Below are 288358 nucleotides of genomic sequence, written 5' to 3'. Positions count from 1 at the left end.
GATATATTTTCTTAAAGAAGACTTAGTAACAGTAGCTAGGCAGGTTTATTTTTTAATTTTTTTTTCTAGAGTTGTCTATCCTTTGGGGGAAAAACGTGCATAGACAAAGACTTATTACAGTAGAGGCTATCATTTCCAAATCTAACAGAAACAGTTTGCTCAGACACAGGATTCAGACTAAAAATGTTTCATTCTCAAAAGCACTGACATTCTTTTGATAGGGATTTCAATAAACAAACAAGAGTAGCTTTTTGATAACCCTCTTTCTATACAGTAGTATTTCACTGCAGAGGCAGAGCTCTTTACAGGCTCACTGCTGTGAATGAAAAAAGATGACAATCAGATTAAAGACTTCTGAGGAACATTTTTATTTTATGTCAAGATATAAGCTGGTGAGTTTTATTTACAGTTCTGCGTCCTTATTCAGGGCATGCACGCTAATCTAGACATATGATTAGAAATGTTGAAATAGTTGCTGCTTTTCAGACCTCAACATATATGCATCCTTGAAGATATTTTTCATGTAACAGAACACCATAGGTATAGCCTACTGAAATCACTTCCTCTTCCTTGAAATAATATTTACAGAATGTTCTATATCTAACACATAAATACATACGAGGTTTCATCTGTTAAACAAAAGCCTTGAAATATTCACTCTGTATATTATCTCCCACTGTGCTTTAATCTATAAATGCTTTCACAAATACAGTTTGTCCACAAACAAACAGACCATGTTTTAAATAGACCATGCTTAGACAAACACATTGAATTTTCACCAGAGCATTCCTGGAAGTTTGATGTACCTCCTTCTTCCACAATTTTTTTCATATACTCCTACCTTTTTTGTTTTATTTGCACACAGGTAGGCTAAGATTCATAGCACCCTTTATGGCATGACAAACAATGGACCTGTACTTTGCTGATAATTCTCTGAGCAAAACAGATATACACAGTCACTTTTTCTCCCAAGGAAACAGTTAATAGGTTGCAGAAGGGGGTCTCCTGAAAACACTACTCATTTTTCACTTCAAACACTGCTTAGGAACACTTTTGTAACGTGTGGTACCATAGATGTCAGCAGGATCAAGACTCCATGATTATAGTTAAACAGGGATAAGCTACTACTGCAGTATAAGACTGTAAAAACTCCACAGGTAAACAAACATAAAAACAGTTGGATGAGAAACAAGAAAAGTAAATACATAGCATGTTAGCTTGCAGTCACTTGCATTTTGTTTCTGTTGGTACTACAGAACAATTCAGAAACATGCAAATATGCTGTATATGTATGTGAGAGATTTGGAAATGAGAAAATGCTGACTCTCAAATATGTAGAAATTAAAAGGTATTTGCAAAAAGTCTAATTGAAATATCTGTTTCAACAAATACTCCTCCTATATTTTTCTTTTCAATTTTTACATGTCTCAGAAGTCAAAAAATACATCTTGTGAATGCTTAGGGAAATGCTAACTACTGTATAACACTTAAGTGGCATGAGAAGTACTGTGAGCTACTAATGTGTATTAATCAAATTTTGTCAACCATTTGTAACATATGGTATTATAATTATGTCAAATATGTTTACAAAAGACATGAACAGGTGCTAACACTTGTGTTCCAAATGCTGACAGTCCTTAACAAGATGTTCTCTGGTTACCAGACTGTGTCCTGCAGACAAGGCAAGAAAAGGACGATAAGCTAGGGCCAAAAAATTTCCAAGTAACTTAAATTTCTTACCACACTTTTATGAAGTTTTCTGTTTTCATACTAATTTGATATAGACAGTAGTCAAGATTCTACATTATGCATGAAAGATAAAATCAATTTTTACAAAGTATTATCATTTCCAATCCATAAGGTGAATGTAATATGCATCTACTGCAAACACAGTTGTCACTAATTATTATTACTAACATTGTGCTGGATTCTAGAGGCCCTGCCAGACTGACAACCATGAAGTAGCTATCATATGTTCCTACACATAAAAGACAGAGTCTTTTACATGTAGGAGACACATGTCTACTGAATTCAAAATCTCAGAAAGATGCACAACAATGAAACACAATGAAAAGGGAACATAATGAAATGATGAAACATAATTTGAAGAGAAAGTGCAATTTGGAACAGTTTTATCCAAGAACAGTGAGGGCTTATTTTCATAATATAGCTCCTTTATCTCTAGTAGTGTAGTTGCCTAAAATTTTGCTCTTATTTGTGTTTGATCTAGAACAGTAAGCATCACATATGGTTCGGTTACCAGCACCTTTTAGTAGTAAGTAACAGAATGTGTAACTATTCTTCTTAAGAGGACAGAGTGTGCAGCGCTATTTCAGGCTGTTGAATATTTTAATTGTCAACCATTTAGATACTGTGCTTATAGGTACAATTACAAAGGCAAAGGAATGGACTGGCTTCTCTCTCTTTAAAGAATTGCTTTAAATAAACTGTCATTGATGTTAAATCATTTCCATTATTTCATTCTCCTCTCATTGCTTTGCTTATATCGTTACCCCTTAGAAATAATATGTAATTCACCTGTATAAATAGGTTCCAGGTCAAGTTAGAAAAATAAACAAATGTTTACTGTAATTAACAGTAAGTTTAAATTCTTAACTTACGCCCACATATGTCAAGCTAAGGATTTTCTCCAATGTTGATTACTTCAAGTAGCACTTTTTCATTGCTTTAAAAAAGACTTTAAACCATATCTAAAAGAAATTGCTTGCCTCAATAAAAACCTCTCCACTGTCTCATTCAAACGTGTCTTCTCATTATTCACATGAAGCTGCTGTAAGCCTTTGTGAAACAGGACTGACAGCACATTGTGGATTTCTGGTTTGCATTATTTAGGTGATGAAATTCATTATTTCTTCCAGTTACCAGTCATGTTTAGGATATGGGAAAAATGTGGAGCTCAATTCAAACATGGCAAACAGAGAATACCCGTAGAACATACAAACATTGCCAAGATATCTGGCTGAGGAAGTTCATTTGTTGTAACTTCATAGTATATATAATTTACAGCTGGTTTTAAGTCATTGCTGAGAAAAGTGATAGAGCATTTGTTATATCACTCAATCACATTGTGACATTTCTATTTAAAATTGAATAGTAGCATATTCCTCTTCAAATTTTTAATCTCAGATTTAAGCTATTACAAAATACTCAGAACATCTTAAAATAGCTTAATAATTGAAGCATGTATAATGTCCTTAGCTACCTTTGAAATCACAGCCCCAGGATCAGATGAAACTATATTCTAAAACAACAAATGCAGGCAGTGCTCACCCATCCGAATGGCTGGACTGATTCACCTCATGGTCTCCTTCTCTTTGTGCTATACTGGCATGATTGAGTGACAACATGGTTTTGTGCAATGTCTTTCATTGTAATGAAGATTTTTACCTAATCCACCAGTATCTACAAACATGTCTTCACTGCAGTATTAATCTAAATTTTCCCCTAGGTGTTGCCCACATGTTCATATCCGTGAGATCTGATCCAAATGTCATGGTAATTTAAAGCACAATCACAAAATAGAACCTTCAACCTTCATAATAATTTAGGTAAACTGGCTGTAAGATGTATGATATTTGACAATCTTTAAACTGCTTCTCTTTATTCAAAACACATTTCTAAACATAGACGCAATGGACTTTCTGTCAAAAAGGCACTGTAAAAGGCACAACATTTAATTCAATTTCGCTTCCTTCTCCTGTAACTACTTTACATAAAACCAGCTGCAGCAAAGGTGCATCTCTTTTACCAACCTGCTCCATGGCTCTGGGTCACTGCTGCTCGTCAAGCAGCCACGCCTTCCATCTCCACTGGCTGTGCTTGTGGGGGCCAAGAGGAGTCCATCATCAGTGGTTTGAGCTGAGTTCTGTCTTTGCTTTGTTGTCTGTGACGCCTTTGCCACACTGCCTGAAGCAACAGACAAAAAAGTATGATGTATAGAGCAATACATTCACCATGCCAATAAGAACTCAAAAGAAGATGCTTAAGCTTCCAGACAGTGTAAAATTTTAAATTGGAAACTGCTTTTACCCAGACCTGAGTAACTAAAAAAAGGCAGGTTGTAATATTCTGTAACATGAAATACTTTGAATATCTTACAAATACAAAATGCTTTATCATGATGACATCCATTTTAAGATGACAGGAAATTTTAGTTGCATGCATTCGTAGATCATTCAGACATCATCAAAATGCATTTATTTTCCTCTGAATTTGAAGAATGTTCTTGTTTCTGAATAGAAAACAAGAATAAGGAAGAGGCAATCTACTTTTTACTAGGAAGAACAAAGAAAATAAAAAAAATAGAATGGAGAAAAATTAACTTATCCGTATATGAATCTTTCTATATTTTTTTCATGGAAACTCTTTCTTCTTTCAAGAAGTATTTAATTTTAGATCAAACAAAAGAAAAACCACAGTTTTTTGCAGTAAATTTTAAAGTTTATTGTTTAAAATACTGTTCATTAAAACTAATTCATATGATTTAAAATATCATTCCACTCTTCCTACTAAGATTATTTCTTTGAGAACTGAATAGATTACAAATATATATATTAATTGGTTCATAACAATCACCTAAATATTTCTAAAATACTTTAAGGAATATTTTTTTTAAATTCCCAAAAGCATTGAAGGAAATATGTATAAAAAAATGCTATCAAAAATCATCCAATACTATAAAGCCAAAGTTTATTACCTGTCTTCCTCTCAATAGCATTATAAATTTTTAACAGATCAAAGTATTGTTAAGGTGAAACTAAGAGTATAAAAAATAAAATCAGGAAGAATGAAGTCATGAAATTGCACGATAGGTGGAGGAGCAGATTATAACTGTTTGGAATACTAGAGTGGAGGTGAGTATATAAACAGCTAGGCACTAATATTTTGGGGGAAGACCCAAAACAAAAGAGACCGGAAATTGAAGTATTTTTTACAAATAATATATTTAGCATAGGTAACCTTTTTGGTCAATCCTGGGTATTTCAATAAACAGCAACATGCACACATTGCATGCTGCATTAGCACATGCTATAGATATTCTCTCCACAGCAAATAACAAATGAGGTAAATGCATACCCTAGATGTATTCTCAACTAGCTCTGGTTCAAGCCTGAATTTTATCCAAGAAGGAGCATGAGAGTTTCTCTCTGATATTTCTTTTTTTCCACAGAAATTGCCTTTAGCTTTTTACACCTCAGCCTTCACACAGAAAAGTGCTCTCCCTTGCTTTCCCTCTCTCTGTCTCTCCCATGCTCTTTCCTGCTACGTGCATTGCAAAATAACTTTTTCAAGCTGATGTTCTTAGTATATTTTACCTCTGAGACTGGCACATTAGTAGATGTCAAATGGCCCAAGTCACAAAGCATTTTTCATAGACCTAATTGGCTGAGTCTAACCTATATCAGCCCACCTTCACAGAAGCTATTTCAGTGATGATTCCTCAGACAGGCAGCCTGCATTTAAACTGATTCCTCTGGTCAACAAGGAAAAAAAAAAACCAAGGGAAAAATAAACACTGTAGTTGCTCTGGCAGGCTGGCTGCCTACCACACTTATTACTTTCTGAAATCCCTTTGAGAACTCTCTTATTTTATTTTCCGTTTAGCTCAAGATGAGAATTTCCCATTTTTAAAGGGTTATTTTTCCCACTGATATCAAAGCTTCCCTGTACCAACAGGCTATTTTTACACCATAATATTCCTGTAAAGAAACTTACATATACTCTTCCATACTACTCCAATAACAAATTACCATTGCAATTTCATATCTGACATTATATAAGTGCATCCTCCATTGCCAAGAGAAAAATGGGTGTTGTTTCACTGCTGTCTGAAGCCTGTGGTAATCTCAGGCCATAACATGACAAGCTGACCTTAACAGTCATATACATAAAACATTAGCAGTCTACTATTCTTTCCTCCCTACCAGATGTCTGGAAGTTTCTGTAATATTAGGAATTCACACCTTATAGCAAATAATTGTCTCCTGTTTTCACAGGAGAAATTTCTTTTATTAGATCAATTAAATTCCACCATCAGTCTAAAAGATATGAAATTGAGTAAAAAAGAAGGGCAGAAGACAACCAGGGCATGGCAGTGAAGACAAGCAGCTTTGCCATTGACTTTTTTTTATATGTCCCTTCCAGTGTTTCAGGAATGGCCAAATATCCCATGTTTCTCTGCTTTTGTATGGTGATATAATAAGCATTTTCATCTTCTTTCTCTCACACATAAATAATTTTCAGGTAAAATTGGTGAAAGTCAAAAGGTGACAGTAAATAATGAAACTGGACTTGTGCAAACACAAAACTTTTCATCTGGATGAACATAAAAATTTATAAATGTACACCTCACAAAGTATTGTGAGCACCAGGCAGATGGGAAACTTTTCAAAACTGAGGGTGAGAAAAATTAAGGACAATAGCACATCTGGAGAATACAGATTGCAAAAAACCTCTGATTTTTCTTACCTCAGGCACTCCCAGTTTTGATAAAAAGAAGTTCAATAACAGTGGTTCATAACCAGTAAGATATCTTGTGGGCATACATTGGATTGAAAAAAAAAAGGGGGTTTTTTCCAATTAATCAAAAAAAATTAAGTGATAAGTTAATTCTATTTAGAACAACTCACATAATTATATGCTCAAATTAAAATAGGCTAAATAAAACCTAAAATATTCAAGTTTTTTGCTAGATGGTTTCAAAAATTTTAATTATGAAGCCAAAGCAAAAAAAAGGTTCTATTCAGAAAAATTCAAAGTGAAATATTTTGACTTCAACTCTTTTCCTTTTCTTTTCACTATTTTCACAGTTCTAGTCTGTAATCTCACTTTGGATAAGAACCATTCTTTCTAACTTTTCTAAGCCTACTAAATCAATTTTGGATGGATTGACTAATGCATCACTCAATATTTTACATTTGAGCGCCTCGTTGTCTTATAAACCAATTTTCAGAACTGTTCTTTCCGCTTAATTATTTTCCCAATGATTCCTGACACTGTATTAGATTTTTGAGGCACACCTGAATTTTGACCTCATGTTTTCAAAGAAGAATCTGCAATAATTCTGGTAATGCTGATTTAGACAGCAGTTTGTACATAAAATTAGTAGTTCAGCATTTTCATAATTGGTTCTCTTTAGATTGCATGTTATTCACTCTTAGTGCTTTCCTACCAATCATTGTATTGATTTTTTTTCTAAAATCTCTTATGTAAGATTAATTTAATATTATTCTTGATATCCATTTTCTATACAGAATGGTGAGTGAAGCATTCTAGTGAAGCAGCATCTTAATTTATAGATATCATTTCCCTATAATTTAAAATAATTTAAAATTATTTTTACACTCTTTTAAGAAAAATTAGATGCAGCTCAAAATATGTCTTGATTTTATAAAAAGAATTCTTTTAACCTGTCAAAATTTGTACCCTTTTAAATGAGTCAATATTTGCACTTTTCAATAGAAGCAAAATATTTTGGCTCTGCTGTTAACCCAGTAAATACTTTTGTTCCTCAGAGAGTCTATTGATCACTTTACATTTTTACCATGTCTATAAAGTAGAATTTTTGAAAAAACGTCATACTATCTATGAATGTTTTGCCTTCTCAGCTCTCTATTTAACTTGCTCTCTTATGTTTTTAAGTAATTCATATAAACATTTTCCTGTAGTTTTCCATTTCCATATTAAATTTGCTGCTTTAGGTTTATGTACTTTTGCATTCCTACTCAGGTGTTACGAATCTGATATCCCAAGAGCTGCATGAAGCCATTCTAGACATAGGTCCTGTGCACAACAGAAAAGTAAATCAAGATTCATGTCACCTCTTGCTCACTAACTGAGCAGTTTTTTTCCAATAAATAAGCATTCAAGGGATCTAAAATGTAGAGCTTACATCATGCATTTTTTGTTACAGAGTCAGCAGAGGAATAAGTGAAGTTTCCTGGTACAAATATATTTCTGCCTTAACCACGCTCTAAATTTCCCTTCGCATCTCATGGTTACTGTTACTGTCAGCCCAATACAGCCTAAGACTGTAATCTTATTCCTTTGGTGTGGCATTTGAACCTACTGAGATTCTGTTAAATTTTGAAAAACCCATCTTGCTTATTTTTCATATTCTATATGATATAATTACTCTAGGTGCTCCAAATTCTTCATTGGAACATGCTTCATATTGCTTGTGGGCTCCATAAATATATACAGCAACCTGGCCAAATAAAAAAAACGTCAGCTATTTGGCCAAATAAAAAAAGTGTCAGCTTCTGCAGCAGAATATTTTCCCCTCTTTTTGCTTCAAACCAAACAATTCCTGTTTCTCTTCCCAACCACTCTGAAAATCATCTCATCTTGGCCTTAGAGTTCTGAATCATATCTCCTCAGAAAAACATTGCCAACCTTGACTACCTCGTTTCTGTGATCTTCAATAAATCAATTGCTACAAACCATTAAATGTAAAATTGAACAGGGTTTATGGAGCAATAGCAGACAAAATAATATGCCCAGATTTAAATTAATTAACAAGTAAAAAAAAATCTAAAAGTAAAGTAGTTAGAAAAATTTTGCTTCTTCATGTGACAAGACAGTCTTAATTATACCATCCATAGTCACAGGTATCTCTTGGGCAGGACATCTATGCAGGTGATTCCTGCTTTGTTGATTTTCTGGGTACCTCCAGACATCAGATATTGACTGGACATTTGGTTAGCCAAGCCATTCTGTGTTGTAGAAGTGTAACAGACAACTAAATCAGAATTTTTTAATCACAGTTCTAGACTTGCTGCTTGAAGTATCTTAGATCCATTTCTTTCCCACCTAGCCATACAGCTCTGCTCAGGTAAGGTTCTACCTTTTCCCGAAACATTAGCACAAATCTCTTCACACTTGTAACTGGGACAATAGTGTTCTAGACTAAATGCTTCAGTCAATATGAAGAAAAATATTTATATTAGTGAAGGATTCAAAAAAGGATTATCTAGAAAGGCCTAATACAAACACACGAAATACATTTTCTGTCACATAGAAGCACTGCAATGAAGAGTCTGATATTTAGTCTTCTCTTGAATAGTAGTTTCTTTCTCATGTTACTTCAAAGCTAAAGCCCAATTAAAGGATATTGATTTCCCATGCTTCAGAGTAGGTCCTACAGTTCAGGAAAAAAGTACCAGACATTGCAATTCCAAACTAATAAAATAGATATTTCAGTAGTTATAATTTAGTGATATACTTCATTCCTGAGACAAACTAATAATTCCCCATGGAAATAACATTTCTTTTTATTTGGTTTTTTTTTACTGTTAACAAAAAATGCTGTAAGTTTCAGAGGCATAATATAATACAGGGTTTACAAAAAAGGTCAGATTCCAGCAGGTGTCCTTCATATGCATGCAACGTTCAAAATAATTAGTATACAAACACCATCCTTTCTCTAAGTAGCAAATTTAAATTCGGCTTTGATATTATGTAAATTTTTACTCAGTTCTCAGCATTTATGACTGTTTAAAAAACCACTTGTTAAAAACAATACCAGATATATTTTATGAGTCCAGAAAAAAAAATCCCAAAAATTAATGTAAGAAATTATGTTTTGAGCAGCCCTTCTCCTATTGGAGTTTCTGGTTGAACTTTAAAATGTTACAAAAAAATATGTATTTCAAGCTTTGTCTTTCTATTTGACATTAAAAAAGATTATTACCTTTTCAAATCGATTTGCTATTAATCAGAAAAAGACCTTTCCACACAAAGGTTCTGATAAGACTCATATTAGTCAAGCATGCACACATTTCATGCCCATTTCTTACTCTGCCAAGGATATAAAATGTGCAAAAAAGACCATTGCAAACAACTTTTGACACTCACTCCTTTTATGATTTTTTCCAGACAGCAAATAATAATAAAATAGTTTGAACTAGTTATTGAAATGATGGCATGTAAATATAAATAACTGTGTATTTTTAATAAAGATCATCTGCAGGGAGGGGTGGATGGCCACAAACCAAGTTCTGTCCAAAATGCTGCTCATTTATAAACTACTGACAAATTATGGCTACATGTGCTCTCTGCTTTACTGTTATATCTCTGTTAATCCAAACAGGTGCATCACAAGCCCCTCTTCAATAAGGAATGCAGACTAACAATTGCCAGAAATATGTCGGTGAATATGTCGGTGTTAAAGGGTTTTTGGTTTTGAGAATCCTAATTTGGAATGAAAATTTGGAATGCTTTTGTTTGCCAGAGACTTGATCACCTAAAGCTAAATTACTAACAGCTCTCAGAGCAGAGCTCATGTTTGGGGCTACCTGCATTCATTCAAAAGACATTTACAGGTCAAAAAGAAAGAAATATATTTTCCATTTTAAGTGTGGTTTAAGTTCAATACAAGCATACCAGATTTGAATAGAATATGCTGTATCCTAACCTGACCATGGTCAGAAATTCCCATAGCAACTTTATGAACTACAATAAATAAGCTAATTTCTTTATTTCTGCAACTCATTTTATCTGGCTATAAAATTTTCCATTTTGAAATATTGAGTATATTTTACGTTATACTAGGCCTAATGTCATAATTTGATTTACTTCGCACTCATTTCTGTTGCTAGTAAGAAAATTTCATTGTTCAAACCCAGTGAGAATCTAAGCACCACCACTCATTCCCCTTCCGGTTGAACAAGGGAGAGAATCAGAAGGGTAAGACTGAGAAACCTCATGGGTTGAGATAAAGACAATTTAACAGGTAAAACAAAAGCTACCAAGAAAACCAAGGACTTCTTTCACCACTTTTCATGAGCAGGCAGGTGACTCTATCAAATGCAATGACACCATCACTCTGACTCTCACACCCTTCTTTCTTCTTCCTGCAGCTTTTATTGTTGAGCATGACCCCACATGGGCTAGGATATCCCTGTGGTGAGGTGAGTCCAGCTGTCATGGCTGTGCATCCTCCCAGTCCCCTGTGCATCCTCAGTCTCCTTGCTGGTGAGGTGAATGAGGGAAAAGGAAAGACTTTGTCTCCATGGAAGCACTGCTCAGCAGTAAGAAACATCTCTGTGTTATCAACACTGTTTTCAGCACAAACCCAAAACACAGCCTCATAATAACAACTGTGAAGAAATTAACTTTATCCCACCTCAAATCAGAACAGAAATTAATTTCTCTGGTGGATAAATTATTCTTTGCAATCAGTAGGCCTAGAAGTAATTTTGGTTTTATTTGTTAATAGCATAAAAAATGTTTGTGAATCCATGGAAGATTTATGTGTATGTAATGGCATGATCTGCCCAGTATTTTATAAAGTGTTTGAGGAGTTATTGGGATAAAATTAAGTACATAAGATTTATTTGTTTAGATGCTTAAGAATATGAAGTGGTTTAACATTTTTCCCAGATTCATGAGCTCACTTGATTGGAGAGTGAAAAATTAAATATCTTGAAAAATTCCAGTAGTGTCTCTAATTAGCAAATGCTCCTTACAGGGATGGGAGATGACTGCTGTGCTTTAAGTATTGCTATTAATTATAACGTTAGCTGAATATTTGTAATCACTTTAAAATTAACCTTTGTATCCTCAAGAGATTCTTCTTTCTAAGAGTCACTCAGAACCTGAGAAACTAATTAGTCAATGACTGATAAGTGCAGAAGGAACACAAATTAATTCTTTGTTTACTGCTTTATGGTTGGTACTGCATAACTTTTATTGAAATTAAAATTGGTTTTATATTGTAAAAAGAAAAGTGTATAATCCTTTTTCAGGGATTTTCAGTTCAGAGGAAGCCTTCTGGTAGATCTTTGACAATAAACTATCTGCATCTCCTGACAGAGTCCAGTTTTGAAACACACACATCAGGAAGCATGGAGAAACACATTTAATATGGAATAGCTGAGTTTCAGCACAGCTTCAGACAATTCCATTTGCCAAAATCTTGTGTCCTTAACATTCACTGGCTGCATCTTGATGAACAAAGTATTGACTAATGATGTCATCCTCTTAAAAAGATACCCAAGGCCATTCCATTAATCTCATAGCATGTAACAGATTCAACTAAAATCTATGAGACGGTTATCATGTGGCATAAAATAAATTTATATAATAGATTTATACTACTTGGATTTAAATCTCTAGGAAAACCCCACAAGTTTCTACTAGCTGCTATGACTCACATGCGTGTCACATGCATTAACCCTGCAACAAGTGTTGCATGGATGGAAATCTAAGTGCAGGAACATCTTTGCAGATCTTAAAAGACCTCAGCTGAAAGATTGTTTCCCACTTTCATTCCTTTACCATGCATGCTATCATTCTCATGTGATGCTCTTTTATCATAGCTATTTTGAAATTTCTTAATCTATGATAATTTATTCCAAATTATCATTTTGGTGTGATTCCTGGGGTTTCCTGCACAGAAACTTGATGATCCTGGTGGTCCCTTCCAACTCAAGATATTCTATAATTCTAAAAAATAACATTATACTAAGTCTGTTAGATCAACTTACAAAAAGATCAGTGTATCCTAGTAACTGTCCTAAATATTTTTATACTGCCTTTATTCTTCCTTCCTACACTAGCTAACGCAAATATTTGTAATCTGATTCTAATTTTCTGATAGAAAAATTACATAAGCAATTAGGTTTATGGTAGGAGGTGTAAGACTGTACATCTGCTGCCTGGACAGATAATGTTTTCACTGTGATCTTTTCCGAACAGAGATTAACATATTGAGAAGTCTTTACTGCAATGAAGTTGGTGGCATAGATTTCTGCTAACTGTTCATGGGAAACTCCAGTATTTTTTGTTGGGTGGTTTCTGATAGTTACACTGCTTTTTGCTCTCTGCTGAGGAGCTCACAAGCCTACAGGTGTCCCTCAAGAAATGCATATATAGGCCTCAATTAGCCCCCTTGGGACCAGCAGCTGATAGTTTATCACAATGCAAAGCATAACTCAGCTGCTAACTAACAGTATTTAACTTAGCTAATAGAATTTCACCTACCAGAAAGAACTTTCTGCAGCTCTGAAGAAGTTAACCAATTAATGAGCATACTGCTGATCTTTTTTCCTAGTGCTGAACCTGCTCAGCTCCTTTCAGCCTCTCAGCTCAGTCTTTGGCTGCTGCACAAGCCTTCACATTTCACGACTCAAATTCCAACATTTTTGCCTTTGCTTTTGCATGTCTGCTTTCACACATCATGCTTTTTTAAAATTCCACTTTCTGTCCTGGACACCAGGATTTTTCCACAGACCAGTTACAAGCAGAAACACTGTGACAGCCAGCTGGGAGCAATGCTGATGCCCTTGCCGGTTGTTTCCATCCCGTGGGCACTGAGCATGGTAGAGAGAACCAGGGATTACTAACATCCAACAATATCCCAGGCAGGGTGAGGGGTGAACTGGGGTCCAGCCACAAGAACACAAAGCAGAACAGGCTGGAGAGAGCATCCCTCTGAGGGTCCTTTCCAGGCAGGAGACCCCAGCCCACCTTCCATCAGGCAGGGCTGGTGGTCAGGGGGGCCAGCCTGGCCTATGGCCTTTGTCTTTCCACACTGTTGATGCAAAAATCTCTTTATTACTCCTGTCTTAATTCCCGGATTATATTCTCTTCAAACTAATACCTTTTAATAGCACTAGGATGTTTCAGTGTGTGGGGATCATTTGCTCTTAAAAGAAACTGCCAATTTTTTTTGTAGTTGTCCAGGACTGAGTTTCTCAAAAGTAAATGCAGAATCTTTCATTTCTCATAGAGAAAAAATAATTAAAAATAATTAAAAAAAAACAGAAAACTATTTCATTTTGTTACAAATATTTTTAAATCTTCCTGACCTTATAAAATATTTAATTTCCAAGAAAATTTTATTTCTCAGTTCTTTTGAGAAAGAATTCATCAAATCCAACATTAACAAAACTTCCAGAACATAAAAATATAACTTCAAATCATTAATCTCAGAATAGGTCCACTTCCTACTTCTGTAGCCCTTCTTTCCTTAGTCTGTAGTTCCTGACACTTTTTTATTCATTGACCCTTTACTAGCATGAAATCCAGTCTATAAGTTATTTGTAAAAACTAGAACTTTAAGTAAACCTCCTGGATCCAAAATAGGAACATAATAGCAATAAAATTTTCAATAGTTTTGAGTACCCTTATAGAAGGTATAAGAAGACTTATAAACACCTTGAATCCAGTTCCAAACATTTTTTTTCTTTTATCTTATTTCTGTTACTAGCATCTATTACTATTTTAGTATAAGGATCCTAGACTTGCCATATAAATTCTCAGGTAGGTTTTGCATATGTAGGCTGCTGGGACCATGAGTCCAGTTGTCCAGAGATGCGGAAGATTTTGCTGAACCTCCATTCACTGAGTCTCAACTGACTGCATACCTAAAGACATTTTTACAATCATATGAAATAGATTCATAACAAATTTAATTAGCAAAACCTACAATCATTACATTCAAAAGAAGTGGGAGAGATCAAAAATTTTAAAGAAGTAATCATATCAGGCTACCTGACACTCAGGGTTAGAAATACTCACCTTCCCAAGAGTACATCCAAAATAAATCTGCTGGAGTTATTTTAGTCTGCAGCAGCAAACTGAAGAGAGTTTGACCACAAGACCAGAGTTCAGAAACATTGTTGGAACTGTCTTATGCTTTGAGAAATCAAAGTTTAAAAATCTCTGGTAGCTACAAAACATTGACATCATCTACTCAGCATGGGAATAGGTAGCATGCTGATTCATTTCCAAATTTAGTGGACTTTACTGTTAGTCTCTTGTAAGTATCTTCCTAAAATAATTTCTTTCTACCAGTCTTTAATGTGCCTCTATCCAGCTGAGAAACTTGTGATATTTTTTTTTTATTCAAAGCTGCTTTCAGAATATTTTGATTATTCTTTCTTCCCCCACATATTTGATGTTTCTAATTCAGATTGTTGTACCAGGAATAAAACTAATTACTTGGCGGAATCAACTGATATTAAACTTAAAGTAATTAATTGTTTTATTTTAAGGAGGTCTTCTGATATTTCCTGAACCATAATTGGGCCACTGGAGAGGTTATTTAAAACTTTCTATACTAATTAAGCAAATTCCATCTATTTTTCTCTAATTTAGTAATTCTCAGTTAGCTTTATTCTATTAGTTGCACTAATGTGTCTATAGTGTTCCAAGTACTCAAAACCTTATGTACGTTGTTATTAGAAAACTGTCCTTTTACTCTCAAAACTAAAAAGACAAAAAATATAAAAACTTTGCCTTAGTTTGAATTTTATGATGGTGATATTGAACTTCATTTTTCCTCTGTGTTTTTTGCAGTTTTTCAGTGTTAGAACCAAGGAGTCAGTTAGAATCACAGAATCCCTTATGCTGGAAACAGCCTTTATGACCATCAAGTGCACCTCTAATACAGTATCTTTCTTTCACTTGACAAAGTGTCACTGCTCCCACACTTGACTACATAGTCACCTAGTTCTAGAACATCTCCTGTGGTCCAGGGAAGTTTTGGTTCTAGGAGGATATGTTTATGCCCCTTTCCCAGAAGAGCTTTACTTCCCAAATAATTGTCAAGCTTACAATGAGCATCGAAATTACTTTAATAAGAATGAGGGCATCGTTGCCTCACCCAAGCGAGTGAGGCAGATAAATGATTCTCACCACATATTTGAAACATGTTTTGGGGAATTGTAGAAAATAGCTTCTCTGTTAAGCCCCTGGGATGAAAGATAAGCATGCACAGAGAGGTTTTCACTTAATGGTGAAGCTCCATCTTAAAAGCTTTTGAAAAATGATAATTGCACCAGCCTTGAATGTAATAATATTAGTGCAAAGCATAAATGCATTATTGTTCCTATACTACTTTTTCTACCAGAAATACCATGTAATAATAGTACTTAAAACTGCATTTATTTTTTATATCATATTAGTGGTTCAACACCACATTTACCAATCAATAATATCCAGATCATCTTGCCTGCCATTTTCCAAACCCCTCCATATCACAGTTAATTTTCTACAAAGACTAGATTCAAGAAAAGACTGAGGCATCTGAAAACACCCTGCAGTGAGCCACAACTCCTGGTCAAGTGGTTAGATTCCTTAGTTAACACCAAGGAGTTGATAAAATTATTAAAATAAGATTCAAAGTCCAAGACATGAGAAAGAACTGCTGAGCAAAGGGATGTTTTTTTAAAATCTGATGGTGCTTATGCAGAAGTGCTGGGGAGGTGTTGTCATCCAGCTGTAAACCACTGACTTGGAATCTCTTCCCAGGAATGATGCTAGTAATAATTTTTCTAAAGAGCTACATGACATTCAGTCAGCTGAAGCACAGGTTTGTGAGGAGTGTATGATGGTGCTCATTATTCTGAGAGCCAAGAAAGGAGGGGCCTGGCTGCATTGTCCTGCTCCTGCTGAACAAACTCTGATACCCACTGCTCCCCTCCCAGGAGAATGCCCTTAATAGCAAGACCATAATGAGGCTTAACCCAGTATCCAGCAGTTCTGTAGAGCTGTGCAGCAAGGTGCTCCCAGCTCTCCCAGTCACAGGGGAAAAGCAGGTACAGAAGGAAAGTAAGAACATGACATGATACAAAGTGGCATTCCTCAGGAAATTAATATAGACCCTGCTGCCTGTATGGTTTCTACGCTTTATATTTAAATAAATACATAAGCCAGTTTACTATCTATGTAAATTGCTTCTATCAGTGGGTCATAACACATATGAGGTAGAAGTGTTTCAGTAAAGGAATTACTGCATGGTTAATTAATGGTGTTCCTTTCACAAAGTGGGCACAAAGATGCTCAGCACAAGCCAAAAAAAAAGGGACCCTAGGGAATGGTAAGATCCTGCTACAAAATAATGAGGCAGTTAAAGCACTTCTGCAGCTAGAATTGCACCCACTGTGAGGTTAGAGTTTTACATTTGGGCATTACCTTTCACTTGACTTCCTTAATACTGGTTTAAACTCATATCAGGCCCTTGGTAGTTTATCTTTTTCCTTTTGCTAGCATAACTCTTTTTATTTCTAGTTAAAAAATTGATTTCTATGTTGACAATTAATCAAATTTTTCTAAATCAGAAAACTTATTAATACTTTAAATATTAATACAATTTTCAAAATATTGATTAAAATTGATTCTGAGACCAATCCTTAAAGTTCTGGGAACTTCTCTTAAGCCTCAGATTTCATGTTTTGTCACAGCATGTTCTGCATTTGCTTCCCTACTATATGTTTTACTGAGTTCCTATTCCGATTTGACTAACATTTTCCAGTGAAGACACAGATCAAACATTTTGTGGAAAACAGATTTACTGCCTCCCTTTATTTAAGGAATTATTTATTTTAATCAAAGAAGGATAATCTATTATTCAGACATGAGTTGTCTTTGATGAGCTATGCTCTATTTGTACTAAACTTTCTTTTCATGTCCATGTCATCAGTCTACTTTCCTGAGAAAGAGTTCTTAAACATGCACACTCTCTTTTGAAAATGAACTGCTGAGTCACTCCAGCTTCCTTTTCCAGCAGATGCAGTGATATTAGAGATTCACTGTTAACAAAAGTTATTCATAAGCTCATAGACTTGTTAAAAATTCTGACTGACCTACAATTTGATTCACTGTGTGAGCCAGAGCCTCAATTCTTCTTGTGTCAAGCTCTCAGAGCTTTTCTTTTCATGTGTTACGCACTTTTGTCTGTCCTGCAGTCTCATTAGTTCTGTTTTCACTCCCATGCTCAAAGTCAGCAGCTGTACTGAAAACAGAAGTAGTCATTTTATCCTATGGCTCTAACTTCCCTCCATCTTTAACCTCTGGCCTGTCATCTTTGTACTTACCTTACCCTCACGTTTTACATGTTCAGTAGTATTAGCCTGACTAGAAGAATTTACTTACTAACTTTATTTCTTTATGGAAATAGAAGTCAACATTTCCTGATATTTTTTAATTACTATATTATCTCCAGACTCCTAAACAAGAAAAAGAGAGCTTGTCAGTCAGTTTCATTGTCATCCATATAGATTTCTTCCCCATTTTTTTAAGATAATGCTTTTGAAGAAAAACTTTTCTTTATGGTGGATAGCTTTCAAACATTACGCTTTTAAATTGTACATGGAAGAATGTAATTTCTTCATGTGTCTGAGTCAGTGAGTACTAAGCATTTCCCTTAAACTGTTAGACTTTAAATTTCAAGGATTTAATTCATTTTTAGAAATGTTTCTTGAGCCTCAAAACTTTGAGGTTTTTCAAGAAGTCCTGACCTATCACAAGTCTGTATCACAATTATGTTAGTGCTCCTCCAACAGGTTTAGAAGACAGGAATACCTTGACAAATGCAAAATCTTCTATTCATTAGGTGCACTTCTTTAGGTTTCAATAGTTGATGACATGAAACTTTGCTAGCCAGCAATTTTTTTACACAGGCATTCAGGATTAATCCAGTGTGATTATTTTTTCTCTTAAGGAGAGCTTTTATTTTGGTACTAGCTCAGTAACTAAAGCATTCAGTCTTTCATAGGTCAAGACCTCTGGAGCTGTGCAAAAGTGTATTGGTCTGCATAATGTCAGTCAAGGGCAATATGCTGACGACCACGTGCTTTTGTTTTCCATTTTGCAGTTTCAGCATGGTATCATTTGACCCTGCATTAAGTCACAAGTCTACAAACTAAAGATTCCTCTGGACCAATCATAACCAATGGCCCAGGTCTATCTACCAGAACTAAGATAAAGTTCCATTAAGGACAAATTATAGCTCAAAGTCATTATTACGCATAAGCACATTTCAGTGCAGTCTCTAAGAAACCATTTTATTTCATTTCTGAATTCCTAAGTACTACTACTTCAAACAGACACAAACAATATACCAGCAAAAAGAAGGAAATTAAGTTTCAGACTTATCATATTTCTGTGTTCAGCAGTATAAGGGCATCAAGGAAAAGGTTTCAAGGTCCCTGAGAAAAGAATTACATTTTCTTTCTGTTCTGCAGCACTTTCCACTTAAGTATATGCCTCTTTATAGCATCATCTTGGATACCCAAAAAAGTACCATGCATACCACCATATATTGCAAAGGTCCTTCTTGTTCATGCACCATTGCTCTCTTAGACATCTGTTATGTTACGTATGTGCACTCACAAGTGTGGTCAAAGTCTTGCTGTTGAAAGCCCTACTGCCTGACAGGCATCACAGCACCACCCAGAGCAGAGCATAACTGGGCAGAGGATGAGAGATTCAGAACTCCTGAGGCTCTGTGGTTTGGGATTCTGTGCATTCTGTGCAAAGGATCTGATATCGGAGGACACTCTTTACGCAGGAAAAACATGCACAAAGAAAGAGTGAAACCCCAAACCCACATGCTGGGGCTTGCCCACAGCTCATTATACCTCTTTCAAACCTAATTATTAAGACAAACTCATACTGTCTCAGTGCTACACTTGATGCATGCTTCTACTGCAATCAGTGCATCTCCTTGGGAAGCTTCTGTCTGCCCTGTAGCTTCCTCATCTAAAGCAAAAACCTTATTCACCCTTGGTTTGGTGTGCTGGGAATTTTGCAGGGAGTGTCACATGGAAGAGACTGGGGTCTATGCTCTGGACACAGGAAAAAAAATTTCTAGAGTGGTCCCTTTCATGCTTAATCCACCCACTGATTTTTTTCTAAGGACCTACTATTCACACTGAAAGTAGTGAATGTCTGCTTATTTAAATTTCCTACTATCCCCTTCTCAAACAGCCATTTTTAACGTCTCCGACTTCAAGTAGAATAATAACAAGTAAGTCAGGTAAATTAAAACAAATTTGCATAAAATATAGCACAGTTCTTGTTTTTATCTTGAACTATAAAGTGATTTAATTGATAAAAAAGTCTTGAAAACTTTAATTTCAGCTTTATTGGTATGCTACATACAGCAATCACATAATCAACTGCAACTTTAAGCATAAAAAGAAATAAGAGCTGTAGTGGTAATTGTGCTCCAAACATGATTTTGAAGCCACCATAAAAAGTGAATGAGCATGTATACCAATAAACTTTTAGAAGACATTCTTCATGATTGCAGGATCCTATTTTAGCTGATTTGTTGGTATTGGTTACTTGAAAGATCTTTGCAGTTCTTTTAAGAGATGCACAGGCAGAGGTATATGAAACCTCAGTATAACCTCTGACACTAAAATTCAGTGTGCTGGAGAGAAAGAGAGGACTGGTTAATTGCCATAAACTCAACACAGACCCTCAGAATAAGATTTTTTTCAATAGGTGTGATTCTGACAGGACTTTTCCTGGTTTTAAAATGCTTCAGTATATTATTTGACTTTTGATATGTGGAGCACCTCTCTTACAAAGATGGGATGAAGAGCTGGACCTGTTCAGCCTCAAAAAGAAATGACTGAGAATGGACCTCATCAATGTCTATGAGAATCTGAAGGGAGGGTGCCAAGAGGATGGAGCCAGGCTCTTCTAGGTGGTGCCAAGCAAGGTAGTGGGCAGAAACTGATGCACAGGAAGTTCCACCTGAACATGAGAAAGAACTTTACTGTGCTGGGTGACTGAGCACTGGAACAGATTGCCCAGAGAGGTTGTACAGGAGATATTCAACAACTGTCTGAACACAATCCTGTGCTCAGGGATGGCCTTCCTAGTCGTTTTGCCTGAAAGTATGTGACAGGATAGAAGGAATGGGAAAGTTTAAAAGCCATTGTTTGCTGATGTTTCTTAAGCAAAATAAAAATTTTAGGAACCTTTGAATTTGACTGGCAATTTTCTGGTCTTTCTGGCACAAAACTAAAAAATACTTCTTCAAACTGAGAAGCTACAATTGCTTTAGGTGAAAGGAGGGACAGTTGATTATATGTTAAAACAACCCTAACAGGATAATGGTTAGATAAAACTTTCAGATAAAAAGCAACAAAGGAAATAACAGTAACTACTATACATGAGATGTTTTATTTCATTGGAGTTTAATTTTGTTTGGTTGACTCTAAACTGATTTCCCTGTTCATATCTTTTTGGTTTTCTGCAAAAACGATTATAAAAATATGTTCCTAATCCAGACCTGGAGATGATAATTTATGATGGACTGTTTAACCATCATAAATTAAATGGAGCCCTCAGTATTGTAGATAGTTGTGTTTATGCCTAGCTATATTAACACAAGTTATCCCATTATAAAAGGTAACAGAATGCATGCAGCACCTCACAATCCTATTAGAGTTCTGAGGGATAGCAAAGATCACCTTGCCTTTGTGGGACTGAGTTACAAATTCAGCATTATATTCCTCTGTTTACAAGTAAATACATCACATCTGTATGTGCCATCAGGAATTTCTTTAGTGAACTACATACATAATTTGAGAACTGTCAAATAAAAAATATCTCATACTGTATTATAGAGCTCCAAAACTAAGGCTTTGTGATTTCAATGTTTCCATGTCTTTTTTTCATCTCCATACATATTTAATCTGATGTTTCTGATGAAAAAAAATATTTTTCCCTTAGTGTGAAAAAATACTGAAAGCAATAGTTCACCAGAAATAGTGCAAACAATTTCTCACACCCTGTTTATACTAATGAAGTCAAACCTGTTCACGCTATGTATGACAAACAGGTACAAGAAGAAAATGAAATATTTTTCATGTATAGATTTTTTACTAAAGCAAAACATATTTCTAATTTAAGTATGCTTAATACTGTCCCCAAATGAAATGACAACACCCAGAACTTTGGACCTGAAGGAAGAAAGGTGTCAAAATAATGCAGTTTAAAAAGGAATTTCTTTTAAAAATTGTAAAATATGTAAAAAGCTTAATTAAAAAAGATTCTTTGGTCAAGAAAAAAATCAAAACCAAACAGTCTGCATATGCACAAGTCATGATTTTAAGCTGCTCAAGTCTAACTCTAATGTTTGAAAGTACTGAATACTTGAAAAACCATAAGAGAAGTATACTTTGGGGCACGGATGATTATAAGTTCCATGATGTAGTTCACAAATATATTATAAATTCCATAATTTCTGTGAACTAGCTCAGCATGTTCAAAGATTTCAAAATTTCTGTCTCTGAACCTGGTATCAATACTAACATCTATAAAATAAATATTTAGGTCAGTGATGACCTCGCAGTGTAATTATATAATCTATAATAAAACAACAATTCTAGCTCAAGGAAATAACTCCTTAAATTGCATCCATCTCAGCTTTGGATCTTTGTCAATTTTTCTAATCTTTTACAAGAAGAGGACTCCAGATGTCCATCTATATTAAATGTCCTACACTTGATGCACATCAGTCAGCTTATGTTAAGCAAAGACAGTAAAGAAACTCTTTATAACACTCATTTCAGTAACTGCATGAAACACTAACCACTGTTTTTACCAGTGGGTTAATTCTTACTCAGAGCACCATGCATTTTCTACAGTAGTAAATCAAATTCAGTACTGTTAACTATTATGAAGCATTGTGCAGCTCAAAGTCTCTTGTGGAACTTACATACAGGGCATAAAATCTAATTGCCTCAAAAGCTCAGATAGCTTTTACTTAATTACTGTTTGAAATAGTAATTATTGACTCAGTTAACAACACTGGCTTCAGAGATGCTTTGACCAGCTGTGTAGACATGCAGTAAAAGGGTTTTAAGATCCCATAATGGGACTAAAGGAATCATTTTGGTCAATTGTGTAAATGTTTAGCCTACATAATATTGACTTGAGATATGTCACCTCCCTGGAGACTTAAGTCCCACATGGTATTGAATTTATCAAGCCATTTCAGTGTAGAAAACAACAAAAAGTCAATGAAGATTATTAACTTTTAAAGATTAATAACTTGTAAAACATATAATATGCAGAGGAAACTGGAAACAATAAATTTTAACTACACATAAAAACTTCTAAGCATTTAGCATTAATTGTATACTAGAAAAATGACATTAAATATTTTTTATAATTGACGGTTGAAAATTGCAAAGGTTATTGCTATGAAATATTTTTTTTCAGTTTAGAAAAACAGGAAAAAAACCATCCTATTTTCTTTTATATCATGAAATTAGTTCAGCGCAAATGCTCTTCCTCCTCCTGATCCTTCCTCTTTTTATTCTTCTCTTTAATTTTGTCCTCATGTATAATGACCTTAGGATCAGAGCTGTACATGAATAGGTCCTTCAGTGCCACAAGCTTTCCAGTCTAAAGAAACTGGCAAGCAGAGCACAGCAGATATCTCACGTGAGAACCAAAGTGTTTTTACATTTACAAATCTTCACAAAATAGCACTGCTTTTTAAGAAGGAAATGTACTTTGTGTTTTTTCCACTTAGTGATCCCCTAACCATATTTTATAAAACATGCACATTCCTCTAAGATCATAAATTAAATTTAGCACATTAAATAAAACCTTGCGTTATCCAAAGGAGGAAAAGAGTACTTTGTCTTGGTAAAGTGTTGATTTCAGGGGACCACACGAAAAGCTCTGTCTCCTTGCATAGCTAAGCATGCTCAACATGGAATTCAGGTAGTTGAACTTTATAAACTAAGTTTCCCAATTTCTTGAAGTGATCCAGGACTCCACTGCCCAGCAGTATTGCAAATCCCAGTTACCATCATATAGATGTTGAGAATACACTTACTGTAAGAATGTCACTGCAAATATTCAGAATGCCAAGTATTTTGAGGGAAACAGATGTAATAATACAAGACCACTAGGATCTACAAAAGCCTGGATTAAGTTCCTGATTATTTCTTCATGGAGGCATGATCCCCTATACAACCAGGCTCTTGTCAGACTTAGATAATGGAGACTGATTTCCTCACTCAAAGATAGTGGATTATGTATAGTTCACTTTTGAGCCTGCTCATTTTGCAAAACCTCAGTAGTCTCAGTATCCAAGTGTTCACTCATCATTTGCTATGACAGCTGCCCATTGCAAGAAAGAAAAAATCAGCTTGAAAATCCAAGATACAATGAAATTCACTGAGTAAGGGATTCAGCTCTCCTCTAGGTGTCTTTGTATATAACCCTGAATAGAACAAGCTTAATATTAGATCTTATAACTAGCGCCCTGATGAGGAATCTGCAATTAAAATTAAATAATGGGTGAGTATTACAGTCTTTTTAATATTTAGATTTCAATGCACTTTTTAAACTGAGATTCATTAGTACCAGCATAAATGCAAACATGAAGTGAAATCATGAGAGAAGCTTCAATCATCCCAGGTTGCACATTACACAGATCTTGCTTACCTAAGAAGTATTTTGATTTTCCAGTACAAAGAGCTACAGGTGAGAGACAGGTAAACAAACTGAGAAAAAAAAAATAGGTGAAATATTAAGGATGAAGGCAAAGCATGAGATTGAACTTGATATAAAAGGAAATTGGAAGCCAAGAAAGAAATTTAAACAAAGAGAGATGTTCAGTTAAACAGGAGAAGAGGTAATCCTGGCAGCACAATACTTGGTAAACTAGTATAGGAAAGTAATCTGGGCTTTATAGTACATTAAAGACAGCTGTGAGACAAAACGGCTATTCTAAAATGACTTGTGATAATTTAGCTGTGGGCACAGATACAAATCTGGGATCTCCATGCTAAAAGGGACAGATGAGAGCAACCAATGTCAACCTGTATTTTTAATGATGAAAAATGTGTACGTACTTGAGATGATTGTTGAGAAATTTGGATCAAATACATTACCTGAGCCTCAGCACAAACTTTTGTTAAGATGTAACATGAGAAATGTAAGATCAGAAGTTAAGTTTGAATATACTAGGACATTTTAGTACTCATGCTCCTAAAATTTGAAAGATAAAGAAAAGCTCTATATTTCACCATAATCAGAAGGATTTTGTTGATAACATACAGTATTTTAAGATGTTTCTAATAAAGATCAAACCAAGCTATCATTATAAATGATGCAATATACCATTTAGAAATATTATCCCTGAAAACAAAACCTGCAGAAAATTAAAACTCAGAACTCTTGAATCAGAATTCCAGAACATGACACAGAATAGGTAAGATTGTTTTTCTACCTAAATGTAACTAATAATATGAGCAATTAACACAGCCCATAAGAAATTCCTCATGTTTATTTTGAATATTATTTTCTTTATATAAAAATCAGTCAAACAAAACAACTGTAATGTATTTAACTGACTCTTATGTAGATCTATAGCAACAAAGCCAGATACAGGAAAATTTCTTCTTCTCTTTCACCAGGACCTCTACTGGCTTTACAATTGCTGTACCAGGATATAAGAAGATTGCAAGACAAAAGCAGCAACATACAATGTTGTACATTAAGAGTTCATTACAATAACTTGGACAATAACTTAGGGATGTAGCTCTATGTGGTAGAGAAGTGCAGGGTATCTAGGCTTCAAGGAGAATTATGGATGTAAGTCAAGGTATAGACAAAACGTTCCCTGAAGCTAGAATAAAAAACACCATGAAGGGTGAAATTTGTCAATACAGTCCTCTGAAATGGTGCCCAGCAGCGTTTTTATGGGAAGATAAAACCCTTTCATGAGAAGCTGGGTGCTCCATGGCTTGTGGCTTACTCTGTGCTGTGGAAGCTTTTATGCAGGTATACAGCACAAAGGCTGCAGTGGAGGAGGCAACCCTTTTGCTGCTGACAAACTATAGTAATAGTTATTTCAAGACAATGATCTAGTACCAATGGCAAAATCTGAACAGGCTATTGAAACAGGGAGGACTGCATTTTGATTCTTTTCAGTGGATATGAGAGATCATATCCAAAAAATTAATAAAATTTAGAGAAAAAAATTAATTTTATATTCACACATGACCAATTTTTAAAATTTTTACAAACAATTCAGAGAGATTGCTTTGTTTCACACAGAGTTTTTCTGTATGAATAATTATAGTAGCTAGTTTTCTCTCAAAACTACCTCATGCAATTAACACAGGTTAAAAATTTATCACACCTACCTATATAAATAGGTAGGTATGATAATTTTTTAAATTTATCATACCTACCTATTTATATACAGTACATAAATCATATAAGGCAAAGTGTTCATGGTATCAGAAATTATATGGTGACCAGTGGCTGGTAAATTTGGTTAAATATCAATCTCAGATAGATTTTTTAATGAATTACTGAAAGTGTTACTACCACATATATTTAATGTCATTACAAAATTGACTTCAACAGGTGAGCTAAAATAACCTATTTGGTTTAGTTCTTAATTGCTTGGTTTTTTTTAATAAACTAACTAAACTTGATGTATAGAGACTTTTATCAACTTAGTTGATTGTCATTTTATCTCATGAGAAAGCTTTCACCTCTCTGGAGATCTCTCATTGATACTCATACAGACTTGAAGTAAAACACTAAACAAATGGGATTCTGTTAATTTTTGAGACAACTGCCTATATAGGAAAAAAATTGAGGAATGGTCACTTTGACAAGGAAGGAGCTGTGAAGTAGTAGTACAGCTTCCAACCATGGGACAGCTTTCATATCAAATTAAAGAAACAGTATTTTCAGGTTCAATAGGAAAAAAAAAGAAAATACAGAGTTTTCTAATAGAGATTTCATTTGTAACGTTTACATTATTTATTGAAAGAAAAATAAACTTCTTATTCTTTCCATAACAGAAGAAAACCACCATAAACTTGAAGAGATGGTTTCTTCATTGGATTTAATTTATATTTTGCAGATTAAATTATTAAAAAAGAATCTGGCAGACTATTTAGTTAGCCCTCTAGGTCTAAAGAACACCAGTTTTAACCTGTTTTTTAAACTGTTCTCTCTGCAGAACAGGGGACAATGTCTGCATTTCATCAGGGACAATAAATGTGAAGATCTCCAAGGGCATTATCTGTGCTTCCACTGTGGTCTCCACAAGAGTTGGAAGGAACTCTAGTTGCCACTACTCACGTAACTCCTCTCCCCATGGTGCCCATTCCACAGACAAGGCAAAGGATTAAACTAGTTGATGGTCTTTAATTGTGCTATTCAATAATGAGATTGAGCTGTAAGAGACCAAAGAGCTCCAAAACTGCTTGTGGGTGCTGAAGGATAGGAATTGTACAGGTATTTCTGACATTGTCCAAGTTCTCTCTGCATATGAGGCCTCAGGCAACCAAAAGCCGTGGAAACACTCCCAAAACCACATCTTTCATGCAAAAATTTTTCAGGGCTCCTTGTTTCATGCTTACTTCTTCATTAGAGAAACCATGATGAACATTAAAAAATGCAGGAGCAGGAGGTTCAATGGCCAGCAGCCTTGCACCTACTGGATGCATTAGCTGAAAGCACACACCACTTCATGGGAACAGTTGTGCTTACCAAAAATTACTTCTTGAAGACCATGCTAACCAGTTTAACAGCATGTCATCAAAGTAATTTTTTTATTGTAAGGAGAAACATCTGAAAGGCCCAGACTCATTAGGCACTAAACGTTATTCTCATATACTAATAATGTGCATTTTGTCAGTGTCACAGGCTGAATGGAGGCTTCAGGAAAGGTTTATTAGAGGAGTCCTCCTGTTGAACCACAAGATTTATTAAGGACCCCCTTGCTTTCTAAACTCTTTCTCAGGGAGGAGTGTAGGTGCAACTGCATTAAATCCAAGTCCAAGACTTGGTAAACAGTCTCTATCTAAAGCATTGCATAGATGCAATTGAATCTTTGTGCAACTTTGTCCTGCAGGACGAAGGATTGCAAACCAATATAGAAAATTTTTTATATGAATTTATCATAATAATGATTAAACTAAAGTACCTTAATCAGAAGCATTTCTGCTCAATATAGGCAGCTATAACTACTAGTACACTGCACTATTTTTTAAGCAAAATTGAATCAACTATACTAGAGGTAGCAAAACAATTATTAAGCAGAGATTGATGTTGCTCACTCACAGAAATTACTATGGGCAGAACTCTTTTGCTCAGTTTGAGGAGTAACCTTGAGGGGTATCCCACTCAAGAGTGGAATTTCCACACATTTGTAGAATGGGTGTGTTAGAAGTTCCTGCTGTTAAAAAGTGAGACTGTGCTTTTATAATGACTGACCATCACTCACAGGTTTCCAGGCTGGCCATCCCAGTTTGGCAGCTCTAGACAAGCTGTCAGTTCTACCATTTGTTGGTTCCTTTATGAGGAACTTTGTCTGACACATCCTCACCCATGCAACTTTCTGTTCTTCGCATCCTCAGAATTTTTAACTTTGGGATTGATGAATCAGGGTGGTCTCAGAATTCTTGAACTCCAAAAGAAGCATTACCCCCCCTTTTATACCCACCGCTGATAACTTTTGAGAATTGGGCAAAGTTTTACTTCCCACTTTGTCAGAACATCCTACTACACTCACCCACAGTAAAGACTGACATAAACTTTCAGATCATATCCCCCTCAGGTATGCATTCAGAAATCTATTCTGTATTCTGAGATCTCCAGCCTATAAGTATTAATTTACAATTATAAACAGCTATTATCCATAGCTAATGGAAAGGCAAAGGCTGTTCTGAAAATAATTGTTGACATACTGGTTAACCTGTGATTCTGGGTTCTGTCTGTCTGCTTTGTGTGCACAAGCAAATCCTATTTATGAGCTAAAGCAGACAGAATAACATCTTTGAACTTCTATTTATCCCTTGATAAGAGTTTAGTGCGCATAATTTTCCAACATTCCCTTAAGAGTAAATCTCATGCTTATTCATTTATTCTTTTGTTGGTGTTTAGTTTTGGTTTTTTTGCTTCATTTTGGTTTAGTTTGCTTTTTTTTTTTTGCATAAATATCTGCATCAATTTCAATAATCTAAATCATTTATGTAAATCTATATTGTTTTGAACTGAAAGGTGAAAATTTACCAAAACAAGGATGAGATAAAAACCTCAAAACTTTCTGTAGGTGTCTGTCTATAAAGTGGGATTGCTGATTCAGATTACACAGCCAGATTACCTGATTGATGTTTATAGTGCTGACATTACAAGGGAAAAATTATAATCTCAAATCCTCCTACCACAATAAACAGTTCCCTGTAGTCTGTGTATTCAGGACATGTATCTGCTACATTTACTCCTGCAATAGTCCCTAAAATGGCTATCAAAACATTCTACTTCTGACACTCTGCAAAAAGTACTTTGGAGTGGTGGTGTTTGGCAGTTTACCTAGGAATTCCTTATACCAAAGGAATGTAAATATAATTTGTAACCCAGGTGGGTCATGTCTCAATCGTATCATAGCCTAAATCAGCATCATGGATACTAAAGGACTGAGGTCCATAATGAGGTATTTCAGGATATTTTATTTGAGACTTTTTTTTTAGCGTGGTCCTATGCACTGAACTGCTCTTAGTGGCTTGGGTGCTGAAAAATGAGCTTCAACCTGATTAACCAGAAAGGCATTCAAAATTCTAATCACTTACTGTCTGCAATCTCAGTAAGAGGATTGCCTCAGAACTCCAGAATTCTGTGACATTAAGGTTTTCTTTCACAAATAGGAGCTCTGCAACTTGGACATCTTGAGCTTGGAGCTAGCAGTGCACACAGTAGTGCTGATGCAGCAGGAGGGGCATGACGCATGGCAGCCCTTAGCTTTGTGTGCTCTTGGTTGCTCCACATATACAAGATGCAAGATTTGCCACTACAAAAATAAACACAATATTAGGTAGAAAGACTTTAAATACTTCTTTAGCAGAGAACTCTTACAGACCAAACCAGAGCGTGCTGAGGCTTGGGCTTTGTGTGCACCCTTCTAAAGACTCAGGATCCTGGACTGGGGGCTTTAAACTGTGCTCTTCAAGGTATATAAATTCCCAGATTCATGCATGCCTATGGTCATCCCTTGCTTTGGGGCATTTGCTATGAATTTGAGCCAGCCTAGTAAGTCTTTGGGGATTTGGTGGCTGATTAGACATTATAAAAGCTCCGTCTCTTTCTTTCCCATTTTTTAAATTTTCTTTTTTTTCACTCTTTTTTTTTTTGGTTAAAAAGTAAACCCAGGTGATTCTCTTTTTCTAATATGCTTTTAATGTCTCAAATTTTTTCATGGCTGAAAAGAATAATTTTCCTTAAGAATCAGAATAAAAAATTTTTCAAGGTCTAATTTTCCTGCAATGCAGAAATTAAATTTCACCCTTTCCACAGCATTTAATTGGTAATTGCAAGCCAAAGGCACAGGTGTCTGTCTCATCCTTCACAGTAGCATTGCTATATGCATTTATCTACACCTCACAGACAAACCTACCAAAGACTAATGAATACTCAGGAAATTATCTGTGATCTTTAACACATTTTCCACAGACAGTGCAAGGACAGAGCAAGCCTAGCTTGAAAGGAATATGAAGAAACTGGGAAGCTTCACTTCTTTTTGTAACAAAATTAAAAGCTACAGAGCATGAGTAAAAGGAAGAAACAACTCACAGGGAAATTAAGTTCATAGAAGAAATAATATAAAAAGCAATTATTTTAAGACCAGAAAAGCATGTATGAGAATGTATTAAGTAGGAATGATGTTTTTCAAACTTATTTCCTGTTGACAAAAAAAAAGTTTGTCAGCAGATCAAGGGTTTCCTAGATGAATTTTTTTATTAAAATAATATTTCATATAACTATGTTCTGCCCTGTGGATTGATTACCAACATCACATTTTGAATATCTCATATCTCCACAGAGAAGGTTTAATTGGATATATCAGTCATTTGATATATTCTTCTTTCCTGTCTAGATTATTTTTGCTTTTCAGCAGACAAGTTATAGTGAACGTGAATAAATTCAGAGAAGAGTTGAAATCAAAATCAATGTTGAAAATGAATGAGAACAGAAAGTAATATATCTATACTGAGAAAGAGAGACACATACATTGATAATAATAACATTCATGCTCACAGTCCCAGATCCCTAATATTTCCTTCCTATTGGCACAGTCTGCTTCTTTATAATACCTTGAAACTGTCCTAAAGTATGCATGGATTTTCTACAATCAGCTGCACGGAGTCAGCCTCTCCCCCTTGTACTCAGTAGCCACAAGCCATTAGTTTGATTCAAGGTAAATCAGTCTCTCAAATGCACTTATATAAGCAGGATGGCTGGTAAGAAATTTAACAGTGTGTACCACTGGTCAGACTGCACAGAGGACCATGAGGACTGGGCTAGGAATGCAATCGGAGAGAAAACAGCAATCAGTTACTTCCAACTATGTAGTGACTGAAGTAAACGGTGTGTTGAAAAGGATTCTCCACCAAATGTAACAAACTTCCATTTGAGAAGAAATCTACATTCCAGGCTTAATTGTGTATTTAAGTTACACTAAAGCAAAAGCAGTGTGCTCCACAGTCTTACATGCTTTCTTAATGACAGAGATCTCATGGTTTCACTGTAAGAGCAGTAATCCTTCTGCTCCCCTAGCAGGCATCTGCCTTCTAATGAAGCTCCTCTCATGGTGTAAGAAGAAATAACACTTATCTCTATCCTTCTTTGTAAGCCCTTTTTTAATCACCAGGGTTAGTCTTACAACCCTTTCGTGGTAATGGAAATCACCGGAGATTTGATTCTGGAGACTCAAACCATCTACATCTCCTAAACATTCTTTTACTTGGAAGTATGTAAAATGTCAGCATCCCAATTAATATTTAATTTGTAGCTGGAATTTTAAGGTACAGTTACAAGAATGATGTAAGAGAACCATGCCAAATAATCAAGTTGCACAGACCTTAAAAATATGCTTAATGGAACTTGCTACCCTCAGCCTGCTACATCTGACCTTTGACATTCAAGTGTTATGTGCAAGCTTCCTGAGGGACTTACACCACAGTTTGGAAGAACTTGGGCAACATTTTGTATGAAGCATAAATGAATCACCACTAATGACAACCATAATGAAATAAACCATAATTATATTAGACACTACTAAGGAGGTCAACAGTAATTATGAATGCCCATGGTGAACCCAAAGAGCAAATGGAATCAAATCGTAACAGGTGAGTGTCATCATCAAGGCTGTCACACAGGTCAGCTCTTAGCTTTGCTGGTGGCAGTGAAAGATAGTTTCACCCACAGTCATTAGATTTTATTAAGATTGGAACTGCACTTATTTTCTTAGAACACCCTCAGGGAAAGTGAGTAACTTTTTTTTAAGTCTTCCAGCCATAAAATCCTTGTTGATTCATTGATGTTTTCCTGATTTACAAAGCACCACGGAGGTTTGATCACCTCAGAATCAATACTTCATTCACACCTCAGACAGCAAAGGTCTACTGGTCTTCCAGGAAGATAGAAGGGCTGCCATGAAAAGCCTTTAAATACCTCAGCCTGATCCTGTCTGAGGTATTTACATGGACTGAGAAAAGCATACATGACCACAGAGAAATACCTAACCCTGTGATTAAAATCTTGTTCTAAACAAAAACAACCAGCTTCTGAGCAATTTTTACAGTGTGATCTGCTACAGAATAAATATTAAGGTGCAGATAAACTTTGCATTAGGGTGTTTATTTTTTAATCAGTTAGGAGAAGTGGGAAATATTTATGCTCCCTTTTAGTATCTGACAGTTAAACAGACCCAACCTCCGCAAAATGAAAATGAGGACACATTGATCAAGTTCTTTGCTTGAAAACCTGATTTTCAAGCCCTAAGGTCTAAGTAGAGCCTTAGAAGATTCATTCCAGCATTGTTGCTATTGACAGTGAAGTGGATTAAGTTTTTCTGGCAATAGTCAAGGATATTTTGCTTTCCTCACTAATCAGCTACTCCTACTTTCACTGCGGAGCTCTCCCAAATCTGCAGGGTGATTTGGCACTCAGCTCACTTCTGCTAAGGGAGTTAAGAACACAGGTCCAATCCCCCACTTAAAAGCTGCTGGAGGGCTTACAGAGCCTCTGGAGTGATCCAAAGCCCAGGACTGAATTTCATTAAAGGCTGTTGACAACCAGCAGGTTCCAATTTGTAGCAGATTGGAAAGAAAATGCTATTCATTCTGAAACTATGTACTAAACCTTCAACCAAGTAAAATCAAACACACATACACACAATGTAGTTACATTTTATTGGATTTTTTCAGATATATTAAGATATTATGCTAAATTTATATATTTATATCATAATGTAAAAAACACATGGGTTGGTTAGCCTATGTAAAATTATGATTATAGGCTCTTCATTTCAAATCTGCAAAATATTTTTAGACTTTTTGGAAATCTTAGCTAAAGACTAAGGATTTGAACTGCTTAGATGCATACTAAAGAACAAGTCCCTGCAGCTGGAGTTTGGGATTTATTGTTAAGGGTAATGTTGGAAAATTATGTGCACTAAACTCCTATCAAGGGATAAATAGAAGTTCAAAAATGCTAATCTGTCTGCTTTAGCTCATAAATAGTATTTGCCTGTGCACGCAAAGCAGACAGACAGAACCCAGAATCACAGGTTAACCAATATGTCAACAATTCAACCTCTTGGTTGCTCCACATATACAAGATGCAAGATATGCCACTACAAAAATAAACACAATATTAGATAGAATACAGACAAAGACATAGGCTTAAAAAACTTCTTTAGCAGAAAACCCTTAGGACCAACCATAGGGTTGCTATGAATGCTATTTGAATATATCTCAGACAAATATAAATAAATTTAAATCCTCACAAAACTGAATTAGGATCAGTGTGTAATATTTATCACACTGAGCACATAGAGTCAATGAAAAAGAATTTTGCATCAAAACACCTAATTTTAAAAAAGAAACCATAATCACTCTTTTTTAGCATTCTGAACCATATTGTGTGCAATCACATACTCTGATGCAGAGTAATTAAAAACTTACAGACTGGGGGCCTGAGGACACCATGCTGTTAGGGTCATCCTCCAAGTATCAATGATCTGTATTAGATAAGGGAGATAGAAGCCTGAAGCTCAGCAGTGATGCAACATATGAGAGCCAGACCAATACCCTAGCAGAAGTGTAGAATTGTTTTGGAATCACATTTTCAGTTTTTGCTCCCTCAATAGGTGAATATTGTGTCTACAACTGAGTACACCTGGAATTTCATACTCAAGCGTCTCAAACATTCAGTATGGTTTCGCTGGGTTCACTAGTTCTTTCTCTACCCCACTCCTCTTCTTCCTTCCCCCTCTTTCTTCCCTGTCACTTCTTTCTCACACTGCAGTCAAAAAGAACAAAAAAAGAAGTTCAGTTTTCAGTTTGGCTTATTACATCTTCTTCAACCTTTAAGCGAGCTCATTGAGGCTCACATGATTATGAACTCAATTTCTGCCACAGTGCTTGATACACACACCCACATTACCTTTCCAACATCTTGTTTAAAATTGCATCCTGCTAAAGGGTACCTTTTAAACTACAGATATTCTCTTCATTATGCCCTTTCCCATATTTCACTGATACCTGCTCTCATAAGTGACTGTTTAAAGCAATTTTGATTAACAATTCCTGATTCACCACTGTGCACATCTAATCACATTTGAAGAATGTTATATTTATGGAAAAACTAAGCATGTAATAAAGGTAAAATGTCAAATATGACAATATACAGCTTTTGTCTAGAGTTATTATTCCATAGTTAGGGGACTCTAGGGGAAAACGGTGTTTATTTGCATTCTAATAGAAGCAGAATCCTTTTCTGAAACCTGTCAGTATTTCATTGTAAAGTAAGACATGCCTGAATAGACTCACCTCAGACACCTTTAAATTACCATATCCATTTAATTTTCTCAACTGAAACTCCAGTAGGATAGCAACATGTAGCATGGGGTTAACACACTGGGATGTTCAGCAAAGATAAGAGCAGTGTGGCATTATGGTTCCATTGTACCACTCAGAGAGGTTTTAGCAGGCAAGATAGACTCTTATTCTTCTAGATGGTCAGACCCCAGTGAGCTGTGATAGGGCCGACTACAGCACATTGCCCCTCTTTGGAAAAAGAGGGTGGGAAGAATGAGACAAGGATTGCTGATTACATCTGCATTCTTCTGACTGGCATATCTGAACTAAAATGAATTGACTCTGCTAAATATTTCATTTTCTGAAAAGGCTGAGTAAAGAATATTCAAATGCAAAAGTATGCAAACTGTGTAGGCAAGGTACTATCTATATAGCAATAGTACCAGAGAGTTTAAAATTATATTCATTCCTGTGAGAAAGAAACCAGAATATTGAAATATAGTATTGCTCCTGGGAATATTGGAGCAGTAAGAGTCCAAAAATGCTTACTCCAGATATTTTTTAGCGCTATTTTGTCTTCTGTGGAAAAAAACCCAAACAAACAAAAAACAAACACACCCACCCAAAACCCACTCACAATCCCACCCCCCACACATACAAGAGAGAGATTTTCTGTTCTTGCAATTCTTCAGGTGTAATTGCAATGTGCTATTACCAGTTATTGATCTACTTCCATGTCATATGCTGCTTTTCCTCTTGCCAATAGGTAAAGCAATATTACAATAAGAAGCTACATCTCAATAGGTTAGGTCCTAGGAATTATGTCATATCTAATATGTTTTTCCCAGTGCAAATCTTGCAGCATAGCAGAGTGAAATTCCAAGGAATGATTCAGAGAAAAAGATTTGTTGTCTGTCCCTTGCCCACAGAGCAGCATTATGAGTTCTCACCAGGTTTTCACTCCTAGGATGTTACTAACCTGAAGGGACAGCCCAGGAACAAAATATTCTGAGGACATCTCACAATTTAATAACCCTCTGGATTATGACTATCAGAAGTAATTTGTGACCTGCACCATGATGTTACCAATATATAGTTAAGTTCAGCTGTTGGCTGAAACTAACACAATTTTCTCCTTAATTTTTTTAATTTAATCCCCCACCTTTCACAGATTTCCTAAAGGTTGTATTACAAAACAGACAGGGACTATTTCACCCCTGAAAATTCTTAATTCTTATTAATTACAATTTATTCTGGGTACTTTTCTGGAACTTTTTCTTGAACCAGAATCATACTCTGTTACACATTGCAAAAAAGAAACTAAAAGACAGTCACTGTCCTTGCATCAACTAAATGTAAGAGAAAAATATTAACATAAACCAGCAGGGATATCACAGGAAACAATGAGATACTATTGGTCAGGATATTAGGGGATGGTCTCAGTATAACATCTTAAATGCCATACTTTTAAAAGTATCTTTAGGCCTTATAGGCAAAGCATTTTTAGGGTTAGGGGTCAACCTGAAAAAGCTCAAGTGTGGAAACTTCAGAAACCGATAAATACACAGGTTTACAGAACTTAGCAGACAGATAATGACTGAACATAGTGCTCAGTAGAAATCAGCAGGGCAATTTAGTACTCAAACTCTATGAATGGTCACCAAAATCTCATTATATGGCTTCTTTTTTAATTAAGGCTTTCTAATCAGAAGATATGATGAACTCTCCAGGACTTTTGACTTTTTAAATAAGTGTAAGTAGGTGGAATAGCAGATCTAGTGAAGGCAATTAGACCCTCAAAGATTCCTTTTATTTTTTTAAATCAGGAAGGTATTTTGGTGAGATATATAGACACTAGTTTTTTCAAGCATCAACAAAAAAAAGTTTACACTCCCTAGAAACTAGTTCTATTGACTCTGTGTAGCACACAGTATTCTACTTTCTCCTGCCACATTCCTGAAAAGTAATTGCACTTTCATGTACATGCGAAATTCTTTTCACCACGTTTGAGTTCCATTTATTCTGCCTACACATCATACCTTTCTGAGAAATAGTACACTCACAGAGCACTTTATCAAGTAAGAGTATAGGCCCTTCTGTAACTGAACAAGCCTGACCACACAGCATTATACAATTCAGCCAATGTTATCTCATCTTCACTGATTCAGCTCTTTCATCCATTTTATCCTTTACCTAAAATTACCATCACAGAAGAAAAACAGAATTTACACATAGTACTATGTCAAAGAAAAGACTGTAGATTTGGGGAGAACTGTTCATCATGATCTTCTTGGAACTTTAACTGATGTAAGCACTAATGGAATCAGGAGTCTAAATAACAGCTTTTGAATTGACCTAGGAAGACTTAATGAACAATCTCTTTCCTACAATAAATAACACAGAGACAAAAAGTCTTCACAAACATCAGAAGAAGCACACATACAGCAAGGAGAGGAAACATTCACTTACATCAAGAAAGAGAAAGATTGATTCTTTTCATGTGACTTTATATGCCTAATATGCATTCAGAAACATTAAAAAATAGGCATTAATATGTAAAGAGCACATTGAAATAAATAAAGATTCACAAACACTGAACATTTCAAATCTTTCAAAAGATTTGAAATCTTTTCTTGCCTAGAATCAGAGAATGGTTTGGGTTGGAAGGGACTTTAATCATCATCTAGTTCCTACCCTCCCTGCCATGGGAAGGGACGCCTTCCAATAGGCCAGGTTTGTCAAACCCCCATTCAACCTACTTGATTCAAAAAATTAACAAACAGGTCTTGGTATGATAGGAACCTGACTCATCACTAAACTCATCAAGCTACAGTCCATCTTTTCCTCACCTTCCTTACAGGTCTCTGTATCTGGGCACTTCTTCCCCACCCAAAGCCACACAGTGCTCCCAGCAGGGAGACAAGGAGTGCAGTGAGCACTGTGCAGAGGTAATGGGGATACAGACACCATTGCAATTCAATTCATGCCTAACTAAGTGTGAAGGACTGTGTGGAGAACTAGGCTGTGTCACTTCATAGAAGCTGATGGATACTTTTATTGACTTCTAAGGCTCTGACTCAGCACACAATCAGGTCCTGGATTTTTAACTTGAGAATGTACTCAAGAATATGTACTACTGCAGCAAGCCCTTTTCCATTAAGCCTGCACATCAGCATAACACTGAAGCTCTCCAAAAATCTGTGTTTTTTTGATGTGCATGAAAAAGCTGATATTATGAATGAGCAATTTTGATTAATGGAAATATTAGCTTAATGATAGATCTCCATTACATGGTTTCATTATGTAGCAGGACTTCATTTTTAAAGGGTATATGTTCCCACTGATTTCAGTGTAGAAACACAGGCTTTAGTGCATCTGAGATTCTACAAGATTTGAGCAAATTAATTACAATCTCCTTTTATATTCTCTTATTTCAAGAAGAATTACAAGTACAGCAAGATACTTTCCATGTCTCCTTGTATCTGTAATACCAAGTGTATTTTGAAAGTAGACAATTTGCATTAATATTAGGTTTTGAGAGACCAAGTATATTTATGAGTGTAATATAGCAAATATCAAGGAGGGACATACACAAGAAGTGCAGAGTGCTTGAAAATTTGTTCCTTTCATATGAATGCACAGTATCAGGGCTCAGGTCTTGTAGCTGAATACATTATCATGTATTACACTGCTCACTTGCACACTCCTAGTTTATGGCAAATGCAACATAATTCAGCTTAGCCTTCTTTCAGTGAAGACTCCTGTATTTATTGTGTATTAAGACATGTGTACTCAGTCCTACTAGGGTCACTGAGCTAGTTATTTTGCCTCTAATGGTGAGTAAGAAACCCTGGCACAGGAATCTTTGCAGTAGCCCCTGCCTATGAAGGATGTCTATTTTCCTCTCCTCCCTCCCTTACTATGACCACATTACAGCAAATGTCATCCCTATTCTCCTTTAGGGACTCAGTAATCCACATTTTATAGGAGTGTATTTAGAATTAGTCCATATTTGAAATTGCTTACAGAATGCTATACAAATCAATGAAAGGTGGTAACATAATTCATGAACAAGAATATAGATGAGTTCTCTGCAATACTAGAGGTTAGATTTAAACTTCAGTTTGAATACATCAGATTATTACTAAAATCACTGAGTAGAATTCTTCAAGAAGTATTTGTATCACTCTCAATATTAACCATTACAAAAATGATCATAGACTACGGGAATAGAAAAGACAAAGTGAAAGAAGAAAAGAGGAAAAAGAAAAGACAGGTGGAAGGGGATAATTGGAATCACTTCATACAGAAAATTAGTCACTTATCTGAAAAACAAGAAAAAATAATCAATGGAAATCTCCAGTCATCTTATTTGCTACTTAAACAGAAAACCCAAAAATTTTCAGATTCTATTGCTATGCAGATTTTAAGAGCCTAGATAGCAACTTCAGATAGATTTACAAAGGATTTTGAAATGTCATTAAAAACTTTCCCAGACTGAAAAAACAAGACTACAAAACTCCCTAATCAGCACTTGTAAATTCAAATATTTATTTTGTTTTTAAAACACCAAAGACACTAAGAGAGACAGAATAACCTGGCAGCATTTTTCATGCAGCTGCTTTACATTTAAGCATATTAAGGATGCCACAAAAAAGAAAGCATTATCAGCACTTTAGGGATTAAGTGTTAAGTGTCATTCACTAGGGAAACTGGCTTGAATTTTTCCCTCCCCATCCGCCTCCAATTCAAGATTTATTTAACATGATCATACTGAGACTGATCAAGGCAGAAGACAGAACTGCTTGCATGCACATCTGGTCCCAAATTTCAGTGACTCACAAGAGTCTTGCTCACAGTAAAATGAAATTCATTAAATGCATTTAACAAATCTTTTGCCTTTCTGACCAATCTTTACCCCACAGTATTCATGCCTTTTAATATTAAGCAAAAATTATGCAAGGAGGACACCAAAAAAATCCATTTCTGCAGCTGTCCAGTCACTTTCTATAGCCAGTCACTGAAGAGCTGTCATGGAAACTGATTATGAACAGTAATTTATTATTTATGAGCAGTAGTTCCTTTCCCATGAGCCTTTCACAGGAGGGCATAGTTCTTGGTGGAACATAATAGTGCAGCTCATATAGATCTCTTCCATTAGCTTTGGGTACAATCCCCAGGTGAGGGCAATTGTCTCATTATCTCTTCCACCAAAACTCCATTCAAACATAAGTTAAGGTCTTGTTTGTGTTCTCTGCTCTCTTCAGGCTTTTCAGTATAACATATTTATTAATCCAAGAGTGAGTATGCTTTGATGACTGCATTGGCTCAATCACACTGTAAATTCACAAGCTGCCACTTCCCTAGTTATAGTCTGAATTCAAACTCGAATTTTTAATTTAAGGCAAAAATTAAGCATTGTATCATCACTGTCTTGCCGAGCTGAGACAAAACCCATTTGCAACAGCTAAATCAGCAGGGTCATTACAAAATCCAAAACTATGTCAAAGTTAAAGTGGAGTAATTAACTTAATTTCTACCCCCTGAACTAACATTGCCATCTTCATTGTCTCATACCTGCATCCATGCATGTATTCACAGCCAGCTCAATCTGTCACCAATACAAAGAGAAGTGCTAATGTTACTAGAAAGAATGTCCACACCTTAGTCACAATCTATTGCACATTTTATATACAAGAAAATCCCCAGCACCATCTATTTTTACCCTCTTCTTTAAGTCAGAAATGCTTTTTCCTTCAATTACTTTTTGACAACTCATAAGCTATTTTATGATAGGACAGATTATACATAGTCACCTCAAGTATTAATTCAGATGAATACTCTAGTGAAAATTCACTGCTAAATAATTTTTATTGTGGTTACAAACTTAAATTATGGAGGAGTGGGGGAGGGAAAGGGCATGGAGGAGGGAGAAGGAATTGTTTCTATAGTTTAGTTACTTTTGAGATAAGAACTCATGGGCAACTTCCACTTTGTAATCTCTGTATACTAGAACAGACTTGTCACTGGTTGAAAAGTTTTCTCCCTTGAAACAGGAATCCAGGCATACAAAGTAAATAATTTTTGTAGAACTAAAGAAAATTATGTTCTGGTTTTATATTCACCATAAATTTTCCCCATGAGATTTTCTCCTAGATTACTAAAACAGTACAAAAATATACCTAAGTTCTTAGAGAGATTAATCACAATTCACTTAGGTTTTATTATTGAAAAAAAATATTAGAATTTTTACAATTTTTAATAAGAATAACAAAAATGAATGTTGGATATGACTATGTTTTAATATTTAGATGTGTCTAAATCTAAAGTTAGTTAAAGACACTAATGGGTCTTCAAAAGTATCTTAGCAGACATGTTGTTTAACTCAACATATTTTTCTAAACCCATGTCTAGGCATAATAAATTGGAAGTTAATTTTAATATCATTCCAGATTCTCAAGCTTTTAGCCAAATATTAAGTTTGAGGTAATATTCTACATGCCCCAATTGCAATTGCATATAAAGAGACCTTAGCAGGGTTTTTTTACAAAAGAAAATTAGTTACAGATGGTTGGAGAGTTAAAAATGGCTATAAAATATTAAAATGCTAATGTGGAAAAAAAAAGCCAAACAAACGTAGCATCAAATACCAAGATCTTCAAAACCGACCAAAGACATTACCATCATCCTACCATCAAGTAATCCTAGCTCAAAAATGAGGGGAAAATGCTTTTAACCTTTCTGTTGAAAAAGACAAATTTGTAATAATTTTCTGGAAGACTCTTTACTATATGTTAAAAAATTAGATGAACACACCATTCAGACAGTATTCTTTCTTATTAGGGTCAAATAAATCTTTGTACCAAGGAAGTGATACATACTCCCTCTATTCAATGAAGTTACCTACCCCAACAAAAATGAATGGTACTGCTGACAGTGACAGCTTAGTATTATTGCTACTAAGAAACATCCCACTATCATGAGACTGGTTCAACAATTCTTTTCAAGTTTCTTTGTTGGAAAATCTTGCCCAAAGAAGAAAAGCTCAAAATGTTTTTTTTCTAAAAAAAAGTTTTCACCCAGAGGGTGGTTGGGCACTAGAACAGGCTCCCCAGGGAAGCAGTCACAGCCTGAGAGTTCAGGAAGCATTTTGACAATGCTCTCAGACACATAATGTGATTCTTGGTGTGCTCTGCACAGGGCCAGGAGTTGGTCTCCACGATCCTTGCGAATCCCTTCCAGCTCAGCATATCCTGATTCTCGGATTCACTTCCTCGCCAAGTCTTGTATCTCTGTTTCTACTGGTGGCTTTAACTCATTTGAGTTTAAGGACATCAATTTCACAGCTGACAAACCATTTCTATGTAAAAGGTACTTATCTGGAAAAGAAGAAACCTAGATTATGCTTCTACTCAAATTTTTCCTTTTTCTTTTTTTTTTCCCTCAGATAGTTTAGCTCTGTGACACAAGTCTCACCTTTCCAGAGAGGTGTTACAAACACTTTTTCAAATTGCCACCACCATAATACTCTTGGTGCTTGAACTCCAGTGAAAGTTCCATCTTCTAAACAATATTACTGACTCTTAAAATTAAATAAACAAAAAGATTGTGCTTCAAAAGACCATGGTCCATCAAGCAAATTTACCTGTGTTTTGAAAGTTCTGGTTAATGTGCTCTGGGAAGAGCTTGTACCATAGCTGCAGTAGAATGGGGTCCTCCATGGGCTGCAGGGGAAGCTCTGCTCTGACACCTGCAGCACACCCTCCTTTTTCTCTGACCTTGCTGCCTACAGGGCTGTTTCTCTCACATTTCCTCTATAACAGCTGCTGCACAGTAATTTTTACCCTTTCCTTGCCTAAATATTATCACAGATATGCAACCAGCATCACTGGTGGACTCAGCCTGTGCCAACAATGAGTCCATTTTGGAAACAACCATAAGTGGCTTTGTCCTACTTGGGGGCAGCTCCTAGCATCTTCCAACAGAAGGCAAAACCCCATAAAACTATCCTACTACCAAAGTTCACCACATAAACAAAACACGCTCATTTTAATAGTGATTAAATTTGACTTTTTTTTCAAGCAAATGGTGACCTGTTCCATATAATTCCAAGGGGGATAGACGTACCTTTTTACAAGGACATATAGTGATAGAACAAGAGGGAATGTCTTTAAACTGAAAAAGGGTAGGTTTACATTAGCTATTTGGAAGAAATTCTTCACTGTGAGGATGGTGAGACACTGAAACCGGCTACCCAGAGTACCTGGGGATGCTCCACCCCTGGAAGTGTTCAAGGCCAAGTTGGATGAGACTCTTAACAACTCTAGTGGAAGATGTCCCTGACCACTGCAGCAGGATTGAAATCAGGTAATCCTTAAGGTGCCTTCCAACCCAAAGTATTCTGTGATTCTGTGCTTAAAACAGTGCTTGAAAGTAGAAGCACGTCACACACGGACTTCTGTTTAACACCTGGACTGAAAGACAGAAATAAGCATAATGCATTGTCTTTCTACATTCAAGATTATATATGCTTCAGTGACTGGCAAAAAGTTACTTTAATTTCCCATCTCTATACAGTGAGACAGCCTTAATAGTGTTTTCTCTACAAAATTACAGAAACTTTAAATTTGCATTAACTTTCCCAAATAGTACTGTACTCTATAGGCTGGGTCATCCTCTTCCTCTCAGAGGAACCTACTGAAGTTGTGTTTCAAGTACTGCACATTTAGGTGATGAAAGTACCACAAGGTACTAACCATTATTTGCTCAATACCAAGCAGATCTCTAACTAGTGTTTTCTTGTGCATAAGGATAGCACAATTATCTCTTTAGTCTTTATGTAAATAGATATCATTCTCGAATTGCCAATGCTGTGTCTTCATTTAAAACTCATAAAAGACATATTTTTCTGCAATCTTCCTGAAATTACTCTTTCCATATTTTAGATTCTGAAAACTAGAAATAAAAATAAAATCCATTCATACAGAACTAGATTTTTTTGCATTTGATTATTTCATTATAGTTGTCACCCATAGAATCATATTTTAGGAAACTTTCCATACTTGCAAGTCCTTGCAGCCCTGAAAACCACCTTTACAGCATACTGGCAAAAAAAGGTGCAGAAACTACACTCTCTGCCCCCAAACAGCTTATAACCTAAAATACTGTCAACAACAACAAAAAGAACTCAAGAGCACTGCAGAAGAAGAGAGGGGATAGCAAGCTTCTAACAAGAGAAATAAATGATGTAGGGTGGATTTTAACAAGAATAGGCTCTTAATTAGGGAGGGATTTGGAGAGAGGGAGGAAGAAAATTTGTGTAATAAGACAATTAGTGGTGGTAGTTTACATCAGCACAAATTAGGACAGGCAGTTGGCAATTAGAAAATACTGCTTCCTTGGTGGTGTCAGTCAAGTGGCACACAGTAGCAAACATTTCTAAACCCAAAAAAGTGCCAGATATCAGCTGGAAACACAATCATCTTTTTGTTTTGTTCACCACAGTTTTGAAACCCTGTAATAGTCCTTTATTTAAGTACTTTGAAATTTAAATGTTATATTTTGAAAACAAAATACTAGATACTGCCTAAAATAGAGACAAGTATGAAGAGGCAGAGAGGATGGTAAAAAAGGAACCTCTCATATTTTCATTTTGGACATCAAATGTAAACACATCATATGCGTTCAGACAAAAACAACTTTATACCCAAGAAGGGGTCAAGTCAGAAACAACACAGTTGAACCCCACAAATGTTGTTACCAGCATTGTGTTTAGTTGCAAAAGAAGCATTTACAATTTCTTGCTCCTGATGAAAACCATACATTAGTTCTACACTGGTGGAGGAAATCTCCAAGTATTAAACCAACAACTTCAATTGCTTCAGCCCTTCATTATCTGATTTCATTTTTCTGATATGTCTCTCACCACCGTATCCTTTTTCCCTTTCCTCACTCTGCTGGGATCTCCCTATAGAAATTCCAGAGTGACCTTTCTCACTACCACTCATTCATCCCTCCCACCTGCAGCCATGTACTCCCACAGACTATGAGTCTTGTCCGAGCAGGAAGAACTCAAGCAGGGGCCACTGTTGGGCAGTGAGAACCTTCATCTGCATGGTACCAGTTACAACTCTTGGGTCTAAGAAAAAACTGGCATAAATACTCTCAATTATCAATGTCGTACTCCTAGTCAGGCATCTGCACAGAGTGTGAGTTGCTGATTGGCACTACATATTTTGGGGCTTTTCAAATGCTGGGACAGTGCAGCTGTTGGGGATGAATGAGGGCAAAAATGGCATAGAAATCACTCCTACATTTACAGTAATGGGCTAATATGGGAAAGAAACAATCAACAGTGTAGTTTATGTTTCTAAGTGGTTAAATGGGATGACTCAAGGGCAAAGGGACAACAAGGATTATAAACATCAGGGAACTTCTTGAACATTGTGTTGATTGAGTCCATTAGTAATTTTGTGTGCTCCGTTGTCTGGTTTTGTTGTATAATGATCCTGAGGTAGAAAACATACTCAAAAAAAGGGCAACTAAAACTCCTGCTCCCAGAAGAGTTCTGTTTAAAAGGAATTCCATGCTAGTGAAAGACAATATCACACACTGAAGGGAAGGAAGGTACTCTTACAGAAATACACCCTGTTCTGGAGAGCAGTAGTTGGTCCTCCTGAAAGTAAATCATCAATTTCCTAATCACTTCTGAAATTTAGGCCACTGCCTTTAAATTACTCTTCAAAGGTAGTCAAAGATTCCAGGAGCAGCAGAAAGAATAACAAAAGAAATTTGTTTTAATCTGAAAATGGCACAAGGGTTTTATCTTAAAACCATTTCTGTTTGCAGTTTCTATTCACAAGGGGATCTGCTGTGGTGTTTAGCATATTTGATACAAGTGGCACTGATTCCAGGAGCTGAGTCAAAGGATGTGGTGAACTGCCACCACAGCACTTTTCTGGAATGAAGAAAGCTTCTGAGACTCAAATATCTGATGGGCCTTACTTATGACAACAGTAAGACTTTACTGTGCATTAATGTTTCAAATACTCAGTCGACTAAGCTTTTGAAAGCTAAGAGCACACAGAAAATCATTTATTCAGGCCTAGCAAGAAAATCTTTGAGACACATAAATCCTCACACTCTCTTCCATTCTTGTCTCCTTTCTCTTGAACTATGCAAGCTTACACAAGAGGAGGAAAAGGCAAAAGTTTATTTAGAACTATTTTTTCTAGCAGGTAGGAAATAGCAGCACTCACCTGCAAAGCCTGTATAGGCACATAAAAATAGTGTAAAACAAATGTGATGTTACATACCTGTTAAAATTTCCTTTCACTGTAATGACTGTTTTCAACTGTAATAACCAAAAGTTAGATTTTTTTCATAAAAATTACAGTCAATTGAGTATTAGAATAGAGAAAATTTGTCTTGTTGTGGAAATAGAGGTGTCTGGGAACTTCAAAGGGAATAATTTTATATAAATATTGTGTCCATCAAGCTCAAAATTTCTTTTCATAAATGCCTCAGTGACAAGAAATTTTCAATGCACTGAAAGCAAGGTTTCAAGGCAACATTGTCTCTATTCACCATCCATGTGCTACAAGGCCAAGAAATGTGGAAGTGGTGGCTTTCTGACCCTGTAATAAAAAAAAAAGTAGTAGTATAGAAAGAGCCTCAAAACTTTACCTTAGTGAATACATGCTCTGTCCAAGCCAGAAGGCTCTAATACCTCCTATATTACTTTGTCAAAAAATCAAAAAAATGCAAAATATGCAGAATACACCAGGGGCTCCTCAGACCACCAAATCTTCCTGGGAAAACAGCATGGCACTGGCCTTGATACTGAATAATCACTCCAGTTTCCCAGAAGATAAGAGAACTTCAAAGATTTGGAGGAGTTTGAAAATTTTTATTTGCTCTAATTCAGAGTGAATACAAAACAAACAGAACAAAAGAGAATCCCGTTGAAAACTAAATATTGCTCACTGCCTAACTGTGTAGGGAAAGAGACTTACAGTGTAGTGTAGCAGGCAGTGGACATGGGGACAATGACATGACAGAGCTGTGTAGATGCCCTGGTTACCTTGGGCCATCTCTAATGACATTAAGACTCTATATGTAGGCAACATATCTGTATGCTGAAATAACTCCAAAGGTACACATGTTAACCTCTACAAATTTAATGTCTAAACTCCCACTTTAACAGATACAACAAGTGGAACACTTCAGCTCATCATAAAGTTCTTTCTTAGCATACAGTGACCTAATTATCTTTCCAGACTCCACTGGTTCGCTTGACTGGGTAATTGTTTGCCCTGGCAGAAGTTTGGACCTCACTGACCTGTATACCCATAATTTTAAGTGACTTAATCTCTAATTTTAATCTCACACCAGCGATTAACCCCTTGTCCCTTCAGAGAAGCAGTTCTAATTCTTCCAGTTGAAAGCACCAGTTCACATAGATGCAGGTCTCTCCTACTACTTTAAAAGTTAGGGACCCACAGGATCCATACCAAAGGTTGACCAGAACCTGATTTATTTCTCAGTCCTGTTAAGAACATGTGGATTGGACATCCTCAGTTTATTATGATGGAAAAATTTACAGGAAATGAAAATAATCAGGGTCAGTTAGAAACAGTTTGCATAAAGCAGAAAAAAGCAGATTATGGTTCAGGTGACATCTCAGAAACCACAGGGCAGTTTGCAGAATTAACTCAGGAGCAAAGGCAGTGTGCACATTTCAAGGTGAGCTTGTACATAACAATTTGGTGTTCAGAGAAAGATATGTCTACATGGTGGTGACAAAGATTCATGTTGAAGGGCACACTAGTCCTCTGTTACAGCTAGAGTATGTTTCATAGTAAAGGTCAGCACTTCCAAATGTTTCACTTACTTTGTTACACAAACCTCATTCTGAGAAAGCAGAGAAATACTATTTTTAGCGCTTTTCATATATAGAGTATACCTGTTAGTCTATTAAAAAAAAGGGGAGGTGGGGCACACAATCTAGTAAATCTAGTTAATCTAATAAATAAAATCTCTCTTGCAACATGGAGGGAACTACCATGAAAGCTCGGCTCACAATAAAGTCCTGTACCTTGAGCAGGCCAACAAACATCAAGTAGAGTGCCGAGCACTGTTCAAGGTGAGCAAAAAAATTAGAATTTGAGCTACAGGAGTGGGAAAGAGCAGAAAGAGACAGAGGGAAAGAAAGAAATAGAAATCACACGTTTGAAAGCACTTTACCAGCACCTGTATCCAATTCTAATGCATCCAAAAACACTGAAATAAATCCTCTCGAAAGAAGCACCTAAGAATAATAAATCCACATTTTAATGGGGCATATGAGTGACTCTGCTAATGAAAACTACTGCTAAATTTAAAAATTAAAATTTGCTTTCTGGTATGCACCACTCACAATGAAAAAATCCATCTTTGGAAGTCTAAATGCAAATCCTTAAAAGTGCAAAGTAAACAAGCAAAGCCCTCATGTAACAGGTCTATAAATAACTCTTCAGACCAATATTTGGACAGGGTAACATCACAGTTGGGCATGTGCTTTATAATTTGATTTTTAAAAAAGTTTCCCACATGAATAATGTATATCTGGTTTACCTTTTCCTCCTCCACATTCCCTTTAACACCAGGTAGCTCTTGCGGTAGTTTGACCCTGGCTGGATGCCAGGTACCCACCAAAGATACTCTATCATTCCTCTCCTCAGCTGAGCTGGGGAGGGAAAATATCACAAAATCTTCATGAATTAGGGGCACGGAGAGAACACTCACCAATTACCATCAGGGGCAAAACAGTCTCCACTTAGGGAAACTGGTTGAATTTATTACCAATTAAGATCAGAGCAGGAGAGTGAGACGCAAAACAAATCCTAAAAACACCTTTGTCATACCCCTCCCTCCTTCCCAGGCTTAACTCCCTACCTTTTTTCACCCCGCTGGTGAGGGGAGATATGGAAGGGACATTGCAGTTAGCTCATCACACATTGTTTCTACTCCTGCTTTCTCTTCAGAGAGAGGAGTCCTTCCTCTGTTCCAGGGGCCTCTCCCACAGGAGCCAGTCCTCCACAAACTTCTCCAATATGTCACTCCCACAGGCTCTTTCAGAGTGGGTCCCTTTCCCATTCCTTCAGCAACAGGCTACTTCAGTGTGGATCCCCCAGAGGGTCACAAATTCTATCAACCAATTTGCTGCAGTGTGGGCTCCTCTCTCCACAGGTCCCTCACAGGAGCCTGCTTCACTGTGGCCTTCCCACAGTGTCACAGATGCCTGTGAGGCAACCATCTGCTCCAGAATGGGTCTCCTCCACAGCCAACAGGTGAATATCTGCTCCCCCATGGCCCTCAAGGGGCTGCACAGGCACAGCTGCCCCACCATGGTCTGCACCTTGGGCTAAGCGGAATCTCAGCTCCAGTATATGGAGCACCTCCTCCCCCTCCTTCTTCACTTGGTGTTTGCAGAGCTGTTGCACTCACAAATTCTCACTCCTTTCTTATCTGACCACAAATGTGCATGCAAAATAGTTTGGATTATTTGGGGTTTTCTTCCCTTTTCTTAAATATTTTATCACAGATGCATTTGGGTGATCTGGCTATCCAGTTTCTGCTCAGTTTTCATCAACAGCCACCTGTGGGACTCATTATAGTGATCTGCCCCAGTCTGACCTTGCTGACTTCAGGGTTTACTGTTTATTTTTTGTGTCTTAGAGATGTTGGTCTGTTAAGTTTGCAAAGACATCAGAGAGCTATCTAAGGTTAACATATAATTATTTTGCTGCTATCTCTATATTTGAAGTGCTACTGTAGTTTTATACAGTCACAGAAACAGTATTTCCTATTTGAGGACAATGAAAACTGCCCAGAAACAAGTTTAAAATTATTTAAGCAGTGAAATTGGAAAATACACTGGACACATACAGTGCAATTATCCAATTGCCAAGAGGAGATGGTAATAATTGACTTATCCAATGGCCAACATATAATCTCAAAGCCTAAACTCTCTTTCCAAAAACATAACTGATCCTGGAGGGACAGTGTTTGCCCATGACACTGGCTTTATCTGAGGAGCTCCCAGCATAGATACATCAAATCAGTCAGCTAAGGTCTGTGCCAGACAAATTTTGAACCACAAAGAAACCTGAAACACAGCTACAACTATATAAGTCCTTAGTGCTCATGATCTCATGCTGCTGCCTAGATTGATCCAGCCCTAGCACAAGCAGGTATCACTCAGCTTAGATCCTGCAGCCTGAGTGTCCCACTACATCTCGTGGCAGATGCAGTCAGATGTGCCAGTGTTGTCTTCTGCAGCCTGCGCAGCAGCTGCTGCAGCTCTTCTCATGGCTGATGTGACCGCAGCCTGCTGGACGCACCTAGGATTCCATTCCAGAAGACAAACAGGAGCAGCCCATCACAGATCTCCAGACTGATGCTGTCTTGAGAGCAGCATATGATTAGCTTTTTCCTCAAGGTCAAATTGTGGATGTTCTAAACAGGACTGTAAATGTCAACAATCAATCCAAAAAGACCTGACCAAATGTCAAAGTATTTTGCTGGTTTTGGAGATTGAATAAATACATTCTCACACTACACAGCTTCCCCCCAAGGGGTTACTGTAGCAGAGAAGAGTAGCATGGGCTGGAATAAAAGGGGCTTTTTAAGAAGCCACAGAAGACTCTTGGTGTTATACAACAGCAGATACTGGTTACCTATTGTTTTGGTAGAGATCAAGTTATTTGTGAAACACAGAAAGTTCTATTATAAAAGAAAGCTGAATTTTTTTTTCTTTTGTGCTTATTACATTCTCTTGTTTTGACCTTGATGGAGCAACAAAGACAACCTGTGCCTTTTTTGCTCGACTGAGTTCATAAAAGTATCTCTTACATGCTCAAAGAATAAAATCAGTTATATCTTTGAGTTCATACATGACTTTGGACTTAGGCCATTTGAAATGAGATCCCCTTATCATTGTTCCTATCTAAATATCTTTATCAGACCAGTCTCAATTCTCTCTGTGTTACCACCCGTCCCCCCTCCATGTCTGTTCTTCTCCTAAAAACAAAGCAAAAAACCCACCCACGATGCAGAGGCACCAGCCTATGCTTCAAGATAATGCTTTTTTAGACCATGTAGAGTAACATGCCCTTCAGTCCTGAACATGCCACCATGTTTGATCTCTGAGGTAAAAATGTGTTGCACTTGGTCAATGCAGATTAGTGACACCAGGAGAGTAAAAGCCAAATTTTCCTGTGCTGAGACCAATAGGGACCATTTACAAGCCTGATTTTCTGTTCTCACCAACAACAAAGGAACTGCATGAAAATATCTAAATTCCAGATCAGTATTTTTACACAGATAGATTTTAACAGAGATCAGACAAATGAAAGGAATCAATTGCAGTTTTCAGAACTAGATCTCTGCTGAAAAAACAGTAGAGACAAAGTGCATGATGAGAAGGTGGAATAGTTTGAGACCTGTTGGTGAGGCAGGACGAACCCTAGTATGTTTCTTTAGCTATTTCCTATTTACAAGCTTTATTAGGAACTAAGTTAGAAGGACATTTTCAATATTATTGCAGCTTTCTGGCTGTTGTGGTTTGACCCCAGGTAGCAGGTAAGCACGCACTCAGCTATTCATGCCCCCAGCAAGACTAGGAGAAAATAGGAAGGACAAGAGCAACAAAACTTATTAGTTGAGACAAAGATAGTTTAATAAGTGAAGAAAGAAGGAGAAAAAACAAGTGATGCAAAGGCAACTCTTGACAACCCACAAGCAGATCAATGTTCGGGCAGTTTCTGAACAACAATTGTAAAATAAATCCCACTGTTTTTCTTCCTACCCATTTTACTGCTGAGCCTGAAATCCTATGGCAAGGAGTATCTATTCAGTAGTTGGAACCATCTGTTCCAGCTGTGTCTCCTCCCAATTTCTTGCCCACCCCCAGCTACTCACTGGGATAGGAGGGAACAAAGAGGAAAAAAGGCAAAGCCTCCAGTGCTCTGCAGGCACTGTTCAGCAGCAGCCAAACACCAGGTGGTTTAATACCAAATCAAACCAGCACTGTATGAAGAAATTTGACTCCATCACAGACAGACACAGTGCACTACCTGTGTGGATTAGAGATTAAGGACAGAAATGTAAGCTCCCCCTCCCCTGTGTGGAGAGAGGGCTTCCACACCAGAAAAGGAGTGATTTGCTCTTCACTCTCTCATTTCTTTCACTTTCGTTCACCAGCTACACTCTCTTTTTAGACTACTCTACACTAGAGTGTCATTAACCATCAACCTGGCACTCCCTTTCCAAGGTTTCAGCCCAGCAGAGGACAACTAGCCTTTACTTACTCTAACATTGGATTGTTAAAGTACACATAACTTCTGGTCCCCCATTCAGTTGCCATTCATCCAGTTCACTTTATAGTATCTATGATCAATTGGAAAACTTTTAGAAATGTAAAATAAATTACTTTACAGTTCTTAACATCGTTACCCCATTTGCAAATGAAGTGACTAAAAGTCACTCTAAATCCTGCTGAACTGCAAGGGACAGGAGGAAAAATATTTTTCTTCTGTCTCTTTTTATGAGTTTTTTTACTATTCTTACAGTACTTATATTCTTTCCTCACAATTTGAAATGACTGAGCAAACTTCGAAGAGGAAATTGCATTCCAGGTTTTAATCTGAACCTGTGTGCAGAGAAGGGTAAATTATAGTTCTCATCTTCATATAACTCCAAAACTTTTTGAAAACTGAGGTATTACTTTGGTTACCTATCGAAAGCAGTGAATACAAGGTTAGATATTGTGAAGGACAATACTGTGGGGAAACCTTAAAATGAATTATGAATGTGTTTCACTGTGTGAACCCTCTTACTAGACACCTTTAGGATTCTGTGAACTACAGTGGACTTTGAATGAATTTGCAGTCAGTGAATCTTTGCCAATTTACAGCAACCGGGAAGCTGGACCATTGCTTTCTGTTGCTGAATACCAGAGTAACTGCTTCTGTAGGAAGAAGTGTTAAGCAGCAGAAATGAATGTGAAATCACCCCACCTCATACTATTTATTGTATTTCTTTATCTCTTGAAATAGAGAATAAGCTATCACACTACATGATCCTTTGTGGAGAAGCTTTGTGATGAATCCTCCCAAGCATGCCATTAAATCTTAGAAAAGCCATTCCAATGAATTGAATTGGGAATATTTTAAAACTGCTGACAAATGCTTTTAAGCTGAAATGTTTATTAGCATATCCAAGTCTGTTCAAAAGGCATTTCTTGTGAGATGTTTGAAGGGGAAGCTTTACCAGAACACTCAGGCATGTAGTTTCAGTGGCACTCGATGGTGCCTCAAAATGACCTAATTTCTTTTAATTGACTATCAGATTGTGTTTTCAATCCCACTTTAGCATTTGCAAAAATCTGTTCTTAATCCTTACCCACTATTCCAAACAGAAATGTAATTGACATTTCTCTAATATACAAGTAATCCCTGCTTTTCATATTGTATTAAATGCTTCTGTGCTTGCAAAAGCTGATCTTGAGGATGCTTTTGGAAAATAGATGGTGCTTCTGCTAAATCATCTAAAGAGAAACATACATTTTGAAAATTAAAGCTGCCATAACCTTACTCCGTAATCTCTACAACATTGCAGGTGAATTAAAGAACAAGACTTGAAAATGATCCAGTATCCTCCTACTATAGAATGCTGGTTTTCCACTTAGGTTCAGAAACTTCTGCAGGACTGTTATCCCTATATGTGTCTTGGATGTTAATGGACCAAGCTTCACTTCCAAAACCAAATGAGTCATAAACCTCAGACAGCAGATACTGTCCTCACTGAGTGGCACTGTTTAACTTCCCATAGTCCATCTAAAATTTCACCAGAGCAAATGTCCTAATAAGAGTGGAGATGCCCAAGAACAACCTGCAGCAGACACAATGCCCCCTTTTAACATTTGATTCCACTGATCTTCTATGACTTTTATCCTCATAAATGAAGCTCTGTAAGGCATTTCAATAACAATCTTTATTGCCAACATCAATGTGACATTTGATTAAACCATTCCTTCTGGGCTTTATCTTTGAAGTTACTGGATTTTTCAGTGTTAAGAACTTAATCACTTTGTTTCTGATGTGAATCCTTTTGTAGATTCAACTATCATTTTCAGTTCTCTGGATTACTTTAACTGAAAGCCTTCCCACAGCTAGTTAATGCTCATACTTTTTCATAAGCTGAACCTGCTTATGACACTGAATCTGAGAGCTAATCTTATATTGCATTTTTTAAATCTCATTAATTTACTGTGAGTCCAGGTAAATTGTAGAATCCAGTGTTTGCTAGAGGTGTAGTGCAATTTATACACCATTTACTATAGCTGCTAGACTTTATGCTCATTATAAGGAAAAAAAGGGCATTTTAAAGACAGCATCTTAGATACAGTCCAGTTTTGAATAGCACTGTGAAAAACCTTCTTGATTTTCCGTGCTAAGACTAAAAGTGCCTTGGGTAGACACAGAAACTTAGACAATATATGTAATGACCTGCATCCCTTCACAAAAACAAAAAAAAGAACAGGCATTCAGCTCAGGAACCTTGACTGGTAAGTATCTGCAGGAAATGGCCATGATCTCAAATCTCAGAACGGACCAGATGAATTTGGAAAAGCATTCAAAGGATTTTTTTATCAGCTTCTGTTATCTCTGATTGTCAGAAAGACAGCAAACTCTTTACATTTATCCTTCCCCTCTAGGTTCACTGTGTGCAGCAGGCTGCTTAGGAACAGAGTCTTCTAATTTCTGATATTCTATGTCCAACAGAGAACTTAGGCTAGCAGTTTCTCATCTTTTTTGGCACATATAATTAGTACACTAGTTTTCTCGTGAAAGAAATCTCCAAGGAGGAAGCTTCACGGGAGAGAGGATAAAGATGTGAAGGAAACACCCCAGAGCAGTGGTTTGTTACTGCAAGAAAACTCACGGTGCCATGGACTGACATCACCAAAATACTCCAAAGGCATGTCATAGTGAGAGAATCAAAAACTGAGCTTTGGAACAGAAAAGCTGAACTACCTTCTAAGCATCCTCCTTGACTTACTTATTAAGAGAAAACTGACAATGGCAAAGTGAGTATATTGACAAATAAGGAACAGGAATACAAGATAATAGGAAGATGGTCAATTAAAAAATCCATGAGTTACCCAGTTAGCAAATGAATACCCTTTCCTACTAGCAGGTATTGGAGGACATGCGTAGAAAACTGCAGGTGCTGTGTAATCTGAGATACAGCTAATAGAAAACCAATGTTCAAAAATATACACATGAACCCAACAGTTATTGCCTAACAAACTTCACTGCAGGTTGAGAAAATGAAGTAGATAACCTAAAAATGCCTGTGTTCCAGATATTAATTGAACTTACTAAATTCTTGCTTTATCAAAAGTCTATCATATTGGATGAAATTAGTATGTTATGGGAATACAAACACATGGAGGCAATTTTCAACTTTACAAAAGTTTTGGAAGTATTTTTGGGCATCTGTTGAGGTTCAGCCAATCTATCCTGGAAATCAACAGGTCATCATCAGAAAAGTAAATGAAGAAACACAGGTGATAAAGTAATAATATAAAAATAAATAGCTGTAAAATGAACCAGAGGGTTTTTTGCAAGATCTGTAAGTGTTGGATTTGTACTCTTTTAACATACCATTTTTCATCACTATGGAAAATGGAAAAAATGTCACACATTCATCTTCATTAGCAACCAGGAAGAGGTTAAACAGCACAATAATTAAATTAGCAAATGATAATAAATTGGGAAGTGTGGTCAATGACCCTTCTACAGCAAAGGCACAGAAATGCAGTATAGAATTTCCTTAGGTTCTACTAAATATGTAGAAGATGGAGAAACTAGATGAAGTTGTTTTTCAAAACATGAGAAAAGAAACTGGACCACCAATGCTACTTCAGTACAGTAAAGTGGCAATTTCACAATAGCATGTTGCTTATAAAGGACGGTGTGACTTTGAGCAGCCCATACAGAACTACCTTTAATTATAGGAAAGAAAAAAATATTCCATTCTAAAAAGTTAGTAGAATTTAGACTAATGTATTCAATTCTAAGTGCAGCCCAATAGACATCGAAAAGCTGAGGGAACCAAAAGCATGAAGGCAATAAGAGTGTGAGGAGAGAACAATTTAACAGAAAATACTTAGAGCATGAAATATCTATAGATTGATTAAGAGAAAATGCCTAAATAAGTTAAATGAGTTGAGAAATTACTGAGGTCAAACTAAGCAAAATAGGTAGGTTGGGTTGCAAGTGTTTAAAGGAACTTTTGGAAGAAATGAGACCTTTCAAGTTGGGTTTTGTTGGAAACCCTCTCTGAAGTTTAGAAAATCAGTTGTGGGAGACCATCTCATCTTTGCCCAGATGTTAATTGCTTGTTACCTCATATCTAAATCCACCTACACTGAGCATTTTCTCCATAGCCTTCAAAAAAAAAAAGCCCAAGGAAAGGCAGCCAAGCAGAAAACCCTGAGGTAAAGTAGTGGAAGTAACTGAATGTCTAGCTAAAGTATTAGATTTGCAGAGATCTAATAATGCCCATTGAGTTCAAGGGCCTCCAGCTTACTTGCTATAAAAAGTAATTTAAGTAGTCTCTTTGGCTCCTTATATGTATCTTGAAAATTTTTACCCTAAAAAGCTGCATTGGTTTGGTTTTCTTTAAATATCAAACTTCACCTCTTTTATCACTTTTTGTAACGCTGTTTCACATCAAAGTGCAGACACCCATACTACAGATTTACAGACTGACTTGACAAAAAGATCACAAACTCATCATGCTCAATCCAAGACTGATCTTTCAGCAGAAAAAAAACTTTTTTTTTAAATTATCCATGAGCTAGCCTATGGGCCCAATTCTAGAAATTCCCTCTTCTTTCAATTTTTCATATCTTTCTTATTTTTTCATATCTTTCTTACCTTTCTTATTCATATTTCTTTCAATATCTTGCAATTTTAAAATTTACAGAACATGGCTTTGTTACATTGTTTCTGTTTCTCATACTATGTCAGAAATGGTACTTTGAACAATAAACTATTGCATGTCTACTGCAATAAGCAAGGGTTTCAGATAAGAAGATACTATATAGGTACATTAAAATTATAAAATATGCATTTTATTATGTTTTCTAAGAGAATTATTAATATTGTGCAGTTATTGCATTTGAAGCTCAATGTAAATTTAAGATGATTTATGTTTAGAAACCAGCAAAACCACATTTTTATGAAAATATTCAAGATAAAGTTGATACATTTACACCCATTACACTGCATGGTTCAGCCCCTTAAAATTTTCATTGCATTTTAGGATGCAAACAAAGTTAGCAGGAGTTTGTTGTACTATAACTAAACACTCATGCTCTAAATAAGGAAATATTCAAGGAAAATACATGCAGTAAAATCCCAAAGTCAAACAAATTTCTAAAAAGTTAAGCACATTTCAATCCTTCCTTTCTCTTCATGTCCACCAAAAAGATGTCTGAACTTAGCAGGTTTACTTTACAAGTCTGTAACAACAGGCTCACTATCAGCTCCATAGGCTCAGCTGACTCATTAAGCCACACTAATTCAATCACTTTCAAACATGGTCAGCTATGTTCAAATGGAGACCAGAGCTCCAAAACAAGCACAATGATTTTCATATCTGTACAAAGAGGCACAAGAGAGCACAATTTGAGGAGGCACATTATATAGTAATTTTAGGGTAATGTAAAGTCTCCGTAATTTTGAAAAGATGTTTAGTTTAGTTGATTTATCTGAAGTGCATGAGGGGGTTTTCCAATGGAGAATCAATTGAAGTTCACGTTCCCTTTTTAAATTTAATTCTATTAAATTTAACTTCTGTTAAAGCTTCCTCTGCTTTGTATTGCTTAAGAGCCACATTTAAAAAGAACAGCCTCACCCAGCCAACCCTGCTGGCCTGGCTGAGGCACTCTGGCTTCTGTTGCCCTCCATACACAAAAGACTGATGTGTTGGAGTGCTCCAGTCTGTTTCCAACTACCAAGCCCTCATTAAATATGTTCACAATGAGGTTGGTTGGAATTATTTGATCTCCAATTGCTGTCTTTATTTCTTTACAATGATCCATCAAAGGTAAGGGAGTTACCGCTGCCCAGGGCCACACACTTTTTGGGGAGCAGCCCCATAGTTACACAGGTCCTCTACCAATTGGGAGCCACATTCAACAGCTTATAGCATTCCAGGATGGAGCTAGCTTGCTACAAAACCCTAGTAGACCAGAGTCACTACAAGCTTAATTGACTTTTGTACAGCTGACTATCAATACTCTCATATAAGTCTTTTCCTACCCAAAAAAAAGGAATGAATTTTTACATCATATCAGATTTAACAATACTAGGGTAAGAGCTCCTCCCCCCTCCTAGAACAAGGACCTTTTGCTGTACAATGAAAGATTTTATATTTGAGAAGAAAAGTTTCTGACCTTCATGCTTGCTAAGAAAACAGCAAACACACGGATGAACTGCCCCATTTTTTCCAGCTCTGAAATCTGAAGATGACAATTTAAAATGTCAGCATTGTTAGCTACTCTAGTGCACAAAGTTCTATAGATTCAAGGATATTAAAGCCAACAGGCATTAATGGGCTAACATAATCTGACCTGCATAATATATGTCACTGAATTCCACCCATCCTTTCCTGCATCAAATGAGAAACCCCAGGCAAGCTGGTTCCTGTGCCTTTACAGCTGGTGCCTTTACCTTTAGAAAGATGTTGAATTTTGATCCAAAAACTTTCCATTATAAACAAGCCATCATATTCCAGAAAAAGTTATCCTTACCACTAAATAAAAATAAGCCCACTTGTGGTTCTATTATTTTCCTGACTCTATCCCTCTATCCCTAAAATAAAGTTCTATTAGAACTTTATTTTCTGAGAGATTTACATTATTTCCTCTATAAAGACTTTTTCACCACCCAGCAAGCTATAGAATGTGTGTGCACCACACAGCAGAGCTCAGTACAAATATTCCCAAGTTAATGGATGGTCAGCAAATACACATGGTTCAGCTTCTCAGTAGGGCTTTTAAAATGCAGATGAAGAACCTTAGGAACACAGCATAAAGGCCAGAAGCATTCTCTTGCCTCACACATATTTCATGAGTCTTTGGATCTGTCAAGTCACCCTGCAGCTACAGAACTCCAGTGGAAAAAAAGCCATTGTCTCAGTTATCACATCAATTTTCTCTATTCTTTATGAAGCTGTTGCAATACTGGGAGAATAAAATTAAAGTGAGTTTATATCCCATAATCCTGGCAATAGTATTCCTCTTTGTTCCTTTCATGAAAAACTGCAATAATAACATTATCACAGTCTTTCTCTGCTCTGAATCCAAGGTTTCTTTCAAGAGATCCAGGGATCTCCACTCCTTGCTATCATTGTCCTAATCCTTTCACTCAGCAGTTCAAAGACCTCCTTGGAGTCAGTTCCCCAGGTTTAGCTGAATACCTGTATGTAGTTTTCCACAACTGAGCCTCTTTCTAATTAGGGAATTACAGAGTAGGAGGTGTCAGAGCAGTTAGATATGCCAGAATGCTTAGTTCTCCAATGCATTCATTCATTATTCTACTTCCTGGTTTCAGATTAAAAGAAATTAAAATCAAAGTAACCTCCCTTTCTCTCCAGTCTCATTCTAATACACACACTTTGCTATCAGCCTTTCCCACAGCAGCAATATTGTCCCTGCCACAATAACTTGCTTTTTTCTTCTCCTTTATTTCCAATGGTCAGTTCTGAAAATTGATGGGTTTTGCTTCCATTGTTTTAATAATTTATATGGGACTTTCTGTCCAGAAATCTGTCTTTTCCAAAGTATTATTCCTCTATTGATACAGGCTTGTTCTGTTTGTAGCTGCTGTTTTCTCTCACACCTCTCTCTCCTCTGCTGAGTCTCCTTTGACTGACTGTTGCTACATTTCATACACACGCAGGCTAATCAAGGAAAAGGTCTCCTAATCTAAACTGATGCCCTAGTATGAGTATGATTTGCTGTAATTGCAGACAGTATTCAACCTATGCATGAACATATTAGCTTTATCTTCCTTTTCCAAAATCTACCTTCTAGAGATATTTTCCCTACTTTAAGTCACCATTAAGTACAAAAGAGATCTAATTCTAGTTCCACTCTTGCTAGAAATTAAGACTACAAAGGCAAAAACAAGGTGGGATTTGTCTCCAAAGACATGTTATGTTAGAATTTACCTACCAAGCTGAGCTAAATGATATTATGCCACCACCAATAGCCTGTCATTCATAGTTTAAGAGTAATGCATCTTGAACAGTGATTTACTATAAAAAGATAGTGCTGTGAATGAAGCTCAAGCAAGTGGAAAGGAAAATTAGATCAGACAACAGCAGTTTTAATAAATCTCATATTCACTGTGGTCTAAGTCTGCTTCTTTCAGCAAATCTTTCTTATAATATTCAAAAGACATTGGACCATGTGACAGGACTCCAATGGAGCCAAAGCTTCGAGATTAATTTCCTACATGTCATAGTAAACACACTTAGGTCTCACAAGTCCCAATCTTAAAAGATGCATTTATTTAAACTCATTTTAGAAAAATCTGACATTTAAAGTAGAAAAACTGATCTGTTAAGTGAGAAAAAAAAAAAACAACTAAATCCCTTTAGTCTTGTGTACTTCCTTGTCGCGGTGAGGGAAACTTGGATACTCAATATGAGTGTTTAGCAAGCTTCATTTATTGAAGAGAGCATCAGACTTTTATGCAAAAGTAATAAGCTCATACATATTCTGCAAGCTAAGCAATCTATTGGCTATACTACAATATCAGCTCTTCCTCATACCTTAGGGTTTACATCTTGCTTTTCTCATGTCTCTCTCACTGCTTGTCATTGTACCACAGCCATGCTCAAGGACACAGTGTTTTGCAGGTGCAGGGACCCAGATTGGCTGCATCCTCCCAATTCTTGGTCCAGAACGCGGCCCCTGTCACGTAGCCATTCTTCCACACTTCCTAGATCAGTTTCATTCTCAGTTCAGCTTGCAAAAGCTTTCTACAAAAATTGCCCCATCCCCAGTAACATTCAAGGCCAGGCTGGAGAGGGCTCTGAGCAACTTGTTTTAGCTGAAGATATCTCTGTTCACTGCAGAGGTTTGGACTAGGTGACCCTTAGAGGTCCATTCCAACCCAAAATATTCTGTCATTCTAAGATCTTTTTCTGGTTCATGTGAAAAAAAGCTACTTTCCATCACAGCTTTGGCTATGCTTCAGTCTACCTTGCTTTTCATTAACCTTCCAGTCCGGCTGTCACTGGAGCATTCTGCAGATTATGCCTTTCTCTCTGCCAGCTCCCTTTGGTCTCCTTCATACCCATCTGCCCAGATAAAGGTTCTCATCTTCTGCCTTGAAAGGACTCCACCTGACAAGGCAAAAAGGGAGCCTTCCTCTCTTCTCCTAAATCACTGCCTTTAAAGCAATGTATTCAACATTGCATACAGCACATGGTGAAGGAAGATGTTTAAACACAGGATGTCACAAGGCAGGTAAACATTACCCCCTCACAAAAGACCTGGAGGACACATCTCTTTTCAGTGCTGGAGGACTGTATGTGAAGATTTTATAGCAGTACCTCAGGGCAAATCAAGACTCATGCTCAGGCCTTAGTGACATCAGGGCATAAAAATTGCCAAACTAGGTCAGTCCTACTTCCAATAGCAGTTTGCTTATAGATGCTTTGGGAAAGATTATATCAGGAAGAGTAGGAATAGTATCCAAGCATAGCCTCACAGCTTCCAGAAATGTGTGTTTAGGGATTTCATGAGCTGGACATTGCATCTGTCCATCACATTTAATAGCTACCAGGGGAACTGCCTTCCATGAGCTTATCTTACCTGTCTTTGAATCCATTTTTACTCCTGGCCTTTACAGATTCTTGTGACAACAAATACAATAATTTCATCATGAATTATATGAAAGTCAAGACAGACACCTGTCTTCACCAAGCTCCTTGCTTCTGTGATGAAGTTGTCAACTCCCATTCACCTTCTCTAAACCATGCATGGGTTTATAATCCTCCACAATATACCTTTTCCAAGCTGGAATGCTCCTATATTTTTCTCTTATTTAGAAGCTTTTTTTGGTGGTTCTTATTAAGGAATATTAGGAGCAACTACTCTCTCTGAAACTGTGGATCCGGACTCTTCCTGCTTGACCACTGGACCCCAGCCTGGTATGCCTGTGGACCCAGGGGTTCCACCCAGGTCTTCAGGTTCAACAGGCAGTGAAGGCGAGCACATACCCCAGGCACACGCACCCACACATGAAGGCACACACAGGGCACTCTCTGGAGTTACACGCACACACAGATTTTCAGCTCTCCTGAATACCTGCAGAGAACCCCCCCGCTCCCCCCACCAGCAGGCTGATCCCCTGCCTAAACCCAGGCCCCTGTGACTGCTGCCTGCTCCAGCCTGAGGTTTGCTGGCAAGTGACACAGTCACACCGCACCCATCCCAGTCTGGGGATGATGCAGACACCAGCTCCCCTAAAGCTGGCACGAGGCACATGGGCTGTCCCACTCCAGCTGCCAGCACTGAGCACCTCAGTGACCTCATTCATAGTGGAGACCCACAGTAGCTGGGTTTTTTTGGAACACGTAATGGAGAGAGGCAGAGATGCTCCACCCTCTGAGGCAGCTGACACTGAGATCTCACTTGCTCCAGTAGCTGACACCACAGACTGAGGGGTATCCAGCCACAGTCTGGCTCTGGCTGGCACCAAATCTGGTCACAGTGACTGCCCCAATAATTGGCACCTACTCTTTGCAGAACACATGGGGTAGAGAGTGAGATGACACAGAGATATAGCTAAGAAAGGAATTATAATTATGTGTCTGAAGAGGTGCGTTCTGCTCCTTGCCTCCCTTATTTTCATCTCTTAGGTTTGTGTCTTTTTTATGGCTTATTCCTTTTCTTATTACTACTTTTGAATTGAAAAATTCCTTGACCAGAGACCAATAAGGGAGTATCCACTCTCTCATAAAAGAGGAGAAAAATGAAATTTATGTATTATTTTTAAGTTTTAAATGGCATTGTTTGAGAGACCCATGTATGAATGCCCAAATTAGGCAACATGATTGCATTTCCAGTGACACCATTTCCACCAATTTGTGTTTGTTCTAATTTGATGCTTGTGGGTAGAAGTCTTGGCTATCCTTTTTGTGACTCAAGAAGTGCCATATGTTGATGAATGAGATACTGAGGAATTTCAGTCACATGGGCTTTTCTTACAGCTAAAATTTTTGGAGTCTGGCAAGGGAGAGACTGCTGCAATACTAAAATTTAGTTACTTTTCCATATTTTCAATGGTAGAATTTCAAGATAACTATTAAAGCAGCATGATGGCAAACAAGTAGACTAAGAAAGAGGTCAGTAGCTAATGGTGGTTTTGGTCATGCATGACAGAATTAGGAAGCAAAGGCATTATGAGATAAATTCAGGGCAGTCAGAAACATTCGTGTTATTTCTACATTAATATTAATGTTATTAATTTTTATCATTAGAGAGTGATGATATTAGGTCAAAGATTTTTACAAACAAAGATTAAGTGAAGTCCTCCCTAAAAGATCTTCTAGTTTGTGCAAAACACAGTGTTTCAGAGAGTGGAAAGTGTGGGAAACCATTTAAGCACAGAGGCCAATCTGTTGATTTGCAAACATCACAAACATTTTCTGCACTGTTTTCTGGAGTATGTTACAGACATATCAAGTCTCACACTTCCTGTGATAAGTGCAGTTGTTCACACTTACATTCTCCTATTACACACTGATATTCCATGTTTGGTACTACAGCACAACGTTTCACTCAGCGTCTGTATCTTGTAGAAGAGTAGAGAAGATTTGGTGCTGTACTACCAGTCAAAGAAAAGCTCTGCTAAAAGATGCATTACCCATCAGCAGCTTTTTTTTTTTTTTTGTCCTGAGAAATGATGAGCACAGGCTGGTGCTTGTGCAGTCTGACAAGTAGTATTCCCTATACTGGGGATCAGAAGTCTTGTTGCTAAAAAAAGAGAGAAAGGGGGAAGGAAACATCCCAAAGGAGGATGTTTTGTGGATGGAAAAAGAGGGAAATACCCCTGCTCTTTCTTAAGCAGAAGCAGGACAAAATTACAACCAGTAGAGAAGGCTGTCCAAGGAAATTCTAGTTTAATGTAATATGGAAAAGCACTTCACCAGTCTCCTCATTTGTCATCAATATAACCACATTCACAGTTTTGGAAGCTATATAAAACACTATCTATTTTTAAAAATCAGAATTTGCAAGCATAAATCATCTGGCCAGTTTGCACAAAATGTTTTTATAGAGCTGCTTTAGCATAAAAAATAAAGTGAAAATAGTAAATTATTCTAGAAGTGTTGTCATTATATTGCAAAGGTTTTGTATTGCTAGGCATTCATACCTCTTCGATAGTTCTTGAGGACAGCTCCTCCAAGCACGGACTCTTTCTTCCTTGTCCTCACAGTAGCCAACAGACTCCAGTTCCCCCTCAACCAACCAATCCACTCCTTCATAACACTCTTCTTATTAGCTACAGGCCTGGCCTGTTAGTCAGGCCTGCTCCTAATCTTTAATAATTAACCCAGCTGCAACTCTTCAGAGAGTAAGATTACTTTCTATACTACCTTTATTTACTTATATTCTATCCTCCTACATAAAAGCAAAATGGCTAAAAGGCACAACAAACTTACATGCATAAGAGTAAAGTACATTCTAATTAAAGTTGTCATATTTTCATTAAACATTATGTGAAGATTATAATTCATAGAATCCCAGGTTGGAAGGGACCTCAAACATTTTCTGGTCCAATTTTTCTTGGTAAAATCCTATTCTAGATAACATTAAATTGTACCCATTACTCTTCCTCTTTTCCATATGACTCCACTTGAGCCTCTATTTTCTTTATAGTCATCTTTTAAACACTGTAATATGGTGATAAGGTCTCCCTTAAGCCTTCTTTTCTCAAGCTGAACAAATCCTGTTTTCTCAGCCTTTCTTCATATGGCAGGATTTCTAGTCCATTGATCATGTTTGTGGCCCATGCCTGGACCCTCTCCAGCCAGTCCACACCCTTTTAGCATAGCAAAAACCAAAACTAAGCACTGTGTGCCTGATAGTTGCTGAATGGGATAACACCTTAACCTTTTGGTGATATCCTTATTAATGCAGCCTGGCATCGTGTTGGGTTCTCTGCTGCAGAGCACACTGTGCATTCGTACCTTGAAGCTCGTTGTCCACAAAGGTTCCGAGTTCCCTTCTCATAGAGCTGCTCCTCAGTCAGGTAGATCCCAATCTGTGCTTCACTCCTGGATTATGGTTCCTATATTGAAAGCCTTGGGGAAATCCAGGTGGATAATGTCCATCCTCACCCAACATCAGCTGAGCAGGTTATTTGTCCTAGAAGACGATCATGTTTATCAAGAATGATTTGCCCTTGATGAATCCATGCTGGCGTTTCCCAGTCATGCTCTTCATCTGAACTGTGATAGCCCTTAGGAAGATTCATCCCACAACTTAATGTTAGGTAACATAAAACTAACAGGCCAGTAATGAATGTAATGGAAAAACCAGCAGTCTGGAAAGAGTGGTATAAAGATTGGCTGTAAAAGTTTTGTTTCCTTCTAGAAGAGCATCTTATTTATACTTTCCTGATATTGATACTTATATAGGTGCACCTATAAAGTTGTAATATTTGTTTTCATTTTAGCAAACTCAAAGAGAAGAGCAAGAATGAAAAAACTGTCTGGCAATATATTAAAGGAGAAAATTGCTCACTCTTAATAATTAGTGTTTTCCATTTCAGATAGAAATGTATTTTATTCTTTTAGAACAAATAGTTACAGAATTTCATTCTTTCTTGTAATTTAGTTATTCTATTTACATTTTTAGAACAGTGCAGGAGAATGACAGCATCATATCTTCCCATGACATTTTTGAGCATAGCAACATGTAATATGGTCTGTTCACTTACACAAACTGACAAAGTTTGAGTTTCATTCAAACAAGAATGTTTTTTCCACATAAAGGCAACAAAAAACATTAAAGTGTCTGATGTCAATTGAAGTAACAAAATCCTTCTACTTGAGTTTGTAACTATTTTAAGCAATGTAAAATGTTGACATTCACAGAGAAATATACTCAAACAAATGATAGGTATACACCAAACAATAATTTTATTACTGTCATCTGGGGAACAACTTTAAATAGTTTATTAATATGTCAGTCACTGAAAAACAGCAGAGTGCTGTAGACAGGCAGCAGAGGGAGTTCAGGTTTATGCTGCTTCTCAAAAGAACAGTAGTTGAAGTTTCACAAGGGAGGGGGAACATAAAAAGGCAGTTTCTAAATGAATTGCACTTTTTAAAAATGTTACAGCAGATTTTCAGGATTTACACTTACAATCTTCCAGATTCTTAGTCCTTGCACAGGAAGATTTTTTACATGATGGTAATGCTGAAGCTGTGATGCTGCCTATTTTGCTCTCCTGAGGGAGCATGTGGTGGACATGTGGCTAACCAGTTTCCATAGCAGAAGTCCCCCTGTCCTGGCCCACCTCATCTTCCTTTTGTTAGTCCCCTTCCCCTGATGGTAACTGTTTCACTGCCCCAGCTCAATATCTTCCAGGTTGGATCACAAATTTTTATAAATTGTCACACCTTGCATAGTGCAACTTTGGGACAAAAAAAAAAAGGTTTACAGTCTCTAATATGTTTCTATCTTTGATCCTGGTTTACTACAAAACACGCTAAGTCATTTTAAAAAGCACAGCATGAATAGTAAGGTCAGAGCAAACTTACCTTCACCCTGTTAAACCTGGGGTTTTTTGCCAACTATATCCATATTATATCCATTTGTTGAACACAGAGGCTTTCTCACAACCTTTTTGAGTTTGGTGACTTTCCTGGAGACACTGCTGTGTGGCAATTTGAAAAGCCCTCTGCTGATTTGTTACCATTTTACCTTTTTGACTAGCTATGTGGCTTTTATTTCCACCAAAGGATAGAAAAGTTAATTTCAGTTCCACATCACCCCGTTCATTATCTCCTTGGGTAAGCTTGGTTTCAGTTTTGACCAGCTGATGGTAGGCATTTTGAGCCATAATCCAGGACACACTTCAATTAACTCAATTAATTTGTCAGAAGTTATGTTGATCTTTATCTCTATATCATGTGGTTACACCTGCAGTGAAAAAAAACAGGGAGAGCAATAGGCATAATTCCTCCAGCATTTCTGAACAGTGTGAGGTCTCCCCTTTCCTCTTCTTGTAGGAAACAACAGCATCTGCATCTGTATAATCTAAATATCCCTTCTCAATTTTTATCTTCAGTTTTAGAAAATTGAGAGGAAAACCAGAGTGAAACACACTTTCTTTCAAACTCAAAAGAGGGTATGTGGACTTTCTAGTCTATTTGGACAGCTTTGCCTTGTTCCTGCAACCAGTCTTCTAAAAGCAAGAAAAGGAAGGAAAATGTGGGGGGAAAGGCTCTTTCTGGAAAATTAATTCATGAGAAGAAACCAGCAGAAATTACTTTACCTGGACTGTGATTTGGGTACAAAGGCTAATGACAACAATGAAACATGAAAGAAAGCAGTTAATATGTGCACAATTTATCAAGAAACTTAATGAGATGGCTTCTGTCACCAGTTGTTATCCAATGATTACCAGTTTTCAAACACATGAGTCTCCATTCTTCAAGGACTGAGGCTCTTTCTTGGAGCTCTGAAGGAGAAGGAAGAAATTTTCTCACCTACTTTCTCATTGAAATAAGGCCTCTGCACTGAGAAGTGACAAGACATGAGCATTGCTGAATGATGAAATATGAAGTACTCAGTCATTCAGCACAGGGAGGAACAACACAGGCTGGTGGGTCACATTCCTTTCCAAAGATGTATGCACTGGCACTATTGTTCTGAGGCCAGTAGAGGCATATTTTTCAGAGAAGACACTGTCAGTGACTGACTCAGATTAACTTTGTCAATATCATCAGTTCAAGTGCTGCATTTGTTGTCTCCCAGTGCCCTTGCATGCCATCAGGCACTTACTGAGAACACAACTTAGTTCAACAGAGATCACACACTGCAAGACACACATCCATATCCAATGAATTTCTGTTTTATGATTTAATAATATTCCAGCAAAACCCACATGCAAGGGTGGTGATCCAACCCAGCAAAGCCCAAACAAAAGGTGGAGCACAAGGGGGAACACCATCAGCTTTGAGTTTGAAAATTCTGAGGCTATGTAAAAGGAGGAAAGGAAAATTACTTTCCCCCCACTTCTTTTCCTTCCTGTCTTTCTTCAACTCTATTTAGTCCAGTCAGTTTGTCTAAAACAATAAAGATTACACTTCACTAGCTCACCCTTAATAACAACTTCTGCTATTCTCCTTTTAGCAGAGAACTTCTTGCTATTTCAAAACACATCCTTCTGCTTTTTCTCATTCTTTCCTACAATATCAATCTTGGTGATTTTGAAATAATGTAGCAAAGGTACCTTTTATGCTTTTTTTATTGATTTTTCAATTCTTCAAAGCATACACTGTGCTACTTCTACATCTAAGGAGGCAACTTTCAGAGAAAATTGTTTTAAAAGGATCAAAAATCACTAAACACAGATCTTGATATTTAATTACAAAGAAAATTTATCTCCCAGTATGTTTTTCTCACTTCTGGAGATAGTATAATGGTCAACAAGTTTCTCAGTGTACCACTTACCTTCCAAGAATTTTTCAAATGGTTTTTTGCTCCTATTTTTCAGAAAAAACCTTCTTTATAGATATTCGATTTCTAATAATAGAGGATAGTAATTTATTTACTTGGTTTAAATGACTCAGAGTTGTCATAACCACTGCAGTTATCTGTTCAGCAAATTCACCTGCTCAGAAGGGAAGATAGTTTTGGACTAATTGCATATGAAGAAGAGGCATAGGTCTTCCCTCTTTACCTTTTCCCCATAAACAAATAAAGCAATCTTGGCTGCTTCTTATCCTATGGGACTCATTTCACTAAAAAGTCCCCATCTAGATTTTGTCATAACTCTCTCCCAATTAGTCAGGACTAAGAGAGAATCTCCTCTATTCTAGTCTAGGTACAAAGGCAGAATTCACAGAATATATGAGGAAAGTGTATGAAGTGTAGGAATAAAGGATAATGTTATATTTTATGTTACAAAAACAGATCCAACATGTTGTCTAATAGCTAGTAGCATAAATTCCAAATGAGGAAACATTGAAATGTAAATTAGCATAACATACAACATCATAAATAATAATTAAATAATAACATATAAACCTTTTGGGTTATTATATATATGTGTGTGTATCTATATCATATATATTATGGAAAGAAAGAGACATCTGACTCTACTGTTAAGTGTTCTCAAGTTCAATGTTCATAAGAACAAGCACTTTCCTGGGCCAAATTCCATCATGTCTATAATACAGTTGTCCAGCTCCCTCTTTCCTCATTTAAACAGTCATTGTCCATCCCAGCCAAAGTTTTGAATATATATTTCCTTATAACAAGAGTTACATCTTCATCTTACCACTCAGCTATGTCACCATGGTGCAATAAAATTACAGCAATTACTGAGACACCATCCTAGTTTAGGTCAGAAAAGGTCAAATGTTTTTATTTCACAGTGTGAGTGGGATGTGATAGAAAGCACAGTTTTGATTTAAGCCATTAAGCCATAAGTTAGCACCATTCCAAAACATGGGGTTCCTCTTATTTTATTTGCTATTTCCAAGATTCAAGCTAAATAATGTTATTAAAATAAAATGTTTCCCCTTTTTTATCCAGAAGACAATATATTTAAAAATAAAAATCTCTGTTAATGAGGTAGATATATCAGTTATATAAATATTTAAACAGACACAGCAACTTAGAGTATCAGGGTATCAGGAACTGAGGGCCATTGAGTACCTAAGCTGACACCATTTTGAGATATCACAGGGCAAAGTCTTGGAGCTTCCTGAAGAAAATATCTTTAATATCTGTTTCTCAGGCTGAATTATCTAAATTTTTGAGAACTCCAAATTATTACCTTGTAGAAGATTAGATCTATTGAGCCAGTTAAACTTTAATTAAGGAAAGCAAATTAATATAGAAATCTGGATTCTCAGTATAATTGTAATCAGTCTTGCTTAAGAAAAATTCACTCAAACTAGAACTGTTGCAGAGCATGATACTGTGATGATGAGAGGAAAGGAGACTTGTTTAGCCCAACAGAGTTTATAATGATATGCATTAGCAGAACAGAGGGACAACAAATTAGTACAAAGTGACTGTGATGAAATTTAGGGTGGAAAGAAAAAATAGAAAAAGTCTGTCAAAAAGTACAGGGCTATGGCAGAAAACTCTAGAGTTAATTAAATCTATTACATGATGGATCACACTAGCAGTAACTTCTGAATTAATTTGCCTGCATCCAGATACAATTCCTCCTTTTCTTTTTCCTAGAGGAAAATTCACCTGGCACTAGAAAGCAACTCTTAAACATTCAAATCTTCCCCAACTGGATTGCATGGATGGAAAGGGCTTTTTTGGCCATGCATATTCAGATTTTTTCTGTATTCACGGGATCAGTATCTTTCCTGAACTTCCTTTGGGTGATTTTGATTATGTAGGTGAATTCATATAATCCTGAGATTGAGATGCATTCCTTGGTCAAAAGAGGCAGTTGTGGGGAGTCATGGAAAAAGCATGGGAGGAAATAATTTAATTAAGCCTAATTTAGTTTCTGCTTCAAAACTCTTAATACTGAGCTTCCTCTACGACTCCTCTGCTACTTAAATATATTGCTTGTTACTATAAATATGACAACATTTCAAAAAGCATTCATTTATGGCTGACTGCTTTAGTGGCTTAGTGAAAGTCAAGTGGATTATTTTTGCAATATGTTCCCCACAATTAAACCTTCTGTCCCAGCCTGACAAGAACCAAGAATGTCCCAGAAGAACTCTAAACTGTAGTTTGAGGAAAACAGTAATGCTGCTGTGCTTGTTTTTATTAACCATCTTTATTAGATAGCAACATTGGCAAAGGACTAGTTTTTTGTTCTTGGCTGCAATTGTGACAATTGTTTTCAGTCTGGGGCATTAATTTTTGACCTGTTAAACCAGAAGGATTCCCCTGGTAGCAAAAGGGCAAATTCAGCCTGCCATTTGTGAAGCTTCATTTAGTTCTGTCCTAAATTTTGTCCAGAAAGGAGGTGGAAAGGTCAAGAGAAACCCAGAAAACAGAGAACTAAGTTCTTCCCTCAATTAAAATGGGTATGATGAGTTTAAAAAGCAGCAGTAACCCTTTCTCTGCACTCTGGTTTTAATCAAGGGTTGTCAGTGATCCTGGTTTCAGTGCAGTCCAGGGGGCAACTGGCAGCTGTTAAGGAGTGAAAGTACCACCTGTGGCCATCTGCTTTAGTCTTCAGGCTATCATGGATAAAGATGGTGGTAACTCTGACTTTTGCTAGAAATCATCCTGGCACTTACAGATACCACAGAGCTTGCTAAGGTATTGCAGCCTGATGAGTTAACTCACTGTACATCAATTAGTGCTTCTTATTAACTCTGTGCTGATTGATAGGAGTTTTGCATGAGCTGGCAAGGGATACAATTCATTTGTAAAAGAATTATAGTAGAAATATATAGAATTGGAAACGACAAAGTAGCTATCTTATTCTTGGATGATTTTCATGGCCAAAGGCAAAATGAGAAGTCATGAGAAACTCCTCAGTAAATTAGGATTCAGGGTTTCTCATCATATTCTCTTTAGTGAATATTTCAGAAATGTATTTTGCTGCCACCAAAAACTGCAGCATGAGTTAAAATTTTCAGCTCTATTGCTGCAGCAAGTAGAGAATAAAATAGAAAATATGCTTTAAAATTGCCCATGACATGACACAATATTTACCTCTCACCCTGAGTCAGCATGTGTAGGTCTATGGCAAGCAGTCAGACTTTTTGGGGAGTTTCTATATCCATGCATATAGCTGCTAATAACATTCTAACCTCTGACTTCTCAATTATTTCCTTCTACTAACATCATTCAGCAACTCAGTGTTAAGATCCTGTTAACATATTATAGCACATTAATAGATTTTTTTTTTTATTACCAATTATATTTCAGGATTGCTTTTCACAATGCCCTCCTGCTAAGTGCATGTCATCTCCTTGATTCTACTCTGATGTACTGACGCAGTAGTTAAAAATGGCAAATAACTCACTCGTGACATTACAGGTACATTTGGTACCTTTCTCTCCTCTGATTATAGACATATCAGCTCATTAAACAATGGCATAAGAACACTAGCTGAGCCCTTCCTTTTAACAAACTCCCACTGCAAAACTAAACACTAAGCCCTTCTCTTTTAATGAATAAGTAGCAGTGCCTCCATAACTGGGGGAGCTAGGAAGTGGTTCAAGGAGACCACACCATATTTCAGCCAGCATTTATTGCTACAGAGGTGGTATTTTTTTCATGTCTGATTTCAAGCATATTTTTAAAGGTCTCCATGTGCCCTTTTCAGATTGCTTCTTTTATTAAAAATGTTGATGTTTGCGGTGTAGAAAGGTTACTGTACTTGTGTATGTGCCACACTGGAGAGGATTACTCCATGCAACCATTCAGAAGCTGTATAATACTCCAGATACAATGAAAAACTATTATAGCTCATAAACATATGTATACTAAATAATATAAGTATGTACAACAATATATATTTTAACACTAGGTCAGACTCTAATTTGGAACCTTTAGAAGTCCCCAACGAAACCTCATTTTTTTTCTACAGAGAATAGGAAAGTATTTTGTGTGATTGCTTTAATAAATAAAATCAGTCATTTTTTTCCTCCCAGTCAAATTGTATACTAACTAAATTGTATCATGGTTCTCACTGGTTTCCTCTCCTGAAGATGTGAAAGTATGAAAAGGCTTTAACATCATCCAGAAAAGAGTCTGTAGCCTTAGGAAGGTCCTCTACCCTTACCATTGGAAACAGCCTTCTAGCTATTGACACGCACGAAGGTCCTTCCTTTCTGGGTTTGTCAGTGATCAGAAGGAAAAACAGAAATAAACACAAAGTGGAACACTCTTCCCTTAGAAATTCTTAGCTATTACAAGGACATGCAGTGATAGGACAAGGAGGAATAGCTTAAAATGAAAGGTGGGCAGGTTAGATTAGATATTAGGAAGAAGGTGAGGGTGGTGAGGCATTGGAATGGGTTGACCAGAGAAGTTCTGGACATGCCATCCCTGGAAGTGTTCAAGGCCAGGCTGAATGGGGCTTTGAACAAACTGGTCCAGTGGAAGTTATCCCTGCCCATGGCGGAGGGATTAGAACCAGATGATATTTAAGGTCCCTTCAAACCCAAATTATTCTATAATTCTGTGATATTCTCTGGTGAAACGTTCCACTCAAGACATGGATCAGGTCACAGGGCCCCTCTTCTATCTGCAGGAGCTCACAAGATTCACCACAGAGACAGTTGTACACAGTCCTCCCTAGGCACAGCAAACTCTCCCACCATTTTACACTTGCTCATGATTTTTGTGTTCCTTTCCTTCCTTTAAGTCTGATTTTCATACTGGTATGTTGAGGTAGAACTCCATGATCTCATCATAGCTCATCAACCCCTTTTTTGGCACTAGCATGCCTGCATAACTGTTCACATGGTACCATTGGAAGGTATATAACACATTTCATCAGAAATATATGCTGCAGCAATATAACAGTGCCCATTGAACTCTTGACTCATTTTCATGGCCAAAGGCAAGATGAGAAGTAGTAACTAATTCTACAGAAGATGAAGATTTAAGGTTTCTCATCTTTTCTTTGGTGAATATTTAGATAAAATGCATTTTATAGCTGCCAAAAAATTAGAGCACAAAACACAATTTGCAGTTCCATTACTCAAGATAAATTCATACAGTATGACAAAGTGATTCAACAGACTTGCTCTGTTATTATTACCTGTTTCAGAACTCCCAAATAAAATCAGTCAGTTGCAATGTATGGTGTTCTTCCCAGAGCTCCATTAGTTGTTTTGTACCTTAAACATGAGTAGCTGCTGGAAAGGGAAAGGTTATATTAATGCCTCTAAATACTGTACCAAATAATTAAGTTGTCAAAGGCAGAAATAACAAACTTATTTTAGGATTTTCCTGATACTAACAATTTGGTATTGTTAGTAGTTAATGAGACACACATCCTAAAGGGCTATTAAATTACTTTACAAATGACAGTCCAGGAAATAACATTATTTGCATTTTAAACTGAGGATATTGAGGAATAGAAATGCTACTAGACAAAACATAAATGGTAAATCACATTGAAGCCATAAAAACCAGAAATGGTGACACAAATTCGTTTAGCTGCATTTATCTGGGTCGAGCTAGGAGTATAGTCACACCACCCTCCCTTTGTTGACACAGAGAGTAGCCCAGCAAATACATTTTTGCTGTTATTAACAAAAGGCTTTATATTGCCCTTACAGTGCAAGGGCCTGAGTACTTACCAGGGATTGTCTTGTCATGACTTAGCCATGATATCAATTGTCTAGAAGTGAGGCAACTATTGCCATAGGTTTGTTTTGCCATAAATTTTATTTTGTAACAACAAGTGGGTTCAATAATCTAGAACTCTAGAGCAAAAATTGAAAAGTTTATCTGAGGTACCAGACTGCAAATGCCAATGACAATCAACCAGAGTCCAACAGGTGGTCACTATACAAGTGCAGCCTCATAAGTAATGTGGCACTAGTTGTAAAGAAAAAAGCAAACAGAAAAGCTGAATAATCTGAAAATCATTAAAATAACCAGCATATAAGAAGTCTGTGTGAAGAAAATATATAAAAGTAAATCCAAGCAGATGCAAGACTGAAAAAATCCGTGTCACGAACATCATGCTCCATCTGACAAAGACCTCAGGAGTCTGATGACTTTTCATAGTTCCGTTTTCCATTCTACTGAAGTGTTGAAGGGTCAGTCTTGGACTCAGAGGGATGTTGAAAGGGTGAGGACAACAGCATTGAACAAAGGGAAAAATATTAGGAAGGTTTAGTATAAATATGTTAATACTATTGATGAAGATGCTCTGTGTTAGTTTGCATTATTAGCCTGTTAAAACATTAACTGGGCTAGCAACAAATTCTTATCTCCATATATATGACATCATTTGTTCATAACAGAATTTTGAGCATAGTGAGACACAAAGCCTGGTCAGATCCTAAGGCATGCAGATTGACATAAGGTACATGGGCTTTTCATTCCCAGAGTGAAGCTCTGTAAGTTCTCCAGGAGCTCATACATCCCCTTCCAGCAATAATGCCCTATTTATAGACTCAGCGATGAATTCTTCCTCTAGATTTAGAGGAAGTGACACTGCTTTCAACATATAATAACTATGGAAGATACAAATGCAGAACTAGTTTTCTAATATGAATTATAAATAAACAATATCCCTTTTTAGAAGGAGCAACTGAACTCCTGGTCAGTTTCAAAGATAGTAATCAGAGGCAGAATTTCAAATAATGCTTTTTCACAAAAAGTATTTCATCCTTCCTGATAATGGCTCTACTCCTTTCAGTCTTATAATAAGTAGTATTGTTGTATTCTGCCTGCACTGGAATGGCTGCATTTCAATAGGAGTTGAAATAACATTCTTTCTAATTCATATGCCCAAAAAACCCTAACATATAAATAAAATGCCATTTTTATTATTAGCTCCTTTCCAGTCCATTCTTTATAATACAAAATTAGTACTTTTCAGCAGACTATCACATTGTGAAATATCCTCTTTCTCTCTTTTATTTGGTATCACAAAATACCATGGCAGATTAGTCCTGTTCAGCAACATGATGCCCCAGCAGGAGCATAGGAAAAAAGATACCCCAGCTTTTTCAAAACCATAATTCCTGCAACAGGAACTTTATCTTTCATTTCTTTAGAATTCATGATTTCTGAGTGGACAAGAGTAAGAGTAGGAAATTATTGCTGATGAGCCTAAAACAAAACCAAACAAATAAAATCAGTATTTGGTAAAATCCTGGGCAAAGGAATAATGGGTGAAATTATTTTGGTGCTGCAACCAGTGCAAAAGCAAACAATATTGAAGTTAAACTATTCTGCATATGAAATGTGGTAAGACTAATTTGGGATTGCATGGAGCTTTCGGAGTGTTTCAGAATCAAGTAAGGATTGTCCAAAAGTATAAATGGGAGGAAATTACTTAGGATGATTGAGAAAGCAGTACAGACGTACACACAAACAAAAAAAGGAGTGATAAATGTAAGTGCGTGAAATCCAGCAATAGGTATTAAACTTGCAAATGATAGCCCAAAAAAAAAAAATAGACACAATATATAAAAGCTATAGAGGGCATGGCAAAATGAATTAAAATGTCTTGAGCCTTGTGGAGGAAATGAGATATTAACAGATAACAGATCAGAGGCAGAAATGTCCCAGGGTTTTTCACTTCCTTTTTCACAAAAAGGTTAATAGTGATCAGGTGATTCATAACAACAAAGGGATGTGAACTTAGGCCAGAATAGAATAAAAATAAATCAAAGAATATTTAGGTATTCAGGAAAGTTATATGTATTCAAGTCACAAATCCATCTTGGAATTGTTAGTGATTATCTTCTAGACTTCATGGCAAATAGATGAAATCTGAAAGGGATGGAGAAGGATAAATATTGATCTTAACTTTAGGAAAAAGAAAAATAAACACCTGGGGAATTAGAGATCAGTAAACATAACTTTATCTTTGCAGAATGATGCTGAAGTAAATGATTAAATAATCAATTTATAAGCTCCTAAAAGCAATGAAGTAGCTTTAAGCATCCACTATCCATTTCTTGAAACGAAACCTTTTCAATGACCAACGTGTTTGTCTTTACCTGGTTGTCACTCCCTCAGTAAACAGAGTAGAAGCCCAGGCCAAACTGTGATGAAACTGGGAAATGTCTTTGGCCCAGTCACTCTCAGGAGAAAATGGTGTATCTGGTATTTTGGTTCTGGCTGAACACAGCCGCCTTGCAGGTAAAAGAGCCAGTTTTAACATAATTATCACGAGGTTGCATCACACTGTAAGATCACATTTGGTGGGAAGAAGGTAAGGCTGCACTACACATAATTCTAGTCAGTGTTTTCATGAACAATATCGATAGTAGAAAAGCTCCTCATATTTGTAGATAATAGAGCTGAGGGGAGCTGCAAACACTTTGGAGTATTGGTTTAGAATTCAAAATAATTTTGATAAATTGGTGAAATGGGCTCAGATCAGTACAACAAAATTCAATAGCAGCACCTATGAAGTACTCCAGGAAACTCATGGGCAGACATAGAAGAAGGCAAACAAGTTTCTAGATAGCTACACTGCAAAAAAGAGTCTGAGGTATATAAAGGCTGTAAAACTGGAAACAAGTCAACAGTGTGCTGTCCTTGCAAAGAAGGGTTATATCATTAAGAGTTTAGCATATAAGAAATAGAAGGCAACCATCCTGCTGTCCAAGGCACTAGAGTGGCAGGCACTGGAGTCCAGTTTTCAGTGGCAAACTTTCAGGAAGATATAAGTAAATAAAAGAACAGGGTATTTTTAGGTTGAAAAAATCAAAAGGAAACTCAAGATCCAATCTGTCATTGCTGCTCCATGGTCTGTCACAATCTTCATGCCTCAGCTGACTCGTCCTGAGTAGGTCTTTTCCTTGACAGTTGGTTAAAAAAAAATCTAGACTAAATTCTTTCATATTACCAGCAAAATAATAGCTGGGGAAATTAAAACTGAAATAGCCTACTTCTCCACCTAAATCCTGATTTCTTACAGCGATTCTTAATAATTCTGTGATTGTAGTGTGTAAATTAATCTGCCTTTGAAAAAGCACTACACATTACTGACTAGATTTAATTCAGCGCATGACTTGTTCACTGATACATCTATGAGTATAAATCAATCTGCCACTTTTAGGACCAGATATTTGATAATATGCATAATCCTTAAAATATGCAAGTACAGATAAAAAATATGCAAGATACAGATAAAAAATTCCTGTCTGTTATCAGGAAGATATTCTAAATCAGCTCTAAAATCATATCAGTTTAAATCATACTTCTCAGCTGATTTCTACTTTTTTAGTGCTACCTCGCTCCCAGAGTACCATAAACAAGGGATGCATTCTCACAGAAGAAACTTAGCTCATTTGTGGCATCATTTGTGGCACTTGAGTAGAGTGAAGTTTCTTACAAGACTTCAGGTAGATGGCAATAACATTTAAATTTTATCAGCTGGATCAGTAAGTAGAGAATTTCAGCTGGAAGATCATACACCCTTGTTTACATTGGAAGATGAAGCTGGAGGAATGGTATCCATCACATATGGATATGTGTCCATCATATATGGATATATACATCCTGTATGCCACACACTACATGAAGCACTGAACCTTTATTTGAGTGCAGAGAATGGCAAAAGAATGTCAATTTCTTTTTCAGGTAAGAGTCAAATAAACATTGGAAATTTTTCAGCCCACACCCCATCAGATAGAGACAACCTGCAAAGCTGACTGTTCAGTCACATAAAAGGGTGTCTTTTCAGAGAATTTAGGGTAAGCTTGTACTTCCTCCTCCATTTCAGTTTTCCATTGCTGGAGGCGGCATTTCCACATTTCATAGCATATTTCCATTGCAGACAAGTATTATTTCTACTTTTTAAATTTTTTTTTTTATTATATTCTCTCCTAACATCTGACTAGGACAGAGTATGACCCACTAAAACTCATGAATAAGAACTAGAATGTTTCTTAGGAGTTTTAGCAGTGAATTTCTCTTTTCTACTATTTTTTTTTTTACTTTGGGCTGCAATCTGAGCACGAGGTCTAATTACTTGCTAAGGATTCACAGATAGATGGATAGATAAATAGAGAGAGAAAGGCAGTAAGGTAATTGCTTCTAATGGAGGGGGCGGGAGTGGTGGCAGAGATTACAAATGCTCCTAAATCAGACTGTTTCTTTCTTTATATCAGGGCTTGTTCTATTTATAGAAATAGCCCTGATCTTTCTATAAGAAATATTTCTATAAGAATATCTATAATATTTCTATAAGAAATATCAGATCTCAGAGAAAGATCTTGGAGAAATGCACAATTATCAGCTCCCAAGTTAAGCCCAGAGTAAAAGGCAGTATGTCAGGAGAAATCAGGCCAGATTCAGCAGATCAAGGGCTGTGAGGATGCTGCATGAGCAAACCCAGGTTCAGCCAGTAACAAGACTGAGTGTGGGTCCTTAGCAGGCATTAACAGAGCTCAGGTCTGCGTTGTACCTATTGTGAAATGTTTGCAACATACACAGCACTCGCACAAACACACGCAGCACAACAGCCTCGTCTGCTCCCACCTCTGACTGAGCGGAATGGAATACCAATAGTCAAAGAGTTCATATACCTCTCTATCTCAGACAGAAGGGGGGAGAGAGAGAGACAGGGAGAGATATTCATGTCTCCCATGGTCCCCTGCAGCCAACCCTGCTGTGCTTTGACCCTCTGTGTACCTTTCAGCTGCATAGACCATCTTTAACTGCCCAGCTTAGCGAGAACAAGGCAGTCAGTGACTGTATATTGCATTCAGAGATGGGAAGGAGGTAGTTAATTAGTCAGGAGAGAAGCCCATTCAGGATTATAAGAAGGGAAATCTACAGAAAACTGAGGCAAATCCTGAAATTGTGGGAGAGGGTTCTTCAATAACACTGTAAGACAACAAATGAGTATGTAGGGACTTGTTTGGATTCTGAAAAGTGTATCACACTGAGAACAGTTATAGAATCATAGAAAAGAAAGTTTAGGGTTGAAAAGGACCTAAAAAGTCACCTAATTCCAACTCAACTGCCATAAGCAGAGATATGTTCCAGCAGTAGACCAGATTGTTCTAAGCCCATTCTAACAAGGCCTTGAAAACTTCCAGGGATGGAACATCCACAGACTTTTTGGGAAATTTGTTCCTGTGTCTCACCACCCTCATAGTAAAAATTTTCATCCTCATATCTCAGAAACATCTAATAAAACATTGACAAAACACACAGTGGGCAGAAGCTCAAACTAGTGCTTGTAAGTGTCACTTACTTATCGCATATTTGATTTGGATTGGCAAAACACCTTTAAGTGAAATAAAATTTTTCAAACTTGCAAAGAAACCAAAAGGCTGTGATATTTGTACAACAGGGGAGATGCCCTACAGTTCATAACAAAGAAAGCCTGCCAGATGTTTGCCAAAATATGCATGCTTCAAGCCATGGCCCTTCACAGAATTCTGTATGTAATAGAAGAGAAAGAATGCACAAGAGGAAGCCATACAAAAGGAAGGAGTAATAGAAATGGACATTTTGAGCAACAGAATAGGGAAAATATGTCAAGTTCATTTTGTCAGACACTTTCCCAATACTAATCTTCCTTGCACTGATACCCCTTTTTTTCTAATTAGATTCCTTATGAAAACACCAGTGAAAGATTTATTTAAACAATTGTGTGGTCTCCATCCTTGGAGATTTTTTAAATTAATCTGGATGAAGCCCTGAATAACCTGGTCTGATCTGAAACACAGTCTTGCTTTGCGTCAGAGGTTGCACTAGAGACCTCTGGAAGTTTCTTTCAGCCTGAATTTTTCTGTGATTCTGCAATCCTAAGAAACTTTGTACATCAAAAAGTTCATTTGCATATCTGAAAACAGTCAAGACAGTGGGCATGTTCTGATGAGTTTGTAAACATGTCATATCTGCAGATGTCTCTTTCTGCAGGCTATCAGTCTCAACTGCAGATAAATGCATGCCATAGAAGTTTGGCGTGGTTTTACCTCAAAAACTTTTGAGTTCAAACCAAACATTCCATTGAGCTTGAACCCAAATCATCTTAGAATGTCATTTTGTGACATCTGTCAGTATAAATATCATCAAACTATGACACAAGAAGAGGGTGAGTTTCAGGGAGGAGTCATCCACTCAGAGGAGCTGTCAGCCTCTTTAGCCTGCAGGGATGCAACAACAGATCTTGGAATTGTACCAGTAGCTCCTTTCTTGACAATTGTCTCTAAGCAGGCTCTTGATGTGCTTGGTTTTTATAGGTTGCCATAACAGAGTTGCTGCAGGATGATGCTCACATTATTCTTTCTTAAATTCATTGTCACTTTCCGAGATGGATTTTTCTGTCAGCAAAACCCACTTTCCCCTTTGCTAGCTGCATGAAGGATATAATTGATAACTGATGAGGATTATGCCTCTGCCAAGGAGTTTACATTGGCAGAAAGATGTGAAGGTGGAACTATCACCCCTCATGGTGCCCTGTTTCATTTAATGGATAGAAAGGAAAGTTCACAATTATGGTTCTGAAACAGTGCATAAAGTCAGCTGATAAATACCAACTGGAGATTTGCTTGGAAGCACAGAACCAACCCAGCAATAGAACACAAAAATAAAATTTGTAAACATCTCATTTCACCCAAATAAAGCTCAAATGTAGTTTAAACTCTCTTCCTCCTGTCCCTGTTTAATTTGGTTAACTGTCTGTGAGTGGTTCATATTTTCATTCCAAGTTCCTTCACCCCTACCCTAAAGTTTTCTGTAAATACGGAAGAGAATGCAAAAGATACTAAATAATGCAAGAATTGGGAGAAATCAAAACAATTACTGAAAAAAAATTGTCGCTTTTATAAATTGAGTGTTAAAGGTGTTGACGTGAACAACAAGAAAGCTTAACTATGAACAACATTTTGATTTCCATTCAGGCGAGTAACTGGTGCCCTTTAGAAGCAGTCATTCATAACACTGGGGGAAATTCTCACTATGCTGAGCATGCAGCAACTGGTGGGATGTTCAAATGTCATGCTTGCTCTGTGAGGGCAGGAAACTATTGAAGAGTAAACATGTTCCAAGGGAAATAGTGTTAAGCAGGGTTTTATGGGTGTGGGAGATTTGTCCTGAGAGCAAGGTTGTTCTTTCCATTTAAGTTATGCCTATGGCTATTAAGAACTATGAAACATTTTTTACTGTATGGCAGACATACGTGAACCAAGAAAAGCTAAAAATACTACCTTACTTGAAAAGTCATATAAAAATTTGTATAAACTCTTCCATGCAATCTTAGTTGCCATCTCAGCAAGATGGTTAGAATGGTAAAGAATTTTCTTGTTATGGTACAGAATGTTATTATGGTATAAACACTCATGTTTTTATTCCAATGTTTCTTATTTCTCTTCCTCTGAGCATGTTATATATTTATACACATCTTCTATTACTACAGTTTGGTTTTCAAAAACAAGTACAGAATAGAGATCTAAAATATTAGAACACGCACACACTGAACACTAAATACAGGTGGATGTTGTTCATGGGTCTATTTTCTGCACTGTTTTCTGGACTTTGTATGCTAATGTCCAATGACAATGTGCTGCATGTGTCTCAAATATTGTGACGTTAAACAACTTCTCACATTTCTGGAAGCTAATCTTCAGCTAATGTAAGATTTGTATTTAATAAAAGTGGATCAAATAATGGAACTTTTTTCTTTTTTTTTTTTTTGGCTCAGATGTGCTACTAATTGTTAATACCTTTTAGTAGTATTTTCCATTTCTAACAGATATGAGATTACATTGGTTAATTCCCTCTTGTAGACTAAGGAGATTATTGCAGGGGAAAATGAACCCACTTTGAACCTCATTTCTTATGGTCCCATGAAGGATGAGATTTACCATCACCATGTGGTGATGTAACCATAAAAATTGTCCATTTTTTTTACTGAACATTTTAAGCAATTCTGACTTCATGCTTTTATTTATACAGCTGATTATTAACAGTTCTGGAATCTAAAAAGGTCTCCCAATTCACTAAGGAGCTAAGTGAAATTAAGTGCTTGAAATATAGTATCCACAGATTATGCTGCATACTCCTGTCCTACAATAAAGGGTCATCTTGAAAGTGAGGATTGAGTACCTTGTGATCACTCTACCCTTATCCTTTCTGATAAAGCTGCCTACACAACATGTTCAATGATGATGACTTTGAAATACAAACATTCATCCAAATAGAAATGAGCAAAAGACTGAACAGATTTGTAAGATCCACTGGGGGGAAAAATCCCCATGAAATGGAAACCACTTCCTGATTCAGCACCAAACTAAAAGGAATTAGTCTAATTTGGATTTGTTACTAGCTCTATGATAGGATTTTCTCTGGCCCAGGAAAGGCTTATTGGAACTACATCCAGCACACAGACAGTGAGAAAAAATGCTTCTATTGCTTCCTCATAAATTTGTCTAAAAAAATCATAGCGCTGAGTATCTGCATCCAAATATCCCTCCTGATTCTCACCAGAGTCGTGTGCAGGAATGCCTTCAGAGCCATCTCAGATTTGCCAGCAATTCATAGAACTGTACGAAGAATAGCTCCATGATGCACAGTGGGGAAGGACTCCTGTTAGTGTGATAGGGATTTTGTGTTGGCTAACCACACCCATCAGTTCTGTGTTTCTGTTGTCAAAAGCAGGATCCAAAGCAGGAAGAGCTTTCTGGAAGCTCCAGTGTTAATCATATCCAAACACCTTTCAGATGATCTGCACCTGTTCTTAGTCACCAAAGAAGCACCTGCATCACCAAGGATAGCAATTTTTTTTGTGGAGGGGGCTTCATGTAATTTAGTGTACCCAACAGCATATTCACAGTCCCGACAGTAAATCCTAGAAGCAGTACAGACCCAGCATGAATGCAGGCAAGAAAACTCTGGCACTCCTCCCTATGCTGATATCTATGGCACACATGGTGCAATCATTGATTGCAAATGCATATATTTTAATAGAAATAACTTAAAACCTGTAGTATTGATATCAGGTTTTTCAAGAATTGTGGGTTTAAATTTTTTATTGCTGTGGTAAAAGGACTGCTAATCTGCACTTAGTATATCGCATCTGATAAATTTTATGGGTTTGACTCTATAAGGGTTGATTTCTTTGTCAAAGAAAGTATTAATTTAAGTGCAAGCATGTATGCCTTCTACTTTTAGGGACATAGAGTGCTATTTAATTGGCTTGTGTATATTGCTTGCTGATTTTTGATAGTTTAATAAAACCCTTTGGCATTGCTGTGGTTTCTCATTTCCTTACAATTAAGCAGAAAACAAGTCCTTAATAAAAATGCAGAACTTTATAAGCCTTAGATTTAAATACAATAAAAAAATTCCAGAGCAGTGCAGTCCAACTTGTGATTGCCAACAGGGTACGAAAATCCTTTTTTTAAATTATTAAACAATTCTTAATCTAAAAATAAATAAGAAAAAATAAAATAAAATAAAAAGTTAATTAAAACTAAAGCACCAAACCACAGCCTGTAAATAACATTGTAAAGCATTCTACAGGCAAATTGAATGGCACTAATCTCTATTTTCTTCCCTACACCTACCTTTTCTGTTATGCATGGTAGAGCTGCAGCACAGCTGAACAAGTAGGGAGTATTTGTTCTGTTCTTCCCACAATTACTCCAGCTGTGCATCCCCTAAAATCTCTGAATGTAGCTAGTAAATCCCACATTTGGGTACTTGCTTGTTCCCTACCTGATGGATCGCCAATATCATGTTCCGTACTTCTCTCAGCTCTTATTTTGAAACTGTGAGAAGCCCAGAGGTGCGGAAAATCCAATGCGTCTGCATTTCATGATGTCATGCAGAGAAAAAGATCATAGCAGAATCACAGTGTGAAGCAGAAATTAACAGCATTTTGTTGCACGTTTCAGCTGCAGCAAACAGCATTGGTGCACAGGTTTTAATCCTGAGCAGCCGGAGGAGAGGAGGTGATTGTGCGGTCCGTGCTGCTCATGGCCTCGTGCAAGCTGTGTGTGCTTAAGGGTTCAAATACCAGTGCCAGTCTCTCACCTGTGTCAGTCTGGTTTGTATTGTGTGTACATCTACATCTTCAAAGTACATGCCCAGCCTTGCTACAGCCTGCACCTGAGATTGAGACCATCAGGGACCGTGTCTGGCAGAGTAGGAGCAGAAAAGCAGAGGGCTTTTGTGTGTTAAAACCCTCAGGATCCAGCTTCCCCTGTTCTTACTAGAGGCCCAGCTTCAACATGCAAGTTCTTCCAGAGGCCAGTTTTTTTATGTAGACACAAATGTGACACTGTATTAAGGAGAAACCTGGTACAGCTGGGAATACTTTAGCATGAACTTGCTTATAAGAGAAGTTCCCAATGCATGGAAAAGCTATTATGTACTGGCTTGTCTGTGTGTGGTGAGAAATGTTCTTCACTGACAGCAAGGCTGGTCACCTGTCCCTGTAGTGACTGGCTCATAATAAGGAACATGCATGCTGCTGCAATTCAACCCCAGCGCCATGCAGCTGCTCACTTACCTCCCCCGTGAACTGGGATGAGAGTCAAAAAAAAGTGGGTTAAGATAAGAACAGTTTAATACTTGAAACAAATATAGATTATGGTAATGATAATAATGATAATAATTTCAATAATAATAATTTTTTAAAAAAAGAGATGGGAAAATGAAACCCAAGAGAAATCAGTGGCCCAAAATACAATTGCTCACCATCCACTTGCCAGTGCTCATCCTGGTGATCACCCCTCCCAACCAAATCCCCCCAGTTTGTATACTTGGCTTGATGTTCCGTGGTATGGAATAAACCCTTTGGCCACTTAAGATCAGCTGTCCTGGCCACACTCCCTCCCAGCTCTGCACTGGCAGAGCACGGAGCATTGAAAAGTCCTTGACTTAGAAACCACTTATACACAAGCAAAATAGCAGTGCATTTTCCACATTATTATAATACTAAATACAAAACACAGCACTGTACCAGCTACTAAGAAGAAAATTAACTCTATCCCAGGACAGATGTGAACAGATGTCCTTCAAATTCTGGTAACATCAGGTCTCCTTCCCTTCCTCACAGAAGAAAAAGCAGCAGAGTTTAGATTTGTTAAAACTGCAAAGCATTCGTGAGTCAGTGAAGGATTTACTGAAACAAAAATATTATTCCTCTGTTAAAAAAAAATTAAAAACCCAAAACAAAACACAAAAAAAAATAATAAAATGCAGAGAGAACTCAGCATAGAGGCAGATCTCAGGCTGGATTTCAAAAAAAATGGGCTTGTACATTACTGTATTGTTGATAGAAGTACCGCATCACATGGCACTGCAACTCCCCCATCCTGTAGTCTGGACCACAAACCCCACTACACCTACTCCAGTTCAAATCTCTGAGAAGTGAGGCAGCTCATGCTTCTGGGCAGATTTTTGCTCCTGCTCATACCAGCTCATTGCGAGCTGGCTCAGACATCTCTTCAGTCTGCCATGTGGATGCCCCACGGTGCCGCAGATCTGATAATGGTGCACATTACACTCTGCACCATTACACTCCTCAGATCAGACACTTAGGCATTCACACAGCATTTTTTGTTGTAACTGTGAATGAAGCATGTTGAAATTCTAAGCAAGCACCATTCTACAAGCACCGATATTTCAACCAGACCCATTTGTGCACTTACTGGTTGATCCACAGCCCACTAGAGACAATGGGAAGACTGCCATTAACTTCACATCAGGCTCATAAAAAATGAGGCAGATAACTTCCATTAATGTTAATGAGAGTCATGTATATAAATCACCTAACCGCTGACGGAAAAAGAAACCATCTTCTGTTCTGCTTTTTACACAGCTCCCACAGTCTGTGATGCTCATCCTCCACCATTAGCTTTGTGAAGACAAAAGGTTTCTCAGCAGCCACATCTTTCTGATGATTTTGCTTTCTGTCAACACAAGTCAAGCTTCATGTAGACAGAATACATCTAATCATAAAGTCATGAAACAATTACATTTTAACATTGTAATGGACGGATTTTTATTATTACTACTATTTTTTTCTAGTTACTTCTATTGTATAAATATGTATGTAAAAATTTTTAAACAAAAATTAATTTTATCCTTTTAAAATAGGAGGTAATAATATGGAACAGCATTTATCTCATTAACATTTAAATTTAAGAGTTTTAATAGCAATCCAGAAGCTGCATTTTTCATATACATTTCAACAGTGGGTGGTTGAGATACCAGCATCAGATATTAGGATTCTAGAAAGAATTGCAATTGAATTTTTAGTTTTCAACACTAGACTGCAGCTGCTTTGCTCCACCAGGTTTAGTCTTTCTTTGGCTGATTATCCTTAACTCCTTAATGGGGCACATTAATTACAGCTTCTCTGTGGTTCCATTCCTTCAGGTCCTCATGCCTAGAAATGTTGCCACTCAAATAGCAAAGTGCAAGCTTTCCATCATTCTAATAGTTAAATAATGGCAAGGCTATGCAATTGAAGCAGCATGAAAGGTCACCTTGACAATATTCTGACTGGTTAAAAGTAGCTTAAGGCATCACATTTCTTTATTGTGAATGAGTTGACTGAGTTTATTACTGTTCATGATATTTGAATCATTTACAATTTTGAAATAAAGTAAGAAATACCATTTCATGATTGCTGCAAATTATCAGATACATCAAATTCAAAGACTATGTATAAAGCATTTATTACTATATTGATCAACAAAAAAGTGAGGAGATGCAGGAGTATGAACCAATGACATAATTTTTGGAACAGCTTGCATAGAGAGTCAGTATGAAATGCAAACCTCAGCAGAAGTCCATAAGAAGATTTAGTCATCAGCAAAGTTCCCAGAAAGCTCTATTTTCAGGATGCAAGGTGCACAGGCATGGAACAGAGACCTCACACTGGGGTTTTGAGAGAAAAAGTTTTGTGCCAAATGACATTCACAAACTGCCTCTGGTATGAATTTTACGGCAGGAATAAGACCAGGACTGAATTTCACATATTTCTCTCTTGGAGATGGGACCAGAACTATAATTCCCACAATTATATAACAATGTGATATCTGGTGAAACAGTAAAAGAAACGTAAATTTTCTGTCATCTTTGTTTTATTCTTACCCAAGCCCTTGGAGTTTCACGTGCCCTTTAATGTAGGTCTTCAAATTACCTGCAGCTTAGTTTTCTGAACTATTTATCTAGAAAGTTAAGATTAGATTTAACTGGAGAATAATGTCACTAAAGACAGTGGAGTTAACCCAGGCATAAACAGCCTTGAACTTGCTTTTGTGCTTCCTTTCAGAACTGCTAATTGCAGAAATCGATTAGTTTAAGGTCCTCATGTTACATGCTTTAACAAAGTGTGAGGTAAGATCCAAGCTATATGGACTTGAGCAATAAACACATCATTAACTGAAGTACAGTGAGCACTACTGCCAGTCTTCTGGTATGTCTGTATTTCCTTCCAAGGACATAAAAATGTGGAACATACTTGCTACTTTCCTTAGCCATTAGGAGCATTAGGTAAAGCCCAGGATTTAAAATGTGATGGATACTTGATTGCATACATCAATACTTAAGGAATCATCTTTCAAGTTGCTATTAATCTTTTATATCGATATTACTACTGCCCCAATTTCTTATAATCAAATTTGAATCAAAGCAGAGGGCTGGATATTCTGAATGATGGAACACAATCTTACACAGAGGAGCTATAACTTTCTTCACTAATCAAGGTCTATTTGCCTGAAATTAATTAAATCAGTACGTCTTCAAGGCTCTTTCACTACTTCATCATCTAGTTTCTCATGCACATACTGAGAGAATGGAAAAACCACAAAATGCTGATGAAAGACTTTACCACCCAATGACCATTTTTCTCCAGTGATTAAAAAAGTCAGTAATAGATGACACTATTTTAAAAGGTGCCACCAGCAGCTGACAGAGAGACTAATACATATATAGCACAAATTATTAAATCGTAATAGGATAAATATATAAGAAACTGCAAAATATATCTTTTAAGTGTGATGTTCAGACTGGTGCAAAATAAAAAAAATTACATTTTCACCTAATAATTAACATTTTTCCTGTAGCTGTGAGGAAAAAAAATCCACACATAGAGAACAATCAAGGTTGTCAGTATTAAGACAAAGCATTTATAGTAATGCACATTTTGCTTCCTGCTGAGGCTTGTCAGAGTAACTATTTTCCTCTGAAGGGTTCAGGCACTTGCCAACAGTGTACTGTGTGACTCTGGTTTAGAAGAACAGTATAATAACACAGTCCATTTCCAGCAGCAAAGGAGAAGATGTGGATCTGAACTTCTGTCTCTCATAACATGATAAATCTTGGCTTTAGGAAGGCATATTGGCCAGCAAATACACACACAACTCTACTGCAGATACTATTTAAAAAGCTATGTTCTGTCTTCTTTTAAAGAGGCAGTGACCTAAATGGACATCCTATGGACATATCAAACATTTTTAAGGTCTATAGAGCCACACTATAGAGCCAGAGATGCCCTACAGTTTCCCTGTGTCCTTCTCTATTGATTTGGGTATAACATTTGATTCAGCTCCATGTAATGAGAGACACTCTGTCAGAATTGTTCCTTTAGGAGCTGGGTAGATGTGTTTCTCTGGAAGCATTTTCTACACTTTCTCTTGGTGATAGGCCATATTTTACCAGCCACTGCAGCAAGGTCACAGACATCAGTCTGTCCATCCCCACCTGTCTGACAGATAGCTCCTGCTAGTGCCCACCTCTACTACCGGGAGGGACACTTTATGGTACCCACAGTGCTCCCTATTGAAACCTCTTTCATGGTCAGTCTTGTGTAAAACATAACAGAAAATAAATTACCTTAAAACAAGAAAGCGTCCTAAGTGTAATGAAAAAAGGCATCACAAACATCTGTGTATAATACTTTGAATAAATGTATGATTAACTTATTTTTTGTTGTATTTAACTGCTGTAGAGGATAAATAGTTATCTAATAGTAGTCATTAAAACATCTCTGCCCTAGATACAATCACCATCCATTAGTCAGCTGAGATGGATGAAAGAAATATTAATATTTTTTTTGTGAAACAGAAACATGTTATTCATCAAAGATATTATGTTGACACTGAAATCACAACCCATAGCCAAAGGCCTGATCCTGTCAACAGATTTGTATGGGTGTAACTTCTGGTCATCCTATTAGTAAAAAGATCTTAATTGTAGTTTAAGTAAATATTTGCAAAAATGTAGGAAATACAGAGTTGACTTCAAATTAGCAGCAAAATTAGCATTGTTAGCTGTAAAGCCAGGTTTTAACCCACCATCTAGAAGTGGATTTGAATGTACTAACAGCTCCATAAATGTCAGTTTCCTTATGAAGTGGAAAGAAAGAGTTCGAACTTTCTCTGCTAAGTTTGCCTGTGCACAGAGGTCTTTTATAATATAAATTTAAATACACAATCTGTTTTATAATGTTTTCCATCAACTCTCTTCTCCATATGTTCTCCCACTAGGAATCTAATGAGTTCTACATATGAGGGATGACAAGGGAATATGCCTGAGAAATAATTCCAGCAATTATGGCATATGGAGGCATTGTTTTTGAGTCACTTTTGCCATGAACATTCCGCAGAGCATCTGGGACCAAATTATGTCTACCTGCCCATGGACATTAGCAAAATCATCATCTTCCATTTGTAAATTCTGCTGAGGTAATCTGACATACAGAGAGGACCATTTCATCAGCTTTATGATCAGGGAGCATATTGAAACACAATCCATTTATAGTTAGAAAAAACTGCTTCTCTTTAGAAAGAATAGTTCAAACTGGAAGCTAAGATAAAATTATAGAAACACATCATCTCTCTCTCTTCTCTCCTGTCTTCAGTTCCAGGCCACTATTTATTAAAAAACTTTTCTCATCATTACCAGAGTTTTGAAAGAACTGACTGGATTGCAGGACATGAGAAAATGACCGAAGAAAAATAAAAGTAACACAAAGATGCACAAACCCTAAATCAGTAATAGTAGGGATTGTATTCTCTGTGCCCAAATATGACAAGGCATCAATAATTAATCATAAAGAGGAAAGAGACTATAAAAAAAAACTACTTTATATGGAGAAATATTGACTAAAGTAGTGTGCATTTTGCAAGTTCTGATTTAAATACTAAGACATAAGGCTGCAGTACAGTTTTCTAGCACAGTTTCTGTGATGTTTGTTATGGCAGTAAGAAGAAAAGGGTTAAAGAGATTCAACCACTATGCTTATATGGAGTAAACTTGCAACTTTACATATTCCTCACACTCAAGAAAAATGTCTCGACAATGTGAGTAACAAAAGTATTTCTACGTGTTGTTTTCCCAGCTGCGCAGTTGAAGTAGTGAAAGGCATAAATCCCAAACTGCAGTGTCCTTAGGTTACCCCAGTGTTTTAGCAGAAAAAAAGAATTTCCCTGATGTTATAAAGGATCTAAACCAAACTTTACATTTCACAGTTATGAACATAAATATAATTTGAAGAGCTGATATAGAAGTTCTACTGTTAGGGTTACATATATGCAATAATATTTCTATTACACAAATTATTTATTTCATTTAGTTGGGCAGTAAACTGGTTTTCAGAACTGAAATCCAGATGTATTTCAAGTCTTTCAGTCATAGCTAATATTGATGTGATTAGGGACATTTAATCAAGAGAATCTGTTATCGAGGAATAACTGGATTTCACTTCCAGTTGCTACCTGTATACTTGCAAGGAAAGAGTGAAAATAGAGAGTAGTTTCTTTAACAATTGACCTGAATGGAGAGAGAGATATGAACTTTAATGAATATGTGAACTTTAATGAATTTGCTCGATCAGAATTTTCTAAACAAAATGCTAAACAATTATGTGCATCTGACGGCCTTATACAAACCACACTGAAATTACCCAGGTGCCCAGTCATTTCTGTCATCTGACTGTGGAGTCAGGAGAAATCCCAGATACAGGAGTCAGATCTTTCCTACAACCCAGAGAACAGGTCTAAGGTTCTACTGTCACCCCCACAGCCACAGGTTCAGGATGCTGACTGTATCCCTGTGCTCACATGCTGGATCCACTTCCCCAGACCCTATATCTCTGGTGGTGAAACCATACCTCAATTTTTGACTCTCCCAGCATCCTATTCACAGCAGTCTGATAAAGAACTGTCACTCCCTTACACAAGAGTTTCCAGTGTCACCATCAGTGGCCCTCCTGCCAGATGGTCTTAAATTAGTTTTGGATAATGAGACATTGACAATACTTGTAATCTCAACTGTTAAGGAAAGTTGTGGGAAATTCAACCTTTTCATGTACTACCTCTTCTGTAGTACAGATGAATACAGAATGTACAAAAAACCCAGCCATATTTTTGCTAAAATATTTGCAATGACTGTCTGTGAAGTAGTGGCAAAAGTTAAATAAGCTCTTACAGAAACAAGACCAAAGATGTAATCTGGAAACATTCACTCATTCTGTGAAAGAATAAACAAAAACGTTTTTCAGGATACAAACTTTGTTATAAAGACAAAGTGATTAGGAAATTCTTATTTTTCAATTTAAGACCACTGAATTCATGAGAAATCATTTAATGGCATCACATTATTCAGGTGTGACAGGTTTGATTCAGAGTTATATAACTTTTGGCAAAAAAAAACTAGAAATTAGGGCAACAGTTCTCTTGCAAATCAAAACTGTGCTCCTTTTCTTTGCCAATAGATTGGTTAACAACAGATGTGTAAAATCTGAGGCATGAAGGAGGAGGCAGTAAATCAACAGAAAAGGATGCCAATCACATATTTCTCTTTTGTTGTTACTAACTTTCATGCATTATCTAGAAATTATAAAAGCCAGCTGTACAATTATAATGAGCAAAAAAGATCCCTGCATATATTTTTATGAAAACTAACAAATTTAAATACTTTATATCAGATTATTTATTTTCAAAATAAATGCATTTGATGCACTCCTAAAGCATATAGACTCTTAACAAAACAGAACTGCATTTGTTTGGTGAAGTACTGAAATGCTACAACAGTAACATTTTTAGGCAGAGCTGAAGGAGCCAAGATCTAAAAGATACAGGATAAATACAGGAATTGAAAATATATAGCACAATAGGTGTATTTATAGGTAGTAACAGTGTTATCTGCAGCAGTGCTGTTTCAAAAGGTTAACATTTTTTATGACCAATAAACCACATACAACCAACATCTCGACTTGAATGCTTTTTAAGCCTTATTTTAGATTTGATCCCATATGATTTTTTTTTCATTAAGATTCATATCAGGACTTCCTTTTGTGCTTTGCTGAACTGATCCAATACATCTAACTGTGAGAGGTATCACAAAGCAGTGATTTTTCTTCCTCTCTCAATGCACTGCCACTTGGAACTGCAGAACTTCATATTCTGCAGCTCAGCATTCTTGATGATTACTTAATTCAAAGAGTAACATGGATCTGATCCTAATGCCTGATCATTTTTGCAATCAGATGAAACAATCTAGAAAATATTATATAAATGAATAAATTATTAATTGAAGCAATTAATATTCTTACATGAATGCACATAGCTGAGCCTGTCACCTGTACTCCATTTTTAAAGGAGCATTAAACCTGCACTATGGACACCTCAACTGTGGCTCCTGGCTTGCTTCAAGGTGCACAAGCAGATCTGAGTAACTGGCTTTCTTTTTTCTTTTCTTTTAAACAGTTCCACAAATTAACCTGAAATATTACTTTTTCAGGATTGTCTACCATGTCTTGGTGCTACTTAAATCATCTAAATGATAATTTTTCAGGATTCATATTTTGTGAAGAAAAAAAAATTTATTCAATCTGAACTGAAAACAACAGTACACCCACCAGAATTTCCCATAGGTATCAGTTCCTTTCAAACAAAAGACATTTCAAAGTGGTAGGAAATATAAAGTTAATAAAACCTTTGAGATTCTTATTCACCAAAAAATTATTTTGTTCCGTGAGTAAACAGATCTCCAATGCACACATCCATACAGGGAACTCTATGTTATATTACATTTTTATTCACTTGCTATGAATAGTCACAACATTAATCTACTGCAGAGAATCTATTCAGTATATTTGAAAATCCATTTATTTTCATTTATTGGTATGCATGTGTTACACTTGTATATAATACAGTATTTTCAGCGCTGTTTAAGAACAAGGAAACAAAGAAAACAAGTATTGAGAAGCATGATGTAGATTTTTGACCAAATAGAGGTCATATTTAGATTTTACAAAACAGCACATTTACACTTTGCACTGTCCCAGACAACCTCTTTAAGATGTTCCTTCCATCCTGAACCTCTTAGCACAAATCCATATAATACTAATCCATCCTAAAATACCAAGAGACTCAGTTTCTGCTACAATCGGTTTATTCTAATTAAATTTTAATCAGAAAATAAGATCTTTTTCTGTCAACATATTTCTTATTATTTCCCAGCAAAATGATAGAATATACTTCTCAGTTTTATTCCCAACAGTCATTTATTGTATTTAAGCTCTCCTGTGCAATAGTACAGCAGAGGTAATGAAATGGTTTTGGAACAGCAGGGGCTACGGCGACAGGCAGAGCTCACCAGGGTGTTCATCCATCACAGAACTTAATATATAACTAAACTAGCCATGTCAATGCCTTGTAATGATTAAACCATTTCCTTCTATTCCTTTTTTTTTCCTTTTTTTTTTCTTTTTATTCGGGTTTTTTTTCTATTTTTGGGGGTTTTTTGCTGTGTTTGATAACCACAGACTTAAACAAGCTTACTTCTATGTATTTTTGACTACCATTAGGTGTGTGTGGCTTTCATTTCAATTCACCAAAGTATACAGTCAGAACTCCCTCTAGTCAGTGTGTTTATGCAGTGTCACTAAAAGGAATTGCCAAATTTCTTTTGTATCAACATTACAGATGGTCCAATATACATTAAATGGAGTATAAAATTATACATTCTGTAATAACTTAGAAAAAAGCTCAAAGATGCTTAAGGCCTTCAAATATTGAGGATTTTTTTTTTTCATGTAACAACACATTTCAAAGTTCAATAATTTCTAACAAAACAGATCTGAATTGGATGACTGTATGCAAGCAAAATACCCATGAAGTGTAAAACTGGGAGAGCACTAGGACTTTTTTCCTTTATGGCAAACAGCCTGAGCAGACATCTACATAAGCATCCATCAGTATTTAGGTTCAAGGAAGAGATTTTATTTTTTAATAAAAAGACAAAAATTCTGAATGATTACCATCCAATATCATAACTGCAAAACTCATTTACATCCCTGCCTGTCTTTGTAAAAAAGGGATGAAATAGTGTAATTGACTTCTTACCATCAATTTAAATGAATTAAAGGTTAGGAAAGTAAAGTACATATTGGGAACACCGATTTCCTTCAAACTAAATCGAAATGCATATATTAAAGATATAAAATGCCTTATGATGGAAGTGGTAATTGAGTTTTGACCACTACTTTCTTTAACTGTTAAGCTGCAGTAGTTGGTTAGCCTTAGGGAAACATGTCAACCTGACTATACATTCTAATATGACTGATGTATTCAGATAAATATTACTTGTCAACAATAATTATTAACAATGGATATATAATTCCATTCCTATAACAAAGCAACTTCAAGATGTTGAAATATGTACCTTTGAGAGCTGCAAGATTAGAACACAAATAAAAATGTCTAAAACTGCGCCATGCTTGAGGACAATTTCTGCAACAGAAATTTAATTAAAGCAGTGTGCAGTCCCACCAGCAATCTGAACAGTGGACCAAGGATCATTTCAGAGTGAAGGATTCAATATATTTCAGAGTTTGTCTTCAAGATGAAAAGCCACTGTTCTGCAATGGAGAACCCAAAAGTTTGCTGCTTTTCTGCACCTTTAGAATATTAGTTCATGATTACAGCTGCAAATTCCTCAGCAAGTGTAATTCTACAAGTGTACACAGTTCAATCAGTTGAAATATTTGTGACACAGAAGTTCAAAATAACTTTCCAGTAGTTTTGATCTCAAGGCTGTTGCTGATTGCAAGCCAGGTTCTCATTGAAACAATTGATTCTGAAGGATACACCCCAGCAGTATAAAATTTCACTTCGAGGATTGCCTGGATGAATGAAATTCCTATGTGTTGTATTTAATGTTATCAGCCTTGAGACTGGCTTGAGTTGTCTTTAGCTATCGGGTTACCTGTAAAGAAAAAGAAAATGAGAAAATCAGAAATTGGGCATAGTGAATCTGTTTCTGAAGTACTGGGAAATGAGACTGCAGTGCAAGATCTCTGTCCAGCAACCTCTTTCTATTGTTTTTAAATAAGGGAATAAACCCCAATGATATTAAATGGCATTGCTCCCCAACTAAATTGTGGTTTTAAGTGTTTAGTGAAAATAGGATTCGACAATGAAAAATTGAACTGTGACCATGCTTTAAAATATAATAAAACCATGAATTGCCAACCCACATGTTGGCATTTATGTTTTCTGTGATTCTTTTTTTGTTGTTGTTAAAAATTCTGTATGTAACTATGCTTTTTAAATGTTTGCTATTGAGTATACAATGACTGATACTGTAGCTGTATTCTTCCATTCTTTGCAGGCATTTTTACAAAGCAATCATAACATCATAAAATCATTTAGGTTGGAAAAGGCAATGTCCTTTTAAAGGCTTAATGTATATAATCACCTAGTGGAGAAACAGGAAAAAATCACGCAGAAATTAAGTAGAGATAGAGATCCTGTTATTCACAAAGTAAAAAATTACAGAGGATTTAATTTAGAGTGGTTTCACCCAGCCGAACATGAAACAAGAAGGAAACAGAAGGACCACAAAGAAAGAGTGGGGGACAAAGCATTTCACAATAATTGGACTTTCCCTCTAACTGATTTGGATTTTAAACTTTAAAAGAAAAAATTTGTCATATCAAAGAAACATAACTTTGAGGAATATTTCTGCTGTGTCAGTGGATACGATTAATCACGTAATCTTTTAATATAAAACTGTGTCAGGGGGAAACATTCCAAGGCTTGATGAACAACTCATTGGAATGGTCACAACACTTTATGACATCAAGGGACATACGCTTTTCATTTTGATCACAGAGAGAAGGGTCATGCTCCTTAATGATGAAACATTCTTTTGCCCTCAGCAAAACTGTTTGCATACAGCTCTTGTCAGCTCTGCAGAGCATAACCGTACAACAAACAGAATATTAAACAGACTGTTCAAGGAGTTCATTACTTCAGTTTGCCTTCTCCACAGAGTTGTTTCTAGGAACTGCACTTGAGGCAATAATAAAATTGTGCTTCGTGATTTTTATGATACACAGGCTTATTTATTACACTGCTTTTATTTTGCTTTGGTCTTGCTGTTGGAAACAGCCTCATGTGATCCCTTCTAAAATGGAAGATTGCCTGAAAAAATAATAAAGAATTAATTTAACAGTCAGGCAACATATTTCTGTGCCCTGCACCAAAGCTCAAAAGGTTGATGCACCATCTTATTGTATTTATTTTTTTGCTTTATTGTAGCAAGCTGGAATTCTGCTCATAGAACCAGGTGCCACTGAGCTACACAATGTAAAATACACATCTTCTGATACTATCCGCAGGTGGAATTTTACTGGCTTCATTTGTGATACATGTCTCTATATCTATATCTATCTCTACCTATCTGTGTATCCAGTAAATAGCCACTAAGGCAAATAAGACACAGGAGCATCTCATATGAAGAAAGGCTGAGAGCGCTGGAACTCTTCAACTTGAAAAAGAGAAGGTTCAGGGGGAAACACATCAATGTGTACAAATGTGTGAAGAAAGGGGGGCAAGAAAATGGAGCCAGAAAGTGGTGCCCAGCAGCAGGACCAGAAACCGAGAACAAGCCAACACAGACAGTTTCCTCTCAGAAAAAAGTTTTTTACTGTGAGGGTGGCTGACTACTAGCACATTTTGCCCAGGGAGATTGTGGGCTCCATTACTGAAGATATTCAAAAGCTGTCTTGCCCTTACAGGCTTTAGATGTCTCTACTTGAGCCAGGGGGTGGCACTTTCAGAGTTGCATTCCAATCTCAACTATCCTGTGATGTATTATTTCTATTACACACAGATCTATGCATGGGCTAAGGTGATAAACTTCAGATAACAAAAATGGTATTTTTGCACACACATGACTTCTCAGTTACATGGCTGTTTTGAAGTGCAAATGTGCTTTTAATCACAGAAAAGTCAGCAAAATCATAATCTGCAGGCCTATCTACCCCCCCCCCCCCACCTAGCACTACAACCCTGTGGTGAAAATATCCCCATGAGAGTAACATACACTGTCACATAAATTAGATAGGTGATAAAAATAAGAAAGAAAAAGAGCAGATAGCCATTCAGATTTCTGCTCTATATCAGGTCACTCACCTACATACACACACACACACAAATATAAATATATTAGTGGTCCACATTTACCTCTATGTATGATGTTAATACTTCTTGTGCTCAAGCATAGATTGCACATCAACATGAATGGAAGTTATATATCCATACACCATACACATCAGGGAGTGAATAAACCTCTTGGATATTAAAGGCAGTTTCATAAAGAAGCAATGAAATTTTAGCTAATACCTAGTGATGGTAATCCCAGAAATGCTTAATTTTGGATATAGTAAATGCTATTTGATTCAAGTTTCTGGGAAGTAAGGTATTAAGGTATTGTGCCAAAGACCTTCATAGGAAAAGAGGGACCAATAACAATACATGTCTGATCTTTAAAATCCTTAGAGAACAGTAACACCCTGAAGTGTGCAAATCAAGTTTTCAGTTAATAATTAATATGTATGGAAAATTAACAATACAAATTTTAAAAGTACATGAAACCTTTAGCATCCTATGTGTTGATTTGAATTAAATTGTTCATTCTTGGAATGTAATTACTCCCTTTATAATAATAAATTTTCTCACATTGTTGTTATATCATAAATACACTAAATTAGATTCTCTTCATTTTCTTGTCCTAAATATGCAATTAAAGCATAAGTACTCTGCAGTTCCAGACTTTTTAATTTAAATTAGTGAGTGGCTGCTGTAAATTGGCTGTAATTGTATGTGGACTCGCTTGTTTTATTTTAACACAACATATAATTAAATTTACCTGAAGATTTCCACATTATTCTACTTACTAAATGTTCAGAACAAACTGAGTCTTTGGGTAAAATCTTTTTGCCAGGATAATGCAGAATGGATCAGAGATTAAAAGATCTCATGACATCACATTAGAAAAGCTACCAGCCTCAAGATATTTTTCTGGACAACCACAATGGGTGAAAAATATCCCCATTTGTGAAATCCACACATTGGATGAATACAGCAGATAATAGTGTTTATTTCATTAGAATAGATTTTCAATAAAAACTAAGTCTGATACTTTTACTCAGGACTTTCTTCTGCCTTAGAAGAGAAAGGAAGAAACATCAAGGCTGTAGGATGTAAAGAATGGCTGAGAGAATATTCCCTGAATAATAAAGCACTTCTCCCTAAAGTCAAGCACATTAGCATCAAAGTTACAGAACCTCAATTAGGTATAGTAAAATTCTTCTGTTTCTTCACAGAAACAAATATATCACAAATCATTAGCTAGCTACAGAATAGCTTCTGCATCCAAAATTAGGCACATAATTAATTATTATATAATAATGTTAGAATAAAACAGATAACAATATATGGTATATTGAAATTAGGTGTGTGCTGGAAAATTTCATAACACAACTTGTACATTACTATTTTTTGACTGGCAGCTTTTTGAATTTTTTTCTGTGTTTATCATAAGCCATACACAGGATCCATACTGAAAATTGACTCTAAAGTTTGCAAAGTCAAGCACTTGAAAGGTAGAAACTTGCCTTTTTATATCTCCCCTTGCAATTTAATTCTCTCTCTTTTCCATCATGCACAGTAAAGTGACTTTAGTGTGTGAGGAGAGTTGGAGGGAAGACAGGGCTATGCATCAATGGAAATGCAGAAAAGGTAAAATATTTAAGCCAATGTTTCTTGCCTTGACAGATGATTCCACATGGAATGGATGGACCCTCTGTTCTGGGTTTTCTCCAAAGAAACAGAAAGTATTAAGAGAGGATTTTTTCTTTTTAGTTAGAACTGTTCCATTGACTATATAAGATTGTGTGTGATCATAGGTCATGTCATCTAAGCATACTCAGGCTGTCTTTTTCTTTTTTTTCTTGAGATACGTAAGACACAGAAAGGATTTTTTTTTTTTTGTGAAAGCAATTAATAGCTCACCCTGAGCTAAGTGTAATTTCATGAGATAAAGTTGACTTGGCACCCCTTCCATTTTTCTCTAAACTATTAAAAGCCTCTGGGAAACAAAAAAGGTACGGGGATTTCAAGCAAAAATAAAAGGGGTCTCACAAATTTATTTAATAACCAACATGAGATATGCTAAATACAGGGAATGACAAAAGCCATAAGTAATGGCTTGAAGAAATGCCTAACATGAATTGTCCTCCATGTGCTGGAGAAAAGACAGAGATCCCATACCAAAACAGCACTTGTTTGTATGCAGTATATTCCTGTCCTTTTTGTGTCATTATTGCGGTATCCTTTCTTAAACAGTATGCAATACACCACAAAAAATTTAATAAAATTATGAACAAAGTGATTCTTTAGCAAATCATTTCTAAAAAGGAATGAACTCAGGAGGGCTACATCAGTCTTGTTCTTTTCTAAAACAAATAATTTTGTTGTGGTAGCAAGAAAATATCAATACTACAGTGTAGAAACAGGGCCCATATAACCAGAAACAAACATCTGCCAGTGCATTTTCTCTACTCATGCCCTCTGAGAATGAGGTTGAGGTTGGAAATGGATCTTTTGAACAGATGGAAGCACACTATTTCCTGGAACTTTAAAATCCATGCAGTGTGTTTGCCATGCGCTATCATTCATACATCGCTTGCGAAAGAAAATGACAGCTTGCATTGCCACTCGTGCCTGTCCATTCACTGAAACAGTTCAACTTGTAAGCTTAGAAAATGCTTCTGTTCTAGTACTACTGTCTTGTACCAGTGATAATCCTAAGTACTTTGCAAATGTTAACAAAGGACAGGTTCACAATTTCCTCACAGATGGATAATCATGTCATTTATGTTCCAATGAATTGGGTAAAGTGGACAAAAAGATGTTAAGGACCTTTCTGGAATAGGGCTCATATATGTATAGACCCCTTACAGTAGGTAGATGTGGATTTGGGTCTTTATTGCTAGATAACTGAGTTTCTGGAGGGAGGAGGAACCATTTCAAAAGCCTGAAAAATGAAGGTGACTCAAGCACATTTCAAGAGAACTGCAAGAGAAAACCATTAATGAGGACATAGGCCCTTATTTTAGTATTACAGACAGCCCTTCGACTGGGCTAATGACAAAAGGCAAAATTTGAGTTACTTTTTGAGCAGTCTGGAAAACAGATATTTAATGATAACTACACAGATTCACTTACCTTCAGAGAAGGTTATGTATCGGAAGACACTTTTTCAAGTCATCAAATGTTTCATTCCTGTTTATAAAATTTTGATCCTACCTAACTTTTTATTTAAGGACTCAAGAGCTTCAAATTTTTCCCTTAGTTTTATTTTAGGCACTGCAGTATGAAAAGTATTAATCTAAACATGTTCCCAAGCCTGTTAAGTGATTTAGAATTCTAGATCCTCACGCTTGTCCTTCAGGAGCTATGAGTAGCTCATTTTAATAATTAAAAAGAGTATTTCCCAGGACATGACTCAAAAGGCTCCCTTTGATAACCATGAAACTCTAAAACCTTATAATTCTTTCATATTTTTATTGCATAGTGACTAATCAAAACTCACTTTTGATAGTTCCTGTGCTTAGGACTTCCATTATAGAGAGACAAACATTCTGAAAACTCATTTCATGCAATGCCATTTGAAATACAGCTGTACTCCTTTATTTCCCACTGCTCTTAAGGATTTCAGCTGGAAATTTTTGGTTGTAAAGTGAAGATCTAGACGGTCAGTGTTAAAAATTTTTAAAAGTCTTTAGAAACCTTTCCCATGTAAAGTGATCTTTCCACTTACTTCAAATAGTCTGAAAGGTAGGACTAGTAAAGTAGGTAATGGAAAAATACCTCAGAGCATGGCGTACGTTCCTGTAAATGATAAAGGTCTTCAGCCTTAACACAGTTTTAAGATAGGTAAACAGCTTCTAGCCTGTCTGAGGAATTAAATGGAAATACCCAATTCTTAGGGGTTTCTTATGAAATTTAAGTAATTCAGTATGTGATACTGAGCTTTCAGCTACAGGTGCCACACCAGACTGGATGTATTAAGATGGACTTCTCTTCCAAGTGCTGTTCTCTAGAGCATCTGCTGTTTTCCCATGGAGTAACTAAGCTTACCAACTGGGTCTATCTCTGAAAGTCAAGAGTGTGAAGATATTTTAGGGCTCCCAGAAGCATCTAAGTAACGCTCTGAGGCTGCTTGCTTAGTAGCACAGTCAGAATCTCTCCAACCACCCTCCAGAAACTCTGCCCAAATGAGCCACAAATCTGCAATGTCCACAGCAAACTAAGCAACTGCAATGAGGAGTAAGGCACAACAATTCCTGTTAATACTGTGTAAAACCTGTATTTGTACACACCTGCTGCTCTGTGAGTAATAAACCGGGGCTGGAACACATTTTCTGGAGTGGTTTGACTCTTTATTCCTCAACGAACGTTCTGGCCCTTCCTTAGAATCCGACCAAGACTAGGATTCATCACAACTAGTGCTCCATCGTGGAGCCAGAATATTTTTTGTGTGTGGAAAAAACAAAAATTGTCATCAGGCACAGCAGAAACCTCCTTTCTCTACTTCTCCATTCGGACTTGAGGAGTTTTTACACGTTTGCCTAAGAAACAAACACATGTCAAGTACTACACTGTTATGAAATTAGTTACAGAAAACAAAACGGGGATAGTTGGAATATTTTTTTAACTTACAAGGATAAATAAAAAATGACAGGTTAAAACATTTCAGAATCAGAGAAAATTCTCGTAGGAAAAGTGCATGGTCTTTAAAATACCCAAACATACTCAAATTCAAACCAAAAAGCAACAGAAACTGATAGATTACACTCACTTCTGAAAGTAATCAGCAAAATTTAAGTATGATAAAACAGTAATTGAAAAGTTCTTTGAGAATAAGTTCATACATAGACCTGTGGTACAGAAAGGAGTCATGAAGTCAGAAGACAATTCCTTCAAAATGAAAGATTTGAGTGTGTTCTCCTCACATATGTTTAAAGCAAAAAAAAAAAAAAAATTAGAAGGTTACAGGAAACACTATAAAATAACAGAGGACACATTTCAAAAGACAATATTCAATTCAGACAGATAGTTCTTTATCTAGATGTTTGAGATAGATTTTGAACCTGCCAATAATAATTGCTTCTGATGTGATACACAGCATCTCAACAGATCACCAAAATTTCTTGAAGTTTTCTTCTTTTATTTTCTTAACCCTTTTAAATTAAATATCATGCTGCAGATCATTGAAAATATACAAGATTAAACTCAAAATTTCAAAAATTTCTTGCTTAAATAAAATCTCTACATATTTGAATACTATGAAATCAATTAATATGGTCCTGTGTTCATACTTCCTTGAACTGGATAGTTTACAAAATAAAATAAATTGGTACATCTCACTGGGATAATTGTGATAGTGAATCATTGATGAAGATATATGAGTTACATCAAGGCTAAATCCAATTCATTAGTCCTTCCTATATACTCATTATTACTGTCTTCCAAAAGGTTATGCCACTGTATTGAACATACCCTAATTTTCTCAATGTTTCTGTAACTCAGTGGAGAACAGAGTTTGTGGTAGAATTATTTTAATGTAACACAATGTTTCATTTACAGACAACAATTTTAAATTAAAAGAAGACTTAAACAAAAACCTTATTTTACTTTCTGTAACAGATAATAACTGCAGCAATTCAGACAAGGATTATCCTCTTGAGCTTTTTATGGTGCTCACAACTCCATAGTGGGACTGCAGCATGGCGGCATAAAAGACTGCAAGACAATTAATTACAAAAGAGTAATTTTTTTCTCTTCTACACCACTTATCCTGCCTAATCATCCCAACTGGGAGAGAAAAATAACCTCTTTCCTTTCAACATATGAGGAAACTGAAGCATAAGAAAGAGTTGTGCTACCCTGTCAGGAAGTGTTAACGGAGAGATGGGAACAGAGTCCTTCTGTCTTTGGCTTTATCTGACTTCATGTACCTATGGAAAAGGCTACACTTGTTTTTTATTGGAAAGGAAAACCTATAACAAGCATTTTCCTGTGTTTACATTCTAAATACAAAAAAGCAAAACAAATTTAAAAAACTCAAATCCAGCCTTGTTTTAAAACTAGACTGAGGTTCTAAACTGTCTAATAGGCATAAAAATTTTCATCTTTTAATATATTTTTCTAGAAATGAGGTCAGAACTTCCAATTATCCCCACTAAAAAATCAGGTTGTCCAAGTTAATCAAATTTGAGATATTTTTCAAATTTTATGCTGTAGGGTTTTTCCTGATATTTTGAATGGAGAGTAACAAGCCATTTGGACAAGTTCAAAATAGAAATGTAAATTATTTCCTTACCTGTAATTTTATCGTCTCTATAAGAGTACCTGCTGTTCTGTTAGTGCAGTACTGATGTGTTTTCTGCCTTTGTCCCAAGCTTCAGAGATTTCTCTGGTGATTTTTCCCCACTTGCTTACCAGCTTCCACTGCTGGCATTTTGAGGAAGTGCATTCACATTTGTCTCCAGGAATACTGCCATAGCTGAGGGAATATAAGATAACTAAAAAACAAGTTAGAAAACAACAGAACCAATATCCAGGAAGGAAAAATTATTTAAAAACAATGAATCAGTCATCAACTTGAATCCCTTTGATAATTTTCCTTTCTCTTTTCATCCATTTAGAATTTCCACATGAAGAAAAGACTTTTCTGTGCTTGGAGAAATTTTGGCTTAAAAAAATAGGCACTGACAGAGTAGTGGGTACCATTTCAGAGAATATAAAATTAATTTTTAGGAAATCTAATTTTAACCTTCTCCTGTATGAGTACCCATCATGCCATTAGTCCAATATAGATAAGAAAGACAAGAAAGAGAAGAAAGATGGCAGATCTGGAGGATTTCAGAAAAATCTTTGATATCTTTTCTCAAGTCCTAATAGAGCTGTGAAAAAGGAAGACATGGCTTTTCACCCAGAGGCTGAACAATAAGAAGGATTTCTCATTGCCCAGGAAAACAACACATAAAGCCTCTTTCACTAAGGTACAGCCAAGATTATAGTTTCTGATTCCCAATAGTTGTAGTCATCTTGGTCAAAGATGAAAAGAACAAGTGCTGTCAGTTTAATAAGTAAATGTTTTCTTGCTTGAGCATTATGGAGACATGCAGGTGAAAGTTACAACACCTTATAACATCTCTGTACTCAGGATCATCTGGATATGATTTTTGAACTTCACAGTGAAGAGAAAATAAGTATTCTGTCAAAGCTAAAAATGAATGCTAGGAGTTTCAACTAAGAACCTACTGTGGCATTCAATTTAAAATGTCTTCCTTATAGAACATGTCCAGTTGTCTTCATATATGCATTTTCTCATTATTTTATCTAAATAGATTGTGACCTAAGACAAAGTATGAATGAATCAAAGTAGCTAATTGCAATTAGACTCTGGAATTCTAAAATCTCATGTAATGAAGGAAAGACCAAAAGGCTCAGAAGAGGTTGTAGCCTTCAAATTTCAGGAATGTAAGTACCAATAATGTGCTTTAAGGTTGCGAGAAAGAAAAAGGATTCTGGCAATTTCCTGACTGACCTTCGAAAAAGTAATTGGCTTTCCAAGAAATAGGCTTCAAATTTGTCAAGTTGAGTTCTAGAATAAAGTCTCCTGCTCCTTTTTTGTTCTTCATGAATGAGGAATAAAAATTATTAGCAAGTGGAATTGGAATGATGCCTTGAAGATGAGAAATTTACATTTTCCAAGGTGACTGAAAAGGTGACAAGGAATCAGGACAGAGAGATGTCAAATTTCTATAACAACTAATCTGATTTTGGAGTGCATTTGCCTGAATTAGAAACAGCATGAGCAGAGATACAGTTCTTTGGTCTTCCTTTGTCAGGAACATGGTTCTAAGCCACAAAGTTTGAACTCAGGATGAAGAAACAAGTCCTTCTGGCTGGCATCAGTAATTTATCTTACGACATTCTTCAATCTGAAGAGACAAAACTGCAGCTCTATTAAAATTCTCAGATCTATTACTACTGAATTTGTAGATGCACGTTGATTTGACACAATGCTGTGTTTCCTTGAGAACCCATTCTTCTTCATAAACTGGAGACAAACTTTGGTTGGTCTTGCCAACATAATTTTACAGGTTTCATCATACAAATAAGCCCTGGTGGACGGGATATTTTGTAGCTTCAGCCAGAATCTGCACTTCAGAGTTCTATGGCATTTATCATTGCAGATATGGAAGGTGATGGATGATAATCAGGACTGTAAGATCTACGAAGGGATCATCTGTATATTCTAATAATGCCGCAGAAGAAAGCTCAGAGTCCATTTTATAGAACATGAAAAGTCCTTTGGAGTATTTTCTCTATACACAGCCGTAATAACTTTCCTGAAATTGACTTGGTGTTCACCAGGGTGGTAGAAGAGTAAACTAAAAGTCATAAAAAAAATGTGCAATTTTGAAATTCTCATGGAAATTAACTCTATGCTGGTTGCTTTCTTTCTTAATTTAGCCATAGGCAGCAATCTTCCATTTATTCCTACCTGAGTTTTTTCTTTGTTTAGAAGAGTTTTCACAAAGGATAGGACTATCTTCATTATTCTTAGGAAGAAATATTTAAAATTTACAACCATGCTTACTTTGCTATGCAATGGAACAATGTCTGAGTAATCTGATTTCAATTGGTTTGAGAGTTGTTCACTCCTCCAACTCTGTGACTCTGTAGGCTCAGAATGCTCTGTATGTCTGATTCTCCACTTCATAGTGATTATTATTCATTTCCTTCCCTATAAGAAGGCAGAAAAGCAGAGCTGCGCCAAGGGGGTGTTTCTGATGTTTTCTATAATTAGTCCTAATGAGTAAGGAAATACCTCAAGAAAACTATGTTGTTTTGAAGAAATGAAAGCATTACCTTTTGAACAATTGAGGGCCAGCCTCATACATTTCTGCAACTTAGCAGTGATGTAGAGTTTGTGAAGCCTGAGCCAAATACCCAGGGAAAGAGGAAAAAATTCTGCCTGAAGCTATTTAGGCAGCAGATCATGTGAGGTTTCAGAATACCCTGGTCTCTCTGACCAGAAATATATCATTTCTGACTTTCAGAAATGATCCAAAGAAGCCCCTACAGGCTGAAAAGGAGGGCAAGACAAAAAGAAGCACTAGTCTTAGAGCATGCCAGCATGACTCACATGATACTGGCATTTGAATATCATCTTGTACAGTAATTTCTGAGATATTAGAACCTGACAAAATTTTTCCAAGAAAATTTAAAAGGACTGCTAGATATTCAAAGAGCCCTTTTTGCACAGCTGTGAATGGCAAAGAGACTGGCAGAATGAAGCTGCAAATGGAAGTGGAAACACCTTTAATTTTGGTGTCAGGACTTTGGAAAAGTGGAAATTCATGGGGTGAATGAATTGAAGAAAACCAGTCATTAACAAACGGCCTTAAGCACTTGTTCTTATTTTCCACCACAGAGGCAGAAAATTATTTTTCAGACATGAGGTCAATATCTCAAACATGCCAGCAAAGGACAAAGGAGAAGAATAAAAAAAGTAAATCGCAAGTTGAATTTTTTGGGACAAAGGCAGAAAACATCTTGGCTGGACAGATTAATTAGAGAATTTGCACATGGAAAGAAGTAATGGTTGCAAAAATCACTGGTTAGTAATTAATGGCATGCAGTTGAAATCTAATTGCATTTTTCTTTAAATATTGAATAGTTTGCTTTGATTGCAGCATAATTCTGTCAATGTTCAGGTTCTGGAGAAGCTAAAATGGTGCCTTACAATGCATCCTAGCTGCAATCTTACCTTCAGAAAAACTATTCCCTGACAAAAATGCATAAACTACAGCTTATACTACTATGCTGTGGGTGTGATGAAGGGATTGCAAAACATTTCATTTTTCATTATTTCTACAGTGTGTCTACAAACAAAAAAAATTATATTGCCTCTTATGAATAGCTCGAGACCATACTCAGTGCATTCACAGGGAGATATAGCAAGGTAATTTATAATCAGGCTCCATCTTTTGAAAAGATCTGTACCTGTGAATATTGCCTTTAATCTATTCTCTCTTTTGATGTTACTCACTTTCATTCTTCATTTCAGTATCCATTGGACTCAAACTCAGAACAGAACTAAACAAAATTTGAAACTGAAAATGTCATGGGATTTGAATGCTTGGATTATCCTCACTCACCCAACAAGTTTTACTGACCTTTCAGTCTATTATTTGCTTATTGCATTTCACACCACAACACTTCTTCCTTTAATCCTTTATTCCATAATTGCTCTTTTGCAGACATTTCAGAGTAGGTTTGCTTCTGGGGAAAGGACCATGACATGTCTAGATTTCTGTGACCACAAAGGAACATCAGCAAGGCCTAGATTCCTGCCAAATGGAGACTCACAACTTTACTTAGGGTAGAACTAGGCACACCAACTTCACATTAAAGAAGCAAATTTGGTATATAAAAGCTATTGTTAGGAAAATCAGTAAATTGCATAGCCCTGAATACTGATGACTCCTTTTAACATGTGTTGGCTGGCATGATAACTATTTCCTTCAAAATGTCCAAGTGTCCTAAAAGATTAGTGTTTAGGTGCCCTACAAAAAATACAAAGCTTCAAAAGGAAAGAACTGCGGTGCTAGATCAAAACAATAATTACTGATTAATACAAAAGTCCAGTTTGACCCTAGAAAATGTCATCCTATTTCCACTACCAGCTTATTTGTCCCCTAAAACTTGTATTTATTCTTAGAAAATATGTGCTTGCCACTTATTGCTATTTTAATGACAGATTAGATACAGTGGTCTCTGAGTTAGCAAAGAGAAACATGCTGAGACAGCTGCAAATTTCTCCTAGTGATAGATTAGCCAAAGGCATGGAAAGAAATACCATAGCAACAAAGAGGCTGTCACAAGTGCAATCAGTCTTTTCCATGGGTAATATTTTGCTACAGTTTGTGCACTCACTTATATTGTAATCATATCATTTTTATGAACCTCCAGGTATTGCTGGTCACTGTATATATGTACATTATACCAATAAATCTTCATTTTAAATTAAAGAAGGAGATGAGGAGTCTATACAGAGGCTCTGAAGTGAGGCAGAGGAGCAAAGCAGTTTTACAGTGAGGTGGTTTTTTCAATTATAAAACCCCTTACATAATAGTAGAAAAAGTACTTCCTGTACCTGACACATGGCAGATCATTCATCTATCTTATAGTTATTTCACATTTCTCAGTGGTCAAATTTTTTTATGTCATGTAAGTTAGTAGCATTTTTACTCTGTAAAACATGTCATGTGAGAAATACACTGCTTTCTTAGCAGTCACTGAGCACAACTACCATACATTCTGCCTACCAGAAACATCCTGGAATAGCCTACACATTGTATTTAGATGATGAATTTCTGCTTTTTCTAATTCCATATCATTACTACTGCTGTTTCTGAAAAACCCAGAGGAGGAAGAGGAACAAAGACATGAAGAAGGAAGCAACCACATTTTTAACTTTGGCAGAAAAAACAGTAACACTTAAAGAACCTATGGATCTGTTGCTTGTCTGAACTACAGACCAACAACTAACATTGCTGCATTGCTAACACTAGGTAAGGCTCAGTTACAAGAAAAATGCCATTCTCCTTTCATATCCAGGGACACATTTTAGCTCTCTTGTAATTATTATTATTATTATTATTATTATTATTATTATTATTATTATTATTATTATTATTATTATTATTATTATTATTATTATTGTTATTATGTCTTACTCAAGCAGCAGTTATTACAGCACTGATAGCAGTTGAGTCACCACTTTATGCTGCCTCTTGATACTTGGAATCTGAGTAGCCCACCAAAATATAAAGGTACCAGACAAGGGTCCTTCCATTCCTCATGCTGAAAGGGTTATGAACAGCATACTTTATAAATGGAAACATAAATAAAATTACTGTCTCCCCTTTCATCAGCTGTAATTAATTTAGAAACAACTCAGCATCTGCAATTGAGAAAGAGGTGATAGAGTAAAAATGTAAGCAGCATTTATAAATAGTAACAAAACTGCATTGATTGAGAGCAGTGGGATGCATATACTGAACACAATTTGGCTTCAAATGAAGCCAGTTGGTGTGTTCAGACAGTAAATTTTCTATTTTTCCAAGGAACTTATTCAATTTTGAGTTTTCTTTAAATTCTGGAAGCCATAATGTAAAATTAGATAAATTGGAATATTTCAAATAACTGAGCTCAGGCTATCTCCTATATTGTTTTTGAAGGTATAGATGCTCTCAGTATGAGTATGGATTTCTCAGCATCCTGGCAATATATCTGTTCTTTTCACACTAGTCGTCTGTCTTTGGTATTGATTTGGAATTCAGATTTGAATTTGGAATGTAGATAAATATACTCACTATGGATTTATTTTTGGATCTGTAATATTTCTCTTTTATTTCTCTCTGCCCTTGTAATATTTATTTTATTTTATTGCAGTACTCTATTTCTGCTATTGGTTTGGCATATAGTTACATAGTAATATACTAGGTATTGATTTCTTTCTGTTCTGCAGTTTGCTTTCCTCCACATTCCAGTTCCTTCAACCCTTCTTAAAAGTGTAGGTGCTCAGCTATTCCAGAAGCTGAATGCTCATTTCCAAACCATAGCCCTTAATAACCTGACTGAAAATACTTCTTTCCCTTGTTTATAGGAAAACGTTACTCACTTTCAATTTCTAGAGATTTTCAGGGGTTAATAATCAATATTGACTATGTATCTGATTTTTCCATTGTTTTTAATTTATATTATTAGTATTAGTATTACACCAACAATTCTAAAACAGGAACTGTTGCCAATTTTTAGTGAGTAGTAGATACTGGACATGTTGCTCATCATCGTATGAGTCACTAATTCAGCTCACTGCTGTGTACCTTCAGAATATGAGCATTTTTAAAATATTATATTATATTATATTATATTATATTATATTATATTATATTATATTATATTATATTATATTATATTATATTATATTATATTATATTATATTATATTATATTATACTATATTATACTATATTATACTATATTATACTATATTATATTGCATTTGATAGGGGTCAAAGTCCACAGCTTCCCAAACTGACAAAGAATGAATGGGCCTTTATGGTCATCTTCCTGCTGAAAACCACATCAAAGTGACTAAATTATCTAAGCTAGCTGCTTCTTATTCAACATTAAATATCTAAACATTAGCAGCTAAGTTAGTCATGATAGTTTTCCTCTAGATTATTTGAGAAACATAAGCACCACCAGAAGACAATTTATCAGACTTAGAACAAAATCAACTGTCCTCTGGAAGTGAACAACTCTATCTAAAAGTAAAAAGACAGTCTAGAGCTTGGGCTGGTTATCTCACTCTAGAGAGTCCTAACCCAAGCAAAGTCCAGTAAATTCTACCCCACATAATTTAACCACAGTTTAATGTTAAACTATGCCTCATTCCACAGGCAGTTCTACCAAATAAAATGAAAAGACTGAGGACAAGGTAGCATTTCATTACTATGCAATGAAATTGTTCGACACTGCACCAGGGAGGGTTTGGACTGAACACCCAGAAGGTTTTCTTGACCAAGACAATTGTCAAACATTGGAAGAGGCTTCCTAAAGAGGTGTCCAAGCCTATCAGTGTTTCAGAGACATTTAGACAATGTTATGATTTACATGTTTTAATTTGATGAGCCCTGAATTGTTCAGGTAGCCAGATGTGATGATCAGTGTATGTCCCTTTCAACTGAAATAGCTTGTTTTTTTCTATACTTTTTCTCATGAAAAATACCATTGCATACTTTTCTATATGTTTATAAAATATCAGTCTGGGAACACTCTCGCACTGCCTGGAGCAAGTACACACTTCTTCAGTCATGTTCCACTTCCAGAATCTCAAGATGAGACCCAGCATACACCACTTTACCTTGTTCTTTTTCTCTAAATTCTGCAGGAAAGGCACACAGGTTTATGAGCTGCCCAGGAGCCATGACATGTTCCAAGCTATTCCCAGGGTGGTTGCCTGGAGAACTGGGACCCCAGGAGGCACTGGAGCACTTTATGTAAAGCCTACCTGTATCACAAAGGTAGCAGGCAATGTACTCTTTTTAAAAGTACAAATAAAGCCTGGCATCTAGATCTGCCCAGGGAAAAGCCCTATCCAGAGACAGACCTCTGATGTGGAATATACCCTATAACTAAGAGAAATATTTAATTCTTTCTCTTCAGCTTTTATCTGACTGCAAAATGTTAGTTTTCACTCTTTGTAAAGAGCTTGTCTGTTTGATATAAAATCAGAGAATTTTTAAAATGTCATTCTCAGTTTTATACGTAATAACAGTATATTTTTCAGCTGATGGGAAATTTTTTTTTTTTAATACAGACCCTTTCCTGTATTGCAAGAAGAGAAAGGAAACACAAAAAAAAAAAGAGAAAGAAAACAAGAAGGAGAACTTCTGGAACTAGAATAATTATATTAGAAAGAGGCTGTAGAAGAAAGAGTACTGCAAATGTAAAAAACAAAAAAAAGGATTTTTCACTTTTTTGAAACTCTTTTTTCATCATTTAGAGAGGGTAATGTGACAAAAATTTTGTGTTTATGTATCAAAAATTGAGACTTGCCATGTGGGGGAAAAATGCAATAGTTTCCTTTCACAACAGTTTCTTAGCCTGGAGGAGGATGCCCAAGTGTGCCTGGTAAAATTGCAGCTATGGTCATAATCCTGGCATAATTCTCCTAATGTATTAATGAACATCCTCTTTAGTTTTGGTATTATGACTGGGAACACAAGCCCATATTTCTTTATATGGTGTAGAAAAATTTACTGATTTACCTAAGTTGTCAGTGTCTTTTTCTCCCTTCCTCTCCTGCAGGCTACATAGCCCCAAAATAGTCAGTACTCATCTTATTCATACACATTTTTCCCCATATTCAGTTCTTTTCTATGGTTAATTCTTAATATCAACCTTTCCCCACTAATATGTAAACAGATTAGGAAAATAATACCCAGGTTTTTATTCTAAAGGTAAATAATTTCCAAATTTGATTTCTTAACGTTTGAATTCTGAGTACTTCTAATTCATTATTCTTGTATGACCTTATTAGATCTACATAATTGAACAAAATACAAAACCTCAAGTAGACCACATTTTTAAAAATCAATTAGTTTTCTGCCATTTTTTATCTGGCCTGTTTTGCTTAGTGACTAATACCATAACTATTAGGAAGTCAGTATCATAATTTTTTACAATAGTGAGATTATATAAACAAACAGAGGTGGACATTCAAAATACCTCCTTCCTCCACTGTTCTTATTTCTAACATAGAGGTTAACTATTAACAACTCATGATGTGGAAATGTAGGTGCTACTTTTCAATTTGGTATCCTGTAGAAGACAGTACTTCAGCTGGTAATTGGGTCAGGATTTTGGCACATGAAGAAGGCAAACTTACAGAAAATGTTTGGAGGTGAAGATAAACTTTTTTTTGGCCTTTCAGGAAAGCCTTGAGAAGGTTTTTCTGTAATTTACTTAAATCACCCAAGTTATTTAGTTCCCTTTATTTCTTTACGCTTTTACATTACACATGATAATCACATATAGGTTATTTCATTTGACAATCAGAAACTTATTATTCATAACTTCTTAATATTGGCTCTCTGTACAGTTATTTTTTATTTTTCTCAAAAGAAAAGGGGGAGAATTTTGGAAAAAAAAGAGCAATTTAGAATTTTTTCCTTTTATTTCTATAGACCTTGGGGAGCAGAAAGAGGAGCTACAAAAATATGGTAGTGACTACATATAAGGGAAAATTACTTGCCCTTTGATAATAAGCTACTCTGTTAACACAAAGAACCACACATAATTCCAATAGCAATATGTATTTTACTGGCCATCAGAATGATGTCTCTTAAAATCACAGGTCACTGATTCTGAAAGAGAGACCTTCCTTCACCTGTCACTGACCTGGTTTCAATGACTTAGGGAAACTTGCAGTCAGAATTTGAATTGAAGTTTGCTATTGTCTCAGAATAGCCTTGCAGCTCTGTGGGAAATGAAAGGAAAAGGAGGAAAACATAGAGCATCTGGACAAACTGGAAGGCAGGACAAATAGGGGGAATTTAAGGTGACTAGTGTTTCCTTTTCAGTGGTGCTAGGTCTGTAAGCAGGTTATGGTGGCCATCGTACTGAATCAGCGTTCATGATAGCACATATAGAAAAGGACTGGCTTTTCCAAAGCATCATTATGGAAGAGCTATGAAATGAGTCCTGAGGATTGCCCCCACCATGGAGAACAAGAAAGTTCCAGCTGCTGCAAAGACACAAACCTAAAAGTCTAACAACAACAAAGGCATAAGCTCCTGGCGACAGGAGCCTTGGGCTTATTTAGATCCCTAACAGCAGAAAAACTTCATCACCTCAACCAATGCAGAGAAACCTATAGTCTGACAAAGAAGAATAAATCTGTGAAGAATAAATCTCATCAAAGCAATCATAATGGTTTTTTCCCCTTTTTGTAACCTCTTTTTTTCCAGGAGAAATATAATTCAGGTCCACATTTTTACTTACGATTCGTTAAACTCTCTCAATACATAGAAAATGGCAAGTATTCTGTAACACTAATAGTGTTGTGTAGTAGTAACCAGGAAAAATTTCAAAACACACACATTTCTATTTCTATTTCTATTTATGCTTATGCTTATGCTTATATATTTATATATTTATATATTTATATATTTATATATTTATATATTTATATATTTTTATTTCTTTAGCATCAATCTGGTTCCTTTTTGATTATATTCTATATGCACATATATTTTACATGCATATAATCAGATTTGCATTGGCATTTATAAAGTTAAGTGTGGGCAGCATTCCAGCAAGGTTGTTTTCAGAAGAAACACATCTAAAAGTGGCTTCAGGAAGGGAACTTTAAAGCAAACATTTTGGAAGCATCCTTCCTTCAAAGAATGTCAAAATGTTTTGGAGATTTATAAATACAGAAACTGAAACATAGAGTACTCTGTGGAACAGAAGAACTATAATTCAGTCAGTACATGCTTTATTTCACCACAACCAATGTGTACCAGAAATTTAGTGCCTATGTAAGGAATATTTCAGTAAAATTACATAGATGCTCAAACACCTGTTTAGAGTAAACACCAACCTAGCATGTTATGGCCTGACACTACAAACTATTAAGTACACAAAAGAAAAATCAGTCATGAGTACACGTCCTGGGGTGCAGGGAGGAAGGTGTTTATACTTAAACACATGCATATGTGTCTTCAGAGTACATTTTCATTTTTTGTATGCTGATGAAGAATTGTGTTGACCCTGACAAGATACAATGCCGTAATTTTAGGAAGTTTGTGCGTTTAATGCTTATCTAAAAATTTGTTTTTCTTCTGTTTCTGTTACCCACTAAAATGCAAAGTTGACAGCATGTTTACTTGTTTGTCAGACATTGTATATGAGCTTATATATTTCTGTTAATATAAATTTTAACCAATAATATGAAAAGTGTAAAGTGGAGGAAAGGAACTCCCTGAAAATCTGTCAAATTTTTTTAGTAAATCACGGTTATACAAGATGGAAAAAAACAGATCATCCTGTAATGACACCTCAAATGCTTACCATGCTCAGTGCTTTCTATGTAGAAATGTGGTAATTCCATGTCACTGAAAAATATGCTGGTTTGATACCCTTTGAATGAAGAGGTTAGAAAAGTGTACAGACACAGTGCAACTGATTTCAGAGAGAAATACATATTAGATTATAATGCATTTGATCATTACTGTTAGTTGAAGGGATCAACTCTACTATCTCCAGTGCTTACCTGAGAAGGTCTGGACACAGCTTACTATGTTCAAGCAATTGAAAAGTATGCTGAGAAAAGTGTGAGGGACCAGGAAGTCCAATCCCAGTACAACTCTCTTCCCATGCTTCTTTAGTCTTCTCAACTTAGGTCTTCTTTGTGCACCCAATTTCCTGTGCACCTTTCTTTTTTTTTACTTGTTGGTAACATGTCAGGTTGGTATCATACCTACCCTAGTTGTTTTCACTTTATTCCCAGAGGAACAGCTCCATCCCTTACGATCTGGAAGAACTTTACATTCCTCCCCTTCAAGACATGGTTGCATGTGGCACCACCATTTCTGCTCCACTATTGAAGCTACAAAAGAAAACAAATGTATTTGTGTTTTATGGAAATGGAAACTTTAAGATGTCATTATGCTGCAACATTTCTTTTATTTTCCAGGAAAATATGAGAAACTTGTTGACTGACAGCCAGTCTGTGATTTTCAGCCACCTCAGAACCTTCAGAAGAAATTAGGTTTCCAATTTGCAAAAGGTGCTAAGTGCTTCAAAGTCAATTTCTTCACAGCATTTCTTCCCAACTTCATTTTTATCTTGCTCAGCCAGATTTCAAAGTCTTAAGTAGAATCTCTTCTTTTGCTTGGTCTAGAATATAGCCTAGCATAGCTTGATTAAATTTATTCCCCAGTGATGACATATTTACAGCTTCTCTGACAACCAACAACATATCAACATTAAAGAGATCATGTAAAGGGTGAATCCTGCCACTCTCTCAGAAAAAGAGATGTGAAAAATTATCTAGTATTTTCCAAAATAAAACATAGGAGCCTGTACCAAAATTGCTAAGTAAGACACTAATATTGCACTGTGAATAGGAATAACAGTGTAGGTCTAAAAAGATGAAAAACTGACAGAACTGTGTTCTGTTTGTTTGCTGGTTTCTTTCCAGTGAGATAAATATATAAAGATGTAATACTGTAGTACATGAAAATTATATGCTTATGTAGGTTTTGCATAAATACTTTTAATTAAGTGAATTTCATACAATTCCAAAAGTCCTCTTTTTAGTTAGATCAAATTTAGCCTCTCAAGAGGCCTCTTTCTCTGGCATAATAATTTTGTTTAGCATTTTCAACGAAGCAATAGCAAATAATTAATTTTTCCATCTTTCTCCCATTCACCTTGGACACTTCCGTCAAAATGCAGAAGATTTCCTACTTATTTTAAATAGTTAACTGTAATGGAGTGGGTGTCATTAATGATCTTAAGCCAGCAAAATTCCCAGGAACACAAAGAAAAGAAGCAATAGAAGGAGTCGCACCATCAACACAAGAAGGAGCTGCCCGGGTGGTACCTGCTACCTGCCCAGGGAAGCAGGAACACTTCACTGTCTGTGATCTTTCTTCTATCTTATTCTTATTGCAGCATCTGTGAAGCGCCACCACTTCACAGGTCCCAGTTTTAACATGGTGAGCTGTGAAAATAAGAAGATGAACAATTTGATATCTTTGAGAAGTAACATCATATTGTTTCATTTGGATTTTTTTAATTAGAAATGCATTAAACTCGGCTCTGTAAGGCAATCTGCCATACATGAAATGAGAGCTGCAATGTAATTAACACTCGAATGGAGAGTTGATCTCTTTTCCAAAAATAGTATAACTATTTCAGGCAGAAAACACTGGCTAAAGAAGAACAGTTGGATGAGGCTCCATGTGGGCCTGTACCAATGAAGCGGGAAGCAGAAACATAAATTTAATCTAGAAACTACATTAATTTTTGGACTCCCATAAAGAGCTGTGTACCTCTAGCAATATTATTTTTTTTCTTTTTCCCTATGGCAAAAACTTTAAAATGAAAGTATATCAATGCCAAAGTACCCATACAGGCATATGTTTTCACAATCCATGTCTCCAGACTTTATGCCCAGAAGAGACTTCGACATGGTATTCCAAAACCTTCCTACAGGCAGACAGAGAACAACTGGCAGGATACAGAGAAAACACTCAAACAAAATTCAGAAATAAAATCTACTAAGGAATCACCCTTTAAATTTTTCTGCCTGGCACTGCAAAGTTAGTTTGGGAACATGGGGACCCAAATCTTTCAAACAAGGGAGGCAACAGGACAATCCTCATTATTCCATATCTGTACCTATCATTTCCATTCATGCTGCTCTAACTGAGTCCAATAAGAGGAGCAATCTGGTAAGAGGAGAGCTACCAAAACACCCTTTCTGGTTCATCAGCCAGTTACCAAAGGATCTGGAGTTTGGGAAATGTTTTAACTAAACTTTCAGCAGTTGCTTATACAAGGCCAGATATTCCTGAGGATAGCTCATTACGATCAGAAGAAAGAGAGAAAAAAATCTGAACTTTAGCTGATATTGACCTACAACCTTGTATGGGCAGGAATACTAGTTATGTGAAGCAATATGTGTCCCTTAGTTCTGCAGCTATTTGATTTTTTGTGTGCTTTATGCAAAGCTTCTGTACTGAATACTTCAGCAATCTTTAATATCTCTAATGTCAAACAATAAACAAGAGCTTCTACAAGGAAAAAGCCCTAAGAACAGGAGACCAACACTGATGTCTAGATTCACCCCATTGTCATTTCACAGTGTCAGCACCTAAAAGGCCTGAGGAAGGAACAAAACTTGATGTAGGCTACATACCCCGTGAATTTCCTAGAGGCAAAACCCACAGATAGCAATTACACTCTGGATCTTCATCAACAAAACATAAACTGCTAAACATTTCATTGGGGAATTATGCATTTTTCAGTATAACAAATTCCAGTGAACAGTCTGTGGTCTTTGTCACCACTCAATGTATTGTACCATGTCAGGTTTGATTATACTCAACCACATCATGCTGTGCTACAGTTGAAATTATATAACACAATGCAAGCAATTGATCCATGATCCATCATATTTTGATATGCTGAAATGTTACATTTAAATCAAAAATCTAGGAGGAAAAAAATCTCTTTATACACAAACACTGATTTTCTTCACTTTATACTGTAATTTTTAATTCAGTAGAGGATGAGGAAAGTAATTCATACTATCTGTCTGAACTTTGCAATCTCTGTTATTTTATACCTTTAATGACATTGAGCAAATATTTTTACAGCTACTAGCACAGGCTGCCCAAAAAATTACTTTTAATTATTTTCCAAACAATTCCACTGGTATATATGCCAATAAAGCAATTTAAATAAATACATTCATTTTTTTCATAATAAAATGCTTGTAAAGTTCTTTATTTGTGAATAAGAAAAAAAATTATCCTAGGATATATTGGGCATGTATAATATATAGTAGAACAAACATATCCCACTTTTGCAGATTCACATTATCTTTAATTTTGATAGGAGTTACATATCTTATATCCACTTACCCTAACACAAATTCACTAAATTTCATTTTATGAAAGGTACATAAAAAACCCTAGACACCGAATCTACAAAAGAAAGTAAATTTAGTGGTAGGATAAGAACTTCAAACCACTTACTTTTTTCACTATATTAGTTTTAATTTGTATTCTGTATATCACTCATCCTGAAATTTTGTGTCCTCACTCTCTTATCATATAACTTTATACTGCTTTACTGTGTCTACACAAACGCCGTAATATAACCACTAAGGGAAAACAAAGTACCATGTACAAAATTAGCCATCAGGAATGGAAACCAGTTAAAAGAGATATTGTAAAATTCTGTGAGCAAAGTTTTCACACAGAGACAAAAAACTTTGAATGCCTCCTTTGTAGTAATAAGCATTGTAAGACTTCTGGAAAAAGAGTGCAATGAAATGAAGCATTCATATTCATGTACAATAAAGAAAAGCATTTCAAAGGGTCAAAATATATATGAAAAATGGAAGAGAACAAAAAATAACCACATACTATCAATAGTATTTGGGGGATCTTTAATAAAGATGCCTTGAAATTTTCTGGGTATAAAGCAAAAACATCTTAGAAAAATATACAAAGATATTTCAAACATTGAGAAATCTTAGCTAACCATCCTCTAGTTTCTATTTGCCATCTAGAAAATGCCATGAAAATTCTTTGAGAGGAAAAGTAGGGATTTCAGGTCCTTATGCTATCAAATAATTAAGCTCCAGTGCAGCAAGTACAGGTTCTGTCATATCCATGTGAAATTAAAGCTTCTATACAGTAGATAAAGAATTCCCCACAATCTAAAACAAATTACCCTCATTAAGCCACTGGATCATTCCACAAAAGGAGGATAATACTTTGGGTGATTCACATTTTGGTTTTGTTTCTTTTCGTCCTAGCACAGATTTCAAAGTAGGCTGCTTGCTCTGCAGAAATTGTTTGAAGAACCGAATGTCATTTCTGTAATCCTACAGAAATTAGTTATTAAAAACCACTGCAAAAGTATTTCATTTGCTGCTAATGCAAGCAGTCCTTTCTGCAATCAGTGTGGAGAGGGACTGAAGAAAGAGACTGAGGTCTTTATGTGTACAGGTTGTAAAGTTTTCCTAATGATTGTACATAACATAATATACATATAAATTATGTTCCAGAAGATCTAGCAGTGTATCATGAGATTGGAGCTTGGAAAATAACAGAAATAACCTGACTCATTAATGGCATATGCTGTAATTAACCTGCCACTTTTACAGACTTTTTTTCTTGTAGAGAAATCATCAATACCTATCTCAGAAATCAGAACTAGAAACTTCAATAATCAGTATCATGTTCCTGGAAAAAATAAAACTAAACAATTACTAGTCTTCATTTTAGATAAAACTTTTTTTATTCCTTCATGGTAGGAAGGAACCTTTATATTTCTTTCCTTCAGGTGAATAAAATTTCAGTTACATTGGCAAAGTGCATCTCACTCTAAGTTATGACCCTTACTCCTCTACTTCTGTGGGAAGATTACCCCAGGGAAGAATGGAAGTTACTACTCTAGATTGCTATTTTGTAATTCAACTCAAAAATAGAATATAAGGTATTTAGTGTAGGAATGCAAACCTTGCATTAAATCAAGAAAATCTTCTGAAAAGCATCATTCATCATGATCACCTTTCCTAGCCTCAACACTTAAACATTGATGTTTATTCCTGTTACCCTTCTGCTCAGTCATTTGGATCTTTTCTTTCCTGAAAGTTGCACAGATCATGCATCAACACATATACTTGCCATTAGCAAAGAAGAAGAAATCATGTTGCCAAGAGCTAAAAAAATTGTCACAGCTTTATTATGTTTCTATCTTCAGGATTCCCATCATTGCAGTAGACATATATAAATAGCAGGGGAAAAAATCAAAAAGGCCCTATTTTATGCTCTCTGCAAAGACAGCAGGACAGCTGGGTGATACAGTTAAATCCATCTAATGACTAAGAGCTACTGGAAGCAAAATAAGATCCCTTGTGTCTTGTCCAGCATTCTTTCATCCCCTGCTTGCATGAACACTGTCATTTGATAGTGAAGATGGTACGACAGGGATTTGAACTGGAAGAAAAATTTCCCCTCTTTTAGGTTTAGTTCTCTACCAGTTTACCTCCTACAATGGGGTGCAGAGACCAGTGAGAAGCATTTTCAACCAAAGGGAAGAGGAAGGAGATGGCAACCACAGATACCTGATTAACTCCTGCAGAAACCAGTTCCTATATCAGCTTGCAGAAACTGCAGCTCTGTAGTCTCACATGAAATAAATGTATCTTATTTTATTCTATTCCAGGTAATTTTTTGGAGGTCACAGAGACTATTTAAAATCTGCAAAGCTTTATTTGTTTGAGTCTATGCTATAGGTAAGAAAAGAAGCATTAACAATAAATAGAAAAATGGAAATTACATTTATCCATGATTCTCAATCCACATTGTATCTTTTATACACTTTAGACTTTTTATCATCTTGGGTATGATGAGGAAGATTTCCCATATGAAGTACTACAGTAACCCAGTCTTTCAAAGTAGGTACATATGCTTTCAAAGTAGATACATATGCACTTTTTATTCATGTAAAGCATATCCACATTAATGATTATAATGGAATGACCCTATTAAATTATCATCTGTAGGAAAAATAGACAGTATTTCAGGATATTGTCAACTTACTTCATCCATTTTCCTAAGTGATTAGTCACTATTCTATACCACAATATTCAAACAAATGAGTGATTGGATGTTATTGGTAAAATAAATAAAATTAGTGGTTATAATATATCACTTTTCCAGAATGGGCTCTAGATCACTGCCCTACTCTTAAATGAACAGAGAAAAGAAAGAGGGTTTTCTTGTTCACATAGTTTATTTGCTTTGTTCATACTGATTGACAAGGAAAACAAATGTAAGTTATTTTTCTGCTACACTTCAGCAATTTCAGTATGTCATATCAGTCTCAATGTGTCACTGTAGAGAGGAAGGATGCAAACGAACTTGCAAAATCTCCTGCACACACACAAAACACACACTCTCACACGATATCGTTGCATTTTTTCAATATTTTAATAAGTGTTGGTAGCTGTCATTTCTAACCAATCAGAATTTTATATAACCACTGCCAAGTCAGGATTTCCATCTAACTTGCTCTTTAAATGTCAGAATAAGATATATGAAAACAAATACACTATCTAATTTCTTCATTCAATTAATTTTAACATTCTGCAATATTTTATATAATATCCATGCAACAGCTGTTAGGGAAAAACTTGAACATAGTTTATTTTTACTCTACCAGCAATGGTTCTGACATTACTGCAGTTCTGTGATGTGAGGACACAAGCAATGTGACACTTTTTGTTAGGGATGAAATCTTTGATTTGACCAGCCATTAGTGCAGTTGGGGAAAAAAGCAGCCAAGATTTTGGGAACACAAGCTTCAGCTTTCTTTTGTGAACACAAAACAAAGCACAACTCCATTTCAGCTTCATTTCATGCACTGAAGAGAGAATTGGCAGCACAGACATTGGGAAAAGACGCATAATTCCCAAAGCAGCACTGGTAAATGTACATCAGCAGCAACCTTAGTGAACATTACCTCTAAAGATCAAATTCAAAACCCTTTGAACTCAATATTTTTGGTTTGATAGGTGGTTTTTGGGCCAGAATGTCAAGGACAGAGTAATTTTTTTTTTTTCCAATAAAGGTGACATCTGGATTTGCAACTGAGATATTTATTCTGATTGAAAATGCAGCACCTCTTACAATGATTGAACAAATGATGATATATAGTCTAGACATGTGAAAACTATGGTGAATTAAGATTATTAAATAAAACAAAATCAAATAAAATTGTATTCACAAGGGGTTTTTTTTAAAATTTTATTTTGCACATTTTTAATTGGTTTGAAAATCTTACGATATTTTTTAAATTGGGAAAATTATCAAAAACAAAGCTTTTTTTTTATTTTTAAAAACTTACTTAGTGTTCTTCTTTGGTGGCTTTTTTTTCCTTGTCTGGCCAGTGAACAGAAAAATCAATTACAGACACAGCAGTAATTCCTGTGTCCTCAGTGGTAACAATGAGGCATGACACAGTTGTGGTGCATCTCAGGAAAGGCATTCACGTTGCTTTATTTTCAGATGACACGTGGGGTTGTACTATAGTAACAGCAGGACAAAAATGCTAATTTTTTGCTATCCTATTCTACACTATCACAGAATCATAGAATGGGTAAGGTTGGAAGGGACCACAGTGGGGCTCTATCCTTTTGGCAGCTTCCCTCCAGATCCTTATATACATTGTATCTATACAAGCTGTCAGGAGCCAGCTGTGCTTCCTTGTGGCCAAGAAGGCCAATGGCATCCTGGGGTGCATTGCCAGGTCAGGGGAGGTGATCCTGCCCCTCTACTCCACCCCAGTGAGGCACATCTGGAGTGCTGTGTCCAGCTCTGGGCTCCTCAGTGCAAGAGCTCCTGGACTGGATCATACAAAGGTGAATAAGGAGCTGGAACATCTCTCTTACAAGAAAAAGCTGGAGGAGCTGAGCCTGTTCAGCTTTGAGAAGAGGCAACTGAGAGCCAACCCTCATCGGTGTATATATTATATATTCCCATACAATTATTTCTGAAAACTACAAACACACCTTATTGACAGGTCCTATTTACTATATTCACATTCCCATGCTTTGCACCTCAGCTACAGTTCTTAAAATCACTTGTTCACTTTGGGCACTGAAAATTCCAGACAGAGTATGCTCTACTTAGACCAGTGGAGAATCAATTTTAGGTCAAAAGTACAGCATTGTTTTTCACTTCTATTTTACTCTGATGTCTCTAGCATCTTGGGAGAGGTTTTCAGGTGAATTGCTAAAAAAACCATAGGTGATTGCTTGGAATATTTTGCAGAGCCACTTGTAGGCAACACACACAGAGAAAATACTGCTAACTGCAGTTCCTCCCAGGCTTCTTGGATTTGATATGATTTTTTTCTCTCCTGAGAGAATCATTTTAAAACAACAAGAGTCATTCTTGATAAGTGTTTGTTCTGCAGATGTTGGCCCAGCTCCTCTACCCCTCAATTAACCCAATTAGTCCACTTGGGTGAAGGAGGATGAGCAGAGTTCATATGACAACGCTATCCAGTAGCCTTTAAAACCTGAACTAATGAATGGTTTGCCACAGTCACACTGCCAAGCATAATCTTCTGCATGGTGCCAAGAAAAATCTCATCCATCAGTTTGTCTGCCAGCCGTCATTTACAGCCATCTGTATGGGAAGACATTTTCCCTTTTGGAAAAACATCAAGGAAAAACTACAATATAAGCATTCCCTTGAGAAGAGCTCACTAATGAATCTGTGAGATTTAGCTTCAGATATTCCCATAGCAAAATCCATGCACTGAAATGGACTGCTGAGATAGCTCTACTACAAGAAGAAAAGACTTACTGGAATAAAGTAGCAAGCTGGCATAGTCCTAGCTGTTCTCACAAACAAAAACTACAGATGGAGCACTTCATGTAGCATCTCTTGGACCTGGAGAGCCCACAGCTATCTCCCAGCCTTTCTGAGGCTAATTGTATTCAGTCAGTCCTCTGGCAGGAGTGAGCCAGTCTTAAATAATCTTACCTCCTCTCTCTCAGAAAAGTCAGTACCTTTTTATGGCAATAGCTACAAATTATTACTTCATACCAAGCTTTTAGCCAAAGAAATAGGAATTCAAAACACAACCGATTTTCAGGTAGCCTGAAGGATAATTTCCTCTTCTCCATATGACCCCACTCAGCCTAGAGTGTTGCTCTCCCTAGGACCAACTTTTTAATTTTGAAATTGGGTAATCTCTAGGTTCACAAAACCACAAAGCATTCAGAGACAAGATCACAAGCAGCAATCATTTTGGGAGTTTCCAGCTCTGCATATGTCCACCCACTGGAAGAGGAGCAGAAGAAGCTTCTGCACGTTATCCCAGTCCTCACCTCAGGATGGGCTCCCTGACTGCAGCCTGCCTGCTGTGTCCTACCCCACCTCCCACTGCAGGTGCCCAGAGAGGAGCTGCTCCACCACAGCCACCCCATTTGACAGGCAGTGGATGAGAGGATGATGACAGCAGCAAAGGCTGCATGTTCCTTTATGGTACAGAAATGGAGCCACTTGGCTTTTTGCAGATGAGATGCTTCCCACATTTCTTCTCCAGCAGCTGTGAGCTGACACAATCTGTGAGAAAGTTTGTGTAGAACTGGTAGAAAAACACTCAGGGCGAGGTGCAGTTTATAAATACTACAAGTCAAAAGCCCCAGTATCTCTGAGGTTGTTATCAAACATGTTAAGCAAACGACATATTAAAGTGTGCAGACATTTTGCAAATTACCAGACTGATGCTTGAGATTACTAATTATATGATTTCACAGAGAAAAAAGACTAATCCAGCTTTCAGGCACTCAAAAGAACATTTGGCACAAAGACTTTTTATTCTCTCATACTCTCTCTTTGGGCCTTCTGCCAAATATCTCGACTTAGCAAGAAGCAGTAGCACATGTCTCAGTGCAGCCTTCAGCCTTTGGCAGAAATCAAAAACCCCCACATTTTCTCCTCAGTATCAGAGAGACAGAAGCTGGTCATTTACACAATTATGGGGAATATATTTCCTGTTCCCCTAGATGACTCTCATCATTGATTTTCTTTTCTTTCTAGCTGACCCAAATGGTCACATTGTATAGATGACAAATTAACATGTTCTCAGGGATACATCAGAAAGAAAAAAAAAATTGTGTTTCTACCTCCCTGTATTTGCATGAACCTCTGGCACAACATCTTTACCCTAAGTAGTGCCATAAGAAAAATATTGGGTGTGGAAGTTTCTGTGGAACAGGATTAGTGCAACAAGGTGGAGAGGTGCATTCAGCAGTGCTTTTGAACTGCCTGCTTGCAGCCTTCTCATGCTTATTAAAAAGTATCTCAAGCACTTAGAGGTGCCTCTATGGAGACAGCAGCCAAAGCCCAGGGAAGGGGAAATATGATTTCCCCAAAGAAAGGTGCAGCTGTGTCCCTGCATTATAGTTCCTTTGCAACACACATCTAACTGCTTATGTGTGATCTTTCTTCTGCAATTAAGATCTTCATTTATTAAGGTCCAGAAGCTACTTTCACAGAATCTTAAAATTGCCTGGGTTGAAAGGGACCTTAAAGATCATTTAGTTCCAACCTCTCTGCTGTGGACAGAGACAACTTCTCCTAGACCAGGTTTCTCAGAGATCCATCCAATCCTTAAACATTTCCACAGATGGGGCACCCACAGCTTCTCAGTGCATCACCCTCATGGTAAAGAATATTTTCTTAATATCTAATCTAAATCTATTCTCTTTCAGTTTGAAGCTATCCCCCATTTGAAAAAAGACCTTCTCCACTTTTCTTGTAGTCAAAAGACCTCAGTTTTAAGATGGTCAATTCATATTGAAACATGTCAACAGGAATTTCATTATCAAAGTATCCATGTTTTATTTCACTTTTCTTTTCAAAAAATTATGCTTAGCACCCCTTATTCAGCCTATGCTAAGATTTTTCAAGCTTTGAAAAGCAACAGTCCCCCAAATTTATGTTGAAAATCTAGTAAATCCTATCAAATAAAGAAGAGTAAGAGAAAGCCATGATTTCCAAATTAAGCAGCCCAATTTTTTTTTCCTGATGGCAAATATGAATATCAGTTGTTTAATATCTATATTGAAGATCTATCAATCTGATGAAACTTGCTATAACAGAAGCACTCCAGGATTTTAATGATGACCCGATAGAAACCAGATAGCGAAGTCAAGGTAAAGTTCTGAAAATTCTACAAATGTAAAGATTCCCATTGTGCAAAACCTTTCCAAAGATTTGGATAGATTTTGCACAATGGGAATCTTTAAAGATTAAAAGATTAAAAAGATTAAAAGATTAAAAATCAGAATACTGAGTCACTCACTATCCCTCTTCTTTGCAGAAAGGCATTTATGTACAGCTCTGCACTCACTACTTGCATGAAAACATACCACACGGCACTGAAAATACTTTTTAACACTTGTATGTGTGTTCACTTATGTGTATACTTATACTTTTAACACGTATGTATGTGTGTATATTTATGTGTTGACATTTAACATAATATCTATAAATAGCATTTAATTTTTGAAACTCTACCTTTTAAAAGCTCTGTAAGATTTTTGCTTGCTTGCTTGCCTTGATCATTATTTGGTTGGTCCATTTTATTTTACATATAGTTTTAGATGGTATGTTAAATTTTTTTCGTTCAGTGTTTGGTTTGATTTTGTTTTTCTTCGCCTTACCTATTTTCATGACTGGATAGAATGCATTAATTTAAAGTTTCTTTAATTCTCTAATGTATTTTTATAATACATTGCATTCCAGCTTGCAGCTCTGTAATGCATTTTTACTTAACCAGTCAGCTAAAGAAAATTATCAAATACGCTTTGGAATATTCCTCCCACAAACCATAGGCACATGTATGCACATTCACCTTCTTGACAGCTGCTTCTTTATTTTTTCCTTTTTCCTTTTTTACACCTCTGCCTTCTAGGACTTCACAACCGTCCTTCAGACTCCTCCATATGTGTTAAGAGAAACTCCATGGGATGTCCCAGTACACAGTTCACTGTCTGAAAAAAAGATCTTAATTTTAAGTTTCAGCTTGCTTCTTTAGAGCCCCAGGCAAGCTCTTTGAAGTGTAGAGTCAAGAGGGAAACTTAACGCAGGCCTTTAGAAAAAAACTGCTAACAAGGCACATGTCTAGTACTATGAAATGCCTTCCTTTGGAGTGATCTCCCCTGCTACAACCTTCCCTCTACATTGTTGATTCCATATAAATAGCAAGTCTCTGAGCCATGGGTATGATTAATCAATAAGGATCTAGATAGAGTCTATGAATTGAAATTGGATGGCCTGGGAAGAGGCTGGCTATTCTTCAAGACAGAGGAAAAGAAAGCACATTCCAACAGGCCAAGTAAAAGAGGAGAAACTGCCAGGAGAGCCATTCAGAGTAGTGCTATGAAGAATAGTTTTGCCCAAGGATTCCCAGTAGATAATACTTTAAGATATGTCTTCTTGTTGAAAACATACCTTTTAAGATGCTCCTCACAGACTCCCTGGCATTTGTTTCTGAAGGAACACTTGTTAACAGAGGCTGTTGAGAGGAAACATACACACCACCCTCATAGCTACCCAAAGTCAGAAGCTACAAAAATATCACAGAACCCAGAACTCCAGAAGTGTGTTTTTTAACAACTATATGTAACAAAAGCAGCTGAAATAATTCACACATTCAAAAAACTGTTCAAAACAACAATATGGACCAAAAAACATCATAATTATTCAGGGACATTTTCAGACAATGAATATTTGGCTTCATGTTTGGCATCTTAATCCTGTATCTTTATGGAAGCTCATACGTTGCACATAGGGATGTAAGAGGCCATACCAGGCCCCTTCAGGATCCCTTTTCCTGCCTATCCACAAAATAAGCCAGGCACCTTATGGAGCTAGACCACTGCTGGGACACAAGTACAGAGCACAGCAGAGCTGGGCAGCTCTTGGACATGAGGTTTTTGGGACTGCACACCTGGAGCAAAATAAATGCAAATTATTAGTAAACTTATTTTCTATTACCCCAGAAAAGTCAAGCCTCCTGCATTGAATATGAGACTCACAGACCAGCCAAGCAACTCTGTCTCCTGCCATGGAGCAGAGAGAAGCCCATGATGGTGTGCTGCTTCTGCTGAAAGGGCTGGTGAAGGGGCTGCTGCTAAAAGCGAGCATCCAAACAGGTCCAGCTCCCAGAGCTCCTCCTTCCCCATACTACCCAAAACCCAGATCCATCATTCTCCCACAAGAGCCTGAGCATTGCTTCTGCAGGTGGCAGGAATGAGGCCCTGTCCAAGATGTTATGTCAGTGCCAGAGACTGGTCATGCCAAAGGGAAAGTCCAAAGAAGCATCCACAGTATTCACATCTTTCTCACCATTGTGAAAGTGCAAAGGGGGGAAGGGAGAGTGGTTGTCTCTCAGGGAGATATGAAATCTAAAAGAAAAATAATTAATAATTGAATTTTAATGCAACTCTTGCCAATAGGAATTTGTAAGGAAGATAAACAGACAAATTACCTACTGCATATAAAATTATAGCATCCACTACTGGCTTCATACATTTTTATGAGTGCATATTCTTTGATCTTTCTGCTACTTTAATGTAGGAATTTCCTCACAGAGGTCAACATTAGAACCTCAAAACCTCAGACCTCATATTGCACTGAAGTGTGGTTTTTAGTGAAATAACTGAGAGATTGGGTAACAGTTGTTATCTGTGGGCTGGTTTGAGTCTTTCAAAGTCCCAAGTGCAAAGCTGAATGCCACACACAATCCATTGTAGTGCAGTGTATTTGTCTGCCATGGTCTAAGAATGTGTCAGAAATGACAGCAGACTGTTCATAAATATCCATAGGGCTGTGCCTCTTTCCAAGATTAGATGAAACTGCAATGGGGAAATAACCGACTATCCACAATTCCTTAAAAATATCTACACTGCTTCACAACAAAATATTTTTACTGCTTTAGTTCTAAAATGCACACCAGAAAAAATACATGACTTAAATAACTGTCCAGGTCCACAGCACTGATATGCTGTGAAGGGAGCCAAGTGTAATTTTCTTTAGCCTGTGGAAGACTGTCAGAAAACTCAAAAAAAACTTGCCTTCCCCTTCAATTCACCACCTTAAAAGCTGAACAGCAAGGGGATACACCAGAGGATTTGACAAAATGCCATTCATGAGACACCTTGTCTGATCATACACACAAATCTAGCAGGAGTTTTATCTTTACAGGGCTCACAAGTCAGGGAAATCTTCAGAATAATCCTAGCACATATCCTTTAGGTGCAGCTGTAGTTAGCAGATCATTGTAAAACAAAATAAAAATATGAAGAAATCAGAAACTGAAGATGCAGCAGAATGAACCAGCATTTCTCAACTCCAGTGGGACAGCCTTGCTTTAACACCTAATTCTTTACATGGAAGTGGTGCCTTGTCTAGGAATTCTATGTTGACTGGGCACCTATAATTTCTAAGGAAAAAGAAAAAAAGTAATCATGGGTACTGTGAATCTTTTATTTCACACACAACCACTCCGATATTTGTTTTGCTCTTCACTTGGATTCTTACTTTAATGAACATGGTGCATAACACAAATGTAATCTGGTTATTTCTGATCCTCTGCCTCATCTCTCCAAGGGAGCCACATGTTCATCCACCTTTCATTTCTCATTCAGTTGTTTCTAGAGTCTAGCAAGCAGCATGCCTAGTTCTATTATATGAATATATATTGTCATCTGATAGAGCAGAAACTGAATTTCTGCAGTTCATGCATGGTTCAGAGTCCCAAAAGCAGTGCACAGCAGTGTCGAAATCTGCAAACTGGTAAGATTTGCTGGAATTTTGTCCCTGATTATTTTTTCTCAAATACTGTACATAAGCATACTGAGATAAACACACATATCAAGGACATACCAGGGTCTCCAGGTAGAAGCATCCAATGTTTTAACATAGCAATGCATCTTGACATTTTCATTCACTTTCTGAATCTTTATAGCATCATTTACTGCTTTATTATTACAATAATGAGAGTAGGGTTTCAACTGTTCTCTACAAAACCAAAGACACATCACCACACACTGGATGTCTACAGTGCCTAATCTAAGCTGGACATCCCTATATGATCAATGCAGCTAGAGAAAGAAGCGCCTACAGAAGGTATCACACAAATCTTAAGGGTGCAAGATTAGATCCCTCCTTAAGGGAAACAGCTACATCAGGAAAGATATTACTTGATCCCTGGTTAGTCATTTCATCTGTGAGACTGCCCTCATTGGAATCTGACATTGCCATAATACTGAAACAGGCCTAGCAGAGATCAGGGCTCTGTAATGTCCATGTCTACTCCAACAGTCATAACATATTTGTATAACTAAACCAAGCTAAAATATATCCACTGATTTATTGTCCTCTGTAAAGCTGGGTTTTAAGATCTATGACATTTGCCAGGACACAGCAGAGGAGTCACATGCAGGTCAGAACTTGAGTCAGAGGAAGAAACATGCTCCCCTAGTTTTTATTTTAGGAGCTTTTAAAACTTTACTAGTTATGGTAGTAGAAAATCAAGGCTGATTTTCAAAGTTCTGTTTAAAGAGCAAAGAAAAAAGAAAAAAAATAAAAAAAGAGAGATAAACTTAGAGGACTCAGACATTTTGGATTTAAAATACATCACATATTTATTTCTTCATTGTGTTAATAAAGGGACACAAAAATACACAAAATCTGAACCTTCGAAATCCCAACTCTAAAGTAACATTCCTGCATTTTTCTCCAGATTGTCTGTAAGAAAGAAATCTCATCTTTTCCCATCTATCTTTCCTCTGATTATTCATAATTGCTATGCATAAACCTAGGAGACTTTTCAATAAAATAAAGTAAAAAAAAATGCCAAAAAAGCATAAAAACTCCATTAAAAATACTGAAATTGTTACCCCCTAATGATTATTGTTATGAAAAATTGAGTGATATTTTATAGTTTAACACCCCTCTCTTACAATGACTCTATTAGGATAAGCCATAATTTGGCATTTTCCTACATTTTTAGTGTGGGTCATAATGCTGCTTAAGTGTAGACTGTTGTAGTCCTAGCACCCAGCAGAAAAGCAAATTAGTTTATAATCACTCCTACAGATCTGTTCTAAAGATAGATTTTAGGAGAGCTTTTCTGGCAGGCAAAAATAGTCTGATTAGTGGGACCTTTTACTTTTTTTTTTCCCATACACCATTATTTAGTATGACAGTTTTAAATGGGAGCTCTTCACAGGATTTATTGCACATCTAGGTTAAAAATGTTCATTAGGCTAATTCGTATTTGAAATTAGAAACAAGAATTACAGTTGAGAGATATATTTCCTCCAGCAAAATCATTATTTTTAAAAATACTTTCAGTAATTACTGTCAATAGTGTCCCATTGTCTAAACAGACTAGCACTTTTTATTTCAGAAAGATGAAGAAATAATGAGGCTAAAATATTGCCTGTGATGAAATGAATCACATGTACTGCAAAAATAAGAGTATGATTTTCATAGGCCATTCAGAGTATTTTAATGTAGTTTTGCTCTCACTTTCAGAAAAAAATACAAAGCACTCAAATGTTTCCAGGGCACAACCTCTGCAGGATGCCCTTTGTCTTCCGCAACACACCTTTCTAGCATGCAATATTTTGTTACCATAAAGGAGAAAATATGGACCATTTACTTTTCATAACTGAGATCTTCTGGATTTTCACAGGTTTTTAAAACATAAACACAAACAAAGGAAACAGTATTTTAACTCTCCTAAGACAATTTTTTACCAAAACTAGCAGGAAAAAAGATATTTAAACAGCTTTCATATGCACAGTGTTCAGCAATGTACCAAGATGGCACAAAATTACCCTTCCTCCTTCCTTATTTAAACTTTTATCTTCACTCAGATATAGTCATTTTTGCTCTTAATATCTCTGGCAGATGTTCTGGGGTGAATGAGGCAATTAAGAATCCAAAATTCCCATTTCTTCCAGATGCTTCTTTTCTCAATATTCACTTGCTGGATATATATTTACTTTCCACGCTGCGGTGTGTTGCAGTTAGCACACCTTCTGGGTTCCATTTCAGAAAATTTCCACAGTTAATCTGACACATGCCAATGCATCTTAGATGAAAGTTTAGCACTAGTAATATTTTTTTTCTATCAGTAGCATATTACATAATAGAGCAAAACTGAATAAAGTTTCAAATAAGTTGTTTACGTTAGAAATATCTTCATTGTGTTTTTCACAGGTACGATACTTTCTGCTATCTGTCTGATTTTTAAAACCTTGTTTTTTCCTCAGTCTTTCAGTTCACTGAAGGAATCTAATGATGGCTTTGGTCTTTTCTATGATCAGTTCTATTCACTGAGTTAGAACTACAGGCTGAAGTGGTTCATGTTTGCTCCCCACTCATCAGACACATACATAGCTTTGGGTTCAAAACCTGGATCCAGAACAATTCTGACCTTCTCAGTAATTCAGGCAGCTCTCCTCTCATACACAGCTCTGGAACATAGACTCAGCTGAAGCAATTCTAATAACTTGCACCTAAAAATACAGTGGCACAATGCACCCAAGATTTGTGTTGGTCTTAACAGAATACTTTTATTGTGTATATCCTTTCTGCAGCTCTGCATTCACCCAAAATAGCACACACATTCAGGTTTATACTTTAGTCATTCAAGGGCACTTGATATTGAAGCCAGAAGTATTTTGCAAGAAGGAATTCTAAGTCTACTGCATTTACTTGAGAACAATTTGAGTACAAGAGTTATACAAATCTATGGGGAAAAAAGAACAAGACAGATTTGGCAGCTCCTGCCTCAGCCTCCTCATCATTACAGAGAGAATTCTTGCTCAGCCTGGTAAAAGACAGCTGCACAAGGCAGACTGCTCTTTTATGATTTTCTTGCTTTCTGTCATCCGAACCCCCAAGCAAGTGCCCATCCCTCAGTAAGCATGCCATGGTTTTGCTCCCATCTAAGTACAGAAGTGGGTTTTTCTTGGCCACAGGTACAGGGTACTTCCACACTCCCAAAGGAGGGTCAGAATTTCACTACTATTTCTTTGCAAATGTAACAGCTCTTCCAGACTTTCCCTGCATGCACACAAATATCCTAAGGGCTGCTGCCAGGAGGATGAGGCCAGACTGTTCAGTGGTGCCCAGTGCCAAGACAAGGGGCAACAAACAGAAACTGAAACAGGAAATTCAGTCTGAATCTGATGAAAAACTGCTTTCCTGTGAGAGTGTGTGAGAGACTAAAATGTTAGAGTTAATGGCTTAAACATTGTTACGAAGGATTTTTTTGCACCGGGGGACTACACATGACCAAAGTGGCACAACAGATCCAGAGTCTGTTGCAAGAGACAGTGGCAAACTTGTCTCCCCCAGGAGAGTCACCTGGGGTTCCCACCTTGCCTGAACAGGTATTAATCCACTGAACTCTGTTTTAGGGACCCTCACCACCAAGAAAATCAAAGAGGCTCAATGACACCAGCAGGTACCATGGAATGGTGACATTTTCTACTTAATCTGTCCCTCTGTCACTATTTTTCCCTCCCACCGTCCGTCCCCCCCCCCTCCACATTTTTCTATTTCTTTCTATCTCTCTGTCTCTATCTCATATTTACTGTTAAATAAAATCCATACTATTGACTCCAAGGTATGATCTCATTTACACCTTAATTCAGGCAGAAGCATTTCTCTAAAAGTTTTAATTAAATCAGACCATTGGAACAGGCTGTGCAGAGAGGTTGTGGAGCCTCCTTCTCTGGAGATATTCAAGAACCTGCCTGGACACTATCCTGTGTAGCCTGCTCCAGGTGAACCTAGATGATCTCCAGAGGTCCCTTCCCACATCAACAATTCTCTGATTCTGTGTATTTTTGCTCAACAAGGAAAAATTTAACAAATATAAAATCCAGGTTTAACAGCTAAACCTTTTTTTTAAACAACAGAATGACATTTGCAGAATAATACACAGATATAAATTTCACTAGCTTCTGAACTGCAAAATGAGACTCCTTTTGAAAATTAGAAATAAAATAGGACCTTTAGAATTTCATTCAGACATTATGACCCTGATACAGGAGAAGAGCTTTTAGGCAGACGAAGGAACTTCTAAACCAAGTCCTCCTGCTAAGAGACTTTCTAAAAGTTCCAGAAGCTGTCCAACAGTTTGTAAATAATTTGATATAGGAATTCAGGGAAAAACTCACACTTACACTTAAAGCTTGAGTTCTCACTTTTTGAAAAGAATGAGCTCTGAAGGCTGTTTCAGAGAATCTAGAAGAGATGCCTAAACTAGATGTTGTGGAAAATTCCCTGAGTTTTCAGTTAGTTTTGAAAATCACCACTATTTTGTGAAACTCCCATAAATAAATTATAAGCACTTAAAAACTAAAATGGTCCATGTAAGCTATTTCAGCACTGATGACCTTGCATTTTCCTCTTTCATCCAAGTCTCTCATACCTCTTACAGACATATGCATATGTACGTACATTGTCTTTTAAAATGATTACAAATTTTACAAATTTGCACTGAGTCCTTTATGGCTGGACTCACAACCGCAAAAGCCTTTTCCCACCTAAAAAAATTCTATTATTCTATAATTCTAACTCTCTATTGCGGAGAAAGACTGCCTCAGTGAACCTTAAATGAGTAAATTCCCTCAGCCCCACAGTGAACACAACTCAATTTTTTGTTCAGAAAGAAACTTTCTGAGAAATAAACTGCAAATCAAAACAAGGAAAATATTTTTATATGTATACTTCCCAGAACAGCTGACTGTTTCTGAAAGTTTCCTTGGCACCTGTATGACTAAAGAACAGCTGTTCTAAAATATGACATTGTACAAGCAATTACTAACGCTATTGTTGAGTAAATTCAGTGAAGAGTGTCAAGAGAGAAGGGCACAGTCTTTATACATCAGCAGCAGAAATCTAATACAAATCAAAATCAGATTAACATATGCCCTGAATGTTATAGAAATAATCTCTACATGAGATGTGCTTTTTCAGGCACAAACCAAACAATCTGAGTATGAGAAATCCTTTGAGTTGGATTCTGGGGTGTGCAGCAGCCACCAGCACACATAAGGGACAGTCATTGTTGATTTTATGGAATGTGTGTTGGAAAGCCCAAGGGACAGCGCAAAAAACAATACTGACAATACAATATATATATATGTCCTCTGTACAGGAAAGCAGATGTTGACTTTGAAAATAGAATTGGTTCTAATCCTGCCATTACAGTAATTTCATACATTTGGCTTGTGGTGTAAGGGACCTTAGAGATCATCTAGTTCCACACACATACTGTTAAGACTGTAATTGTAACATGATACTAACTCATTATATTTGATTTATAAGAATTCTATGATCTTAAAATGTTAAATTTTGAGACAATATAATGTAAAGGAAACTGTAAACTAATCAGATTTTCTTTTCAATTACATTCTTGTTGGATATTCCCAGATGTATTTCTTCAAGGAAAAAAGACATGAAAAAATTAAATTGTCACACTAGTGGAGACAAATCTGCTTGATTTCTCTACCACAGAAAGCTGATTTCAGGGTCTTGGATATAAACTTGTCATGACCATCCAACATATCTCAAGATAATCCAACCATTGGTTCCAAAGCCATCAGAAGATCCAAACACAGCCTTTTCTACATCTCATGTCCAATTCAATACATGCAGAGCTTTCCTGCACATAAGGATTCACATTCTCAGAGTAACTCAGTAGACTTTTGTTACCAGAATTAAGTATTTATAAGTATTTATAAGTATTTATAAGTATTTATATAGAGACAGAAAATTTCCTCAAGAGGTTCACTTGTGTAAACTCATCTGATATTTACCTTTAAAATTTTGTAATAATTGTCCTGTTCACAGCTCGTATATTACATATCTGTACTGGAAGGATCCTCTTAAAAGAGCACAGCCAGTACACTCAGTGAGTAAAACTGTTTTCAGAAAGAGGGAAGGGTCTGGAGAGTGGGCACAGGCAACTGCAGCAATGCCATGGCTTGCTGTGGCACAGCATCTTGCTCCATGATATAGACAGGTGTCTCCAGCTCACTAAAGAGTCCTTCTCTTCCTTTCTGATCACAGCTGCATCTAACATCTTTATTTAAGACATTCTTTATGACATGATATACATTTAGGCAAATGAAAAATTCAGAATATAACTGCAAGCCCAGAAAATAATATTTTAAATATGGAAAGGCTAACAAAATATACATCACTATGTGCTACATTAATTGAGCATTTAAAAAGTTAACAAAAAACAAAAATTTGATCTACAGGTTCAAGAGAGAATACTGCGTGACAATTTATTTTATACTATTTTTATGATTTTAGTAAAAACTGTGGCATGCAAATGCAATCACTCTGTTTTCCTAGGCATAAGAATAAAGGAGTCTAGAAGAATGTATTACTCAGTACACATAAAAACTCTTCTGGAGGAATTTGAGATCAAGAATAAAACTGGAAAAGTGGGTCTGATTCCAGTATTAGGGAAATGTCGACATTTACTACTCATGACAGGAACAAGTAACAGGAGAATAAGCATATTATCAGTGGTTTTTTCAGTCCTAAGATCTTACGATATTTTCCTATCAAAGAAGTATAGGAAAGTTTAATCTTCTGACACAGAAATTGGCTAAAGAAACATTTGATTGGTAGGACGGTTATCTAAAGGAAGATAGCATTACTATAAAGGAAAATATTAAAAAGTTTGGAATTTGAAACTGTAAAATCAACTCTACAACTTTTATAAGAATATAATATTTTTTGCAATCATCTTTACGCCACAATTTCAAAATCTGAATGTATTTAAGAAAATTACCCTGTGTACTTACTTGTGGCAAGTTAGTAAAAATCTGGCATAGGGATTACAAGACCAGGCCCAAAAAAAAAAAAACCTGTTCTTTTCTCAGAGAAACCTCAAGAAGCCATACTACTTGCCAAATATGAATAGAAATATTTTTAAGTGATCAGTCTAAGGCAAAATGCATGATGCATCATTGCAATGCTGGAACTTGTCCCTCCATGGCTGCTTCAAGGACAGACAAGTTGCACAGCCAAGGTGAGGGTGGGAATGGGGTAAATATGAAGGCAGACATTTGCTGTGATGGAGCTGGCAGCACAGGGAAGAAATAGGCACAACTCTGCTATTGCAATGATTTCTGCACCCATGTCCTAGTGAACCATCAGAACTACTGGCACCTTAGCAATAAGAGATTCTTCTTCCCTTTTGATCCTGGCAGAAGGCCAAGGAATGTTATCTCCTGAATTCTAACAGATGTGGTATTAACATTTTAGATTGCAGTGACAGATACTGATACAAAAGTTTTTGACTCACTCTTCTATTTTATCTTCAAGGAAATGGCAATTTTTGGATAGGTTCTGATCCTGATGACTGAAACTGTCAAATCAGGCTCAAATTAGATAAGAACATCTAATATCTTTCTTCCCTATGCCTGCTAAAATAACTATCATCTTCCTTTGTTTCTATATTTAAACATTAATTACAGTTAGAATTAGGTTAGTGAAAGCTGCACACAAAGCACTCTCATTTAAAAGAATTTATCTCTGGGCCAAACTTCTACAAGAGATAAGATGGTCCATGTTTGAGACAGCGAATATGACAAAAGAGTTTTTGCATGAAGCAGGACTGACAGAAAAATAATACATGAGTGGATGTGTCCATCTAATATTTTGACAGACCCTACCCACCAGTTTCCAGCCTCGCCTGGCAGCTCCTAAGGCATCCACACACATTCCTCTTCATGCCTGAAACTTCCTTCATTTAAATATTGGAAAATTTATTTTCTAATTCCAGTAAAGAACCTGGGAATATGCAGAACAACTCTTCTGTCCTTTGACAGGTCCACACAACCAGAAGGTGAATGTATCAGCAGGGTCAGATCCCTCAACAAACATTACAGTACAGGTACTTCAAAAAAAGTGCAAACTGAGGACAAAACAGTACTGCATCTGCTTACCCCTTATATTAGAACCCCCAGAGTGGAACTGGGAGACCTGAATTTGGTGCCCTCTGTAGCTCAAACCACATCTCTTATGTCCCCAAAGAATGGCATCACCTCCGATCGGGCTCACTCAGCTCACTCAAAAGAAAACAAGGGAGCATGCAGCTCTCTAGTGGTTACTTAGGTGGAAGAAGGAATGTCTGTATCTGGTTTCTGTACTCTGCACTGAGGCTACTTTCTGTTTTTAATTTTAATACAAATGGCCTCTGCATTATGAATGGTATCTTCTACACAGTGTAAAATACTCAACAGAAAGGACAAATGTAAACCCATACTAAACCACTATAACCTCATGTTGAAGGTATTTCTACTGAGAGTTTGAATACTTCACAGACCTCCTATGTCACCATTTGGTATATTCTCTAGTCTTACCTAGACAGAGTCTCAAAACATTAGGAATGTAGTTTCTTGGTTCTCATAGTCATACCCATTCCCAAACTCCAGGCACGTATGGCACAGGCTACATCACAGCACTGGTGCCAGCAGTGTTCCTGCCTCAGCAAGGTGGCTGAGGAAGGCAGACCCATCCAAGAAGGGTGACCTAACCACCAGCTTTAGGGGTTCCTTCATTCAGCTGGCTTTTGGAACAGCTCCTCCTCTGCAAGGAGAAACCAAAATTCATTTTCTCCTTGTGAGTAGAAAGGCATTCCTTCAGACTTCTAATTTAGTGCAAAGTCACAGACAAGTAGGAGCAGCAATTCTGCATCTTGTACGATAGTTTATCTACAAAACTATATCTATAAAATAGGCATCAGATTAATGAGTTCAGCTTCTGAGTGACTTTTTAAAAATAAAAATAAATTATCATGACTTTTCATGATAAGTCAAAAAATATTCAATTACTTATCTACCTAGAGTGTTTTCTGGTTCTGTAACAAATTCCTTCTGGCATGTAAGCATTCATCGTTAGCCATATTTTTAAGTTACTTCTTATTTTTTCTAGGATTTAAAACTAATGTTAAACTTATTGTTTTGCATTTTGAGAAATATTAAACTATACTTAGATTCAAAGGCACTCTTCATTGAATTAGAATATTTTATTGCATTATCAATTTAAAAAACCCTTAGTGATAAAAAAGTTCATAGATTTATGTATTTTGAAAGAGTTTTTAATTTTAGAGAAGAAATTTTGTGCCACAGTAGTCTCTTCTCTAGAAAGGAGTGCTTGTAAGGGGGTATCAGCATATTTTTTTCTCAAAAGGACCAGTTCAACACTAGACACCTTAAACATGGGCTGTGATACAATGGTCATCAAATCAATTCATGCCCCCTATGACAGAAATAGCAAAAAGGCAGTGATGCCAAACTGATGCCTGCCTGCCATATCTGCCAGCAAACACTGTATGTTTGTACAGGTTTGTTTGTTTTCCAAGGGCTAGCAATGTGTAGGAGGATCAGGATTAGTCTTTATCAGTTTTTCGACTCATACACTTGACAACATCCTTTTGGAGACTGATATGCCTTTCTCCTCAGCTGTAGCTACTGCAGCACAAATGCTTCTGGTGCTGCAAGCTGATTGTCAGGTGCACGTGCTTGGGTAAGGCACCCATCACCATGGTATCAGGTTCCAGCAAAATGAAAAAAAAAAGCAAAGTTACTGGGGTTTTTTTACAGAAGACAGGATAAATGGAATATAAGCATTTGCACAGCCAGGAATCACACTGAAGAACTCATAATCCTGTGTGCAGTAAAAAAAAGAGCAAGATTTGTGTTGTTTTAAACACTGTTTAACATTCTTAGCTCTTGGACTTACTGTCCAGAATGATGAAACTCCAGCCATCAGTCAAGATAATGGGAGCAGAAGTCTCTTCAAACCAGACTTCTCAAGAGAAAGAGAGGTGGATTTGGCACCCACACACATCACACTGAAAAGATGTCTTCTGAAACCCCAGCTTGTAACCCTCTTGCTCAATTGGTCCTCAGAGCCTTGTTTTCCATGCCCTGCCTTGGCCGCTATTTTTCTTGCTGCTGACTTGGGAGTTTTCATTTGTGCCATATCCCAGAAATAAGCACAACAAGTCTACTCATAGCCTGTCAGAGTCATCTGTTTATATTCCTCCTGAAGTCTGCCTGGAGAGCAGAATGCTCATTAAACAATTTTTCACACACTGATGAACTTTTTCTTCTTGTACTTTGTCTTTTCTTTAACAATAGCTTTCCGAAAAAGAGACGCGTTTGAAATTTAGTGCAACTAGTGAATAATATGAGTAAGTCAATAGGAAAGTAAAGATTTTTTTAAAATGCAGATTATTGATTTTTGGAATTGTAGGGGCTCCTTCAAAGTCATTAAGGGTTTGTCATGTCAATATGTTAGTAAGGACTTCTATAAATGAAGATTAATGATGCTAGGGATAATTAGGGCTGAAAAAAACTCACGTTTCTCAGTATTTGGAAAATCCATGCAAAGGTGATCAGCATCAAGTTCTCCTTCAATGTACCTTAGCTCCATTTTTGCCATGAGAGCAGGGGGAAGATTTTCTATGACACAATGGGAATTCAAACTCCCAGTACCTTTAGAAATCAATGGTAATTGAGCTGCATAACTCTGAGTTTTGCTTTTTTTAAAAATCCCCAGTATAGTGAGTGCAGCTGATTTACTAAATCCACAAGCCAAAATATTTCTGAATATATTTTCTTTCCAAAAGAAATAGAACAGGTAAAGTAGCTTCTTTTCCAAATTAAATACTCAAGTCATGCTTCTCATTATTATTTTTTCCTGCAAAACTTCATATATTTTGTTAAAGGCATGAAAAGATACAAAAAAGAAAAGAGAGCTTTTTGTTAGCTTGCAGGAATATAAAGACCCTACAGCTAATAAACTCATTTTTAAGGAGGACCATGCATTTTTCTATCTATAAAAATTAAATTAAATATTCCTTGAGTTATCTCTGCTCTAAGGCTGAAGTTTAAACAACAAACACTGTCCAGATAATCAGTGTATAGTTCTGCTTGGGTTCCTCTCACACAGCTAAGCTACAATTGGTGGTGGATTTTTTTTTTCTCAATTATGAAGCACTAAATCCCAAAATAGTCCTTATGGTTATAACTTCTATGTAATCCATGGTGATATGTTTTACTCATCAGTTTTCCAAAAAGTACAGCAAGCATACTTTGGCAAAGTTTGAATTCCACAGAAGCAAACACAGCTTGATCAGACCTTGCACATGGAATCAAAATGGTCTGGATATTGACTTTTTGGATGTTTAAAGAGAAATAATCAAAGCAAAAGAATTCTGAATGCAGGCTAGGATATCTTGGCTCTTTTCCAATAGACAACTAAACTGGGAAGCCACAGCAGAAATCTGTGTTTTGGTTTGGAGGGGGAACAAGGCTGAACGGGAACGGCTATCAGCACAGTTCTTCACTGGCATGACACCCACCTGGTGGCCTGCTGGACCACATCACAGTCTGTTTTGTCTGCAGTCAAATTGCAACTTCTATAACACTTTGCGTAAGTGTCTCTGCATCCTGAAGTCCTTAATCAGAGGGTCATTTTGAAGAAAGGTATCTTCACACAACAGAAAAATATCTAGCAGCTTGATACATAAAAACACCTGCTCATAAAATCCTGTCATCAGAGTGAACATCATAAAATGTACATGGCATCAGAGAAATTAACTAACTGGGATTTTTTTTAATCCTTCCTCTGGGTTTAACTCCTTAGCTTGTGGTAATGTTTGTGTCCCATCCTTGCTTTATCCAGGTTGTTAGAGCTTATTCTGATCTTGTATAAGCAGATAAACAGCCAACAGACGCTATATAATGATGAGAAATGGAGTTCAAAATCCTGTAATACTGCAGATCACATTTCAAGTCCTATTAGCCTATAAGAAGGCATTTGTTTGTGAATCTGGAGAGCTTGTTCCTTGTGTTAGGGTTAACAGAAACACACATGCAAAAGAAAGAGCTTCTTACAATATTAAATAATCCATCACATCTTGTGCTGGTATGAATACATACATATTAAGGTCTGGAATGACCAAGCGGAAACAAATCTCACATTTGTCACAAAAAGTTCCTGCTGAAGTGTTAGGACCAAAGCATAGAAACCAGACAATACTGCAAAGTGGCAGTCTTTTTTTGATGATGAAGCAATCTCATTCAATATACATTATCCATTAAGTTTATCTTTGTAGATAACTGCACACAGAAACATCATATAAGCTACTAAAAATTGTTTCTTTCCAGAAATTCATTTGCATCATATATATCTGCTGATAACTATTTTTATGAGATAAAATGTACTCACTATCTTTTTCTTATTTTATTACTCTTTTTTGGCATTTAGTGAAATGCTAATTCACTGATTAGCGAACCAGTATTAGGAGACATAAATATGCATAAGGAGGAAAGGTGGCATAGCCCAGACCCTTCTGAATTTGTTGGTGGAGGCCACAGACACAACATGATAGAACAGAACAGAATTTCTTACCTTTATGATGATTTGCCCCAGATGCTAATTTCCCCCACAGTGTTACAACAAATATTATTATTAGCAGTTTTCCTTTTGTTGCTTTCTGTAAGTATCTCTTATTCATCCTGAAAATAAAAATACACAAAATTAAATATTTATCTTAAGATTTCTTAAAAATACATATTTTTCTTAATTTAAGGAGAATTTACTAATTTTTCATAAGTGTCCAGCTCACAGTCTTAAAGTCTTAAATTCTGCTGAGCTCTAAATGAGGTACATAAAGTAGCAACATAACCTCCCACCCTGGTCTGACAGCATTCCTCCACCCTAGTCAGTACCAGGAGAATTCAGCATCATCATAATTTCTCTCAGGGCACAAACAGTGTTCATAACCACAGCAGACTCCAAAGCTGGCAAGAAGGATGAACCTGTTCATCTCTGAGCAGGTCTTGACAAACTGAGCAGCTCCACTGCTCTGTCTGCAGCCAGTCATGGCCCTGCAGTTGTCTCTGATCATACAGTGGTGTTTCTAACTTTTGGGATTGTAGCTCTTTTCGGATTGTGCAATGAGTCCTAAGGCAATAACAGATCTGAATAGACCTTCAGTTCATGTCTCAATCCTCCTGCAGAGAAATCCTGTTAGGAAGACTTGAGGGGTTTGTAAACATGAAATAGAGCAGGGCAGATTCACTACCCTCTCCCTCACTACCTCTGGGCAATGAAAAGATCTGATTAACTGCACCAAGGAAAATTGCACAGAGCTCCCCTCATCTTCTCAGTGATGTTTTCACTGTGACAGCAAGCCACCAGAGTGGTTCAAGCACAAGATAGCACATGACTTATTTCTCAGTAACCTCCTCCAAAGACAAAATACCCCTCCACCTGCCAAAAAGACAAGTTCAGGCACGTAGGCTCTAGTGCTTAAGGATTACAGTTGTGCAGAGAGTGGCAAGAGGGTACAGTAAGGAGTCCTTCTCTCACTTCATCCCTGTGGAAGAACCCTAGGGAGCTGGCTATAAAACAGCTCTACACAATGGTCATGTGTCTGCTGATAGGCCAATAGAACAATGATAACTATTTCAAACCATTTATACTAGAAAATTTGATCACTTGAGCAAAATTGTTGCTGTATTGTAATGCCTAGAAATAGATTGTTTTTATGAGCAGAAAAAAATGCATTAATTCATTATGGTTGCACATTTGTCTCCTATTGTATTCCTAAGAAATCCAAAGGAATTCAGGTGAATCTCTTCTCCTCTGCTTGTGTACTATCTTGGGCAACCATAACTCTGAAATGCAGACTACTTTAATACAGATTTAACCAGTAATATGTTAAAAGTCCTAAATCATTTTCCACTTCTTCAAAACAATTCCTCTCCTTTCAGTAAATTTCTTTCCAGTATAATCCTGCATGCTGATAAGGCGACACACACCCCACAACTCCACTTAAATCTTCCAGACTTGAAACCAGACCACTTCTCCCAGAACTGCCAATCTTGCTCTCCAGGAGATTGATGAGCAGGCTGTGTATAAGAAAACAAGACTGAAACTAACAACCCACTAAAGAGTGCACCAAACCCTTCTAAACATGAATTCAGAGCAAACAACACTCAGCATTCTTTTACAGAAGTCACACATTTATTATGTGTTTCCCAGAGGTTTAGATATCACATTTATCAAGCAAAAGGAGAGGGGAGTAAACAAGTGCTGTAGCCAGGATGGTGCATGTGCCCCTGAAAGCCTGACTGATTAATAATCACAGCAGAGATCACAGTGTGATGTGAACCACTCTAAGGTCTTCCTTCTTGCACTGATCCCAGTGCCTTTGGAGTGTAAAATGCATATTCATCATCAGCTCCAGGTTTATGAAGCACTCAAAGCTAAAGGGAAATACATTATGTGTCACTGTAAATAAGAACAAAAAAATGAGACTAGAATGCACATTCAGCATATGCTCTTTCACAGCTATCTCTGTGAAAAGAATATGAATTAACTCTTTCACTCTACATTCTCATACTGCACCTGTTATGCTGCTGGTGCCAAGTCATCTCTCATTAAAATCAAATCTTTCTTCCTCACCTACATAACATTTCTTGAAACCTAGTGGGACTTGCACCATTAAAGCAAGGTTGAATCTAATACAGTTTCTTCCTGTATTCCGCTGATGCCAGATTCCCTCACTGCTCTGTGAGACTGGCAGCAAATGCACATCAGAAAATGTAAATGCCTCAGGAAAAAGAGTAGTGGCAGGGGAAAGAGAGAAAACCAACCTCTCTGCCTGAGAACAGCAGCCCTCAGGATGCATGGCAGAGTGAAGATGTAAACCCCTGCACACAGCTGAGCACACCAAAAAGGAGTAAGCTAGCACTGAGTGAGACTGTTTTCTGCAAAGCCAGGGACGGGTTTCAGCTTTGACACAGAAAATCCGGGCTCATTGCCATTGCTAGGTTTCCCGATCATGAGAAAAACTATTCATCACTTTCTGCACCACAAGACTATTACATTTATCTTCACTAGTTATTAGTGGTATTCACCTTTAGGAAGACTAAAATCTGAACTGTGTCTAATAATAGTTTCATAATAAACATAATTAACAGAAAAATCAGTGCAAGGAGCAGTTTGGGACTAATAGTTCAGAGGCATCAGAAGAACTACAGAAAAAAACTCTAATCAGTTAACATATTCATAACATACAGCTGTTCAAATAGAAAAAGCTGGAAGATGATGCTAACCTTCCAAGTAATTATACTATGCAGCCCTAGACCCAGACCTGGGATTGTTGCATTGTCACTCCCAGTGGTCAGTCCAAGGACAGGCAAGAGACTGCATAAGAACAAACAAGATGTGAAGCTCTCTGCTAGGAGAAGTCCTGCTACACACAAGGACCACATTGCAGCAACACAGCCCTACATACAAAAAATGAAGGGTCCAAGAAGCTGAGATTGGAATGGAGGCACATTATTGACAAATTGAGTCAGGAGCTGGGAAAGAAGGAGAGGACAGAGAGGCCATGAGATATGCTCAGTATCTCACTGCATGAATTATCACCTGGGCTCTGAAACCCTGATGCTGGTTATCTTGTTATGGATTTGCAAAACAGCCCATGATAGGGCACTGAGAAGACACTGGGCCTAGGTAGCATTTGACCTCAGCTCTGAAATAACTATTAGCCTCTTGCAACCCTGATCTATGTCGGGTAAGCACATCCAGGAAATAAAACTGAGTCCACTTCAGTACTGTCATTACACTAATATAATTGGCTGTGATAAGTAGAACAAATAAGCTCTGAAATTATGTCTACTTTTACTAGAGGTGATGCAGAGCTCCACAGACAAACTATAGATATTAACTGGAATAGTTTTCTTTTTGAGACATTTATTCTTTTATTTACTTTCTTTTCTTCAGAACCACTCCCTCATTGTGATCCATCCAGCCTTCAATAATGCTACATAAGCCAAAGCCGATCAAAACAGAGAATAGCCATGCTATAGGAAACACCTACATGTGAAAATCAATTTTACACATGAGCTTTATGTGTAACAAACAATTTCCTTTAGTTTCTAACCTAACATATTGGAAATAAACCCAAGTAATTCTCTGCACTTTCACACAAAAGAGGACATGAAAGTCTGCTGTGTTTGAGTTCATTTTTCAATGTGCTTTGAAGCAAGAAAAAAGAAAGATAGCTCCTTTTGTGGTTCAGGAACACATTCAAAATATAACAAAAAGATGTCACCCACATAATCCAGACAGGCAGTGGCTGAGTGTGAGATGGCTCTGTTGTGCCCAGCTCTTCACTGAAACCACAACACAAGGATTCCTTCGTAGGATTTGTTACTTTTGCTCCCTAAGATTTCTTTTGCCTGAAGCACACTCCATGAGACCAAAACCAGTCTGGTATCATGAACTCAAGAATAGACTGTTTTAGTGATTAGTGACAAAAAACTGCAGGGCTTTTTCTCGGGGAGAAACCATATCTGATGCCGCAGAGGAGTTTCACAAGCTGCACATCAGCAGAAATCCCTCCCTGTGTAGCTCAACAACAGCAAATTGTGAATGCACTCCAGTGTTGCACAGGCTCCCCTTGTCACTGCTCCACCTCGCTGTCAGCCCACTTTCAACAGTAGATGGGCTCCAACCATTCAGCTGTCCTGAAAATGCCATGCACAGATGTGTATTTCAAATGTAGCATCCATAAGCTTTTGTGTTTCTACTTTCTTCCTTCTTTGTTTCTGGACCTGAGATCAGCCACCTTGCCAACAATTCAGAATTAAAGGAGAATCACATGGGAATTACCTTATATTGTATGACCAGTGCTAAACTGCCTTGCTTTCTGGTTTTAGGTGAAGTAAAAACTCATGTTATCTCTATTGTTGAGGAGTAAAAACTAAAAGGAAAAAATAGCTTTTATTCTTCCTTTAAAAGCTAATACACAAATAAAATTTTCATGTTTCCTACAAGTAACAGCATTCTTCTCTGTTGCTCCTTGTTTTTCTTTTCTTTACATAAAACAGATTCTCAAAACAACTCTCAGGTTTTTTGAAGTTGTTCAAAATTCATTCATTCCTGCTTTACATATGTGGGAAGTTTCACTGTCAGTAAGGTCCATTTGGCTTTTGCAAATACACAGACCCTATGAATGCAAGGGTTCTCAAAGAGATACATAAGCCTATTTTTCTACTGAATCCTGACAAAATGCTTAAGAGACAAAAAATTTGGTAGAAAATTAGTCCCACATCCTCTTAGTTTAGTTTTTATGACAAATATTTTATTTGCTACTTCAGAAAAAGCCTAAATGAGTAGTAGAAATCACTGGAGACCCCAAGTCTCTTGTAGAGAAATAATGCAGCCATTTAAATTATCTTCTCTACTGTGTTGAATCGTACATTATTTATTAGTTGTGTTAGTTGCTACATCCCACACAATGCAGGTATTTGCAGTTTTATTCAGCCTTTCCAGTGTAGACTAATGCAGATTTAAAAATGCCCCCCTGGTGAATAAGGTCGCTTTGTAAAAGTAACACCAATGTGACCCCTGTGCATTTGCATATATATAAATTCCCTCTATGACATTCCTGTCATGTTTGCTCAGGGAACAAGTAATTTGCCACTTTCATTACTTCAGGTACATGGTAGCTTGTGAAAATCAATCTTCCTTTTACTTCATACAACACAGCTTGTAACAGACACAAAGGGCACTCTGATTCCAAAAGGAAGCTGGGGATAGACACGGACACGTTCTCTCTTTCTTTGATCCAGGTGGGCAATGAAAAAAAGGGAAGAGGCATTTAGCCTAGCAATGCACACTAGTGTCTCACAGGAGATGTGGGAAATCTGTGCATACAAAGCAGAAGGGGTGGGTTTCTGGGTTTTTTCCTTTAAAAAGTTATTAACAGTGTGGATATTTCAATATCTAGAATAAGTAGTGATAGAGAGCTTAGCCCCACTACTAAGAAACATTCAAAAATAGTTAAATCACTCAAGGCAGATGGATACACCAGTCTTGTCACTGTGACTTTGTTAAGCGTAGCAGTGGAAGCAGACTGAAGATTTTGGGTCTTTAATGCCATAAAGAGGGCTTTTGACAGGCTACTGTGCTAAAACTTAGGACTCCGAGGCAAATTAAATCTAAAAGTCCTTTAGCATATGATTGACAGGTATGCTCATTTATTTCTTTTATTTAAATCAGTGTAACTTCGCACATACTTAAATTTAAGCGCATGCACAAATGTATCTACACAACATGAGTTCTTGGAAACAGATTAGTAAGTGAGCTTTTATAAGAGACAGTTTCAAGAAAAGAAAATATCTCAAATATCTGAAAAATAAAAAGTTATGGAATATATGAAAACATGCAATAAAAAAAAAAAAATTCTTCTTTGCATACTTCAATTAGTTTGCCAGCAGAGGGAAACTGTAGACAGATGCACATACAGGTAATTACATTTGCCGACAGTCTCATAGCACTTGGATGAGAAATTTACATATATATTATTGTTTCCAAAATCTGATAAGCATGAATGCTCAAATTGCCAGAGGTATAAAATGCTTTAGGCACCTAGCTGCATTTCATCTCCCAGCTAGAAACACTGAGAGATGAGGGAAAGAACTTATTTCTTCCAAAAGCTTATGTATGGTTGTGATAATGGTCTTCCCTCTAAACTGCTATCAATCTTAATGTCCCCTGATTCCAGATTAACCCCAGTTCTCTGTACACAGTTGATAGTAATTTTCATCTTCATTAATTTTTCAATACAACACCTAATTGAAAACAATGAAGAAAGCAAAGAAATTGTAACAAGAAATGCACAACCTTTCTAGCCAGATTCAACTCAAACAATACAGATGTATTTAACTGACTAAATTTTTTCTTGGTCATTTCATGAGGACCAGCAAAAAAATGTTCACCTGAGGAATGTTAATGCTGACACATTACTCAGTATGGAGAAAGAAAACCCCATGAATTTTTGGGAGGTTAGGTTCTATACTTCTACATGTTTACAAAAATATAGAACTTAAAGCAATAATCTAGACTCAAACCTACATGTTCACTGACTTTTTAAGTACTAGCATAAAACATTTTGGAATATTTAAACATCCAAAATATTAAAATATCTTTAAGCTGCCCAATGATGTCCAACAGCTTTGAGAAATAATCTCTGACCATGAAGTGCTCAGTATTAGAGGGTACTTAGGCTCCAGTTCTCATCATTTTCTCTGATATTATCATGCCACTTTAAACTATTTTTCTCCCAGTTTCTATGCTTAAGGGAGCTTTAAGTTGCAGGAGGTATGAGCTATTCACTTAATCATCAAGGCAGCAGTATTTGCTTGTATCTTACATGTGATCCTCCTGCAGATGGTTATTTAAATTTTCTTTATTCATATCTCACTAACCAATCAAAAGCTTAACTGTGAAAAAAAAAAGATAACTGTGCAATGAGCTTTGAACAAAATGCCTCACTAAGAACTGAATCACTAGGTGTACTGTGATTTCATAAAGGCCATGCAGTGGCAGAGATAAGCCTCCAAATCTAAGGCAAAGAAAGCATCAAATATTAGTGAGAATGGGAACTGAAGTGCCCATATTTAAAAGCAAGGACAAAAATGATCTGGGCAAGTGTAAGCCTATTAGTCTAACCTCTTCAGTTTGCAAGAGCTTTGAAAGCTTTGAAGAAAAAGACAAATTAAAGACAGGGAAGTAAATAGAACATAGGATAAAATGAAGCAGTGTTACCAAAGGTAGCTCATGCCATACTAACTTGACAGTTCTTTTTGATAATTCATTTTCCAGACAAAGAAATGGGGTAGATATAATTTGTCTGGTTTTAGATAAAGCATTTTCTACAGTGTCACTACAGGACTTCTACATTAAGCAGAAGATGCTGTGGATTACAAGAATTGAAAGGTGGATTGAATCCAGGTGCAGTACCAGCATGTAGTACTGAAAGGGAACATGAGGGATTAATAGCATTTGTGCTACAAGTTGGAAATTTATCATCTGAAACAACATGTGTAAAACCAATTTGTTTCTTTAAGCTGATCATCAAGAGCACATCCTTATTAATATGACACAAGATGGCTGTAAAAAGGCAAATCCTATAAATTATTAAATTATCTATTTCTAATAAAGACACAGAAAGATAAGTATGAAGTTTCTTAAACTATCATTCAGAATTATCTACACAATTCTGGCCAGTCATCTTTATGAAAGTGAAACTGAACCCACAAAAAATACGGGGACAGTCTTCCAGTCAGAGGAATAAAGTCTCTACCACAGGAGGAGTTAAAGAGCTTGGCTTGTGAAGCAAAGGAAAGGCTGAAGGAAAACAGAGAAATCAAAAGGAAATAAACACATTGCAGCAAAAAAACATATCCATAAGAAGTGCATCAGATGGTATCTTGCCAGCAGGCAGGATCAGGACACAGCTCAGGGATTCTGGGGTCTTGTCTCCATATCAATGCCTTGATTCCTTTCTTGTACTCTAGTACAGGAACACAAGAACTAAGTTTTTCCATGCAGAAAACTATAAGCAAGTTCTTTGCAAGTTCATTAATGAAGTGATTACTTCCATGTCATTTCATCCTCCTCAGAAAAACTCCTAAAGTAACAGCATTTCACAGTAAAAAAAAACTGTGAGTTTCAGGAAATTAGTCTCACTAATTTCCTAAACCCACATTGTGCTCCACTCAAAAACTAACCACGGTGATGAAGATTTGATTAAGACAAATATTCCTTCTTATTATTTTAACATCTTCAAGGCATAACTGCCATCTCGGTGTCATAATATTTAAGGTGACCCAAAAAGTCACAGTACTATACAGGTGAATTATTCAGTACCAAAATAGCTTTTTTACTAACTTCAGTGAGTTAAAGTCAAACTGTTGAGCATGAGTGAGTATTCCATGATTAAGGCTCCCTCACTTGATTTAAAACTCACTCTCTTTTGTATCACTTATGTTTTAAATTTAAAATCTTTGTTGTATTGTCATCCTGTTTTTTTAACAATGACAACATGGAAATGTAAAACTGGCAAGCGTAACAATTGTCAAGATATGAAGAAATCTTGTTTCTTGCAAGAGCAGAAACAAAGAAAATGTAGAAAATATGTAGAAAATGTAGAGATTTAGAACCTAAAAATTATGTACTTTCAAGTGCAAATATTTTTAGATAACAGAAGAAACTATACTATATATATTAGATGTATTTTGAAAGTTTGGATACAGAAATTAAAAAATCCCTGTTGTTATTAGCTCTATTTAAAGTGACTACTGTCTTAAACATAATATCTTTCAATCAGTAGTGGAGGACTAATTCTGGGATTCTTACATGGATATGAGTATGGATGAAGGCCATCACTATATTACACAATCTTGTCAGACCTGAAATTTTTATGTTCAGATTCTATTGCATAAATATCCAACTGAAAGTTTTTTTGGTTTTTTTCCCCAAAGAACTCTTCTGGCAGATAGCACTATGAGAGACCTCTGCAGATGAACAGGGAAGCAGGACTCTAAGATCTACCCTGCTATTTTCATGGCAATTATATCTGTCAATAGGCATAATAGCATTTCTGACAAATAATTTTAGGTCTGAGCCTAATCTATGTTTTATACCTGACTCCTACACATTTTGGGCCACACCTGAAAGTAAGGGTTCAAGTGTAAATAAAAATGACAGGTTGCTCAAATCACAGAAAATATGAAGCTTGATTGTGCAATGACCAAAAATAGTTCTAACAGTTGACATAACACACTAAGAAGACAGGAGAGTTGTCAACTGGGAGTAAACCTAGTTGAAACACAGCTGGAAAGTGTTCCTCCACTCTTTTAATGTCAAGTTCTAACCCATGCTCATTTGTCACAGTCACCACAGGCACAACATTCAGAGAAAAAAAGGTGAGATCAAAGTTAGACCAGACTTTTCCAAAATATGGATCTGGTACACAATACAAATCTCTATTTCTGAGGATATGCATAGAAAAATACTTTTTTCACTCTGAGAGATGCTAAAGGAGGGCATCCAGGCTGCACAAACAACCTTCAGCCACCAGCTGGGAAGTAGAACGTGAAGTCCAGCAGGTAATCCAGATACAGTGTCTTGTACTCAGCAGAGGTATGCCCACATAGAAGAAAATATGAATTTTCTACTCATACAAATGAAAAATGGGGGTTTTTTCTCTCTGCACAAGGCTTTATTAAATATTAGTGGGGTTTTGGCCCTGGCACTTTATCTAATATGTTGCATAGACTACAATAATTAATGCTGTCTTTAGAATCACCCGATATGCTAGAGAATTTTGACTCTCAGTCTCTACTTCCTTGTCAATATTCTAAAACACTAAGATATTATTAATACCAGCTCATACTGAAAACAGAAAATTCAGGGTATTCTTGTGATGGCTTGCTAGGAATTAATTCAAGCTAGGTCATTGCTTAATGATAGCTGAAGTATCTAAATGGCACCCAGTTTTCCTTGAAATATAAAATCTATTTCCCACCCCCTTTTCAAATATCCTCTTTGGAAGGTAACAGCAGCTGTGTAAGAGTCATATGGAGCTTCAACCCTGATTTTCATCCAAGTGAGTCTACCTCAAGAAATAATGCACTCTCTTTGGCATGTACTATGTCTGCCTTGAAATGGCATTTTAATATGTCCAGGAGCTCACTAAGTAGCCAGTCATAACCAGCCCCTCTTAAATTTCTATACCCAGCTTCCTGCTGCATAATATGTAGACTTGTAGGTAGTGTACAACAGGAGAATTAATGACAAAACAAATCAATAAATAGTGTTTTGTTCCTCTAGTTCCTTGGACTCTTACAAGGGGCACTAATATCCGCATTTCAATTTGGAGCTGGACCTTGATTTTCAAACAATTTTTCAAATTTTCTCCATTTGCTATGGTCTGTATCATATATGGAATGATCCTGGAATGTTTCACAGCAAATTAATCCCTTTTAGATGAAAATTAAGCAAAAAATGAGCCCAAGAGCGAATCTAATGCATTCCTACAGTTTAGGGGTGTTCCCTTCAGGACAAGAGAGCTTGTCAAAAAAACTTTCTCCACTAAATTAATATAATGTGGACATCATGCCCTCAGCAACAACAGTTTGGGTCTACAAAATCACTTCTGCAGGGATAAACTGTTTGCTAATGTAGATGCAACCCTATAATCTCATGAGGAAGGAGATAATTATTATAATTATTTTATACTTGTACAAGATGCCCTTTAGGTTGTGATTAATCTGAAAAGCCTTTTCAGATCCTCAGAAAATCTCAATGGCATGCTGAAAGGGACCTGTCACTCAGGAGGCCCTCAGACAAGTTCTGATCTGCATTTTAGGGCCATTATTCCTACTGTGACACCATAGCATAGGGAAAAGACAGCTTGTGTACCAAAGTCAGGGAACAGTTACCTGCAGTACATCCCCCTAATTTAGAGCATAGAATGCAGAATAAATTACTTCAAATTACCCAGTGAATTGTTCCCTTTTGTGAAACAGCAAAACCTTTATCTTTTAATGCAATTAACAACAAGAGCCTTTCTGTCTTTTTTTTTTTCCACAGGAAGTATTACCTAATCTACAAGCAGTTCTACTGTTAAGAAAAGCACAAATGATTGTAAAACTGCCAAACTGGATGCTTTACTGGCTCCATACCTGCCATTTTCAGCCATCAGAATATTGACAGTTTCTCCCTGAGTCTGGTAGCCAAGCTACCAATAGTGACACTGCTGAGCAGGTTGACCCTTTTAGGTGAATAACATATGGAAAATGACATGCTAAAATGGAAAGCCTAAGAAATTACTGAGTGGCAGTGGGACAGACACTGGCCAGCAATGACCTGCCCTACTCACCACCTACATCTTCCAGCCCAGAGGGAAGGAAATGGCTTCATGTCGCCCTGGCAGACAGGACTTGAGTAAAGAACCAAGCCTAAGAACACTTCAGCTGAATTTATCAATAAAATATAAAGGTCATTATTCATAATTAGATCAAGATCCTTTTATTCCAGCCTAGCAATGTGAAATGTCCTTGAATTAGAAGTTTATAAGAGTGAACTAAATTTCAATAAAGATGATTTTTCTTCCTAATGCAGACTTGGCTCAGAAAATACTCAGATATTACCATATTTACAGCAGGTTTAAATGTTCTTAACAAATTCTGCATTTGCACTCTTATGCATGCTTCGTGGAACAACAAAAAATTACTTACTTTTATTTGCATATTATTATTAAAGAGAGCTCTGTCATTATACTTTCATAAGAATTACATTAACAGCACCACTATTAGAGACAAGGATATGCAGAATTTCATGCAACGTTTTCCTAAGCAAGAGGTTACAGTCAGTGTTTGCAGTATTTATGATAAAAGAGTGGGTTGGTTTTTTTCCTTTTCATTCTTCATTTTATAATAATTAATTGGAACTGTATAGGAACTCAACCAAGTAATGCCTAATTTGCTGCCAGTAATAATCTAAATTGGGTAACGTACAAGAGCAGTACAGTCAACTAGGATCCTTTTAGTGCTGTCTTAGAAAGGCATTTTATGTGAGTCCATTAATAAGAGAGTATTACTCTCTAAATGTCCAAGACCAGAAAACGGTCTTTAGGTAAGAAATAGAATTAGCTAGCATGACATAGGAATGGCCATAAATGAAAGACATCAGAAAATTACCAAAACTTCTAAAGATAAATGGTGAGATAGAAAGGTTTAGAATGCTGTTTCAATGAAATTATTACTAAATTTTAACAGGGGAATGTTATATTTTGCAAGAGCTCAGTTATAATACTGTTCATATATTACTTACTAAGAAAAAATGGTATAATAATATTTCCATATCATTTCAGTCACAAATATAGCTATTGCAGTGCCATCACCATTAAAGGAAATGATTATGAGTTTGCCAGACTTGTAGGAGACTATATGTACAATACTGAGATCAGCAGTTCATAATATATTCTTTTAATTTTGGAAAATCACCACAGCTTTCAAAATTTAAAGAGAAACAAAATACAATCTAAGCCAAAGTGTATTTCCTCCTGCATCAGTTAATTTTATTTCATTTTAACAGCTATCTGCCTCACTCTTCCCAAAATCCTTGCTAGTTAAAGGTGAAAGCTCTTCTTACAGCACTGACTCAAGAAAGGACATTCTTTGGGTTTATGTTTCTCCTTGCATAATTTGCAGTTGCAGCTGCTCACAATGGGCCTCCATTTCAGCTGCACAGTGAAGGAAGCACAGTTTCCCCAGTGCTTCTCTGGAGTCTTTGATATTTAGTGTTTCTCTGAAAGCTCCAAAAGTCCAATAATTAGACAAGAACTTCAATTGTAATTATCTTTTGCAGTTTCACAGAAAATGGGGTTTCTAAAGGCAATGAAACAAAAGGATTCATTTTCATGTATTAAAACCTTAAGAACTTGAAAAAGATTGACCTAAATTTCCAGACAATCAGATTTGGCAAGTACTGCCAAATTTTTGATCTGGAAATAATCAGTGGAGTCACATATTTATTATATGCTTCTTTTTCCAAATTATCTACAGATGCTGTATGGAAATTTATTCTGGATAGCTATATTAAGTATAATCATTTCACATATTGCTATTGTTCATGTTTCATTAATATAAATGTTGAACCAGGAATATAAGCAATTTGCATAAAATAAGTCACAAATTTTGGAAAGGGGAATTTTCCCATCATTTCCTTATGTAAACTTTGAAATTTCAGAGAAAAATGAAATTGAAATTTCAAGGTCAAGGTGTGTTAGCAATTTAAAAAATGCTGCCTAAATGATGAAAATTACTTAGCATAGAAATACATATATTTAACAAAAAGCTACTAAGGTAGATGGAAGTAAAATTCTGATTAAGACTTCTGTTTTGGTAATTTTTTCTGTTTCTTGTAATAGTTAATAGTATGTGCACCTTCCTCTTTTACTGGTATCACAGCAATGCATGTTTGGTTTTCACTGGCTAATCCAAATGCTGCTAAATCTCCTGTGAATGGCAGGAATGAGGATGAATTCACATCTCAGAAATAAATCTGGAAACAAGAAGTGCCATGAATGTGTAAAGATATTGTCTTCAGGTATTTCCAGTGGCTGACTTTCTCCTGTATGTCCAGTCTAATATATTTTATTTGATGGTGGCAATTCATGTTTCTTCAACAGAAAAAGAAGGACTAAAGTCCAGTTGGAAGAAAGTATCTAGAGGACACTTCTCTGCACAGTGAGAGCAGTGCCCTTTTCCAATCCTCTGTTCCCATTGTATTTCACCTAAGATAGCATAGGGCTGATGAACCTTAACTGTATGCTTTGACCTCAAAGTTTAGCAGTCATCTCAAACTATTTGTCATCTCATTAACTGCAAGATGTGCAAAGTATTTACATGAACAAACAATGGAATGAAGTGGGAAAGCAATTCTCCAATATGTATTGTTCCCATAAATATAAACCACTATATATTTCCAGTGCACTGTCAGCCAGATTAAGCTCATCAAATACCAATTCTTTGCTCAGCTATAATGAAAATCTTTTACGTGAGGTAAAAGATAAATGGGACGTTTGTCATGATGGCTGTAATTCAGAAATACTCATCTACATGTAGTATAAGAAAAAAAAGTTAAGTCTTTGAGCCTCACCATAATTTTTTTCTATTGTGGCCTGTTCCTCAAAGTATTATATTTGTCAAATACTAATTAAAAATGAAAATGCTATGTATTATTATTGCTTGAGTGATGCCAGTAGATATGTATGAATTAATAATTTGAAAAGCAGGGATGGATGACATGAAACCCACTCAATGGAGTCTTTTACTTATCCAGCAAGAGTATATTAAACAGCTGCAATTTCCTCTTTTCACACAGTTATGACAACTATCTCCTCCTACTAGGAGCAGCACCAATTGCACACTTATGCCAGGTACTGAAGTGTGTTTGTTTGAGAGCATTTTGTTCACTCTAATCTTCTGTCATGCAGAGTTCTCCACTTAAATTATTGTTCATAGAATACTCCAGGGCACTGGTTCTGGAAATTGAGCACCCAAATGAGATTTAGAAACAAGTCTATTCTTTGACATAATTTTCCAGAATACCAGAAGTCCTGACATACCCTTAAAAGGTATTCTGTGTTTGTTAGCTTGCTTTATTACTGGAAAGAGCAGAAATTATATTTCACCCAGAAAAAGCTGTGATTTCATTATTTTAAAAACTGGAAAAGTAGTCTACTATGTTCTTGTGCTGGCCTTAATTCCTCTAGCATTAGAGAACTGCTAAAATTTCTGCATTTTTTGCTGTCCTCCAAAAATAATTTTGAAAAATCTAAAAACAAAACCCAGAAAAATAATCTCAATATAAGACCCCATAATATAAACACTTACATGCTTTACAGCTTTTTAAACCCTTGAAATAAGAACTTTGCTTTTCTAATCAGAATTTAACTCCTGTTGCTTTAAAATTAATCACTAAAAATGTATTCCAGTTGAAAGAGTTTGATGAGTATCAAGAGTTTTGATTAACCTGGTAGCCAGATGGTGATTCTTGGTCTGAGGTTTGGTGTTACTTAGCTGGATTTTATCTTTTGTTCTTAATAGGTATTGCAAATATTGTATTCTGCCACTACTATATTTTAGCATATTTAATTGCCAAGGTCACAAGAAACCAGCCCACTGCTTCTCCCAAACAGATGGTGGAAGTTGATTTTAACACTGTAGTGAGACTTGTTTTCCAAAATGCTTGCATAGCTTTATGAAGTGTAATTGCTGTTTGGTATGCACATGAAATATCAGCTCATGAGTGCCTACACAGTTAGAGGCCAACTATGCAAGGTGTTGAGCTCTCTAGTCTGGAACTCTGCTCTGGGAAAAGTTTCTGTATTTACAACTCAGCACATGTTCCATTTTCTGTGGAGCTGGGGCTACCCCTTCAATTCCTGGGAGACACAGATCTTAATTAACACTGCTGGACATTATATACCCTTTCATTATATATCTACTCTTTTATTAGTTTTAAATGTGGGCAATTTACAGCTGTAGAAGTCAAATAGGCATACAGTAAAAACTAATTTTTAAATTAATTTCTACTTTAACTTCCAAGCTAAATCTGTGGGTGCTGCAAAATTGAAAGTGATCTAGAACAATGGTATAAAAATGAAGAGCTTACATGAACTCTTCTTGGCAAATAAAAAGTATGAAAAACAACAGTAGGTAACATAAGTCAGAAATGTAGGTCCTAATATCTCCCAGCAGCCTTTGAAGTTCAAATCTGGATCTGAACCCAAAGCCCATGCCTCACCAATCATTAAGAATTGTAATATTTGAGAATAACTTGTGTGCAAAAAAAGACAAAATAAGAAACTAAAAAGCAATAAAACCACCTCTTGACATGCCCCACAAAGCACAGGAATACAGCTAGGGACGTGCTTTGGAGCAGCCTGTCTGCCCCGATGTGACCTCAGAGCTCTGTCCCACAGCAAGGGGTGCTCGTGTCCCCAGCCAGTCACAGCAGCCCTCGGCCACAGCTACAGCAGCTACAGCAGCAGCCACAGCCCAGGAACTGCACTGCTGGAAAACAATCGCCAGGAGCAAGGAGCAATGCAACAGCCTCCTAAACCTCCCCTTACCTCAAAGGACCTGGGCCATATATTTTATAAGAGAAAGTATTAAATACAATTGTTTCACATAAGTCCTATTCACGCTGAAGTCTCATATAAATGGCCACAGCTTTCACATCGTGCTCAGCACAGGACTAACTCCAGCAGCAAATGTCCAGAAAAATAAACAAGAGCTACAACAAGTAGTGTCCAACTAACATGAAATCCTACCAACAAGTGAACCATCAAATTAGCAGGTCAGTGATATTAATTGTGATCTTTGAACACTTCAAAATACTATTCATTTGCACAGTGAAAGTCTGACTCCTTACATTGTTACACAAAGACTAGGATAGAATAAATATAATGAATTAATGAATAATATGAGAGAATGAATAGTATGCATTATGCTGTGGGAAGATAATGATGTGGGATTAAATAGATCAGCTATTATGCTTCCTAGATTTCAATAATGTAGTTAAGGAAGGGCAAATAGAGCAAAAAGAAGGAGTGAAAGAAATGTAATGTTGTTATTAAAAATGTGCCTAAGGACCTTATGTGTACATTCCCTGACAATTTAATCTGATTAACAAAATGCAATAATTTTCAGCTCAGTACTACTTATGGGGAAAAAACCAAGTTTTCATCTTATATAAGATTTTGTATAAAATACTTCTCAGCTGAAGATAGCTAACAAGTTAGCTATTAGAGATCCTGCATAATTTTATGACACAAAGTAGGTTTACTACACATTTCACATCTAGACTGTAATGTAAAAAATTGGATCCAGTCATTGCTGGGTTTGACTGACTGGAACTAAACATGGTGGGAATAAAACACACATTCTTTTCCAAATGCAAGAAGAAAGGATGTTCTCATTAAAATGATTTGCTGATATGACTTAAAACAATTTATTTAATCTTTACCTTTTTTATGTAAATATCCTTCAACTGAGAATTTAAAAAGTATAATTTAAAATAGATTTTGTAAGTATAATGAGATGCTCTGTCAGATGGGAAGACAAATTAAAAGTGCAATTCACACTGTTATAGCAGCACTGCCACCACAGAGCTACTAATCTTTTGCACAATGCTCACAGTAGAATGTACTCCAGTCTCTGTGGGGCACGTGATTATAGACTCGCAGGGAGACTGGGATTTAAATTATTCATCAATGCGGATTTCCTTTTGCAGAAAAATTAGTGTGCCACATAAATAGCAAAACTGTTAATTCTTGGCCTTTTGAAAATTAACTGCCTGGTAACAGCATCTGCTATTACGGGCTAGCTTCCCTTGCAGTTACAATAGCAATATTCTTTCAAACAGAAAGCTGTATACAAAATAGTGTAGAATATCCTCACAGCCAATTACATGTCCAGAATGCATTAGGTCCTTTAAGTGCAAACAGCCATGCATAAGCCTGCCAAAGACCTGATGACTGCCAGAATATGGCCACAACCTCTATGTCCAGAGAACAATTCCATCATAGCTATGGCACGCCTTTACATATGAACATCCAGAGGGAATAGGATATCAAAATAATTTTCCTGAAAAAGACTTGCAATTTTCAAGACAGACGGGTATGGATTTCCAGTGGAGTGATATGTGCTTCCATCCATCTATTAACCACAAGAACAGTATAAGCTCACTATCTACAAAGTCAAACTTCATCAACATCTAATATTTATTAAACTTCCACAAAGTGGTACCTGCTCCATTTGGGCAGCAGAAGTTCGCAACATTTGTGACATGTCAAATCCATCACCATTTCAGCGGAGCAATACCAGAAGTTGGTTTCTTCTACATTTGAAGGAACTGTCATAAAACTTTCAACCTATGAGATAGATTTAAATAACTTATTCCTAGCAGCTTCACTGAAAGTACACATTGGGCACAAAGATAAGCAAATGCCTAAAGTTTGGCCATTATAAAAAAAAGGCAGAACAAATTAGTGAAAGGAATGTCTTGGCTCCTTTCTTCATGCCTAGGATGGTACTTTGGACTTGTGGCTCAAAAATTATAATCAACTAGAAGTTATAAAAAATGAAAGGTTTCACAGAAAAACACTTTTGGCAGTTACTTCAAAAAAAGCAAATATCCTTGATTTTAATACATAATTTAATTCACTGCTTCTGCCTTAGGAATGAAACAGTCAAAAGTAAGAACTAGTATCAAGAAGGAAAGTACCAAACTCAGTGAAATCTGGGTGAAATGGCAACATTAAAATTACAGGAAAGAAATAATCAGAGCCACTGCCTAACTAATTAAGTGCAAAGAAATGCATACAGGTTGATACTGGCCCAAAACACACCATCTCCAGTTCAAAATGTGAAATATTTACCTTTGAAGCCTGAAAAGTAAACAAAAGTGTAACTTCTTCCTAGACTTCAGTTACACAGAAATCAAAGCTGCACATAATGAGACACAACATGGGAATTTGTCCATTATGTCAGATTTCAGTTTACAGTTCTGAGAATTCACATGACAATATTTTGGTCTTACAGACAAGTTGCATTCTCATTTTAGTATAGTTCTTTAGGTACCACAGTAACCCCGCAATGGAACTTTAATGGATGTGGATCAGTCCTAGGTCTGGCCAGCAAATCCAAACACTTAGTTAGTCTGGACCATTCTCTCCTGGAAGGTCAAAACCTCTACATACAAAAAACTTTGGGAACACAATCCAGTGCCCCCATAAATGCAATTATATCAGTTATACAGTCAGCCTCCTCTCCTGCCATCTGAAGGACACTCAGAGAATATGCAAACCAGCCAGGACTCTTGTGTTTTTCTCATGGCTATCAATGGAGGCAACTTGGCACATAATACAGTAATTTTCCACAATAATGATCCCAACACAAATGCTCACAGTTCAAGGAGATCTGTCTACAGTAACTGAAAATATAATTTGGGACACAAACCAGACACTTCTAGAGGAAGACTTTGCTGACTTACACATTGCTTTTCTTAAATGCTGACTTTTTAATTTTTGCAAATATGTTCAGGATAATGAAGAGGGATGTATTTTTCTCTATAAGAAAATAGTCAATCTTAATCCCTAAACTAGTAAATATTACTGATTCTTCTGTGACAAAATCCATGAGGAGTAAATTGCCACCACCACTAAGTTCTAGAGACTGAGACACTCCACCCAGGAATATACAACTGAACCTAATCCAATAGGAAATATGCACTGTAATATTCTTCCCAGTTTTTAGTTCAGGTAACACTATAATTTAAAAATACATCAGGTTTCATTATCTAGAAGAGGCTTATTTGTTACTATGAACAATTCTGTTTTTTTAAGAACAGTATTCAATTAATTCACTTTCCCTCTCACTCCATGACAGAAGCAAACCAAAATAGCACATGGAAATCAGACCAGGTTCCTAGTTATTTTATGACAATTTGTAGCTCTGACAGATGCAGATGCAGTTTTTATTTCAGTTAGGTTTCAGATGTTAAGCATTTTTTCACCAATGTGTATGAATTGAAAAATTTATTCAGAAATTATTATCAGGAAAAAACAATCCACAGAATCATAGAATGGTTTGGGTTGGAAGGAACCTTCAAGATCATCTAGTTCCAACCCCCTGCCCTGGGCATAGACACCTTCCATACATCAGTTTGCTCCAAGCCCCATCCAACCTGACCTTTAACACTTATAGGGGCAGTAAAAGCACTTTTCTGGACAACCTATTCCATAGTCTCATCACCTTCAGAGTAAAGAATTTTTTCCTAATATCCAATCTAAACCTATTCTCTGCCAGTTTAAAGGCATTCCTTCTTGTTCAATCACTATATGAACTCATTAAAAAAGTGCATGCAGCGACAGGACAAAAAGGGTAATTCTAAATAATATTCAGGGAAGTCTTTTTCACATAATCTTCCTTCCAAAATTTCTATTCAAATTATTCTAACTATCTGCACATAGATACAGACAGCATATTTGACTTCTAATGGACAGAACACCACATAGTGGTGATGGCCTGAAGCATTTCTCCTGCAAATTTAGATATCCTCCCAGGAGAGCTCCAGAATGCCAATGCTTTGGACACATGTAAGGATAAAAGAAGTAAATCCTTTCATTTAAATACAATTGGTTTTAAACATAATCTTTCCCTTTTAAATGCCATTTATTTCCAAATATGTATTTTGGTCTTCATTCTTCTAATTAGAAAGTACATTCTTCTAATTAGAAAGCCCAGCACTGCTGAAGGAGCACTCTGGAAAAGATAATTACCTTTCCTACTGTCTTATTGATATAACTGAAACTAAAAATCCCAGTACTTGTGATAGACCTGTACATTGTAGGTAATGGAGCAGCCAGCCTAAATGCAGCTCCATGCTGCTGCAGCTGGAATGTTTCTGTTACTCCAGTTAGTTCATTTAACAGGAGATTAAGTACCTCAGCATTGCACAAAGAAGACTGAAGGCCAAGTCCCTTGGTAACTTTAAAGAATGTCCAAGCACAGAGGAAATTCCTTGTAGATAAAGTACAGCCTATAAACTTTTCAATTTTTCTATTCCATTCCTTTCCTCAAAGGGAGAAGAGGGCTGAGCCTGGATAATAACATTGTCCTTTCAGCATAATTAGCCAGCTTTGTCACTGCTTCAAACATAATTAAGTATTAATATTACCCTATAAGTAAACAATACGTACATGATATCTCTGCAATGGGCAAGAAAGCATTGCCTTGTACACATACTGTTCATTGAAGTAAAATTGCAAATTGCATGCTGAATCAGGAGCCATACTATACTGTCAGATATTTTTTATTAAAATGAATTTGTTCACTCTTCAGTACAATGAACGATTAAAAATAATTTGCACAATGCTAGAAGTATTCATTATTGCAGGGATTCCAATACAGTGAACAGTGTGTTTAAATGACATGAATTTTCACATAACAGAAGAAACTGGACACAAGACTGCTGTTAGGAAACATGATTAAATGTGTGTCCATACTGTAAAACTACCTGTGATGGCTTAACCCCAGTCAGCAGCTCAGCACCACCCAGGTCACTCTCCCTCCAGAAGGATGGATAAGAGAATCAGGTGGCTAAAAGGGAGAAAACTCAGGGGCTGAGATAAAAGAAGTTTAATAGATAAAGGAAAAGTCATGCATTCCAGCAAATCAAAGCAAGGAACAAATTCCAGTATTCTCTTGGTCAGGCAGGTGCTCAGCCATTTTCAGGCAAGCAGAGCTCCATCACATAATGGTGACTTAGGAAGACAAAGGCCTTCACTTTGAATGTCCCCTCTTGTTCTTTCTTTCCCCCGGCTTTTATTGTTGAACGCAATACTGGTCTGCATTATCCCTTTGGTCAGTTTGGGTCAGCTCTCTGTGTCCCCTCCCAGCTTCCTGTGCATCCCAGCCAGCTCACTGACAGAGCAGCAGGAGAGGCCCAAAGCCTTGGTGCTGTGACAGTGCTGCTCAGCAGTACCTAAAACATCCCTGGTTCCAGCACAAAGAAAAAAACCTTTCCACAGAATAGGGTCACTATATCAGATGTTCTTTGTCTAAGTGCTGATGACTGCATGGGGAAGGATGTAAAAGGCTGTTTAGAATGAGGTCTTCCATGTTCATTTGCAAACTTTGAGACAAGTCAACTTTAGAACTTCTCAGTCTGAACTCTGTCCTATATTTAAAAATCACCAACCCAGGACAGAGTTCAAACAGCATGACTCCTCATACAGCAGTCAGCAATGTAAGGACTCATGGGTGTTATGCTGTACAAAGAACATGGAAACAACAACTATGAATGCCTTATTTTCAATAACTTGGTTTCATCACTTTCAGAAACTCTGTGTTCGCCTTTCAAAATATCCTATCATGATAAGTTTTAGAATTTACTATTCAGTTGTAGGAAAAAGCACTTCCATTTATTTGTCTTAGACTGCTTAAGATGCTGCTCCTTAATTATAAATTAACCAGAAGGAATGTAAATGCCTTTTTTCACATTTCATCACACCTATTTTTCAAAGGAAAGAGTCCTAGATTACATTGTCTTTTCTAATAGCACAGGTGCTCCATGCCTCTGGTTCATATCTGGTCAAATTCACTGTACCCTTCCTAGTTCTTCTACACCTTTCTGTGATAGAATGAGTTAATCTTGCATGTAGCATTCAAAAAAACTCTGCAGCATGGAATTGTATCAGTTTGATGAAGTTCCAGCGTTTGTTCTCAAAGCTTTACATTTACATTTTCAACACCCCCTTCTCCTTTTCAGTCTTTACCATTGAAGTGACATTCTGTATTAAGTATATGCTGTGATTCTAATATTGCTAAATTATAATAACAATGGAAATTTTGAGGTCATTATTCTGTATGTGCAGTTAAGACCATTTCCTCTGCATGCATCACTTGGTATTTATTGACATTGAGTTTCATTTGCCATTTTATTACCCAGTAACCCAGTATTGTACCATCAGAATCTCATCACAGACTGTTTTAAATACCAGGCATTACTTTGTTTTGTCTGCAAACTTTGTTGCTATAATGCTCATCTCATTTTCTGAATAATTTATGAGTCTGTGATATTCAAATTTATGGACAAGTTGAACAGCCTAGGCTCAGAACAGACTTTTGCAGGATTTTTTTTTTGTAACTACACTTCATTATAAGAACAAACCATTGATTCCTATCTGTCTTTTAATAAGGTGGCAATATAGGTCTTTTTTACAGGAATTTGATATAATCTCTTTCACAGTTCCAACTAGATTATATCATCTACATCATCTTTAGCCAATGTTTACTGGCACATTCAAAGAACTCTAGATTTTTAATTCATGACATCCTTCTAGTTTCCAAGCCATATTAGTGCTTACTGCATCTATTTATGTATCCACCAATTTTATTCTTTATAATAATGTCTATCAAATTGTTTAATGCAAACTTCAAATTTACTGGTATGTAATTCTCATCGTGAGAATCCCCATTTCAAACACTAGTATCATATTTTCCACCTCCTACTCATCCAAAATTGTAGGTTGCTTATTACTATTAGCAGGCCACCAGCTTTATATTGAAATTCCTTAGAACATTTGGATGGAAACTATCAGATAACGGTGAACTGTTACTATTATTTTTATTGACCTGTTAGAAAATGTCTTTTATTGACACATTAATTTGAGAAAGTCCCTCAAATATATCATCCATAAACAATGACTTTGAATAAGGTATTTTCCTAGTCTTCTCTGCATAATACATAAATGCACACAACCAATCAGATTTCCTGCAGAATGGTCTTATTATAGTCAATGGCTTTGATTATCTCCCTATTTTTTAGCATTTTCTTGCAAATTTCCCATTTCTGTTGGGGGGGAGGGGAGGTGTCTTTTAATTGTAGGTTTCCCTTACCAAGTTGTCCCTCAAAACAGTTTTGTCTCATTTCATTGTAATTTTACATTTGAGGTGCCAAGTTTACATTTATTTCCCCCTTTGAATGCTAGTCTATGAGTTCTAAAAGTTTCTCTCTGATCCTTATTTAACATTATTTTGAAAGTATTTTACAACTAACCCTTAAGTTTATAGTTTATTTAAATGTATCAAATTTACCTGCAAGCATTTTTATCCATGTTGCTGCTTCCTTCAGTTAGTTTCTTTAGGCTTCATCTTTCTCACAATCCTCTTTTTTAGTGTTAAAAGGTACAATGGAGCTTTTTAGATTTTTTCTAAAACATATTTGCAGGCATTGGAAATATCTAAACATTATGTGTTTTCTGCTTTTGTCTCTTATTATCCATCTGGGGAATCTTCATTTACTATCTCTTTCAGTAAAGGAATTACAGGTATCTATGTGAAAGTTTAAAATAGAAAATTGGCAACCAGCAATGGAAAGGACACTTTTCATCCAGTATTTCTTCAGACTATGGAATTAATTGTCAGATTTAGGCTAGGTGTTCAACAAAACAGTATAATAAATATTTCCCTACTTAGGCATGCCATGACAACCTCCATAAAAATCTGTGATTTATTTTAACAGATACCATATAAGAATTAATACTCCTACCAATCTCCATTGTGTCTTACCACGTAATTTCTATTTACTTTCCACTCTACCAATACATGTCTCCCTTATTATCTTCTCTCCATATTATTCCAGAGATGCCTTCTATACCAATAAAATTTAAAGTTAGCCATTTTCATTTCTAAATTTGGGGGTTAGATTTAAAATGCTGAGATGGAGCTGGACATGGAAGACATACACAGGGAGTTGTATGGAACACCACTGATCAAGTTAAGTGCAGGATTGCTTAACGGTTACTCCAACAGCTAGAAACAAACATTAACTAGGAAAATATGTTTATTTACAAGATACTAACTATGTCATATTAATTCCATGTGTGGATCTTCTCATTGTAAAACAAGAAAGACTTATTACAAAACAGTTATTTCCAAAAGTGTGTGTACATATAAATAACATTAATCAGAAGACTCTACTGCAAACAACTTTTCAGAAATCTCTCATCAACTAAATTGTTCATTTTCCTAAGTTGTATTCAGTGACAGGTGGTCTTACTTTTCTCTAAAAATTTATACAAAATAAACACAATGTTGTTCATGTCATATGACTCTCTACCAACACTAAAATAGACTGCTGTGTGCTTTCAAAAAATTAAGCCTGACTTCTCTTCCCAAGTCAAATTCTACAATAATATTTTATTTTTAATCTTCCAATTGAATGGAAATCTCAAATGCAAATTGCAATGATAAGTGTGAAGTGGCCAAACCAAAACTAATAATATAAAACAGTGAAATGGAGGCAAATAAAATGGAGGGGCAGATGCGGCACTTAGAGATGTGGTTGAGTGGAGCACTTGGTAGTGTTGGGTTAATGTTAGGTTGGTGATCTTAGAAGTCGTTTCCAACCTAAAATTTCAAAATATCTTCCAGAAGTTGAGTAAAATATAAAATTATCTATGTACTTCATTGGCTTTCAGTTCCTATTATGTGATATTACCATGTCATACTTGTGCAGACATGTAAGACAGACAGACAGAAAGGCCTAGAACCTTTCTTCAGTCCTAAAATCTAGTCTACTATTAGTTAACAAGTGAACACGAAATCACAAGAAAATATTTCTTCATCTTTCTCTCCATAGGAAAAAGGCAGAACAAATGAGAAGCAGGATGTCAGACCAAACATTTGTATAACTCAACATCCTGTCCTTGGCAATACTAAACAATGACACCTAAGGAACAATATAAAATAAAGCACATAGTGGCAATGCCATTATAAACTCTGCTTGGTCCATAAAATACTCCAAGACAGAGCTGGTCAAATTCTCTTTTTCAGGTTGAAATACAAATTCCCTCTTTGTTTAAGGAAGTCATTACACACCTTTCAAGAGTCACATCTCTTTATCTTGTCTAATTCTACTATATAAGCTATATGGTTTTCAGGACTAGAACCCTAGAAGTGTGCCAGTTCTCAAGGATGAAGACAGGGCAGAGATTTGTACAATGCCATAATGATGTTGTCTGCTTTGTTCTCTTTACCTTCCCAGCACTTCTTTCCATTTTATTTGCCCAGGATATCTAGAAGTACCAATATAGGGCCAAAGAATGCAAAGCAGCTTACAAGCTTTACCTTTAGCTAAGTTAGCTAAGTTCTAAAACCAGCAATGTTCACGGCACTGGCCTCTATAACAGGAAGAACATCAGGATTTTTTCCCCAGAATACTGCTGCAGGCTACAGTTTACTGGAGAAAGTGCCAAGCCAGCAGAGGATCACAGGATTCCAATACCATCTGGAATCAAAAAAATCAAAAGATATCACTAAGAAAGTGAGGCACCTTCACTGCATGAGAATCCAAGAAAATGCTGGACATGTAAAAGGATGGCATATGCATAGATCACAGCAGCTCTGAAAAAGAGACACAGACAGCAGTTATTCCCCTCTGGACTCCTAACATGATAATTCTGGGTCTTTATGCATGGTGGATGTTGCTAGAAGTCAAGCCTGGTAAAATTTAAATGTCCCTATTATCTTCTAAAAATGGCAATTTTGCTACACAGGAAATCTGTCATTAACTGTTATTGGCTTATGGGTCACTTAGCTGTTGAAAACACACAATTTATAGATCTCTCTTCTCTGTCCCAAAATGTCATGTGTACTTCTTGAGTTAGACATTTAGGATGTTATCAAGGTGCTAGCAGCCAATTTCCAAATTAATTCTCCATAATGATATTATCATCTTCTTCAATACCCACCCAAAAGACTATTTACCACCTATCTTAACATTTCAGATTCTCAAAGCAGTGGTACTCAATTTTTTTCTTCTTGTTTGAAATGAGCTGAAGTAAACCTTAACAGTAGACAAATAGTTTCTGAAATGCAAGAAATCTGCTTAATGAAATCTGCTTAAAGAAATCAGTTTAGTAATCTGCTAAAACAATCCAAAGCACAGGTTAATATTAGTTTCTGTGACTTATCTTCAGGATGTTCTATGCTGATTTACTTTATTCGTGTAATTTTTATACAAGTATGCTGGCACAATATGAACATGGATGCCACAACACAAAGAATTAATATCAAGAGATTTAGCTGAACTTTCTATAACCATTATTCTTCTAGACTTTTTAAAAATTGTTTCATTTTTCCATTTTGAACTACTCAGATGATTTCTACATCTTGTGCTTTTATATTAGCCACCTCAAAATTGCCAAGCAGATACCAAACATGGATGATCTGTGAATGTTATACTTTGTGGTTTTACTTTTCAGATAAGCTGCTGAAGAGGGCTGGAAATTGTAGTGCTACATTTTATTAACAAGGTATCAATATTATTTGTAAAAGGAGATGCAGAGATTTCTCAGTTTCAGTCACTGAAGCACCAGAAAAGAAAGATAAACTGGAAGTACAACTTTATATCTCTGCCTTTATAATCCCAATCAATAAACAAATTGAGCTCAGTCAGCTTGCTCTCTTGCCCTCTTCATGATGAGGCAAATATCCCACTTCAGCACTTCTTACAAGACTGTTCCTTAATAGTAAATTCAGGAGATTTAGCAATAGAAATTATTCTGCAGTGCTCCAACAACTACAGGGCAAACTAACCTTGTCACTCAGTCCAAGACAAATAGTCTTTCCAACTAAAAAGGGAATCTGGAAGAACTGTTCTGTTTAACAGCATCAATGTCCAAGCTTCCTTTTGCCTTCCTACAGCTGCACCTTCTTTGCTGCTTTCACACCACAGGAGCTACACATTGTCCAAAATACAAACCAAATCCTTCAAACCAGCAATTACCTTGACTGTTCCATTTTCGCAATATAAAAATGAAACATGCACCTCAGGGTACTTTTGTTCAGAAAGAAATGGTAGTTACTCCCATGAGCTACATCCAAAATTATGTGGACAGTGGAGACTGAGGGCATACACTCAAAAAAAAAAGGAAAATATCTTTTATGACATGGAACAGAACAGGGAGGAGACTTGTTTCCTGTCTCTTTCTCTTTTTTTTCCACAAGCACTGCAGCAAATTTAGCCAGAACTCCCAGTATCTGGCCAATTTTAGGAAAGAAATAGAAAAATAAGGAATGAAAATAGGAGAACTCCTCAAACACCCAGATAAACAAGGCTAGACTACACTGAAGCACAGAGAGGCAAGCGTGGGGGGACAGGGTGTCAGGGATGAGGAAGCAAAACAGGTAATGCAGCAAGGAAAAGTCAGAAAGTTTTGTCATGGATTGAAGGGAATTGTATGACTATATTTGAATCTTCTGCTTTGCCCCTGTAATGCTTTCAGATCCTGCACTGCTCAATGCATGGAACTTCCCAAAACATACTCAGTAACCTTTGCAGACCCCTCCAAGCAACATGCCCCACCATAAGCAACACCTCAAATGTGTTTTGGATATTCCGTTTCTCCAGGGGCAGTCAAGCATGGAACATATGACAGCACCTTGCTGTTAGCTGAAAGTCTTCAGCCCTGTGCATTCAATTCTGCCTCTGAGTGTCCGACTGCTAATCTCAAACTTTTTAGTAGATATTTGTTTTTTAAGTTGTAATTCTTGTCACTTATTTTTTTCCTTGCTATTCTAAGGCAGTACATTTTCATAGGTTTCTAAGGCAATAAAATGTTTTTGTTTTTGTTTTTGGTTTAAATCTTAATTTAAAGAATAAAAACGTAGTAAAGCTTTCATAAAATCTGTTAAAAGTGCCATAAAAATCCCCAGGAAAGAAAATAAAATCCTACAGAAAATAATTTTCATTTAAAATTATTTAAAGGTATGTGAAATCTTCCTTGATTATTTTCATTTAATATTGATTATTAAAGTAAGAAAATGATACAAAACATTCTAAAAATAAGCAGAGTTTCAAGTAGAAAGATGATCTCTTATCCCAAACTGTGCAACATGGCATGATCGTCTTTGGCTCTTTCTCAACTCCTGTAAAGGGTAAAGAGAATTGTATGAATACAGCCAGGGGTCAACTATGCCATCTCCCATTCTATCATTGTGCTGTAACTTAAATATTTCACTGAAAATTGAACATTTTCAAAAAAATCATAGCATCCTTTATGTTGGAAAAGACATTTAGCATCACAGAGTCCAGCCTCAGAATGAACAAATTCCAATATACATGATGAGGAGGGAATTATTGTATAACATTTTAAAAGTGGGAAGATTCAATGAGACTAGATGTATATTGTGTTTAAAAACTAAGTAGATATAATTAGGCTTTTTTTTAAAAGAAAGGTAAGGTGATGATTCTCATCTACTTGCAGATCTGTACAGCGGAATGGTGAAAAGGATTAACGAGACACTTGCTTTCCTGAAAAAGTATTTAAAAGTTCAAATGAAAAACAAGATGATATTTAAATATGTTTCCATCATACAAATTTGAATAGGTGATTTAGGGAGAAAATCCTTTAGGCTTTAAATCATCACTTTGTGCATAACAGCAGAAGAAGCTTTGAATTCCCCTTTACGAAGGAAAAAAAGTTATTTTGAGTTCTCCTTAAGAATTTTGTGGGTTTATTTTGCCCCAGAGCACACACAAATACTTTACTTAACACAGCTTTATATCTATCAAATTACAAAATATTTTCTTCAGTTGATTTCAAGATGTAATTTTAAAAATAGTAATGATTTTCACTGTTAATGTTGTTGCAACCCTTCCCTGCAGACTCTATTTTATTTATGACCAAGTCTTCACTGTATTAATATTGCAACTAAAAGTGATAGTCAATAAAAGAAAAGAAAAATTCAGCTTTGTAGCACACTGCAATCATATTTGGTTGACATCAAGGAATGGCATCTAGTGATTGCATAAGACAACTGCATCTATTTATGTGTATTAGAAGCTTATGATGTAGTCCAGGAAGCCCTCATGAACTCATTCATTAATTTCTGAATAATCTGAAATATAAACGAAATAAATTTTACTTAATTTTTTAAAGTATCTTATTTTTTTTCAAAATAAGGACACATAATATGTCTGATGAGATATCCCTGGAGACCGTAATTTTGGATCAGCATCTCATTGGCCATTGTAAATCTTGGAAAGTCTCCAAATACAATTTTTCAAAGTGTAGTAAGGCTTTCTCTGCAAACTGCTTTCAGCAAACATCAGACAGCCATAGTTCCCAGAAATATTGTTCTGTAAATCTCTTCTTTGTCAAGAGACAGCACCATTTCCCTTGCGGTCTCCAAAGTGTACAGCTGCCCCCAGTGCAGGTAACAGCTACATGACTGTGCCCCAACCAACTGCGTAACAGTAAAGGCACTCATTAAGATAGTGAAAGATCAACTGAGTTTCCCATGACAGCAGCAATAATCACATAACTTCAATATCCACAAAGCAAAGCACTGAATTCCTTAAAAAACAAAACAAACAAACAAAAAAAAAAAAAAAAAAAAAGGGAAAAAAACCAGACCATTCAGTCTTCTGCTGTGATCAGCTGGACTTTGTAGTCCAATGGAAAATTATTTCTTTGTATTAATAAACTCAGATGTCTAGGGCAGAAGCAAAAATAAGTATTAATTTTATCACTACCGTTATAATGCTGGACTCCCACATTATCAGATTTCCAAATTCCTGAGCCAGAGGCTGATTACTAGGTTCTCCATCAGTATACATATATCCATTCCAGGAGCTTAAAGTCTATCTACCTGTACTTTAGCTGCTACCTCGACATGCTAGCAATTCTGGACAGTGTTAGCACATACTGCTAAGTAGTTAAAGGACACCCATAGCGGAATCTCACTTCATGATGAGATCCATAAACCTCAGAGTAGACTCTGTAGACTGCTAATCATTCCAGATCTAGACCATTATTGTCAATCATCAGTCTGGGCTTGCCTCCATATATTTTTGTCTTGAATAAAAGTCATGTAGCAGACAGTATTTCAGATATTGTTCTGTGCGCTCCTCTTCCTCATGCTGTCCATGCTCTCCAACATTCTCCTGTTGTTTCACTCACTACAAGCAGCTGCCAAAACTACTGGAAAATCTGTTCAATACTGGAAGTAGACATTGTACTTGAAGCATCTGCAGATGCTTCAAGAACAGCAAATGCATCACACAGATAGTTTCAGAGTTGCAATAGCCATTTTTCCATGTTGAACAGATATTTAGATATTTAGCTAGCAATGTTTGCTAGCTAAAATACATACCTGGAATAGCAAGAAGTCAATGAAAAATGTGTCATTTAGCCCAAAATTGCAGAACTCTTACAGATCCTTGCAGATTTTCAGTTTTGCTAAGCCTCTACCATAGCAGGACATCTGTGTCAGGGTAAAGAGCCTGAGATCTGTTATCTTGTTTTCAGTGTACAAACTTATGTAATTATGGAAATTGCATAACTAATTATGAATAATCTATAGAATGAAAAACTGTTCACCTAAAAAGCCTGTGCAACATCAAATGAATTCATTTAGGCAAATAAATTATTCTAAGTCCTAAGTCATTTGCCAAATAAATTATTCACTGTGAATTGTTCACCCACCAGTAATCAAGGGCTAATCTGCTGTTCCTCCAAAGACCAAGTCAGTGGAAGCATGCAAATAAATCTTGAAATCATAATAACCATTGATCTATCTCTTTAGCATATTAACAATGCAACTTGATACTTCCTATTTCTTTATAAAGCCTATAATAATTCATTTGACAAAGCTCAAATCTAGAAAGCCAAAATATTTGAAAGAAAATAAAAAGCAGAAAGAAGAAAAAGTTTTTCTCTTGCAACAGACAGTAATATTCTGCCAGAGCAGAAACCATTGTAAACAGTTTAGGTGCTACACTCCTGTTGTGGTATTATAATCCTCTTTGCTCTCTCAGTTATTTGCTCAGATAACTTACACAGCTCAAATTCTCCAGGTACTATATTGAACAAGTATTTTTTTCTCAAGATTTTCAGTAAAGGAATTTGATATCTCTTTCATTCAATTTTACTTTCACTTGGAGAGATAATTTAGGAGGCTGCTGCAATACAAGCAAAAGCCAGTGTCTGAAGGTAGTTTTTTTCATGCTTCCCCAAGGAGAAAGATCCCTGAGGCTATAGCATACTTGTTAAAATGATGCTAAATGATTCTCATGAAAACCTACCAGAAATAGAGTAAATTATTTAAGTATGCATGGTTAAGTAGTGACCTTTCACTGGAGCTAGGGTTTGGATTAAGAGGCTTCTTTTGGTTCTTATTTTCAGTTATTCTCTACTTAAGTAAGTAGAGGCCTCTACCCTACCTGCAATACCTGTATTTCTACTTTCTCATCGCTCTTCACAACTACAGTGTCCTCGCCTTCTCTATGTTCCTTACTTTTATATGCAACACATTTGTCTCCTGGCATATCCTCTAGGTTATTTCACTTGGTGATTCCTAACTTTCTGCATTTCTGTCCCTTCCTATCTCCCTAACTACATTGATTTACCACAAGTTCATATTTTGTTTTCCTCTCTACTATCAGAGTACCTGTTATTCCCTGGAAGGGCTAGCCTGTGGTCAAACCACTTCCCACAGCATGCCAGATCATCATCTGGCAAATCTTCTGAAGGCAGTGGGCAGAGACGTTTTTCATGAAGCAGTTCATCAACCCCCGATTCATGTGCCTTCACTAGTGAAAGGAACATGTGTGCCCCAAGAGCTCCAGGTCGCCATTCCCTTTTCAGGTCCTCCAGGTTCACTTGCTGATAGTCTGGATACATAGTTCTCCTCAACTCTTCTATATGTTTTCTCTCTGAAGCCCTACAATCTCATTACACCACTTTGTTCTCCTGGACCTGGCTTCCTGGGCATCAACATCAGCAGAAGGAAGAAAATAATGGTAAGAATCCTTTTTTTGCCACACCTTTCTGAGCAAATCACCAGCAGATGTTTCTTGAAAGCAGTAGGCTCTCTCAGACATGCTCCGCTCCATGCCTTTTTCCTGAACTCGCTCACCATTTTTGAGCCCTTGACCCTCTAAACCTTTATTTCTATCTTTCTTTCCCTTGGTTGTTACCCATCATCAGTTGACTATTCACTCTATGCTTTCTCGAGAGATAAATTAGGAACATTAGCACAGGAAAGCTCAAGCAGGGTGGGAAGGCCATCTCCCTTAGCAGATATTCCTCAAGCTCTACTCTTGTGTCCTCAGCAGATTCCTTAGGGTAGATACATCCTATCCCTTTCCATGTGCTGAAACAGATCTCAACAGGACAGTAATTACCCAGCACACAAAAATATTCAACCACTTCTCCTTCCCAAAGAGAGGAAAACAAAGACCAAACTTGCCAAACTTTTGCAACTTGAGAATGCTATCTACAGAAGATATGTAGTTTGAAATTCCCATTCCATTGCTGATGTTACTATAAAACAAATACATGTTTCAAAACAATTGTTTCAATTAAGAAAAACTAAAATCTTCATTTGGAAAATGGCAAAGTGGGTTGTTTCCACAACTTTAAAACTTTTTCAAAACTAATTTAAGCCAGGAAACTAATCAAAAAGGATCTCCCACAAGCAGTTCAGTTTTGTCAATGTTTTCCAACTAAAAATGGTTTAATCAAAAGTTACTTTGATCTACTCTTTCTTGTACATTTTTGATGTTGTATTTACAATTAATTTTTCCTAAGTATTTTTTTAGTTTGGCTGTTCTAAAAATTTTATTATTTATTATTTGTTTATTAAATTATTATTTTTATTTATTTAAAATGCATATTAAAATGCATTACAAAACAATATGGATCTCATCTTAGGTTTCTCATTGCATAATTCCACCAAGATCAGATGAGGTTCAAATAGCTCCAACATTTTCAAACCTTACCTCTTACATAAAAACTGTGAGCTCTATACTTAAAAAATTCTGAGAAAGAGTAGATTCATTCTTTATTATAGTTCACATCCCAAGTTTGGTGAAAGCTGGACAGATCAACACTGGTACTTTAGAGAACTGAGACATAAATTAAAATGTAGCTTTTTAACCTCTGTTCTTCTGAAAATCCAATCCTACAAAGGAATCAACTTCAAATACAGACAATTCAGAAAGACAGGACCATTCCATATCACATCTTCAGATTGTAAAATCTTTCAAAGAGAGTCTGACAGAATATATAAACTGTGTATGTGTGAACATGTGAAAATCTTTCTGACTAAGCAAGCAGCAATTCCAACAAACACTTTCATTGCTGAAATTTCATTTAATTAAAAATAGCATTTTTGCTGAGACAAGGGAACCTGGTTGTTGATTTATGTAATGAATCCTAGGTTTTCTCACATTAAGAACAGAATAGTTTATCTTTAATTGAAGGGAGAGATTAAAAATTCGCCAACATAGATATTTACAAAATTATGCAACTTTTAAATAAATAAAATTTACTTAAATTCAGTAAAAAATGGTAATTATGCAGAACCACTTGCACTTAACTTGATGTCTATTGACAAAAAATTTTTCAAATTAAGTTAATTTCAAACAGTATGAAAGCAATGTGAAGGAAATACAGCTACAGTGCATAGCTAGATATTGCTAGTTGCTTATGAGTTAATCCAGTCAATTGATAACTAAAAAATTGCATCAGTCTCTACATTAGGTTCAATGAACACTGAGATGCCAGCTTACCATTTTAACTGGTTTTGTCCTCTGCTCTGTATGTTGAGTGTTAAAATTAGAGAATGCTATTTACAGGCTAGACATCTGGAACACGAGCAAATAAACTCAGTATCCTCTAGTGCAAATCCATGTGACAGCATAACCTGTTTCCTAAGATTGTTGAAAAACATTACTAAATTAAAAGCCCCCCAAATAAATTTAACCTATTACTTTGTTTTCTGAATTTCAGAACTGCAATCTACATGTGATGAGATTTCCTTTTATTAAAACCAAAAGGCTCCTGAACAGACAAATTCTATGTAACAAAAAAATAAAGCCACCTCCTTTCCTAGCCTCTTGGTTTTCATCCTGGCCTTTAGCAACAGCAGCTGAAGTTTCATAAGGATACAGGTGCCAAAGCCTTGTACTTACATTTCCCTGCAGAAAGAGCTGCAGTTGTTCACATAGTTGTCCACAACACCTGTGACACAGCTGCAAGGATCTCCTCAAGTGCCCTACAGATGTCTTTAAGCAGCAAACACCAGTGCCCACTGTGCTATATTGTTTTCCTTCTTTTATGACAGTGATAAGTGAGGCCTTCAGCAGGAGGACCATTCATTCTGCACTATTAGATACAGCCCTTATTTGGTGCCTAATGTTCCATGACACATAAGCATTAAAGGAACTGCTAAGAAGTATTTGATCAGGTAAAAGGAGGCATGCAAAAGAACATACTGGAGAACAAAAACGTTTCTTATTATTAATAAAATACAACAGATTCAGGTTCTCCCTTCAATGACAAAACAAAAGCTTAGTCGGAGTAGGAGGTGAATTCTTGCACAGAAAAGCTGCCACATTCACTGGTGGTTTCAAAGATGCAGAGAGTGTCAGTCTCAGGCATGAGAACAACCAGCCTCTGCCAGACATGCTCTTTGACCTGTGTTGCAACACACACTGATAAAGGTACAAGAAAAAAAAACAACACATCATGTTTTATATTAGTCCATTAGTGCCTGGTTTCCTCTGGATTGTCAGTAATCCCCTGAGAAATGGACTTTCACAAAACCAGCCACAGGGTTAATCCCTCAGGAATGCATTGGTCTGGCAGACTACAGAATAGGACAAGCCAGAAGCAATAGCAATACTATGTCAAAGCCATACTTGGTGGTCTGCACAAAAAATATGGGATATACAAGGACAGTTTTCATCTCCTTTGTTCACTTCTTTTCCACCAGCAAAGGAAAGGTTATTTTAGTCAAGCAAGGCTGGAAGCAACATCGGGAGGCAGAAGGTCTCTACTGCAGCCACCTGCTCAAGCAGGGTCACCTTTGAGCTGTGACCAGACTGCTCAAGGCTTTATCCTGTTGAGTCTTATAAACCCCCAAGGACAGAGAGCACAACTGTCCTGGACATTCTTATGGTAAAAAAAAAAAATTAAAAAAAAGTTTTCCTTCTGTTCAGTCTGTACCTCTCCTCTTCCAGCTTACACTCATTTTTGCTCAGTCTCCCAAAGAACATGTCTCTATCCCCTCATTAACCACAACATAAGAATCAATAAACTGTACTTAGGACCTCAGGAGGCACTAAGTCCTTCAGACTCCCCTTATAGGGCAAATGCTCAAATCTTGAGCCCTCTGCTGCACACGTTCCAGTTTGTGTCTTTCTTTTGGGGGACTAAAACTGAGCTCAATGAGACAAAGTCTAATGATTGCTGAGCAAGGGAGAATGATCCCTTCTTTCAATCTACCACTATTTGTGCCTCTATTTGTGCAGCCCAGAAGCCCACTGGCCATCCTTGGGGCCAGGACACAGGGCTGCCCATGCTCAGCTGCCCACCAGAGCCCTAGAGAGCTGCTCCCAGCCAACAACAATCCCACAGCCTGGGCTGCTGCAGGGGACTTCCCTCCCAGAGCCACTGATGGCATTTCTCCTCCTTGAATTAATACATGTCCAAACACTTTACTGAAATGGATAACTGAGACTACCAGCAAGAGAAGGAACTCAAGGTCTTACAGTAATTGTCTGCCCAACAAAACCACTCATTTCCAGCATGAGCAGGGCCAGAGCAGCACGAGCAGCCACTGTGCCTGTCAGAGCATCACTGGCTCTGCTGCAGGCATAGCAGCAGCGCCACAGAATCAGGTCCAATCGTCATCCCTGTGCCTGCTGGCCCAGGAAACCAAAGATGGCTACAAACAGCAACTCAAAGGCTTGCTTAAGGATATCAAATGAAGTGCCAGTCACAGTCTCAATGAGCAAAGTCCAATGAGCTGCTCAGGGAAAAAGCAATCTTCTTGTTAGCCCCTAATCTGTCAAAAGCAGCACAGAGCCCATCCTGAGAGCTGAACATGATTAACAGTTATTCTAAGGTACCCCTGTGTAATCAGGAAATGCTCTGACAACTCCAGAAGGAGATTAAGGTCTTTTCTCTGCCTGAAAAATAGGTAAGTCTCCCTTCAAAAAGCTCAGTAAAGAAAACACCTGTTTTGCAAAGAGGCAAGAGCTGTCCCTGCTCATGCTCTACATTGGCTTTGCAGCCAGAAGGTGTGGTTGGAGTTGTTCTAGTGATAAATCTCCTAACTTGCCCTATGAAGAAATGAACATGCTGGTTCAGATCTAGTGTTACACCCTTCACATACCCACACAGAGCAGCTCATGTCTGCTCAGCAAGCAGCAGATAGGCGGCAGATAGGCAGCTTTTATTCAGCCATAGGTTTGCAGCCCTGATCCTTTCCTTTCTCCACTGCTCCCTCCCAGCACATTCCAGGGCAGCCTGGACCTTGGGTGGAAGAAAGAACACAGCCCCATAAGGAGGCACCTGCACAGGAGTGGCAGCAGCACTGAGCCCAAGGAGCTGCCTCCCACCTCTGCAAACCAGGGCCCTGGGGAGCTCACCCACCCCAGCTGCTTCTGAAACACAATTTACAGCAGCTCCTGATGCCTGGCCAAATTTATTTTGTTGCTGCAGCAACCATTTTTTCTGGTGCCACTTGGCCTTGACACCTCCTCCATTGGCTCTAAAAAGAGATTTCTTGGTAGGGGAGAATGGGAAGAGAAAAGCTCCTATAGGAAAGGAAATCTGTGGGGGGAAAATCCATTTAGATCTATACAAACTGTACAGCCAAAAAGATCATAAAGACATTTTTCAATGAACAACCACTTGAGCATTCCACATTGAACCTGGAAGAAACCAGAAAGGAAAAGAAAACCAAGGGCAACACAAACCACAGGACATTCCCCTTTCAGCTTTTTTTTTTCCCAGAAGATAATGCCATGTACTTTATCCCTGCACTATTCCAAAAGAATTAGTTTATTTTCTTTCTATATATTGCTGCGCCAGCTGACAAAGCTAGTAACAGATTTCAGTAGAAAAATTTTGCATATGCGTAAGTTTTACTTACTAAAGGTTTAAACTACACTACACGACTCCCTACAACTGCAGTAATCATTTAATGTCTTTCATTTAATGATACCAACAAAGTCTATGCTAAAAGCTGGCTTTCATAAAAATGAGGCAATTGGTTGATTTGGCAAATTAAAAACATGAAGAAAAAGTACACAAATGAGGTAATAAACAATTGCTTTCAAAGAACCCATCATGAATTTAGCAGCTTACACAATAAAAAGAGATGATGACACAAATATTATGTAGCTGCATCTAGAAATTGGTAGATTGATTTAATTGGTAGAATGAGTCAACTAGAGAAATGACTGTAAAAAATCCAGGATTTTGTAAGTTTAGGGAGAAGGTCTCCTTACTGGTTTAATGCAAAATATTGTTGTTCTGTTCCCATTCTAGTGACAAAATGTCAGCAATGTGTACTGAAAGTCTGTCAAGTCCCAAATATGCAATCAATTCACCTTGCAGGGTGCTAAGTTTTTTGACCCAGACATGTACTCAGTAAATGCTCACTACTCATACTGTGTAAGAATTCCTCTCAACATACAATACGCTCATATAAAATTTCAAGTTAGTCCTATCAAAACTCTGCATTTTCCAATCTTTTCCTCTATTTTGCCTTCTTGCCTGACAAAATTGATGTGCCCTGGACTGAAATAATATATTGAAGATCCCTTCTAACTCAAAACATTCTGTCATTCTGTGAACTAAATCATTGTTTGGAATAAAGCCATTTTCTTCTTCCATGGGATCTCACACCAAGTCTTACCAATTTTCTACTAGCAGAGAAGGGGACTGTGCAGTTACATGGCTGCAGGCTGACATCTAATTTACCAGAAAGTATTAAGAAAGGACTAGAACAGCCATGCTCTAGTCCTTAAAAATAAAATAAAATAAAATTTAAAAATAAAATAAAATAAAATAAAATTATTAGCCTATAATTATCTAAAATATTCTGGGTTTGTTATATGATGCTTTAGAAATCCAAAGTCAAGGAGTCTCCTCTCTGATTTAATGTATTTTAAAGGATCTTCTTGTTCCTGGAAGATATGTTAGTCATTCCCAAGCCCTCAGACACAAGATCTGGGCTATGTTCTCCCGTGGAGACATTCCCTTTTGGGTATCCTCAAGCTGCACATCCTGGGGAGCTGGGTGCTTCCTACTGTTGTAGCAGCTGGGCTTTAAGGATCATAATCCTTTTGATTGGGAATGTCCTGGCATTTGAAATCACCCATTGCTCAGGTACCTGTTGGACTGTTTGACCATGCTTCTGGGGCAAAAAATACAACAAAATAAAATCTCCTATCTGAGTCAAATTTCTCCCCAACCTTGTTGATCCACAGCAAATCCAGAATTAAGTTTTAATATTCCTTCCACTAAGTTATAACCTAGGTAGCATAGGACTCACACACTTTCTTCAGCAGGCAGGCACTATTCTTGTATTTAATATCATGCTTGGTCAATTAGGATTAGAACTTTCCCCATATTTCAACATGAATTGCTTCTATTCAGTGAACACACTATTCTGCATCTGTAGTGCAGTAGATATAAAAATAGAAATGTGATTCATGCATGCAGCTTTTCCCTGTTTCTTCACTGAAATTAGACACATGATAATCAACCATTTCAGATGACTGAGAGTTTGAGATTGCTAGACCCCAAGTCTTTGAGGAATAACAGTTTTCTAAACAGTAGAAATTCTCATCCTGAACATTTCTATGGCTTTTTTAAGGTAGTGTTGGAGTTTTTCTGTTCTTGAAGGTTTTTTCATTACTGATTAAATGGGTATTTGGCATGGTGACAGCAACACCTGACTGTCAAGGATAACCTGACAAAGAGCCTTAACAAAGATTACTCACCAGGGATATGAGGGAAGTTTTAATGTCTACTTAAACCTTGTCTCTTTATTGAAACGTGAAAAGCCATAATTAGCACAAAACAAGAGGGTAATTTCATTATTGGGATCTGTCCACTATGAATTTAAGCTTTTCATTTCACATAGGCCAAACAAAAGCTCCCAGGTGACAATTACACTCAGACAGTGCCAACCTAGCCTGGGACATAAATCAATGTCCTAGAGGTGAAACACTTCAATTCCTGTTAGTGTGTTACTAAACAATCTATTCTCCCACCTTAAGGACCCTGGGGAGTTGTATAAACCAAGGCAATAACACAACCCAGACTGAAGAACACATTTTCACACATCCTTTAGTATCCTGTACTGGTCAGCTTATTAAGATTGTCTGCACGTGTCGAGAGAGAAATAAATATTTGGCCATTCAACTGCAAAAAGAGTTCACAAAAATTAATGGCAGCTATAAAACCTCATCACTTTATTTAGACTGGGTCTATCCTTACCAAGAGCTTTGGAATGTGACAGCTATATGTGCTGTACACAGGATAAAAAATGTGTTGTAGCAGAGCTGCAGCTCCGTGAAACTTTACAGGAATGTTGTTCGGGGGTTTTTTGCAGAGAAATCAATAAGCAAAACCACAACCAATTAATGAATTCAACTTGAAAAAATCAAAATATTTTAAGCAAATATCTGCTTCAAAAACCTAATTTTTTAAGACTATTTTGATTCAAAAACCATCTTAGGTTTAAAATATTCAAAAGTATTTACTTTTGATTCAAAACACAATAGTTTCTAATTTTTAGTTAAAACCCACATCTTCCAACACATTTTCTGTTTTCAGTAGCCCTGGACAATCCAGAACACACCTCGTGCAAGCAATTTCCCATTCTCTGAATAGTACAAATTAGGTACTTCCTCTTTACTTATTTGGTAAATCTTTCTGCTTTGATAAGCTCAAGGAACCACAGCCATCCAACCAAAGGCAGGGAACATTGAATAATGTGTATGCCTTATAAAAAAAAATTCAAGTTATTCTTTCTCTTTACAGTCTATGTATAATATTTTAAACTATTATTACTAGTTAATTTTTTAAAAAATAAAGGTTAAAATATTGCACAATAATTCCAGAACTAGAATGTCATACTAAATTGAATATGTCACAGCTGTGCAGTAAGGCCCTTTTACTTATCAATATAAATAATAATTACAGATTGCACTTCAGATAATTTGTATTTTCAAACCTCAGCTGTGGCAATAGACACTCATGTGCTGCTGGCAGGGGTGGTCATGTAAGAGCTCAGAATTGACTAACAGCCTTTCCAGCTTCCAGTTTGTTCCTCCCTGGCTCTTAGGTCATATCAGAAGCAAACTGCTCTGCAGGGCCATGGAAGCAGCATCCAGGGCACCTCGTGCCAGCACCAGCTTTCCTCCCTCCCGTGCTGGGACCCCCAGCAAGTGCTGCTGTTCATGGTGCCACGGTGCCACCACTGTGCTCGCAGGAGCTGCACTTTGCAATTTTGCTCCACAGCTTTTAATACTGCTTGGAGAGATATCAGCATTCTCCAACCAGTTAATCAAAATTTACATATAAATAAATGACTTTTATATATAAATAACTGCTTTGAATATTTTGGAGATAGTTATTAGGATAATGTCCTGGAAGACATTAAGATAGATAGGATAGAATACATATTTGCATAAATTTATACCATTTTAAAAGGGACGATGAAGAATCCCCCAGAGAAAACTAGTGGCATCTATGTATGCTTGTGAATGTGATACTACTGATATCACAGTACCTTTATATTGTGAATAGAGAAATTTTTTTTAACATCAAATGGTTTTCCATTGATCAGTTTGAAGTGTGATATAAATATTTTTAACAACAGAATATAGACACAACAAAAGAAAAATAAAAAATCCCTGGTTTTAGATAGGAAGCGCAGATGTGAAAAACTCTTACTTCACTTAGAATTTTATCACAAAACAGGCAATTTCCACACTTTTTTTTCTAGATTAATACCACCCAAATATTTTCAAACAACTGGGAAAAAAAAAAGTTGTATTATGTCGTTGTTCTATTTCTAGAGTCCCATACTGTTATTGTCAGATTTCTAAAGTCCATACCTCCTTTTCTTTTACTACAGTATGGGACCCTAGAAATAGAACAATACTACCCTGGATATTTATTTTTTTCCAAATACTTCATTTTGACAGCCATCCATTTAAAACCCATATTAAGCAGCACAGAAGACAGGGATTTGGGAAAATTCCATTAAAATAATATTACTAGGTAACTATGCTTCTGCAGTAATCTCATCCCTGATGTTATTTTTTCTAAGTCATACAAGCTTATTATGTTCCCAGCATAATGCTTTTCCAAGTATTTTAACTAAGTATGTTATGAAAATTCTAATTGTGTTCTTCATAGTCCTCACAATCTGTTACTATGGCTCTGTATACTGCTGTCAGTTGACTTGTCCCAGCTGGGGAGCTTTTTCTTGTCACTGTTTTTGTCAAACAAAAATATTGGAGGAGCCAAAGATCGGGAGATTTTGGAGGGTATCTTTTCAATCCATCTGTGGCACTATGTTCCTCTTCATCAGAGCACTTGCATGTTCCATTAGCATGACAGTCCCAGAGATGGATCAAGCAGCAATCTCTAGTGCATACCTGTGCATGGCATTATGAACTAATAGAAGTCGTCTTCTATTTTTTAAGTGTGGAAAAACGAAGTCAGCAACAGCATTTCTTCTTTTACATAGGAGAAAAGAGAAAAAGCAGCAAAAGGGCAGCTAAATCTAGCCCTCATTATTTTGGGATCATGCTTTGGGACCAATCTCCTCTGGCACCGAGTAGCTGAACTCTGTTGAATGAATTAATTTAACAGTACTTTTTGTTAGATAGCTATGAAAAACTTAAATAAAAGCTGCAATAAAATAGAATCCCAGAAAAAGGTGTGGTTTACCTAAAAAAACCCTGAGATGCTAACTTTAGTCTATAATCACAGATTTTCAAACATCTCTATAAATATATACCAATGTATATATGCCTATATATATCTATACATATATATTCTCTCTAATTCAGGAACTTAAGAATCAGTTAAAATTAGGGCAGTTCATATGTTGTTTCCAGCTTTATAGATATGGGGAAAAAACCCTAAATGTAAAGGAATATCCTTTAATTTATTCTTTACCCTTTAAACTGCTTTCTTGTGTAGACCCATCAAGATGATTCATTTGGATAGCTCTCAAGCCAGTGACTACAGCTTTCTCTAAACCAAAATCAATGACAGCCTTGTTTTTATTTTTCCTTTCCAAAACACTGCTGAAATATTCTTGTCTAAACACCAAAGAAGTCAAAACCTCAAGCATTACAAACACAAATCTTGACCCAGATCCCACTGGGAAATGTTCAATTTTTCACAGAAAAGACCAGAATAGAAAGTTACTATATGTTTTTCCTGCCCAAAGAGGGAACCAGCTGAATTTATGTCATTCTTCAATGGCTTTACATCAGCCCCTTCTTTTTCAGCCTCCCTTTGATAAAATGTCTTACCAAAGACCATGAGAGATCCCCCAAACCGTGAAAAATAAACACCCTGAGTTCTGTTTCAGAAAGATATTTTTTAAACTTTTCGTTATCACCTCCTGGAGAGTCTGAAAAAAATCTTTCAAATCCTTCAGATATGTACTTTAAGGAGAGGACTGCACCTTCACTGCAGAATGCATCTGCAAATATACTGCTGCAGACAGACACTGCAGTAAAAATTTCCCAGTTAACAAAAGAGCTGCATAGCCTTGATACACACACACACACACACACACAGAGGCGGTTTTTTGTTCCAATGTTGCAAATTAATCCTTTGCCCAAGAGGCTTTCATGGCCCTACCATTAAAATTCTGCATATTGTGAAAGGAAATGTATAGATTATCTGAAGATGCTGTCAAATAAATTAAGGCTGTTGTTGAATTTTTACATGTCCATGTCAGACACCAATCTGCTTTACTTGGACTATCTGCTACAAATAGCAACGAAAATGCAGGACAGTAAATTATCCAAAATTACAATTTATAAGAAAATACTGAATTAATTTAAATGTTTAAAATTTGAGAAAGACATATTGATCTCTGAATCCACTGAAAGAAATCAAGATCCATACTCCCACACATCTTTTATTAAATCCTTGCAATTCAGCTTAATAGTGTAATAAGAAATTTTCAGGTAAAACATTTCTTAAGATATAACTTAAATAAATGTAAAGACTTAAGATTTAAAAAAAAAATTAAAGACATACCACACCACTCTAATGCACATGAATAGTAAAGTTAATGAAGAAAAAGTCAAGCCTCTTAATTTTCCAGGCAAGGAACTACAGTTTGACATTTATTTGAGAGAGGTCTCATCCCAAGTAGATCACAGTCTGTTACACCTTATGGTTTTAAAATAAGTTATGACCCTCAATTTTATCTCAGTTCAGATAAGACCATCTCCTTTCACACCATCAATTTTAAAATAGAACTGTGCAAAGGAATCAGTAAGGAGTCTACTTAATAATTAATATGACCAACCAAAATTCAAGCAGTAGCCATTGTAAAGCAGTTCTAAGATATGCAATAAATGGTGACTATTATCAATCACATTAATTAGAATTCTGCAGCAAAACCATATATTGAGTTGTATAAAAAAAAACCTGTTTGGTGCGTATTGTGACTGGTTTTAGATAATTTTAATGACATATCCTTAGCAAGCACAACAGAAAACATAACTTCTGCTATTTGTTTTCATTAGTACTACAAGATAACATGCAATTTATTTCAGTCTTCAGTGCAAAATAACTACATGTGCTACTAAAATATGATGATTATAAATATTTCATCTTCCTTAAATAGCTAAAAGTTGGTATCTCTGCTAATTCAACATGGAATAGATTTTCAAGAACAAAACTGAGAGTTTTATTCATATGTTCACTTTGTTCATGAGAAGATAGGTGACACAGAGGGTTAAGTGCAAAAGCTCTTTGGCACTGAGTTTAAGTCAGGACTGGAAATGAGATTTACTGTTCTCATACACCTAATCCAAAGGAAGTCAGTGAGCTCCAGAAGAAAACATCAATTTGTCACAACTGATAGCCAGTTCTACAGATATATCTTAGTGAAATAAAAGAAGGTTATTCCAGGGAAAAACTGTCAGTTACATGGTGAAACTCCTATACAAAAAAAAATGCCTCTCAAATTCCACAGGGTCTGTCTAATAAGTTACAAAAGGAAGTAAAAAGTGTTCTAAGGCACCTAGGATCAAATGAACAGGTCTAACACTTTTTACATATTCCTTTTAAAATGTGACAAGAATTAATATGGTTCTGTCCCTTCTATATTTAGATTCTGTCATTATAAAAAAGCAAAGCTTATTAACATGGATATTGAATTTTTTTAGTTCAAGATATAAGTCTTGATTATTCTTCAAAAGCAAATTGTTTGATAAGAAAACACAAGCATTTTAAGGACCATTTTTTTTACATTGGACTACATTTTTAAATTAGCACAACTGGTTCCTAACCAAATTAAAAGAATAATTTGATCAAATAATAGAAAAATGTAGTTTAACAATGCTAGTGGATACTATAGGGAGAGAGGGAGCAGCACATGTATTTTTCGGCCACTTATTATCATACCACGAAACTGTGAGATTAAACAGAAAACTACTAAAAAGTTTTGAATAATTTGGATATTTATTGAAGCTAGTTTAATTTCAGGTAAGTATTTGGGACTTTTTAAATCCAATGCCAGCTTCACCAAATGGAATATAAGGTTTGCTGTCTGCCAGTGCCAACTGGCAGGGTGTTATCCAGAAATTTTTTTGTCTTGTGCTAAACCAGTAACTGATATCTCATTTTGGAATTTTTTAGGCTTTTTGATATTTCTTTTCATAAGCTACAACATAGTGTTTACATAAAGAAAGGAGTGATCTGTTGTGCAATTGTCTTGCTTCTCAATAACTGCATTGAGCTGGCTGATATTTTACACATACCTTCATGCATAAACACAAATATCAAGCTGAAATAAAATCTCAAGAGAGTAAACATTCATCAAAGCAAAAAGAAAGTAAAAATAGGGCCCTATGACAGGACTTATTAGGGATTCTGACAATAAGCAGGGTAGTAATCCCTTTAATAAAATATACACATAGACATTGTATGACACATTCATTGTTTATGATGACTAAAACTAGTTCATGGCAGCAGAGACTCAAGCTTTGGAACTTTAAGAGCCCTTTTCTGTATTCTTTCTTTAGCCTTCATAGAAATATACAACTCTGCATGAGATATGATGTGAAATTGCAGAGGTAATGGCTTGTTTTGGGGATAAGTGGTTGATAGGAGTTGTAGATCAGGCTTGTAATGGAAGTAAACTTCAACCTTAACTGTACAATAGCTATAACTGCTCCATAACAAGAAAAAAGATTAAGCCTAGGTATATTGTTTTGTCACTCTGGCACCCTGGAGTTGGTAAGAACCATTTGCACAATCCAGACAGGACAAGGCATGCTAAGAAAATTGAACAAATATAGGTTTCTAACCTTTCTAGGGGAAAGATTTGTCAGATGCCTCCTTTTCCAGTTTTGTTCTGGAAAAGGTGATTCCAACAACTGGGGTGCAAAAGCATATACAGTGCTGCAAAAGTGTCTAGCAACCTCCACAGACAAAAGACAGCCATTTATTGACACAGAGGTCACGGTGCAGAGTAAAGTAGAAGAAATACTGAATATCAAATTACACTGCATATTCACCAAATGGATTATGATACATCTGTACCTTAGTCATACTTCAGCAATGATTAAAAACTATTTTGTTAGATATTTGATATTTTGAAGGAATTCTAACTTGAATTTGCTTCTGTGTAATAAAAATAAAATCAACAGAAATAAACAACTCAAGACATGCAGTGTTTAATGTATAATTATACACTGTATAATTATGCACTCTGCATAATTACTGCTTCTGAGCAATTATTTTTCAGCAGACCAAAGCATTAATCCCACTCTACTACCAAGCACATTTTTTTTAAAGTTTGCTCAGTGGGATGACAAGATACCGAGTTGCCAGCTATGGCTACTACATCTCCAGAAGAATGAGAGAAACAATTAACTACTCTGAGAACTGCTCTCAAATCACAGAATATGCTGAGCTGGAAAGGACCCACAAGGATCATCAAGTCCAAATCCCTGGCCCTGCACCGGACTTGTTCACATGCTTCTTGAACTCTGTCAGGCTTGGTGCTGTTCCAGTGCCCAACCATCCTCTGGGTGAAGAATTGCTTCCTAATATCCAATCTAAATTGCCCCTGACACAGCTTCCAAATATGTAGGAAGGCATTATTACCATGCAAGAATTACCATTTTACTGATAAAAAAACTACCCTTATTAAGGGTCTTCAAAGTATTCTGGTCATATAAATTTTACATGTGCATAGCACAAGTCATCATGCTTTAGATCTCTTCCTCTTAAGTCCTGACTAATGTCCTGTCAAAGTAATTTCAAGATGCTGAAAAAAGTCCTACATAGTCTTACAACAACAGTAAAAATATTTTTTAGGAACAGCTTCTGCTATAATTATTTTTACATGGCATAAAATTAATAAGTAACTCAGAAATGTGGGAGATGGTTTATATTCATCAGTAAAAGCTAGGCTGCTATCAGCTCACAGAGTTTACAAAACATTTGGATTTTGTAGCATTTCAAACAAAGTGTGAGAAACATGGCCATTTTCTTTTGGTTGCAGAAAGAAATCTGAATACAAACTGGATTTCTCATGTCTCCAACTGTTAAGTTATATACTTTTCATTTCTGACTAGTTTTCTTCTGCCATAAGATTAGGAGACCAGATAGTTCATTATCTCCTTTAACATATTTTGCATGTCATAAGCACACTTAAAAAGCAATCAGACGTAAAGCTACTTTTAGATTTGGCAAAACTGTTTCTGACTATAAATAAATGAGTCTACACAAAAATTATTTTCTTCATTTTTACAGCATACTAATGTTCCCAGAAATTATTTTGACATGTTTTACTCAGTTGTGATTTTAAAAAATTAATCTTATTTACAGTACTTTATAAACAACAACCCCAGAAAAGTTCATAAGGAGCTTATTTTGTAATTCAAATGAGTTCAATAAAAATGAACAGTTAAAAGATGGAGTAACAGAATTCAATTCTGTGTGAAGATAAATATATTTTTCTTTGGTGTTAGGAGTTACAATACTGACCTCAACAAGTATAAAGGTGCCCTGGGTACTTTGAAAGACAACCAGAACATTTTTGTAAGCACCATATAATTTATTTCCAGAAATGAAGGCTGGCTGACCTTGAGATGCCATGTCTGGACACACAGTCCTCCTGTTGTAAGTCAATGATTAGAGGATGGAGTTGCAACTTTTATTGTACCAGTCAGAAAGTATTTGTAGAAAAATAGGTACATGTAGCTTAATCTTGTTTTAGAAAATGTCTTTTGAATATACATCCACAACTGGATCAGAAAAAGCTGTATCACATACTAAATTCCTTACGAATTGTAACATAAGATTTTGAGAAGATTAATCACCTAGAATTGCAGACAGCTTGCAGAAAATACCTGTTTGAATCTCCCAGCAAGGCTGGTAGCCATGTCAACAATAGGACTTAGGCACCATTTAATCGACTTAGAAAAAATGGGCCACTTACAAAATCCCTACATCCAAACTCCTGCCCAGCCCTTAGTGAACAAATAATCAGCAAGTAAAAATTCCATGCTCCAGTCTCAGCTTCCAGTGTATATTATTCAGCAGTAGTTGTATGAGTAAACTTTATTAGTGGACTGGATCTGACAGTACCTTGCCACTACTCAGGTGGGCTTCACTGTTGGGCCACTTGCTGAATCCTTGTCCCTGGAAAAGAAGACTTAGATCATGTAAAATACCTAAAAGACTGGAGAGAGAAAAAGGTGGGTAATGGACAGCAGATGTAATCAAAATACCACCAACTAATCCAGTTAATGGAGAAAAAAAGTCAGGAGAAAAAATACTTTTAAAAAATGGCCAAATGACTAATCATTCTCTGGAGATGCCTGTTTTCAGTTTCACCACTGACTAAAGGTAGGCTGGGATTACCAGCTTAGCATGTTTTAAAAACCAGAAGCTGGACTCTCCCAAGGCCAGGGCTGCAGAACAGCAAGATGCTTGCTCAGCAAGGCAGCAGCCACCCCATTACAGAGGAGCATGGGGCAGAACTTTTGCATATTCCTTAGTGGAGGATTCACTTTATCCTTTGGAGGTTCACAAGACAATATTAGTTAATTTCCTTTTTCCCTCTAGGAAATAGAGGGAAAAGGAAAACACTAGGAAAATACTAGTTGTACAAGCCTGTTTAATTTGGTATCTAGGGAAGCATTTGGCACCTAACAGAGTTTTCCTGGGTCTCAGCATAGATACAGTGCATTGCACTGAGAGGAAGGCAGTGCAAAGCTTTAACAACCCCTTGAATCTGGTCTTTGCTATGGCTTATCAGAGCCTAGCAGACCCATCATATAAATAAATGCAATAACAGTGTTAAGTTTATCAATTATGTTGTACATTTCATTTTGTATGGTTTCATTTCAGTTTGTATAGTTCTAGGATTATAAAGAATAGCAAACCATAACAGAATAGTGGCATCAATTGGTCAAACACTATTTAGCCCATATTTTTCTTCAGGGAAGCTGGATGGTGCTATACTTCTATCTATGACATGTCTACCATATCAGTAGTGAGGTTCATTTTGAAGAGACCAAAACTTTCTGCCATAAACAGTAAAAAGCTGAGCTCTCTCCCATTAGTCTCCAAATTATCTCTAGTATTATAGAAAGAAGGAATTTATTAAGGATTTACCACTGTTTCATCAAAGTCCCTGCAGACAAGAGAACTTAAATGGAATGATGTCAATAAGCACTATAATTATTTGAGGTTCAGAAACATCATAAAGGTCAACAAAATAAGAAAGAATATCTTAAAACCTTTGTACCTTTGCTGGCAAAAATATTTACACGGTAATTTTTTTTTAAAGAAAGAAAGCAGAATGCACTAGAGTCATCTACCTATTCCTCCTTGGAAAATCAAACAAAACTAAAATTATTTCTAAAATTCTTTATGTAATCTGTTGAACAGAATATTATAGAAACTTCAAGCATTTCAGTAAGAAAACAGCACTACCCTAGGGACACCATAAACTCATGCAGGAGAAAGAATTTCCATTGCTAAAAGTTAAGTGTTGATTTGAGTTTAGACCTAAAATAACAAGAAACCTGCCTTTTAACACATTTTATTTTTTTTACAGATAATTATCTATGGTGATCTTATTAAAATACTTTATTCTTTGCTATGATTTTCATATCTTATCATTTTATCTCCAATATATTTTTTTAAATCTTATTTCCAGAGAGATCCAGCATATAGATATCCTTGTATAACCTCTTTCAAATTCACCATCTACTGTTTGCACTCTACTAACACTATGTTCATAAAATCCCTAATGATTTACTCAAAGCCTATGCTTAAAACCCATTGAATCCCCATCCTCCTTGATTTATCCAACAACTTCAAAGCATATTCTTCTTTTTAAAACACTTAATTAAAAAATTTGACTGAGGAAAAGGTTGGCACTTGCATCAGAGAGATGAAGACCAAAAGTTGGCCCTTTTATTTTTAATCTTTTTCTCTCTGGCTTGACAGAAGCTTGACGCTGCATAGCTCAAGTGGATCCACTTACTTGGTATGCACTTACTTCTTTGTAAGAAAGAAAGTTCTGAACTACTCAGACTAAATCATAAAAAACAGTTTTGACCAAAGATACACAGTATTTCCTTGATATCCTTTTGGAAAACATAGAGGGAGAGGGTAAAAATCTAACAACCTAGAGAGAAGTCCTCTCCCTAAAGACTTGTTGCTCAGGGGGAACATGACCAAAGTCAAAACCACTGCAGTGACAGCATTTCAACACTGTTTGCAAAGGGCCTCCAAACCAGGAGCCTGGCTACGCCCTCCACTGAAGGCCTCTCCGCTTCACAGCCCCAGGTCGGAACAGAATGGAGTTAGGAACTGCTCCTTAGGCTGACAGGACAAGGACAAGCCAACATCTAGGCTTCTCACATGCCCTGCTAACTGTTAGCTCATTCAAGTTGAGCCTTTTTTGGATGCTTAAAGAAATTAATATTAATTATGCCTTTTTAAATTGAGTTTCTCTATACTAATAGAACTTGAGGGCACATCAAACCTGTGTTGAAAGCACCAATTACGTTCTGTTTGTGGATTGAGAGAGCAAGGAAAAAGCTAGAATTCAAAAATTAAACTAGGACATATAGTACCATTGAGGGGACATGGCCAAAGAATGTATCTCTGTATTTCACGCGTATCCATTTTTCTTTTGTCAGACTTCCATTATTACTAAAGACTGTGAAAACTATAAGAGGATATTTAAAATCTGAAGTGAAAAGCCAGAAATAGGATAGAAACTGCTCAGTATTATTTTCTCTTCATAACAAAGACATAAAATTCATAAATAACCACACAAGTCAGGGAGGCTGTGTGGTTTGCAGAAAGAACCACTGACCATAGCTGGTCAGGTTGACCAATATTCCTACAGAACAAAGCACTACTGTGTTCATAGCAGCCAGGACAGGAACAGCTGTGTCCATCCACGCCATCCTACATGAGGTTCCTGTACTCCTTAACAGAGTTTTGTAACCAAAATCAGTGGTTGGCTCTTTGTAGTCCGTGGCACCAAGGGATGAAGCCTGATGGCTGCCAGCATCAGTGCTTTCCACTCACCTCATAAACTGCTCAACTCTGCTCACCCTCTACACATGGAGCCTGACATGTCAAAAGCACAGCAAAATAAATGCATTACTTTTTAACCTCATTCAACCCAATCTCCTTCGTACAGTCAGGTACAAAGGCTATTTCTGCAGGACACAGCAGAGGGCTATGCAGACTGGTTACTCTATTTATAAAGCTGCTGTTCCAGTCAAAGTGTGAACAGTCAGTCACCGTCTCATAGCTAGAAATTTCTTTGTATTTCCTTACAAGCCAATGACCAAAATTGATAAATGGTAATTTATGATACTACCTATTGACACCAACGAGAATATGTCAGTCAGTTTCTGCTAAGGAATGTTATTTGTGAGTCTGTTCTCTAAAAGCCAGGCTGATGTAGTTTCCTGCTGTGGTATCTCCATACATGCTCTGCAAGGAATGATGTTTTACACAAAATCACTTCTTTCCTTGAGCCATCAGAATCCCCATAATACAATCTAGCGTCTTTTTTCTTTTGAAGTGTAACCAAAACCACTCCAGTGAGTCCAGTCTGGACCATTGCTGGAAGGAAATTCTCCACAGACACACTTAGAGGGAGTAGGAGGCAGTGGGGTTTAATGCTGTACAGGTTTTAGCTCCAGACAGTTCTAATGTCTCTCTGCATCCAAGGAAGCTGTCTTTACTAACCAAACACGTCTGTGCAGATGTGAGCAGTTTCATATAGAGATGCTCAGATCAGTGTGGACAAAACTAGCCTAGTTCCTATAAAGGACATAACTCCCTTGGCATGGTACTCCATGATTAGCTATACCTAATTTCTCAGTAAAGTTGGCTGGATGGGCAGTGAAATGCACTCACTGTATGTCTGCTGGCACCTCTTGGGCAGGGATCACCTTTACAGACATGTCCTTACAACTTTCTAGCTTGGAGAATTAGTATTTTTTCTCTAAACAGCACTAACACTTTTTTCCCATTTCAGTCCCTCTGAGTTTCAGAAGACTCTTTGTACGTGAGGATTGAAAACACCACTATTTATGTCCAGAAAATGAATCAACAGATCCTCAATATAAATGCTGGGATCTTCCCCTATTAAATCCTTCAAGATGACCTTGCAAGGTCCCCTCCAGTTGTTTTCAATCATAAACTCTTAGCTGGAAGATAGAAACCCATGCTGTGATTCCTTCAAAAAGAAACCTCTCTGTTTCTGTCAGCATCAATGCTTCCTTCAAAAACAAGACAAACCTTCACTTTTTTATCTTCTGACAGAACGTAGAAGCTCCATGAAAGAAAAATTTCAATAGACCAGAAAAAGAAAGAAAGGCTCCTTTACAGAAGTGTTAAAAATTGATATTTAATTTCTTTTTAATCAAACATCAATCAGGACACTGATGTTACCAACAAAAATGGTATGACTTCAATATTGAAAAAAACCAACCAACACCATTTATAAACTTCAAGAAACAGAAGAATGACAAACTAGAAGAGTAAATCTCAATGGGCTTCTGGAAGAAACAGGCCAGTTCATGGAAAGAAAGAAAAATTAAATGTATTTTTTTTCCTTTAATCCAATAAACACAACAAAAACCATTAATACCTTCCTAGGTATTTCTTCTTATGATGAAAGACTCTCAGCTCCTACAACAGAACTCTACAGAAAAATTGTCATGAGGGTGGTTTATTTTAAATAGACCATTACCATACTGTGATGCAGAATTACTTATTTGGGGCTTTTACAATTCTTTACAATATCTCTTTTTACAAAATTAGTTATACACAGCAAATAACCTTGCAAGTTCTCAGGGTAAGGTTGTTTTGGTTTTTTTAATAAACTAGAATTTAAATATTTGGAAATATACAACTTTGAGAAAAAAAAAGTTCTAAAAAAATTTGAATCTAAATGCTCAGCCATTCTGGCTTCACTTATGAGACAATCTCTAACAGCAGGAGATAAATCAGAGCACAGCAGTAAATTATAGTCTTAATTCATCTGATTATATAATTTTATTCTTCTCTTCCTCCCTCTTTTTAAATCAGCGCTTGAAGGAATGACTTTATTGCTGAGGCTTCTCCTGTTCTGAATGATGGATTCTGCATTATTCTTGGAATTACATATATACGTAATTTAGTACTTCAAAAATAATTTTCTTTGTTTTATAACTTGGCTAAAAATATCTGCCTCATACTTATTACTGAAATATTAGAAAATTGGAGAACTGAGAGAATAATATAAAATATGTAAATGTTCTGCAAAAATGAGTTTTCATCATATTTTTTCATTTTTTCTTATCAGATCTTATTTATTGAATGAAACTTTTCCAAAAAATCTCTGATGTGAAAATCTGAAAGTATAGAGTAGCCCAGTTACTTTATTATGATGAAAGACTCAATTGAGCTAAAACGGAAAAGTTTCACGTAAACAGATCCCCAGATAATAAAATCACTCAAGAGCTGAAGTCTATAACACACTGGCATTAGATTAAATCACTGCAGACACAACATAATTGTGGCATTGGTGGGAAGCAGGTAAATCCAAAGAGTGTGACAAGTGGACACAGCTCAGGGAAAGAAGCAGGTGGGTGAAACCTTGCTGGGAGTATTCTTCCCTTTACTCTTTCCAGAAGAGTAGTGAGGCTTTCTTTGTGCCCGCCCTTTCTGAAGATGATGCACAATGAAAATGCTGTTGAAGGACGTGGAACCAAGTCCTGCCAAGAGGCAGGCACTCAGCATTAGCAGGACCTGCAGACTGATGAGCTTGGCAGGTTGCCCTTCCTACCAAAGTGGCTTTTTAATCCCTCTCTTTGGATTAACAAACCCTGGGGTTAAAACTTCCAGCCACTTTGCCCTACTCATTTTCTCTAGCTTTGTCTTGCTGTTTAGATAGATCATTGCCTCTTTCCTTCACTAACTCCCAATACAACATCATTCAATGAAAAAAGACCCTTCTATTTTAACTAGGTTTGAGAGGTACTTCTTGTATAAGAAAATAATGAGGAAGCAGACAATTCCTGTAAAATATTTGCTGTTTGCCCTCACAGTTTATATATTAGGAGATGCTGAAATAATTTGTGTAATAACCAGCTGGATCTCAATATTTTTCTCTCAAGCTGTTGATTCATTCAGTTCTCTTCCTCTTTTCAATACAGCAGTTTCCCCACTGAACTTGCTGTTCCTTAAATTCCATCTGCACTTTCAAACTATTACCCATCTGTGCAGCATGAACTGCAAATAAACCTCCAACCATGTGCTGAGCGAGCTTATTCTGGTTTTGTTATACTCTGTAGCCTCTCTCATGAGCTAGTGAATAATCATTAAACAAGACCAACATTAGTTCAAATCACACAACATGACTCTGTTGTAGGAAATGAGAAAATTAATTTTTTTCCTACTTAAAAATGCTGGTATTTTTTTAATGTCAAAATAAGATTTCATCCCAGGCACACTAAAGCCCTTGGTACTGTGCCCTCTGTGTAGCTGGCTGTCATTTTCAGAAGTAGATAGTTATTACCATTGTGCCTGGTTTGCATGCAGCAGAGCTGCTTTTCTTCATAGTAGCCAGTATGGGACTATGAACTGTACCAGCACCCAGGAGTAGCAGCCAAAGGGAGTCTCAGAAGTTTCTTTCCTTGGCACCAAGCTCAGCTCTGCAGTACCTCTCACCCCACTTCTCCAGCCCCATGGCACACCACGGAGCTGCAGTAAACGTCTGCCCACAGGATGTGGGATTTGGCACATCACAGCTTCTGGTTTGTCATTAGAGACCAACAGCTGCACTGCTCAGCAAAGCAGTGCAAGGGTTTAAGGAAGCTTTTAAACAGCAAGCAATGCAGCCACATCTCCACTCTACAGATGTTTCCTTTCTGATAACACCATTTCCCTTTTTAGTAGAAATGGGAAAAAAAAAAAAACAGCAGAGATTACATATTTGACCTACATGTATCAAGAACTTTTGCATTTAACATAGATAGCTAAAATCACAGTGAATGACAGCACCACCCTTAAAGATACAATCTTGCAGTCAGGTCATGTGTCAGCCCAGGTTTTCACAGAAGGGTATAAAAGAAAGCTACAACAAAGAACAGTCACTTGGATCACAGAACACGACAAACATGTTTATACAGGATTTGATTTCTACTGCTTCCTTAACAGGCCTACTCTACTAGCTACACTGACAATTCCTCAGCAAAAAGGGGATATGATATTTGCAAATGCAAAGCTATTAACAAAGCAAATGGGTTATAATACTAATTAAGAAACCACTAAGCAACCATGCATGACCTATTCTTGATTTGTGCCATGAGACTCTACACACTGAAAGCAAATGATAAAATTCAGCAAAGAGGATGACCATGCTGAGTTAAATGAATTCGTCATTCTTTATTAAATTAGCATTTATATTCTAAAGTGTTGTTAATAACGTTTGGTTCAATTAATACTGATTCTGAATTACAGTTAATTACGTCAATAAAGTAGAGCTCTGCAAATCCATAGTATGAATTCTGTGAAATTCTACATTAAAAATTGTATTTTTATATTCCCCTAATCTCTACAACTACAGTATTCAGAATTCTATTTAAAAACTGTTTATCAGTGTTTGAATTAAAAACACATCTTTACACAAATATAGACTGATTCCTTTTAATTTTTTGATTTTAAAAATTTTGATTTTAAATTTTTTTTTTATTTTTATATGTAAAATCACATACTATATAATTTTTCTTTTCTTGTATTTATCCGTCTTCTGAATTTGTAAAGCAAAGATCTTGTAGTATTTCTAGTATTTTCCAAAAATATTTTCCAAAAACTGCTAAGATGTAGGAATAAGTCCTTTGGAAGCAGACTGGAGACTTTTGTCCAGTTATGTTGTAAGACATAGAATTTTTTATGTACTACTAAAAAATACTATTCTAGTATTCTCTGAATGCACAAGTGTCACATCCACTGTGACTAGACTTGAGACAAGACTAGACTAGACTACACACAAGACTAGATCTTGTGTCCCTTCACAGGAGTCCCTACCTCCCTAACAGTAACAGCTGCAACACCAGAAACACAAGTTGGTATCTGGAAGGGTCAAACATTTGGTGGGAAGTATTTTTCATCTACCCCTCCCATACATACCTGAAAATTAAAGTGTCCAGAGTACATCCTTTCCAGAGGTTTGAAAGAGACAAAAGATACTTCTTTTGAACTAATTTTCACACATGTGGTATATCCATATGGGGAGGTATATTAACCAGGGTCCAAGATAGGTTTTCCCTTAAAATTCTTAGACTTTTAGAATTCAAACTGAAATTCAATCCTTAATTTCTATGATTTACATATATAAGTTCTTTAACTATACTAAAGCTTCCGAGATGAACCACCATTCAAAGAGCAAATGTTCTATAAAAATACATAACATAACTTTACTGGGGACTTGCAATCTAAATTAAATCCATCTAGGAAATATTTTACCATTCAATACTCATGCAGGTTGTATTTAGCCAGTGGCTATTTGTATTCATATAATTCTACATAAAATTCTAATTCAGTTCATACACATACATTGGGATTTGATCCACTTGTTTTCCCCACAGAATTTTTTATGTCAATAATAGTTATGGCAGATGTGGAACAGGCGAGAGGTTGATAAGTTCTCAAATAATTGGGAGCGGTTAAGATAAAGGCAGCAGTAGTACACATGTGGCCTCCTAACAGTACCTTTATTACCAGGCATAAAAAATAGCTGGCTACACTGTAAAATTTCTGTTATTAAGTCGTGCAAAGTCCTACATTACATATCTCTTTCAAGAACCCAAAGAAGTACACAGAGATATTGTCTAAGGGTAAGTCTTTTGGGATATAGGAAAAATTATTTCTTTAAATAACAATGAAAACTTCAGTTTAAAAAGTCAATGTTTGAAAAATAAATGTGCATCTTCCATTGAAAGCAAAAAAGGCTCTTTGGGAATTCTCATGATCCTTGGCTATGAGGGAGGTTGATTAACAACAAAACAGTTTGCATGTCACTGGAACTTTAGGAGACAGCTCTATTGAGAATTGTAAAAGTTCCTTTGAAAGCTATAAATAAATAGAGAAAAAAAAGATTACTGACATTACAGCAGGACTTACATTAACTGAAACCATTACATATCAATGCAAATGTATGTAACCTTTCAACTAAAAAAAAAAACTCATTCAGAACATAGAGCATAATTGTTCTAAGAACTTGATACAGTTTCCTGGCACCACCAGGAATTTTACTATGGGTCAGTGGAATTCACATTTATTGTACATTGAATTCATTTGCAGTTAGGAAGAAAGAAACTCTGATAGTGATAATTCACACTGAGGGTGAAAGAGATTTGTAGCCATTCTGGATTTTTATGCAGTGTCTACCTCTAACATATCTCTAAAAGATCTAAATGCATGAGGTCAAATCAAAGTATTACACAGGGAATAATCAACATGTTCCAATAATGCATTGGAACTGCAACAACTTGTCTGGGAAATGCATACAAACAGCAAGTTTTCTTCCTAGCCAAAAATAACCCACCTTATTTGACAAGTTCTCTGTCTGGTCTTGCCTGTGATCCAAGTCCTATACACTTTGAATCACTGTAGACACATATTGGACAAACTTTTTATCCTGGAAGCCTTCTCTGCTAGCGATGATGGCTACCAACCAAGTCGGCAGTTTTCATAACATTTTTTAATACATCTGTAGTGCAATATTTTTCTAATACTTTTAACTATTTATAGAAAATCAATAGCTTTTATGTCCAGCTTTAGGTTTCAACCACTGTATTTAAGCTCTCTGTTGTCACTGTTAAATATGCTAAACCTTTTAAAAGTCACAGTGAAAGTACACAGCTTTTATCACAAATAAAACTGTCATGGAATGCTTAAATAAAGTAGTATAAATACAAATAAGAAGCTAACAGGGAACTGGTAGGTAGTATTAACATGGTCCATCCAGGATTTATTACTAATCCTGATAAAAATAATATTAATATTCTAAAAACATTGTTATAAATTACTTTGGAAAATAGTGAGAAAAAAGAGAAACATAGACGTTGATCCCTTTTGTTGGAATAATGCTACTACAATCATTTTTTTAATCCACCATCCTAGCACTATAAAATCTAATGAGTAGTATGTTACTAATATGCAAAATATTATGCAAATTATATTCAAATCACAATAACTGATAGCAGGTCAAAGCAGCATGCATTAATATTCTCCTAGTTGTACTACAATTACTGTAAAGTACTGCCTGCACACCACCAAGACAATTTTCTACATATACATTAAACTACATTAAATTTTTTCTTCATGTTCTTTATTTCAGTCACAATGAAAAGAAATCTACTCACTACTTCAGCATTTTTTCTTTCAGCAATACAGACATGCAGAATATTTCCAGTTAATAAGCACTAACCCTTCTAGCACACCAGTTTCCAAATGCCACTATCACATTACCCAGAGGATATACATTTTAATCCCACTCTTAACATGTCTCCACCCCAGAGAGCCAGAATTTCACAGCAGGCTAACTAAGCAGGAGTATAACTTTTTGTTTAATTTTCCCTTTCAAACCACATTACCTGTGATAAAATTAAGATATCATTAAATGTAACAATGCACAGTCACCTGTGAAGAGTAACACAAGAACCAAGTATTTAGCAAAGTGTGGCAAAGATCACGTTCTCCAAGCAGAGCCACTGCTCTTTAACAACCACCTCACACCACTTTGGGAGAGCACTTATACATAAAAACTGACATTTTGAATGGAAAACTCATCTTAAGCCAGGAAATCAGCATCATGTGACAAACACAGCACAGCGAAAAATAAAAATTATGCCTAATAATGGAGGACTGCACACAACTTGGAGGAAATCTCAAATATTTTCCCAATGTAGCATGAAGTGATGTATACTGACACCAAGGCAGCACTGCTTTTCGCTAAGCAGAGATCTCCAAGTTCCAATGCTATAAACCAAATCCCTTTCAACAAGCCACTTTTCTCTTCTTATCCTGTTCCAATTCTTGTAAGTATCATCCATTTTCTTTCTCAAATAGAAGGGTAAAAAGAGAAATCACTCCTTACCTCTTTCAGCACAACCTAGGTTATCATATGAATCATCAGCCACAACCCCTTCCTTCAGATTATTCCCTTTCATGTTATTTTTAAGAATCTGCATAGGTTAAATATCATATAATTTGGAGTCAGATTACTGTATTTTGAATAGATCCTGTTTTGGAAGGATTTAATATTTGGGGAAGTGTTCAATGGTAAATTCTTGGTACAGAACAAAAGCTATCTTTGAAATCCCAATAGACTGTGGCATAGACTGTTTCTGGTAAATTCTTGGTACAGAACAAAAGCTATCTTTGAAATCCCAATAGACTGTGGCATAGACAATGCTACAAAATGACTACTTTTTTATTTAAAATAAATCCATGTTCTATTTAAAATTTCTGTATGTTATTTTATAGAAGTGCAATAATCCAGGAAAAATATTATTTTACTTGGTTTTAATATAACAACTTTTTTAAAAGTTGGGGTTACTCTTGCAGGTTATCTCCTCAAGCATATGCCAAGAGAATTGATTTGGTATCAGTTGCTACTAAAAAATCACACCAGCTATGGACAAGCTACTCAATTCCTCAGCTGCAGGTTATGTCTGTTCTATGATGATCCCTGTAGTCTTGTAGCAAATCAGTCTCCCAAGTGGGTGTTCTCTCTATTCTACCACAACTTCAGTAGTTTTACAATCCGATTCGCAGCTTTAAAAGGTTGTAATGCTGCTCCTGGGTCTTCTGCACACACATGCACTGAACAGATGCTTTGGCCATTCCTAACATTATTGTTGGCTTCAACAGGGTAACAAGACACATTAGAATGAGTTAATATTTTCACAACCCTTAAGCTTATATTTTTAACATCTGCACAATGGTTAAGTACATATGGAAGTGCTATGTGCTGTTACCCACAGGTGGTTTCTCCAGCTGAACTGAAGCAGACAGACAACAGAACTCACTGGACTGTTGGCAAAAGGAGCTGCCCTTCGCTGTGTTCTCTGTGCTTCTGGCCTCTCTCTGTCCAGCTGTGCATACTAACTCCATCATAGCTTTGTTTTCCAATTAAAATTCCATTAAGAATGAAGAAAATATAACTAAAGAAAAAGATCCGCTGGAAGACCAGTGAACGTCATTCACCTCAACTTTAGGAAGGCCTTCAACGTTGTTTACCACAGTGTTCCTTTATAAATATTAGGACATTATGCTCTGGAGGGGTGGACATCCAGAGGTGTAAAGGATTGCTGAGATGATAGGCCTCTGACAGTAATGGCTAATGGGTCATACGTTGTCTGCAGGCCAGTGAGAAGTGATGCTGGACCTGTCCTGCTGAACCCCTTTATTAGGGACTTGGAGGATGTAGTGGCATGCACTCTCTTGAAGTCTGCAGGTGCCACCAAGGTGCAGGGCCAGCTGATATGCTCAGGGTAGGCCTGCCATTCAGTGAGACCCAGGTGGGCTGGAGAAATTGGCTGACAGGAGTTTCAAGAATCTTCTTCACATTCAATGAGAAGAAATGCAAAGCACTTTTCCTGGGAAAGAAGAATCCCTGCAGCCACCCAGGCTGGGGAGGCTGACGACCTAAGTACTCTTCCAGCCTGAATTACCTGTGAGTCTGTGATCCTAAAAGCCATAAACTTTCTTCAAAATAGGTATTATATAATTTTGTCATACCTGACAGAACAACTGTGATGTTTTGTTTAAGTGTACTCTGCACCTAACAATCTGTCTCTCTCTGTCACACATTACTGCACACAACTTTTCTCAGCCTCTCCATCTTTGCTGTGAAAGCATTACCTGAAGGGTACTACCCCCTTCTAATCAGTAGTTTTAACAGAAATACAGATCTTTCAAAGAATTTCCATTTCCTCTATCCAAGGATTGCTCAGTACCCCTTCAGCAAGAGATTTCTGAAATCCAGTTCCAGTTACCTGGATTCTCAGTTTATGAGATGTCCTTTTCCTGCAGATAATTCACTATTTAAATATTTTCAGAAGTACTGGATACCTGATTCTAGTTTGCATGCTTGAAAAGAAGCTTGTATTTGTGTCTCTGAAATTTTTTATCGAAAGCAAAACTATTTGCATCCTTGTGAACAAGAGATACAGAAATCTTTGGGTCACATATTATGAATCCTTCCCTGTAAGTTAATTTCAGTACAGCAGAGTAGTCTGGAACAGCTATGTTTCCTTCGTCTTGAGTATCAAAGACGTCAGACAGTAAGAAATGGGAGTCTAGTGAATGGTCTAAAAGAGTCTGCCTCCATTCTCTAAACTTCTACAGGTTTCCTACAGGACCTTAGGCGACCCAGTCAGTCTTCTTATATGGAGACAACATCCATAAAACTGGAAGGCATAGTAAGACAAGTAATCACCTTACAGTATAAAGTAAAATGTTTAAACACTCAAATATGATGTTAACAAAGGTGGATCATATACCTACCATCAATACCTAATCTTCCAATTGTGTTACGATACAAATGCTTGACACTGTACAAAAATTTCTAACCATTTTTATCAGCCATATCCTAGAGATGTTAAGTAACATTTAGGGGCAAAAACCAAGCAGGTGCCAACAAAAAATGATTATGTAATGGACATGGCATCTTAGTTAAATTATAGAGGTTTTAACAAAACTTTAGGTGAACAAGTCCTTGTACTATTTAAAAGAGACTACCACTCAAATATCACACTTAGGCTTGTAGTACCATTCTTACACACTCCTGGTGGGTACCTCCTGTAGGCAAAACAAAACCTGTGCTATTTTCCCAAGAGCACTTTCTTTGAGCACTCATGATTATTTCTCAGGCAGTTATTTCCTGTTTGGAGTTGGAAGTGGTAGGGCAGGAATTTGTTGGCTGCTAGGCTGTGAAATCTTGTGTGTGACCATATTTCAAGGATGCTTCTCACAAGTTCCATACAGAATATCAGATCCTTTAAAGAGATCTGTCCATCCCCACATCTTACTTTTGTTTCTACAGAGCTGTTGACAGAGGATTAGGAAGTCATTCAGCATAGTTCTCCATCTAGAGAATAAATATAATCTGAAATCAAAGACCGCAATCATCTCCCAGCTATTTTATTAACAAGTGTTTCTTTTTCATAAAAGAACTTTCAAGTATCTGACCTATTTATTTCAGTAAGGAAGAGCTCATCATTTGAGCACTTCACTGTCTGTGAAAGGAAAAACAAACGTCCATCAACTGTTAAGTGTCAGAAACAATCTGATTGGGATGGGGACTGTTAAGTGTCAGAAACGATCTGACTGGGGATGGGGATTGATTCCCTCTTTACCATGACCGCCAGCCAAATGACGAGAGGACTTTTAAGATTATTCATAGAAAACAGCTTTATTGCTCTTCACAATAAAGCATGAGTAGCTGGGAAGACAGAAAGCCACTTAAGGTCCCTTCAGAGCCTACTAGGAAGGTTCTGTGCAGGCCATGATATCCACAGCAAGGAAGACCTCATCCAGGGCCTCAGTGAGCAGCAGATTTCAGTGCCTCTGTGTCTCTTTCATGACTTGCAGAGTACTTAGCCTCAAATTTTTCAAGGCAGGCTATTTTCTCATGTTCTTACAGCACACAGAACGATTAAACCTGAGCAGAGCTTTGTCTATAAGATGGAATCCAGCTGAACACTTTCATTCCTTCTTTGTGCCTCCGGTGTGTGTAACAAATAAGTCCATTGCTTGCACTCTACAGATAAATGTTCTATAGTGGGGTACAGAAAAAGGTTGTAGTACTCTTCTCTTCTTTGACAAACATTACACATCCACATCATGTAAGCACAAATTTTGACAGTTCTGTTTCCTGAATTCTAATCCCTTCTTCTAAAAAAAAAAAACCCTCCCATTAATCTATTTTAATTTCCTACAAAGAGTGAGTAAATGAATATAAAAACACAGTACTGATTACCAGCATCTGTTAGATAGCCTCTGTTATGGTCCTTTGCTCTACAAGATGTTCTTTAAAAATCATCAATCATTCTTTCAGCTAAGGAGAAATGCTAAAACCAAAAGGACTTTCTTATTTTCTCATGAGGGCTTATAACTGGAGTTTTTAACAGCCATCCTTGCAGCCCCAAAAAGTCATTTTATTTTATAAAGGAATCCACATCAAAGATTTCATGCACTGTCAACACATTCTCATCATTGTTTTCCTACACTCTTTGAACTACCTCCTTTCAGCTACTGAAATATTAAAATTGTATTTTCTTCTGTTCTGTCAAAAAGTTGTGCAGCTTAACAGGACAGTATTCTATAGTTCCTGAACATTCTGTTCTCTCCAGAGAAACTGAAAGTGGGAATTAAATGCATTATTTTGTGAAAAATAACCACGAGAATATAAGAATGATGGGCTTGCAATAGCATGGAAAAGTGAAAGGGAAATAATTATCCATTGTTATTTCATAATAAATAATGAATGCTACTTATACTAAGTATAAGATGAAATCAGACAAAGTTAGAAAGAAATACAAATAGAAATGTTTGGACAGATAATATAGCAATCACTGTCACAGGATACATTGGTATCTAAAGTTTATATGGGTTCAGTTAGATGAGCTCATGCAAGAAAATTATCACTGTCTATCCAAAGATACAACCTCTGATTTAAAAGGTTCCCTGATGCAGAGAAGCTGGAGGGGTGTTACCAAGTAGGCAGGACCTTCTGTCCTGTTTCTGCAGTTCCACAGGTTTCCATTCACCAAGGAAGCCCAGGCTGAACTGACCCAGTGCAGCTGACTTTATATAAAGCAATGCTCATGGATGAATTTTAACTGACCGCCCAAATCCAGTAGCTCAGTACAAGGCACAGAGAGCAGACCTGTGACAGTCACACATGGGATTATGCATTTGAAATGTTTGAACTTAGCTTTAATGGACAGGTCTTACTAATTTGCTGATCAGTATGATTACATCACTTTTTTGTTAAGCATTATCCTCTAATTAATAATGATGGCTCTCACATCCCTTCTTCTGATAAGGAAGGAAAATGTTCCTGTTTTACAGCTGAGTAGTCAAAGAGCAGGGAAATTAGCCATTCCCCTTAAGATGGCCCAATTTCAAGGATATATTTGGCCAAAGATTTAAGTGTTCCGAGACAAGTGTTAAGAACTCTAAATTACTAAAGATCAGTCAGAACTGTAATTGGAACACAATTATTCTATACAAGAAAGCTAAATATAAGCTAGCCACTTAGTAAATGCCACCAACACACTGTGATCATTCCTATACCCTCTGCTCAGATAACAACTTTGCTAGTAAGTAAGAACTTCTTCCACATGAGCCTATACTTGCACAGAAAGATAAGGCAAATGAAGGATTTCAGGGGTTACAAAGATAAGACTCCAAACATAGGATTCAGATTTCCAAATGAGTAGTACATGAGTTCCTTAGAAAGTAAAATAACAAATAAATAATGCAATCCTGAAATTTTCTCATACCATGCATATTTCATACATATTTTAGTATATGCTTGGAAAATTTATTTTATCCTTTGGATTACAGGTATTCGCTTCACAAAGTGCAGTAAGTACTTAGAAGATAAAAATTTTCATGGACTCTGCCAAACAAATATTTTGAACAGGTGTTTTTTGTTTTGATAGCAGAACTTTTCTAATCATTAGATTTCTAGACTTGTATGAGGCATCAGATATTTAATGATGTAAGATTTAAGAATTATACAAAAGTTAAAGCTGCAGTCCCAAAAATATTTCAAACAAAATAAAATCCCTGGATGCTGCTGGTCCCAGGAGAGTCAATGAAAAGCTGGGAGTGATTTCACACTCACAATATGATTTACAGTGATTTCTACAATAACAGCTTCAGAGCTCTCATTGGGTTGGGTTTGATCCAAAGTCTTATTAAGTTAGTGGTAAGGCTTATCTGTCTTCCTTGTCTTGGATTTTTCCTCTGTTCAAACAGCAGTATGCTATATTGCTCTGTTTAAAACCTATTTCTTTGGATTCTCTTCATTCATTTTTAAGGTATTTATAGAAACATCATCACAAATTATTGTACAACTGCTAATAATGGACAAATAATTCAGAAACTCTGCCTTCCTAATATTTCCCACATTGCAGTTTTGATAGCTGTCATATGACTAATCAATGAATTACTGAACAGTTAGAGTCAATGTACAAGTCACTTTTTAGAAGTGCTTATTTTAAAAAAACAGAGTACTAGTGAATCCAAGAAAACGGATAGAATTAACCCTCCTGTGTTCCAAAATGCATTCTTGTAGATAAACAGAGACAAGCATTCATCAAAGTCTTTTCTAAAAAGAAAACCTGGCAGGAAGTTCTGACATTATGTCTGATCTACATCCCAAAATATTCGCTTATAATTATTAGTTTATAGTTAGCTTATTAGCTTGTAATTAGCTTATAATTTTCTCCAGGAACACTCTCAGAGATACTCCTGTCTACATCTCCTAAAATAAACCTTAAAATAGACAAATACAGATCTGATAGCACTGGGATCATCTTAGAAAAGGTATGTGAGAAATTTTGAAGCTCTGATCCTAGAAAAAGAGCCATGATACAGCCATGTCCTTGTAGCACCGGGACTTTAGCAGTAGGAATATTTTATGTTAATTTTCATTATTAGCTCTTCATCACAATCCTATTCTTACACATCAATGTGGGGGGTTTTGTACTGCAAAAAAAATTAAATCCCATTAAAGTTCCAGACTGCCTACCCTGACTGCCTCATGTATAGTGTCCAACAACATTCATAGCCCTTGGGCTGCCATGGTTCAGCTGTAGATCCTAGTTTATAACAAATGGATGCAAAAATGCATTGCTTCAAGGACACTGATGTACAAATGATAGTTTTGTATAGTAGAAAACACAACAAAGTTTTTCAACACTTTAGTAGCTCTTATTTCATACTTCAATAGCAATGAAATGTTATGTTTAACTTTGAAGATCTTTCAAAGCTGTATATTCTTGATACAGGAATATTTGAAGAGCATCAGAGGAACAATAACTTTATTTACTACAAAAAGGTGCTTTATATCAATTAAAATATAATATTACAATAAATGGCATAGTACAGCACTATTATCCCAAATCCAAGGCAAAATAAATAAAATTAACCATGCTGTCATAAAAACATGGACTGTTCCTGTCATGTTCTACCCTTAATATACCTGCAAAAGCAGCTATACTACCTGCATACCCCAAAATTCAACAGCTTCAAGTGAAGTGGAAAACATCAGACCCCTTCCTTGAACAGTGGTGTTCCAACACTGGAACAATGAGAGATCCAGCTTGTCTGCTTTTGCCAGGCCCTAAGTGACCTACTTTTTCACAAGGATTAAAAACCAATTATTTTAGAATAAAATGCTGTCTCACACTGAGAAGTAATAGCTGAATATTGTCAGTCTCATATAACATATGCTCAAAGTGCCTCTGTTTAAGAAGCCCACTGCTGCATGCTACACCTTTCTAGATGTCTGAATATGCTCTAAATTAATTTAAACACAACAGTGTGAGTGAAACACAACAGACTCCTATCAGATCTACAACGGCACCAATGACTACACAATAACCACTCTGTATTAAGAGGATGAAAGAACAATCTCTTAGTGAGACAGAGGACTGTGGAAAAGAAAACAGGCCACACTAACTCCCTCAGCTTAGAGAGCCAGCCCTCATAAACTGGGTTCTCCGCAACAAGGGGCAGTTACACACTATCTACTATACTAACCCTTTTTCCCACTGGGAAACATCATCTTTATCAGTACAAAACTGACTTCTCAGCCTCACTGATGCTGTGGAAACTGAAGAGGGATTTTGTTGAAGTTACGCGGCTGCAAGCATACCTCTTTTGTCATTGTAATTCCCTACGTATTTTTTCCAATATTTAGAGCAGTGAGATTCAGCATATCAAAGCCAGGTCCCATCTCCTTCATTCCACACTACAAGCTCTAGCACAGGAGCTCTGCCAGGACTAAAGAGTACAAGGTTAGATCTGCTCCAGAATGGTTAATGGCCACAGTCCTCTGTGGCTGCCTCACTTTCGCAGCGGCGCATCCTGATCTGTCACCACTGTCAGCAGGAGTCAAACCCACAGCTTTTGGCACTGCAAACACACATTGCTGCCTAATGAACTGAAGTGCAGCTTAAGAAGCTTAGCAAGTCAGCCAGTAGTGAGAAATATCACTTGAAAGAAGAGTTTATTTAAACAGACCTTCAAATTGTCAGTTTAAGGAGACAAGTTTCAACGAGTTCTACAATTATTGTCTTGTATATATCCATACAGCAATTTATTATCCTAAAGTGCCTAAACTTTTCATGTGGGGGAAATTCCCCAAACCTTCTCACCAAGAATCACCACAGTACTCCAGCTAAAAAGTTACCTTTCTTACATTACATTTATAGAATAAAGGAAGAAAATTAAGAAATATTTAGTAATAAATAAAACATATCAGATATTTGGAACAATATCAATTTTTCCAAAATTTTCATAGAACATTAACAGATTTCAGCAATATAAATGATTTAAAATCTGATAGGTTTACTGAAGACTTGAGGCTGTTGCTTTCCAAGCTTATAAGCAAAATAACTTTATTGTGCAGAAACTCCTTTAATTTCAATTCTGCCCTTGTTAACAGTTGCTTAAATGGAAAAAAAAGGGGAGGTTCCAAGATGCTGGCAAGTAGGAACTTGTTTATTTCAACTCTCATGATTTCAAATGCTGTTAAATCAGAAAATATAAAACAAGCACATTAAAAGGCACTAACCTGACAAAAGAGCTAATGACAAAGGTGGATTTGAAATCAATAATGCATGTTATAAATCCATGATAATGAATCTTGACACTCACCAAAATATGATGTCCTCAGCTCAAATCCACTCTTATATAGGCCAAACTCCACATTAACTTGGCTGAAAGATATGTTGTTTCCCTAGTGAAGAGATGATTTCTTACAAATATGATTAAACTCCAGGAAAAGCACACAACACTCAACTAAATGTAAATAATTTGATGTCCACCCTAAAGAATTTACAGCCCAGAAATATAAATGCAGGCTATCAGTGAAATACCAAACACCCAGGCAAAGGGTCCTCCAAGGAGCCTTTTTGCTTTCTGCAGTAAGTTTTATATAAATCATACAGAAAAAGAAGAAAATCCTTCTATTGTGTTGGGAGGATTATCTGGTTTGAAGTAAGTTATTTTGACTTTCTCACTGCAGTGTTTCAGGGTTTGTCTCCGCTGCCAGCTTCTCACAGGACAAACAGCAACAGAGCTCTGCCCTGCAGCCAGGCTCGCCTACCCCAGCCCCACAGCTCCATGGTGCTCAGCAAGGGGATGCTTCCCAGCTCCAAGCTCCCTGCAGCGTATACCCAGATGAAACATCCTATATATTCTGCTCATTTATAGTAATTACTCCTGGAGAGGGAGTGTATCCCAGCTCACCAGCCTAAGACTCTTACAGCAAAATAGAACATGTTTATTTTAACAAGGCAATTCACTACAAGGTTAGAAATCAGACTGCAAAAAGGAAATATTCTAGAGTCCTTCTTGGCTACTTTGGCATCTCATGCAGAAAATCCTTTAGCTGGTCTCAGAGCTTTAACCCAGAGAAAAACCTGTACAGCACATTCACCTGAGTGTGGATCTGAGCCTGGGCCCCTTCTCTGGGTCTCATTTTATGACACGCCCAGCTCCTACATTATTCCTTCTCTCTTCAGCAGACAACAGACTTGAAAAACAGCTAACATTTTCTGTTAGTTCCTCATTTTATGCAGTCTGGGGCTGGTGAATAAAAGGCTAGATAATAGTTATTCAACACAAACCAAATCTCAGCTCCTATGTTCTGGAGACCATCTGCCTGTGCATTCTTCTCTTTGTTCAAGAATATTACATGTTTCAAATAGCAAAAGAATGCATTGGAAAGATGCTTTCTGGAGGCATAGTAGACTGAAATGAAATACTATATCCCAGCCTAAAATCTGAACTCTCAGAAATATGTTTGATCCCATGGATTCACTGGAGTGAATTTTTTGAGCCTTTCCAAAGCCTGTATGTTGCTGTAGACCAAAATATAGGTACCCAAGAGTCTATCAGAATGGAAAGCTTTCATTTAGGCTTTGTAATATAAGGCATAAGCTGCTTTTCTTTTGAAACCAACCTTTCAAAATTACTTTTTAGATGTTCAGGCTTCCTCTTAGAGGGAAAAAGACTTTAGTAACATAAGGTTGCTAATGAGACAGAACTGGCTGGCATGCATAAACACATTAGATATTGATAAAATCACTCTGATTATTCTGCTTAGGAAAGTTAAAAACCTTTGGTTTTCACCTATATAATACTGAAAAAGAGATCTGCTGAACAGAAAGAGAATGATTTCCTTTTTTTCTGTCAAAATTTAAAATAGCTATGAAAAATAGTAAAACCAACATTTTTTACATCTTCTATGTGCTAATATCAAAACTGTCATGAAATCTGGACTGTCATTTGGTCAGTTTCAATGTCTGTGATTAATTAGCTTTCAAGAATACTCATCCAAGCCCGTGTTACACACTTGCCAATTAAAAATAGGAGTAGAAAAACCTGCAATTCAGATGTTCAAGTAAACACAAAGCATTTCCATGTTGATTGAAAAACAACACAAATTCAGCTTGGGGAATATCCATGGATAATTTAGTGTCTTGATGATGTACAAATATTAATAGACTTCCTCAAGACAGCTCAGTAAATTGGATGATATATAGAAACTATGAAATTATTACTCACATGACAGGCTTATAATAATAACAGCTTAAAATCTCCCAAATATATAGAACCATAGACTCATTTAGATTGGAAAAGACCTTTAAGATCATTATATCCAACCATTAACCCAATACTGCCAACTCCACCACTAAACTACATCCCTAAATGCCCCCAGGGATGGTGACTCACACACTTCCCTGGCATCCTGTTGCAATGTAATATAATAATTAATATGAATTTTTCTACAAACAGTATTTTTTAAGTTTAATAATACATTCATATAATCTCATTTTGAAGAGAATCCTCATGGCAGCATAATGAGTCAGCTGCAATTTCCTAACAGTATGGGCTGAAAGTCCCTAAAAGAGTGAATTACGATAATCAGCCCTTGAGATGACAAAAGCATTAATTGGCATTTCTGTAGCTTTATGCTGATCAAGGTCTCAGCTTGGCAATGATATAGAGACTGCAAAAACGAGCCTTTGAACCAGATGCAAATACTTAGCAAATGGTAAAACTAACAGCAAGGTGACACTTTATGACCAGATGTATCAAATGATGCTAAAAGCATTACAGACTGTAATAGCAAAAAGGAAATACTAGAGGAAAAAAAATGTTTTAAATATTCTGCAACAATTTGTGCTCTGTGAAGCATTAGTACTGTTATTTTTCTGAATAGATCACACTTCTATAAATGAAAACATAATTAAGAATAAATGGAATAACATCTAAATTACTTAAACACTTGGTCACCAAAAATGGATTATTGTTGTTGGCAGACTTCTCCATTCTCCTAATTAAAGTCAACCATTTAAAACACTTTCTTCGTATTAATGTGACACATGTGATGAAGAAACTATAAAATTTAACACCCTCTAATGAAACCATTTCCACCTTGCACTTCTTCTCGTTAAATGGTGACATTCAGTTCCCCAAGGAAAAGAAACAGCCCCATGGATTTCTCAGGGAGTGAAGCCACAAGCAGTGTTTGACAGGTGAAAAAACAAACCACAGACTGCTTTTCAGTGACTTTGTTGGGAGCAAAGAAGGATGGATACCATACAGGGCGTCCAGGCAACCTGCTTCACTGCCTGATGGTTCTCACAGCAACAGCCTTTCCTTAAATCCAATCTGAACACCTCATGTTGTAACTTTCCTTTCCTTTCCCTCCCACCATGCAACACTGTGAAATGCCTGTCTCAAGCTGACATCCCCCTAGGTGTGAGGCAGGGGGACTTCTGTGAAGTCCCTTGAAGTCATCTTTTTTCCAGGCTGAACATCCTTCCCCAGCTCCCCCATCTTCTCACAGGTGAGCTCACTGCAGTTCATTGGTGTCTTCTCCCACTGGGGGACCCAAAACCAAATGCAGTATCTAGATGCTGAAAAGAGGCAGATAACCCCTTCCCTTAATGTGCTGGCTCTACCCCTGCTTGCACAGCCCAGGAGGCTCCTGGCTGTCCCTGCTCACAAGGCACACGGCTGCTCCATGCCTACCTGCCACCAGGGCCGCAGGATGCACAAACTCATCACACAAACAGGAACCAGGAGCACTTCTCTCTCATGCTGACAGATGAAACAGTGACACCTGGGGCCATCTTTCCTGCAACAGCCTTGTCAGTATGACTGATGGGTTAGTTGTAGAATCATGCCTTAAGAAGGAAAGACAAGGAAAATCCCCCCCCCTTCCTAAAAATCTGTGAGGAAACATTTTCCTAAGTAATTTTTTAGTACGCTAGTCAGCACTATTTCTTTGGGGACCATAAAATCACTGAGGCGTATGACTCCCTCTGAAATGGGACAATAGTAAGTAAGTAAGTAATGGACAATAGTAGGTAAGTAAGCAAGTAATGCTCTGTAAATTCAGCATTAACTGTCCCTAAAGCTTCTGTGCACTCCCATGCACCTTAGGTCAGATTTCTAAACACATCAGAATAACTCTTCATGGACACTTTAAATATAGCATCAACTTAGATGAGAGTAAAAATATACTACATAAAGATTCACAACTGGGAAATCCCATAAACAGCTCTAGATAAAATCCTCTGCTAAAAATTGATTAAGCACCCAAGCCTCTGCTTCTCCTACTTTAAATTTTGCACTAATTAATGTTTGCTTCCTACTAAAGAGTGGCATTAATATGACAAGAAACAAGATCACAAACAGTGAAAAACACACACAAAACACTTGATTAATTCCCATTACTGAAAAAGGAACCAAACAGATAATTAATTAGTCTTACTAATTATAGCTATTCCTAAATCCTATACGGGACCTTACATCAGTGTAACTCCTATTCCTATACCAGAATATCATCTGAGGACCTGAACAAACACTTGCCTTTAATTTTTAACCATCTCAGCTGTCATTTCTAGGTACAGTACAGGAAGATGCCACCTCACTGCAGCATGATCCCCCCTCATTGGCACTGGTGAGGCCGCACCTCAAGTGCTGCATCCAGTTCTGGACTCCTCACTTCATGAAAGACATTGAGGTGCTGGAGCACGTTCAAAGAAGGCAGCAAGGCTGGTGAAGGGTCTAGAGAGCGAGTCCTATGAGAAGTGGCCGGGATTGTTTATCTTGGGAAAAGGGAGGTTCAGGGGAGACCCTATTGCTTTTGACAAGTACCTGAAAGGAGGTGGTAGCAAGGTGGGGTTGGGCCTCTTCTCCCAGGCAGCTAGCAATGGGCCAGGGGGAAATGGCCTCAGGGGAGGTTCAGATTGGACATTGGGAAGAATTTCTTCATGGAATGGGTTGTTAAGCATTGGAATGGACTGCCCCAGGAGGTGCTGGACTCACTGTCCCTGGTAGTGCTGAAGAAATGACTGGACATGGCACATAGTGCTATGATCTATTTGGCAAGGTGCTAATGGTGAAAAGCTGGACTAAATCCTGGGAGTTTTTTCCAACCTTAATGATTCTATCCTATGGTTCTCTATTTGGCAAGGTGCTGATGGTGAAAAGCTGGACTAAATCCTGGGAGTTTTTTCCAACCTTAATGATTCTATCCTATGGTTCTATGATTTGCTGTCATCATGGAAACTTTCTTTTGCTAACTTGACAAACAGAAATAAATCCTAGATTCTGAATACAGGTATAGGACTTATTAGTTTTTATTAAGATAACAGAATTGTACAGAGGCCTGCATCTGGTCGTAGAACCGCCTATTTTAATTTTAAATATGCTCCCTAGTATATGCTTTGCAAGAAACTATTCTCAATGTATTTAATTTTTTAGAATCTTCATGCATAAATTAGGACTGTCTTTTAATATATTATTTTCCTTCCAAGCATCCTTGTTCTGGCCAGGAATGAATTAACTTGCAGTAGCCAGAAGGGGGTATGGCTAGGACCCAGAGGTTATTCTAGACCACTTTGCCACTGCCAGTGGTAGGGGGAAGGGATTCTCTTCCATAGAGAAGGGCTCTTTTGGGTCCCCATAGCGTGGCAGAGGGCGCAGTCAGCTATTGTCTGTTCCTGGGGGGGTTTCTGTGTGAATTGCTCAGCTCTTTCTTGTACCCTCTGTTATTAGTACTGTTGTTGTTTGTTTTTTTACTTCATTGCTGTTTACAGTAAATTGGTTTTACCCCAACACCTGATGTTCATCCTTGGTGCCTCCAACTCCCCTCTCCAGCCCAACAGCAGAAGGAAGAGGGGGAGCAAGCAGGAGGGACATGTTTTGGAGAGCCTCAGCGAGAGCACCAAACTAGGGAATACCATTGCTAAACTATGACACCATGCAAAAGAAAAGTTGGGTACTGAACCAAGAATTATGTCAAATTACATGCAATACATGGAATTACATGTTGGCAGTAGAGTCCCATCTCATCAGGTCAAGTAACAAGGGTAGATGGGACTCTTTCCTTCAAAATATTCTTTTAGGTCATTTCTTAAAAATACATTTCTACAAGCAGAATTTAGTGCATATAGCTTCACAAGCTTCAGGGAAAAATGCAAACAATTTATAAGCAAACTGAAGTGCTGACCTTACCAACAAGTTTTCTCATTTCATTAACAAAGATGTAGACTTGGAACAACACTGTGAAGAGTTGGAACTAGTAATTTTTCAAATGAAATTGTGCTGCTAGGTAATTCTGACAGCTTTCAACCACAGATAGCTCACACTAATGAAGATGGATGCTATATTAGCAGAGAGATGGTGGTAAGTTAAAACCCTGCGCATCGCAGGAGCTGGGTCCTTCTCTTGTGTGACTTAGGCTTCCAATTCCTTTTAACAGACAGCTTAATTTATGTTGTTTTTTCTCTGAAGCATTGGAATTTACCCCATTACTGATAAAGCAAGAAAGAGAGGATCCAGTACCATAGATGCTACTGTCACACTGGAACTTCAAATGACTCTCCAGTTTCACATCAGAATGAGCTTCACCTTCTCCTTCAGAAGAATCAAATCCAGTGTAGATCACTGGACTTTTGATTGCCTCTTGAGATTGAGTTGTAGCTGGGTAAATCCTTGACATCTCAGAGATATAGGACATGCCCATGTCTCTAATCTCTCTTATTTGCTTTACTGTGACATTGTAGCTGTCTCTTTTTGGCCTTTCACTACTTTTGTCTTGTCTTAGCATTTGTCACAGAGCAGTAGGAATCACTTTGTTATGGATGATGCGTGACTGTCTGTGCAGCAGATGTTCTCTAAACATCAGATTCTATGAGGCAGCCCTTGTGTGAACCCCTGAACAAGACATCTGTTGTAATAATTGTAATAATACACAGTGATTACAGGGGATTAGACTTAATGACAGTGTTAGTTTATACCTGCCCTACCTCACGTCTGTATAACAAATTCCTTCTTTACAACTGATAAATATTTTTCCTCCACTCTTAAAAACTATTTCTAGCCAATTCTTCAATTAGAACGTATTCTGAAATCCTCAGAACTGAGAAAGAAACAAAGTCAGTTAGCCTAAACTCTAAAAGTGCATACAAAACCTGTGAGTAACAAGTTACTGCTCTAGAATCTCCCCCTTGCCTCCCCCACGCAGAACACAGCCCCCACCACGTGGTGATGGAGGATCAGATGACTTCTTTAAAGCAAAGAGTATCCAGAGGCTCTAAGATTTCTCCCATTTCTCCCAAGCCCAAACACATCTTTTCAGAACAGTGGATCTGCAGCTTGCCTTACAGCAAGGCCGATAACTGAAAGATCACAGAAGAAGCAAACATAGGAATTTCAAAGCCTCACAACTGTTTTCCCAAAGCAGTCAGCACAAGCTATTGCTAAGTACATAGGAAGTACATTACTATTTTCAGTCAGGATGGAGTTTTGCTGCATTAGTGGCTTTTTGTGGGGGCCAGTTCTTTTCTTTACAAGATATTTTTTCCTGTTACAGAGGAGCTGTATGAGAAACACTTCAGAAAAAAACATCCCATTCAAAGCAAACAAGACTTTTTGGGATTTGGTCCCATTCTCCATGCTGGCACCATGATGGAAAAAAACATCCTTTCCACAAAAGAACACAGAGCAGCAGTAAGTTCCTGTCACAGCAGCACAGTCCAAGCTCCTCTTGATTACTTTACTTGTGCAGACGGCAAAAAAATCCAGACAGAATGTAAGAGGTAGGGATAAGCCAACTGCTCGATAAAATGCATTACCAAAAGAAGTATCTACTCTAAATCCACCTCCAATGTCACTACAACTACAATGAAAGAGCCAGGGCTAGTAGCAGCCTGTTCTGTCATGAGAAAAGGTTTGGACCTCTCTCAAAGAGCAGCATCAGTTCCCACAATGCTAACATTGCTGTTATATTTAATATATATCTCTTTGCTATTATATTTTGCTCAAACTTCTGTGTAGTCTCAGTTCCAGGAAACTGGCCTCAAGCAAACTAGGACCATCTTTCCTACATTTTTTGAAAAGAGGGATGAAGAGGTTAAGTTATTGTTACCAACACTATGGTAAATAAGAGACAATGTTATTTAATTTTCAGAAAATCTACAAATTCTATCTACATTATTTCACTATCTACAAATTCTTCAATGACCTAATTCTATATTTTACTGCTGAAAGACTTCATCTGAGAGGACTCAGATAGTGTTACCACTCAGAAAAGACATCAAAGACAAAGCAGAAAGTTCAGAATATCGATATTGATGTTTTAGTACTTAAGAGGCAAAGTGATTGATGGATGGCTCAAGACACTCAAAGTCAAAATTCTGTAAACAAAAGGGGGATTTTTTTTGTTTTAAAAAAATTATTACCATGGGAGTACCAGTCTTGGTAAGAAACAAATGTGAATGCCTCTTGCTCTCCCCACTACTAAGCTAGCTATCTTCACCTCCTTGTTGTGAGGTGAAATAGTTGTCAAAACTATTTTTAGACTGAATGACCAGAGTATTTCTTATCTAATTCCACCGTGCAGCCGTGACAGGGACAGGATAGACATGACAATAGGATAGCTGCATACAGTGGGATTCTAGTCATCAGCAATACTTCTGAGAGATAAAATAATTCCCAAACAGGATAGTTGTTTTCACTATTATACAAGAATTCTTTTTACAATAATTACTTTGCTGTATTCAGAAGTCTGAAAATATATATACTGAATTTAGATAGCACCTCAATTCTTTGGGATTGATCCTGACAAAACCTTTTGAAATGGATCAGTTCTCTAACAAGAACATCACCACACTGGACTACTAGACTTATTATCTGACTACAAGACAACACCATTTACTCCTGCTTAGACATTTATAGGCACCATATTCTCCTCCTCTGCTCTTAGGAATTTTATTTAATACTGCTCCTGAAGAAACATGCTAGCACTTTAAGTCTCACATGTTCAGCATTTGATCGATGATGCGGTATTTCACTTCATGTGCTGCCACCATGAAAGGAACTCGTGCACTTATGTAGACCAGTAAGAGGATCTTCCTTTTAGCAGCCTGCAGATGCACATAGAGCTCCTCCTCAGATGCTATTTACCAGTCACATTTTCCAAAACATACCAAAAACCTGTAAGCAATGATACCACGTTGTGCTTTCCAGTAGTTCTGTTTCTTTGTAGAACATCTTGCTCAAAGAAATTTGGCACCATTACTACCGTCCTTTTCAGGACCCAACAGAATACTGTCTCATGTAATGAGGGAGCAACTTTGAAGGTCAGAGCATACAGAAATGAGTAGGATCAGCCCTTATTCATCAAGGTGTTACACAAACCTGAAGCAAATAGCAGATATCATCCCATGTAAGAGCAAAGCCATATACGATCATGAGGCGCACAGATAAACACAGAAAATCATCTTTGCTTACCTTAGTAGCTTAATAAATCTGCAACTTCAGATCTGTAGACCAGCCATGAGAAAATTCACAGAGTGAATCAGGTTTATTTCATTAACAGTTTGTGTGATCATTAATTCCTTGGACATGGGGCACTTTTATACAAATGCAGTTAGCAAAATTGCTATTCAAAAGATAAAAAAGAAGCAAGCCAATAAAGACTAGAAAGCACAGTACTTCAGTAAACATGATATTGTTATCAACAAATTGATAAACAGCAGATGACCATAAATTCAGTACTTCTTTCTCTGATTTGCAATCACTGTCAATAATTTTTGTTTCTGTGTAATCTCTCAGGCAAAAAGTCTTACAAATTCCTTATCATAGGACCACAAGGTGTGCCACAGGCAACTGGGGTTTTTTTCCTTCCTTTACTCTTAAACACATTACCACTTTGTGCTCGAGATGTGATAATTGTGTACTGCAAGACTGCTTTCCTTCACTGGATGGCATGCAGAAGTCCATGTTTCCTATGAAGCCCATCAAAATTAATAGGTTTTTGCCTTTAGAGAATGATTAATGCTTAACATTTACCTTAATTCCCTTTTGGCTATATTTCTATTTTCCTAAGGTGTCATCCTTCTCCTGTGTACTGACAAGCAATGAGAAAAAAAATGCTTCAAAAACAAAAAACCCAAGCTGACTGGAATTAGGAGGAGTAAATAGTGTGCTCACTGAGAAGTAATTAAAAGCCATAAAGAAGGAAGAAGGCTGGAGGTGCCTAAAAAGCATTATAATTAAAACCTAATGTTTGTTAACTGTGAGTGAAGCATTGAAGTAATTGACATGAATGACAAAACTCACACTGAATTCAACTGGGGCAGGATTTTATTCTATAAGAGTTCAAGAAGGTCAGTTTGACTTCAGAGAGATTGATTGCAGGTTTGTGGATTAAAAAAAACCTTGCTGAAAATGGGAACTAGTGATTTATATACAATGCTTTGCACAGTTGTGAAATAGCCACAAAAGAAATTAATAGAGAGAATTACAATCAAATTATTTAATCCTTAAGAAAGGGGATTTTTTTTTAAATATGATTAGGGGAGAAAAACAAAGACCACTACAAAGGAGACAAAATCAAGAAAAATCCTGAACATGGAACAACTTTATTCAAACTAATAACCAGGAAGAAAGTGATGAAGCAGTTAAAAAGCAGTGATAACTTTATAGAGCACAGCTATTGACAAAAAGCATATTGGGAATACTTAGACAATCTGAATTCATTCAATAGCACATAGTCTATTTAACCATGAAACAGAGATGAATTAAGAAAGAAAAGAAAGAGAAGTTGCCATTCAGTATATCTAATCTCCAGAGCCCAGTTAAGTAATGGAACCACTCTTCAGAAACAGTCAATCCAGTTCCAGTGGTTTTAGCACCATGCTGTCAAAAAGTGGCAACACAATGTAAGTTTGCCTAGATGTAGTTAATGGATTCACAAAATACCACCAAAAATTTAAAAACATCTCACCACTAATCTATAACAAATATTCCAACAAAAGTGCTACTTTGTACAGGGAATCTAGCAGGATAAAAAACTAGTGTTTAATATGACAAAATGGAAGAAATGTCATACTAGATACAATGCACGTGAATAGCAAAAAAAACATGCAGAAAACTAGGTACAGAAAACTAGCTAAGAACTTGGAGTGCAACTGTGGCAAGAAGGGAATTGTGTTAATTTGGCTAGTATATACAAAAATCTGACATCAACAGTCCAAAAGCAAAAGCAATGGAAATATTACCAGCCTCTGAGCCCAAGGAGTAATGATACTCTCTGTGTCTGGAGAACGCTTATAAAGTCACTCCTCTCCAGACCAGCAAATCTTCCCTGCAATACAATCTTTACATAGATTAATTCATAAAAAATTATGAGGTGGAATTGCGAGCATCCACCTTCTGGAAGGGATGTGAAAAGCCCTGAAAAACTGGTGAAAAACAAGTATTTTTAACAATACCAGCAAGTAGACAATCTCCTAAAACAACATGCAACCTTTCATGGTCTGATCCTGCAAGTCAGCAACTAAAAGTATGCACCTAATTACTTATTTAATTTAACTTATTTAATTTAATTTAAATCTCTCTGTGTGAGATTTAAAAAAAAAGACACAGAGACAACTGAGGGAGCACGAGAGCTGTGCGTTCTTAAACAATCTCTAGAGAGTCCTAGTTGGAGCTTTCAGCTCTGGTGAGATTTCAAAGCCACAAGAGAAAGGGCAGAGGATGGTGCTTCTGGGGCATCATGAGCTCTGTCTCCACATCTTTTACTCAGTCAGGCTGCCTAAGAGGTAGTGGCTCTTCTGCAGACTTTTGCAGACCTCATTATACTTCCTATGCAATTATACCTTCTCTCAAAGGGCTGGCAGATGGCTACTCTAATGGGGTGAGCACAGGCACTTCCAACTGCTCTCATCTGCACAGTATCCTCATGAGACACTCCTGGAATTTCTGTGCTGCACTGAAAAGGCTTAGTAAGAAAATATCCCCCTCAGACATGAGTCACAGTCCCTCTGCAGAATATGCAGTTTGTTCGTACAGCCGTGCAACCGCTCCCTGGAGACCTGACGCACATCCTCATGCACATTCTGTAGGAAACTCTACTTTTCTCTCTTCCCAACATCCACATACAGCATAAAAAGTGCAAATAGGGCAGTCTAAATATTCCAAAAAGCACACACTACTTGCTTATTCTAGCTTACTGTAGTTTCACAAGAATGTAAGAAAATGACAACCCAACCAGCAAGCGTCCCATTTACTTTGTCCTACATCATGTACTCATGGCTTTATATTTACATTTACAGTCATTTTTAGAATAGTACATTTATTTTTATGTACCAGGTCAGGTCATTCTATGCATACAATTGGTAGTCTTATCTGCAAATTTTGGAAGGAAAAGGTTTCTTCAAACACTATGAAGAGCTGAGAAAATGTTGACAAGACTTAGATTATCAACAAGAAAAATCACCTTAATAGCTTTTCACACCCCTTACTAGTGAAGAAATAATGAGCTTCTTTTTAAGTGAGAAGTCACTTGTTTCTGTTCCTGTACAGAAGTGATATTCAAAGCTAAGACTAGAATATAAGAATAATTTTGCTCGTGAGTTGCATCATATACACTTGTGTAACATTAGGCAATATATTCAGAGCTGTGAAAATCAGACATAAATCATTTCTGCTTCACAAGTCACCTGTAAGGAAGTATTTAATGTTTTTTTTTTACTCTACTGTGACTACATAATTGAAAAACATGTACTAAAAATGTTTAAACATGAGATTCAATGTCTTAAAATGAATACTGACACAGTAAAAATAGATTCCTTGAGAGAATTAACTAATCATTAATAACTTGAATTGACAAAGGTAACACTAATCAAATTCTGGCTTCATAGTAATTCTTATAAAAATGGGTGTAAGGGGAGAGCAAGCTAATAAAGTGAGAATAACTTCTACAAAAATAGTAATGAATATACAGCACATTAACTCTTTATAGAATTATATTTTCATTTCAGTACTTCCTTTCTAGGTCAAGAAAATCACAGGTCACTTAGGGCAGGCTAAGAAGGGAAAAGATAATGCTTTTTATTACCATAAAAGAAAGGTTCGTTTTATGTTATGAAAGGGGATCAAGTGTCTGAAAGGTGCTGACCAGAAAGAATGATTCAGCTACAGACATAAATGTACAAGATATGGTGAATACAACTTATTTTAAAACTCCATTGTTAACCAGAGTGCCCAGCTAGCAGGATTGCTATGCCCCACTAAAGTTAAAGACAAAACTGAAAAAAATCACAGTTTTATTCCTTGAATATGACCCTCAAACTTGACAACAAAGTCTGAGGTCTCCATGGGAACCAAATCAACCTCCAGGTATGGAATTCACCAGGCTGAAAAGTGTGTGCACTGTAAAGCACATGCTTTTGTGCGCAGGGCAATCAGAACCCCTGTACACACATAAAGAGCACGGAGAGTAGAGACACGGGGGACCTTTCAGAAGTGTCACACTTATAATGCATGGCTCTACACACAGCACACACGTTCAGAAGTTTCAAGTAAGATCATTTCTATGTCCAGAGTCCCAGATGAGACTACTATGAAATGTGGATGTGCAGCAGCTGGAGCAGGGCACCTGCACTATGTTTATCAGGTATCCCTAAATGCCAGGCACATTTATAAAGAATTCAAAATGTGCCAAAATTTCTAGAGAATAAAGCTGAGAAAATCCAGTCATACACATGTGGGCTGGATTTGGCTGAGATAGAGTTACTTTTCTCCACAGTAGCTAGTATAGGTCTGTGTTTTGGATTTGTGCTGAAAACAGTGTTGCGCCATAGAGATGTTTTAGTTGCTGCTGAGCAGTGCTGACACAGAATCAAATCTTTGGGCCTCTCCGGCTTTCTGTCAGCAAGGTGGCTGGGGGTGCACAAGTCATTGTCAGGGGACACAGCTGGGACAACTGACCTAAAATGCCTCAAGGGATATCCCATACTGAATGGTACCCTGTTCAGCAATAAAAGCTGGGGCAAGAAGGAGGAAGCTGAAGAACATTTAGAGTGATGGCATTTATCATTCCAAGTAACTGTAATGCTTGATAAAGCCCTGCTGTCCTGGAGATGGCTGAACATCTGCCTGCCCATGGGAAATGGCAGATAAATTCCTTGTTTTGCTTTGCTTGTCTGTGTGGCTTTTTCTTTACCTATTAAACTGTCTTTACCTCAACCCACAGTTTTTCTCACTTCTACCCTTCTGATTCTCTCCTCTATCCCACCATGGGATGGAGCAACAGCTGGGTAATGCTGAGCTGCCAGCTGGGGTTACACCACAACAATCCTTTTTTGGCACCCAAAAACATGGGGCTCAGAAGGTTCAAGAATACAACAGATTTGATTGGAATGTGCCAGATTGAATTTATGGCTGTTATTGCTGTTTATCTATTAATTGGCAGATTCTTGTGCTTGCAACAGGGCTTGCTTGCTTCACTGTAAATTAGAGTCTAGTGCTTGTTAGTGGCTGCTTTTTTTGTAGTGCTGTACTGCTTATGACCTTACTGTATGGTGCCTGGGGGAACATTTCCACCCTAGCATTGCCCATGCACTGACAGATCATGAAGGCATCACTGCTGTTTCTGTACTGCTATACTGGACAGGCTGAAACTCCAGTGAGTGCTCGAGCTGAAGGGAGCTAAGCCCACATGGGAGCAGGATGTCTCAAAGAGTGTGGCTGTGGACAAGCCCATATCAGGTACCTCTTGGGGCATCTGTGCCCATGGCTGTGTCTCTGCCACAGCAGGTGTCCTCCAAAGGGACTGTGGTCCAAGGGTGAATCCATGCTGGAGAACATACACCTTGAAGCATCTGTGGCTGTGCGTGATGACATGCTGGAGTACATCAAAGTGTGTGGCTATAGACAAGCCCATGACAGAGCAGGCACATCCCTGGAGGGATTCCAGCTATGGGTCAGTCATATTGGAGCAGGTTTATTTCTGAAGGGATTGTAGCCCTTGTACAAGGCCACACTAGAACAAGATGCACCTCAAAGTGGATGTGGCTGTGGGTAAGTCTGTGTCACAACAGGTATACCCCTGTATCGACCCTGGCTCACAGACTGACTCTGGCTGATAATGGGGAAAATACTTTTACCTGTGTTCTACACATGCACACACTGAGAGTTCAAATTACTTCATGAACCTCCTAGCCAGCTTCAATTTAAAATGTTCACCGAAAAACTTCATTTAGCCTCTGCAACTGCTTCAATCACTGAGAGTCTTTCACTGGCTTGGAGCTGGTCAAGCAAGAAAGCAAAGCAAGCAAGGAGTTTGCAAAAGCTTTTCTTTTTTTTTTAAGCCTTTAATTTTGTGTGAGTAAAGGCAGTGGCATTTATTTTCCTTGAAATAAATCTTATTTGACACAGTTATTCTGTCTGACTCTGCAAGGCAGACTGGGTTTTGCCAGGGATAACAGCTGTGATCATTATAAAACTGTGAGAAAAATCAGTGTTATATAAAAGGAATGGTTATTTTATATATGCACACACACTGCACACACACGAATTATGAGACCTTATCCTCTGTTCACACAAACAAAGAAACAAACTGGTTGCATTTGCTGAGGATGTCTTCTAACACCACTACTAGATTATTTTCTGGAGGTGGGGCTGAGAGAAGGCACCAACAGTTTAATCAGAGCTTGCCATTTCTTCTTATTAACATCAGGCCTGATAATTCAGTTTATAGAAGCCTATAGATAATATAAAAGATCACTGTAATGCCAGTTATGCTAATGATTTTCCCTTCCTGATTTCAATAGATCAGGATATTTCCCATCAGTTTTTTGTTTGTAATTCTGCCTTGCACAATACTGATTTCAATTTAACGTTATTTTCTCTTTTGCATTTTAAAAAACAATTTTTTCTTCTAGGGAAATCATAGCTGTATTGTACTTAGATTTTCTTACTAAAATACCAAGCCCATCTACTTCCAATGTTTTTTAGTTTTCTTACTAAATTCCACTTTAAGTTGACTATGTATTACCTTCTGTCACAGCAGTTCTCTGCAGAGAATATGAAATAAACATAAAGAAATGCCATAATTTTCAAGTCTCTTGAGAAACAAAGTATGTCTACTCTTATACAGTCCTACTTTAGACTGAAAATATTTCAAACTCTCAGATTTCTACTTAGTACTTTACAACATATTTCAAAATCTCGGGTTGCATTTGAAATTGCAGATTGACTTCATTATGTACAAACATCCCTCCTTGTTTGAGGATTTTCCAGTCAGACAGTTCTGTCTGCTTTTTGCATTTCTGTATTATTTCAAGTACTAAGGAAAGCTCTCAGTTGCAATGTGCCTTGCTGTAATTTTTAAGCATCTTGTTTTCACTCAGCCCTTGTACACCAGCAGAAGGGCTGCACACTGCAAGAAACCACTTCTACAATTTGCAGAAACTCCCTGCACAGCCTCATGTGGTCAGTGAGAAGGAACCACACACTGCTCCTTGGTGGCCAGGGGATGTCACAATGTCATATTAACATTTTGCTCTGCCTGCCTCCCCAGCAGCCCCTGATGCTGCCTCCAGTCCAGGCTGTTGGTGGAGGGTGCCACCACATGTGCCAAGGAGCATGTTAAGCACCCGAATGGCTGGGTGGTCTTTTCTCTAGCTGCCTTCTGGGGGAAAAAAAAAATTTAAAAAAAAAAAAAATCAATCTGCTAGCAAAGACTATACCTAAAAAAAAAAGCCTAGCCTCTCTCTTAACTGACACATTGGTTCTGTACTTTCCCAAACAAAGAGTTCTGACTAAATATTTGTCTCCCACTCTCTCCCTCTATCAAAAATTAACATGCACGGGATTGCTCTGATGAAGAACAGCACGTAAGGGGCTAACAATGAAAGAGTAGTATGAAGTGACAAAATATTCATTAAGGATTAAAAAAGAAGGGTGGCTTTACATACTGCCAAAAGTTTTACTTAAACAGGCTATTCCATCTTGCCCCCACTATACAGATCCAAACAAGCCTGACACTAGAATAAATCTCAACTCTATAAAAAATTTACTGACAACAGAGAATACAAGAGAAGAGCTTGTTCACACTCATCCTCCAGCTACTGCCTTCCTGAAATATTCAACAATTTAGTGCAGCATAAATCTGTATAACATTTCCTGGGACTTCCCCATCCAGCTAACAACTTTGGAGACACAGACACCACTGGCACTTCAAGGAAAGGTGGGCATCCCTCACTTGCTGTGCTATAGGACCCCACTGCCCCCCACAACACACCTAGAGAAGCAGAGCAGACAGAGGGGCAAGAGGAAGGTGGTATAACACAGCTATATCTTTTAAATTTTCTAAAACTGGGGCTGGTGGGAAAGAAGGGCAGGTCCACAGAGAAAGAGCAAGCTCTACACCACCACCTGAATGGGTTGGAGTGGTAGCTGTGCCATGTTATGTCAGGGACCACACTGAGGTGCTTCATTCCCAATGTGCCTCGCAGGACCATGGCATGCAGGAACCAGGGGAATGCCACTGCTTCTCCGACTGCCACGACCCAGACACTCTCATGCTGATTTAACCACAGCCACAACCAGGGGTCCTCTGGGCTTCTAGTCATAATAAAAGGATCATTTTTCAATCAAGCCAGTAACTCAGTACTAATCTCATGCCTGAAAGTTTCAGATTCCTGTCTAAACTACCCAATGCCACCCTGCTGTTTGCCTTCACCTTTTTGTTGGCATGAGGAACATTTTCTATAGTAAAGGCTAGTGAAACCCTAAGAAAGATTCCCAGCCCAAATACTGCAAGTTTCTTTGAACAAAGAGGCTGTCCTTAGGCTCAATTAATCATATCCCAGGCCAGGATAGGTAACAAGACTCAAGAGACCTTGAGAAAAACCTCTCTACCTGGATTCTCCTGTTTGCTAAAATGTTTATCAACTGCCTTCTCCCCTTGCCTTTCCACTATATAACACAGTATCTTCAAATCTGGTTTAAAAATAAAGTTTATGCTCTGCAAGTGCAAGAGAGAGTTGAAGCAGGCATCTTTTTATGACAAAGGAAAGTCATCCAGTGAAAAACATGCTAATGCTGAACTAATGTTGACATGGGCCAAAAAAACAGAATTCATCATAGATTTGCTGGCATGTCTACCTCCACAATCCCTGGAGTCCTGTCCATGTGGTCCTATAACACCAGAGAGTGACACACAGGAGATTAAAACGGGCAGTGGAACAATAAACAGAATGGACAATGTCTATCTGATGCCCAGCACAAAGTGGAAACATTGAATTACAGTAATGTGGCACTGGGCACTGCCCACGCTCTGCTCAACACTCCCACTGAGGATTGATGAAAGCAGCTCCCCCCAAGGGGTGATCTGGCAGATGATCTAAAGTGAACAATGAAGTCCATGGTGGGAGAATATAAACATGGCAAAGGGGCCCAGCCTGTGGCTGGCCTTCCATGCTGGAAACATGAGATCCAATTTGCAGGCAGCTCCCTTCAATGTCCTTGCCTTCTCCCTGGGAAGGGATGTGAAGGATTCTCTACCTTTGTAGGTTTCCATGGTCAGGTTTTGCTAGTGGGGAGCTATAGGGGTGGATTCTGTGAGAAGCTGCCAGAAGTTTCTTCCATGTCCAGCAGAGGCAATCTTGGGCAGCTCCAAGATGGATGTGCCACCAGCCAAGGCTGGGCCATTTAGAAATAGAGGTAATGCCTCTGTGACTACAGATTTAAGAATTTTGAAAAAAGGTTATTGCACACACACTTGCAGCCAGAGAAGAGTGGGGTGAGAATACATGAGATGAACAGCTCTGAAGACAACAAGGTCAACAGAGAAGGAGGGGCAGGAAGCGCTCCAGGTGCTGGAGCTGAGATTGCCCTGCAGGCTGTGGTTCAGCCCACAATGATGCAGCTGTGCCCCTGCAGCCCATGGAAGTCCATGGGGATGCAGAGATCCACCTGCATCCTGTGGAGGAGCCCCACACCAGAGCAAGTGGATGCTTGAGAGGAGACTGTGACCCCATGGGCTGGAGCAGGCTCCTGGCAGGGACCTGCAGATCCAGGGAGAGAAGAACCCACTCTGGAGCAGTTTTCTGGTAGGACTTTTGACCCCATGGGGGACCCATGCTGGAGGAGGCTGTGCTTGAAGGACGCCATGAAAAAGTGACCCTTACGGGAGCAGTTTGTGGAGGACTGTAGCCCACTGCATGGACTCACATTGAAGTAGTTCATGGAGACCTGTCTCCCATGGGAGAAGCCCAGAGTGGAGCAGAGGAACGACTCCTTTCCCTGAGCAATAGGAGAAACAACTGTAATGAACTGAACATAAACCCCATTCCTTCTCTCCCTATGCTGCTGCAGCTGAGAAGAAGGGAAGGGTGGGGAGAAGGTGTTTTTAAGGTCTTAATTTACTTCTCACTATCCTGCTCCAATATTGTTAGTAATAAATTCAATTAATATCTTCAATTTGAGCCTGTTTTACCTCTGACTGTATTTGGTGAGTGGTCTCTCTGTGTCCTTATTTTGACTCATGAGCCCTTTGTTATATTTTCTCTCTCCAGTCCAGCTGCAGAGGGGAGTGATAGAGAGGCTTTAGTCTTTGGTCTGGCATCCAGCCAGGGTCAACTCACTACACCCTTCCACGTGTCTGCCTAGAAAAGGATGTTCTAGGCCACGCCAAAAATACCAGCATGGCGTGTTTCCACACCACTGGCTGGATGGTTTGATCGCTGCTCTGACTGTTCTGACAGGGTGAAAAAAGAGGCTGAGGAAAAAAAATGTCAGTTACATTTTATCTGGAGAATCATTTGACAAAAGTTTGATGGAACAGTGTGAAGCTTTCCCTGGTACTGGACTAGGAGATGCACTGAACTGGAAGCAGGCCAAAGGGCAGAAATCAGAAGGGCTGTAAAAGATTCAAGTGGAAATATCTTTTAGCAAGAGACCTTTCATCGTTTCTACCCATTCTTGTTCTTGAGTGTTTAAAGTACCTTCCCAGAAACTAGGGTTAATTATTGTCTCACCCTTAATGTTGGACATGTCATTCCATAAACTTTTTTAAGCTTATGTTAAGAAAGACAACACTTCCAAACAGTGAGAAATTAACCTTCATTTTTTGCATTTCTGTTTAGCCTGGCTCTGACAGTAAGAACTTCATCCACAAAACAAGTTTAGAGAACACTAGCAAGCACTGTCTCCCTCAGACAATCAGAGATGTTCAGCTCCCTAATCTATTGGCTTCTGCCTCCCACTTTGCTATAATACCCCCCAAAATGTCATTGTTTGGCAGAAGAGGTGTGATGCCAAGGCTGATGGAGTCAAAGACTTCTGCCCCAGTGTGAGCCAGGTGTCCCCTCAAGTGGGAGAGATCCAGGGCACAGCACAGAGACATGAGTGCTATCCTTGAGAGGATTTTGCAAGGACCAGAGAATCCAGAGTCTCACAGCTGGAGCAGTCACAGCATCTCTCTGCCAGGAAACTAAACACACTTCAAATCATGCATCAAAAAACCCACCGGCAAATGTTCAGTTTTTTAACCAAGTCCATTCATTCCTCAGAATTGAAGAAATGTTAAACATTTTTCAGCATTTTAGTCCTTTAGGAAGGGACTCACATCTTATGTTGAATTAGGACCAAAGACTTACACCTGAGATGTGCTTTTCTCAAGACAAGACTTGGATAATCTACTGGACAAAGTGCACATTTGCATCCAGAAGGTTCTATTAGTTTTAAGGGTTTTGGTCAAATTTTGGACATAAACAGGTTAACAAGAATATAGCAAAAAGATGCTGCAAAAGTCAGAGATGTGTCCTTGAATGCCTCATTCTCTCCTGCTTTAATTTACTTTTGCCTTTTTCTCCTGCTAAAAGACCTAAACCAGAGTGTTAAAGGGGAAGATTTCAAAGTCTGTAAGTGTTATTAGATGAGGAGCCACAACATATCATATGGAAACTGCAATTGAAGAGGAAAAGATTTCTATCATTAAAGACCCTGGTCTTGGCAAAAGCAAATGTAGATGAATGCAGACTGACAAGCCCTGAAACAAAGAACCAAACTGGCAGACTATCAGCTAAAAGAAAGATTCTGCAGCATAAAAAGAGATGGAAGTTATTACAGAAAAATCCTTTAAAGCCTTTAGCCAAGTATCCCATTGTAGTAAAGAAAGTAAACAAGAAGTTAGGTAGTATTGCTAAAGGAATATAAATCAAGGCTGTTGATAGCACTATAATGACACAGTAGCTAAACTTACAGAGGAAATACATAGCACACTTTCAGTGTACATGCACTAGAGGAAAATACAACCTCCTTTTTGACAGGTTGAGCAAAAGAGCTATGAAATACTAGCAGCAAATGCAAGGTTTGAATCGAGCTAGTAGTCAGAGGAGGTATCTGTGGTCCTTCCATCAGTCAATCTGATTTTTTTAAATGAAGGATTATTTCAATCATTATTAATAGTTTTAATTCAAATTCAGGAGATGCACACCTTACCACCACCATCAGAGAGTGATTACGCAGAAATCTGATATTGAGAATACCGAAGAACTCTATGTGAGTCTACAACTGCTTCTATAGGACAGACTGGCTACAAGTGAGTTTTCCCTTCCACAAAATGGTATCTTTTGTAACAATTGCTATCCTTCTTGATATTTTTCACCATCATTTGCCAACAAGTATTGAAAAATAAGGAAGAGATGCTTTCTTTCTCTTCAGTTACAATGTGCTTTCCACTCTTATCTAATAAGGGCAACCAGAAAGTCACTGAAATTGCTGGATTTTCTCTTCTTGCCTTTGTTAGACTCCCTACAGGTCACTGAGGATCTAATTAATTATTACCAGAACTGCAAATGACTGGGATATGTCTCTTATAAATAATATTGCTGATATGCAAGTTAGCCCATTTTCTAATTTACTGGAAACAGCAATGGAACCCCCTTCTTCTCATAGGTCAGAGTCCCTTTCCCCCTACCCCTGGCAAAGACCTGAGTGAGATGGTATTGAATAACAGTGGGGTCTTGGCCATGCCCACATGGCTTCAGGCTCCCTCGTAGCTACTTCAAAAAATTAACTTTGTCCTAGGCCAAAATCAGGACACTAACTTAATTTGGAAGGGGAAAAGAAAGATTTGTCCAAGAGGGTTTTTTTAAATTGTGTTTTGTTTGTAGTCTTTTGGCAAAACAATGAAAATAACTGTATTCCTAAAAGTCTTTCCACAGAACTGAATAGTAACATTTATGATAAGTGAGACCACTTACTATATTAGCTGTTATTTTTATTAAAATTCAATTGTTTATATTTCTTATCAGAGATGAAGTTAATTTTTTTAAGTCAATCCAAAAGTCATTCATTTAAAGAAATTTAAACAAATACATATTCATAAAGAGCTACAGGCTTTGATCAAGCACTCCTCCCCAAATACAATCTACCTCTGATACCATCAGTAGAAGAAAATCTCTGATAGTGGATTCCCTCACTGAAAAAGAAAACTTCTTCACCAGTTTCCAAATGCTCATACATGAAAACTGTAACAGAACACACACAGCAGCTAATTTCAGAAGTTGGCAAAACACAGAAGAAAAAAAAAAGAATCTAGATTTCATTTTTCCTCTCAAATGTTTTTAAACAGCATCATGAAGATAGCTGAAACAAAACGGAAAATGAAATCCAGGGAAAAGGAAGCAGCAACATCCATTCAATGGAAGACTGTACAAGAAAGAAAACGCAAGAAGAAATTAATATAGGAAATTATAATGATGACAGTTTAAAAGCCCAGTAGCTTTCATGTTCTTTTAAAATATTTATGACTTTTAATATGAAATGCATTTCTCTGCTAAAGGTTGGTTGGCAACTTTGCATGATGCAACATTTCTGTTTTGGACTTTGCTGTCTGCAGGCCATTTTAGCCTAGTAATCACTCTGAGTTTGATATAAAATTTCTTCTGCCAGGCCTTCCAGTGGGATAAGAGCTGGAGCGCTGTATACCTGTTGGGAATCCAGTCATTTAAATCACTGTTTACTCTGCTTGTAACACATGAGGTGATTTTGCATCCCTGAGCATCCTGGAGGCCCTTGTGCAGAGCAGAGCTGGCTGTCGAGCAGGGCAAGCCTGCAGTGTCCCATCAGCAGAGCTGGCATGACACAGGCAGGCGCCAGGGGCTTGGTGCCTGCCCTGGTGGCAGATGCTCGCTGCACAGAGCACCTTCAAGGCAGCACCGTATGCCAGCAAGGCAGACAGACCAACTGCCTGCTGCGGATGGCTGCTCCCCAGCATGCTGCCAGGCACCCACAGCAGCCAGGCTTTGGCTCTGCATACACTGTAAACACGCTACACATTCAAGTCTAATAAGAACAGAGAGTCAGGGAGAAGCAAGCACCAGGAGCTCCACCTTATCCATGCACCACTGAATTCTGTGCTTGTGTCTCCCTGAAGATTAGTGTGAACTGCTGGGGACTGGGCAAGACTCTGGGAAAGCTCAGCATGACTGAAAAATATGCACTTCTTTGCCACTTTTCTGTATAGAAAGCTACTTCTAAATACATGAACTAATATGAACTCTGGGGCAGGTACCTTATTTTGTTGTGGATTCATACAATTCCCAAGAAAATAGGGTTGATCTAAGACTGCAGCAGCATAGCACTGCCACAGCAACAACACGAGAACAGTGTAAATGTCAGTCACAGCAGCACTGAGATCCTGCAATACATCTATCTGTGATTCAAACAGGAAATCAGCAGATATTCAAACAAAGCCTGCCATGAAAAAGCAATTTAAACTCCAAATCAGCTGAAGTATAAAATACTTTCTCTCAAAAATTTTAAGAAAACAGAGCTGTAAGGAAGTGTCTAAAGCCATTCTAAAAAAAATACAAAGTGCTTCACTGTTTTTATTTTATGTCAGGTTTTTCCAATGAAAGCAGCAGCCTGCTTTGCTGCGTTCAGAGCTGCTTCCCTATCCAGAGTTAAATGAATAATACCTTTCACACAACAGCAAGATAAAAGAGCTCATGCAGACTTTCTTGGTACTTCACAGAACAAAGCATCCTAAGAACACAAACAATTAGCAGCTGCTAATTCTTGTTATCTTTTTATTTAAGAAATAAGATGCATAATAACTTGGCTAGGTGATTGAATACATCTCACATTACTTCCTCCCTGGATTTTTAAGAAGCAGATGTGTAAGCACATGAGTATCACTGCCTCACTCAGGCTAAAAATTGTGTCTCCTCATGTTCCTTATCATACAGGTATTTTCCCCTTCCTTTTCAGTATTTCCTGAAAAAACACTCTTTGTCAAGCAGATATATGCATAATGAAAATCAAATCCTTAGTGGAGATGAGATGTAAAATATCATGGAAAACTATGAAAGCAACTGAAGCCATTCCCCAATTTCCAGTGCTCTGTCAGCATACTCATTGAGCTTACTCACCAGAACTTTCATTATTCAAAGAATCCTACAAGCAATAGGGTGGAAAAAGAATCCTAAATTCTAGTTTAATTAACTGCTAAGCCATATTCCTGGGGCCATCTGCCCTTCACTCAGAAGCCACCACTGGCACGCTCCCACATGACTTACAGCCATTAAAAGTCCTCTCGGCTTCAGCATCCCCTGGCACAAAGCAAACACTTAATCTCATATAACAATACCATCTAGTGGTAAAATATATTCATTACACCGGGAATGTAGTATTTTCCTACAGCACCCCGGGACAGACACAAGAGCAGAAAACATCTCTGTACATAAATAACTCTGCCCAGCACCTAAACAAATTAATAATTATTCATTTCCTCTAAACATATTCTTAGCTTTAAGCACATTGCTCTATGTAGAGCAGATGAGCTTGTACCCCTCCAAAGGATATTAATTTATCAATAAACCATCACCTAAGAAGCAAAGACACCAAACCAGGCCAGGAGTCATTGCAAGGCACAGCACTACCTGTTACAAGTGCACTGATCACACGTGTGGAACAACACCTGTGTGTCCACGGCTCCTCTGTGACATGTAACAACACAAGAAATAGAAATTTCTCCTGCTCTGAGCAGAGTAAATAGAGAAAAAAAAAGTGCTTGCTCCTTTCTACATAAAGACAGAAATTGTATTCAGCTGTCATCCTGAACCAGCTTCCCCTGTATGACTCCACTTATCCATGATAGCAAAAAGAGAGTGAAAACTGAACATAAAGGCAAATTGTTACATTCAATTGCAAATTCTTTAGCAGAATGTCAATGGTTTGAGAGAGCAGAAAAAAAGCTGGTGTGAGTCAGCAAGGCAGAAAGATGACTAATGGGAAACAGCAACAACTTGTTTTGCAAAACAATAAATACTAGCTATATTGATGCTGTAGAGCTAAAAAGCTATTTGACTTGAAATAAAATTATTCAAAGACAGAATCCTGTACTAATGCAATGGGAAAATTTGCTCTACTTCAGTGGGCTTTGTGGGAACATTAGCACATTGTAAACAGCATATTAACAAAGAGTGCATATTTGTGGAGGGCAAATTTAGTCAATATTCAACCTGTAGGAATAATTTAGCTCATAAAGCAGTGTCATGCACAAGTCTGGCTTGTTATCAGCTTGACTTCTGGAATGTTTCTCTCTCAAGAAAGAACAAAAGCCCAAAAGCCAAAGCACCCTCATACCAAGGGAAAAAAACCAAACATGAAACTCGCACCCTATCAACTTACATAGAGATTCATTTGTGGCAAGCTACAAAGTTCTGCTTATACTGAAACAGAAGATATTACAAAAACCATTTTATTGTTTGAAATATGTTCTTATAAAATTAAGTCAATTGCTTTCACGAAATGTGATGGTCTAGAAATCTTCTACAGCCTTCAGCTGCAGCTGTTTTCCTGCAATACATTCACCCAAGAATCTTGAAAACTATTTAAGTGCTTGTCCCCTTAATTATCTAATTCAGCAAGACTAATAATGTAACTATCACCCCATGAAAAACTGATGCTCTTCAGAACCTCCTTTAAGCAGCCCTTCACTTAATGAAAAGAGCAGCAGAAAAAGCAGATTTCCAAACATGAAACATTTATTAGCCAGCAATAACAACTTCCTATTAAAATTAGCATGAGCAGCGAATCCAACGGTTACTCAGAATGTTATTAAGAGTTAAGATGTTAACAAGAGGATATAGTGACAACCTTAAATAACAAATGATGGCTAACACTGTGTTTTAAGAGACTGAACAGAAATGCCATTGGAATTGTACCATTTCTCTCCAATGTATATTACTGCCACCCTCAAATATACAATTACATTATCACAAGCTTCAATTACTTTAAATGTTAGTTATCAGCTCTAATACATTTTGGATTTTTAAATCTTTTCATAAAGCTCTTCTTATGGACAACTAAAATTAATTTGAAATTCATTCTTTACAGAATCAATATTTGGTTGGTATCTGTAATTTATCAAGACTGTTTACACAGGATAAACATTAGTTTTACTGCTAAATTTGAGGCAAGAATTGATGCATTCTATTCTCCAAGGTTTCAAAAATTGAGTGAATTTGGATCTCAAGCTAGGATACTCACTAGAACAAGATTCCTGAAGGAGCACACCTGCTCTGCTCAGTCCACCTGCACACTGCTTGTCATACCAAAAATCCATACCCAGGTCTCTACAGAATTTCAACCTGTCAGTAATGACTATGGACTAACATAATTTCATTCAATGAAATAAAAATCTAAAAGCAGCGGTTCAGAACTAAACTATACCACTGAATGAAATTCCTTTCCATTTTTCACTTTCATAGAAAAGTTATGTTTATAAATTATTTGCTATTCCTTGCTGTTACTTGCATTTAAATTAGTCACTTATGAAGTAAATTTCTTTACATAGAACATCCGACTGTCATAATTGTTATAATCATATTATAAAAAAAAAACTTCTGGCATATTGTAGAAGCACTAATAGTTAGCATTCATGGAAAGCAATTTTCCATCATTTCCACTTTCACGATTCTTAAGACAAAAATTTCAAGGGGTTGATCATCAAACAGGATACAAAATCAAATATTGAGCAGGAAAATATTAATCTCTTCAGAGATTGATTACAGAATTATAAATAAAATTTCATTTAATTCCTTAATACCTTCCTGTCTTAAAAACTGACAAATGAACTTCCTAGAATGTTTTAGTAGTTCAAGAGATATGATTCAAAATGATCATTGTACACTTGCCAAGGTTCCCTGATGTGTGTTGAAAGGGCACCATGGCAGGACACAAGCAGTTAAGTTCACTGAAGGTGTCAGGAAGAACTCTGTGCTAGAGGTGGCCCTGTGTGTGAGCCAGGCAAGGCAATGCTTGCCAGCATCTGCTGTTCACTGACAGGGCAGAGCTACCTGGGGTGGGATAGTGGGTGGCAGCCATGGCTGTACTGACTATGCCATAGTGGGGTGCAAGATTCTGGCAAGTAAGAAAGAGAAAACTGTCACTGTGATATTTTATGAAAAATCCCTTTGCCAGGATTTCTTCTCCTGGCAAGATAAGAAACCTCAGCTTCTCCATGATTTTCTCCTCTGGAATGTCATTTGCAGAATTGTTTACCCAGCATGTGAATTGTTTTAACTAATGGCCAATCACAGCCAGCTGTATCAGACTCTGAGTCTGTCATGGTTTTTATTATTCATTCTTGCCTAGCCTTCTGATGTCTCCTTTCTCTTTCTTTAGTACAGTTTTAGTATATCATTTTCTTTTAATAAAATATAATATCATAAAATAATAAATCAGCCTTCTGAGAACTTGGAGTCAATTCTCACCTCTTGCCTTGCCCTGGGGACATTCAACAACACTGCAGCAATTGGTGACCACAGAGAACTGCAGAGTTCTAGCCTGGGACCTGTCCTGCTCAATGTTTTTGTCACTAGCTCAGAGGAGACAGTGGAGTCCACACTCATCTAGTTTGCAGATTAACACCTAAGAGAGAGGGGCCAGTTTATATGCTAGAAGGCAGAGCTGTCTTCCAGAGAGGTGAAGGCAGGGTAGAGAAATGTGCTGAAAAAAATTGCGAGCAATTCAGAGAGGAGAAAAGCCGAGTGCTGCCCTGCAAAAGGAAGCCGCCCCCTGCTGCAGCCTAGGATGGGGAGGGATAAACTGGGAACAAGTTCTGCAGAAACTGCCTTGGTGGGCAGCGGAGCATGGGCCAGATCTGTACCCTAGCCAGAGGCTAGGAGCCTCCTGGGCTGTATTAGTAGGGGCACAGCCAGCAGCTCAAGAGATGAAATCATCCTCCCTTAATCCCCCACTCAGCACTCACTAGACTCCACCTAACTGTGCCCAATAGTAGAAAGTCATGAACAAACTGGAGGGAGTTCAACAGAGAGCCCCCACAATGCCTGAGGCTAAAGCACTTCCCCTACAATGAGACACAGAGAGCCAGGGCTTGGTTAACCTAAAAAAACTTTGGGGATATTTAACAGCAGCCTGCCAATGCCTACAGGGTGGTTAACAAGAAGATGGAGGAAGATCTTCATGGGATGAAGACAAAAGACAATGGATGTAACCTAAAACAAAAGGTTCAGAATGGATTTAAGGATAAAAAAATTCACCCTTAAGGGCAGTCAGGCAGGGGAGCAGGTTGCTCAGAGAGACTGTGCAGCACTTCTTCTTGGATATTTTCAAGACAATACTAGATAAAGCTCTGCACAATTCAGTCTGACTTCAGATCTGACAAGGTTTTGAGCAGAAGTGGACTTTGAGGTCCCTTCTCCTGAATTATTCTGTAATCTTATGGCCCTAAGACTAAGTGATAACCTCTTTCCTATCTTCCTATAGGATGCAGCATACATGCTGGTAAATTAACTAGAAGCAAATAGCTCCCATTAGTTTGAAAGCAGAGTGATGTCTCTCCATGTTGAAATTAGCATTAATAAATACAAATAAGGTTTTACTGTCAATGTTCAAATACTTCCATTTTAGCAATTTATGCATTGCCAAATATTCCTTATGAAATTTTGCTGCTGTTTTGAAAACAATCTTGCAGGTAATGGATTATTCTCTTTTCAACTCTACAGTAATAACAACCCTCAAAACCATCTGGATATTTCAGAGTTTGAGGATTCATTGACCACAAAGAAACCAATGCCCTTTTCTGCTGACATTAGTTATTTTCTCAGCTAAGAGAAGAGGAAGAATACACATGGAAATTTGCACTGCCAAGGTGCACATCTGTTCCGCTCCAAGATCAGACCAAAACTACACTTTAATTATTTACATAAAGATTAGTCACCACAGATTTTACTTCATTAATCATCTTGAGTATTTCCTTATTATGACATTTATTGGCAACCAAAAATTTCAAGAATTCTTGGAACACATGTTAGCATTATATGCCCCACTACACATCTTATATACGAGCAATTAAGAAACTGCTTCTACATAAACTGCAGTAAACTTTATGGCAATCTTGACTAATTCCTGGAGAAAAAAAATTTATTCATCCTGGAAACCTCAAATCTTATTCTCATTCTCTAGAGCACTCTGACATTTTAACACAGGCCACAATCACCATTATAATCACAACCTGGAAATAAATTTAACCAAGTAAATGTTATAATGTTCAACTCCCTATTACAGCTTACTTGCTCTGTCACCTTTGAAATCTTGTGTCTAAGTCTATAGAATAAAGGTAGTTTTCTCTGTGTAACATTTATCCCCATAACAGATGCAAATAATAAAATTATGTTTGGACATAAAACACGTAAGTACAAACATAATCCAACTTGAAGTACTTTTAGGTGAATCATACAGGATTACAGTTCAAACCTCATCTTTTTCCATTTCCCTCATCATGGTACACTGTTGAAATGTGAGGTCCTCTCACATTCCTGAACAGGTTATACATACAAGAGAGCTGTTGATGCTTCAAATCAAGTACATAGGACTGCTCTGATGCTGACATGAAGAGATCCCATAAGAGAAAGTGATTATTTAAAGTATTTCTCTTAGTCTTTCTTAAGTTGCTAGTAAGGGCCGTTAACCTAATCATAGGATCTGAGAGATCTTTTCAATTCTCTTTTTGCTGAAAGTCTCACCTAATCCTTTGTCCTTAGTGAAAGAGTATCCAATCTCTCTCCCTTGTTCTACCCTGTGACCTTGAAGCATCCCTGTAACTTTCATTTCAGCAGTTCAGAGCACAAGATAGACACTGCTGTGAAGATGAACAGGGAATGAGGTCAGCTTCTTTTTATGGGTTGCAGAAATCAAATGAAAATACCAGTGGCTCTATTAAGGCCACTAAATATGAATTTCCATGTCCCATTAGAAGAAGATGGCCTGCTGTATTCCATCCTGTACAAAACATCCACAGAATACTTGAAATAAAGTTTACAAATTGCTACATGTGACAAATGTTTTATTTTTACAGAATTAAAATAAATACTTGCTAAGTAGCAAGCGTAAAAAAACATAAAAAAAACCAAAACCAAAGTAAAACAAAAACTAAAACAAAAACAAGCCCCAGACACCTGGTGTAATACCAAGTTCTAACAAGAAAAATCTGAAACACAAAGCTGCCACCATAACTTCTATTCTCTGCTTACAACTTGTACATCTTACAAGGATACAAAGAGATGTTTCAATTGGATGTGTTTTTAAAACTTCAACCACAAAGGTCAAAAAATACAGAGTTTATTTTATTATTTAATACAAAGTTAGGTTGATTCTAAAATATAATTACAGAAAAACACTGAATCCACAGTTATAGTGTTTGGAGTTGTTCTGCAGAAGTTTGACTATTTGGTTCAGTTTTTCTCCTACTTGTGCAAAAAAAAAAATGAAACAGAGCATGTGTTGTTCTCTTAGACAGAGAAGTGATCTTTATGGTAGAATGTCACAAACCTGACACAAAAAGTCCTCTTCAAATCTTAAGACGTTCTCAGCAGAAGCCTTTCATGGAAAGATTTGGTTTTGAAGACTAACAAGGATAAGGTACAGATCATCTGCAGGATGTCTCAAAGAACCTAAGGTGGATGCTCTGAAACACACATCCTCTGGATGTGTCTGATGGTTCTTACTGATGTAGGAAAAGCCATGGGAGGACTATGACAGCTGTCCAGAGAAAAAGAAGAGTATTAAATTTTCTTAAGACATTTGGATTTCTGAAGTAGTCAGTAACAATTCATTGTCTGCTGCCCTGACATACTCTCTCATTGTGGTTCTGAGTTAACTTCAATACACCACTGAAGTTTTGTTCTGTTGCCATCTTATTTCAAAAAGTCCCATACTTTCTTGGTGGTTTCTCATGGGCATCTCTTCACAACTGACTCCTTCTCAGCACAGACAACAAACTCTAACTTTCTTCACAGCACAACTAACAAACTCTCTCTCCTCACCCAGCTAGCCTACTCTTTTCTAGCACTCTCCTTATTGGACACATCTGTGGCCTATTAAGGGCAGGCCTGTTCCTAATCTTTGGTGATTAGTGCAGCTGCAACTCCTCAGGGGTGAGACTACCTTTGCACACTCTTTATTTTCTTACATTCTATCCCTCCACAATGTTCCTCTCAAGGAGCATTTGAGAAGCACAACATATTTAGAGGTGTTTCAGCACACAGGAGCTTAGATCTGCCATAGCCTCCTTTGTGGAAAGCTCACACAGACCTGGCTTTATCATTACACAGTGCCTAAGAAAAACGAGCAGCTTTTTTGGGAACCAGGCACGGAACCAAATCACAAAAATCACTAAAGTTACTAAATGTTATTAAGATTATATTTCAGAATAAAGATTTGTTTTCCTCATCTTCTTAGCTACCCTCTATTTCTCCTTTCCCTAGTTTAGCTGAAATTAAAATGGGGATTCTTTTCCAAGATGAGAGCTGCTCATAGAGGGGGAAAAGAACCAAGACTCTCCTCTACAGATTATTTAGGGAGGAGAATTTACCATCAGGAGAAATACTAAATGAACAAACTGCTTATTTCATTCATAGCTATTCTTTGGCTATGAATACAACACAAAGACTGCTCACAGTATTATTAGAAACTTTAAAATTTGGAGTGAGATAGTTCAACATAGCAGTGCATATTTTCTGTCTGCTTTTGGTTCTTCAGGGTGCTCTGAGGGACACTGTCACCCAAGTTCTTGTTCCTCTGAACCTACAATAAACAAACACTAGCATGTACATCACATCAGCTTGGGCTTCCTGAGTCTGCACACAAGCTGTAACCATGACTCAGTGACAGGGACAATCTCACTGCTCCCCCCTGAAGTGTCACACAGGCACAGCCTGTAATACTTTCACAACCTAATCCAGAAAAAGGGTGTAGAAACAACACCAAAGGTGTGCAAAATGGGAGTCTTAGCACAAAGGAAGGCAAGCAAAAGGCAAGAAGACTCACAAGATGCAGAGTCCAAGCAGCAATACATACAAATGAATTTAGGGACAAATTCTTTATTCTCCTCGTGACCTTCACATGAGTCCCCCTGACACTACAGAAAACTGTGGAGGCTGGCCTCAGCCTGTACTCCATCTGACAGATTATCAAATAAATGCAGAATCTTGCCTTTTCCTCTCCATGAATTTGCCATGCCAGATCAAAGAAGTGGGAATTTGGGACCAGTGCAGTACTGATGCAGCTGGCAGAATTGTTTATTTGAGAGGCTAAATTCAACCTTCGCTTGGTCGAATAACTTAATTGTGCTTACTGGGAGTCTGCTTTTTAAAAGGTTCAATTCTTTCTGCTGCCAAGAATCAGAGTTTGCTTTCAGCATGAAATTATCTCAGGGGAAGGCTTTTCTGAGCCAAACCAGTCCAAAAGTATTCTTAATTGCTTTCCACGCTCTTGTGAAACATGAGATTATGCAGCAAATCCACATTCTAAACCAGAAAAACTTAGGAGAGAGAAAGGTGAAAAAACAACCTGACAGAAAAAAAAATATCTTAACAACATACCCTAAATAACAAAATGCCACTTCAGATGTTAAGAGTTTTTAACAATCACTGTGCCCCCCATGGAAAGCTACAGTCAGTTACATTAACAATGGAACACAGACTATGCAGAGCTATTTTAAGTAAGAATACTCTTTGAAAACTCTTTGACTGGTCTATACAGATGTGTACTGTATTTTATTTGTAAACTGTCTCATAAATTTAACTGAACTTAAAAGAAAGAGAGAGCCTTTGGGAAGGTAAATAAATTTTCCTTTGTCTTGATTTGCTTTTACTAATACACGAGAAGTTTCAGGAAAGATGAGGTTATCTTTCATGCTAGAATAGCAATGCTGACACAACAATATCATAACTATCACGGAAAAACATTAGTCTACAGATAGTTTTCATCTATTGTACTGAACACAAACATATTTCTTCAGGGTTTGGCAGCAATGCCTCAACATAAACATAGACAAAAGGAGCAGTGGAATCCAGCTTCTGTAATCAACAGCTTTATACTCTTCAAAATGTTTAGGATTATGTCAGGCAAATTCAGAGAATTTCTCAAGTTTAGATAACAAGGAACTAGAAAGCTTTGAAGACAGATTAGTTAGAAACAGAATGCCTATAAGTATTATGAACCAATCTAATACAGATATGGGTGCAGATGGGTCAAATAGATACCAGCCTAAATCATATAGGATGTGACAAGTTTTGTCTCTTCAGTGATCCTTCTGTCAGCTTGAATAATTTGCAGAGGAATATATCTGGTTTCCCCTCTCATCTACAAAGCCATCTCATTCTGTCATTCAGTAAATGTAAGTATCCAAGCGGAAGCCTTTTCTAAATCTATTCACAAATACACTCATGAGTATGTCTGAAAATAATTGTACAGGAAGCTCTATGCACTGAGGTAACTTAAATACTTACTTTAAAAACATATAATTTAGAAGTGTTCCCTGACCATCTTCTCTGTAAACAGATTACAAGAGCAACCCATAATTAGTGGAAGCTCAGCTTAAAGCCAGGGGATGTCAATATACTAAGAAAATTAGGAGTCTGACATAAAATTTTCCAGGCTCAAAGCAATCTTAGGTGAGACACTTGCTAAAACAGGCAGATGACAGGAACATGCAACACAGGTTGGCCAATGCACACCATATGAAATACTCCCGCCTACAGCTGTGTTTAAAATTAGCATGCCACTCACCAAAAATAATAACAGTTTTTCAGTACATTATGCCATTTCATATTAAGTTGGAATGAATTGGGCTGAAGGAACGCACATAGAAAAGTAAAAGATCTGTAGTCTCTCCACTAGTCTGCATAAAGTATACCATATCTACAGGACTCATTAGCTTCCATGGTGAGGCGTCTGCTTGGAAGCGATTTAGAGATATTTGACCAAGTCTTCAATCTCATTAAATAACCTAATATTAAATTTCATCTAGGTTAGACATATATTCTCAGAAGGTGAATATTTTCAAATTCAGATGATGTAACACCCTATAAGTTACATATCCAACATCTATCAGCACTGGGCCTGTCTGACTTCAGTGAGTGTTTCCACAAAGTTCTCAGGCTGGGATCATGGGATTCTTGGGGTGTCCTTCACAAAGCCAAGAGTTGGACTTGATCATCCTGATGGATTCCTTACAACTCAACATGATCTGTGAGGCCTTAGATGCAGCACTGTCTGAAATACTAATGAAAATTAGAAAATATTAGAAAATTACAGAAAATAATTTTTGCACATCTGAAATTTTTTAAAAATAATTCCTCTCAGTGGTGCTGTTTCTAATGGAATCACAGATAGTACTGATCCCAGATAAAAATATCACTATATAAAATTATTTTTCATGAGATTTTCAGAACACTTCTTAATCCAAAACAATGTTAAGAAAAATCTAGATTCCACAAAGTGATTTGATTTGGTAAATCTGACTTATTTGAATTAAGGGTACTTTTAATAGAATTTCAAGTATCAGGGTTGAACTATTCACATTACTCTTACATTATGAGTAACTTTAAAGAATTTAGAAGGTAAGATGATTGATTGATCGATCATAGGTGTGCAGCATGGGACAGTGTCATGACATATTCACTTTTAATTACAGTTGAATGGGACATTGATGGAAATGCTGTAGTATGCACTGTAAGGTTCTACATATTACAAACCTATCTGCAAAGTGAGTGAAAAAGAACAAGGAGGACAGCTCCTCAAACCTCTTCTTTCACCCCTCAGTTCTTTGGGAAGAGAACTCATATAGAAAGTAACACCAGGGTATACAAGCTAGATCCCAAGCAACTGCATCACTAACAACAAGTACAAAAAATTTTTTTTTCATGATTTTCACATATGTGGGAAAAGAACCCCATTGTACCCACTTAAATTAATATAAAAAGTCAAGGGCCCACATAATTTACCTTCAGTAGATCTGTACAAACATTGAAGTTCATAGCTGAGGCAATAAAGAGGGGGAAAATAGAATAAAACAGAAAGTGGGTTTCTCTTCAGCAAACAAGAATTACAAAAATTTTAACTAAAAATTTTAAGTTTTGTCAGACTCAAAAGGGCGTTTTTTATGGTTTTGGTGTCACACTTTTCAATCATTTTATAATTCAGGTTACTTCAAAATAAAAACGTCATTTTAAAGTAAAATTCAAGTAATTTCACTTCTATAACATTGTGTAGGCTTGAATACATGGATGTTTCCCTTAAAACCTAAGAACATTTTTATGTTTTCAAAAATCCCTTTTTATCCCCAGCCAAAACTGTTTGCCAGATTTCAACCCATTTCATATTTCAACCTCTCCTTACCACATCACTGAACCTGTAAATCAAGTAAGAATGTATCTCAGAATATTTAAAATAAGGTTACCCTGTATAAATTACAATCTCCAAATGTTGATGCTACATTATTTCATACTGTTGTTCAGTGATCTTTTCTATCATTCCCTTTCCAAAGGACTGTATGAAAAGGCTGTGGAAGAAGTGATGTAAACATTACACAATAGTATTGTTCTCTTTTGCAATAATTATACAGAGAGGAAGTCAAAATAAGTTTAATGATTAATAAAAGATTAGCAAAACGCTCACATGTAAGTAGAACTCTTGTGATGACATCTATAGAGGAACCTCACTGGTAAACTTAAGTTTGACAATCCGAAACCATGGGAGAAGACTGGACAAAACTCTCAGCCTAATGTAGCTCTGAAGGGAACTCACAGTTGGCAGATTGAGATGGGAACAAGTTGTTCCACCCCAGTGAGACTGTCATAGTATGTAGAAATAAAAAATGCATATAGGCACACCTCGATGCTCTGGTCGCTCCTGAGGTATTGATTTCCAAAGTCCCTTGGAAATATTCCATAAGAGCTATATGGCCAATCCCAGAGACAACAATAAAAATCTCATGCATCCATTCAAAGTTTTTAAAGACTGCTTACTTTTGAGTCTCATTAGGCATAATGAAATCTTAGATCTGTACTTAGACAACCTATATGCAATGCAAAGGTAAGAGCTTTTGACATAATAAAAAAAAAAAAGGAGGAAAACTAATTCCAAAGTTTAAAACCCTACTCACTAATAGTAAGTATTTTGAAAAGTTGGTGCCATCCATGTTTGACTAAACAGAACAGAAGCTTAAGTGTAAGCTTTTAAGGCCTTTTTTGACACTGATAACCTTTTATTATCCAAAGTCTCTGTTAAAAATTGGTTTCTTCCTTGTATTTTTAAGTGGGACTGCTATCTAGAGTGTGAGATTTTCCCATAATTGTCACTGATGCTTTCTATTTTCAGTTGGCTTTCGCCTCAGTTACCATGAAAAATAAATCAATGCAAAGTCTTGAAAAATATTGCAAATAACATTAATCACATTTGGAGTTAAGAAGCAGCAAGGTTTTGTCAGTGTAAATGAGCATCTTAAATTGTGATTAAAATCCAGCATTTTATAGAAACATTTGTTATGATTCTCTTAAAATAATTCAAAATTAACTTCTACTAGAAGAGAAAATCATCAACTGAAAAAACAGTACAGTGGTATAACGCTTTTTATCCTAGTATTTTCCCAAATAGCAAGCTTACAACTCCTTTAATAAGAGTTCCTGCAGAATTCAAATATTTTCTGAGGAATTTTACTTTACTTCATGATTGACAGAAAGCAGACACAAGAGAGTCCTTTCCCCTACCAGAGGGCAGTCTACTCTTCACAGGTGTCTCACTCTCAAAATCCATCTGCCTGCTCATGAGAACAGTTGTACAGGATGAGACTGAAAGTACATCTTCCCCCAGAAATAGTTTTTAACAGTCATCAAAAGCAGGAGCCTTGTAAGAAGTCTATACAGAGCTTGTAAGAGGGTAAACATGCAGTGATCATTTCCCCATGCTCACAAATTCTAGCAATTTGCATCTCAGTTAATTCTTGAGGCAGAGATGACATTTTTTATTTTTTGTAAGAACTTCGTGGAAATTTCTTCATGGAAGTGACCATTCCTGGCGTCAAGTACACTTTCAGAGCCCACAACAATCTGCAGCAAGCAGTTCTGCACCTCCACCACAAACCATGCCAAGAACACCCTCTGCCTCTCTACAAGACCCATCATTGTTCTCCTCCTTCTCCTCCATCCATAGATACTTCAGTGTTTCTTTCATATTCTTCCATCACTCTGTCCAACCTAGTGCATTTCAAAATTTCCCAATCCCTAGCTGATCACTCCCACATTGACAACAGCTGATCTACTAAAAAGCTTGAACCCTCCAAACATTATGAACTACATATGCCCCTTGCTTGTCATACTTATCTTGAGACCAAGAAAATTGCAGGGCTCTTCCCAAGAGAGACCTCCATCTTTTTATTTAATATTCTTGTTCTCTAGTTTTGTTATGTGAGGAAACATGCCACCTTATTGGGTTGAATATTTACAGTCTGATGCACCTCTTGTCTTACTGTTTTCCTAGATAGTTAAGATGCAAGCTCAGATAAACAGTGATCAATAGCACCACCTTGAATCAAAATCAGTGCTCAATTACACTCACAAAAATCTACAGAATCCTGGAAGCGTGTTGTAATATATTCCCTTCGACCCACATTGCCAAGCATATGAGACAAACACCTAGGAGTCATGACATTATTTTCAATTATCAGAGTTTGAGTGAGGTCCCCAGCTAAGAGAACATGCTCTGCCAAGTGCCTGAAGAAAACCATAACCTCCACAGGGCATCACCTTGGAAGGTACAGGATCTGTTGAGAGCCTGAAGGAATAATTAACTAGAGATGGTCACAACACTGCAGACAGATGGCAAGGAACGAGCCAGGGAATGTAGAAGTTCTCCTACAATGCTTTTTTGACAATATTATGCAGCCTCCCATTCCAGAGTAACTGCTTACACTGAACCCATACATTCCACTACCAGAAGTCCACCTTAGTCACCATACCTGTTCTCTCAAAAACATCAGGTTGAACTCCAAAACAGATTTCTGACTTTGGAGAAAAACTCAAAGGAAAATGTTTCTATTCAGTTCCCTATCAGAATGATGACGTTTTCCAAAAGCATGAAAATGAAGTACAGTTGATACTCTGTGGTAGCAGTTAATTTCTTTTTTCCACTTTCAACTTTCATTGGGAATTTCAGTCAATTTATATCACAGAGGAATCTGTCTCCTACCTACAATGGACAATTTGTCTTTTTCTGTTTGAAAAATACTCTCAAGAATGTGTCTCTATACAGGGCAAACAAGATTGCCTTAGAAGTCCTGAGTACAGGTAATTCCTTCACCCAGATATCTTCTGGTATCAATGAGATACTCAAAATGCCCATCAAAATCATATGCTCATCCAAGAGAAACAGTTTTGTTTACTGTCCATTTACAAAGATTTTTTTTCCTCAGTTTAATGCAAGTAAGCAGAGAAAGATGTTTACATGAGGTTTTGTCAAGATCCTTGTTAACTCAAAACATTAAGGAAAATTTTTATTTGAAAATAAAAACAGGTATAAACAACATTGGCCCAGCTTTGTATTTGTACAAAAATCTCCAAGTTTTGTCACTTCTGCAAGCAGCACATTTAGAAATACTTTTATTGAGGTTTTGAACCCTGACTATTCAAACATAGGTCTGAGATCTTTTAGACTATCCCAAGTTTCCAGAAAGCAGTTTTAAAATCTGAGCTGTAAAAAGTATAAATCTCTGCTGAGATTAATGTTTTCCCTGAGACATTCCAGGGTGTTTACCAGCCTTTTTCAGCAGCTAAACAGCCATGTGTATTTCTGCTCAGTCACTGATACAAGCCACTCTCTCAACACCTGGTTTGGTGCAAATTGAGCCCACCTTCTGATAAAGCAGCAAGAATTCTCATGCAAAAACAAGTGTAGCAAGTATATATTCTCAAACATTTTTACCAAAGCTGGTAGAGATAGAGGCATTGTTTGCTGCACTCCTTTGACAACACCATTATTTGACTTCTCAGCGTGTCTTGTGGGTGATACCATCTCAAACCTGACTTCAGTCTCCCTTACACATAAAATGAACATCATCCTTCTCACAGTTATAATCTTGTTATAAACTGTGTGAAAACTTCTATAAAGTTATGCTGCTCGAAAGCAGCCTAACTTATCTGCAGTTTCCAGGAGAAAACCTTCTTGTGTAATGCACCAGGACAGATCCTGGTTCAAAAATAAAAGGCTACAATGTCTTACATAAATCTGGGGGTTGAATGAAGAAAGGCCAGCGATCTGGAGGTCATAGATATTCTGGCTATACTCACTCCATATGCTCTGAAGGTCAACTATAAATAGCCTTCAAATTGCTACATACTTCAAGAAAGTTGAGTAACCCAGCTTTTGCTTTGTAATGTGAGGGTAAAAGTCTAATAAAGCCACAGAAGGGCAAAGGAGAAGAGCTGCAGAAGCCATGTAGACATCTGCTGAAAGGGTCCTGGCTGTGAATTTCCATAGAGAGAACCAGCTGGCTTTAACACAGACAAAGAAACGAGAAAGTACAAGGCCAGCCAGAACAAGGTCAGCTCTGTGTGGGGAGCAAGCAAAGCAGGCAACACTGACGTGAGTGGTCCATGGGAGGGAGAAAGGAACAGCCACACACACCTCTGCCTCCACGCATCTAATTTCCAACAAATTCTACAGCCAGTTATGACTTTAGACTACTTTCTTTTTACATATCAGTAAAAGTTTTGCTATTTATATGTTTAGGATCAAAAGTACTGAAAACAGAAGCTGGGTCATTTGCCACCCCTTTCCAGCCAATTTATTAGTAAATTTTATTGTCCTCAGAACACATTTCCAAGCAAAATCTACTGATGTGCTGGACCCTACCTGTAGCCTTCTGGTTCCCTCTTTTGAAAATTTTTGTGTTCCTTCCAGCTGCTGGCACTGCCTACAGAAACCATTAGTCCTGGGCATCCCAGGTAGCAGCAGCTGAATTTGGACACCACCAGCAGCCCTTACTGTGCCAGAGCTGCTTCTGTCATGCTGCCCTTGCAACAGCTCTCACTGAGTTCTCAATGTGGCAATGAAAAGGACTTTGAAATCTGTTTGGCTTCATGCACAAATTACATCCATCACTTTGGAAATCACTTGTCCCACACCCTAAAATTACAATTTTGGATAGAGACTGAATTGTAAATAAATATCCTAAGAACACTCAAAAGAGAAGCTGACTTTTCCCCCTTCCATAACATCAGAGAGGTGAGTCACAGTAATAAGCAAGAAAAAAACTAATCAACATTAGCTTCTTATTGATCATTGATATTAGCAAGCTACTTTTCTTTTGACAGTTACATTTAAGAGTCCTCAAAATAGCCAAACCCAAAAAAAAGACACAAAAAACCAAAAAAAAACCCATGTCACTGTATGTTTCTTCTTCAAGAAGATTACAAAAAAAATCTCAATTTCAATAATCTCCCTAGTAATCACAGTCCATATAGTTTGAAAATAAAACTTTTTTTTTAGTGAACATTCTTCAGTGACAATTAAAGAACAGCAGATTATGAAATCTAGTATTTGATCCATTTTGCACAGGCATGGTTCAGAAAACATCTATGCTTAGGCCACAGATCCATACATACACCACTTCCTCTCAGAAGTCTAGATGAGGTAAATTCATTGATCTAAGATTTTGTGGATTTAAAGTTTTTGAAGGGCAGCCAAAACTTCATTTGGGCAGCCAACATCATTTTTCTGCTCTTTCCAGAAGTTGAGGTCTTGCTTCTTTTTCCTAAAATACTTAAATGTATTTACATTGTAAACAACATTATGCTGAGAAGTGGGAAAGGTCAAAAGAGGAAAGGCATCCTTAACATTTTCACAAAAACCACAGAATCACAAGGTTTGAGGAGACCTTTAAGATCATCGAGTCCAACCCAGCCCTAACACCTCAACTAAACCATGGCACTGAGTGCCATATCCAGTCTTTTTTTAAACATATCCAAGGATGGTGACTCCACCACCTCCTCAGACAGACAATTCAAGTATTTCATCATTCTTTCAATAAAAAACTTTTTCCTAGTATCCAACCTATATTTCCCTTGATGCAGCTTGAGACTGTGTCCTCTGGTTCTGTCAGTTGCTGTCTGGTGAAAGAGACCAACCCCACCTGACCACAGCCACCTTTCAGGGAGTTGTAGAGAGTGATAAGGTCACCCCTGAGTCTCCTTTTCTCCAGGCTGAACACCCCCAGCTCCCTCAGTCGCTCCTCACAGGGTTTGTGTTCCCAGCCCCTCTCCAGCCTCGTTGCCTCCTCTGGATGCGCTCAAGCTCTCAACGTCCTTCCCAAACTGAGGGGCCAGAACTGGGCACAGCACTCAGGGTGTGGCCTCACCAGTGCTGAGTACAGGGGAAGGATGACATCCCTGCTCCTGCTGGCCACACTATTCCTGATCCAGGCCAGGATGCCACTGGCCTTCTTGGCCACCTGGGCACACTGCTGGCTCATGTTCAGTCAGCTGTCACCAGTACCCCCAGGTCCCTTTCTGCCTGGGCACTGTCCAGCCACAGCACCCCAGCCCAGAGCATTGCAGAGGGTTATTGTGGCCAAAATGCAGGACTCGGCACTTGGCCTTATTAAATTCCATCTGACTGGACTCTGCCCATCCATCCAACCATTCCAGGTCTCTCTGCAGAGCCATCCTACTTTCCAACAGATCAACACACAGCTTAGTGTCATCTTAAAATTTACTTATGAAAGAGTCAACACCCTCACCCATGTCATCAATAAAGATATTGAACAGAACTGGCTCCAGCACAGGCCCCTGAGGGACACCACTGGTGACTGGCCCCAGCTGGATGCAGCACTGTTCACCACCCCTGTCTGGGCCCAGCCATCCAGCCAGTTCCTAACCCAGCACAGAGTGCTCCTGTCTGAGCTGTGGGCTGCAGCTTTTCCAGGAGTGTGCTGTGGGAGACAGTGTCAAAGGCCTTGCTGAAGTCCAGGTACACAACATCCACAGCCTTTCCTGCATCCACCAGGCAGGTCACCTGGTCATAAAAGGAGAGCAGGTTGGTCAAACATGACCTACCCTTCTGCTGGCTGGGTCTGATACCCTGGCCATCCTGCAAGTGCTGCCTGATGACACTCAATATAAACTGTTCCATTACCTTACCTGGTACTGAGGTCAGGCTAACTGGCCTATAATTACCAGGATTTTGTTTTGTATTTCAAGTTAACCACAGAGAGCAGATTTTTTTCTAAAAATAAATCTTGAGCTCTGTACTGAAAAACAATGTAGGTTGATTATGTTTGTTTGTTGGGGTTTTTAAATGTTGTCACATTCCTTTGGCACTCTTTGAAGATGCACAAGTTCAATTGCTTGGCCCCTATGCTTACTATAAAACACTTTCTGATAATATGAGGATGACCTTTCGCCACAGAACTGCCATCCCATGAACACCATCCATCCCTAAGTCCTTTGAAGGACATATCATAACTGAAGTGGGTCATCTTATTGACTACATAAAGATTCTGAAAGCAGTTACTCTGCTTCAGGCAGAGCACAAGAGTTGCACACTGTGCTGGACTACTCATCAGCGTTAGGTGTTTACTAAGAATTCAAAGTCTTTTTCCAAGAGTTGGCTACCTCCAAACAGATTCCAAATGAGGGATGTTGTCACCCATGGAGTATGTTTTTCTTCAACCTTAATTAGTACCACGTCAAAGAACACATTTCATACCCAGTTTCTCGGTTTCTGGAGAAATTTCAGTCCTCCAAACTGAGGGTTGAAAATCAGTACCTTCACTCCAGACCCATAAAAACTACAAAGCCTGATTTTTAAATCACCTGCCTACCAGATGAGGGGTTCCAATTTGCATAAGTCATCACTGGCACTCAATAATGCTCTACTGCACCTGCCTGGAGAAACACAGTATATATCCCCAAAAGAGGACAGTAAATTTCCAATATACAGAGGCATCAAAAATACAGCTAGGTGATAAGATCAAACAGAATGTGTAAAAGGTACAGATTCAGCTAAAGAGAAGATTTCTAAAGGGAGATACTTTTTCCTTTAAAATTAAAGCAGGTCAATACAAATTGTCCAGGTCACCATAGATCACTGTGTGGCTATGCAAGTTCTCATTTTCCATAACTTTGAAAATTGCTCTCCAAACTATAATGTCAAAATACAGCATTTTCAATAATTACAAGCAAGGTCACAAAAGCATTCCTCTGTTGAATTTTAAAAAATTCAACACATATGAAGGATGGATCAAAATCTGTCAGTCCTGAACCACAGAAAAAATCCCAAAGTTTGATAATCTGGTTCCAAGACTGGGCAAATTTTTGTTATAGCCAAGAAAGGACATGGCTAGGACCCAGAGATTACTTCATACCACCTCACAATTTTTGGGAGGGAGTGGGGGAAGGGACAGGGAAGTGCTACCTTCAGGGTTGGCACAAAGAAAGCAGCCAGGTATTGCTGATTGTCAGGGGGCTTCTGTGTGAATCATTCATTTCTTGTACCACCCAACCCACCCACCCCCACTTCTGTTAGCATTGTTGCTGTTGCTGCTTGTTTTCTTATTTCACTGCTGTTTCCAGTAAATATTCTTATCTCAATGCATAACCTTCACATTTTTTGCCCCCAGTTCTCTTCTCCATCCCACCACTGGAGCAGGAGAGAGAGGCAAATGAGCAGCACATGGTTTGGAGAGTCCCAGTGGGAGCACTAAAGTGGGGAGTACCATTCCTAAACTAAGACATTTGATCAGCTGATTTTTTTTTCTGTTTGCAGGCCAAGTTCAGATACATTCATGAACCAATAAAAAACACCTGCAGAAAACTCAGATTTTGTCCTCAGGGTAACATGCAGCTATCCTGATAGCCTTGTCTCCCATGAGCAGGAAAAGTGATTCAGACTCTGCTTGGATTAGCAAAGGTGAATATTGCTTCAAGGTTGTTTCACTAGGGATTGAAACAGTGAATGTCACAACTCAAAATGCATTGAATTTCAGTCCTTGCACTTAGGAGTCACATCTCTTCATCTCAAGGCTGTTACAGCTCTCTCAAGCATCAGAAGTCCACAGCAATTCTAACCTTGTAGCTGACACAACAGCATCCCCCAGCTAACTAAGCTTTCTAACTAATGCACAAAGGCAAAGGACCTTCTTGTCACCTGTGCTGCATAACAGCTACAGTCACTGAACTAAATAAGCTGAACTAGAAATGCCAACCCATCTTCTGTGCAATGAGGATGCAGTTCTTACAACAATTTGTTTAGTGGTTGAGACCTAAAAATGTTTTAAATCACATTTGGCTAGAAGCCAAAAATTTCAATTGAATGAAATGGGAAAAAAATAAATTATACACACTACTAGCAATCTGCAATTTTCTCTCTCTTGGAAAAGTTTCGCACAAGTCTTAGGAAAAAAACCCACTGCAGCTATCAGTACAGTACACCCACTGGAACCAGGAGAGCTTCCCCCTGGGAGTTCTCTGCTTTTAAACCCCTGTGTTCTCAGAGGCGTATCCATGTCCTCAGCGGCCACACCAGGTGCCAATATTCAAATTTCAGTGCTGATTGGTTTGACCACAAACTCCCAAAAAACACACTTCCTTTTAAACCAGGACACTGTGCAATAATGTTTAGGCAAAGATTGTTTGAAGATAGCTATTAGCTTCTCTGAGCAATTACTTGATTACAAACCTTACTAATGTTCATCTCCTTTTTCCAGGATTTCATGACAGTCTTTAAAGCAAGCTGTATGTCCAGAAAACTTTCAAATTTTGACCTGCTCAGTATAGAAAATAATTTCATACTCATCTGAGACAGGACTCTTCTGGGCAGATAGATTAGCAAGTAATTTAAATTTGATTTAACTAAGGGACATGATTAAAATACAGGGTTGTTTTTTCAGCATATGGCCTGAATTGTATGCACATAATAGTTTTACATGTGCAAATGACAGTAAGTTATGCAGACTGTCTCACAGTTTGCACATGCGATCTTAATTTGTGCTCACAGAAAGTTCCCACATGGAGTTGCAGAACTGCAAATTATACCTGAGGTCAATGGAAGCTCTAAGAACTTCATATCCCTTCCATAAAGTACCATGGACAGGCACCAGCTGAAAATGCTGGACCTGCTCTCCAAAAAGTGTTTTGACTGGGGATTATTTGGTTTATTGCCTCTGAGAAAGACACCTGCATCACCCAAAGTAAAATCTGAGTAAAGTCTCCCCATGTTGAAGTGTTATTCCCATGAACTCTAAGCAGTGCTGCTGAGGTAGCCCAGCAGGTCAGATGGATACTACCAAAAAACAAGTGAGCTTCCCAGAAAGCAGACTTCCTGGTCTACATTTAGAGTAAAAGTAGGATGAAAGTCAAGATGTTATGTGAGTTTTTCTGATGGTCTCTTCTGTGCTGCTCTGAAAAGGAAGTATAATTGTATGTAGAATTAAGTAATGGTAGAAAAATTTCTTCTGGGAAATGATGCTGATGTACTTGTTTGGGGAGACTTGTGAGGAAATGAAAAGTGAAAGTATTCAGAAGAACTTGCAAAGTTCTGTTATCTCCTACCTATTTCATTATAGGAATGAAGATTGATTTTAAGTACATCTATATAGCAACCAAAACAAAACTCGTCCAAAGCTAACCATGGTAAAGAATACAATTTAATAATAAATAGTGACCCAAACTTAATAATGCAATCTGCTTATTATGGAGAAAGAACTTACTGACTCTTGACATTCACTACAAACACAATATATACATACCCTCATCAATGTGGCTCCTACAAAAGCCACCATGCAGATAGCCTAAAAATAGGCTAACCATCAGATAGCTTGTTTTAAAGCTGTTCTCACACAGCTCATGGGAATTGTAGCCATATGCAGGCTCGTGGCTCAGTCAAAACCTGGTCCAATATGTAATGGTGCTTTGAACCAGGGCTGAACAAAGTTCATCCCTCATTCATTTTTACCCAAATAGCACTCACCATCAGTTCAGCTGCACAAAATGCTGATGCTAATTCTTTCCATTATAGACAGGCCGTAGGGTTTTAAACTGCATCCATCAATATATGTGCATCTATCCACTCTAACATTTTAAGACAGATTAGGTCCTTGGCTTTGAAGCTTGCAATTATAGTTGTCATATGATACTACAAATAATGTACCAAATTTTTTTCATTTGTATAAGCATTCTAAAGGAAAATTGTAGAAAACTTTCTTTTGAAGGGGACATTTATACAGAATGGCCACTGAGTACATAAGAAAGATAATGTTTATTCACTGAGAATTCTAATCCTCAAATTCCTTCAGGAGCTTAAAATTTTACCTAGCATAAAACATGACTGTATTACAAGTAGCATGAAAAAAAGGAAAAAAGAAACCTTTTTTTTTTCAAATGTTATATATTTGGTTAATTGCAAAATTTCTTGCAATTAAATTGTAAAAATTGGGAAAATGGTACTTAGGATCTTTCCAACCATAATTAACATTTTCTCCTGTTTTGCAATTAATTAAAAAGTCAGAAAACTGCATTACTAAATACTGCTTGGATATTCCATATCTAATTAGTCAGATATTGATGTTCTGTTAATAGAAGTGTCCTGCAGAAAAATACTTCACAAATACAGCTATTGGAGGAATCCAGGCAGGTTCTTCATAAGAGCCGTGACAACCCTCAGCAAATAAAAATACAGTCAAAAGTTACTTTGTATTTACTGAGGAAAGAGTAATTCTGGGGAAGACAAAAAAAGGGCAATAAGGGGAGAGAGGGTACATGGGCTAATCATGTCAGAATTGGGGCCCAAGCATTTTATTTACTAAGTGAATTCAACTATTGCTGTCTACACTAAGACTCACTTTACCACACAAATGATAAGCAAAAGTACTTCTGTTTAAAATTCTCTGTAATTCTGTAGTATAGAATTTAAGAATCTAAGAAGTAGCAAAGCAGGCATGTTTCTTAAATTACTCGCTCCCATTAGACAAAGGAAGGAGAGTTGCTTTGTTTTATGATGGTCATTTTTTCCAGTTCCATAGATGGATGCTGTCCAGTGCCAATGAGCAGAGTGGGAATTTGGGGACTGATGCCAGTAGACCTATATTCTACAAAGAGCCAAAACTAGAGGAGCTTAATTAATCACAGTCAAGTTGCCCATTAGAGAATCAAAACCCCAGAAGAAATTCTCATAACATCCTCAGTATTTTGATAAAACACTAGTAGACGTCAGCAAGTATATACTTCCCACTCCTCAAAGGCCAGGACACAGGGACCACTGCCACAGCTACAACAATGTTATGACTTAGAGCTGTACACTTAATGACAGGCAGATGCAGTGAGGACTAAGGATTGAAAGATTCTCTTGTAGGCATCAGTCTTGCAAAGGACAGAAAAATGGGGCTTTTTATCATTGTTAAGCACCACAGTCCTGAAAGGTCATGCTAAGTGTCACTGTCACAAAAACACTTCATAAAAAGTATGCCTCTTTCAGGACTTTGCATTTGGTTTTTTTGCTCTGAAACTCTCTAAGTACATTTCTACACACATTCAATATATGGTCATTAATTCTTGTGGAAACGTCTTCTCTCATTTCCCCGTTACATCACAGTCCAATAAGTGCTTGTTCTGAAATTAACTATCCTTCTGGATCAGGGTATCAGCAACAAAACCTGATCTGAGAAATAAAATTTAGTTAAAGTCATGCTCCTTATAAACTAGAAGGAAAGCTGGAAGCACCCTTTTCAGACCTACATTTAAAAGATTGTTATTTCTTTCTTATTAACATATATATGTAACATATTATACATTATTTTTTATTATTAAAAATCTCTGATTATTTATTTCTGTTAGAATTATCAGAAACATTAAATCTAGCTTAAAGAGTTTGATTAACAGGCTCATAACTTGGGACATATTTCAGACTTCAGCTTAATATTTCATGAGGCAGCAGAGGATTTTTTCACACATCAGGATTTTGTATTAGACTACATCATTAAACAAGAGACAAAAAAAGAAAATAAAAGTTTTAGCAGAAATAGCCTCCAATGTTAATTAGTTTTGTTATTCTTGCATATGATGCTACTATTTTTCCTGTTATCTAGCAATAACATAGGTACTGATATGTTCACAATTATGGGACCTACATTTAGGCATTGAAATATAAGTACTCAGTTCAGTTAACTAAATCACAGCTTTGAAAAGACTTCCCAGATCAAGTCCAACCTTTGCCTGATCACCCCCTTGTCCACTAAACCACAGCACTTAGTGCCATGTCCAGTGACTTCTTGAACACCTCCAGAGGTGGTGATTTCACCACCTTACTGGGCAGCCTGTTCAAGTGCTTAACCACCCTTTCCATGAACAAGTTTTTCCTGATGTCCAACCTGAACCTCCCCTGACACAGCTTGAGGCTCTGTCCTCTTGTCCTGTCACAAGTTGCCTGTGAAAAGAAGCTGGGCCCTACCAAGGTACAGGCTTGTCAGGCAGTTATAAAGAGTGATAAGGTTTCCCCTGAACTTCCTCATCTCCAGGTTAAACACCTCCAGCTCCCTCAGCTATTCCTCATACAACTTGTGCTCCAGACCTTCCCCAGTTTCATTGCCCATCACACCAACATACTTCTTGTTGGGAGGGGCCCAGAACTGAACACAGTCCTCAAGGTGCAACTCCACCAGTGATTAGTGCAGAGGAAAACATAATTGACATGTTATTGATCTGGTACATTACTATAGAGTCCATCCAAACATCTTAAATATTTTGCAACATTTCAAATGTTCACTACAAATTGTTAAAACGCTACCTTAAAGGGAAGCTATTCAACTCAATCAACTTGCTGTGATTTGAAGTACAATTTAGTTGATCCAAAGTAGACAGGCATTTTAAAGCAAGCCGAATCACTTTCTGTTACCATCTTATTGCAAAGTTCCATACCTTCTTGGTGATCTCTCATGGGCAGCACTCGCAGCACTGACTCCTTCTTCTCCACAGCACAGCCAACAAATTCCAACTCTCCTCCCAACCAGCTAACCCACTCTTTTCTAGCACTTGTCTTCTTATTGGACACAGCTGTGGCCTATTAAGAGCAGGCCTGTTCCTAATCTTTGGTGATTAGTACAGCTGCAACTCCTCAGGTGTGAGACTACCTTCTGCACTATCTTTATTTTCTTACATTCTATCCCTCCACAAACTTTCTAGGTCTATTGATAAGCAACAGGAATCGAGTGCCCAAACAACCATCTAGAGCCATCTGAAATGCCCAAGAGAAGGGATCAGCAGATGTAATGCAAGCCATTTTGCATCTTATCCAGACAGGGTTCTGCAACCATCTGAAGCAGCACTTGGAGGCCAGACAAGAGGTTTTAGAGAGTTTTAAATTATGTTATACACCTGAACCTACCCTGCATCTCCCTTGACTAGGAAGCTAAAGCACCCACCTCCCATTGCAATTGGACGCCTATTTTAGGTGTCAGTCTCAAGCTGAATCCTGCCTTTAATACCCTATTTTGGTAGGTTATGACCAAATTTCCAACACCTAAAGCCAAGCAGCACTTCTTTAAACTTCACAAAGCAGTAACAAGGTGGCATACATAGTATTTCAATTTTGCAGAACATTGAAGTCTCTAAAGGAGTTTATTTTACCATTAAAATAAGATACTGTCATTTCAAATGTAGCTTTGCAAAGGTTCATTATCTGACAACAAAATAAATCACAATTAAAGGTGTATTTACTTTTAATTTTGTGTAGCTTGTGGTGTTTGGGGGTCTTTGAAAAAGAGAGGGAGATGTCTAAAAGGTGTTCTTTTCAGGTCCTGTATGCTGGCTCAGGAATTTTATTTGATGATGCACCATTATTACTCCTCTCCAGATACCAGGAGATTTAATACATTTTTGAGCAGAGGCTTCAAGATTAAAAAGAATAACTTCAAAAAATAAAATTACTACCATATGTTTGAACAGGCAAGGAAACATAATACTATGAGACCTGTGAGACTGCTGCATCTATCCGTATCATTCCAAGTCACAAAATTTAATTGCTGGAAAAAGATTTTCAGGCCAATCAAGTAACACAAGGGGGTGGTAAAACACAATTGTAGCTGTTGTCCAGCTTCTGGATATGATAATATCAGTGAAAAGGTAAATTCCAACCACAACTTTTATTAGTGCTGAAAATGCTGAGAGGTGGCTTCACCTTCACCCTTTCAGTCAAAATCAGCCACCCAAAGAGCTTTTGTTATACGAGATTCTCAGAGTGAATTTCAGAGTATCTGCAATGGTTATGTGAAGGGCTCGACTCTCTTTTCTCTGACAGATCTAGGCCATCTGAGCAGGTTTTAAACCTCCTTCGTCACCTCTGAGACTGAAATTAAAAAGGAGGTATGCAGTACTCAGTCTGAAAGCTTTATAGTATTGTAGGCTAGCAGAGAAACTGAACACATGAAACTAACCATGAAGGGATATGATGCTATTTTAAAAACCAGTTTTAATGATTGCAGTGTCTGTTGCTGAAGTCCTTTAGCTTTTTCTGAAAAAGCTACTGTGTTACACAGATCTCTGAGCAACTGCAGAAGTCAAACCAATTCAGGGCACCAAATGGAAGAGGTAAGCTGAAGCATAAGATAAAAAGAACCGACTGTATTTTAAAATCCACTTTATATTTGATTTTTAATATTAAAAATAACTTTGGATTTAAAATGTTTCTGTCTGTTTTATTGAACCCTGACCACAAATCAGTTTGACTCACCAAGGTAGCCTGGTGTTGAAAGTCAGTGGAATGGCAAAATGTTAGCTATGCTCGAAGACAGATAAAGGACTAGAGGCTTGAAAGCATTCAAAGGTATGAGGAAGTGCCCTCAAATGGCAAAGAAACAGAAAAAATTAGATCTAGTTCAGGAACCATTACAAGTTCACTGCATATTATACTGGAAAATTAAAATTCTCACAGAAAATTACTACTATAACTTATTATGCTGATAAAAACAAACCCAAGTTGTGCTCCTTCATTACATCACTACTTAATGTAATTGGCACTCATTCATTGGAGTGAGGGGTATTTAACTTAGAGATCAAATTTTTTGTAGAAGAATGTATTTATAGGTAAATAAAAGTTTGTAACTATTAATATGTTGCTACTAATCAAAGACATTATTTCATTCAATAACAATTCTTTAAAAAAAGAAAAAAAAACCACCCAAAAATGTAGTAGAACAATAAATTCAGGTTCATTTTTCAAAGGAAGTATTTCTTGGGCAGAAGCCTAAGTTCTAAGTTTAAAAGTGTTTAAATTAAAAAAAGAAAGGACATGGACATCCTCCTGTTCCCCAATTGTGGTTTTGTTTTCTTCAATGCTAGAAAGCATTTACAATAGTTAAAATGAAAGGCCTTACAAACCAAGCTTCCATAGAAAATCATAGGCAGACATTCTTTTCTACAATGCGTGGTTAGACATTTCTGGGAAACTCTAATGAAATGTCTTCCAAAAATATTAAAAGAGCATAAAACAAAAATAGAACAGAAGGCAGAGTCCAGGTACAGTTTCTTTCCTCCAAAGTGGAAACAGCTACTCAGTGCCTGGACATATTTGCATTTGTCCTGTAACAGTGCTATGTGAAACACTGTCTGCCACTGACCAGCAGAAAGAATTTGACAAAGTATTCATCAAAGTACAAAGAAGTACTTTTCTTACATTCTCAGTTCCTTCTTTTGTTAGATTGTAGTCCCACTTGTTCTCTGACTCTGGCCATTACTGAAGTACCTTAACAGAGAAACTTTTCTTCTCCTTCACAAAAGAGATCTAATGAATAAAAACTGAAAATCTTTACTAAGATCAGACTCACTGGAGAACCTCAGCAACAGCTGATAAAAACAAAACAGAGAAATTTTTTGTCCACTATTCTATTTCCTTTTTCAGTGGGCTCCAATCACTTATTTCATGACAATGAATTAAGTTCAAGAATTCTCCTGATCTGAGGGGAAAGGAGAAACTAAAGCAAATGATGATTTTCAAACAATAACTTCTACCAGAAACAGTCATATTGTGGGAACCACCTTATCATTATATAGACAGCTCCATCATCCATTTCCCTCTGCCTTCAAAACTACCTGAACTCCACAGCCCACTCCTGATCTAGGAGCATATTGTATATACAGCAAAACCATGTATGTTTGTCCTATGGTTTCAGTTGACAATGTAGACTGTCACACAGCTATTCATACGTGGTCAGTGCATAACGTTTTAAGGATTGTTATGCTTACAGGGCTGTAAATGTATTTTACATGCAAAGGCAACTGCATGCTGCAAATAAAAAGAAAAAGAATTATATCTGTGGAGGGGCAATAATTTAAAGTCATAATGGCCAGGACAGCAAACGGAAAAATGTTATTTTCAGGTGTTAGATAAAAATTATACAGATCTTCTGGTCAAGACCAGAATACACACAGAAATTAGAAGAACCAGACAGCTGTAAATTGTCTCTCCAGGAAGGAGGCCATAAATTATCAACAATTGCTTAGGACACTAAAAAGACACAGAGACTGAAATCTGCAGCTCATAGAGTAGCTGTGGACAAAGTAGGAAATCAGAGCTTCTTACCTTTTCCCGTAAAACGGTAAAGCTTAGGAAGGATTTGGTATATGCAGACTATTTTATCTCTTTGTTTAATGGGTAGGAAGTTTGGGAGACTAAAAAACATTTTGCTTTCAAAATCTGGCTTTGAATCACCTGAATCATTCACTAGTGAGAAATATTTTATTATTTCAGCTGACAGAACTAGGCCTCTCATGATAAGAAACCAGAAAAGATTGCGACTGAACTGAAGCAGTGCTGAACCAAAAAGTTCCAGAGAAATGAGGGGAGACATAAAGCTATCTGCTTGACTAATTACTTTTACACTTAGCTATTTTCTCAAACAGGGGTGAAAAGGTGCATAAGGCACAGGTAAATTGTGACCTTACAATATCCAAGACAGAAGGGAATAAACAACATACCCTTCAGCTACAAAGGTTACAAGGATTCTACATAATACTAAACTTTCACCATATTTTTCAATTATATGTATCTTGTATTCATTTTGAATCTGCATTTAACATGTACAGATTCAGAGAAAGGAAATTTTCTTGCAGGAACATTTTCAATATTGTTCCCACAAAGTAACTGTGGGAAAGAGGCATGAGCTCCAATATGCAAACAATGAAGGGAGTCTATCAGAGACTGTTTTACAGTAGCTGGGACATTTCTACCAACTTCCATGGCAGAGTGATGGATAAGTTTTCCTTCCTTTAATAATTTCCATATTTTTCTTAAGTGGAACTCAAAGTAGCCAAAAACAAAAATATTAGCATTTGTGGAAAGATTATTAGGATTTACCACAAGGTGATCCTTTGGCAGGTTGCATATACATTTAGTTTATATCTATTAACTAGGTATAATCAACCACAATGACAAAACCAGGATTATACAGCCTGCATTAGTACATATTATTAGATTTAATAAATGCACAGATGTAAGGGAACCTTACATGTGAGCCACAAATGTTGAACTCACTCCTTCATAGTAACTGAGTCAGCTGCAATTTTTGCCAGCTGGTTATTAGACAACCACTTAATTTGAAGAATTATCCTAACAAACAGAATATTATCCTTACCAAAAGAATGTATGAGAATAACACACAAATTCAAAAATGTCCAAATCTTTGCAATACACATGGAATATTATTTGTGTTTGTGTTCAGGTTTACTCAAAGCATTCTCATGGGTGAAGAAAGTGTATAAACTAATTTTTTTCATTTAGACAAAGCAAAAACCAACTACCCAGCTAGCCATGTATCCACCTTCATTTTATGTTTTATTAAAATAGCATATGCAATAGCCTTGTCTATGTTATTGATGACACCATGGTGGCTATTGGACTGATATAGTGGTCTCCAGGAGTTTCTAAATATAAATGAATCCTAATGAGATAATCCCTAGTGCATGTAGATGGAGGAATGCTATCTAAATAATGCCACTTCTGTTGCAGAATTGGTTTCAAATTAATTGTTTCTTTCGAAAGCTATAATTATCAGGAGGAAAGCAGTTAGAAAAAATGAAGTTAAAAAGTGCATAATGTCTAATAGCTCATTAAATAGAAAATACATTGTAAATTTGGGAATCAGAATGACTTGCAGCTAACTGTGAGATGATGGGTCATGCACATGAAAAGAGACTTTTCTGGCAGGAAAGCAATTTGGTAATGCTGACTGCAGTCTGCATTTACTTGACATTCGGAAAGATCATATGACACCAATGCAGATGAGGTGAACAGTGAAGAGAAAAGGAAGGGCAAGGAGAACCAGAGGAGAAAAAGTTAGGTTATGAGCAGCTGAGACATGATGAGGAAAGAGAGAATATGAGTGTCATTACTGGGTGTTCAATTTTTCAAGTTGAAAATGCTGGAAATGGGAACAAGGTGTCATATTAAAGAGATTTGAGTATTCAAGCAGCTATAGCAATAGCTGAGTCAACATTTTTCTTACAGATGTGTTTTATGAAAAGTTTATTTGATGAATAATTAGCAATTTTTAATTTTTCTTCCAATGAAAAAACATACCAAGTGTGTATTTACTCAGTGTCAAATATATCTTCATAATAATGCAACAAAACAAAGCGAGTCCAAAGACTATTTGAAATACTCAAGAATAATTAAGCTGCTAAAAAATCCTTAAACCTAAAGAATTATACCACAGCCCCAAAGGGAGAGAAGCTCAGAATATCTGATTTAGGCTTAAATTTTCTCCTAGTACATTTTCCATAAGCAGTGACCCCAACAATTACACAAGGGGACGCAGACACGAGCAGAATGGGAGAAGGCAGCTATGCACTTGCGTGTACACAAACAGGTGCCTGCCACGCCAGCCTGCACAAATAGGAGGGCTAAAGCTGCCTAAAACCTCTCAGAGTCATCTAAAGGCCCAAGGTAATGTAGAAAGAGCTGCAAGCTGAGAGCTCAGAACACATCTGATACAAAAGCAGTGTACAAGGAAGAAAGTTACCCAGAGTTACATTCTTTTATGTTGCTAGGCTTTGGTCACAAACTGATCTATGTGATAAAACAAAATCTGGAATAGGATCACCAAAAATATTTCTAACAATGTACTGGTTTTAGCTGGAATAGCATTACATTTCTTAATAGTAGCTCATTGTGTTTCAGATTTGTGACCCAGCCATGGGTAGGGCCACAATAGAGCAAGTACCCCCCTGAATGGGCTGTGGTCTAAGGATAAGGCCACATCAGAGCAGTGGAGCACACCTAACAGTGACCACAGCTGTGGATTATTCCACACGGCAGCAGATACACCCCTGAACAGGCTGTGGTCTATGGATAGACCCGTGCTGCAGCAGTGGCAATCAGAGAAGTTCACTGCAATGTAAAACCCTATGGCCTGGTCCAAAGGGACCAGGGATGGAGACTGCAATAGACTTACATTTAAATTCCCATAAGTCCCTATTCGAGTTGCATGTTACAGTAAGTTCTACAGCAAGAACCACCCAAACCAGTTGAGGATAAGCCTTACAGCAACCAGTGCAAGTGCAGTAGCGACCCAACCTGAGCTGGCTTTTGTGTCCAGTAACTCCACAAAACAACCACCTCTCCGCTCCTGAGTGACCACCATAACAAACAGAATCCAAGTTAAGGACTAGATAAACTCAATTGGCATTTTATGGACTATACACTGGTGGGCCACAGACTAAAGGAATAATACCCGCATATATTAGGGAGTGAGAAGGGAAAAGGGGTGGTTAATGAGAGGATATTGGACAATACGGGACTGAAGTGTGATGCAAATTGTAAGAATTAGTGGTAGAGACTGTACTGGGTTTGGCTGGAAAAGAGTTAATATTCTTATAGTAGATTTTAGGTTGCTGTTTTAGATTTGTGACCAAAACAATGTTGATAAAAGAGATGTTTAGTTACTGCTACACAATGCTTAAACAGCATCAAGGCCTTTTGTCTCTTCTTCACATTGTTCCACCAGTGAAAAGATTGGAGGTGCAGGACTGCTGACCCCAAATAGCCAAAGTGATATTTCATATCATATGAGGTCATTCTCAAAGCCAAGGAAGGGAAGAAGCAGGAATTGCACACATTTCACAAGTCACGGCTACGAGTGAGGGAGGCCTGCTTCCCTGGAGATGGCTGCACCCCTGCCTGCCAGTGCAAAGTGCTGAATTAATTCCTTGTTTTGCTTTGCCTGTGTGTGCAGGTTTTGCTTTACCTATTAAACTGTCTTAACCCACAAGTTTTCTCACTGTTACTGTTCCAATTCTCTTCCCCATCTCACTGTGAGGGAGTGAGCAAGTGGCTGAGTGGGCTGAGCTGCCTACTGGGGCTAAACCAGAACAATCACAATGACAATGTTTATAACCAGAATAATAAAATCTCATTGCCATAAAGGAAAATTGAATCTGCATTAGGGAAAAAAACTCCAACATTTCCTAAATCAGAAGCTCAACCAGGATTCACAGCCACTTCTTTATTTGAACATCCTTTGCACAAATACCAGGGTAATGCCTTCCTTATAAAGGTTTGGACACTTTGGCAGTAATGCATTTTAAATATTACCTTAATTCCAATGCAAGGTTTATCCCTTGTGAATCTAGACTGAACATAAAAAAGCAGGATCATAATAATGAGAAATGTCAGTGTACTGGCTGATAATACCATATCTAAATTTATGGCATGTGATGTTTGCATATAAATACAATATTTCTTGTGTCTTGATTCCAGTAAGCCCATAGAACTGAACTTATCTCTCTGTATTTGCTGCTGTTACCAGATCTTAAGATAAACCTTCCCATCTTGTTTAATAATAGCTTATTTGTTGCAATGCATAGATTGACTTTTTTTTCCCAAAATTCACACAGGTAACAGAGTCTGAAGAGAGGATATACTCCAGTAAGAGTATTCTTCTCTTTTAACGGTGCTGAAACAGATCCTTTTTTCTGCAATTAGGCTCTAAACATGACCTCATTTCCTGCACAAATACCAGAGCCTGATATGCTTAGTCAGAAAGTGATATTTTACTTTATTGCCACATCAGCAATACCATATTTGAAAACTTACATTATTGTAATAGTAGCCTCTAACTTTATAATGCAGAGTACCCATACACCTGTAGAATCTTTCTGAATTTTGCTTGCTGTTATATAGTCTCTCTTCTGAATATAATGGAATTGAAGCTTCATAAAAGGTGTTTATTTCAGTGGTAAACCACTGAAACAAAGCTCAAGTCTTAAATTTATACCCATGATACAGACACAAACATAGTTATCAAAACAGCACCCCACCTACATTCCTTCAGCACAGGTGAGTCTAAACAGTTAGAAATATTTATTCAGGCTCACTTCAGAAAAGACTTAAATCACATAATTAATTTGATTGGTCCCATTGAAGCCACACCAGCTGAAATGTCTCAGATGATCACACCTCAAGCTTTGCCTCTCTGCACATCCTAATTTTTCCCAGATGACTTTTGGGACTTGGACACTTCTACAGTTCAAACTGAACTAAGACTACTAATTCATCTTAGATAATCCATGAGACAATGGTACCCACTTTCATCCCTTACTGGAAAAGATCCACATTTCAAACAGTGTACAACATACAAATAGCACAGAAAGACATTAGCTTTCCTCAGAGCCATCAAGCCATTCTATGTGACTTTGCAGTATCATTAAATGCAGTAATACAATACCCAGTGAGAAAATATCATTGAGCCTAGAACCTGAAAGGTCAAACAGCTATCTTAAATGGGAACAAACACTGGAAGTCTCAACTGAAAGGGGATCTAGAGTACATGGTTTGGATGCAGTGCTCACAGCTCTCCCAAATGCACGGTCACGAGGCCGAAGGCAGCCCCTATCCTACGAGTGAATGACTGCATGGTACAGTTCCACATGGTGAGGGGTGAGGCAGGGACAGCCTGTAACCAGGAAGACAGTTCTGTATAAAGACGCTCGGAGGAGCGTGAAAATCCACTGGGTAACCCAAGGGCTGAGCCACACCCTCTACCCTGTCCATGACACAACCTGTCAGACAGAGATGAGGGAGAACACCCGCTGCATAACTGACGGCTTTGTGGCAGGATGGATCAGAGGCCACAGCTCGGCCTTATCAATATGTGATGCAGAAAATGCAGTGAGGGAGTAGAAGAAATCCAATATGAGAGTATCACTGCAAATGTGAGAGACTAGTCAGGTCTGTGCTCCCGTCTCTAAAAGAGCTAGTGTGAGACTGCATGTCACTGACAGATTTATTTTAGAAATGTTTTATATCCTGCTTTTAAAAGTGAAAAAAAAGCAAAAGCAGTACACTAAGCAATTGCAGTTTGGTTCTTGCACTTCGGTTCTTGCAAGTAAAATAAATATGCAGTACTGCAATACTGCCTCCTTGCATTTCAAGAAAGAAATTGCTTTATTGAATCAGGATGGTGGTCTGTCTTGTCCAGTACCTCATCTTCAAATACTGGACCTTAATATAGCAACAGAGGAGGCAAGAAATATTCCACAGAGAGAGAGGCCAGCATACAACCAAGACTAAAAATGTATCTATTTTAAAAGCGTTTGATATTTACTGACTCATTTATTAATATTTTGCTATTTATACAACCAGCTAGGTTTGTTGAACTGTGATTGTTTATTATTTACCCATGAAGTTTGCCAGTGTAAAGCACCTTCTGCCACATTAGCTTTGATTTGTGGTATAGGCATAGAAGATTACCAAACACCCAGGAGTCAAAAAAAGCTAGGTGTGCTTTCAGCTGAGTGCTAGCCTGTACCGTGGCTGTCCCCTTGGCATTGTTAAAGGGATGCTCACAGCTGAGGCGGCTGTATAGAACACTGTCCTGGTGCCAAGAGACCTGTGTTCAAGTTTCCTATTACAAGATCAGCAAGATGTGAAGTGAGGCAACTAGAAAATGCAAGCTATGAACATAGCACAGATTAGGAGGTTTGATAAACTTCAAAAATGAGGGGGAAAAGCATTTTCTAACCTTTTACACATGCAATTATATAAATGATTCTTCCAGCCCACAAAACATATAGGACCTTCTCCTGTAAGTGTTTAGTTAAGGACTAAGGATCAAATCCATACAAAGCATTTTCCAGTGCTACTTCAAGCAACAGCTTGAAGTGCATTCTACAGATCACTGTACCAATGTATTCAGACAGAAGAAAAAGCTCAAGAAGCTTTTTGCAGGGACTTCATCCCATTTTATCTAACTACGTAGTGTCATGCCATACCTGGTAGTTTCGTTAACTACTTTAACTAGTAAAGCACAAGGTCTTTGCTTTCTCTTTTCTATCTCCACTGTTTTTCAAAACACATGACATGAAAGAAGCTATATGAAGATGCCTTGAATTGTTTATCTTAAAAATGTGACTGTTCTGCAGCAGTAATATGAAAAGGTACATTAGTTGGCCATTATTGTTTTGTTATCTCTTTTGATAAATAGCTCACTACATATGGTAAACAAGAGTGGCTGGCTCGGGTATATAAAGAAACAAAGCATAAACCCCACTATCTTCCCAAGTTCCACAAGAGCAAAAGGAGATAGCTCTGTAGCTGTCACCAGGAAAAATGAACAACATTTCTGTTGATGGTTCCACATTCATTCCTATGTCTGGTGAATGTTATATATCTGAACTTAGTCATGAGGAGAAGTGTTTCAAAGTAAATATTAACAGTTTATAAAACCAAATCAATGAGCCAAATTTCCTGTTGAAATAGCCCTAAGAGTGAACTTCTGTTTTTAAAAAATATTTCAAATGTCAAAGTGTGTGCTTACAATGGACTCTGTGAAGCTGAGTATACTATGTAATTGTTTGACCATGCTAAAAAAAATAATAGTAAAACAAAGCACAAGCAAAATCCTTCTAAGTAATACACTCTTAAATTCAGTGATCTAAGGATAACGGAGCAAATACTCCAGCTGGTTTAAAATGTCAGAGCTGCAACTACGCCAAGGGAGCAGTGAAAGTCTACATCAGTTGGGGATAACCCTCAACACAAAAATGGTCATGAACAGGGACAGGTCAGTATTCAGTTCTGCTGGCATAGGACCCTTCTGTTACACTCATCCTTACACAAATTTTGGCTCAATGTCTTCAAAATTCAGCATTTCAAAAGGTAAATGAAAAATATATTTTCTAATAAAAAGCTATTGCTACTTGAATTACTTGGACATGCAATAGAAAAATTATGAAAGACATTTAAATGAGATGTTTAAATACAGACTGGAAATATGAAACTGAACATTAATTAATTAGATTGTAGGGTCTTCTATTGGTTTAGCCTCTGTATTACCATGCAGCCTTTGTTTACTGCCATTTATCTTCTTTGTTTGATGACATTTGACTAATAAATACATTGATGAATTGCATCTGTAAATGCCATCCATACATCACAAAAATAGGATGTACTCAGTGCTTCTGGCACACTGAAGCTAAAAGATTTTGTTTTATTTGAAGTTTCAGTACTTAACAAAGGAAATATTACTGCTCTGCTGGATAAATTTCCTGATTTTTATTTTAATTTTCAGTGAGCAAACAGCTGCAGAATAATGTGACTTAATGAAGCATTTCTAATAAAATCCTGCAGAAGATAAAACAGAGGCATAGAATCACTTGCTCACTGATAGTTGTATCATTCAGAATAATTTTTCAAGATGGTGATCACATTTCTGTGTAGATGAGTATTAGGTATTGTAATTTTCAGTCTTCCAAGTCAGTGATTTCCTTTGGTGAGATAACTAGTTAGCATTGTAGCATTACTTATTTATAGTAAGCAAAACATACAACATAATAAATGTAACATCTTTCTAGTACATTATTTAGGCTTTACACTGGTTGGTAAGTAGCAACACAGACAGCAATAGATTTTGGTGTGAAGATGCTCAGATCTGAAAAACTTCATGGTTATATTTTGCTTACCAAAAACATACTGCCTGTATTTGTAAAGATGTCCTTTATCAAGTCTGTCATCACTTCTCATGAAATCATGAAACTTCTTGGCTGCTACATTTTTCTCTGCCATAACAATTCAGTATAAAGTATTATTTGCTTTATGTAAATCTGATAGGGCTCAATGAATCATCACTTTGCAACCTGCCAGTAAAACAATCTCCAATATCCATCTGTACACACATCTATTTACTTTCATTCAGAACAAGTTTTTCATGTATTCCCCACCAGAATAATCAAGTGCACTATAGGCATCTACACATAAATCTGAGATCCCTTAGATCGTGAGACAGGTAAAAAAGTTACCCCATGTCCAGTATGATTGAAGATATTGGCAGCTTAGTCATCATTCTCTGATTAAAACAGCAAGACAGAATCCAGATTTTATCTCAGTCACCCACTACCAGCAGTGTATCTAAAACTAATACCACATTTTTGAGGGATCTTCTATATACCAAAAAATATACAGAACCAGTGAGTAGTAAATCTGATTTGCTGTATCAACTGAGCAAAGCTTTCCACTGAAATTACAGTACTGAGGTAGTTTACATTTATAAGAATAACTACTGGAAATTGGGACTATGTGAAACAAAACCCACATGGTTTTCAATACTGCCTCATCAGCATCAGCTCTCTGAAATAAAATATTAACAGTGAAATTTATAAGAATTACTTTACTACTGTTAATTATACACTCACAAAACAATTTAGGCATCAGTATGAGATGACAGCCCAATTAATGTGAAAAAGTATAATGAAACTTGCACCTTTGCCACCTCTGTTAAAAATATCTGAGTATGCTCTTTTCCAACTTCAGCTAAGCTATCCTCTTAGCATCACTGAACTATGTTTCAAGTGTGTACCCAGCACTACAGGAAAGAATCTTAATTTCTCAATTTGACTTAAATTAGCCCATAAAGTAGCTTTAAAGTGTTAAACATATAGTAGGCTGAACGCTAAAGTCTGAAACTAGTTGGTAAGACAGAGAAACCAGATAACAATTATCATTTAGTCAATAGTAATTTAAATGTATCCACTGTGGTGCAAAGACCCTATGACCTGGAGTGCTTTATGGGGTTTTAGAGAAAGAGTTGAGTATGTTTATTATTTAAATTGACAGTTCTGCAGGAGTCAAAGCACGGTTCTTTAAATACTGAGCCAGTGTCTACTGGGGGGAGGGTGGTAGAACTGAGGTACTTAAAAAAAAACCACAACTGATAAGCTCCAAGCAGAAGCTGGAAAGAGAGAACTGTAGCTACACATATAATTTAAAATGCTTTAGGCAATCATTTTAACTCCTGTAGGAATGAAACGTACAGAAGAGCCACGCGTGGCAATCCCTAACAGGGCAGTGCAAGCTCTTGCTCTTTATTATTTGCATTGATTACCTGGTGTCCGATCCTACAGCTCCACAGGAATAAAGCAGGTTATTTTAAAACTTTCTCTGCAAAAGCAACGTGGATAGACAAGGTACGTTTCATACTATATATGCACAACTTGAAGAGCACTACACATAGAAAGAAACGGAGCCACGAATCTTCCCTTTAACACGTTTTTTGCTTGTTTTGTTTTTAGAGGACGCATAAAGCCACTACCCGCTCTTCCAGCCGTTCTCTTGCAGGCGGCTTATAAAGCGTCCGGGCACAGTAACCCCCAAGTGCCCGAAGGTCCTGCGAGTTAGCGACCACCCGTTCCATAAAAGTTGAAAACCAGGTGGATTCCCCTTCTCCCCCCCGCCTCCCTCTCGGCTCTGTTGAACTAATATTTTAAGTAAAATCAAAGAAAAATAAAAGGGAAAACAATAGCCTTGAGAATCGCCCGGCGAAAGGCTGTAGCCGGCTGCTCCAGTTGCCCAGCAGAAGGACGGCAAAGCAGCTCTTCTTCACATGCGGCTTCGTCCGACTTTAGGGCAGCGGGAGGGCGCAGCCGCCTCGCACACCTCACACCTGGCCCCGCCGCGGCCGCTTGCGCCCGCCGCCAGCCCGCGGGGTCTCGGCCAGCCGCGAAGGTATCACCCCACCAGCTCCCAGACAGACACACAGACAGACACACGACCCTGGAGCGCTCCGCTCACCTACCTGCAGTCCCGATTCTTGCTAGAAATGCCTAGCGATCGGCCGCCTCCCGTCCGGGGGGAGCTCCAGCCTTACCGCCCGGGCATCGCCGGCACACGCCCCGCGCCCCGCCAGCGCTCGGGGCATGGAGCGGCGCCGTGCCGCACTCCGCTCGGCTCCCCTCGGCTCGGCCCGGCTGGGGCAGCAGCCGTCCGCAGGGCCCGGCTCCCTCACCCCGCCTCTCTGGGAACACACCAGGAATCTGGCTAAGAGATGCTAGAGGAAGGGTGAAGTAACTGGGAATGGAGAGAAGACTTGAAGTGTTTCTTGTGCACGATTTCAGAGTATTAAAAAAGGAGAAAAATAGAGAGGACGAAGTATGGTCGAGCTAATGGAAAAGCGGAGATGAGTAAGTCCTGCAGCCCAGTACGGCTCCGGCCCCTACGCCAGCTGAGCGTGGTCCCGATTCAGCCCCGCCGGCAGAGGAAGGAGGAGAAGCCGGCGCGTCCTGCAGCAGTCCCTCCGTTAGAGCATCTCTGATTGGTGTGCCTTCCACACACAGCACGAATTCCCCCTCCTGCTGCCTCCTTCTCTCTCTTGGGAAAAGTAATTGGAGAGCGAGAGCTTCACCTTCAGCAGTAGCAACAGCAGCTTCCCGCGCCCAACCTGCGCGCACCGCACCGCACCGCGGAAGGGCGCGGAGACGCCCCGGGCGCCCGGACAGACAGAGGCAGTTCCAAGCGCGCCCTCCGCGGCGGGGGGGAGGGAGGAGGTGGAGGGAGGTGGAGAGAGGGAGAGACGCCCTTCTCCTCCCCCGTATTTATCCGGCCACTCGGGGCTCTCCTCCCCAGCCCTTATGAGGGAGCAGGTCCCAGCGGCCGCTGTTCTGTCTGACCGAGCAGCGCCCGCCGCCCCCGCACGCTGGGCCTTGGGCCGCCTCCCCCCTCCGCCGCCCGCTCCGCTCTGCAGCGCAGCTCTCCCTTCCCTTCCCTTCTCTCCACTCCAAGCGGCGGGGCGGGGGTGCGAAGTTGACGCCCAGGCGCGTGTGGCCGGGGAGATCCCCGCGGACCCGGGGCGGCCCCGCCGCGCTCCCCCGGGACCCCTCTGGCCCTGCGGCGCGAGGCTGGGGCACCCGGCCGTGAGGGAGCAGCCGGGCCGGGCCGGGCAGGACAGGGCAGCTGCCCCGGGGAAGGGGGGCCGCGGCTGCCGGAGCAGGGGCAGGAGGGACGCGGCGGCGCCGGCGGCAGCCAAAAACTGGACTGTGTCTCCCTCCAGAGGGAGAAGGGAGACACGCACGGCAGCTCAGGCGGCGGGAGAGCCGAGGGCTCGGCCGGGCCCCGCTTCCCTGGGCGGAGGGGTGGCGAGCTTGGTCCGTGTATCTGCCCTCGAGAGGTTGTGAGTAAAGGTAGTACGGGCCAGGTGCTAAAGACCTCTTGTTTCTCTTAAGACAGCTTTAAAGACGGGTGGCAGGTCGTGGTTGTCTGCCACGACCATTGAATACTAAGGGGAAATTTGCTGAGCAAGGATAATTAAAAGCAGATTATTGTAATTTATTTTGCTGTATTCTCTGCCGTTCAAAAGGTAGTGCAGAGAAGTGGAGGGGAGAGAGCTAAAAGAGGTGAGAAAGAAACCTTGTTTGTTACAGTGACATCAGTCAAGTCCTCAGTTTTTTCCTATAATTTTGGTCTACTTCTAGATTAAATGGGGATGGATGCATGCAGCATTGAGAAGTACTGATATATCTGATCATCTGTTGGGGTTTTTTTTCAACTCTACAAGCCAGTGTAATGGCCAGTTTTCAGAAAAGAACCTTTAGCTCTGTTACCACATCTTACCTGATGTTCAAAATCAGCTGTCAGAAACAGATGAGGGAAGGGTTCTCTTCTTGTTATTGTCCATGCTAGAGTTCTTCCATGCAAGCAAACATCTGTAGAATGTTTGAATTTTTTTTTGAAAGCAGACCTAAAGATCCATACAGTCAAAAAAACAAAAAAGGGGGGGGCAAAATGAAGACTTAATGTGGACTACTCTGCATGCAGTGATGCAGCTTTAGGATGAAGTACAAAGAGGCTGGTATTGAAAGGGCAAGTTAAAAGTAGCCTGGTATGTGACTGTCACAAGCGCAGTTGCAGAAAGCACTGCAGTGCACACGCATGCCGGATGCTGACTGCAGCTGAATTAAAAGGCTGCTGGTTGTAAAGACAAATATGGTCTTGTCTCATTCATTGGAAGCTGGTACAATAACTTCAGAATTTCCCTATTTGGTAACCATGTTTCTAGATTTGCAGACAGCTAAAAAATAATTTAGAGGGAACTGGAAAAAGCCAAGATTGTGCGGCTATCGGCACCACAATTTCAGGAAAAGAGATAGATCCAAAGTCAAGTCGATCCACAGGGGCTGGATGCTCATGCCCCACTAATTCCAAATGACCAGGGGTCCTGAATACATAGTGGAAAGGGTAATCTTTCCAGCTCCCTGCCTCAGTGTGGGACCATAGGTATTGCTACTCCATGAAAAGCAGTGAAAGCACACCAGAAATACAACTAGAGCAATTAAAATGCAACTACAGTAGCTGTGCAGTGTAGATGTGGCAAACACCCTGTTGCTATAGGAGCACATATGTCTATTTTACCTGCATGCACCATTACACTCAAGTTGACTGCATGTTGTAAGACCAGAGCAACCTGGCGGTTTCATGTTGGTGTCCTGCTGTTGCAGAAAACTGGTAAATACATCTGTCGACACAGAACTCTTATCACCATGTTGAAACAAACAAGTCCTATGCAAACAACCAAAGAAAAAGTAGCAGACAAAGCAGTAAGTAAGCTGACCTGTTTGAAACCCAAGAATTTTGTCAGTGAAAATATTGAAAACTGTAGTCTTTGTTTATGTCATGATGCTGGTGCACATGAGCAGTTCCAAATCTCTTCGTACAACATCTGAACAAATCTGCAGTACTCACACACAGCTTGTGTGCCACCGTGCAGATGAAAGCATGTCCTGTAAGACATGCTTTTAGAAAGCTTTCTGCTTGCTTTCACGGTGTGGTCAACTCTCCTGGGAAGAACTGAAACGATCTGTTGCACCTATAGAGTGCAGCTGGTTTTACAGATGCTTACTTGGTAAATCTGACTCATCTCCAAAGGTGCCTTTGTACATGCTGCACATGCACAATATGATAAATTTACCATATTATGGAAACACCAGATTGGCACTTTTTGTCTTACACAGCCTGTATTTATATCTTTCTGATTGAAAAATCCCCAGCTGAATACTGTGGCACAATGTAGTTCTGAACCACAATTATTACATGAATGTTCTCTCTTTATTCCTTCAGCTAGTTTCATTTTTGAGTTAGTGTCACTGTTTCTTACTTTTCATCAATTTTTAGGTGTCTTCCACATGCTAAAAGGCAAGCATAATATATGGAAATGGGCATTGGCATTTGCAACAGGTATAGTATTTGGAACAACTTCAGCATTTCCATTTCAAGGTGAATAGCACAGCATAAAAATCAGGAAAGTAAAAACTTGTTTCTGACTAGTTTTGTGTGGATCTGGTGTGTATCTCTTTTAAACACTAATTTTACTCAGAAGCATGCATGTTCGGAGCTGCTAAATAGAAAAAATGGAAAATCTGTATTTTGATAGCCAAATGTAGATTAGTCTCTAAGAATTTACACCAATGTCAGTACTGTCAGTACTGTTAATTATATAGTTTTGCTCCTTTATCTTTCTGAAGAGACTTCTCCCCTCCCACCATTCACCATGCTACTAATCTAAACTAGATAAAAGTGCCAGTTTTGGCACTGCTTTTCATTTTAGCAGTTAGGTTCTTGGTTTCTCATTTTATACATAAAGATTAGGATTTTGGTTAGGTTTTCCAGTTATATTAATATTGAGCTTCACACACTAAAATAAGCAGCAGCTCAGACCACAGTGCTCACCAGGAATACCTCAGTGTAAGGAGATATATATAGTGATGTAGAGCCTGATGTACAGCAGCATCCTACAGCATTCCTTTATTGCCATCCCATAAAGCTGGGGAAGAGGAAGCAAGGATCTCCAATGTCAGCTGCTGTAAACTATTTGTGGTTATCATCCTGACACTGTGTAAGCTGAGGCAGTCCAACAGTGCATACAAGTCCCCTTTACAATGTGTGTACAGATACCCAAACACACAATCATGTTTTTATCACAGGTGAGAATCTGGTCCACCAAATTTAAGTTCTTTACAAGCTCTGCAAAATTCCAGATGTTCACATACAAAAATAAAAGTAATTGACTCCTGAAAAGCTGATGGAAATGAAAAGATGATGGAGCAAACTTATTCTGGGGTTCCCTAATAAGTCTCCCACAGGCATTTACTAAAATCATGCTGGGTATTGCATTTTGAAGAAAAAGAGGTTTTTAACTAGCATGCTGGAATGATCATTGATCTTTCAAAGCTTCCACATAAAATGGAAAAACTGACTGCAAAACAATTACAGAAAGTAACCAGTCTTTTTTTTTCTACAACATTTAAGTTATACAGATAAACACTATGTTTTGGGGGTTTTTTACCATTTAAAACAATTCTTCTAAGATATAAGTCACATGTATGCTTGTGCATGCTAACATAAATGCTGCTTGTGCATGCCAACATAAATGCTGCAGAGTAATGACAACTTCCAGTATGGGGAAAAACAAAAACAATAACAAAAACAAAGAAAAAGGAAAAGGAGAGAAAAACGACCCACAGATGCATGTATATTCCACGTAATTTGGGGAGCGAGACTTCATTGCTTTCATTCAAGAGGAGAGAAGGCTGGAAATCGGGGATAAAATGGGTTGAAAGGGATTTCTGGAAGTCTTTCCAGCTCAGTCACGCATGGGCTGACTTCAAAGTTAAATCAGGTTGCTTAGGGCTGTGACCAGTGGTATCAGATACCTCCAAGGAGGAATTGTGCCTGCTACTCTCTTTGTTCCTCTTCCAGCCTTTGACCTCCCTTACTGGAAAGGTTTTCCTTCCTTACATCCAAACAAATTTCTCTGAATTTCTCTTTCTGCCTTTTGTGTCAGTTGCCTCATCCCTTTGCTATGCACTTCCAAGAAGCCTCTAGCTCCATTTTCCCTGTAACCATCCATATGCTGTTGAGTGCAGCAGTTATTTCTCCCCTTTTCCTTCTTTAAAGGGCCTGAGCAAACACAGCTACCAGTTTTCTCATATGTCATGCCTTCACCACTGCTAGGACACCTGTTCATCTTGTTCACCAGCATCTCCAGGCATTTCTCTGCAAGAATGTTTGCTAGATAGTGCTAGAAGCTTGTACTGTTGCCTGGGGTTATTTTGTCCCAGGTGCTGGACTTGCATTTGTCTTTGAACATGATGAGGTTTCTTTGAGCTCAATTCTCCAGCCTTTTTTCAGCCTTCTGAGCAGTAGCCTTGCCCTCCAGTGTATTGACAGCTCCCAGCATCTCAGTATCACCTGCTGGGAGAGTTTGCCACTGTCATTCAGGTTGTTGGTGAGGACTGTCAGCAGTTCAACTCCAGTACTGCACTTGGGGAAATGCCACTAGTGACCAGCCACTGCTCTTCAAGCCTTGCAGTTCCATCAGTCTGCACCCATTTTTTAAACTACCCACCCAGCCTAGGTCTGCCCAGTTTGGCTATAAGGATGTTGTGGTATGCAATGCCAAAAGCCTAAATAGTCAGGGTAAACACCCACTGCTCTTCCCCAGACAGACAGCCATTTCATTGTAGAAGGCAATTATGTTGGTCAGGCAAAATATGCCTCTACTAAATCCACACTGGCTATTCCAAATCACCTCCTTGCCCTTCATGCATGTGGAAATTACTTCCAGGAGAATTTTCTCTATAAACTCCCTGCAAAATAACCTGTAGTTCCCACATCCTCCTTCTTGACTTATTGAAATTGGACATATTTACTAGTTTTCCAATTATTTGGGATCTTCTCTTGTCACCATGATCATTTGCAGATGTTAGAGAGTGGTCTCATAATGACATCAGCCCACTCCCTTGGGGCATTTGGACACACACAGTACCACAGTCTGTCTGCTTTGCTTAGATGGTGCCTGCTGATCGTCTCCCATCAGGAGTGATGCTTTACTCCCCCAAACTCACAAAGAAACCCTCAGATGAATGCTGTTTGTCTGATTTACCTCATGGAATATCACATGATCAGGTCTGATGCTATTTCATCAAAAAGAGTAAAATCCCCCAGACTCTGAAAACTGTAGCTATTTTGAAAAATAAAGATGCTTCTTCCTTATACTTTGTAAAGCACCTAAGCTCCCTAAAGGGGAAAGATTTAAAAACCTGCTCTCCTCATTTCTCATTTGCTACCTCCTGACAAGTCACTGCTGAGCTTTTTAGATCTTTTATCATCATAAGGCACCTTACTTTCTCTATGCATTTGAGACCCTATGCTGCCAGGCATAGCTTCTGAATCTTGCTCTGGGTGAAGCACATACAAAAATGTTAGGTGTTGCAGTATTTTATGCCATGGCTTCTACATTTCTTTTTGAATCTAGACTGTAATCCCTGTGAAAAGCAGAGAAAAAAAAAAAACCATCAGAAGAGTTCAGAAGTTCAGATCAAAAGTAGAACAATATTTGACCTCTTCACCTTTTGCATTTAGTCTTAAATTTTCTTTTTAACCAATTATTGACTTAGCTATATTATATATTTCATAAGTAACAGGTCTGAGCTTTTTTACATCAAAAGGAGGAGTCCATGAGCCAAATACTTAGGGGTGCCCTATGGGGCTTTATTGCACAGCAAAGTTGTAAATGACAAGAATATTAAGTGTAGTACCATCTTCTTATTCGAGATAGAGTAAGTATTATTCACATGTTTAGGAAAAGCCTTAAACTATTCCAGAGGGCAATATCAGCCATTTTTTCCTTCTTTTTTCTTTAAAGAATACCAACAAGTTTTCTTCTAAATCATTCCTCCACCTGCATCTGTGGGACTGGAAACAGGAAATAGAAACAATCACTAAATCAGGCATCCAGAGAAAGAAAAAGAAACAAGCAAAAGAATAAAATCAGTACCAAAAGTGTTCATGTACATCTGGCCTAAATTTGGGTTACTGTATTAGAGAGGTCATTAGTGCATCTATTTTTCTTAATTTGATACTATATGAGAGTTCCTATTTTCCTGTGTATCAAAAAGCACCAACTCTTGCAATTATGCTACAAAGAACTCCAAAATTAATTAATGTTTCATCCTTGGTTAAAAGTAGATTTTTTTACAATTTTACATTAAAGATTACATTATAGACAAAAATAGGAAATAAAGCAGACCTTCTTACCTAATGATTTTCAAAATTCAATTTTAAAATAAATATAATTATTTCCAAAAACATATATTGCATATATTTTCATCAAGGTTACCTTGTGAAAACAGGAGGTTCGACAGACCAATAGTAGAAAGTAGATAAGTAAGATCAATGTGATTTAACAAAACAAATCATACTTTTTTTTGTCTGAAACCTCTTTACCAAGGGCAACATGTGCTGGCAGACTTGTGAACTCATCTATAAAAAGGATTAGACTTCAATGTAAACATTCATGGTGCCATTTATTTATCTCATAATGCAGCATTTTCTAAGCTGCACAGTGTTGTTTTAAAAGCAGGCATTGCACTTTCTGGTAAAAGAGGTATCAAAACTTACCAGCCCAGTAACTCAGTTCCTTCCAGGCTAGAGATAAATTAAGGCATGGTCAGATTGTTTGCTGAAAAACAAGAGGTCACCCTGATTATTTTTCCCCTGTTTAATAGTTACAGTATCATCCATATTTCAGAAAGTAAGTTTAGTGAAAGGTAAAGTATGTTGAATAATTAAATAGGAATTAGTTGTTGCGTTCCCCAGTATTTCTTTCTGATTTTAAATCTTTTTTCCCCTAAGTTTTAACCATCTATGTTTTAATAAAGGAAGAGGGAAAAAATGCACTCAGGCTTGTGTACGTGCATTAAAAAAACCTTACAAGATGGCCTAAAGGTTGTTGAAGACTTTGCATTTTATGATGTTTTAATAGTAAGGCAAGAAGATGTATTTTTATATCATCTTTCTGCATACTGAGTACAGGAAATGTAGAGCTTTTCAAAAGTCAAGAGCAGAAGAAGTAGTATTATTTAGAATATTACCATATTTATTCCAAGACAGCCTTGATCTGAGAGGGGGAAGTGGGCAGTGGAAAACAGGATGGGACCAAAACATGAATAGAAAATGATCATTTTTAAATGCTCTGAATTGCAGATTTCAAGATATTTTCAAATGCATGACCAAAAGGAAGCACTTCTTTTTTTGAGAGAAGAAAACTAAAGAGCATTTCAGCTTGGTTGAAGATAATCAACTATCAATTCAGCATGAAAAAAATGCTGATTAATACAGAATCAAATACACCCAGTCCATATATATAAAAGATTACATTATCTATTTAGAATTACTATACCTTTCAATCAGATTTCAAATGTGGAGCTAATGGATTATATAGTTAATAGTCTGAATATAAGTAATTTATCTTGTGTAAATATGGCAGAAGATTTTATATACCTAAAGAGAATTATGGCCCCTTAGATCTAAGGATGTGCAGGACTAGGAGGTCAGGCTGACTGAGCTTTGCCTTCTGTCTCAAGTCTTTCCTCCTTCATCACATACATGGCAGGAAAAGCTAAAGGATGTGTGCCTTTGAATTTTTCTGCTTTTATGGCTCTCATTGACAGATTCCTTTGAAGAATGTAGTAGGCAGCCTTTTCTGAACTTGGACTACATGAGGGCAGAGCACTAGGATGCTGTGGTGGTGCTCAGAAGTCTTCATGTGTGCCTCTCTCCAGGGCTAGAATTAATTCCACCCTCACCTTACCAAAGTGAAATTAGTTTCTTGTTACCCATGCTAAACAGTCACTTGTGGATGGACATAAATGACACCACCTGACTCCTGTACGTGCATGTCCTGCCTGGCATTCATCATCCTGCCAAAACATTTACCCTGGAGACTGAGTGCCTCACTTCTGGCCAAGTTGCAGAACTCCACCACCTGCCAGATTGTCTCACATAGCAAGGCAGTTCAAATTTCCATTTCTTTCTCACCCACAGGGCATGGTAAACATAGCATAAGCATCTTGGATTGATCTTGGATGTGTGTAATTCTCATTTTCCAAAACACAGGCCAAATATAATGCAAGGATGATAAGCAGTTAGGGAGTTCTAGATCCTTGGGCATATATCTTGTATGGTCATGAGAATAATTTTGACATTTTCGTTCTGACCAATGATTAATCATGTATAGTTTTCTTCTAAAAACATATTTTCAGACCAGTTGTTTCTGTATGCACCGTGGTCCTGAAATTCAGGATTCACAACAAGCATCATTAGCATTTTTACTTGTGGTTGGGAGACAGAGAGATCCATAGAAGCTGCAGTGTCAGGCAGGTGTGCTGGCACTTGGCAGCCAGAAGCAAGTTCAGTGCTTAGAGCTTGGTGTGGAAACATTTGCTTATCCAAGCAGTTCAGAGGTACTCAAATGTCTGCTCTATACAGAAGGGATAGCCCAAGATGCAGAGATGCAGCTGCTAGCATGATAAACCCATCATATAAATCTTCTTTGTTTTCCTCCCACTTTAAGCTTCACGGCATATCTGTGGCTCCTGACGGCCACCAGAATTACATGCTTATCCATAAGTGCCCTGGTTTTCACTGCCATTAAACACCCACAAATGTCAGAGAAGCCCATAGAGTTCTGGGGGAGGGATTTCCGAAAAATTCAGAGCAAGCATTGCAATGGAGAGGTTTTGCCAGCAGATGTCAGAAGGCAGAACGTAGATAACACACTGCCTCACCAAATCCTCAAAATGACATTTCAGTCTTTTTATGCTTCCCTTGCCTGCCTTCTCATCTCCTTCTCTCCTGGCACATATATGCATAACCATACATAAAGAAAATCATTAAGGGAACACTGGCTTGTTTGTTTTTTTGTTTGTTTGTTTTCATTGGAGCCCTACACAGATACAGAAGATTCAATACCCTGTTAAGCTTCATGTAACATACACAAGGAAAAAAGTTGTCTAAAATTTGAAGTTGCTAAACAAGCTGAATGATAACAAGTTCTGTGAGCTCTGGAACTAATGAAGTCTTGTTTTTTATGGATTTTATCTCATGGTTTATTGAAGTTTTTCCTATGCTGTGAAACTTCAAATCTTTGCTGTTTTGTGTAATGGTGATCCCAAGGGACAGATTTTCAGAGAGATGCTGAAGCATCTTTCTGTGGCTTTTTTAGTTTCCTCCCAGGCATCCTTTCCTAATGGAATTGAATAAATTTAAGACTACTACCCATCTCTCAAATTTTGTTGAAATCACATGGGGCTCCAAAATGCACAAGGCTTTTCTCTATAGGAAACCTAGCAAAAGAAAATGCAAGGACAACTTAATCTATTACAGACTCAGATTAATGAGGCCATTTATTTCATAGTATAACTCTGCTAGAATTACTTAAACACCTGAAATTTCACTGACAATTTAAATGTTCCATTAAGTATTCTGATGATTCCTCATTTTCCTACCAGATTATGAATTTATGGCATATACATAAATGTGTCTGATTGACCATCAATCTTTGCTTTAAAACCCTGTTCCTGTGACTGCACATTAGTAGGTTACCTCTTCTCCCTTGTTTCTCCTTTCTTTCCAGAACAGAGAGTAGGTAGCATGAAATGCCATCCTCTACACCATTCCCACATCCCTCCAGCACATCCAAGCAGGCATCATTGATAACAGTGAGACAGCAGATTTGCCTTCTACTGGTGTCCTGTGACTTCCAGCTGAAATTACTCTGAGTTTCTATAATGATCTCAGCAAGAATAAATGCTTGGAACTTTTCTCTTAATGTAAGCTTGTGCTTATTCCAACTCTTTTGATTATATGTGTTTTTACAATGCCAAATCAATGAGCTTTGTTTTGAATGATATTTTTAAGCTTTGATTAGTCTACCTCTTAATATGTACATAAAATTAGTTTGATTTTATTCGCTATTGTTTAAATTAACACCCTTAAATTCACAAAACACCCTTGTTTTATGAAGTTGTTTTTTCATTATAATGGTTACTTATCCTTCCTGACCTGAGATTATATAGCATCATAAACATACAGCATCAGATTTTTAAAATTAAATAGAATTTTTATGAAGCACAAATAATAGTCATGTGGACTCATCTATGTTCATCTATAATAATGATCCCTTTTTGAGCTATTTTTACAGAAATGGGTGAGCTCTGTGAAAATTTAAGATATAGCTAAACACACTTGGACAAGACTGAAAAGTTAAGTTTTATCATTCTCACATTTAAAATATCATCCTCAGCAGATAGATTAAGAGCCATTTCAGTGTCTGGTAACACAACTGTACAATTATTGTACAATTACTAATGCAGTTGTGGTAGTCATAGCAAGAAAAATTTCTTAATGGTACACCTGGAAATTGCACATATAGGAAAGTGCAAGCCAATCTACCCTTAGTGTAAACAGGTTTGAGAATGCTGATGACAGCTGCTCAAAACCAAAGTCCATACACCTTATTAATTTTCCTGAGTTAGTTTTGGGTGTGTTGGTTGTGCGTTTCGGTGACTTTTTAAAAATCATGCAGTATCCACACAGTACAAGCCTTCTCTTCACCCCTTTCCACAGCTTATGCTTACTCAGCTCACCTCCACTCTGACATCCCTGTCCCAGTTCAAGTTCTGTCTGTTATGGTAAGCTTGCTCTTCATTTTTACTCCTCTCCTGTATTATCAAGGGCAACACATACTCTCATCACACCTTTTTAAGCCAATGAGTCCATTTATTTAGATATCTGAATCAAATCAAATCAATCAGAACCACTGACAAAATATATGAAATTTTAATATCATAGTTTTACCACGAGACATTATTTTTAAAGTACTTACACTAGTCCTCAAATGCGCATCCTGCTTATTCTAAAGTAAACTCAAACCAGCTTACTTGAATTGTCTCTAGAGTGTAAAAGCAGCTTTCCCAGTTGCCCTCAAAGAGGCCCTCAAAGAGACAAAGAGGTGGACAAGAAATGATGAAAAGAGGCTTTCCAGAACAAACTGAAGCTGAAGACTCTTGGGCTGTCACAGATCAGGAGGGAAGAACAAATGGTCAATAAAAATGGTTTTGCTCCTAGGAGTGTAATAAGTTAAGCTATCTCGTCCAGTCCAGACCGAAAGTACACAAGTACAGTGGTTTTCTAGTGTATGGAAATCCAGACCTTCAGATGTTTTCTTGAATAAAAGCAACACTGAGTTATGCCAAACAAATACTCTAATAGGCTGTTGGATCCAGGTGAATCTAATTGAAGTTTGTGTATGTATCCTGGGCAGATCATGGAGGATCATACTCCAGTAATCCTGCTTGAATCTATAAAATGTGCAAATGGCTGGGGAGATGGAAATTCACCATTTTCTCAGAAAAAAATAATGTCATACGGGATCCTACCAAAAGGACCAGGATGCAGAAGTGTGGATGACAAAAGGTTGAACACATTTATTTTAAAGAAACCACAGCCTCATCCTCAGTTTAATTGCTTCTAGCCTCAAGCACCTTTTCACACCAGATATTTTCCTATATATTCACCCCAAATAGAAAGGACGAGGAGAGTTTCTGTGAGGCTACAAGGATAATGCACTGAAAATGACATCTCAAGAGGTAAAAATGTATGCAGGAAAACTTTGCCATAGTGGTCTCACTCCTTTTCACACTGGTGGGTCCTGTGGTCTGCGAGAACAGCACACCTTCCTTGTGCACAGCCAACCCTTTCAGACAAAGAACTCCTTGCGCTGCAATACAGTCAAGGGACGTTCTCTAAAAAGCAAAAAACTGTGTCCCTTCATATGCAAATATTAACTTCAAAATAAAAAACATAAGTATGAGCACAAAAGCTGCAGGACAGTGATAACAGGGTGTTGTGACTCTGACTTTCGTCCACTTCAAGGACCAGGTCGCAGTGCTGGTGCAAAGGCCAGGCCTCTCCAGCAGCTGTGCTCCAGGACAGGGAGGCATGGGACAACGACAGGCCCTGGGGGATGTGGCAGCTCTGACCCAGAGTTCTTTGAAACCACTTCTGCTTCGTCATCACCTCAGGAAAAAAGAGAAAAAGAACAAAACGTACAAGATGCTTTATGTATTTGTTTGGAGATCCTTGCAAATTCAAAAGGAAATAATTTCATTTTACAGGGTTGACTGTCAATCAGTGATTTTTTTTTATTACATTATAGGTTGAAGATTATTCCAAATGTCAACAGTAAAATAATTTTGTCAATATCTGAACAAGGCATGAGTCTGACCTATACTGACTGATCATCCCCTGAAGTACTTCAGTGGAAATCACTTTCCCATGTACTATTACAAGAGGCACTTTGATTCCATTGCAGAAGGTGAAAGAGGCTTTTTGTGCAACAGGTTCCAGGATGACTGGATTGTATGTAGGTACTACAATTTGCCATTGTTTCCTCTCACTATAGTCCTGCATGCACACAGCAAGGGACAACACTGACATTCATAAAAACAAATGTACTTTTTTTTACTGTGAAAAATTCTCTAATCACCAAAAGCTCCCACGGCTTCTGATGGAATGCCAGACCAGCAACTCAAGAATATTTCAATTTCTAAAACTTCTCTGTGTCTGAGATATTTTGATCAAAATATTTATTTCTCAGTCAAAATGTTTTATTTTTCGTTTTACAAATTCACTGACACTCTACTTTGAAATTTCTTTGCTTTACAAGATTGTGTGAATATATTTTCAGGTTACAATAAGTCTAACCAGATTCCATAGTAACAGTAATGTTTTATTCTAAAGGAGATTTAG

General features: G+C 37.3%; 1 protein-coding gene across 2 annotated transcripts; it reads right to left on the bottom strand.

The window, feature by feature from the left end:
• Nucleotides 1-93632: 93632 nt before the first annotated feature.
• TAFA2 (TAFA chemokine like family member 2) lies at nucleotides 93633-275359 on the bottom strand. Of its 2 annotated transcripts, XR_010783702.1 has the most exons (6): nucleotides 274512-275358; nucleotides 143368-143474; nucleotides 117141-117293; nucleotides 116050-116174; nucleotides 102293-102541; nucleotides 93633-95826 (listed from the first exon to the last, which is right to left on the bottom strand). XR_010783702.1 is itself a non-coding variant. In XM_066550217.1 (5 exons), exons 2-5 carry the CDS (start codon nucleotides 143471-143473, stop codon nucleotides 95815-95817), a joined length of 396 nt encoding a protein of 131 aa, XP_066406314.1. In that variant the 5' UTR covers nucleotide 143474; nucleotides 274512-275359; the 3' UTR covers nucleotides 93633-95814. The 2 variants fall into 2 exon arrangements, 1 of the variants encoding a protein (XP_066406314.1); XM_066550217.1 differs by lacking the exon at nucleotides 102293-102541 and having other exon boundaries at nucleotides 274512-275359.
• Nucleotides 275360-288358: the final 12999 nt, after the last annotated feature.

This window comes from Molothrus aeneus, chromosome 5 (genome assembly GCF_037042795.1).
Source record: "Molothrus aeneus isolate 106 chromosome 5, BPBGC_Maene_1.0, whole genome shotgun sequence".
NCBI lineage: Eukaryota > Metazoa > Chordata > Aves > Passeriformes > Icteridae > Molothrus > Molothrus aeneus.
The sequence above is the reverse complement of the archived record's forward strand: the minus strand, read 5'-3'. Positions and strand labels throughout refer to the sequence as shown.

Excerpts from the sequence above, each read along its gene's own strand:
- TAFA2 (XM_066550217.1), bottom strand. The coding sequence starts at position 143,473 with ATGAATAAGAGATACTTACAGAAAGCAACAAAAGGAAAACTGCTAATA. Across the intron at positions 117,294-143,367 it reads TGGGGCAAATCATCATAAAG|CTCACCATGTTAAAACTGGG; the intron begins GTAAGAAATTCT and ends TTATTTTCACAG. Across the intron at positions 116,175-117,140 it reads AGCTCCTTCTTGTGTTGATG|CTTCAATAGTGGAGCAGAAA; the intron begins GTGCGACTCCTT and ends TTTCTTTTGTAG.